The sequence below is a fragment of the Schistocerca nitens genome, chromosome 4, assembly GCF_023898315.1.
Source record: "Schistocerca nitens isolate TAMUIC-IGC-003100 chromosome 4, iqSchNite1.1, whole genome shotgun sequence".
NCBI lineage: Eukaryota > Metazoa > Arthropoda > Insecta > Orthoptera > Acrididae > Schistocerca > Schistocerca nitens.
In genome coordinates, this window is record NC_064617.1 from 985,615,181 (window position 1) to 985,903,538 (window position 288,358).

The 288,358-nt window shown below is 43.9% G+C and overlaps 1 protein-coding gene and 1 non-coding gene across 2 annotated transcripts; one reads left to right on the top strand and one right to left on the bottom strand.

Moving 5' to 3' along the window:
• Positions 1–13,137: 13,137 nt before the first annotated feature.
• Positions 13,138–225,917, bottom strand: LOC126253696 (uncharacterized). Its single transcript, XM_049955223.1, has 2 exons — positions 225,832–225,917; positions 13,138–15,050 (listed from the first exon to the last, which is right to left on the bottom strand). The coding sequence occupies exons 1-2, from the start codon at positions 225,858–225,860 to the stop codon at positions 13,469–13,471; spliced, it is 1,611 nt and encodes a 536-aa protein (XP_049811180.1). The 5' UTR covers positions 225,861–225,917; the 3' UTR covers positions 13,138–13,468.
• Positions 163,194–163,268, top strand: Trnas-cga (transfer RNA serine (anticodon CGA)). The gene has a single exon. It is a non-coding gene; the product is annotated as a tRNA-Ser (tRNA).
• Positions 225,918–288,358: the final 62,441 nt, after the last annotated feature.

The window sequence follows — 288,358 nt, forward strand, 5'->3', positions numbered from 1 at the left end:
CGCCCCACGTGTTGAGCAATTCGGCGGTACGTCCACCCGGCCTCCCGCATGCCCACTATACGCACTCGCTCAAAGTCCGTCAACTGCACATACGGTTCACGTCCACGCTGTCGCGGCATGCTACCAGTGTTAAAGACTGCGATGGAGCTCCGTATGCCACGGCAAACTGGCTGACACTGACGGCGGCGGTGCACAAATGCTGCGCAGCTAGCACCATTCGACGGCCAACACCGCGGTTCCTGGTGTGTCCGCTGTGCCGTGCATGTGATCATTGCTTGTACAGCCCTCTCGCAGTGTCCGGAGCAAGTATGGTGGGTCTGACACACCGGTGTCAATGTGTTCTTTTTTCCATTTCCAGGAGTGTATGTCGTACCTCACCTGGTATAGTCTTATGATGGTACCGTATACTTGCCTTTTCAACATTCCATAATTAACTTTAACGCGTATAGTGGTTCATAGAAACTATAATGATGTTACTTGATACAACTCAGTAATTACTTCACTTTATTATTATTCCACCCCCCATTCCACATGTGTCAGTGGTAACAATTTCATCTGATCTTTAGCCAAAGAATTTTAAAACATATAAAAGTGTTTTTAAATAATATGAAAGTGTCAATTTATGTAATTCATTTTATAATTTGAAATAGTGGTGATTTGCTTTGAGTTTCTTAAAATGTAAGTATCCATTTTTGCTAATACTGTAGTTTATGAAGTATACGTAGTAAAAGCTGATGTAATGCCCTGATTATTTCCGTTGTTGGTGCGCAGTTTAAGATTATCAGAGTTTAGGGATGAATGAAAAGCAACATTTGTTGATTCTGAGTATGAACTGTGCTGTAGGTGGAATTTTGTGGAAGGCGATTTGAGTTTTGTGTGGAAGACTGAGAAAGGGAGCGGGTGAAGTGATTGGAAAGAGGACCCACCATGCCAATGGAATAGGAAGGAGAAAAGTGGCAATACTTGCAGCCCTGAGTTGGAATGGAAAAAGAGAATTTTGTTACAACTGGAAGGGTAAATAGGTTTCTAGATTGATTTTATGATAAAGTATAGGGAGGTTGACTGCATATAGGTGTAAGATTGCTGGTATAGACTCTGTAGACTATGAGAATTGTAGTGAATGAAACAATCACAAGGTTGCTGTTACGTTTGCTGGAAGTGTAGATGTGGGAGATCTGAAGGTTCGAGTCCCGGTCGGGACACTCATTTTCATCTGTCCCTATCGAGGTATATCAACAGCACCTGTCGGGACCTGAGGATTTCAATTAATTATCATTTAGATCTGAAGGTATTCAATGTGTAGTAGTGATTTTACAAGGTGATACAGCATTCCCATGAGGGAAGGTAAATGGAGGCGGATAGTGAGGCGCAAACAGTTTGAAGACTTAACGAATGTCACAGAAATTTTTGGAGCAGAAATTCTGTCAGTTTTGTCATGGAGGAGGATAGCTCAGATCAAGGATTTGTTGGTGTAGAGGACGATGAAGAGATGGTTGGACGCTTAAGAGATGGTTGGACGCTTAATAGTCGTAGTCCATTGTAACTCTCTGTTGTATTGTTAGTAGATGGGATTTTTCGTGGTATTTTAGTGTTTCAGTTAATCGGTTAGGATGGTTATAAATGGCGAGATAGAAGTCATAGGGCGGGAGCTGCAGGTGTTCGTCCTACAATTATTGACTGTGTCCTTGAAGAGTTGAACTTCAGAGACGTTTCCTTATTAATTTAGTTGTTGATTGTAGGTTCGTCTGGACCGCAAATATATTTGTAATGTACTGACACTTTTAGATCACAGATCTTCTTCAAAAGTCGTGAAGTAGGTTGAGACAAAGTTTTTAGCAAACTTTTTCGGTACAACTCACCATCATGCTGATGTAAATTGGTTAAGATAGAACTGCAGGGACCACTGGAATTTCTAGAGAGAGGGGTGTAGGCCTAAGAGGCGGTGGCGTCGAGATACTGGAGTAGATGGACAAGAGGAAGGAGTTTAGACATAGGGTATCAGAAGTTTGGCTTCATTGGGCAATTCATACTCCGTGCTGTATCTTGGGCGAATATTAATACACACGTTACGACAAAAAAGACACACCACGAAGGAATTATTCCAATGGGCCGGAAATCGGTAAATGTGACGAATAGACAAATAAATGATTGTAATTTCACAAAAAATGGATTGTTTATTCAAGGGAAAGAGCTTCACTAATTGAACAAGTCAATAACGTGATGGTCTACCTGTGGTCCTTGTGAAAGCGGTTACTCGGTTTGGTACTGATTAACAGAGTTGTTTGATATCCTGGTGCATATTGTGCCAAATTCTGTCCCAACTCATGCGTTAGCTCGTCAAAATCCCGAGATGGTTGGAGGGCCCTACATACACTACTGGCCATTAAAATTGCTACACCAAGAAGAAATGCAGAAGATAAACTGGTATTCTTTGGACAAATACATTATACTAGAACTGACATGTGATTACATTTTCACGCAATTTGGGTGCATAAATCCTGAGAAATCAGTACCCAGAACAACCACCTCTGGCCGTAATAACGGCCTTGATACGCCTGTGCATTGAGTCAAACAGAGCTTGGATAGCGTGTACAGGTACAGCTGCCCATGCAGCTTCAACACGATACAAAAGTTCATCAAGAGTAGTGACTGGCGTATTGTGGCGAGCCAGTTGCTCCGTCACCATTCACCAGACGTTTTCAATTGGTGAGAGATCTGGAAATGTGGTGGCCAGGGCAGCAGTCGAACATTTTCTGTATCCAGAAAGGCTCGTACAGGACCTGCAACATGCGGTCGTGCATTATCCTGCTGAAATGTAGGGTTTCGCAGGGATCGAATGAAGGGTAGAGCCACAGGTCGTGTCACATCTGAAATGTAACGTCCAATGTTCAAAGTGCCGTCAATGCGAACAAGAGGTGACCGAGACGTGTAACCAATGGTACCCCATACCATCACGCCGGGAAAAACGCCAGTATGGCGATGACGAATACACGCTTCCAATGTGCGTTCACCGCGATGTCGCCAAACACGGGTGCGACCATCATGAACAGAACCTGGATTCATCCGAAAAAATGACGTTTTGCCATTCGTGCACCCAGGTTCGTCGTTAAGTATACCATCGCAGGCGCTCCTGTCTGTGATGCAGCGTCAAGGGTAGCCGCAGCCGTGGTCTCCGAACTGATAGTCCATGCTGCTGCAAACGTCGTCGAACTGTTCGTGCACATGGTTGTTGTCTTGCAAACGTCCCCATCTGTTGACTCAGGGATCGAGACGTGGCTGCACGATCCGTTACAGCCATGCGGATAAGATGCCTGTCATCTCGGCTGCTAGTGATCTGAGGCCGTTGGGATCCAGCACGGCGTTCCGTGTTACCCTCCTGAACCCACCGATTCCATATTCTGCCAGTCATTGGATCTCGACCAACGCGAGTATCAATGTCGCGATACGATAAAGCGGAAACGCTATAGGCTACAATCCCACCATTATCAAAGTCGTAAACGTGATGGTACGCATTTCTCCTCCTTACACGAGGCATCACTGTGGTGTCACCCCCAGACACCACACTTGCTAGGTGGTAGCCTTTAAATCGGCCGCGGTCCGTTAGTATACGTCGGACCAGCGTGTCGCCACTGTCAGTGATTGCAGACCGAGCGCCGCCACACGGCAGGTCTAGAGAGACTTCCTAGCACTCGCCCCAGTTGTACAGCCGACTTTGCTAGCAATGGTTCACTGACAAATTACGCTCTCATTTGCCGAGACGATAGTTAGCATAGCCTTCAGCTACGTCAATTGCTACGACCTAGCAAGGCGCCATTATCATTTGCTATTTATCTTGTGATGCATGTAACGTCAGACCGATGTTCACCAATTATGGATTAAAGTTAAGTATTCCAGCAGCTACGTACTTTTCTTGATAGTATAATTACTTTACCTGTTCCAGACCTCACGCCAGCCTGCGTGAGCTTAAACGCGTGCCTTTCGGCTTCCTCCAAACCCCGTGAATTGGCTCCTACCAATTCACAACGATCACAACGACGTTTCACCAGGCAACGTTGGTCAACTGCTGTTTGTGTATGAGAAATCGGTTGGAAACTTTCCTCATGTCAGCACGTTGTAGGTGTCCCCACCGGCGCCAACCTTGTGTGAATGATCTGAAAAGCTAACCGTTTGCATATCACAGCATCTTCTTCCTGTCGGTTAAATTTCGCGTCTGTAGCACGTCATCTTCGTGGTGTAGCAGTTTTAATGGCCAGTAGTGTATTTGAGGTATCTTAGCCAAGAACTAAGATTACCGCAGCTGGATTTCACAGTCATGTAAAATTTTCTTAATGACGTCGTGGTCACAGTTTGACTGTAAAATTATTTATTTGTAAAACCTATGTTACAGTTTCGACAGTGTCTCCATCTTCAAGTGGAAATAATTTTGTACTTCAGCACATGGCAAAGCCTAAAAATCATCTGACATGATATGACACACAAGCCTGTTTCACCACATTACTTTTTACTACTTCTTGTGTGTGTTTCACTCTCTGCATTGCACTGTAAATATGTTGCTCATTTTCTGCTTTATTTTTGCTCGCAACTCTAACACTGGATGGAGTAAATGATTCTATATTCGTCTTTGTTTCATGTAAAACAGGATCTGGTTTCGTCATATGGTGTTCTGTAGACTCACGTATACTTATTTCTGCTTACAATTCTGTGTATGAAATGCCTGATTGAATTGCCTTGAAAGCATACTGACTATATTATACTTTATTTTTGTTCGCATCCATTTTTCGCACTGTCTCGCGTTTTATGCAGACCTTTGTGTTGGCAGCTTTTGAGAGGTTTGCTATTCAGCTTCATTGCATCTTGCCACGGAGTACGCAATTCTGCTTTGAATAGTGTTGCTTCCTGCAGTGACTATGCTTTGTTAGTCTTAGTTACAGAGTGTGTAGCAACTGTGTCAGGTACCGTTACGCAGCAAAAATATGCTATTTCGAAGTGCATATTTGTACATGACATTGTATGGAATAGTGTGAAAATAGAGGGTGGTTGTAACTAAACTTTCACCTCTTGGAGGGGCCTCCGTGACAAACAAGCCGGCCGCTGTGGTCGAGCGGTTCTAGGCGCTTCAGTCCGGAACCGCGCTGCTGCTACTGTCGCAGGTTCGAATCCTGCCTCGGGCATGGATGTGTGTCATGTCCTTAGGTTAGTTAGGTTTAAGTAGTTCTAAGTCTAGGGGACTGATGACCTCAGATTTTAAGTCCCATAGTGCTTAGAGCCATTTGAACCATGAAAAACATGTCACCCTAGATAGGAAACGTCCTGGAAGCATTTGTCAGGGCGTGCGGAAGAGAAATGACGAATAAACCTTTGAAAGAAACACATTTTAGTTTCCACATGAAAGGGCAATATTTGTTATCTGTGTACGATGTTTACTTTCCAGGTCACAAACGTTTTTCGGTGTGACGACCATCTGTACCGACGACAGTCTGGAACCGCACTAGAGATTGTTATAGAGATGCCCAAATCAACAGTGGACAATGGAATGTTGAGCTGTTGCGTCACAGCTCATGCACTGCTTGAAGATCGCACATTGTTCCAAGCATTCTCAGCCATGAGAACGGTAACTTCTTCAACAATATGTGCTGCAATTAGCAGTCGGCCTCTCCGAGGAGCAATACCCACACAAATCTCCAGTTAATTCAAACTTCCGAATCATGTTCTTCAACAACGGTGCAGGGAGAGGACCTCTCCGTATTCTTTTAACGCGTCGCTACTTGCGTAGAGCAGAAGCCCTGTTGCTATCATTTTGATGAAACAGTTTTACGAGTAAAGCCCTGTTCACCTTCTCCAGACCCCAAGTTGACTGTCTGCGAATGTAGTAAAAACTGATGCTTGGGTTTCAGCCCCACGTCCCGTACCAGTGCTGCCGCCTAACGGCAAGTCATGACACTAACACTGCTAACAACGCATATCATGCAGCGCATGGTCTGAACATTATTCCTATAAAGGTAGGGTACCCACACGGTAAATAATTTTACGTCTACACTGACTCAAGTAGCGAAAGTTTAGTTATAACCATCCCGTGCTTCCAACGTACTAAATTCTACTGCATTTAGTAAACTCTAGTTATACAAGCACATACAATGATGAAAGTATGTGTTGTTTGCTTTGTAATTTTCATTGGAGTGAGAGGATGATTCTAGCACATTGATTTATGCAAAACGTATTGTTTGTGCTACCTATCAATAACATGTCAACGCATGTCCGTAACTACTGTTACATTTTTAGCATTTGCAAGGAAGAATGTTCTCGTCACTAAGACTACAAATCACACTCGGTGACAAGAAGGAACTTCGTTCACAGCAGAATTACATACCAATTCTGTGACCAGATGTAATAAAGATGAGTACCAATTCTGTCAAAAGCTGCAAACATGAAGTTCTCCGTTAAATGAGAGAAAGTATGAAAAATGGACGGAAACAAAAACAAGAATACAAGCAACATCCTTCAATTTATTTATATCGAGCAGTTTACACACGGATTAGTAAGGAGCAACAAATACACATGAGTCCACTGAACATCACGCAACGAAATCAGAATATGTTTTATATTTAAAAAAAGCAAATATGGAATCATTTGCTCTATGCGATGTAACGGATGTAAGCAAATACCAAGCAGTGTATGAGCAACAAATTTACAGTACAATTCAAAGAGTGCAATATGGACGAGGTCGTAATTAGCAACACAATGCAATGAAACCAGCTTCCGTTTACTTGAAATGAAAACAAGTATGTAAGACTTTAAATTAACCAATAAGAAAACGAAATGATCAAGGACTGATAAACATGCAAGTCCTGGCAGTGAATCAAGGGCGTATTATCGGAATCCCTATACGACTTTCATTTCTATGAGTGGGATTGAAATTCAGTGTGAAAGGGTGTCAATGAGTAGATTTGCGCGCCGGCCGGAGTAGCCGTGCGGTTCTAGGCGCTGCAGTCTGGAACCGAGCGACCGCTACGGTCGCAGGTTCGAATCCTGCTTCGGACATGGATGTGTGTGATGTCCATAGGTTAGTTAGGTTTAATTAGTTCTAAGTTCTGGGCGACTGATGACCTCAGAAGTTAAGTCGCATAGTGCTCAGAACCATTTTTTGAATAGATTTGCAGGTGACGTTGCAATCTTCAGTGAAAGTGAAGAAGAATTATAGGATGGCTTGAATGGAATGAACAGTCTAATGTACACAATATGAATTGAGACTTAACCAGAAAAAGACGAAAACAATGAGAAGTGGCAGGAACCATATTAGAGAGAAACTTAACACTAAAATTGGGGGACCACGAAATAGACTGAGTTAAGAAATTGTGCTTCCTTGGAAGCAAAAAACACATGACAAATTAAGCAAGGAGCACATAAAATGCAGATTAGCACAGGCAAAGAGCTTATTCCCGGTGAAGAGAAATCTGCTAGTACTAAAAATAAGCCTTCTGAGAATGTACGTATGGAACAGCATTGTATGCTAGTGAAGCATGTACTGTAGGAAAACGAGAATAGAAGAGAATCGAAGTGCCCGAGACAGGGTGCTGTAGAAAGATGTTGAAAAGCAAGTAGACTGAAAAGATAAGCAAGCAGGTTCTCCGCAGGATTGGCGACGCAAAGAGTATATGGAAAATACTGACAAAGGAAGGGGCAGGATGAGAGGACATGTGTTAGGATAACGGGGAATAACTTTCACGGTACTAGCAGGAACTATAGATGCTATAAACTACAGAAGAAGATAGGGACTGGAATACATCCAAATAATAATTGAGGAATCTTCCTGGCAGATTAAAACTGTGTGCCGGACCGAGACTCGAACTCGGGACCTTTGCCTTTCGCGGGCAAATGCTCTACCAACTGAGCTACCCAAGCACGAGTCACGCCCCGTCCTCACAGCTTTCATTCCGCCAGTACCTCGTCTCCTACCTTCCAAACTTCACAGAAGCTCTCCTGCGAACCGGTCCCGAGTTCGAGTCTCGGTCCGGCACACAGTTTTAATCTGCCAGGAAGTTTCATACCAGCGCACACTCCGCTGTAGAGTGAAAATTTCATTCTAATAATTGAGGACGTGGAGTGCAAGTGCTGCTCTGAGATGAAGAGGTTGACACAAGAGGGGCATTTGTAGTGGGCCACATCGAACCAACCAGAAGAACGATTACTTACATAAAAAGGTGCTGCTCCGCCTTCTACATCCTCGTTATGAGTATGCCACGGGTGCTCCCGCCTTCCAAGACGGCAACAGCCATGTTCACAGGACAGCCTGCACACGTTCCTGGTTTCACCAGCACTGAGGCTCTCTCTCTCTCTCCACGAATGACCAACTAAATAGTTCAGGCTTAATCTCACAAAATTTTTTGGGACTTTGTGGTACAATGGGTGGAATATAACAATCAATGTCGCCCCAATTTGATATCCCTATCGGATCTAATCATAAATAAGTGGCTTCAGCTGGATACGGCATAGCTGAAAAAAACTTGTGGGCTTTCTTCCTCGCGAAACTGTGGTCGTTATCAAGGCTAGAGGTGGCATAACACGGTATTAAAGTGATGTATTGTGAGTGCGATTAATTTCTTTTACCTGTTGTGCTCATTATTTGCATCGTCCTCTTCACTTTACCTGTACAGAGAAGTACCTTTGCAAATCTTTTTTTGTTCTTGAGGGTTGGAATCCCTCTTTTACTCATGGTGTCACTATCCTACACTATTTAAGGGTTATCTCCACGTTGAAATAGAATTTCCTCAAATGCTGTTCATCTTTCAAGTCGCCACTGAAACTGTGCATTCAGAATCGTCCTATTAGCCGCTTCTCCATGATTGCTCCTCGTCTGTGTCGTCACAGCAGCCATATCTGTTACTCGTGTACTCCATGTTGGCTGTTTGTTGCCACCATCGCCTATTGTACACTACCTCTAAGCATCAACATCGATGGATATATCTACTACCATAATTTCAACTATTATATATACCCACCTCAACTCCATCCCTACTATCATATATTCTACACCATGTTAATTATTCCTCTTAGATGTCCCACATTTGCCCAGTCATACCAACAGAAGGGCAATCCATACAATCTTTCACCTCACATCTTCACATTCATCAAAATTATCTGCTATATATTTGGCAGCATTTGACATTTCTGGACATTCAGGACTTTCGTTACTGACACCACCACCATATACAGCAGCCATGTCCACAGCAACATCACATGCTATACCCACAGCCATACGACACCATGTATAGCATTACAACAACACCATCATCATATGCATCCTTCATGGCTTTTCCACCATCGTCCATACCAGCTCCAAATCCATCAGCTTCCTCATATCGTCTGACAGACAATGGGCCATGCAAGACATCAAGCCTCAACAAATCCAAACCCGTTGACCCAACCAACAGCCTCACAAACCATATCCCAAAAGAATCCCCATAAAGGATTAAACACCTTGCCCATTCCAAGAACCAAAAAAAGACACCATATAGACAAGAGATCACCAAACCTATGGTTTCCATTCCCATAACCCCAAAAACTCTGCTGCACCTCGTCCCTTTGTTCTGTCTGGACCTGATCCAAATTGCTTAAATCAAGAATGCTTAGACTCTCTGACGTTAACTTTTGTCATAATGTGTCCTTGCTCTGAATCAGTCACCCTCGCCCCAAATAACCCCAAACTCCCCAGCACCCAACTACCATCACTGCTCTGATCAAGGGCATTGGTCCAGATATCACAGAATATGGGGCTAAACGAATTAAATACCAATCCTAACTTCTAAATAAAAAAAGCTCTACTCAATCGCAACAACTCCAGTCCAAGGTGAGGTTAAACAGGAATTAAATACCAATCATAACTTACAAACAGACAAAGCTCTACACATCCGCAGCAACTCCAGTGCGATATTCATAGTCTGCCTGTTCTCAATATCCCATTCAACTATCAATCACCTCATTACCAATCGCGCTTTTATGTGCCACCAAAGACACTGTGCTGAATTTCCCTGATTCAAGTGCAACCAGTGTCCCAAATGCCTCCCCTCACTCAAGACTGTAAAAACCTTCCCACTTGTTATCACTGCAAAGTTCTGAAAAAATGATCACATCTGAAACTTCCATCCTTGTGTAACACATCCAAGCCATCCTACACAACCTACCCTATAAATGCAAAAATAAGCCTCCTTCCACTAACCCTGAATTAACCATCCCTATCCGCTCTATCGATACACTATTCAGCACAAACAATTCCTTACAGTCTGTGCTCACCTCCAAAGATATAGTCCGTTTCGTAATCACAGTGCTCTAAAACATTAATCCCTTTCACAAATCCTTCAGGAAACTACACTAGCAGCCAGTTCCACACGTCAACTTAAGTCCACAGCCACGTATTTCCAGAGCCACTTAATATTCTCCCGTTTAGATACCCCCGTCTAATCCAAATCTCATCTCAACCCGCAGCAAACCCCCGTCCTCCTGCACTGATTATCCACCATAAGCGTAAGTAGATCCAAGTCCGTAATCCCAGACCTCGATGTACATACTTGAAACTCATTGCACTCTCACTCCAATTCGCCACCCATGTTTCACCTTCTCGGACCCATTCCAATCTGAATTTTTTACGTAGTGCAGGAAATCGAGCCATCTCTAGTCAAAGTACAGCGGCGCCAACGTCAACATCATCAGCTGCATTACAACGTCACCTCCATCATCATTGCAGACAGTCATCGAGACGTACAGATCATCGACTAAATTGATGAAATTCACAATTTTTTACAGTCAACTTTATTGTACTCAATATCTATCCAGCTGAAGAGCAGAAACTTTGCTGCTGCAAGTCTGCCGGGCTTTGGGGAAATGAGATAACCGAGAAGGGTAGAAGATCCTGTGCTGTCTTCCCGTTTTTGTTGGAGTTTCTGAGTGTGTTAATCCACCTGAAACCTAATGTTTCCCTTTTTGTAAGACAACGGAGAAGGGCAGATTACGTTCATTTTCTTCTGTTAGCCAGACAGAAAACAATAGTGGGCATAGTGATGACGCCACACGTCAGAGATGTTTTGTATGCTTTACCTGAAATGGTGGCCAAGAAAAGGAAACCACAACAGCTGAGGCACTGTGGTTCGATCCTGTAATGGTGCTTGAATTACGTAACCATTACGGCACCTCACCTCAACCTCTCGATACCAGCAATATTCTACTGTGTTTCTCTAAAATAGTTAACATATTTCTGTGACGACATTCAGATTTGATTTCATTAATGTAGAGGTACTTCGATACGTCGATATGTATACAGGGTGTTACAAAAAGGTACGGCTAAAATTTCAGGAAACATTCCTCACACACAAAGAAAGAAAATATGATATGTGGCATGTTAGAGTTCATTTTATTACTTCTCTTCAAATCACATTAATCATGGAATGGAAACACACAGCAACAGAACGTAGCAGCGTGACTTCAAACACTTTGTTACACGAAATGTTCAAAATGTCCTCCGTTAGCGAGGATACATGCATGGTGCATGGAATCCCTGACGCGCTGATGCAGCCCTGGAGAATGGCGTATTGTATCACAGCCGTCCACAATACGAGCACGAAGAGTCTCTACATTTGGTACCGGGGTTGCGTAGACAAAAGCTTTCAAATGCCCCCATAAATGAAAGTCAAGAGGGTTGAGGTCAGGAGAGCGTGGAGGCCATGAAATTGGTCCGCCTCTACCAATCCATCGGTCACCGAATTTGTTGTTGAGAAGCGTACGAACACTTCGACTGAAATGTGCAGGAGCTCCATCGTGCATGAACCACATGTTGTGTCGTACCTGTAAAGGCACATGTTCTAGCAGCACAGGTAGAGTATCCCGTATGAAATCATGATAACGTGCTCCATTCAGCGTAGGTGGAAGAACATGAGGCCCAATCAAGACATCACCAATGGCTGCCCAAAGGTTCACAGAAAATCTGTGTTGATGACGTGATTGCACAATTGCGTGCGGATTCTCGTCAGCCCACACATGTTGATTGTGAAAATTTACAATTTGATCACGTTGGAATGAAGCCTCATCCGTAAAGAGAACATTTGCACTGAAATGTGGATTGACACATTGTTGGATGAACCATTCGCAGAAGTGTACCCGTGGAGGCCAATCAGCTGCTGATAGTGCTGTACATGGTACGGAAACAGTACATACTGACGAAACTAAAATGAGCTCTATCATGGAAATTAAGCGTTTCCGGACACATGTCCACATAACACCTTTCCTTTATTTGTGTCTGAGGAATGTTTCCTGAAAGTTTGGCCGTACCTTTTTGTAACGCCCTGTATATTGCAATGATATTATTCTTATGTGTATTCTTTCTTTTGTCACGATGATCTTTGACATACTTGTAACTCTTTCTGGGCGCGTAAGCGGTTATTAGAGAGTCAAGCTTTGGTCGTCATGTTAAAAAGACGCAAATTGTAGTCAGTTTATGAAATGTGAACTTTAACAGTGAGGAAGATATTTTCAAGTATGTTTTATATTCTGAAGTGATGTTTTGGAACGAGTTACGTGATATTGCAACAAAAGTAATAAAAAAGAAGTGTAACTTAAATTCGGTGATTACTTTTTTACATCACCATTGTCCTAACTTGCTAAAGTTTAATCTTCAAGAATGGTTTATGAAACACGTCTATAAAACTTTTGAATATCGCAGAATAACACCTAGGCCTCTTTGCATCCGAGCTTGGAGTCATCACTACCTAGATTTTCGACGATTGAGCCACGAGTTCACAACGAGACCAGCGTGGGAAACACGAAAAGATGAGTGCCTAGTTTATCCCTTATTTCAAGAAATAACTTTACTTACTGTGCTCTAATGATACCTGCCACATAATGTAACTTTGTTGTTGCCCGAAAATGCAATATTTAGCAGCGTGAGCAACACTACAATCGTAATTAATTTTTGACCTTTGTTGTGGTAGGGTTGTTGGAACGCGTCATAATAAATTCTCGTTATTTGTTAGTTATGAACAGCCCAGGAGTGAGGCAGATAGAGGGCAGCAGCCTGCTGCCAATTTAATCTTTTCATTGTGTAGACAACTATGCTTATATTTGTCAAGTAACAATTTAAAAAAAATCACAAATACTTTTCCCAGTTTTGTAAAAAAATATAAGCTCGTTTACTTGAAGATCCATTAAACTCCATTAAACTATCATACATAATGTACTTTTACGTTGGACAGCACAAATAAGTTTCTCAGAATATTAAGTATCTTTGGTCTACAATCACTTGCGCTTTAACGTAGCGAAACTAGCACTTTCTTTATTTAGGAAGCGAAACTCAGTCTTTTCCTCTTTGGAATAAATATAGCACAGGCGCTTTCGTAGCCACAGTAAGTTCGCCGGACCACTCGTAGTTCTGTTGTCCACCTCCGAGCACTGGCTGTAGGAAAGGAGCGCAGTGCAGCCACTACAGCTACGCTCTGTAATCTATAGCGTCGAGAACAGCTGCAGTCCTCGCAATCAGCTCCTCTTTGTACTTCCACACGGTCGTGTCGGTTAGCACATTAGTCCGGTAGTCGTTGCACATGTTCTTCAGCTGGTTCACGCAGTCCTTCCTGTAGTGCTGCAGCTGCGCCGCCTCCGTCGGCACGGAGAACGAGTGGCAGGTGCCGAGGCAGTGGAACGGGAAGTGGTTGTGGAGCGCCAGGACCCGCTCCGTGTCGTGGAAGCACTTCACGAACTGGCCCGCCTTCGTGAAGTTCTTGGCGCGGTACACGTGCTGCAGCATGTGCATGTAGGGCGGGATGTCTTCGAACCAGCCGTGCGCGTGCTTCGCGTCGTCGAAGAAGTAGACGTTCCGCACGTTGTAAGAGTCCGGCTGCTTGGTCTTCGTGGCGTCGGACTTGATCGACCGCATCAGTTCGTGCCAATCGAGCGCCTTTACGGGCATGATGACCTCGTCCGTGTCCAGCAGGGCTATGTAGTCGTACTTGTATATGTTTCTGTACAGGCAGTCGTTGTACGGTATGACCTCATTCTGGCGCTTGTGGACGAGCTTTCTGGTGAGGTACATGTGCTGCAGCGGGTGTACGTTGGGCTGGAAAGCAGGCAGCGTGAGGGGCTTCACGTCCACTTGTCCCGTGCCTTCGTAGTACTTCAGCAGGCGGCTTATGTTGGGATGCGTCTGCAGCTCGTACAGATACACCTTGTCGGCTCCGAGGATGCCCAGCAACTCGATCCACTCGACCAAGCGGAGGGTCATGTCTGCGTGCTTGAAGTCCAGCCCCTTGACACACACAGCAAAGCCCTTCTTCTTCTCCGGCTTCTCGTGGATTATTCGCAGACTGGTCGTGGCCGTATCGCACTGATTTTCTACCACGGATACTACTGACGGCACTTTAGACTTGTGAGAATCCGGCACTTTGCAACTGATGAGGTACGGCTGGAGGATGCCTTGTTTGTAGTTGCCCCACTTTGCGTTCCAAATGTACTTGTACTCGTAGACTTGAGAGAAAACGGGAGCCTTCTCCCCTTCGAACCAGAGCTGACAGGTCAGTTTGGTTTTAGGTTCAATCCTGTCGATCATGCCGATAAGCCGAACGGTCGGCGCTTGCTTGTTTTGTTTACGAACATCGACGTAAGCACTGAAGAGATACACGGTACCGTTGCTAGTGACAGTCCTTTGCCAGTAAAGGTTGTTGAAGTTCAATTCGAGAACACTGGGAAACTTGGCGCACGTCTTGTTCAGCTGCAGCGACTTGCCAGAGTATTTGGCCCAGAAATCCAAAGGGACGTTGGAGACTTCCTTCATAGCGCTGTACAGAACACTCGGCGGCACTGTGTTCTTCGTTTCCTGCGCGGCTTTGACGGCGGCGACCGGCGTGGGAGAGTTGGCGAAGACGACGCGCGACGGGGTGGTGTTGGCGACGGCGCTCAGCGACAGGGGGCTGTGCGGGACTTCGATGCGCACCACGCCCGTTGCCACCACCAGCCACACCACCAGAGCCGCCGCCATCGCCTTGCCCACCCACGCCAAGTGCCATCTGTTCATCCTCCTGCAACAAAAACAAGCAGTGTTAAAGATTTCTTGTGAGGAAGAAGGGAGATTACAGGTCAGTGGCCTGTCGACTAGGAGACTGAACTATGTGACACACTGGTTGAGACATTGGAGTTGCATTTTCAAATCTCCATTTGAAAACCCAGACATGTCCTCTGGGATTTCCCTCAATCGTTTAGGCAAATACTGAGGTGATTTCTTCACCAATCCTATCATCAGCTGAACCGTATATGTAGGACAATTAAAGTTCACTTTGGACAAGAAGGAATGAAATCTCGTATCACCACGAGGCCTTCTCCCCCTTATCGCAGATGTCATCACACCTATCAGTGGGGACATCAGATACATCAATGGTGTCATCACCAGCACACGACAAGCTATGCCCCTCGACATCTTCCCCCTCCTCTCCCCTTCCCTCCTCTTTCCTTTAGTCACGTATCAGTACTTCACAGTCCCTTAAAATGAAACAACCAATCACAATGTAGTCCCCAGGGCAGCAAACTTAGCTGTGCTCTAAGTATCACCGAGCGAGGTGGCGCAGTGGTTAGACACTGGACTCGCATTCGGGAGGACGACGATTCAATCCCGTGTCCGGCCATCCTGATTTAGGTTTTCCGTGATTTCCCTAAATCGCTCCAGGCAAATGCCGGGATGGTTTCTTCGAAAGGACACGGCCGACTTCCTTCCCCATCCTTCCCTAATCCGATGAGACCGATGACCTCGCTGTCTGGTCTCCTTCGCCAAACAACCCAACCCAACCCTCTAAGTATCCAAACAATTTGAATTTTTCTGCCTTTTGTTGAAAAGTGTTTCTTCAAAAAATTACTCTCACATACACAGACAAACAAACAAAGAAACTTTAAAAAAGTCAACTGTATAAATGGCGTCATATTAAAAAATATTATCAACTGTGTCTTCATTCTTCACTAAAGAACTGTTTATGTCAAACACTGCACAGTCTTATCGGTAAATTCCCAACTTGCATCTGTAAATGTCATTGGAAACTATGTAGCATTCGCCGTTGAATATGAGAATGAGCACAAAACATAGTGTCAATAATAGTTAAAAACTAAAGTTTGGTTATTCAATGCAGTTAAAAAAATCAGAAATACATAGTTGCTAAAGATGACTTTTACTTCAACTACTATTCTGCAAAACTTGGAAATGAGGAATGAAATCAAGTATTGCGTTATGCCTCTGTTCTTAGTTTGCTTACTGTACAATTACATAGTGTGGGGCACAACAGATATTCAGATTAATTATATTCCACATCTAAATTGTACTATGACACTTTTCGAGTGTCACAATCTTCTTCCCATATCTGAAATGTCTGGAAAACAATGTCAACAACACGAAAAATGCAGTTTAATTCAAGTATCACAATGTTATTTTACACAAACACACTCACACATTCACACATCTGTCAAAATGGTCTCTAAAACATAAATTTGAATTCCAGAGTAACTGTCCCAAAGCTATCGCCCAAATAATATGCTAAACAACGTTTTACATTTCAAGTTAGGCCTAAGAGAGAAAGATGCTAAAACTAACATGACTGAGCTTATAACTACAGAAAATACATGTTAGCCAAAATATTATACTAAGCAGGCTAATACACAAACAAATAGGCAGAATGAGTTACTGCCAACTATTGGAAGAATCTAATTAATTCCATTATTTACGGCTACTCTTCGTGTACGGCACAACGTATCGCCATATTTAAATTGTTCTACGATGCTTGTCAAGTGCTACAGTGGTATCTCCACATGTAAAAGGTGTTGTCATTTCAGAGGAATTGTTATTGGTGATCCATAGAATGGACTGTCATCACCTTAGAAAGCACCAATTAACTAGGAAAGAAGAGACTGTATCATGCTCTACACTAAAAAAATACTGTATATAATCAGTAATTACCAATCGGAACTATGGCCCAAAGCCCTCTACAACGTTCACAAAATATATTTCATATAATCAACTACAAAATAACAGCAAATCTAATCAAAATATGCAAGTCAACAGCATACACACACACACACACACACACACACACACACACAAACACACACACACACACACACACACACTGCATAACATTTCATGTATGTAAATTCTGTAATGCCTCGTCGTTAAATGTCATGGATGTGTGTGCACTCATTGTTTGTGTGTAAATAGTGTGTAAGAACATTCGGTTCATTGTTGTTTGTGTCAAGGATGTTAACACAGACCATAGTTTATGTGGTTTTTATCATTTTACAACGTATGGAGCTTTGTGCTCATTTACTCTTGTTGTATTCTTATAGTGAGAAGGCTCAGTTGGATGATGACACGCATACGTCTCAGAAGATTTTAACGTTTGGCGTGTTATGGAGCAATATTACCACTTGATACTGGTCTTAAAGCCGAAATTGCAATTGCGAAATAGTTTCTACAGCCAATGGCTAGTGATTTCCTTTAAAAACTTGTACATGAAAAAGTTCTGTGGGACCAAACTGCTGAGGTCATCAGTCCCTAGGCTTACACACTACTTACACTAACTTAAACTAACTTACGCCAAGGACAACACACACACACACCCATGCCAGAGGGAGGACTCGAACCTCCGACGGGGGCAGCCGAGCGAACCGTGGCAAGGCGCCCAAGACCGCACGGCTGCCCCGCGCGGCCCTTCTACATGAATGTGAACCCCAGTCATGAGGAGTTAATCATTTACATTAATCTTACAATCTCGGCTTTAGCAAGAAATTAGATTTAATGAAAATAAATACCAGACTTTGTTATCTATTCTCGATTATGGTTGCCCTAACTGTTGAATTTCTTATCAGATTATATCCAACGTGTAGCTGATCATCTTGCTCAGTCCATACTCCGTGCACGTTACTCCTATTCTTTCAAACAACATCTGACTCTATTACTGTGATGGGTTTCATTTTATTACATTTTTAAGTATGATTATTGTTCATACATAGTACATGGTAAATATGTAGTGGTCACCAGCGCTGTCCAACATGTTTGTTGTTGATTGTTGTATGTCTCCCCTATGCTCGGATGAACTGTCACAAAAAACCCTGGCATTTATTCTAAAATACAATTTTGGTTATAAGTATTAATTTTTAATGAGACAATGTTAAGTACTGCCAAAACAATAGTCTAATCAATGCCTTTCACCAGTGGCTTCAGCCACATGTGTGTATGCCATACGTATAGTACACATACATGTGTCGCAATCTCTGCTGCTTTACACTGTATGACTCCAGAGAGGACGTTAAATTTATCTGTGGTATTCATCCATATGGTATCACATTTGGTTTAGAAACAAGCTGACAAAAATATTGCTTCTTTGCAAACTATTTCTGTTCACCCCGCCTGCCCATGCCCCCTCTCACTTCTCCTGCAGCCTCACACCTTCTCCCTCTTTCACTTCACACCCTCTCCTTCTTCCACCGGCCTCCTCACACTCTTTTGCTTCCGCAACTGCCAGCAACCTTTCTACACCCCTCACTCACCTCGTACGCCTCTCCATCATCCCCATTCTCAGTGTCCATCTCATCTGTCCCCTCACCCTGTGTATGCCCCCATGCCCTCCTTCTTTCCATCTCCCCCTTCCTCCTTCTCTGTCTATTACCTCTTCCCCCCTCTCTGTCTGTCCATCATCTCCCTTCCTTTTACTGTCTATCAGCTCCTCTGCCTTTCTCCCTTCGTTCTTCTCCTCCTCCCTCTCTCAGTCCATCATCTCCTCTGCCTGTCCCTCTGTCCATCTCCTCCTGCCAGACCTCTCTTTCCATTCCGTCCTGCCCCTCTCTGTATCCACTTCTTCTTTGCCAGCTGTCTCTGTGGAAGCCCTCCTGCCCCCCCCCCCCCCCTCACGGCCTGCCCATTTCAACCTTCTGCCAGCTGTGTTCATAAGTACATGTAGACCCTGCAAAACAGGTGATAAATCAGGCCGATATTACTTCCACAACATAACTTTTGTGCATGGCAGCCAACATGTGAGGCGTTTAGAAACCATTTTTTGCCCCTGACATACAAGATGCCATGCAAAGCAGGTGTCTGAAGCAAGCTAATACTACACCAATACCATTTCCTGTTGTGTAAGGCAGCTACACATCAGAAGCTGAAAAACCGTTTCTTGTCCCTGATGTATAGGGTGTCCTACAAAACAGTTCAATAAGGTGTGCAGATAAAACACCTACAAAACATGCCTGCCATGCACGGCAGTATTCACGACAGCGATGAAAACCTTTTTTGCTTATATCTCCGCTCCTATGGGAGTTAGGAAGTTCTAACACCCACAGTACTGATACTTGTGAAGTTTTCTGTTTGTGTGTCAAATTTTGTTGAAATCGATCCAGGGCTTTGGGAGGAGATTTTGGACATAGACACACACTTGCTGCTTTATATATTGGTAGACTAGCTTTTTAGCCACACCTCCACTGACATTTGTTACGTCACATATACTGCACACTTCTCCTCCTCTCTCTTTATCCACCTCATCCTCCGCCTTCTCTCTTCCCAGATCTCCCTCCTCCCTCTCCTTTTCCAGCTCCTCCTCCCTCCTCTCTCTCTCTCTCTGTCCACCTCTACCCCCTGTCTCTCCATTTACTCCTTCCTCCATCTGTCGATCTCCTCCTCTTCCTTTCTTTATCGACCTCCTCCTTCCACATCACTATCCTGCTCCTCCTCCACATCTCTCTATTCAGCCATACTGGTCTGTGCATGTACTACAGTCCGATACCTCCTGCACAACATGTGGGTACTGCAGGGCAACTGAAATGTCAAGCATTACCAACCCTTTACACCATCATCCCTATAGGTGCTAGGTGATTGTCTCCCCTGCAGCACTTCTTTCCATTACAACGAGTTTGATTGGAATAGATCCAGTGGTTTATGTGGAGATGTAAAAAAAGACACAAAAACATATATACCATTTTTCACTGGATGTAGCAAACACCGAAAACGCATGAGCGGGAAAATCTAATGATAAATATCAATTTTTATATATATGACAGATATTGTGTGATTTTTGTAACCACCCATTACGATAAGTGCAACGCCTGCTAGTTCAATGAAGGAAGAAATATGCAGGCTTTGATGTTAACGACATCGTATGTGTGTTTCTTCACTCTCTGAAACTGTACTGAGGCATCAGTACGTCATTGACTGTTATGCTGTAGTACTGACATATTTGAGGAGAAAGGAAACTGTCAAGCGGTGACCAATGCCAGCTTCTTGTTAATGTAGTGAACTCTTAAGAATAATCGGCAGTGCACTGAAGTTTCTAGAGCTGGAGCCAAGACAGGATAGAGAGTTCACAGGAAACCATCGTCTGACACCACCATAACAACAGAGAGATTAAACACCAAAAGATGGCGGAGCACCAGCGAGCGTTTGACTGGGAATCCAGTAGTAATACAGGCAGGCGGCTGCTGCGCCAAATGCGCGTCTCGAAAGCACAGCGCCAACGAAAGAAGTATGGCGCGAATTACAAAAATAAAAGCTTCATAGTAGAGTTGATACTGTAGATATTAGCTCTTAATATACACCAAGCGAACTGGATACAATGTTCGCTCAGACAGTGCCGTCCATTTTGAAAGGCAAATCATAGCACCGTTTAATTCGTCGCAACCGAAGTACTCCATCGCGACTGCCGTAATCAGAGCATCGATTAACCATTTTGAGGGTTACGAACAGAAGTGACATCCAACTGCACGAAACAAGAACTGAAATTATACGAGCTAATTTGTCTAAATTTATTGGAGAACCTTGTGTAAATTTCCTGATACAAGTATACAGGGTGAAAAGTATTTAAACCGACAAACTCTGGGAGGTTGTAGGGGACATCAAAACAAATGTTTTTCCTTAATGCCATTTTTTCCTATGAGGAGTATTTAAGCCGGTAGAGGAAGATTTCTCTGGCGGCAAATTAATTAAACCAACAAACACTTTTCTAATTTTTCAATGACCAAGAGACAACAAATTAACACAGCCCAATTTCACTTACAGTAGATTTTCAAAAATGCCTCCATTGACACGTAAACAAAGGTTACACCGTCGGATCATGTTCTGTCTGAGAAGGGCACGGCAGGAGTATCTCGAATTGTCCCTGCTGCTGCTGCTACTATCCGTGCAACCAGATCCTCTTCTGATGCAACAGGAGTTGCGTAAACAAGGTAGTGCATCTCTCCGCACACAAAAAAGTCCAGAGGTCACATATCTGGGGATCGATCAGGCCGTGATACAGGACCACCTCTGCCAATCCACGTTTCTGGGAACCGTCGGTCGAGGAATCGACGCACACGACGACTGAAATGTGCCGGCGTCCCGTCATGTTGGAACCACATGCGATGTCTTGTAGGGAGCCGGACGTCTTCCAGCAATTACGGTAATGCTCTGGCTAGAAAATTGTAATTGTTCCTGCTATTTAATGGCCTAGGTAGCAGATACGGCCCAGTTAAACAGTCCCCAACAACACCGACCCACACATTAACGAACAACCGCACTTTATGAGCGCTAGTAACTGTGGCGTGTGGGTTACCCTCACTCCAAACATGCGAATTGTGCATGTTGAAGACTCCATCAGGCCCGAACGTTGTTTCTTCGGTAAACAACACAGAGGATGGAAATTTAGGATGCATTTCACACTGTTCCAGGCACCACTGCGAAAACTGTGCTCTGGGTGGATAAGCAACTGGTTCCAGGTTGTGGACAGGCTGTGAGTGAAATGGACGTAACAACTGCTCTCGAAGGACTGTTCTTACATTCGTCCGATTCGTCCCCACGTTACGTGCAATTTCACAAGTGCTGAATAAAGGATCCCGCTCCACATGCTGCAAGACAGCTTCCTCAAATAGCAGCGTTCTTACCGTGCGACGGCATCCCTGTCCAAGTAATCTGCTAAATGGCCCGGTCTCACGCAGACGTTGGTACACAGCAGCAAAGGTCGTATGATGCGGAATACGGCGATTAGGATATTGCTGTTGATAAACCCGCTGTGCAGCTCGTCCGCTGTGGTGCGCTACGTAGTACCCACCAGCCATATCAGTGTACTCACTCCAGGTGTATCGCTCCATTAGTAAACAGAGACAATGCACTACTACATGGGTGGACAGCAGTTGCCTACTGAAGACAGTAATACGCCCTCTAACAACTGAAGATCGTAATACGACCTCTAACCACTGAAGAGCGTAATAAGGCCTCCCCCGGCTTAAATAATCCTCATAGGAAAAAAAGGCATTAGGGAAAAATATTTGTTTTGATGTCCCCTACAACCTCGCAGCGTTTGTCGGTTTAAATACTTTTCATCCTGTATGTGCTGCATCGCACGAACACGGAATTCTCGCTTTACATTAACCGACCTCAAAGTGCGAACATTTCACGTTAGGTTTGCCCGTCACTGTTATGAACATCCATTAGAAGCACAATTTACTCTAACCAGTAACTTTTTTTAACACAATGAGTTTCAGAGGATTATCCTCCATGGAGCATTTCTATGTGCGATTTTTGAATCGCCTATGGCACAGTCTTTCAGTGGTCATTCGCTGCTTCTCCAGTCCTATATATAGGGTGTTACAAAAAGGTACGGCCAAACTTTCAGGAAACACAAAGAAAGAAAATATGTTATGTGGACATGTGTCCGGAAACGCTTACTTGCCATGTTACAGCTCATTTTATTACTTCTCTTCAAATCACATGGAATGGAAACACACAGCAACAGAACGTACCAGCGTGACTTCAAACACTTTGTTTCAGGAAATGTTCCAAATGTCCTCCGTTAGCGAGGATACATCCATCCACCCTCCGTCGCGTGGAATCCCTGATGCGCTGATGCAGCCCTGGAGAATGGCGTATTGTATCACAGCCGTCCACAATACGAGCACGAAGAGTCTCTACATTTGGTACCGGGGTTGCGTAGACAAGAGCTTTCAAATGCCCCTATAAATGAAAGTCAAGAGGGTTGAGGTCAGGAGAGCGTGGAGGCCGTGGAATTGGTCCGCCTCTACCAATCCATCGGTCACCGAATCTGTTATTGAGAAGCGTACGAACACTTCGACTGAAATGTGCAGGAGCTCCATGGTGCATGAACCACATGTTGTGTCGTACTTGTAAAGGCACATGTTCTAGCACCACAGGTAGAGTATCCCGTATGAAATCATGATAACGTGCTCCATTGAGCGTAGGTGGAAGAACATAGGGCCCAATCAAGACATCACCAACAATGCCTGCCCAAACGTTCACAGAAAATCTGTGTTGATGACGTGATTGCAGAATTGCGTGCGGATTCTCGTCAACCCACACATGTTGATTGTGAAAATTTACAATTTGATCACGTTGGAATGAAGCCTCATCCGTAAAGAGGATTGACACATTGTTGGATGAACCATTCGCAGAAGTATACCAGTCAGCTGCTGATAGTGCCTGCACACGCTGTACATGGTACGGAAACAACTGGTTGTCCCGTAGCACTCTCCATACAGTGACGTTACCTTGTACAGCAGCAACTTCTCTGACGCTGACATTAGGGTTATCGTCAAGTGCACGAAGAATTGCCTCGTCCATTGCAGGTGTCCTTGTCGTTCTAGGTCTTCCCCAGTTGCGAGTCATAGGCTGGAATGTTCCGTGCTCCCTAAGACGCCGATCAATTGCTTCGAACGTCTTCCTGTCGGGACACCTTCGTTCTGGAAAACTGTCTCGATACAAACGTACCGCGCCACAGCCATTGCCCCGTGCTAATCCATACATCAAATGGGCATCTGCCAACTCCGCATTTGTAAACATTGCACTGACTGCAAAACCACGTTCGTGATGAACACTAACCTGTTGATGCTACGTACTGATGTGCTTGATGCTAGTACTGTAGAGCAATGAGTCGCATGTCAACACAAGCACCGAAGTCAACATTACCTTCCCTCAACTGGGCCAACTGGCGGTGAATCGAGGAAGTAGAGTACATACTGACGAAACTAAAATGAGCTCTAACATGGAAATTAAGCGTTTGCAGACACATGTCCACATAACATCTTTTCTTCATTTGTGTGTGAGGAATGTTTCCTGAAAGTTTGGCCGTACCTTTTTGTAACACCCTGTACATCAAATACACTTTCCGTTAAATGAACTAAGTCAGCTCATTTTATAAGAAGTGTTGCTGTTGCGGTCTTCAGGCTAAAGATTGCTTTGATGCAGCTCTGCATGGTGTTCTGCACTGTGTAAGTCTCTTGATCTATGTGTAACTACTGTAATCTACACCGTCTGGAACCTGCTTACTAGGGACGCGGTAGTGATACGCTATTTCACTGACCATGCTCATTTGCGAGTCACGAGTCCGTGAGTGGCAGCCACAATCGACCACTGTCGTGATGGTGGGTGCAGCAAGTCATCCAGACGGGGCGATGGCGTGGAAACACAGTGAGGCAAGGACGAAGCGTCTGGGCCGTTCTGGAAGCTCGGCACAGGAATACTTCCGTAAAAAACTCAACATGAGACGCAGTCTCTGTGGGGAGAAACTTCTTAGCAGCAGTCGAATGAAGTCGTCCCTGGCCCTGAAGGGTGTGAGAAGAAAAGTAGTCCTGTCAAAAAATATGCGAAATTTACTCCTGAAATCCAGGTTAACTGTGTTGGGTATAGATGTACTGCCTAAAGTGACGTATGGAAATTTGTGCCGGACCGAGATTGGAAGTTATTGTGAGCGGTCGCCTCACCACTTAGGCTGGTCAAAGTCGCTCGTCGGACTGGCATCACACGCCTATCTGTTTGTTCTCAGAGATCATTAATTCATTTAAAAATAAATATTAAAATATGTTTTGGAATAGATAGAGTGATCTCAAAATTATTATAAGAAGGATTATGACAGGGTTTATGCATGAGGAACAAGTGTGGAGCATTAAAATATCAAAATTGAGTATATTATGAAAAGTGACGCATCTGACATTACAGTCTGCTAAGAAGTTATAAACAGGGGTCACAGACCGTGATGGGTGTCAGCCGAGTATGGAGCTGTAGCTGATGGCAGCTCGGACCCAGTGATGCAAGAGGAGTTTTGGTAGTTCATCTGATGTTTGCAAAGCAAAAATATGGACAGTAGCGTAGGAAGTGGCTTTAATTGATGTCTACAAGCTTTACTTTTGACTGGACAGCACCTGTAGACTTTCCACTCAGTGTGGCATATGGCCCACCTCAATCAGAAAATAATGGGTACTACAATGAAATGCTACAGAAAATATCAATCAAATGTGAGCTATGAAAATCAACTGTTACACAACCTATTAACTGTATGCAATTTCAACATTTTGTTGCTGTAGCACCAGCAACCCTTTTACTTCATGAACAGTTTATTACAAATCTGTCACAGATGCAGTGAATGTATTTTATGGACTAGTTACAAACTGACTGATTCATTCTCAAGCCTGACACACTGAGACTGCACTGAAAGTACCTGACCGTAGCTGCTGTTTGATTGTGGCTTGTACAGTGGGCACACGTATACTGTGACAGACTCGCAGAGCAGCGAGCTCGACATTAACATCACGGTGTGACGCACGTGTTGGCAGTTTTAGGCGGGTGTCGTTAAAACCCCGGGCTCCTTCAGTGCAGCCTTAGTGGGTCCGGCTTGAGAATGAACCAGGCGGTTCGAAGGTTCGAAGCCAGTCACCAAAAAATGTGTACTGCAACTGTGACAGATTTGTAATAAACTCTTCACTACAAACTGTACTCATGATTTGGTCTCCCTCTACAATTTTTAGCCTCCCGCCCGGTTACCAAACCGGCGATTCCTTGATACCTCACACCACGTCTGTCAATTGATCCGTTCTAGCACTACTTTACAATCTCAAGAAAACACATTCTGAATTAATATTCTGTTTCGAATAATTTTACTGAAATATTTTTATTGTTGTTTTATGTATATACTATGTAGCCAGCGCCTTACTGTATGCTGGATATGTGTAAAATGATACCTATAACTCAACAGAGTTTCCGGAAATGACTCTGTTACATATGATTTTTTTGAGACTATAACAGATTTACAATCCATTATTCCGAGATAGCAAGTGTGGATATGCAGTTTAGAGACACTATTAAGGAAAGTGGTAAAGTTTTTTATGATCAATCAGCAAGGCGAACAATCGGTCGTAACACAGGTCAATGTTAAACTGCGGAAGTGTGCCAGAGGCAAGCGAGATTGTGGCTTGCGCTCAAATACACTTAAGATGAAGTACCAAAACGGGTGAAAAACAGACAATATTCGAATCGATATTATGCGCCAGGATGCTTTTCACTAGGAGAAATTGGGGAGGTGGGAAATCGCGTCACAGCTGTGTAGAAACCCTATCGACCTTGAGCTCATCTGCTGATGGTTCGAAGTCTGTACTTTATAAGGTCGCCAGCTGTCCCTCACAATTTTACCCCTGTTACCGAGAAACATTTGTTAATCGAGAACCCCGATAAGACCTTCCTTTTTTCCTTCGTTCCGTCACTACAAAGACCGTACGAGTTATGATTAATTGTGCCTTCAAGGGAGGAAGTGAGCAATTCTTCTACCCATGCTCCGTTCATTGCAGTTTACGAAAATTATGAGTGAAGGAAAAATGATCTTCACCGTCTGGGTTTGAAGACATTCGCGCTACCTGAGACACGCGACACGCGCCATTTTTAGCCGGAAGTGATGAAACGCCCGGCCTTGGCAAATTAGCGGCTGTCCTCCAAGGCGACGGCGTGCAACACGTCCCAAGCGACGGCACACCGCCCTACATTCCCTTTTTGCTTCCGTAGGATTACATTTTCCACGAATGCACTTTCCTACGCAGTAAGACGACCTACTCATTAGCCTACAGTAATCAGTATTTCCGTAGTCGTCGAGTGTTCACCATTTCTCCATCAACCAGGCCGAAGGAGGCTGTTGGCACCTGCGAATGTTATTGTTCCCATTTCTTCAGGAACAGGTACCAATCGAGGAATGTTGCGAAACACATCTACTACACTCTCGCTACAAGAGAGATTGCGTGCATTCTGACAGAGGAACGTTAATGGCAACTCGTGCACCTCTAACTAGGGCCATACATGGAGTCACCAATAATTTATGCAGTCAATTGCTGGCGAAGGATATATCCGAAGATCCTAGGAAGCTCCGGTAATACATGGAGTTAATGACCTGGTCAAAGCTTTCCATCCAGTCTCCCGTGGATCCGACAGGTGTCGAAACTCTAGGCAGCAGACAAAATCATAAATTTTAAATTAGGTATTTAAAAATATTGTATATTTACGTATGAGGATGCTGCTGTGGCAATATTTTACCGCCGCGCAGACTCACAGAGGAGTGAGCTCGACATTAACATCCCCAGTTCCCCAGCATTGACAAATGATCGAGGCTACTTAAAGCTACCAAATCCAGAAGATATCAGTTAATTTTTACGGAATGTTCCGTCTGTTAGATTTCACATTGAATATGCCACTGAATTAACTTCTTTCCTAGCAAATATATAAGGGGCATTCAAATGAAAACGAGACAGATGGCGAAAAGTAAATATATTGTTTATTATTTCAGAAGTAATTTGAATAACTGTTAATACATTTGTCCCACGGTCAATCTCATATGCAAATACAATGAAGAGCCAAAGAAACTGGTACACCTGCCTAATATCGTGCAGAAATGGCGCAGCACGACGTGGCTTGGACTCGACTAATGTCTGAAGTAGTGCTGGAGGGAATTGACGCCAGAATTCTGCATGGCTGTCCATACATCCGTAAGAGTGCGAGGACGCGGAGATCTCTTCTGAACAGCACGTTGCAAGGCATCCCAGATATGTTCAATAATTTTTATCAGCGAGCGGAAGTGTTTAAACTCAGAAGCGTGTTCCTGCAGCCACTCTGTAGCAGTTCTGGACGTGTGGGGTGTCACATTGTGCTGCTGGAATTGCCCAAGTCTACACAATGGACATGAATGGTTGCAGGTGATCAGACAGGATGCTTACGTACGTGCCACCTGTCAGAGTCGTATCTGGAGGTATCAGCGGTCCCATATCGCTCCAGCCGCACACGCCCCTCACTATTACAGAGCCTCGACCAGTTTGAACAGTCCCCTGCTGACATGCAGGATCCACGGATTCATTAAGTTGTCTCCACAGCCGTACACGTCCATTCGCTCGATAAATTTGAAACGAGACTCGTCCGATCAGGCAACATGTTTCCAGTCATCAACAGTCCAATGTCGGTGTTGACGGGCCCACGCGAGACGTAAAGGTTTGTGTCGTGCAGTCATCAAGGTTACACGAGTGGGCCTTCGGCTCCGAAAGCCCATACTGATGATGTTTCGTTGAATGGTTCGCACGCTGACACTTATTGATGGCCCAACATTGAAATCTGCTGCAATTTGCGGAAGGGTTGCACTTGTGTCACGTTTAACGATTCTCTTCGGTCATCGCTGGTGTCGTTCTTGCAGGATCTGTTTCCGGCCGCAGCGATGTCGGAGATTTGATGTTTTACTGCATTCCTGATATTCGCGGTACAGACTTGAAATGGTCGTACGCGAAAATCATCGTTACGTCGGAGATGCTGTGCCCCATTGTTTGTGCGTCGACTATATCAAAAAATGGCTCCAAGCGCTATGGGACTTAAACATCTGAGGTCATCAGTCCCCTAGACTTACAACTACTTAAACCTAACTAACCTAAGGACATCACAGACATCCATGCCCGAGGCAGGACTCAAACCTGCGACGGTAGCAGCCGCGTGGTTCCGGACTGAAGCGCCTAGAACCGCTCGGCCACAATGGCCGGCTCCGTACCTCAACTCGCCATGTTTGCAACTAGCGCTGACTATCGGCAAATTACCATACTACGCTGTAGCGGTATTCATGAAAAAAAAAAAAAAAAAGCGTTCAGGGTTTCTCTTCAAAATGATGTATGTATGATATCTGTACAATGTTTGGATCTTGTGCAATAAATAATTGAAAGTGTTCACGGACTTTATGTGGGTATAGTAGTTAAATAATTCTCTTGTGCTTCTCAGAACTGTATCGTCAAAGTCATATTCATTTGTCAGCTATGCTAGAGAACAGTAGGAAAGTAGGCCAAATTTACTTCTTCTGCTTTTTCGGAAACCTAACAATTTCTTTGCCTAGTTAGACGGTCGACCGTAAGTCCATTAGACAAACCACGTAATGAACTTGGTACAGAAAGGTCCTAGTCTATATTCAGTATTACTCCATTTTTACTGCGTTTCGTTCTAACAGCTAGAAAACTCTTAGGAAAAGGGACTAACAGTCTGATTTCCATATCCATTAGTCATACGTCAAGGTCAAATCCTGTGAAAGGGGTAACATTATACTAGATGCACAATTCCCCGCATAATAGTGTTACGCGTGGCTTTTCCATGAGTAGGACTATTTGCTCTGTTGGGTACGGTGCCTCCCCAAAACACTGTAAGAATGGGACCACTTCCCAGGTCGCCGATGTTCTCGTCGGTGATGGTCCCCTGAGGCAGTGCAAAACGTGATTCAGCGCTGACCGCGCTGCGACGCCTTCCTTTAGCAGTCCGCGCTTTCCGGTCACGTGATCACTCCAAACGCAGCTAAAGGTAAGCTACACGTGGGACAGCAATTCCCTGGTCCGGCTGCTACCCTTCGAGCAATGATGTGGGATTACCAGAGTGTTGCACGGAGTCCATTTCTCGTTCTCTGATGGCAGGCGCACGTGTGAAGGTGTTGGCGATGAGCTCAGTCCACAGTACGACTATCCTCTGTTGTGGTGGTCAGACCAGAAACTTGACGACCAGAATGGCCGACCTCAAGTCCCCATGCAGTCCAACATTGGACCACTGTCACATAGGAACGTCTCACAAATCTGGATATTGCACGATTCGACCAGCTCCGAATGGAGGCCCGTAAATTCCGTGAGGTGCTAATGAGGCAGCTCCAATGGAACAGGTAAAGCAGCATCTCCGCCTTCTCGCACTGACCGCTCAGCACCTGACGCTGTCACTTTACCAGACCTGGTAACAACACTAAACACGAGTAACACTAATGAACCCTGGTGGCCGTTCTGTCTGTCACACAGAACTGCAACTTTATTCAGTTACAGAGCCGCCGATCTTGATTACATATAGAACATATACTGACATGCGACTATGTCTTCTGGGCGTTCCACTTTTCTTGTCAGTCAGTGTATTTGGAGCGGCCTTTCCTCGCTCCGTAGCACTGTGTTGTGTACTAGAATCGTTTCGCCCCTTGTTATTCCATTCATCAATTGTATACGCCAGGAAGTGATATGGTCAAACCTCTGTATGCACACGACTTTCCCTGATTTTTAGTGTCACGTTCATTTCGCAAAATGCATGCTGGTTGATACGGAAGAGCCAACGGCCTTGCCGCAGCGGTAACACCGGTTCCCGTCAGTCCGCCAAAGTTAAGCGCTGTCGGGCTGGGCTGGCACTTGGATAGCTGACCATCCTGTTTGGCGAGCGCTGTTGGCAAGCGGGGTGTACTCAGCCCTTGTGAGGCAAACTGAGGAGCTACTCGACTGAGAAGTAGCGGCTCCGGTCTCGTAAACTGACATACGGCCGGGAGAGCGGTGTGCTGACCACGTGCCCCTCCATATCCGCATCCGATGACGCATGTGGGCTGAGGATGACAGGGCGGCCGGTCGGTACCGTTGCGCCTTCATGGCCTGTTGGGGCGGAGTTTAGTTTATTATTGATTTGGGGGTGGGGATCAAACAGCCAGGGCATAGGCCCCATGGGATAAGCGAAGGTGGAAGGCAGGAAGTCGGCCGTACCCTTCCAAACGAACCATCCCGGCATTTGCCTGAAGCGATTTAGGGAAACCACGGAAAACCTAAATCAGGATGGCACGACGCGGCTTTGAGCCGTCGTCCTCCCGAATGCGATTCCAGTGTGCTAACCGTTTCGCCACTTCGCTCGGTATGTTTGTTGGACGACGTGGTATGTGTCTTCACTCGTCCTGGGGGTTGGGGCGTGAGCAACGCTCTCTGTTATGCCGAACCTCTTCCCTGTAGCGGCTCCCGTTGCACATACCTTAGTATTTCTGCGACATTCTGACGCTGAATAAACAAACCCACGGCGAAGCTAGCGGCTCTACTTAAATTGTTATGCGTCTCCTCCAGTAAACTAACTTAGCAAACGTGCCAAACCGTCAAAATTTGTACAAAAATAGGTCTGACGACCGTTTTGTAAGCCAACTACTCTGTGCTGGTTCGTCTGACTGGTCGTCGACAGCGTATTCCAACGTTATCCGACCTGTTCACCTACTGACGCGTTTTACATTAAATTTACTTGCGTTGAGGATCAAACTGACAGTCAAAAGTTTTCGATCACCTATTACAACGATGGATATGTGGTTAAAACAGGCATTTCGTTTTGAATACCCTATTATTCCTCAGCATGATAATAAAACAAGTATAAAAAGGTACCAATTAAGTGCCTCTGTTGTGTGTTGGACTTGTTGTTCACCTAGAGGGCAGCTGATGAGTATCCGCAACAACAACGTGCCTTTACCTAAGGCTATTCCATTCCAACAGACCTCGTTTCTTCTGCTCTTTGTGTACCAATCAGTTGGCATTAGTTTACAGAACATCGTATGCGTCTAGCAGTGTCTTATTATACCTGGTAAGATTCATATCATGTTAGCTCCTAATGGGACGAAGCAGGAAACTGGAACTGAAAAACTTAATGTAGGTTGATTCTTACAAAGACGAAGATAGCAACCAGCCACTATTAATTATGCTATTTATTTAAGTAAATAGCGCCGTAACGCGTTTCGAACTGACAAGTTCATAATCAGACGGCTGTTCACTAGATGAACTTTAAATAATCATCAGGTTTCGATTTTTTCGCTACAGTGGGAGAATAAAAATCGAAAACTGACAATTATGTACAGGTCATCTTGTGAACAGCCGTCTGATGATGAACTTGTCAGTTCGAAACACGTTACGGCGCTATTTACTCAAATAAATAGCAGTATTGCTGTCTTCTCCTTTGTAAGAATCAACCCACAGCCACGGTCTCACCATGTCAGTTTTAGACGAAACAGCACTGAAAAACTTGCTGAGTGTCTGGAAGGCTACTGTAGTAAGACAATAGCAACAAAAACTGGCCTAGTCCTACCTCCAGTGTTGCACACGCTGCAGCGGTTCCAACAAACTGGTGGCAGGACAAGTGTTTCGTGATCGAGAAGAGTACGACTAACATCATAGAGGGAACATCAGTTCATGTGTGTACAGAGTAAACGTCACAGGACTGGTACTGCGCCTAAAACTCGCGGGAAGTAAATTGTGAGCGAGCAAGCAGGAGCAATCTCAACAGTGCAACGTCATCTCCGTCAACATGGTTTAAAGGGATGCATCGTGGCCAAAAAGTCTTTATTACGCGAACACTATAAGGTGAAACGATTGCAATGGGCTCAGCGACATAAAAAATGGGCCGTGCAGCAATGCTCTAAGGTGTTATTCACGCACGAATCTAAGTTTGAAGTATTTGGGAGCCATCGTCGAATGCTGGTCTGTCGACTTGGTGGAGAACGTATGAAGAGTCATTGTTATGCCAACGGTGAAGCATGGTGGAGGGTCGGTCACTGTATGGGCATGTTTTGCGAGTAATAAAGTCGGTGATCTAGAGAGAATTAATGGAACAGTAAAGAAGGAAGGATATCACGAAATACTTAACAATGCAGTTCTATCTGGCAATAGGTTTCGTAGTCGTGGGTATGTTCTGCAGCAGGACAGTGACCCCAAACATGCTTCTAAATGGTGCAGAGGGTATGGCAATAGAAAAGAGAAACGTAGGGAACTGAAGAATATGATTTGGGCAAGTCAGTTACCTCATTTAAATCCCACTGAACTCTTATGATATGAACTTGGCAGAGAAGTCAGAAAACTGAGGTCATCTACTACAATGCAGAATAATGTACAGGCGTGCTGTATTTCAGTGTCTGTAGAAACAATACAAATTCCTACCTCCAGAATTCCAAGAGTTTGTGCAGCTGTTCTGAGGGCAAACAGTGAGTACTTTGAAGAGGCTAAAATATAAATCATATCGTACTGAACCTACAAACAACTTTCTGGGGACGGCAACCACAGCTCAGAGTCATTGCCAATAACAATAAAAAACACTGAACTGTCAATAACCATTCAAATTATCATAAAATTAAAACAATTAGAAAAATCTAGAATGGCGAGCTGTTTATAAAAGGCGCATAGCTGTATGAAGGTCATTTATTCGCAACTATCGGTTTCACGTCCGTATAGACGCATCTGCAGGTTTATCTGCCCAGAATACAAATCATCGTATGAAATTTTATGAAATGTACTTAATGATAGACAGAGAAAATATTTACTTTGGTGATCTATTTAGTTTCTACGATGTGTTTGTTCTTTGAAATAAAGCATATAGTTTTTATCGTGGGCGATCGAAAACTTTTGACCGGTAGTGGAGGTATGGAGCTCGAAGACGCGACGGCTGCTTTACAATAGAGCGGCGGTGACTTGAGACCTCGTTGTGTTAGGACTCTGGGCTCGTACCCCGGGAGACCGGCAGGATTTAGAGCCTCCATGCTTAGAGGAAATGTCAAGATGGTCCGTTTGCGAAGGATGCGTTCGCTTTCTGCGCCATCCTTTACCAGTTGGAGTTTCTGCCCTGTACCTAATGACCTCGTCGCGGACGGGACGTGCGCCACTGACCTTGCTTCCTTGCTTCGACAAGACGGAGCCAGGCCACCAAGTCCGCGGCATCGTGCTTCGCTACATCAGCGAACAGATACATGTTATCTCCTCCACGTGGGACTATCAGCTCTGTGATTCAGGTTGCGTGGTCCACGCAGCGACACGTCGTATCGTCGCACAGGCGTAGATAAGCCGGACGATTTCGTTTCCAAGCGCAGTGCAGCGTCAAAGGGCCCATTCACATACTGTTCTCCTTGTGGGTTTACAGAGTTCTCAATAATTGACAAGGTTTGCGCACTTCCCCGACAAGTCTGCAGCAATATCCTCGCAAGAATCGTTTATTAGCGATTTTTAATTCCACAGTATCTGAACGGAAACTCTCTCAGGCAGCTACATTTAGTTTTACATATTACTTACGCAACATACACTCCTGGAAATGGAAAAAAGAACACATTGACACCGGTGTGTCAGACCCACCATACTTGCTCCGGACACTGCGAGAGGGCTGTACAAGCAATGATCACACGCACGGCACAGCGGACACACCAGGAACCGCGGTGTTGGCCGTCGAATGGCGCTAGCTGCGCAGCATTTGTGCACCGCCGCCGTCAGTGTCAGCCAGTTTGCCGTGGCATACGGAGCTCCATCGCAGTCTTTAACACTGGTAGCATGCCGCGACAGCGTGGACGTGAACCGTATGTGCAGTTGACGGACTTTGAGCGAGGGCGTATAGTGGGCATGCGGGAGGCCGGGTGGACGTACCGCCGAATTGCTCAACACGTGGGGCGTGAGGTCTCCACAGTACATCGATGTTGTCGCCAGTGGTCGGCGGAAGGTGCACGTGCCCGTCGACCTGGGACCGGACCGCAGCGACGCACGGATGCACGCCAAGACCGTAGGATCCTACGCAGTGCCGTAGGGGACCGCACCGCCACTTCCCAGCAAATTAGGGACACTGTTGCTCCTGGGGTATCGGCGAGGACCATTCGCAACCGTCTCCATGAAGCTGGGCTACGGTACCGCACACCGTTAGGCCATCTTCCGCTCACGCCCCAACATCGTGCAGCCCGCCTCCAGTGGTGTCGCGACAGGCGATGAGAGTCGCTTCTGCCTTGGTGCCAATGATGGTCGTATGCGTGTTTGGCGCCGTGCAGGTGAGCGCCACAATCAGGACTGCATACGACCGAGGCACACAGGGCAAACACCCGGCATCATGGTGTGGGGAGCGATCTCCTACACTGGCCGTACACCACTGGTGATCGTCGAGGGGACACTGATTAGTGCACGGTACATCCAAACCGTCATCGAACCCATCGTTCTACCATTCCTAGACCGGCACGGGAACTTGCTGTTCCAACAGGACAATGCACGTCCGCATGTATCCCGTGCCACCCAACGTGCTCTAGAAGGTGTAAGTCAACTACCCTGGCCAGCAAGATCTCCGGATCTGTCCCCCATTGAGCATGTTTGGGACTGGATGAAGCGTCGTCTCACGCGGTCTGCACGTCCAGCACGAACGCTGGTCCAACTGAGGCGCCAGGTGGAAATGGCATGGCAAGCCGTTCCACAGGACTACATCCAGCATCTCTACGATCGTCTCCATGGGAGAATAGCAGCCTGCATTGCTGCGAAAGGTGGATATACACTGTACTAGTGCCGACATTGTGCATGCTCTGTTGCCTGTGTCTATGTGCCTGTGGTTCTGTCAGTGTGATCATGTGATGTATCTGACCCCAGGAATGTGTCAATAGTTTCCCCTTCCTGGGACAATGAATTCACGGTGTTCTTATTTCAATTTCCAGGAGTGTATGAAGATGCACATGCTCAACAATGTTCGTGCCTGGGGCGTCTGATGGCCAGTGGAAGTGTTTAAACTCAGAAGAGTGTACCTGGAGACACTGTGTACTAATCCTGGACATGTGGGGCTGTCGCATTTCATTGCTGGATTTGCCCATGTCCGTCGGATGCGTAATGGACATGAGTGGATGCAGGTGATCAGACAGGATGCTTACGTACCTGTCATCTGCCATAGTCTTACCTAGATGTATCAGGGGTCCCATATCACTCCAACTGCACACGCCCCACACCATTACAGAGCCTCCACCAGATTGAACAGTCCCCTGCTGACATGCAGGATCCATGGTTCATGAGGTTGTCTCCATACCGGTACACATCCGTCCGCTCGATAAAATTTTGAACGAGACTCGTCCGACCAGGGAATATGTTTCCAGTCATCAACAATCCAATGTCGGTGTTGACGGACCCAGGCGAGGCGTAAAGCTTTGTGTCGTGCAGTCATCAAGGGTACACGATTGGCCCTTCGGCTCCGAAAGCCCATATCGATGATGTTTCGCTGAATGGTTAGCAAGCTGACACTTGTTGATGGCCCAGCATTGAAATCTGCAGCAACTTGCGGAAGGGTTACACTTGTGTCGCGTTGAACGATTGACTTCAGTCGTCGTTGGTCCCATTATCGCAGGACATTTTTCTAGCCGCAGCAGTGTGTGGTGATTTGATGTTTTACCGGATTCCTGATATTCACGGTACAATCGTGAAATGGTCGTACGGAAAATCGCCACTTCATCGGTACCTCGGAATTGCTGTGTCCCATCACTCGTGCGCCTACTATAACACCACGTTCAGACTCACTTAAATCTTGATAACCTGCAGCTGTAACCGATCTAACAACTGCGCCAGACACTTGTTGCGTCTTCTGCCTGTTTACATGTCTCTGTATTTGAATACGTATGGCTATACCAGTTTCTTTGGCGCTTCAGTGTAATTCGTTAATGACATCTGTAACTACTACCAAATGCAAATAGTATATCGCCGGTTATGTGTGTCAATGTTTCGTTCGTATCACAGCCTTCACCGGAACCGAAGGCTGTCTTAAGGGGCAGGACAGTAGACTCGTAGCACCACTGGACTCTGTCCATTATTTTCGTTCCAAGAGTTTCAATGCACAACTTAACCTTGTTATCACCCTATAACTAGCGGCATCATGCGGATGTTTCCGTTATTTCTTCATTGGAGCAGATAATTTCATCTGCTGCCACAGAGCAAATTTCGTCCTTGTTACAGAGCCCTCTTGGTTGTGCCGTTGTCCCCCGTCAGCGCATTTTAAGTTCAGCTACGAAGAACAGTTTTGTAAGACATTTCGAGTCTCTTGCGCTATTTCATACACTTTTTGCTTTCCGCGAAGGGACGACATGTTTGGCAAGCGACAGTTAGGATTCGTACTGTGCCATATTCTCGCGACACTTAACTAAGAAACCCCGTCCTAAAAATAATCAGAAAGAGGAAATACGCCCTGAAGAAAAAAAAAAAAAAAAACAAGAACGATGCATCACGAAGGAATTATCAGAATGGCAAGAAAACGGTAGATGTAACTTACACGTACAGACATTCGGCTTGGCACTGAGCGATAGAGTCCTTGGATTTCCTTCTGAAGTAAATCGTGCCAAGTTCTGTCCGACTGGCGCGCTAGATCGCCAAAATCCCCAACTGCTTCGAGGGCCCTGCCCGTAATACTCAATTGGAGAGAGATTTGACCACCTCACTGGCCACGGTAGGGTTTGGCAAGCACCAACACGAGCAGTAAAAACTCTCGCCGTGTGCGGCTGGGCATTCCCTTGTTGAACCGTCCACGTATCGCTCTGCTTTAAGGGTGTCGCATGTGACAACCGAAGGGCTCCTGCTCTCTCCTGGTTGTCGGGCCGTGTGGTGGCTGACTGTCTGGTCAGAATGCCGCCACTGCCCGTGGGGTCTCCACACGTGTCTTCGGTCTTTAATCTCATTGACTGGAGTAGAACTGTCTTTGGTGACGAGTCTCGCTTCGAAGTGAGCCCCGCTGTCCAGCGACGACGCGTGTGGAGACTCCCGAGGCAGCGCCGCATGCCGACTTCACTGTCGCCCAGCAACCAGGAAGATGGTCTACGGCGCCATTTCTTTTCATAACACGCCGTTCTTGGCAACCATACTGCACAGCGGTACACGTCTATATTCTATGCCCCGTTGTTTTCCCCCTGATGGGAAGCCATCCTGGGTTTACATTTCAGCAATGTAACGTCAGACCGCAAACGAGAAAAGTTTCTACTGGCTTGCCTTCGTGCTTTCCATACCCTACCTCGGCCAGCAAGAGCACCGTATATCTCCCCCCAATTACGTTTGCAGCATTACGGACAGCGCTCTCCAACAATTTCGGTATTAGGATTTGACGATCTAACGAGCCAGTTAGACAGAATTTGACACGACATCCCTCGGAAGGACACCCAACAACTCTATCAATCAATGTCAAGAGAAATAACTGCTTGCGTAGGGACCAGAGGTGGACCAACGCGTTACTGAATTGCTCAATTTGTGAAGCTCTTTCCTTGAATAAACCATCCACTTCTTTCTGAGATCGCAATAATTTGTTCGTCGCTACATATACATCACATCTACCGATTTCCGCCCCATCCGAATAATTCCTTCTTAATGGTCGTTTTTATTTTTATTTATTTATTTTTTGTCTTAGAGCGTATATCGAGGTGCGTTTTTCCTTAAGTAACAGTCGACAATGTGATCATTTTTTAATCAAATTATATTTTTTTCCTTTCGTTGGAGAGGGCCTTTAGGAGTACTTCAGGGACATTACATTTGTGGAACTTGATCAAATACTAACAAAATAATAGCGGCACTAAGTACCGTCTCGCCGTGAGCTGTAAAGACATCTGCTCTACTGCACCAAACGTAAGCAATCGCGTAATACGAGTACGGCGCGTGTGTTTGTTATTCTGACTGTCACACCAAAGCACTCAAACTGTTGACCCTTAGCATCGTTGCGTGCTTTAAGGCAGTTACAAAGAAAAAAATACTCTACGATGTATTTCATGTGTATTTACCGCAGCATACGGCCATGTTATATGGCATTTCCTGTCTTCGGGAGTCGTCGATGTTTCCTCGTAGCCCCCTCGTTTTAACTCTCCGCACAGATAAAAGTCCAGAGGCGCTACGATTGCCGAGCGTGCGCGCCATTTCGTGCCCCGAACTGCCGATCCAACGATGTCCGAGCGTTCTGTTGACGACGTCTGTAATTATCTGTGCGAAGTGGGCGGGACACAGAGAGTGCTTTATGTCCGGCGGCATTTCACCCAGTAACTGCTGTTGACAGAGCGGGGTGGCGCAGTGGTTAAGACGCGGGGCTCGGATTCGTGAGGACAACGGTTCAAATCCGCGCGCCCGCCACCCACATTTAGATTTTCCTAAATCGCTTAAGACAAGCACCAGGGTGTTTCCTCTCTTCATCTACACACGCACTCCACAAGCCACGACACGGTGATTAATTGAATCTGTTCCTTTTTTGTTGCACTCGCAAGTGGAGAGAGGAAAAACGACTATCTATATGCCTGTACGAGTCCTGTATTCTCTTATGTTGTCCTAGCGCTTCATACCCGAGATACACGTTGATGGCAGTAGAATTGTTCTGAGTCAGGTCCAAATGCCAGTTTTCTAAAGTCTCTCAATACAGTTTCGCGAAACGAACGTCGATTTCCCTGCACGGATTCCCACTTGACTTTACGAAGAGTTTCTGTAATATTGTCGTGTTAATCCAACCTTTCGGTAACAAATCTAGTAGCACGACTCTGAATAGCTTCAATGTCTTTCTATAATCCAAGAATTGGTCGCACAAGACACAAGACTCCTTTATAGAGGAGCTACACTTTCATAGAATTCCAGCAATAAATCGAATTTGGTCATTCGGCTTGCCTACAACCAATCTTACGTGTTCTTTCCGTTTCGTGTCGCTCTGCATCGAAGCGTCTTGATATTTACTCAAGGTGACTGTGTCAAGAAGAACACTACTTTCACTGTACTCGAAAATTGCACGATTGTTTTTCAAAATGGCTCTGAGCACTACGGGACTTAACATCTTAGGTCATCAGTCCCCTAGAACTTAGAACTACTTAAACCAAACTAAGCTAAGGACACACATCCATGCCCAAGGCAGGATTCGAACCTGCGACCGTAGCGGTCGCGCGGTTCTAGACCGAAGCGTCCAGAACCGCTCGGTCACACCGGCCGGCCATTGTTTTTCCTACTCATCTCGACTGCACCAAAATTTTATACATTTAGAGCTGCCATTCGTCACACCTACTAGAAATTCGGTCATCCTTTATCCTCCTGTGGTCAGTCAATGACGACAATTTCCTGTACATTATAGCGTCACCGGCAACTTATAGCAGACTGTTGCTCAACTTGTCAGATCGTGTATTTATATTGACAAAAAATAAATTAAACAAAAAATCACATACCAAGAACGAGTTATGCGACGTAAATGAAAGTTGGTAGGCGTGTTTCTACATTTGAAAGATGATGCCTACTCATATTTCGCACCAGCCGCATAAGAGGGCGCTGTTAGCGCCACTATCAAGACGCATATCAGGTTTGCTCTGAGAACAAGCGGCAAAGGCATTGAGCGTTACTTGCTTTGAGATGGGGCGTAGTGAGTTCATGTTCGTCAAGAATATCTTTAAGGCGACAAAGACGCAATTATCAATACCCCAATAAGTTTGAACGAGGTCGTGTAACAGGGCTACGAGAAGCTGGATGTTCCTTCTGCGATACTGCAGAAAGACTTTGGCAGGAACGTAGCCATTGTACCTGACTGCTGTCAGCGGTGGCCACGGGAAGGTTCGGCCGCAGGAAGACCGGACAAACGAGGGGCACATGGCATTACCGAGACGGAAGACCACCATGTTCGCGTATGGCTCTGGCGCATAGTCCTGCAACTGCAGCAGCAGTCTGAGCAGCTGTTGCTACCACAGTGACACACTTAATTGTTACAAATCGGTTACTTCAAGGACAGTTCTTAGCGAGGCGCCCTGTAACCCACTGACCCCAAACAACCACCATTTGCGACCTCAATGGTGTCAAGCGATAGCCCATTAGAAGGCAGGGTGGAGGTCTGTTGTGTTTTTCCATGAAGACTGGTTCTGCCTCGGTGCCAGCGATGGCCGTGTGTCGGTTACGAGCAGACCAGCTCAGGGCTTGCAACCGACGTACACTACTGGCCATTAAAATTGCTACACCACGAAGATGACGTGCAACAGACGCGAAATTTAAGCGACAGCAAGAAGATGCTGTGATATGCAAATCATTAGCTTTTCACAGCATTCACACGAGGCTGGCGCTGGTGGTGACACCTACAACGTGCTGGCATGAGGAAAGTTTCCAACCGATTTCTCATACACAAACAGCAGTTGACCGGCGTTGCCTGGTGAAACGTTGTTGTGATGCCTCGTGTAAGGAGGAGAAATGCGTACCATCACGTTTCCGACACGAATGGCAAACCGTCATTTTATCGGATGAATCTAGGTTCTGTTTACAGCATCATGATGGTCGCATCCGTGTTTGGCGTCATCGCTGTGAACACACATTGGAAGCCTGTATTCGTCATCGCCATACTGGCGTATCACCCGGCCTGATGGTATGGGGTGCCATTGGTTACACGTCTCGGTCACCTCTTGTACGCATTGACGGCACTTTGAACAGTGGACGTTACATTTCTACCCTTCATTCGATCCCTGCGAAGCCCTACATTTCAGCAGGATAATGCACGACCGCATGTTGCAGGTCCTCTACGGGCCTTTCTGGATACAGAAAATGTTCGACTGCTGCCCTGGCCAGCACGTTCTCCAGATCTCTCACCAATTGAAAACGTGTGGTCAATGGTGGCGGAGCAACTGGCTCGTCACAATACGCCAGTCACTACTCTTGATGAACTGTGGTATCGTGTTGAAGCTACATGGGTAGCTGTACCTGTACACGCCATCCAAGCTCTGTTTGACTCAATGTCCAGGCGTATCTAGGCCATCATTACGGCCAGAGGTGGTTGTTCTGGGTACTGATTCCTCAGGATCTATGCACCCAAATTGCGTGAAAATGTAAACACATGTGAGTCCTAGTATAATATATTTGTCCAATGAATACCCGTTGATCATCTGAATTTGTTCTCGGTGTAGCAGTTTTAACGGTCAGTAGTCTGTTTCCACTGGACCTATACGTCCAGCTATGGTCTGACAGCAGGCTCACTCTCGTGGTTATCCCACGCACCCTGAATGCAGATCTGTATGTCAAGCTGGTGGCTTCACCTGTTGTGCTGCTATTCATGAACACTATTCCAGGGGGTGTTTTCTAACAGAATAAGGCTGGCCCACATACCACTGTCGTAACCCAAAATGCCATGCGGCCTTGGCTGCGCGATCGCCAGACCAGTCTCCAATCGAACACATATGGGAAATCATCATGGAACAAGCATAGAACTCCATCCCACAAACTGACATCCGGCGCCAGTACAACACAATGCGTGCGTGTTTGGATGCTTGCATTCAACACCCTCGCTGTTACACCGATTATTAATGTTTCATCATTTCACTTTTGCAATGGCTTATCTCGCGCTTAAATTACCTGTCACCTTGGAATGTTAATCAGTTAAATATGGTACATAGCCAATGTATTTCCGAAATTTCATTACACCACACCAATCATTTTTTTGTGTTGCGATTTTTTTCCGTCAGTGTATACAGCGAATAAGAGCGGTTGTACCACACTTCACGGGAGCTCTCCTAAGGACATACTTCCCTCTGATGTACTCAATGTCCGGTACAACGGACTATATTCTGTGGCATATCTGAGACCCTACTTCGTATGCTCGGACACTCATTAACATTCTGCCATGAAATACTATGTCAGCCGGCCGGAGTGGCCGTGCGGTTCTAGGCGCTCCAGTCTGGAACCGCGCGACCGCTACGGTCGCAGGTTCGACCCTGCCTCGGGCGTGGATGTGTGTGATGTCCGTAGGTTAGTTAGTTTAAGTAGTTCTAAGTTCTAGGCGAATGATGACCTCAGAAGTCAAGTCCCGTAGTGCTCAGAGCCATTTGAACCAGCCAAATACTATGTCAAATGCTTTCCGGAAAACTTGCAATATGGAGTCCGCCTGTTGTCGTTATGTATGGCTAGAAGGATGTCGACTAAAACGGTATGGTCGACACACTTTTCTGTACTTCCCCAGTGCGTGTTCGTGACCCGTCACTAATCACCTTGTCGTCGACTGGGCGTTAAACTCTAATCTGCCTTACTTGCTTCGTTTCAGTAACTGCGTCACTATATCTGTTAGGAGCTTTACATATTTGTGCCGATTTAGAGTCCCATCAACGAAAGAAGAGATAATGGTGAAATTCTTACAAACCGTTGTAAACGGAGGTATTTCTTTATCTACTTCTCTCGCTCAGCAAGGACAAGTTGTGAAAATTGCGAAGATTGTTTGGCCACTGTCTCTGAACGATGCTACATCCGTAAATTCGAAATTTGTGGTAATTCCCATGGGGCGAAACTGCTGAGGTCATCGGTCCCTAGGCGTACACACTTCGTTGTTGTTGTTGTGGTCTTCAGTCCTGAGACTGGTTTGATGCAGCTCTCCATGCTACTCTATCCTGTGCAAGCCTCTTCATCTCCCAGTACTTACTGCAACCTACAAACTTCTGAATCTGCTTAGTGCATTCATCTCTTGGTCTCCCTCTACGATTTTTACCCTACACGCTGCCCTTCAATGCTAAATTTGTGATCCCTTGATGCCTCAGAACATGTCCTACCAACCGGTCCCTTCTTCTTGTCAAGCTGTGCCACAAACTTCTCTTCTCACCAATTCTATTCAATACTTCCTCATTAGTTATTTCATCTACCCATCTAATCTTCAGCATTCTTCTGTAGCACCACATTTCGAAAGCTTCTATTCTCTTCTTGTACAAACTAGTTATCGTCCATGTTTCACTTCCATACATGGCTACACTCCAGACAAATACTTTCAGAAATCACTTCCTGACACTTAAATCTATACTCGACGTTAACAAATTTCTCTTCTTCAGAAACGCTTTCCTTGCCATTGCCAGTCTACATATTATATTCTCTCTACTTCGACCATCATCAGTTATTTTGCTCCCCAAATAGCAAAACTCCTACTTTAAGTGACTCATTTCCTAATCTAATTCCCTCAGCATCACCCGACTTAATTCGACTACGTTCCATTATCCTCGTTTTGCTTTTGTTGATGTTCATCTTATATCCTCCTTTCAAGACGCTATCCATCCCATTCCACTGCTCTTCCAAGTCCTTTGCTGTCTCTGACAGAATTACAATGTCATCGGCGAACCTCAAAGTTTTTATTTCTTCTCCATGGATTTTAATACCTACTCCGAATTTTTCTTTTGTTTCCTTTACTGCTTGCTCAATATACAGATTGAATAACATCGGGGAGAGGCTACAACCCTGTCTCACTCCTTTCCCAACCACTGCTTCCCTTTCATGCCCCTCGACTCTTACAACTGTCATCTGGTTTCTGTACAAATTGTAAATAGCCTTTCGCTCCCTGTATTTTACCCCTGCCACCTTTAGAATTTGAAAGAGAGTATTCCAGTCAACATTGTCAAAAGCTTTCTCTAAGTCTACAAATGCTAGAAACGTAGGTTTGCCTTTCCTTAATCTTTCTTCTAAGATAAGTCGTAAGGTCAGTATTGCCTCACGTGTTCCAGTATTTCTACGGAATCCAAACTGATCTTCTCCGAGGTCGGCTTCCACCAGTTTTTCCGTTCGTCTGTAAAGAATTCGCGTTAGTATTTTGCAGCTGTGGCTTATTAAACTGATTGTTCGGTAATTTTCACATCTGTCAACACCTGCTTTCTTTAGGATTGGAATTATTATATTCTTCTTGAAGTCTGAGGGTATTTCGCCTGTTTCATACATCTTGCTCACCAGATGGTAGAGTTTTGTCGGGACTGGCTCTCCCAAGGCCGTCAGTAGTTCCAATGGAATGTTGTCTACTCCGGGGGCCTTGTTTCGACTCAGGTCTTTCAGTGCTCTGTCAAACTCTTCACGCAGTATCATATCTCCCATTTCATCTTCATCTACATCCTCTTGCATTTCCATAATATTGTCCTCAAGTACATCGCCCTTGTATAGACCCTCTATATACTCCTTCCATCTTTCTGCCTTCCCTTCTTTGCTTAGAACTGGGTTTCCATCTGAGCTCTTGATATTCATGCAAGTGGTTCTCTTTTCTCCAAAGGTCTCTTTAATTTTCCTGTAGGCAGTATCTATCTTACCCCTAGTGAGATAAGCCTCTACATCCTTACATTCGTCCTCTAGCCATCCCTGCTTAGCCATTTTGCACTTCCTGTCGATCTCATTTTTGAGACGTTTGTATTCCTTTTTGCCTGCTTCATTTACTGCATTTTTATATTTTCTCCTTTCATCAATTAAATTCAATATTTCTTCTGTTACCCAAGGATTTCTACTAGCCCTCGTCTTTTTACCTACTTGATCCTCTGCTGCCTTCACTACTTCATCCCTCAAAGCTACCCATTCTTCTTCTACTGTATTTCTTTCCCCCATTCCTGTCAATTGTTCCCTTATGCTCTCCCTGAAACTCTGTACAACCTCTGGTTTAGTCAGTTTATCCAGGTCCCATCTCCTTAAATTCACACCTTTTCGCAGTTTCTTCAGTTTTAATCTACAGTTCATAACCAACAGATTGTGGTCAGAGTCCACATCTGCCCCTGGAAATGTTTTACAATTTAAAACCTGGTTCCTAAATCTCTGTCTTACCATTATATAATCTATCTGAAACCTGTCAGTATCTCCAGGCCTCTTCCACGTATACAACCTTATGTTATGATTCTTGAACCAAGTGCTAACTATGATTAAGTTGTGCTGTGTGCAAAATTCTACCAGGTGGCTTCCTCTTTCATTTCTTACCCCCAATCCATATTCACCTACTACGTTTCCTTCTGTCCCTTTTCCTACTACCGAATTCCAGTCACCCATGACTATTAAATTTTCGTCACCCTTCACTATCTGAATAATTTCTTTTATTTCATCATACATTTCATCAATTTCTTCGTCATCTGCAGAGCTAGTTGGCATATAAACTTGTACTACTGTAGTAGGTGTGGGCTTTGTATCTATCTTGGCCACAATAATGCGTTCACTATGCTGTTTGTAGTCGCTTACACGCATTCCTATTTTCCTATTCATTATTAAACCTACACCTGCATTAACGCTAATTGATTTTGTGTTTATAATCCTGTAGTCACCTGACCAGAAGTCTTGTTCCTCCTGCCACCGAACCTCACTAATTCCCACTATATCTAACTTTAATCTATCCATTTCCCTTTTTAAATTTTCTAACCTACCTGCCCGATTAAGTGAGCTGACATTCCACGCTCCGATCCGTAGAACGCCAGTTTTCTTTCTCCTGATAACGACATCCTCTTGTGTAGTCCCCGCCCGGAGATCCGAATGGGGGACTATTTTACCTCCGGAATATTTTACCCAAGAGGACGCCATCATCATTTAATCATACAGTAAAGCTGCATGCCCTCGGGAAAAATTACGGCTGTAGTTTCCCCTTGCTTTCAGCCGTTCGCAGTACCAGCACAGCAAGGCCGTTTTGGTTAATGTTACAAGGCCAGATCAGTCAATCATCCAGACTGTTGCCCTTGCAACTACTGAAAAGGATGCTGCCCCTCTTCAGGAACCACACGTTTGTCTGGCCTCTCAACAGATACCCCTCCGTTGTGGTTGCACCTACGGTACGGCTATCTGTATCGCTGAGGCACGCAAGCCTCCCCACCAACGGCAAGGTCCATGGTTCATGGGGGGAGGGCGTACACACTACTTAATCTAATTTAAACTAACTCATGCTAAGGACAACACTCACACCCATGCCCGAGGGAGGACTCGAAACTTCGACGGCGGCAGCTGTGCGAACCATGACAACGTCCCCGACACCGCGCGGCTACGCCGCGCGCCGCTACATCCGTAAACAAACTTTTGCATATACGCGCCGGACTCGGCATTCGGAAAAATGTAACCGACTTTGAAAGTCATTGGCATGAAGCTGTGCTGGAGCGAATTGTGGGGACAATAGAATGTGTTGGAAAGTAGTATTCACAGAGCTCTCATTCAGTCTGTGACTGCTGATAGAATGTTAATTGGATTTCTCTCACTAGTTGTTATTCTTCTTCGTTGGTGTGTTTTATTATTCATATCTCCAGCTTCTCGAAAATTTTTAAGGAATTTCTGTAAAGATACACTATGTGATCAAAAGTATCCGGACACCCCCAAAAACATACGTTTAGATGCACTGTGCTGCCACCTACTGCCAGGTACTCAATATCAGCGACCTCAGTAGTCATTAGACATCATGAGAGAGCAGAATGGGGCGCTTCGCGGAACTCACGAACTTCGAACGTGGTCAGGTGATTGGGTGTAACTTGCGTCATACGTCTGTACGCGAGATTTGCACACTGCTAAACATCCCTAGGTCCACTGTTTCCGATGTGATACTGAAGTGGAGACGTGAAGGGACACGTACAGCACAAAAGCGTACATGCCGACCTCGTCTGTTGACTGATAATGTGTAATAGGCAGACATCTATCTACATCATCACACAGGAATTCCAAAGTGCACCAGGATCCACCGCAAGTACTAGGACAGTTAGGAGGGAGGTGAGAAAACTTGGATTTCATGGTGGAGCGGATCCTCATAAGCCAGACATCACGCCGGTAAATGCCAAACGACGTCTCGCTTGGTGTAAGGAGCGTAAACATTGGACGATTGAACAGTGGAAAAACGTTGTGTGGAGTGAAGAATCACGGTACACAACGTGACGATCCGATGGCAGGGTGTAGGTATTGCGAATACCCGGTGAACGTCATCTGCCAGTGTGTGTAGTGCCAACAGTAAAATTCGGAGACGGTGGTGTTGTGGTGCGGTTTTGTTTGTCATGCAGGGGGCTTGCACCCCTTGTTGTTTTTCGTGGCACTATCACAGCACAGGCCTACACTGATGTTTTAAGCACCTTCTTTTTCCCACTGTTGAAGAGCAATTCGAGGATGGTGACTGCATCTTTCAACACGATCGAGCACCTGTTCATAATGCACGGGCTGTGGCGGTGTGGTTACACGACAATAACATCCCTGTAATGGACTGGCCTGCACAGAGTATTGACCTGAATCCTACAGAACACCTTTGAGATGTTTTGGAAGACCGACATCGTGCCAGGCCTCACCGACCGACATCGATACCTCTCCTCAGTGCAGCACTGCGTGAAGAATGGGCTGCCATTCCCCAAGGAACCTTCCAGCACCTGACTGAACGTATGCCTGCGAGAGTGGAAGCTGTCATCAGGGCTATGGGTGGGCCAACACCATGTTGAATTCCAGCATTAGCTATGGAGAGCGCCACGTACTTGTAAGTCATTTTCAGCCAGGTGATACTTTTGGTCACATAGTGTATATCGAGAGGGCGATCACGATACGTTTCCCAATACGACCGCAGCGCTGCTCTGAAAGTTTAAACGAAAACCATATCTTCTTTTTCGACTGTCGTATACATTTTAAAAGATCGTAAACCTTCACGAGCGACTTGTCTGATCAACACGAGAGCAGATCACAGGCTGACGGACGCCAAACGCATGAACCATGCCTGAGTCAAGTGTTTGCTTACATTTGGCATAGTACTGTAGACTGTCGAACCTCTTCTCCCGACGCAGGTTAGTGGTTTTGCGGCGATGTTATTTTGTTACTGTTTGATCAAACTCCACCCTTCATATGACACTGAACTTCTCTTGAAGGCGATTTCCTATGCCATAAAAAGTATACAGTGTCATCAAAGAAGCAAATAAAATCGGCGTCACAGTTCGGCAACTATATACGTTAAAACTGCTTGTGAGCGTCAGAAAATTCGCCACATTGTTGACTACACCTGAATATATTCCCTCGCCTATACGTTGGGTGATTAGGCCTATATGTTGGGTGGTGTGTCTCAGTTGGCTCAATTTATATACGCAGCGACACATATTTGTGGAGTGTACGTTTACAACGTAGATGTACGTGTTGGTTTTACACCTGGCGTTACTGTGCTTTGTCCTTATGTATAGTACATAAGATGAAAAACGTCGTTATCAATGTAAAATGTATTTATTGAATATTCCATCGGTAGTTGGAGGAACACAGACATATTAAAAGCTTGAATAAACAGTATTGATGTTGAAAGGAGTATACTGGGGCACACTTGTATGTAGCACCAGAATGAGATAAGAATATTAATACATTAACATGAAACTAGGATACTATAAACGATGATGTCTCTGATAGGCTTTGTTGGAGTAAGAGAGCGCTGGGCGCACAGTCGTAGGTACAGTGTGTTTTAACTGTAAGACGGCAGAGTTGTGTGGGGGGTGCGGGGAGAGGAGGAATCAAGCATTGGCTGGCGAGGGGAGGGGAGAGGAGCCGTTGGAGGGGGGGACAAGGCACGCCTACCAGTTGCAGTGCTGGCACTACAAATTGCGCGTCTTGCTTACACGAAAGCTGACGAAAGGCTTGCAAGTAAAACTCGCTTTAAACGTTGTTCGTAAACGAAACTGAAATCGTCATGTACATTAAAATCTATTTATATGAAAATGAATTTATGTATTTTTGTCTACTATGCGCTCACAAACCATTCATCCGATTGCAATACGGAAAAATGCACTATAAGGTAATTCGCACGAAATATGGGGCTCCTTCAAAGTGATCGCGAACAAAATATCTGAAATGGAAACTCACCATTTCTTGCCAGGCGTTTGTGGTGATACGCCAGGATGATTCTTGGAAAACTGTTTGAATCTTCCGATGCTACGCATGCTTTGTCCTGTGTATGTAGCAGCTCTCACTGAAGATTTGTAAATGGGGTGAAGTAATTTTTTCTGCTCCCTTTCCCTTTCGCAGCATTAAATCACACGCAATATAATTTTGCGAGCATCGCTACGTAGTACTGGTTTCCTTCTAACCGTAGGCCTGCCGGTAGGGGTTGTTGGCGACTCCCGAGATGGGCCAGCAACTGCCTCTTCACTCATTTTGATAATGTTTAGCACAACTGGACAATAAAAACACGCAGAACAGTACAGCGCAAAACAATAACGAAGCAGACGACAATGGCTACCTTCTACAACATAGTCAGCTACGTAATGTTGGCAGCAGTCGAAACTGCGTGCCTACCGAAGCCTCCCGACGTTTACCGACTTCTGCCGATTCAGGACTAGGGAGAGGTCTGCTATCTAAAAAATGGAAATGTTGTGTGGCTAGGGCCTCCCGTCGGGTAGACTGTTCGCCTGGTGCAGGTCTTTCGAGCTGACCCACTTCGGCGACTTGCGCGTCGATGGGGATGAAATGATGATGATTAGGAGAACACAACACCCAGTCCCTGCGCGGAGAAAATCTCCGACCCAGCCGGGAATCGAACCCGGGGCCTTAGTATTGACAGTCTGTCACGCTGACCACTCAGCTACCGGGGGCGGACTGCCATCTAACAGTTTACACACTGTAGTTGTCTGTGAGGGAAAGATAAATGGAGCAGGCACTTTCTGTGGTGCGCTGTGTGAAGCCACCAAGAGTTAGATTAATGTAGATACGTCAATATTGTTGAACATGAAAGCAGAACTCTTCAGGCAAATAACGTAAAGGTTTAAATAATTATGGTTTTGGTTTTTGCCTGCGCGCTAGTATAGATGAGTTGGCTGATAATTTGTAATTGTTGGGTAACCACAAATGTACGTAAACTGTTTTGAGAAAAAGACTACTTAGATATTTCATTTTTGTAAGTCTTTTAAGATTTGTTTACAGAGCTAGGTGTAACTTGATGATCTGCATTAATATTGGATTAATTAAGTTAGATAATACTTGCTGTTTAAATCTCATTGTTTGTGAACCAATTGTGAGTAATGTAGCTTCAATTGTCAGATGTTTTTGAAAATACAAACTTAACTTGCAATATATGTAATTTTGCTAAGAGAAGTCAGCGTTAGTAATTCACCATAATCAGTACCGTCTCCCAGTCCAGGTCATGTATTTTTTTTAAAGAAGTTGAACTTTCTTAAATGTTCTCGTTTATCAGCGAAAAGAATTTCAGGTGCATTTCAAGTATAATGGCCAGCATTGCACACTGCTGAGCCTGTAGTTAGCATATTCATATTTTTTATGAGAGACGAGAATATATCGCGTTACTCCGTTGCTGCTCTAGAGGTAAGATAATATAATTTATTTGTTATATTCACAGGGACCAAAGTTATCATTTTTGAATAGCGCCAGATGAATCACTGAATAAGGGGCTGAATGTATTTTGCAGTGACTGTATTTCCTTATTGGTATTGGGAGTTGCATTGCCCGATCGATTCGTAAAGTTTTGTTAACAATAAGACAGAGCAAGCACACCACTTGCACTCACAACATGCAACGCGACGATTCGAGTTCTGTATCCATTCCACAGTTCAGAATTCATTCAACATAATCGTAAAGTTAATTATATATTTCTTTTCTTAAAAGAAAGTTACAACGTTTCACAATAATATTTATTTGATGGTTCGTTATGAACCGGCTTTCTGCTTTCTGCGCCATCGCAGGTAATGGCAAACATGTAGTCCACACAACAGCGAGACAATTAACTAAAGTCATTCAACATTTAAATTCAAACCACAGTCAAACTAATTTTAAAACGGAGTTAGGAGGGGGCATTATCAACCTTCTAGACCTTGCCACTGACATCACTAAGCAACAGTATTTATTTAAGATACACAGGAAAGTAATTTCTACAGACATATGTAGTAATACCCGCCGGTTCACAGCATCCCTTACAACACAAACAAGTAGCCTTCCAGTCCGTGGTGCACTGCCTACTATCTATAGCAGAAACCAAGTAGATTTTGAAATTAAAGAAGTAGCAAACAGCAATGGTAATAATTCTACCTTAATTAAAACAAATGGTACCCCATGCTACATGTAGGCATACTGCAGCTTTTTACAGTAGGAATACTGTTTCCCACATTCTGTTAGACAGAAAACACAGAACGGACTGGAATTTATACGGTTTCCTGTAATCTGTGTGGAATTACATGTAAGTCAATCACGCAGGGCTACAATTATCAGACTGACTGAGCATGATAGGAGCTGGAGACTGAAAACGAAAGACTGAAACCTTTGCTAAACATGCTCTGGATGAATGTCATTGTCATGATATTAAATGTGATCTTCTCCGTACAGGCACTAATGGCAGAAAACTGATGTTACTCGAAACTGTAGCTATTAAGAAACACCAATCAAAGAGTCCTGAACTGGTCCTTAGTGACCGAACACACATTACTAAAGTAGCAGCAGCCAGCTAATATTTGACTTATCATTAGATGATATGGCCATTGTAATTGTTCCACACCCACATTCCGTACACTTCTCCCCCCCCCCCCCCCCTCCGGAACCCCCGTTTTTTTTTCTTTTTTTTTTTCAACTTGTAAATCACATTCAGCAGTTTGTCAATATAACACAGCAGTGTGTGCCACTACTCACTCATACAAACTATTTGGCTTATGCATTCCTATACGTTTCATCTTTGAATACATAGTACAATAAGATTTATTTACTCACATCTTCTTTGTGAATTACGTTAGGCTTGTTTTTGCACTGCTATACAGGGTGTTGCAGGTATAAGTGCATATATTTTGGGTGGTGACTGAGGATACTATACTCAACAATACTGCGCCAATATTTACTTCATTCGCAGACTAATAATTACAGCTATTAGGAGGAATATTTTTTAGTTTGGTTAGTACAGGGTGGGGAAAATAAAAATGGCCCAGAGAACAAAGTTGGAGGGTACAAAGAAACACAGATGAGGAAAGGAAATACAGGACTAACTTGACTACAGCAGATGTTTAAAGTGACCACCATCCATCTGTTGGCACTTTTGGGCCCTGGTCAACAAGTTGCTAAAGGCAGATCGAAGTTGGACTGCTGGAATTGCTGCAATGTCGTAAGAAATGTTCTGCTGCAGTTCTTCAAGACTATGAGGGTTGTTGCAGTACACTTTAGACCTGAGGCTGCCCCACACAGAGTAATCGCAGACTGACAGATCAGGTGACCTGGATGGCCAGCTAGGGCCACGACATACATACATACATTAATCCTTGTTCCATAGATCGTGAATACGACATTTCGTAATGATATTGAACGCGTCGCTTTAAATAAGTTTTCTTTACACAAAATAATTAAAATTCTTTTACAGTTACTACTTCATATCCAAGAATTCATCAAGACCAGACTGCCCTCTGCCAACAACCCTGTCAGGCGTGAAGATTGCGTAAATGTGCTCCAAGTTTCGAGTTTCGGTCGGCTGTATGGGCAGTTGCTCCATCCTGTTGGAAATAACAGTGGGTTTTCTCCTCCTATTTCGTTGCTGCCACAAATGGTTCCAAAATGCTGGCAGTTTAACGAGCCTAAGTCCGGGCCACTTCTATTTGCCTAAACCTGTGCCTCCAAGTACATGTGTGACAAGAGCAGGCCATTAATGCTTATGTTCCACTGGGCAACAGGTGAGCTGCTGAAGTGCGGATGTGTGCACTCAAAACGGTTAGTCTACACTGACAGGCGTAGTCCACATAGTGGTGCAGTTGCGACCGTGCAGAAAGCATCAGGTAGTAAATTGTATGACACACTAACACAATGGAGTGGATGCATATTAAAGTACCGATGACCACAATATCTGCACTCATAGCCCTAACACCCTATGTAGTCGGGAAATGTCACATATTTTTGGAGATCAATTTTTGTACAGCTGTGAACTCTTGCTGATGTGTGGACTATCTGTTCAATACCAATTTATCTGACAATGGGCAAGAAAACGGAAAGCCGATTCATCGCGAAGTATTAAATAAATACTACTGCGGGCATTAATACGATATATTCAAGTGTTTTATGTTTCTTTAGTTTACTTTTCTACAGTTTTATGGGAACGTGCGCATAAAGCAACTCAATAAGTACACGATTCACACAATGATGTTGAAAAAAAAAAAATCACGACAACAAAAGATTTACCTTAGCTCGTGCAAATAACTAACACTTTACAGTGAAAGAGTCGAAAGTAAAAGAATAGCTCCTGCAGAGTGCATCAAAGAAGCCTTTCAACTGTGATATTTTGCTGTTTATCACTCAAATTATACATTTCTCGTGGAAGCTTTTAGCTTCAGGAGGATGGACGAAGACGCTACTAGAGCAAAATCGGCGAAGAGCTGCTACTGAAGCAACATGTGGCGGTGATAAGGCTGTTGATGTGGTGTCGATGGTTGCCTAGCAAGCTTTCCAGCCGTCAACGCTATTCAACATTCATTTACTTTAATACCGTCTCGTACGGAACAGAGAAAACTTAGAAGATTTGCTAAATATTCGTGACGTTACGTGAGACGTGGGAGGGCAGTTCTTGACAGACGTAAGCATCTGCCCACGAGCAAAGAACCCGCCATTTGGTGCCGGATGCGATAAGAGGCCTCTAAAAGCCCCCCATCTCGGCTCAGTAATGGAAACGATAAGCATCTGCCGACTACAGCGGGTACCCCAGCCGGCGCGGAACCAAAGCGGCCCGTGCAGAAGCTGACAAAAGAAGGGGCCGGTGAAATGCGATACTGCCCGGACGCCGGAGAATGGTGGGGTTCGTCTCCTGAAAGCTGCGCGCGCAGCAGGGGCCATCTGCAGCCGAGATGTCTCCCCCGCGCATGCGCACGAGAGCGGCGCTTAAATTGCGGCCGACAGTGTTTGCACTAGGACGAAAACATCTCCTCTCAGTATTGCGTGTTTCTCTGTTTCCTTTCTTCTTTCCAGTTGAAAATGTGAATTACGACATTCATTACATGTTAAACGGCACGGGTTTAAACATTCGGATATTCGACCTCTACGGTCGCAGGTTCGATTCCTGCCTCGGGCCTGGATGTATGTGATGTCCTTAGGTTAGTTAGGTTTAAGTAGTTCTAAGTTCAAGGGGACTCGCGACCTCAGATGTCAAGTCCCATAGTGCTCAGAGCCATTTGAACCATCTTGGATATTTCTGTAAGTAAAACTGTAAGTTTGATATCAAGAGGACGAGACACACTAAGCAGATCTCTCGAATAACACGACCACTTTTAGTGACAGACAAAAATGTGTCAGACCAAAGCTGCTGAAGGTGAAGGGCATATAACGGAAAGGAGCGGAGACGGCATCGAAGTTTCTGATGTTAAACGGAACGGTCGTTCGATGAATTTTTGAGCACTTCCGTTGATTTGGGGGCGTTTAAGCCGTCCACACACGGGACGAGGCAGCCAACGTTGGCGTGGGCGTGGACGGGACATCCGACCTCACCAGAGACACGGGACGAGCTGGCAACGTGATCTGCGCCCCCCAGCGGCCGTGCCCGGCTCTATTTGGCTCGAAAACCACAACACTTCCCTTGCAAAAATGACGCGAGTGAAATAGTTGCGTTAACACTGTTAGCGACTGTCGAAGAAGAGCGGAGAAAAATCGCGAAGAAGATTCTTGACCTGTCGATAGCTTCGAACAGCAAACTGCTGATAGAGGAACACTAACAACGCTGCACAGTGATTTGAGGTACAGAATAGTAAATGTTATTCGTTAACTTAATTGAATTTTCATCCTGTTTCGATTTCAAATTGTATATAGTTAAGGTATAGTATCTAATGTCAGTTTGCGCAAGCGTAATATCCATATTCCCGATGTCGCATTGACTACCAGCACTCTGAGATAACGTACTACTCACAGAGATTGCAACATCGAGATTCGTTTCATAATTTCATTCTAATGGAAGACGAGATATTTTTCGAAGCTGCTAGCCATAATTGAAAAAGATATTTACCGGCAAGATACAACCACGACTCAGTTCTTAAACCAAGGTATAGGTACATATACAGGGTGTTGCAAAAAGGTACGGTCAAACTTTCAGGAAACACTCCTCACACACAAATAAAGAAAAGATGTTATGTAGACATGTGTCCGGAAACGCTTAATTTCCATGTTAGAGCTCATTTTAGTTTCGTCAGTATGTACTGTACTTCCTCGATTCACCGCCAGTTGGCCCAATTGAAGGAAGGTAATGTTGACTTCGGTGCTTGTGTTGACATGCGACTCATTGCTCTACAGTACTAGCATCAAGCACATCAGTACGTAGCATCAACAGGTTAGCGTTCATCACAAACGTGGTTTTGCAGTCAGTGCAATGTTTACAAATGGGAGTTGGCAGATGCCCATTTGATGTATGGATTAGCACGGGGCAATAGCCGTGGCGCGGTACGTTTGTATCGAGACCGATTTCCAGAACGAAGGTGTCCCGACAGGAAGACGTTCGAAGCAATTGATCGGCGTCTTAGGGAGCACGGAACATTCCAGCCTATGACTCGCAACTGGGGAAGACCTAGAACGACAAAGACACCTGCAATGGACGAGGCAATTCTTCGTGCAGTTGACGATAACCCTAATGTCAGCGTCAGAGAAGTTGCTGCTGTACAAGGTAACGTTGACCACGTCACTGTATGGAGAGTGCTACGGGAGAACCAGTTGTTTCCGTACCATGTACAGCGTGTGCAGGCACTATCAGCAGCTGATTGGCCTCCACGGGTACACTTCTGCTACTACTGCTCATCCAACAATGTGTCAATCCTCATTTCAGTGCAAATGTTCTCTTTACGGATGAGGCTTCATTCCAACGTGATCAAATCGTAAATTTTCACAATCAACATGTGTGGGCTGACGAGAATCCGCACGGAATTGTGCAATCACGTCATCAACACAGATTTTCTGTGAACGTTTGGGCAGGCATTGTTGGTGATGACTTGATTGGGCCCCATGTTCTTCCACCTACGCTCAATGGAGCACGTTATCATGATTTCATACGGGATACTCTACCTGTGGTGCTAGAACATGTGCCTTTACAAGTACGACACAACAGGTGGTTCATGCACGATGGAGCTCCTGCACATTTCAGTCGAAGTGTTCGTACGCTTCTCAACAACAGATTCGGTGACCGATGGATTGGTAGAGGCAGACCAATTCCATGGCCTCCACGCTCTCATGACTTCAACCCTCTTGACTTTCATTTATGGGGGCATTTGAAAGCTCTCGTCTACGCAACCCCGGTACCAAATGTAGAGACTCTTCGTGCTCGTATTGTGGACGGCTGTGATACAATACGCCATTCTCCAGGGCTGCAACAGCGCAACAGGGATTCCATGCGACGGAGGGTGGATGCATGTATCCTCGCTAACGGAGGACATTTTGAACATTTCCTGTAGCAAAGTGAAGCCACGCTGGTACGTTCTGTTGCTGTGTGTTTCTATTCCATGATTAATGTGATTTGAAGAGAAGTAATAAAATGAGCTCTAACATGGAAAGTAAGCGTTTCCGGACACATGTCCACATAGCATATTTTCTTTCTTCGTTTGTGAGGAATGTTTCCTGAAAGTTTGGCCGTACCTTTTTGTAACACCCTGTATTTCAAAGAAAGTTTCATAATGGTAAACCCCTCCAGTGCACAAATTGTGTTCACTTTCAGACGTAGACTGGCAGTCACGTTAAGATTTCTGGCCACTGGGGAAACATTGGAGTCGTTGGCCTTTGCACCAAGAATTGCAGCAAATACATTATTTATAATAGATAACATCCACTTTCGAGGTAATACTTCACATTAAATGAGTAAGAAATGAGTAAGAAAGACCCAGAATCTTTCAGAAAACAGAAGGTGAAAAAATTTTTTGAAGGAAATGGACGCGAACCTGCTACTTCCCCCCCCCCTCCCCCACTTCGCCCTTTTCCCCTTCATTTCGTTCGTTTTTACTCGTGGCATTTTGTCAGGGCGGACGTCACATGCCACGTGACACCCATTCAAGGCCATCGTTGATTCTTTCTGTCAAGTGACAGACGGCGGGTGAAAAAGGGCGACTGTCAACAATCTGCCGCACACGCAGAGTGCTCTGACTCAAACTGAGCGTTGATGGGATTGATTACAGCAGTAGTCCCACCTGCCGGTGACTGCAACTTGTAAAGACATTATTCAACTTTTATACGTATTTTCCGGACAAACCTCGTATTTCGTATTTTTATGGCCGTAAACACGCCTCCACTACCAGCGTCCAACCTGTTTTTGCGATACACTATCGGCTTTAGAATTTCATTGTCGTTGACATCTGGCTTCAGCCAACTTTCTGACCCTAGTACTATGTGGGCATTGTTACCGCTTATAAGGGAGATTAAAATTCCGGGACCTCACTCCAGCAACATCGAGCTGCAAAGATAATGGTTCCAAAGCAATTCACAAAAATTCTTCTGGTTTGTATGTTCACTTGAGATGCCATTTATACGCCCTCCCACTGATAATGTAGAATCCTAAAGCCACAACTCCTGTGGATAGACCTGTCTTGCCTGACATGATAAACGTATCTTGATTGATTGCATTTTCTTTCAGGGTTACAGGTCCGGTAATTCATCTTATGTTTGAAATAATTGTAGAGGCTAGATGTCATAAACAAAAACTTCGCAGAATGTTTGTTTCTTTGGCTTCCAGGCATGAACAACAACACAAATCTGATGCACTGAAATATTTCCCTGCCTCAGTGCTGTCACCTTCACACTAGGCAAAAGGAATTCATTGCCATCTTGGAAATATGTGCACCTGTAGCTGACAAAATGTCAGCTTGCTATATCCGTCGATATCATGCCAAGACTCTTCCCCCAGCTTAGGGTTCTGCTTTTAAAACGGTAACTTGTAATTGTTATGAATTCAACGGAGCTATACGTCAAAATTATGAAGGGTCTTCTGACTGAAATTAAGTTTCACATAATTTTAACTTTGCTTGATGGCCAGTTACACGGATAATTCAGTGGATCTAAATGACATAAGGAATCCCTCACAATCTCTCGTTCTGATCGCATGGAAATCGGGTTTACTATTATGTTCACTGAATCGGGTTGATAGATGGTACAATGGCCAAAAACGTACAAAAAAAATCACAAGAAAAATGCCAAAATAATATTCAAATAGAATGTTGTTTTGATGCATATCAGACGTTTCCGTTTTATCAGAGGATTACAAAACTGAAACTTGACTTTGTCGAGGCAAAGAATTACGAGCGTTATCTGCACGTACTTTTATTGGTGTTTTAATTAATTAATAGTAATTGAAACGCCGTTTTTAAACAAAATTAGTATCAGAATATGAGGTATTTTGACATCATGCTTCGACTGAAATTCCAAAAGTACACCAAAAGGCTTGTTAGAAGTGTCAGAATTACCCTCGCATAGCAAGGGAGGGGGACGGGGTACTTTATGCCCACCTTTTGAAAGTGTCGTAATCTATTGACGTATTTTATATTTAAAAAAAACGGCTCTGAGCACTATGGGACTTAACATCTGTGGTCATCAGTCCCCTAGAACTTAGAACTACTTAAACCTAACTAACTTAAGGACATCACACACATCCATGCCCGAGGCAGGATTCGAACCTGCGACCGTGGCAGCCGCGCGGTTCCGGACTGCGCGCCTAGAACTATATTTTAAAATTTTGAAGCAAATGTTTATTGTTTTTAATCAAGTTTTCTACCAGTTTCTATAGACGTTTTAAATTTTCCAGTTAAACTTAACCCAAAGTTTTAGTCTTACTAGGAGCTCTGACATTTCCCAATGGATGTCATATTCAGCATTTTAAGTTTCTGGACTCCACTTGCACATCAATATCTCTTTGGAAAGCATGTTATGAGTAAAAGTCAACAAGTAACGAAATTTTAATTTTTTTTTAAATCTTCTGTGGTGGTCATGAAGTACTCACTCCTTCGCACTGCACGCTGCTGAAAGTGCGTCGGTACTGCTAAAAGATTTTTCATGTTCTGGACCCTACTTGCACATCTGTTCCTCTGTAAAAAGTATGTTATTAATAAAAGTAAACAACAATTAACGAATTTTGTTTGTTCCAGGGTTGGCATAAAGTTCCCCTCCCCCTCTCCTTCACCCCCCCCCCCCCCCCATCACCTTGGTAACACACCTTACTGAAAGTACTTTGCTACTACAAAGATTAAGATGAGCAATTCCCTTGTCTCAGGGGAGGGGGGGGGGGCTGGTTCTTAGAACTATGCCCACAAAATCTATTATGTTACTGTGAATAAGAGATGGTTCTGAATTCAAAATGTTCGTCATGTTTGGCATAATTTTTAAAAAGGATACCAAACGCGAGCATTTGAATCACACAATTAAGAGTTATACGGAAAATGTAGATAAAATGACCACTATGCACACAGATGTTAAATTTTACGGAGTCTTATGCTGTAATCAGAAGCGTCTGTTATGTTACATCAAAACCAACTTACATTGCGTAAAACTGTAGGTTACGCTTTATACAGCAGTTTCAATGTAACGCAATGGATTGTATTCGAGTCGATAATATGCAGTCGATCTGGGATTTATGAAAAGAGCGGCGACTTCGACGGAATTATATCACCCTGCGAACAACAATACATTAATGCAGCAATATTTCAAGTTCTGATTGGAATCTGTTCATCGCGAGAACAGTCCGGATGGCAATGATGGCGGTGTATTTGTAGGTGTAAACAGCGCGGTAAAATCTAGTGAGGTTGCTTCATATTTTGCGTGTGAAATTACCTGGGTGAAGGCGAGCGGCAGATGAAGGCCAGTCATAATAATAGGGCCTACCTCAGGAGCTGTGCATTTCAGGGAAAGCTGGAGAATAACGCGCACACATTTCATGATCGTGGTGTGTTAATAGGGAGGGATTTTAGCTTTCCAAGAGTCGACAGCGAGACTCGCGTAATTAAAACATGTACCTAGATTCACGCAGAGTCCTACTAAACATCTTTTCTGAATATAACTTTGAGCGTTTAGTTAAAAAAGTCGACTCAGGAAGAGTTAGCGTCTTATATACGCTGGTACCAAACAATGGGTAGGGAATCAGTCGATCTGCCACCTCTCGCCCCCTCCCCTCCCCCAAAATAGTAGAAAAAGACATAATATAAGCGTTTATATTTTTACATATATCAGTTTACAAATTTGACACATAACCTGCAGAGAATATGGTAACATGAAAAGTAAAGAATCTCGAAAATGGCAAGACATTCTGCAAATTACAAGCTATGTTTAACATTGGGTACTTTACAGTTGCTTGTGTGAGGGGATCCCGATGTGGATGGGCTTTCGCTCTGGCTGACAATATTCAAGCCAGGTAAAGGCGCGTATTCTCATGCTGACCGTATCATCTACCAACAAGTAGGACACGGTTAGTGTCTCCACAGGTAGAACCGGCAAACCACAGGAAGTTGGAGGAAGGAAGACAGATAGGGAAAGGCTCTCCACAAATAAAAAATAAAAAAGGTGCAACAAGAAGACTGACTTCCCGAACGTAGGTGGAAACGACTGAAAGAAACAGCATATTTCAATAGCCGTAATTTTGAGATCTGCATTCACAGTTGCAGAGCTAAGTGAATTTCTGATAGTGGTTAGTGGGCTCTTCGATTTTGTGTTGTGTAAGCTATGACTCTGTCAAAGATGTAAAAGTTTGTTATTATAGTACTTCTCGACAGTTCGTGCTGTTACGCACGACACAAGTTCTTCTCAAATATTCGGGCGAACGCGTTTCAAATGCTTCTTTGAACTGCGTTTTCCTGGATGTTATGCTCAAGCAATGTACTAACAAGGGAACCTCCCCATCGCACCCCCCTCACATTTAGTTATAAGTTGGCACAGTGGATAGGCCTTGAAAAACTGAATACAGATCAATTGAGAAAACAGGAAGAAGTTGTGTGGAACTGTTGAAAAAATAAGCAAAATATACAAACTGAGTAGTTCATGGGACGATAGGCAACATCAAGGACAGTCGGACCGTAGGAGCGCCGTGGTCTCGTGGTAACGTGAGCAGCTGCGGAACGAAAGGTCGTTGGTTCAAATCTTCCAACGAGTGAAAACTTTAATTTTTTATTTTCAGTTTATGTGACAAACTCTTATGTTTTCATCACTTTTTTGGGAGTGATTATCACATCCACAAGAAAACCTAAATCGGGCAAGGTAGAAGAATCTTTTTACCCATTCGCCAAGTGTACAAGTTAGGTGGGTCGACAATATATTCCTGTCATGTGACGCACATGCCGTCACCAGTGTCGTACAGAATATATCAGATGTGTTTTCCTGTGGAGGAATCGGTTGACCTATGACCTTGCGATCAAATGTTTTCGGTTCCGATTGGAGAGGCACGTCCTTTCGTCTACTAATCGCACGGTTTTGCGATGCGGTCGCAAAACACAGACACTAAACTTATTACAGTGAACAGAGACGTCAATGAATGAACGGACAGATAATAACTATGCAAAAATAAAGAAAGTAAAATTTTCACTCGTGGGAAGACTTGAACCAAGGACCTATCCTTCTGCAGCTGCTCACGGGACCACGGCGCTCCTGAGCTCACGTTTTCCTTGATGTTGCCTAAGTGGCCCATGGACTACTCAGTTTGTATATTTTGCTTATTTTTTCACAGTTCCACACAACTTCTTCCTGTTTTCTCAATCGATCTGTGTTCAGTTTATCAAGGCCTATCCACTGTGCCAAGTTATAACTAAATCTGGGGGGGGGGGGGGGGGGGGGTGCGATGGGGAGGTTCCCTTGTAAGTATTGCTGTAAGCCAATACCAATTATTATTATAACCGACACTCTGCAGGGAGATTCCTGACTGGTAATGGAGGAAAAAAGGTGCTATGAACATGTATCCAGGAATGGACAGTGTGCGTTCAACGACAACAAATCGTCCCGGGACACAGTACAGAGAGGCATCGCATCCGCGTCTCAACAGATGTTCTAAGTGGCCTCCGTGGGATCCAATGCACGCAGTTGTCATGCAGGATACACATAATCCTACTTTAGCTTACACCGTGTCAGCGGGCGACTCGCCTGGAGCTTGCTATAGGGTTCGTCTCAGTATCCTGCAGAACTCAGTCCTACAAATCTCGTGAACACACAGTCCGCCGCCTGCCTGAACCCGTGACCACACAAATGCCCATTACGGCCTTGAGATGCTGTGAGATGTGGTTGGTGTCTCAGAGGGTATTTGTTTTGGTATAGCCGTGCTACCTCTCGACCGTTTCCGTCTGCTTGGCCGTACACAAACACAATCCCGGCTTGTTCCCGACACGAATATCGGACCATTCTCCTGTTTACAGTACGCTGCGTCAATCATGCACCCTGTAACACCCAATAAACATACGGCGCGTGGCCAGAGAACTTCCATTCGGCAGCGCCATCTACCGTGGCAACGATGCATTTCCGGGCCCATGTTCACAGGTCTCCATTTCCGGTCAGGAATACGTCCTTGCAGTTTGTCGATGATATTAATCTTCACCATGGATACAGGATGAGTCACGTAAGGCGTAACCCCTTTCTTTTGTGAACGGTTCCGAGTACCGAAACGACGTCTTCGGCAGATGACAGCACAATAAGGGAGTGTATTTTGGTATGTGTCTCAACACTTGTATCGATCAAGATACTGAAGTAAGGTATCTGTGGCACTTTAAGGTGAGGGATGAAGATAGCAACAAACAGCGTTCCTCCCCCTCCTCTTCCCCCCCACCCACAATCCAACAACACAGAACTGAATACTGGATCCGCGCGTGCAATCAGAAATCATAAGTCTATCACAGTATCAATGATTGCAGATGTTAAAAGGAATGCTAAGCAAATACAAAAATATTTCTACTTAGCAAGTACGACAGAAAACACAGTTCAGCAGTCATCATCAAACATTCATCTCTGGTGACCACAAGTGTGGTGTCACCGCCAGACACCACACTTGCTAGGTGGTAGCCACTGTCAGTGATCGCAGACCGAGCGCCACCACACGACAGGTCTCGAGAGACTTACGAGCACTCGCCCAGTTGTACGACGACTTTGCTAGCGACTACACTGACGAAGCCTTTCTCTCATTTGCCGAGAGACAGTTAGAATAGCCTTCAGCTAAGTCCATGGCTACGACCTAGCAAGGCGCCATTAACCATTTCAAGAGAGAGTCTCACTTGTATCATCAAGAATGCTGTATACAAATGATGGAATAAAGTTAAGTATTCTAGCAGCTACGTACTTTTCTTTATAGCATTCATTACGAATCCTGTTTCAGACCTAAACAAGCCTGCGTGAGTTGACGCGTGCCCTTTCGGCTTCCTCGCCTTGTGTCTCGACTGTCTTGTCAAGACACAACAACAAGGCCGAGTGTCAATCGATGAAATGCATGAGTATTTGCAATACATGTATCTGCCAAATATGCCTCGAGCTAGACTTTGACTGACCGGAAAGACCCACCGTGCATCAACAGCCGTGTTCGGAAACTAGTACGATAGCAGAGTCCTTGAGATGTGTGGCCCGATCAGCAATATTCCCGCCGCCGGTATGGCTCATCTCTCGGGTGGTGTGTGCAGAGCTCGCGGTGGCGGCTCCTACCGGGCCGATCGGGGAGCGAGGGGTAAGCTCTAGCAAGTAGCGGAGTTTTTTTGCTTTGGGTTCAAATGGCTCTGAGCACTATGGGACTTAACTTCTGAGGTCATCAGTCGCCTAGAACTTAGAACTACTTAAACCTAACTAACCGAAGGACATCACACACATCCATGCCCGAGGCAGGATTCGAACCTGCGACAGTAGCGGTCGCGCGGTTCCAGACTGTAGCGGCTAGAACCGCTCGGCCACTTCGGCCGACTTCGGTTTGGGACGCCTAGCAGTAACGTCGTTTGGGAACTATGGCGGACAGTACAGGCGCCGTGCGAGGCGGCAGGAAGAGCACATCTAAAAGGGGCTGTTTACCCGGGTGGCGGCGCCGTAGCAAATATCGCCGGCGTGGAAGGAGACAGGTCACTGGGAAGCCGTCGGTGTATTTCGCTTCCTGCGTGTCTCCTGGCACCGGGGTCTGCGGCGGCTGGCTTCGTCGAACAAGCGAGAGGGTGAGGGCCTTGCTTGTGCAGTAAAGTGTGGCCGGAATCGACTACTGGGTCCTGTGCTGTTGACTTCATTTTGTTGGCCGGCCGTTGCTACTCCTACAGAGTCTGTCCTCGAACGTGTTAATTTCAGATTGCTTAGTACGCAAGATTCTAGTGAGAGCTGTATGTGATGTGATGATTAAGATTTACTAGGGCCTGGAGTGCTGATACATTCTGTTTGCAGACTGCTACCGCCATTGAAAACAGTTCGGCTGGTCCTTGTCTAAGTGCCGCCTGGTCATACCTATAGCAACACGACGGAGTTAAGCTGGCCAGTTGCTATAGGTATACATGGATAAAATTGTGCCTGGATATATTTTCTGCGAATTGCAATAACATTACCGTTACGTTTCTATATGAAGTGGTAGTGTGTCTGAGAGACACCTGTGTAGCTCTAAATGAGTAGTTTCATATATTCTTACATCTTACTGAGAGGCCAGTTATTGTGTAGGCGCTGCAGTCATGGACTGTGCGGCTGGTCCTGAGGTTAGAGTCCTCCCTCGGGCATAGGTGTGTGTGTTTGTCCTTAGGCTAATTTAGGTTAACTAGTGTGTAAGCTTAGGGACTGATGACCTTAGCAGTTGAGTCCGATAAGACTTCATACACATTCGAACATTTTTTGTTATTGTTTGTTCAAATAGTTTGAAACTGATTCCTTTAATCAAAGTACAAGAATTCCTTCAATGACAGTATGTGGATATGGTAATTCTGATTTCATCACACATTTGAGCGTGGCTATTTGCTGTAAGTCGCCTTGTGTATCGCGCCAGGAGGGTGGAGGGGGGGGGGGGGCAGTCTCGATGTACCGTTAGCCTGCACGCTAGTTACTTGCACTCGATTTCGTTTTATCGGGAGTTCTGCTGTTTGTCTTGGTAGTGGGTGCAGGGTCCTGGGTTGCGTCCTGCTTGTGCTATTGTGTATTTTCCGCCCCCTTTGCCCGCGAGTGCCGTGTGGTCGTGTATCTACTTCGCTCGCGGCTTTATGTATAATTGTCCTTACGCACAGAAGATACCAGATTTGTACTGCTTAGCTTATGTTCATTAACAGGTTGATTAATTGTACTGATGATGTGCTGTAATGAATTATTCTGTTTCTAGTAACTTAAGGCAGATGTGAGTCTGTTGCAGATACCCACTAGTTCTGGGATTTTTCGTGCCTATTCGTGACCGTTGCTGCTCCCGTTTGAGGGTCCATGCCGAGCCTGTATTGGAAACAGCTGTGTGGGCGTGCGTCCGCTTCTAGACGTAGTTTGTTGAATCCCACGAGGTTGCCTGGTCACATGAAATTTTACATTTTAGATCCTACATTGTAGGGTGCCTGCCATTTAGATAACGTCGTTGTGTGCCATGGTATCTGATTTGTTGTTGCCTGTACTCTGAATTACTTTGATAACACCAATCACTAAAGTAGCGAAAGACTACATTTCCTCGTTAAATCTTAGTAAATTGTTCTTCAGTTTGATGATGGTTTTTTAGTAAATAATTTTTAACTCATTTCACTAAATTTGTAATAAGCCATAAATGCCTTGGTTTATGAATGTTTAAATTTTGAAGTAACTTGCCCTCACCTAAATGGTTATTTTAAAAAAGTGTTGATGGTTTTGTTATTTGTCTTGTTTAAATGTGCCAATAAATGTTCAGTGTAACTGTCAATGGTGATTGCCTGATGTGCCACTTGGTCGAGTCCTACCAGCCAGCCGGCCGGGGTGGCCGAGCGGTTCTAGGAGCTACAGTCTGCAACCGCGCGACCACTACTGTCGCAGGTTCGAATTATGCCTAATGCATGGATGAGTGTGATGTCCTTAGGTTAGTTAGGTTTAAGCAGTTGTAAGCTCTAGGGGACTGATGACCTCAGAAATTAAGTCCCATAGTGCTCAGACCCATTTGAACCATTTGAAGCTACACCCGACAGCCTATTGTGCTGAGCTTGTGTCTTTGTGTAAAAGTTGAATTTCATGCTGTGCTGACACATCAGTCCTATTCATCACATATGTAAACAAAGTCAAAATCTTGTTCACGAATGAACGTAAAGTGAGGAACGAGATAAGCTTTGAGATGCATTCGGAAGTAAATTTCTGCCTAAGAGTATGGGGAAAATCCTCAAATTTCGAACATATGTAAAGCCAGTAAATGGGTCAAAGTCATCTGTCGAACGCTCACTAATCATACTGGCATATACGCACATCAGCCAGAAAATTATAACCACTGACCTATAGTCTGTCTGTAAACTCAAGAGCGAGCAGCGCTTTTGGTGGGGGAAGGGTCCTTTCCTGGAAGAACGCTCCCACCGGCCTACAGGGGCACCCAAAATCTGTTGCCCGTTACCTGTCTAGCGGTGTAGATCGGCGTGCAGTGATGTACAATGCGTCGTTTATGTTCGTGGGATCTTAGTTGCCAGTGTCAGTCAGTTAACTTTGTATAATTACTTATATACTTCCGATTTCCGGAAGTGATGGATAATCGTCTAGCATTGCAAGAAAATGTGCAGAATATGAGGAAGAGGAGGTATTTGCGGAGTAACGAGCGTCTCTAATGTTATTACATCGTGTATTACAGAGGCGACCCAAAAAGAACTGTTGGCAAATATTACCAGTCCCAGTCAAAGGGCTGCAATTTATGCAAACTGTAGCCACGTCCAGTAGGACGCATAAGGAAGGAACGCGAAAATAAGCGGCATGGTTTAGTGGATTCGCCACGATGGAAAACTAATTATCTTGGGAGGAAACCGGTCGTTATAGAGAGTTTCAAAACCTTTGATGCTTATGGAACATTAAATCTCTATCTCGGTCACTATTCACCTGATACTGAGACATATTGCTTGAAATTTGTGCGCAATAGCTTTTCTAAACACTGCTGAAATTTTGTTCGAAACATGTACATCGATTCTCGACTTCTAAGCAAAAAGCTTGACATACGAGATGCGTTCACGTATTAATTTTTATTTTTTGGTAAGAACTTTATTTGTTAGTCTACAGCAATTTATCCTCTTCAAAAGATTCCCCATTACATACTATATACTTGTGCCAGTGCTTTCTCCAATTACCGAAATTCTTTAGGAACTGTTTCTTCGGGTTAGTTAATAGGTCTCTTAACTGTGCATTTTCAATCTCATCCATGCTTGTAAAACCGCTGTTTTTTAAGGCCTGCTTTGAAATGTTTATACCACTTGCATGCCCTTGGTTCACTTATAACAGGCTCACCAAAAGCAATATTTAACATTTCTAAAAATTTCATACACTTCTTTCCATTCCTATAACAAAATTTAATACAGATTCTCTAATCTATTTTCATACAAAACAAATAATCGTTGATGCTACCAAAACACATAAAACCTTTTTGACAGCTGACAACAGAGTAAATACCCAATACGCATAACATTGTACACATACTTTAGAGACACGTTTACGAAGACAGTGACAAAAAAGTAGTGCATATCGGACTAACACAACACGCAAAATTATAAATTTCTGCTTACTTTTTAAACACTCCTCGTGTTGCAAAAATTGTTAAGTTTCTATGCAGTCCTTCAAAGAAAACTTCTACCTTTTAGTAGAAACACAAAGTAAGACCAAGCCTCAAATACTACAGATTGATTGCATTATATGGGGTTCGTTTTACGAATAGCAATAGAGGAACATGCAATACATTCACATGAACAGGCATTCGGTTCTATGTATGTAGTATAATCCTGACTTCCATTCTAATCTTGATATTACTTACTCTATAATGTCGTGTTTCGGAAGAAGGTAGCGTTTTTTGTATTCCTTATGGTCTTAATACATTTGTCTAAAACTGAACGCAGCCGAGACGTATCTGTACACGGCGTCGCCACAGATTTAAAGCGCGCGCCGCGGCAGGGGTTGTACTACGTTGCGAGACAGCCTGTGGAAGCGCCCTGTGACGTAGCTGGCTACTAGCGATGTAAACCCGTGCAGAGCGACAGCAGCGTCACCCGGCGAGGAATGGCTGCTAGTCACACACACGCACGGTGTATGGGGTATCAGTGAGCGGGTTGTCCGTCTGTAGAATAGGGAGCTCGACCGAGGGCAGGTTGGGACGGCCCGGAGGCTCGGCAGGAGCGTTTCGGGAACTGCACGACTTTTGGGCATGTGCCAATGCTAACACCACGACATCGGCGACCACGACTGGAATGGGCATGTTACCATCAGCAATGTGCGCTGGTGCAGTGGCAGAGCGTTGCACGGTCTGATGAACCTCGATACCTTCTTCACCATGCCGATGAGAGGGCGCGAATCTGTCGTCTTCCAGATTTCCTGACACCTGCACTGAGGAATGGAGACAAGCTGGCGGCTGCTCCATTATGCTCTGGGGAACATTCACGTGGGCGTCCATGGGTCCAGTGGAGTTGGTGCAAGGCACCGTGACGGCCGAGGAGTATCGTACGCTGGTTGCTGACCATGTACACCTCTTCATGACGACCATGTTGCCCGACGGCAGCGGCATTTTTCAGCAAGATAATGCGCCACGTCACAACGCCAGGAGTGTGATGGAGTCGTTCGAGGAACACACTGGCGAGTTCCAATATCCTTTCTTCCAGGAGTGCTAGTTCTGCAAGGGTCGCAGGAGGGCTTCTGTGAAGTTTCGAAGGTAGGAGGCGAAGTACTGGCAGAAGTAAAGCTTGGGTAGAACAGTCGGTAGAGCACTTGCCCGCGAAAGGCGAAGGTCCCGAGTTCGAGTCTCGATCCGGCACACAGTTTTAATCTGCCACGAAGTTTCATATCAGCGCACACTCCGCTGTAGAGTGAAAATTTCATTCTAGAAACATCCCCCAGGGTGTGGCTACGCCATGCCTCCGCAGTATCCTTTCTTCCAGGAGTGCTAGTTCTGCAAGGGTCGCAGGAGGGCTTCTGTGAAGTTTCGAAGCTAGGAGGCGAGGTACTGGCAGAAGTAGAGCTGTGAGGACGTGTCGTGAGTCGAGCTTCGGTAGCTCAGTCGGTAGAGCACTTGCACGCGAAAGGCGAAGGTCCCTAGTTCGAGTCTCGGTCCGGCACACAGTTTTAATCTGCCAGGAAGTTTAAATTCATTCATAGTTGACATGAAAAATACAGTAGCTAATCCGTTACATGCGTTTACATAAAATGCCTTTATCTGCGTGCAACGTCTGAAAACATATGAATTAACGTGGAAAATATAGTTCTTGCAACTGAGTTTTCACTCTTTAGAACTGACTATTAGTAATGCCGAAATACTGGTATGAGCCTCGATAATAACATAATTAGTGAGAAGAGTTTCAAAAATTTGGATTCTACAGGAGAATACTGGTACTTTTACTGAAAGATGGCATAGCCGTCGGGGATGACATCAAATATGAAGGGTTGCAAGTGGTTCGCAGCTGTCAGCGTGTCTGCGATTACTACAAGTCCCATGCAAGAGCAGGAGAATGTCTCCCATAGCATAATACTGGTCCCACGTGGTGCACTGCACGTTTCGAGCCTCCGTTCACCTCGATGACGGCGTTCGTGGAGACGACCGTCGACCTACGGTAGCAAATATGTGACTCACCCGAAGAGCCGACACCTTTCCATTGATCAACGTTAGAATCCCGATGGTCCCGTGCCCACTGCAATCGTAATTGACGATGTCGTTGGGTCAACAAGTGAACACGTAGGACGTAGGGATGGTCTGCTGCGGAGCTCCACGTTCAACAATGTACGATGAACGGTGAGCTCCGAAACACGTGTGCGTGCACCAGCGCTGTGCTCTTTCGGCAGAGATGCCACAGGCCACCATCTATCCTACTTTACGGAGTAAACAAGCCTCCGAACCCTCCGTGCTGTGAAGAGTCGTCGACGTCTAACCATTTAGCGCCTAATGTAATTTCACTGTCCTTCCACTTCTTTCCGCAGACGCTCACGAGAGTAGCACGTGAACATTCGACCAGCTTCGTCGTTTTCGAGATAATCGTTCACAGGCTCTGCGTAATAATAATCTGCCCTCTGTCGAAGTTATTTATCGCCGTGTCTGTTCCTCTTACGTATTTTTGATACCGCGTCAACGTCACCAGGCTGCATCCGAGGTCGCGCTGGGCATGGTCATGTTGTTGTTGTTGTGGTCATCAGTCCTGAGTCTGGTTTGATGCAGCTCTCCATGCTACTCTATCCTGTGCAAGCTTCTTCATCTCCCAGTACCTACTGCAACCTACATCCTTCTGAATCTGCTTAGTGTATTCAACTCTTGGTCTCCTCCTACGATTTTTACCCTCCACGCTGCCCTCTAATACCAAATTGGTGATCCCTTGATGCCTCAGAACATGTCCTACCAACCGATCCCTTCTTCTAGTCAAGTTGTGCCACAAACTTCTCTTCTCCCCAATCCTATTCAATACCTCCTCATTAGTTACGTGATCTACCCATCTAATCTTCAGCATTCTTCTGTAGCACCACACTTCGAAAGCTTCTATTCTCTTCTTGTCAAAACTGGTTATCGTCCATGTTGCACTTCCATACATGGCTACACTCCATACAAATACTTTCACAAACGACTTCCTGACACTTAAATCTATACTCGATGTTAACAAATTTCTCTTCTTCAGAAACGATTTCCTTGCCATTGCCAGTCTACATTTTATATCCTCTCTACTTCGACCATCATCAGTTATTTTACTCCATAAATAGCAAAACTCCTTTACTACTTTACGTGTCTTATTTCCTAATCTAATCCCCTCAGGTCGCCCGATTTAATTTGACTACATTCCATTATCCTCGTTTTGCTTTTGTTGATGTTCATCTTATATCCTCCTTTCAAGACACTGTCCATTCCGTTCAACTGCTCTTCCAAGTCCTTTGCTGCCTCTGACAGAATTACAATGTCATCGGCGAACCTCAAAGTTTTTACTTCTTCTCCATGGATTTTAATACCTACTCCGAATTTTTCTTTTGTTTCCTTTACTGCTTGCTCAATATACAGATTGAATAACATCGGGGAGAGGCTACAACCCTGTCTCACTCCTTTCCCAACCACTGCTTCCCTTTCATGCCCGTCGACTCTTATAACTGCCACATGGTCATATGGTTTCAAAAATGGCTCTGAGCACTATGGGACTTAACATCTATGGTCATCAGTCCCCTAGAACTTAGAACTACTTAAACCTAACTAACCTAAGGACATCACACAACACCCAGCCATCACGAGGCAGAGAAAATCCCTGACCCCGCCGGGAATCGAACCCGGGAACCCGGGCGTGGGAAGCGAGAACGCTACCGCACGACCACGAGATGCGGGCGGTCATATGGTTTGCCTCATCAGTGTATATGCGCCTTTATGGTAACGATAACTTCAAAGAAGCCAGCGAACAATGAGGATAATCGACGGTGGACGCTACATATGTACTGTTCGACAAGTTGAGAGTTTGGAATGGACGTGAAGCGTGTCCGGATAGCCGAAGCGATTAAGGCGACTGCTCGCGTGAAGTAGGAAATCCGAGTTTGAGTTCCGGTCGACACAAATTTTTGAATTTAATTCAATGCCCAACTGCAGCTGAGATCTGTATTTCTCTCAAATCATGTATGCGCTAAAACAGCTGTTGAAGACGCCAAAGTTTCTTAACAGCAAAAAAAATTGCAGTAGAATTACAAAAGAGGTTTGAGAAGTGTGGTATTTGGAGACTATGCTCTGACAGGATGATGTTTAAAAGAATACTTCTAAGAATAGGAGGGAAAGGAACTAGAGGGAATAGGAATGATACATATACAGTAGAGCAAAATAGCCTCTTTACACCTCACTAAATGTGTGTAATAGTGTAAGACGGCAACATATTTAAGATTCGAACCTCCCATACTAATCATTGATATGGCAACAGTGTTCTCACGTGAATTCCAACGTGATTGCCTAGCCATGAAACTGCTGCGTGACTGCCTGGAGAGGAGAATAAAGTCTGTGCGTTGGCCAGTTTATTGTTCGCCTAGTCTTTCGGAGGCGGAGGAGGACAGGTAGTATCGACTTCACTTTGGAGAAACGCTTACTGAGAAGTGTGTAAGTCCAAGAACGGAAGCACAACAACGAAAATGTGGGAATGCGTCACCAAGTCGTCAGACTTTTATCACGTGGGAGAAGAAAGCTTTTCGCCTGGGAAGTGTTTTGGATGTCTTCCGTTCTGGTTCATCCGTCACCCCAAAGGGAAAAATTGCTGAAGTTCGTGCGTTACTTCTCCTTACAAGCCGACCACAAAGGGTGATGCAAAAATTAAAAGGAGCACAACTCAACATGAAAACTGACGCTGCGGCTGCTAAAGCGGACGAGTAGGACAACCCATGTAGGCGTACCAAGCTGTGCAGAGATAATGGCGCAGCACATAAGACCGCTTTGGGCAAATAAGTGTTACTAAAGTTGTAATGAAATAATAGCCAGTGTATGGCTCAAATGGCTCTGAGCACTATAGGACTTAACATCTGAGGTCATCAGTCCCCTAGAACTTAGAACTACTTCAACCTAACTAACCTAAGGACATCACACACATCCGTGCCCGAGGCAGGATTCGAACCTGCGACCGTAGCGGTCGCGCGGTTCCAGACTGAAGCGCCTAGAACCGCTCGGCCACACCGGCCGGCTAGCCAGTGTAAAGGGGCTTTCTGGCCACCATCTATTGCTAAGAAATTGGCTTCGCTGAAGAATCTTTGCAGGGGAGAGAGAGGGAGAGAGAAAGGGGAAGAGGATTAGTAGGAATGCTGGATTATAAGGAAGGACAAATTAGCAGCAAGTTACAGAAGAGTCACAGGACAAAGGCGAGTGGGGGACGAATCGGCCATGGATATCCGATGATGCATAAATTCCGAAAAACGTCATATGAGCAATAAAGTCATTCCTTGCCTGAAGTTTGACTTTTACCATTCCAACCCAGTCAACCTGAATGCAGAACTATTGACTGTTTTAATTTCAAATATGACGGCCGATAACAAATGACAAAAGAAATATTTTTTTTCGTACTATATAATTACAAATTAACAATTTTCGGATTTTTTCCTTTACTTTTACTCTAAAACTTTGCTTCTTGCCAAATTTCGTGATTCTGTGTCAAGGGGAAGTACGCTACAGCTTTTGGTGAGAGAGTTTGCGAGTATCAAACTATGTGATCTAAATGGCCGTGCTTTCGGTTGCATTGACTTAGAAGCATACATTTATTACACCGCCAGGGTCCTACGTTCCCTAATATGTGGCATGTATTTCAAACTGATACGTCTACCCTTTCATGAGGAAAACGGGTCTTAACAGACGGAAGGCCAGAAAGACAGTCCGATACGAAATGACAAAAAAAATTTCTTGTGATATAATTACAAATTAACAGTTTTCGGATTTTTTCCTTTGGTTGCACTGATTCCCTTTTTTTCCAAATTACATGAGTCTTGGCCAACGGGAAGTACCCTATAGGCTTTGATGAGTGGGTTTGTGAGTGTTGAAATATATGACATTGACGTATCTTCCGACTGTCTTGACTTAGGAGCTTTACTTAGCTAAGAAGTTTTACACTGCCATGGGGCCATAAACCACAGCATGTGACATTAATTTAATCCTACTGAATCAAAATACTCGGACGGTCAGAAAGATCGACAACACTGCCATGGGGCCATAAAGCTGGTATTTTGTTATATAAGGTTAGAATTTAACCACATCGGAGGAATTATCGGAAAAATCGTAAATATGACGTGCAAGTCGGTTATTGCAATGATGAATGTATATGTCGGGCTACGCTACATATCAGCCTATTGAGATTGGTTGGGTATGTCAGCTGAGATGCACATTATTACCTCCCAGCCTAACCTAGACCTCGGGCTAAGATGCAGAACGGTCTCTCACCACAACTACCTTTTCCCGCTTCTACATTCGTTGGATCCGCCAACTCACAAACAAATTGTCACATTCCAACTAACCTAGACCTTAGGCTTTACTAAAGGTCCGTCCGTCAGCAAAGTTTGGTTTTTCAAGTCACGAAACAAATGCTAAAATTAATCAGCAACCACAGATGAGTAAAAGTTCTTACGCTCTTCATATCGAAAACAAATGTAGTCAGTTGCTATACTCTGCCGAACGGAAGCATTCGATTGAGCGACCCTCATTGGCTAGCGTATATTACCACCCGATTGGCTACTACCAACGCCAACGAATTGTCAACATCCGCATTCAACGTTAAGAGCCGCCGACACTTTAGCCAGGTTGTAAATTATGTTTCAACTCTGTTAGAATGGAATGGATAAATATAGTCCGGGTAATGTGCGCACAGTTTTAAGCAAATCCAATTTTTCTCGCATCTCGATGTTTATGACGTCATGTCGCCTGAATTATTTTTCGTACAATGATATAATTTTGTTGGTACAGTCAGTGGTATATGGGGATACTGTCTGCACGATGTGTTACGAAGAGAGTTAATGGTAAGGAAGTAGTTTATTAAAACGTCGTGCCGGAAGCTAAAGTTTTACTGGATCAACAGCGAAAATACTGGATGAATGAAGTCCAGGCATTAGTGCGTCGTCAGTTACGTTGCCTGGAGATAAACTACTGTAATAGTTTCCTTATTGCGTTAAGTTTTTAACATATGATTATATCTCTTAATGAGTAGATTATAACAATATTTTAATTTTTTTTGTATGAAGCGATCGTCGCGTAACGGTTATGTGACAGAAATTTCGTGGATTTTATGTCTCGCCCAGTGAAGCAGGTTCATATCATTCTTCGTAACCAGCCTGTAACTGAAAGTGTCAAGAAACTCCAAGCAACTGCAGACACATACTTCTTGGTATGTACCAGGCTATGTTACCTGAACCTCAACCGTTTTGACTAATGTAAGAATAAGTACTGTAGTATTTCGCACTTTTTAGTAGATTAGCCCGTAGACAATGGTACACGTGCCTCAATTACACAGGATTTTCAAATATAGTTTTGCGTTAACATATTCGAACAAACAAAAGGAACATATCTAGCGATACTATCTCTGGTCGTAATACTTTGCACGTTTAAGCCTTTTTGTTTAAATACTAATAAATGCTAGTTCAACTGCACAGACGTTTCATGAAGTCACGGCGTCCACAGAATTATATCGGAAGTATTGAAGAATACGATACAACGCTTCAGCTTTGACCAGTAAGGCTTTGAAAAGAAAACCGTACGATTGTACCAACATCCTGTGAAAATATTTCAACACTTCCAAAAAGAAACATCGTAAATTTTGCAGCCACGTTACGAAAGTGAACAATCATTGCAGACTTAACAAAAGAAATTTCAACCTTTCCCATTCACCGCAAATTAAGAACGTCTAGCTGCTTGAAACGAATGAGACGTTAAGCGGTAGGTATTACAGATGATACTGTACAGGACACAGCTAAAATCCAATTGTTAATCGATAATCATCAATTTATGTAAAAATGTGCATCATAGATCATAAACATGTAAGAAATAGGTCGGCAGCAAGATGAATAGATTATGAGAGAAGAAAAACAGCAACTAATTAAGTTCACTCCTGCTATTGTAATAGGTATATCATTACAAGAAAAAGCACTACACACAATTAGTGCTATACCATCCTGTAAGAGATTGTTTTTGGAAGCAGCTAATAAACTACTCTTTTTTAGTTCAATTCTGTCTTGCGTTCGTTGGAATAGAATGAAATAGCTTCTTTCCAAACATTAAACTTTTTAGGCTTCTAGCTAACTTTTAACTGTAAATTAGCTACAGAAATGATATAATTAATTTAGTATTCAATTTTGCTTTTATGTCCTGTGGTGAATGGTACATTATTTCGACAGTTAAGATTTCATTCTATTGACTTTTGCATAAGATTGTTTTTATGTCCCGTGGCAAATGATACATTATTCCGACAGGTAAGATCTTATTCTACTGACTTACGCGTAAGATTGTTACTCTTTAAAAATTAGTGAGTAGATATTGTATACACTATTTAACATAAGTGAATCATTTCATAGCTATTTGTAAAAGAATTCATAATTTGGCTAGCTTGGTACAATTGGAACTAGGCTACGCACGTTGCTTCCTCACAGCATAACTGTAGTGAACTTTAAACAGATATATCTACAATATGTAGCAGACAGAACCATAATCGCCTCTCTTTTAAGTTTTACTCGTAGGCCCTATGTTAAATGTCTACGAGGATGGAAAGTTCATTCTGAAGCGGACTAAACATAAAGTATATAATTGAGCACTAAGAGTCGTAGCTGTAGAGACTTACTTGGCTTTCATCCCGCTGCCCAGTGACAAATAACACCTGCAGCATGTGAAGGCGTACAGTTTCATCAGCCGCTGATCAATCCGCACATTTGTTCCGCACCAAGACGTTTCCAGAGTAACGGTCATTTATTAAGCCGTGCGTTGCTTTTACGGTTCAGATTTGTCATTTCACTCGCAAGAATGTTAACTGTTCATTGTTGCATTCTGTCGAAGCCAGTTTTGAATCTAATGGATTTGTCTTCTTACTTATGACGAATTTGTCAGTTGTAGACATTTTTTAGATTTTTAGGTATTTATGCACTCCAGTTTCATGTTGTGAGTTGTGTAAATGTGATCGAACCATGTTTTACAGTTTTTCTTGCGTATCGAAAGATGGAGAATCGTCGACAGACACTGCCATTAACTCTCTCGTTTATGCTTCATGGAAGCCTAATTGCACACCTACCTAAAGCATGTGGATTTCATTTGACAGATTCGCTATAATTGTATCCAAACAACCCACTGCCGTGTTTGTCAGCTGTTCACAATGTCAGCGATGTTACGAGATGTGATCGGTCTGCATGGAGGTAAGAGTGGAGGTGGCGCCACAGACTTATGCCGAAGCCGCTGCCGCCATATTAGAGGCCCCAAACTTTAACAGACTGTCGCTCATACCGAGATTTTTCACGTTTGCTTTTTGTCCGTAATTTCTGTTGTATGCGCGTGACACTTGTTTTAAATAGTAAATATGAGAGCGCATGCACGAATAATATAGTGTCACGAAGGCATTTTCAAACCTTTTTCTGGTCTAAAAGGCATACTTGATCCAGTAATACGACATATTTGCCCTCGTAAATGTAACTTTCTTTTACTTTACACATTTGAGATAAAGAAGAACGAAGTACGTGACGTGAAATGGATGTTTTCCTAGTACATTTAAAGCCTCTTTTATTATATTTACGTAAATACCTGATAAAGCTAGAACTCCACAGACAATGCTGTTTGCTTACTGGTAGCGATTCTTACTCGTTACTGCAAAGAACCGTATAGATCGGGCAACCACACCTAAATGACGTGCACATAATGTGAAGAACAATCAAACAATTTAAAATCAAAGATGGTGAAATAGTCTATATTAAAAGTGAATGAAAGTCCAAATCCGCAATACCTGTTTATTTAGTTTTCACTGTACGACGACCGATTTCATACGCTGCAAGGTATATCTTCAGGTCATATAAAACTAATATTTCATGTGCCGCGGATTCCAAGGTAGAAGTGCGCGTAAAAACATGTCACTTCTCTGTAAAACCTTGGCTGAAACGGCAAATGGGCATCCGCATCATGCATGGTTCTCATCGGATGCCCATCTGTCGTTTCATCCAAAGTTTTACCAAGGAGTGGCATGTTTTTACGCGCACTTGTACCTTGAAATTCGTGGCACATGAAGTATTAGTTTTATATGACCTGAAGATATACCACCACGGTATGAAACCGATCTTCATACAGTGAAAACACAATAAACAGCTATTGCAGATTTAGCCTTTCACTCAGTTTTAATATATAGTGTTTTATTATCTTTGATTTTAAATTGTTTGATTGTCCTTCACATTATATACTTACTCGTTACATTTTCAACTTAAACCACAGGCACTAAACGTCAAATTTTACCATTGAAAAAAATTTACCTACTATTTATTTGTTAGCCGGTAAATGTGTGCAGTGAGGAAAAAAAACAAGAAAAGCGTTCTATCATGACTTTTGGATGTCAACAAAGTGAAAGATTCTTGAAATGTTGAAGGAACAGAACTGAATGGAAGTATACCTCCATGCGGAACGGAGTTCCTGTTTTATCAGACTGTCAGTGCATCACTGTAATTGTAGTTTAGCCATCTTCTTGTTTTGAAATCTTCCGTATGAAGTGGCTAATAACAGCAAAATACGATAAATTAATTTTTGAAAGCATGTACCAACAATTTTCAATTCAATAAATATCACCAGTAGACAGTTCTAATGGTATTAACGAGCGTTTGAACTAAAACCTCCTATATTAGCTAGTGCAAAAAAGACGCGTTATGAATAAAAGAAGGTCTCAATAGCCCCGACCCTGTAAAACAGATGTTTTATTTCAACAAAAATGGAACTCATTTTCTTTAGTAATGCTAGCCTAACCTCTGTAACATGCATTCCTACACATTTCTTTAACAGGTATTCCACACATAAGATATAATGAATAGCATGTAGTGAGCCCTGGCGCCATTGATTTAGTCGACCTGTCTGGCGCCAATGGCTCAGGCCAAGTATCGACTATCCCTCTTGCAGCCCCATTGTCAATTTCTATGAGGAAGACTTGGTCTCTGTGGGTTGTGCACTTAGAGGCTCTTTGCTTGCCGATATACAGGGTGTTACAAAACGGTACGGTCAAACTTTCAGGAAACATTCCTCACACACAAAGAAAGAAAATATGTTATGTGGACATGTGTCCAGAAACGCTTAATCATGGAATGGAAACACACAGCAACAGAACGTACCAGCGTGACTTCAAACACTTTGTTACGGTAAATGTTCAAAATGTCCTCCGTTAGCGAGGATACATGCATCCACCCTCCGTCGTATGGAATCCCTGATGCGCTGATGCAGCCCTGGAGAATGGCGTATTGTATCACAGCCGTCCACAATACGAGCACGAAGAGTCTCTACATTTGGTACCGGGGTTGCGTAGACGAGAGCTTTCAAATGCCCCCATAAATGAAAGTCAAGAGGGTTGAGGTCAGGAGAGCGTGGAGGCCATGGAATTGGTCTGCCTCTACCAATCCATCGGTCACCGAATCTGTTGTTGAGAAGCGTACGAACACTTCGACTGAAATGTGCAGGAGCTCCATCGTGCATGAACCACATATCGTGTCGTACTTGTAAAGGCACATGTTCTAGCACCACAGGTAGAGTATCCCGTATGAAATCATGATAACGTGCTCCATTGAGCGTAGGTGGAAGAACATGGGGCCCAATCAAGACATCACCAACAATGCCTGCCCAAACGTTCACAGAAAATCTGTGTTGATGACGTGATTGCACAATTGCGTGCGGATTCTCGTCAGCCCACACATGTTGATTGTGAAAATTTACGATTTGATCACGTTGGAATGAAGCCTCATCCGTAAAGAGAACATTTGCACTGAAATGAGGATTGACACATTGTTGGATGAACCATTCGCAGAAGTGTACCCGTGGAGGCCAATCAGCTGCTGATAGTGCCTGCACACGCTGTACACGGTACGGAAACAACTGGTTCTCCCGTAGCACTCTCCATTCAGTGACGTGGTCAACGTTACCTTGTACAGCAGCAACTTCTCTGACGCTGACATTAGGGTTATCGTCAACTGCACGAACAATTGCCTCGTCCATTGCAGGTGTCCTCGTCGTTCTAGGTCTTCCTCAGTCGCGAGTCATAGGCTGGAATGTTCCGTGCTCCCTAAGACGCCGATCAATTGCTTCGAACGTCTTCCTGTCAGGACACCTTCGTTCTGGAAATCTGTCTCGATACAAACGTACCGCGCCACGGCTATTGCCCCGTGCTAATCCATACATCAAATGGGCATCTGCCAACTCCGCATTTGTAAACATTGCACTGACTGCTAAACCACGTTCGTGATGAACACTACGTACTGATGTGCTTGATGCTAGTACTGTAGAGCAATGAGTCGCATGTCGACACCAGCACCGAAGTCATCATTACCTTCCTTCAATTGGGCCAACTGGCGGTGAATCGAGGAAGTACAGTACATACTGACGAAACTAAAATGAGCTCTGACATGGAAATTAAGCGTTTCCGGACACATGTCCACATAACATCTTTTTTTTATTTGTGTGTGAGGAATGTTTCCTGAAAGTTTGGCCGTACCTTTTTGTAAGACCCTGTATATACGGGGTTCGCTGACCCGAGATGGCGGCACGAAGTTTGCGGATTGGCGGTAGCGTCGCGACAAGAGGTGGTCACGGAGTCCGAGCGGCCGAAGCCACGAGCTGCGCAAGGAGGGCCTGAGCACAGCGAAGATACCGGAGTACTTCACCGGGGTCAGCGTCGGCTACAAGCAGCAGGCCGGCATCCCGTCGGTTGGTTGCCAACATTCGTGTCGGACGACCGCTCGTGGCCTCGCTGCCCTCTTCCACCTGGCATTCATCGACATCTTTCAATAACTGCTGCGACGCACCGTGGATCCGTGGGAACTGCTTGCTGATGAAGTGGAGCAACATTCTGCAGTGCTCATGGTGATTTGTGTCATTGTCTGCCTGCCCTCCCTATTATTTTCTGGTTTGTACCCGACCCTGAGAGTTTTACTCGATCGGCTCTTTGGTCTTAAATATAGGCCGTAGTACTGTACAAAGACACTAGCTGTCATTTGAAAATTTTTCCCGCTATTATATTGCCTTTCCTTTCTGGTTTGTACCCGATCATTAATGTTCTAAGGAATCAGCTCTTGGTAGTAAATACAGCCGGAGCTATTGTACTAACAAGGGGAGGCCGCCAATTGTGAAATTCAGATTCGATTCATACTGCGCATAATAAAAGCTCATGGCCAGAGGTGTAATGTGACAAAGCACCAAGATGCACTTCTCAGCCGTTGTCGAGAAAATCGACAGTTAAAATAAACCGTTGCGGTGAAATACTCTCTACGATTAATAATTTTCTACAGCGTCGTGGCGCATCGGTTCGTAATCCAAAGGTCGTCGGATCGAATCTCGCGCCACGCAACGTTTTTTTTTTAGTATTTGTTTTTTGTAATTCAAATGTATGTAGTATGTACACACACACACACACACACACACACACACACATACACACACACACATGAAAAATTCCCGGTAATCAGTTGCAACAATTATGCATATAGTAAGTTGTTGAAAGTCGTTTGTCGTGGAAAAACTGGCGACTTCGAACATCATTATGTTTTCCGCAAACAAAGTTGTATTTCACAAATGTTATTAATTGTCTTCATAATGTTAACCAGGTATAGTTAACGGAACACGTAGAAACGATATTCCGAAACGAATACGTATAGCGTAAGTCAAACGTTCGAATTAGAATAGAAACCCCACGAACACAAATTTGCTGTGGCAGATATGAAATATAAACTCCGTTACTCGCTCGTTACACTTGAAGGACAGATGTTGAATGGGCCGAAACGAGCCGCCGCGTAACAAAATGGTTCAAATGGCTCTGAGCACTATGGGACTCAACTGCTGAGGTCATTAGTCCCCTAGAACTTAGAACTAGTTAAACCTAACTAACCTAAGGACATCACAAACATCCATGCCCGAGGCAGGATTCGAACCTGCGACCGTAGCGGTCTTGCGGTTCCAGACGGCAGCGCCTTTAACCGCACGGCCACTTCGGCCGGCGCCGCGTAACAGCGTAGTTGCGTGCTAACTTCGAAAGAAGGTAGATGCGGTCCCTAGCGCAACTTATAACATCGTCGAAAATCAGTGCGGACGTGAGAGCTTTGGTACACCCTGTTAAACAAACGGAAAAATGGGGGCGTTACATTAATAGTTTATATATTGAATTACAAAAAACTAATAATAAAAAAATGTTGCATGGCGCGAGATTCGATCCGGCGACATTCGGATTACGAACCCGAGCGCTTACTGATGCGCCACGACGCTGTAGAAAACTATTAATCGTAGAGAGTATTTCACCGCAAAGGTTTCTTTTAACTGTCGATTTTCTCGACAACGGCTGAGAAGTGCATCTTGGTGCTTTGCCACATTACACCTCTGGCCATGAGCTTTTATTATGCGCAGTATGAATCGAATCTGAATTTCACAATTGGCGGCCTCCCCTTGTAAGACACAGGTTGCCGTTAAACAAAAGAGGGACCTTGTGGTTAGATTTAGAGGTTAACCGGTTCAGTTCTTTGATTGTGATTGCATTTCTCAGTCACTAGTTATAATCTGAACAACCTGTTGTACTAATAATAATAAATGAAAAGCACGAGTTTGCTTTTGTTCCACAATATTACTTTTATTGTTAACAGGTTTTCGGCTTACAAGGCCATCTTCAGACATTTGCAACCCGAAAACTAGTTCTAGTGGAGATGGTTTGCCACTGCCTTGCTCCGACCGTAATGGGGATGAATGATGATGATGAAGACGACATAACAACACCCAGTGATCTCGAGGCAGGTGAAAATATCTGACTCCGCCGGTAATCGAACCCGGGACCCCGTGCTCGGGAAGCGAAAACGCTACCGCGAGACCAAGACCTGCGGACTGCGTACTCGCAGAGAGTGACAACTACGAGATGTTCAGGCATGTCATTGCATGACATTAGCAACAGACGTCTTGTCATTCTTAAAAAGACACTGGTTACTGCAGGGAAAGCACCTGAGGAGACCAGAGAAAAACATAACGCAAAAAGAAACAAACTTAAAGGGGAAACCCTATCCAAAGTGCATCAACATATACAGTCACTACCAGGCTGCAAATCACGTTAGAGCATTCATAACAAACGGATATATTTACCAGAAGAACTTAATATTCGAAAGATTCAGAGAAAAGTTCTCCAAATCCTGTGTCATACGAACTATATCGACTGATTATTGTGACTACCTACACGCTGGAAAGAAAATTAGTACACGCTTTTAGAGGTTTCCAGTCCACTCAAGATTTACAGTTTGGCTTCCATGGGCGGCAATGCAGGAGCTCTGACTCTGAAATCTAATCGGTCGTGCAGACGGCGAATACGGTCCTGGGATACGTTATTCCACTTCTGCCCGATCTGTTCTTGTAGTTCTGTAAGAGTTGTCGGTTGACGAGTCGCAGAAGCCATTTCTCGTCCCATCACACCCCACACGTGTTCGATTCGAGACAAGTCCCGAGATGGTGATGATCAGGGAAGTTGCTGCACGCCTCGCAGAGCAGGTTGAGTTTCACGGTGTGTAGCAAAGCATATCTTGTTAGGTCACAAGCCCTTGTATCTGTGCGATTTGCCACTGCTGCCCTCACAAAACGACGATCTTGTCTGGCGTCTGTGCTGTGTGGACGACCAGATTCTGGTCTACGCGTGTGAGAATGTTCACGTGACCACTCATACCAGCATCATTGCACAACTGACGCCGCATGTACGGCTTGTGTAGTAGTTCTCCGAAAGCACTATCCAAGCACTCTCAAGCCTACGATTTCAAACTCGCTCAGTTGTCTGTAGGAAGCACGAATGTGTCTCCTTCTTGCTTCGCACGTTTGCATCACAGTGAGCCTTCTAGCTGTAAGCATTCCCTATTAAAAGGTAGAGACAGATAGCTCGTAGCTGTGCCACTACGCTATCTGCTGGCGGACGACGGTAAAACCGTTATTAGTACATTTACTATCTCCCCCCCCCCCCCAGTCGAATATACCGCAGATCAAAATCGACGTCGTCTTTCCAGGTGTACTAATATTTTTTTAGGCAGTGTACGAGTTTTGGTTGCCCCAGAACTGACACAGTTAGAGAGAACTGTTCTAAACTTGATTTACAGATAGACAAGGAGAGAGATGCAGCTCAGATTATAATTCTGGATAAGCACAAACAACATCTAACGACTTAAATTCCACTACATAAAAGGAAAGCAGACAAGTTTTACGTCATTTAATGTCCCGAACGTTTGAAGTACCAAAACCATGTGATTAAGAAAGCAATCTGTATGGATTACCAGAAGATAATTTCGATTCCTAATATTTCAACTAATGAAGCATATTACAGGAGGCAGCTATAATTTCATTAATTCAATATTCATTTTCTTTCTTCTGGAAAATCTATATTTTACACATATGACGACTCAAAACAATCAAAACACTTGAGGGTAATGTTTTGGGGCAACTAAGGTGGCGAATGTTGGCTTCAAGTTTTTGGCGTCATTACAACCATAGACCTTGGCCTATAATGGCGACTCCACTTCTCTTTACCTCCGTGATATCAAAATAGCGACTTACATTCCTAAATGTTGGTCTACCTGAGTGCTCTGCTAGTCGCAGTGCAAGAGTAATAATATCTGAAGTAAAAGTGGAAGAATGTCTACCATTTCAACTCACATATGTATTACTAAAGGAGGCTAAACTGTGTTGCTTCACTCAGAAAATGGTGGAGATTGCCTTTAGTTTTTTTTGTTTCTTTTGTCTTTTATTCTCTTAATATGCACGGTATATAAGATCGTTAGCTTCAGAGATAAAAATATAGAAGTCTGACACTTTCATGTTATAAAATATTTTCCGTTTTCGCAGCATATCCGAATGAAAGGTATTTCATGGTCAATTCATAGACCGTGCGTCATCGGGAAACATTCATCTCACATGACTTTCTACAAACGTGATGTCATTTAGATGTCACACGCAATGTCGGCAATCGAAGCGGCAGGCACCATATTCATTTTGGCATATTTGAATGTTTCGTATTATTACTTGCAGGTTGCCGTTTCAAGGCACTGAAAATTTACCACAAACGCGTCACCATTGTCAAATGCCAGTTAACAAGGCTTCAAGGAATAAACCTTCAAGAGATACTATAATAACCGTAATAGCCTCCATGACAGGAGAGTCAGAACACAGATTGTCTAACGTCGACGTTTTTCATAAACTATATCTCTGATTAGCTCAGCAAAATTAAATAATATAAGAACGTGATGATGTAGAAATGGATAATAATAATAATAATAATAATAACCCCGTGGAGGCCCGGGAAAAGAATAGGCCTCCGGTATGTTCTGCCAGTCGTAAAAGGCGACGAAAAGAACAAACCACTAATAGGGCTAACCCCCCTTTTAGTGTGATTACTTGGTTCAGGACAGAACTAAAGAAGCCTCGGACAAGCGCCGTCATGGTCGGGGACGGCGCTTGAACCCTATGCCCGCCCACAATGGTAATGACACTGCTAGCCAACTGGAAAATGATTTAAATCCAAATAGAGGTGTTTTGCAGCATATGCTTCCTGCAACCACCCTAGAAGGAAAACAAAGACAGAGGATGAGATGGTCAGATGAAGTTAATCGACACCTCATGTTCTGTTATTACCAAGCAACAAACCTAGGAACCAACACAACTGGATACAGATCACAAGTATACACAACATTTATTACCAGATACCCAGAATTAAAATTTTTAACAGAACAACGTCTAGCTGATCAGATTCGTGTAATAATAAAAAATAACAGGATACCCCAGTCAGAATTAGAAAACATCAAACAACAAGTACAACAAATACTGGAACAAAATAATGTGCAATTAGAAGAAGAAGAAGAAAATACAGTAATGGACTCAAACATCCCAGAGCAAACAAACAAAGAACAACACGCATCAATTAAACAATCAGAGGAAAATGAAATTTTAAGACAGCCACCAGCACAAGCACAAATAGAACACGAAGTGACACACATGTTAGATATAGAAGAAAAATTTCAGTTGACATATATAGAATACAAAGACACAAATACAGACATTAGACCATTCTTGCATAGACCACCAAATAGCCCACAAGTCGAAACAACAATAAAAACTATCAACACAATCATACACAACAAAATAAATGAATACACAACTATGGAAGAGTTACAACTACTGGTTTATGTAGGAGCACTCACTACACTAAATATACACACTAGGCAGATATCAGAACCAACCAACACACAGAAGAAACCCACAAAACCAGCATGGCAACACAGGCTACAGATCAGAATAGAAAAACTGAGAAAAGACATCGGACAGTTAACACAATTTATAAGAAATGAAATATCAGACAAAAAACGAAAAAGGTTAGGTAAAATCTCACAACAAGAAGCAATAGAGCAATTAGATGAAAAGAAGCAAAAATTACAAGCTTTGGCGAAACGACTTAGAAGATACAAAAAAAGTGAAAATAGAAGGAAACAAAACCAAACATTCAACACAAACCAAAAGAAATTTTACCAAACAATAGATAACACACACATAAAAATAGACAATCCACCAAACATAAGAGACATGGAACACTTCTGGAGCAGCATATGGTCAAACCCGGTACAACATAATAGGCATGCACGGTGGATACAAGCAGAAACAGATACATACAAGATGATACCACAAATGCCTGAAGTGATAATTTTGCAACATGAAGTCACCCGAGCAATTAATTCTACGCACAATTGGAAAGCCCCTGGAAATGATAAAATAGCAAATTTCTGGCTAAAGAAGTTCACCTCAACACATTCACATCTAACTAAATTATTTAACAGTTACATTGCAGACCCATACATATTCCCTGATACACTTACACATGGAATAACTTATCTGAAACCTAAAGATCAAGCAGACACAGCAAACCCAGCTAAATATCGCCCCATAACATGCCTACCAACAATCTACAAAATATTAACTTCAGTCATTACACAGAAATTAATGACACATACAACACAGAACAAAATTATAAATGAAGAACAAAAAGGCTGCTGCAAAGGAGCACGAGGATGTAAAGAGCAACTGATAATAGATGCAGAGGTGACATATCAAGCTAAAACTAAACAAAGGTCTCTACACTACGCATACATTGATTACCAAAAAGCTTTTGATAGTGTACCCCACTCATGGTTACTACAAATATTGGAAATATACAAAGTAGATCCTAAATTGATACAGTTCCTAAACATAGTAATGAAAAACTGGAAAACCACACTTAATATCCAAACAAATTCAGATAATATCACATCACAGCCAATACAGATTAAGCGTGGAATATACCAAGGAGACTCATTAAGTCCTTTCTGGTTCTGCCTTGCTCTGAACCCACTATCCAACATGCTAAATAATACAAATTATGGATACAATATTACTGGAACATACCCACACAAAATCACACATTTGCTATACATGGATGATCTAAAACTACTGGCAGCAACAAATCAACAACTCAACCAATTACTAAAGATAACAGAAGTATTCAGCAATGATATAAGTATGGCTTTTGGAACAGACAAATGTAAGAAAAATAGCATAGTCAAGGGAAAACACACTAAACAAGAAGATTACATATTGGATAACCACAGCGACTGCATAGAAGCGATGGAAAAAACGGATGCCTATAAATATCTAGGATACAGACAAAAAATAGGAATAGATAATACAAATATTAAAGAAGAACTAAAAGAAAAATATAGACAAAGACTAACAAAAGTACTGAAAACAGAATTGACAGCAAGAAACAAGACAAAAGCTATAAATACTTATGCCATACCAATATTGACCTACTCATTTGGAGTAGTGAAATGGAGTAACACAGACCTAGAAGCACTCAATACACTTACACGCTCACAATGCCACAAATATAGAATACATCACATACATTCAGCAACAGAAAGATTCACATTAAGCAGAAAGGAAGGAGGAAGGGGATTTATCGATATAAAAAACCTACATTATGGACAGGTAGACAATTTAAGAAAATTCTTTATAGAACGAGCAGAAACTAGCAAAATACACAAAGCAATCACTCATATAAATACATCGGCTACACCACTACAATTTCATAACCACCTCTACAACCCTTTAGACCACATAACATCAACAGATACGAAGAAAGTAAATTGGAAAAAGAAAACACTTCATGGCAAGCACCCGTATCATCTAACACAGCCACACATCGATCAAGACGCATCCAACACATGGCTAAGAAAAGGCAATATATACAGTGAGACAGAAGGATTCATGATTGCAATACAGGATCAAACAATAAACACCAGGTATTACAGCAAGCATATTATTAAAGATCCCAATACCACAACAGATAAATGCAGACTTTGTAAACAACAAATAGAAACAGTAGATCACATCACAAGCGGATGTACAATACTAGCAAATACAGAATACCCCAGAAGACATGACAATGTCGCAAAAATAATACATCAACAGCTTGCCTTACAACATAAACTTTTAAAACAACAAGTTCCTACATACAAGTATGCACCACAATATGTACTGGAGAATGATGAATACAAATTATACTGGAACAGAACCATTATAACAGATAAAACAACGCCACATAACAAACCTGACATCATACTCACCAATAAAAAGAAGAAATTAACACAACTAATCGAAATATCCATACCCAATACAACAAATATACAAAAGAAAACAGGAGAAAAAATTGAAAAATACATCCAACTGGCTGAGGAAGTCAAAGACATGTGGCATCAGGATAAAGTTGACATCATACCAATTATACTATCAACTACAGGAGTCATACCACACAATATCCACCAGTACATCAATGCAATACAGCTACATCCAAACATATATATACAACTACAGAAATCCGTAATTATTGATACATGTTCAATTACCCGAAAGTTCCTAAATGCAATATAACATGTACCGTACAGCAAAAAGGAAGTGACGCTTGATAAAGGTCCGCGTCACTCCATTCTTAACCAGACTTCTAAAAAGTCTGAGAAAGTAAAGAAATAATAATAAACCAAGCGCTAGATGATGGATAATGAAATCAATCAAAGAATAATTAAAAAAAACCAATCTAGTGCAATGGATAATGTGGTTTGTGGAGTAGAAGGATGTAGGTTCGCATGCCACTGCATGCGACATTTTTCTTTGATATTAGCGTTGTTAATACATTCTGTGACTTTCTAATGAATATAATACAAGTATGTTCTGCGATATTCGATGTTGTTTATATTTCCGACTGATTAGAGAATGAAAGCTGAAGTAAATATCTGACGATTTCCAAGTGTGTGGTTAGGCAGGAACCTAAGATGATAGCTTAAATTGCTTCGACTGAACGAAGCAACAATAAAATCCATATTCTTCCGTCTCACAAATATTTGACTCCTTACTTTCGAGAATGTAGCGATTTCCAAGTGGGCGGTCAGGCAGAAACTTGAGGTGGCAGCTTAAATTGCTGCGAAAGAAACGAGGAGCAATAGTATTCATATTCCTCCTTGCCACAAAATCGACAGCAATTGGTCCGGGTGTCGATATAGCGTGTGACGTTAAAATTACACAGAAAGTCTTGTTAGCCGTGCGTCATGAAGCTTGAAACATCGTATATTTACGTAGACTACAACTTAATGGGTTTAATATCAGTTAAATGATACGTAGATGGGGAATGTCCTTGAAGCGAAGGGTCGGAGCTACAGAGAAGTTGAGACAAATGATTACGAGTTCGCTTGCTGCTAGTCAGTATCCTTTACACGTTCTGGTCTTCTTAAAACTGGTATTGAAGTCACACGCGCGTCTATTTGACGGGACAGAATACGACTTCTATTGGCTGACCCTTTTTTTTTTTTTGTTTACAGCTGTCCTCTCTTTCCCTACGCTGGTTACGCCGTTGAGCAACGATTTTCGAAGGTATTGTTGTTTGCTTTTACCCACAGTTAAACAACCAGTGAATTGAAACAATCAATGGATGACGTGGTATTCGTCCATCTTTGCTCTGGGCTACCATAATTTAAATATAAACCTCACTTTTCGAATTCGTCTCGTACTCCTTCAAGTGGTTTTTTAATCGCTTTTCTAATTTAGATGTTTTCTCGGTATAAGATTCACGGTTTAATATTGCAGCATTTTTAAAAATATTGTGTTTAATTTTCACTATCTGATGGTGATGCTTTTGATGGAGAAGTTCACTTCTTACCTGTTGTTCCGAAATATTGCTATGTTATCTCTGAAGCAGGTTCAGAAGGATGTAGGTTGCAGTAGGTACTGGGAGATGAAGAAGCTTGCACAGTATAGAGTAGCATGGAGAGCTGCATCAAACCAGTCTCTGGACTGAAGACGACAACAACATCTCTGAAGGCAAACAAACCAGGGAGAGGAAGAAACGGAAGTCCCACAAGTCGTCAGGCGTTTACAGCACCACCTGCGAAGATTACCAGTCTAAGTATACACGCCAAACTGGAAGGTCCTTTGAAGGAACATGTTTGTGGTTCGGGTTGCAGTCCTGCCTTGAGTTCACATTTATCCGGAGCTGGTCACTCACTTTATCGTAGTGCATCTGGTCTCAACATTTTGCGTGCGGAACGCAAGGGCTACGTTCTTAATATTTTGCAAGAGCTGCAGATCTTTCGTGTATTGAGAAAACCTCCAGACCAAACACTAAAGTCTCAAATTCAGTTAAGGCACGAAGCCATCTTGACCAACTTTGATTACTTAAATTAATAGCCTGGTTCATCTGCTTCTTTCTTGGTGCCTTCACTGGGACTAGTTCTCCCTCCCCTTTTTTAAATGTTTTTTAAATCCTTTTTCTATTTCTTAAAATTTTTTTAAAGGAATTGTAACAATATTAGAGATTTTTCATTCTAAACGTTATGTTTATAAATGGCCCACAACAGGTTCTAGGCTTTCGTCTTCATATCTGTCTATAAGTTTGGGTTAAAAGAAACAACAGTCTGTTTTCAAAAAGGCGAAACATATATCCTATAATTCAATTGCAAACACGGAAAGAAAGAGCAAGAGCTGCAGATTCAAAAAATAAATATTCGCTCGACAGTTGATATTTTTATTAGTACGTTTATTTTTGGACGCTTGCTTCCAAACCTTTCCCTCAACTTTATCAGAGGTTATTCAGGCTTCCGTGCATGCGCCGCTTCCCTCGGAGCCTACGTTTTGACAGCCAATCAGTCCGTGTATGCAGTCGCTGCGCTCTGTCCCTTTGCGGCTTTACCTGAGGTACTGTTTGTTTACTCTATACTTTGTCTCCCCCCTCCCCCCTCCAACCACTCCTGCTGGTGTGTTTTATAATCCTTTCTCTCGCCTCATTTGTTCATAGGTTCCAGTTTCAACGCGCGTATTTAAATCCATGACTATCGCTTTCTGCGACATTTCCCAAATATTAAGGAAAAGGTTGTCATTGGACTATAAAAGTGGTCTCATGAAATAATATAAGTATTGGTTCTCCGGAGGCTTTGGCACTGTCATTTGGTCTTTGCGTGCAATTGTTTACGGTCTCTTTCTTCTTTTTACTCAGATTTACACCTGATGACGTAGTTTCAAGTTACGAAACCGGTCGTGCCTTTAATAAAGGATTTATAACAGTTGCGGCGGATTTTTGTCAATAAGCAAATGAATTTTAGTTATATTTAGTATGTCAATGGTTAACCCTTTTCCTTGCTGCTGAGCTGTATATTATCACACAATTTTGCAATCGTGTAAAGCTTTGTTTATCGTAAGTATGTGGTAACCAATATTTAAGAAGACATAGTACCACTTGATGTCGAGACAGTATAGACTCTAGAGCGTGGGTAGTCAACCTTTTTTACCTACCGCCACTTTTGTATCCCTGTCAGTAGTAAAATTTCCTAACCGCCCACCGGTTCCATAGTAATGGTGATTTACAAAGTCGTGAATTTAATTTAATTAATATAATTTATGAAGCATAGTTACCGCAAAGTAAACCGTATAATAACAATTATTTACCAAATTGACTCTACCACTGCTCTGGTGTCTAGAGGCATGTCTTCAATCCATTAGCTGCACCAGCTGTTTACATTAGCGCTAATCTTTTAACATCTGTTATACGCAGGACACGAATACCAATGAACAAATTATCAAAGAAGTTGTGTTCCTGTTGCTGTTGTGGTCTTCAGTCCAAAGAGTGGTTTGATGCAGCTCTCCATGCTATTCTATCCTGTGCAAGCCTCTTCATCTCCGAGTAACTACTGCAACCTACATCCTTCTGAATCTGCTTAGTGTATTCATCTCTCGGTCTCCCTCTACGATTTTGCCCCCCCCCCCCTCCCACCACCACGTTTCCCTCCAGTACTAAAGTGGTGACCCCTCGATGCTTCAGAATGTGCCCTACCAACAACTCTCTTCTTTTAGTCGGGTTGTACCACAAATTTCTCTTCTCCACAGTTTTATTTCTCCACAGTTTTATTCAGTACCTCGTCATAAGTTACATGATCTACCCATCTAATCTTCAGCATTCTTCTGTTGCTCTACATTTCAAAAGCTTCTATTCTCTTCTTGTCTAATCTGTTAATCGTCCGTGTTTCACTTCCATACATGGCTACACTCCCTACAAATACTTTCAGAAAGAATTTCCTGGGGCTTAAATCTATACTCGATGTTAACAAATTTCTCTTCTTCAGAAACGCTTTTCTTGCCATTGCCAATCTACATTTTGTATCCTCCCTACTTCGGCCATCATGAGTTATTTGCTGTCCAAATAGCAAAGCTCATTTACTACTTAAAGTGATTTAATTGGACTATATTCCATTATCCTCGTTTTGCTTTAGTTGATGTTAATCTTATATCCTCCTTTCAAAATACTGCCCATTCCCTTCAACTGCTCTCCCAAATTCTTTGCTGTCTCTGACAGAATTACAATGTCATCGGGAAACCTCAGATTTTTATTTCTTCTCCCTGGACTTTAATTCCTACTCCAAATTTTTCTTTTGTTTCCTTTACTGCTTGCTCAATATACAGATTGAATAACATCGGAGATAGGCTACAACCCTGTTTTACTCCCTTCTCAACCATTGCTTCCCTTTCGTGCCCCTCCAATCTAACTGCCATCTGCTTTCTGTACAAATTGTAAATAGGCTTTTGATCCCTGTGTTTTATCCGTGCCACCTTTAGAATTTGAAAAAGAGTATTCCACTCAACATTGTCAAAAGATTTCTCTAAGTATACTAATGCTATAAACGTAGGTTTGCCCATCCTTAACCTATGTTCTATGAAAAGTCGTACGGTCAATATTGCCTGGCGCGTTCCTACGTTTCTCGGGAATCCAAACTGATCTCCCCTCAGGTCGGCTTCTACCAGTTTTTCCATTCATCTGTATAGAATTCGAAAGAATTAAAAAACAAGAAAGACGTTACGATGCTTGATTTGATTGCACGCAGGACAAACATAAACAAAATTACGAATTTTTCGAACTTCACGGGCAGTGTGGCGCAATGAATGAGAGTTTGAACCCGCATTCTGGAGGAGTAGGCTTCAATTACCGTCCAGAGTTAGTTTTTCCGTGGTTTCCCTAAATCGTTTCATTCGAAATTCAACATGGCCGACTCCCTGTTCCGCCACTGTGCTACTCGAGCCTCCTCTTCGTCTCTAATGACGTTGCAACCCGTCGGACGTTAAGTGCTAATGTTCCATCCTTCCTTCCTTTGGGAGAGGCTAGATTCAATTCCCATTCGATTATCCTGGTTTAAATCACCTTCACTTAACTCGTATACTGTCATGAGCAATTCAGAAAGATGAGGTCCAATTTGCTATCCCATACTAGTTTAACTGTTTCATCTGCAATGGGCCTGGCATTCAATTCTGGTACTCCTATGTCTATTGCAGTAAGGAAAATAACAAACAGATGGTAGAATAACAAAACGTTAGAGTTTCTCATACACTACTGGCCATAAAAATTGCATTGCCAAGAAGGAAAGCAAACAACATGTGGTGTCGTTCAAAGATCGCAGTGTCCACTACAGTCGGCATCGTGCGCCGATACCACAGACATCAGCGATGTCTGGCTTCAGTGCAGAACGAAGAAAGGGAGACGCTGAAGAAGACGCTCTCTCTCTCTCTCTTTCTCTCAGCACAGCAGCACCCTGGCACGGAGGTCAATATAGAGGCGAGCTCGGAAGCGCTTTGATCCAGTTCGCAGCCTTAGCTGAAGCAGTCGATATCATCGAGAAGGACTAAAGACTCGTTCAAGTTGTAACATATAGCTATAATCAGTGGTGGAAACATATTTGCGAACGCCGACCGTGTGCGGCTGTTTCTTGTTTGATCGTCTGATCAGTCGGAAGTTGCATTGCAGAGGAGAGTAAATGCCTATTCAAAATATAATTATTTTTGGATAGCTCAACATGAATTTCCTAAGGGACCGTAGTTTATCATGCATTTACCAGTAGAATATGGCGCGGAGAAAATATTTCGCCGCATACAATTTCCGTCCGATTTCGACGAAAGAATTCGTGACTGTGAACTCTCTATTTGGCAGAAACATAAAGAAAATTAAATAACTTCATGAAGGAGTGAGACATAGATTCTATATTAAATAAATAGTCCATACACCAGTTCCATTTAACTCTGAATTTATGGCAATTAATAGACGAACTTACACTGCAATGAAGGATTTAACGTGGATGCCGTTTTGATCGGCACTTCTCGTAATGAAAACAATTCCTATGACGTTTTCACATACACGTCGCACAATAAATCTACTGCTAGGCACTTTTAGTATTACACATTTTCTTTACACTAAAACAATATTATTTTTAACGATAATAATACGGCGGCAAGACATGCGCGTCCGACACAAGTTACAAGAGACAAGAGAAGAATGAGTAACTGTTCATCGAGAATATCTCGTACATCAAAAGAAATGTGTAAAAGTGTTCTTCTTCTGTCCGTTTTTCGCGCCGCGGTTTTCACAGTCAATAACTCACTGCATCTCTGACGGCGCTTCGACAATAAACAAGTTACGTCACAGGTCGTTCACCTTTTACATTCTCGCAACATTATTTGCTAACTGTAGCTGTTGCCGAGCGACTGCTCGATTAGTGAATGATTTAAAATGATAAGGCAATCACATAATGTTACAAAGTCTCAGATGAAAATATACTTTTGTTAAATGTTGAACACTGTACTTCAAGACAACAGTTTGTTAATTAGCCAATCGAATAATGCTTAAATAGTCAATGACAGTTGTAAATATCCTACGCACTCCTGTGGCAAAGGATTGTGCCAAGTTAAGTAAATATTTTACTCGTGCATGTAATAAAGTGGAACTAATATTTCGTATGTTCCAGTTCGATGAGCCCTCATCCGGAACAAACGAAGCACCCACAATTATGGCCGAACAACTGTAGTTTCGTCCGGTCATAACATAATGAAATTTTGCTTGTACGTATACGTGGCATTAAGAAGAATGCATGATAAAATTTGTGAGTGATTTGGGGGAATACAGACCTTCCAGTCCTGGCAACTGCTACAGCTCTGATCTGGCTGGACACTGACTCGAACTGAGCTTCGGTTCCCATCTCGCGTCATCCACGATGACGAGGGCGATAGGCGGGAGGGAACAGTTATCTGGCGATGGCTCAGATAAGAAACACGTGTCCAGTGACAGTATTCGTGCCCGTTAACGAACCTACAATATGTGCGCTCATCAAGCGTCAGCGTAACCAAAAGGCTCCTGGGCCCGACCGAATCCGTACCCCGCTCCTAAAACACATTCCCCTGCCGCCACATTCTATCTAGCAAGCGTTTATAAGGCCTGCCTCAAACTCAGCGTGGAAAACTGCGAAGGTCGTCGACACCCTACCCACACCGAACAAAAACCTGCTCCTTCCCGAAAGCTACAGGCCTATTTCCCTAATAACCAGCCTCAGTAAAATCCTAGAATTAATAAGCCTTTCACGCCTCCGTCAATTCGTGACTGAAAACAATACCCTTATGCCTGAACAGTTTGGGTTCCGCACTGAACATCCCACTATCCGACAATCCCTCCGCTCAGTGAAACACACCTGTCTGGCCAGAGCAAGGAGAGAAGCAACAGGAGTAGTGAAACTTCCTGGCAGATTAAAACTGTGTGCCCGACCGAGACTCGAACTCGGGACCTTTGCCTTTCGCGGGCAAGTGCTCTACCAACTGAGTTACCGAAGCACGACTCACGCCCGGTACTCACAGCTTTACTTCTGCCAGTATTTCGTCTCCTACCTTCCAAACTTTACAGAAGCTCTTCTGCGAACCTTGCAGAACTAGCACTCCTGAAAGAAAGGATATAGCGGAGACATGGCTTAGCCACAGCCTGGGGCTGGGTAGAGCACTTGCCCGCGAAAGGCAAAGGTCCCGAGTTCGAGTCTCGGTCGGGCACACAGTTTTAATCTGCCAGGAAGTTTCATATCAGGGCACACTCCGCTGCAGAGTGAAAATCTCATTCTGGAAACATCCCCCAGGCTGTGGCTAAGCCATGTCTCCGCTATATCCTTTCTTTCAGGAGTGCTAGTTCTGCAAGGTTGCCGGCCGGGGTGGCCGAGCGGTTCTAGGCGCTACAGTCTGGAACCGCACGACCGCTACGGTCGCAGGTTCGAATCCTGCCTCCGGTATGGATGTGTGTGATGTCCTTAGGTTAGTTAGGTTTAAGTAGTTCTAAGTTCTAGGGGACTGATGACCTCAGAAGTTAAGTCCCATAGCGCTCAGAGCCATTTGAACCATCTGCAAGGTTCGCAGAAGAGCTTCTGTAAAGTTTGGAAGGTAGGAGACGAGATACTGGCAGAAGTAAAGCTGTGAGTACCGGGCGTGAGTCGTGCTTCGGTAGCTCAGTTGGTAAAGCACTTGCCCGCGAAAGGCAAAGGTCCCGAGTTCGAGTCTCGGTCGGGCACACAGTTTTAATCTGCCAGGAAGTTTCATATCAGCGCACACTCCGCTGCAGAGTGAAAATCTCATTCTGGGAACAGGAGTAGTGTTCCTGGACAAAGAGAAAGCACTTGATCGCGTGCCGGCCGGTGTGGCCGAGCGGTTCTAGGCGCTTCAATCTGGAACCGCGACCGTTACGGTCGCAGGTTCGAATTCTGCCTCGGCCATGGATGTGTGAGATGTTCTTAGGTTAGTTAGGTTTAAGTAGTTCTAAGTTCTAGGGGACTGATGACCTCAGATGTTAAGTACCATAGTGCTCAGAGCCATTTGAACCATTTGATTTGATCGCGTCTGGCATGATGGCCTAATTTATAAGCTACGAGGGTTGAATGAAAAGCAGTGCCTCCATTTTCGTTAATTGGGTTTGGATCGGAATATTTTAATAAATCAACCGCACAAATAACCCTTAGAATGTGATCCCTAATTACCAATATTCACTTGTCACCATAATCACCAGCCAATTGGATACATTTCTGCCAAGAATGAACAAGTTTTCTGAAGCCGTCACGGAAGAAGTCGACACTCTGTCTCCGCAACCACAGTCTAACAGCTCTCTCAACGTCTTCATCAGAAGCATAAAGCTGTCCCCGCAGATTGTCTTTCATTATCGGGAACAGGTGGAAGTCAGACGGTCCTAAATCTGGACTGTATGGAGATGCCGTGCGGTGGTGAGATTCAGTCTCTGAAGTTATGCTGTGGTGGCACGTGAAGTGTGTGGTTCGCCATTTTCATGCTGCAGGAAAACATTTCCCTTTTCCTCTCGTGCCCTTGTTAGAGGGTGTCAGAGTTCGTAACGCTCTGAACTTATTGTTGTCCCACGATCAAGAAAATCTACCAGCATCTGCGTCCCAGAACACTGTGGCCATAATTTTTCCAGCTGAGGGCCGCGTCTTGAATTTCTTTTTGTTGGGCGAGTCTTAGTGTCGATATTCCATAGACCGACGTTTCGTCTCCTGTCACAGTTGAATGGAGAAAGGCGTCACCTTCATTCTCGTAACGCGAGAGGAGTTCCTAGCAAATTTCAAGCATGTGCGCTTGCATTTCAGGAGTCAGCATACGGGGTACCCATCGTGCACAGATCTTCCGGTAGCCAAGCAAAGCAATAATGTGACCCACACGTTCTTGTGAGACGCCGATTGTGCTTGCAATTTCTCTCTGAGTGATACGACGATCGTCCTGAATGAATCTGTCAACACTTTGCTTGTGAAATTCGCTGATTACTGTCACAAGACGTTCAACTCTTTGTTTGTCACGCACGTCAGATGTTCCCGCCTCAACATATTTAAACTTACTCGCCCAATGACGCACAGTACTCACATCAACACAATCACCATAAACTGCTTTCATTCTCTGATGAATCTCCTTTGGGGTGGCACCTTCTGCTGTCAAGAATTCAATGACTGCACGTTGCTTAAATCGCATTGGCTGACCGTCTGCGCAGGGTTCCATACTTTACACTGTAACGACACAACCGTTCAATGGTAAGGCTTCCCGCCACCTGGAGCTGTAGAGAAGAGGCTACGGAACAAGCCACTACCTGTCGCATACCAATGCTGCCAACTGTTGAAGAGTTACGAAGGTGGAGGCATTACTTTTCGATCAACCCTCGTAGATCAGACAGGGCGCCCAGTACACACAATCTGGATCATTCACTTCTTCCATACAGGACGACAGCTCTTCGTAAGGAACGGAGACAAGTCCAGCCAGACGCTGCAGAGTGCGGCAGGAGTCCTGCAAGGCTCGGTTGTAGGTCCTGTTCTTTATACCGTATACATGAATGGTATTCCTAGACAAATCGGCGGAGAGGCCATGTTCAGAAGACGTCGTGGCCTCCTCGAAATGCACCGCCACCTGCAACGACACCTCGACAAGATTACACAGTGAAGTAACCGATGGAAGATAAAGATCAACTCCACAAAGTGCCAGGAGATCTATTTCACTATTTCACCCCCCAGAATCAAGCTCCGTGCTCATCAACTCATCAGTAACGGCAGAGAATCGAGTTCGAGAATCTCAGTAATTTATCTGGGCCTTGCAGCGGTACTGGCACCTCACCACCGCACGAAACAAAGACTGCGCCTGCCTCTGTAGGCTGCATTCCCTCCTGAAAGGTGACGGATTAACCATTCAGTGCAAACTCCTCCTCTGTTGCCAGCTCATACTCCCGGTCATGTTGTACGACTCAGAAGTGTGGTCTATGGCGTCAGACACAGCACTAACCCGACTCGAACGTCTCCAAAAATAAGTTTTCGTTGGCACCTCAGGCGCTCGCAGATACGTCCCCAACATGCACATAAGAGACTTTTTAGGCCAACACACCATTTAAACACTTATTCAGAACAAATCCACAAAATTCTACGACATTTTTCGCCCAACATTCTCATTCAAAATTCGGGACACAAACCACCAGGAGCTTCTCACAAGCGCCCAAAATCAAGTCTTACGCGCCACGAATCTCCCTACCACATTTTGAAGTTGGACGGGCACTGCCTAGTGGTTCAAAAATGTGTGTGAAATCTTATGGGACTTAACTGCTAAGGTCATCAGTGCGTAAACTTACACACTACTTAACCTAAATTATCCTAAGGACAAACACACACACCCATGCCCGAGGGAGGACTCGAACCTCCGCCGGGACCAGCCGCACAGTCCATGACTGCAACGCCTGAGACCGCTCGGCTAATCCCGCGCGGTCCGTCTAGTGGTACTTCTGTAAGTAGGCTGTTTAGGTTTTTATGTTGGTAACGCTGTGTGCAGTCTGTGGCTGGTTGGACTCATTGTTGGAATATTCGCTTGTGTACTATTGGGCAGTTGGATGTGAACAGCGCGTAGTGTTGGGCCGTGGGAGGTGAGCCGCCAGCAGTGGTGGATGTGGGGACAGAGATGGCAGAGTTTTGAGAGGTTACTATAACCGGACGATCTGTCAGTTTAGTGATGAACAGAATAAGTGAAGAGAAAACTGAGTACGTTGAGTTTTACTCAGTTGTTTCTGTAGCCGGCCGCTGTGGCCGAGCGGTTCTAGGCGCTTCAGTCCGGAATGCGCGACTGCTACGGTCGCAGGCTCGAATCCTGCCTACGACATGGATGTGTGTGATGCCCTTAGGTTAGTTGGGTTTAAGTAGTTCTAGGGGACTGATGACCTCAGATGTTAAGTCCCATAGTGCTCAGAGCCATTTGAACCATTTTTTGTTTCTGTATCAAACAACATAAGAGTTTTTCCAGCACTGTCATTCTTAATTTTTCAAAGGGGACGTTTCATTTCATACACAACATAAACAGCCGTAGCCTTCAAGCTTCAATGAAAAATACGGGAACGTCATAAAATGCTTCCTGTCTATGATAGAATTAATAAATCGTAGTGGTTGGCGAGTGGCGGTGTCCCATACTCTCGGTAACGTGTAACTACGAAGTCTCCAGTCGGCGAGAGACCTAAAGAACGTGCTGGCCAGGGTATCAGTAGTAGAACACCCTGTGTATCGAGGTAGGTCGCGACAGCGCGGGCTACATGCGACTTGGTGGGTGATAAAGCCGAAGGAACAACCACAGGCATAACAGAGACCAGGCAGATGGCCTGTACTGACGACCCGGGACCGTCCAGCGTTGCGGGGGCAGGTTTTAAAAAAAAATCACATGAAACCAGCAGACGGAGTCACTCGTGACTTGCAAAGTGCTATCAGCAGTTCAGCTGGCGCAGTGACTGGGTGTAGGATGTTAAAAAGAATGGGATGCAGTCAGTGGACGAGCAGATCCTCATAAGCCAGACATTTCTGTAGACGATGCTGAACGATGCATGGCGTGGTGTAGAGGGAGAAGCCACCGGACATTGGATGACCGGGAACAAGTGATGTGGAGTGATGAATCACGCTACACCCTGTGAGAACCCAGTGCAAGTGTCTGGGTTTGGAGCATGGCCAGAGAACGTTACCTGCAATCGTGAGTAGGGAGAACAGTGAAGTTCCCAGGAGGTGGTGTTACGGGCGATGGAAGGTTGTTTCGTGGTTGGGGTACGGTTCCCTTATTGCGCTTAAGAAAACGCTAAGTGCGGAAGGATATGAACACATTTTGCGGCACTGTGTACACCATACTGTAGAGGAACAGTTCAGAGATCGATTGTATCGGCATTACAATGTACCCAGTCATAAAGAAGCGTCTGTGAAGCGCTGGTCAGTGGACGACAGCGTTCCTGGACTGGAACTGCCTGCCCAGGATCCCCACCTGAACCCAGAGGAACAACTTTAGGATGAGTTGGGCTGATGACTTCGCTCCAGACCCCAGCGCCCGATGTCATTACTTTCTCCGGTCTAGGCTCTTGAGGTAGAACGGGCTGGCATTCCTCCACGGACATTAAGGCATCTCACTCAAAGTGTCCCCAGCGTAGTTCAAGCCGTCACGAGGAAGAAGGGCGGCACGCCCCATATACACTGAAGAGCCAAAGAAACTGGTACACCCGTCTAATACCGTTAGGGCCCCACGAAGACGCAAAAGTGCCGCAACACGACGTGGCATGGACTCGACTAATGTCTGAAGAAGTGCTGGAGGGAACTGGCACTATTAGTCCTGCAGCGCTGTCCATAAATCCGTAAGAGTACGAGGGGGTGGAGATCTCTTGTGAACAGCACGCGTCAAGGCCTCCCAGTTATGCTCAATGAGGTTCATGTCTGCCGGAGTTTGGTGGCCAGCGGAAGTGTTTAAACTCAGAAGGGTGTTCCTGGAGCCACTCTGTAGCAATTCTGGACCTGTAGAGTGTCGCATGTCCTGCTGGAATTTCCCAAGTCCGTCGGAAAGCACAATAGATATGAATGGATGCAGATGATCAGACAGGATATTTACGTACGTGTCGTATCTAGTCAGATAAGGGGTCCCATAATACTCCAACTGCGCACGCCCCACACCATTACAGAGCCTCCACCAGCTTGAACAGTCCCCTGCTGACCTGCTGGGTCCATGGATTCATGAGGTTGTGAGGTTGTCTCCATACCCATACACGTCCATCCGCTCAATACAGTTTCAAACGAGACTCCTCCGACCAGGTAATTGTTGATGGCCCAGCATTGCAATCTGCAGAAGTTTGCGGGAGGGTTGCACTTCTGTCACGTTGAACGGTTCTCTTCAGTCGTTGTTGGTCCCGTTCTTGAAGCATCTTTTCCCGGCCGCAGTGATGTCGGAGATGTGAAGTTTTACCGGATTCCTGATATTTACAGTACACTCGTGAAATGGTCGTACAGGGAAATCCCCTCTTAATCGCTGCCTCGGAGATGCTTTGTCCGCCGGCCGGAGTGCCCGAGCGGTTCTAGGCACTACAGTTTGGAACCGCGCGACCGCTACGGTCGCAAAAATGGTTCAAATGGCTCTGAGCACTATGGGACTCAACTGCTGAGGTCATTAGTCCCCTAGAACTTAGAACTAGTTAAACCTAACTAACCTAAGGACATCACAAACACCCATGCCCGAGGCAGGATTCGAACCTGCGACCGTAGCGGCCTTGCGGTTCCAGACTGCAGCGCCTTTAACCGCACGGCCACTTCGGCCGGCGCTACGGTCGCAGGTTCGAATCCTGTCTCGGGCTTGGATGTGTGTGATGTCCTTAGGTTAGTTAGGTTGAAGTAGTTCTAACAAGGGAACCTCCCCATCGCACCCCCCTCAGTTTTAGTTATAAGTTGGCACAGTGGACAGGCCTTGAAAAACTGAACAGAGATCAATAGATAAAACAGGAAGAAGTTGTATGGAACTATGAAAAAATAAGCAAAATATACAAACTGAGTAGCCCAAGCGCAACATAGGCAAGATCAAGGACATCTCGAGCTCAGGAGCGCCGTGGTCCCGTGGTTAGCGTGAGCAGCTACGGAGCGAGAGGTCCTTGGTTTAAGTCTTCCCTCGAGTGAAAAGTTTAATATTTTATTTTCAGACAATTATCAAAATTCAGGCACTCACACATAATCAACTTCGCTCTCCAAAATTCCAGGACATTTTCAGATTTGCTTGGACATATGCAGGATTTGACGGTCTACACACGGAAAAATTTGAAAACGTTAAAAACATATGTTATGACAGAGCACATGGAAAACTGTGCGACTGTGGAACTGTTGCATTCATTTGTTGCAGTTTATGTGACAAACTCTTATGTTTTCATCACTTTTTTGGGAGTGATTATCACATCCACAAGAAAATCTAAATCGGGCAAGGTAGAAAAATCTTTTTAGCCATTCGCCAAGTGTACAAGTTAGGTGGGTCGACAACATATTCCTGTCATGTGACGCACATGCCGTCACCAGTGTCATATAGAATATATCAGGCGTGTTTTCCTGTGGAGGAATTGGTTGACCTATGACCTTTCGATCAAATGTTTTCGGTTCCCATTGGAGAGGCACGTCCTTTCATCTACTAACCGTACGGTTTTGCGGTGCGGTCGCAAAACACACACACTAAGCTTATTACAGTGAACAGAGACGTCAATGAACGAACGGGCAAATCATAACTTTGCGAAAATAGAGAAAGTAAAATTTTCACTCGAGAGAAGACTTGAACCACGGTGCTCCTGAGCTTATATTGTCCTTGGTGTTGCCTATCTTGCTTGTGGACTACTCAGTTTGTATATTTTGCTTATTTTTTCATAGTTCCACACAACTTCTTCCTATTTTCTCGATTGATCTGTGTTCAGTTTTTCAAGACCTATCCACTGTGCCAACTTATAACTAAATCTGAGGGGGGGTGGGGGGGGGGCGTGCGATGGGGAGGTTCCCTTTTAAGTTCTAGGGGACTGATGACCTCAGAAGTAAGTCCCATAGTGCTCAGAGCCAAGATGCTTTGTCCCACCATTCCTGCGCCGATTGTAACACCACGTTCAAACTCACTTAACTCTTGATAACCTGCCATCTCTGGTTTTGAATACGCATGCCTATACCACTTTCTTTGGCGCTTCAGAGTAAATGTCCACTAATATTTATCCGGATACCTTTAATTAGTGTAGGGTGGTTCACATATATTCCATTAAAACGTAATTCTTCTTCGTTTTCCCAGTTTAAGAAATTGAAAATTTGATCTAGGACTGCTGCGAATAGTTTTGGTCATACGGAGTCTCCTTGCGCGCCTCCACTCTGAAATCCGAGTTTTTCCCTACTGTGATGAACTCTAATGCAAGTTGCAGCATTGACGATTAAGTACATTCTTCGGAATATCAACATATGTAGATTGTATGCTATGTTTCTCAAAGGCTGGCAGTACAGATTTTGTTGAAACTGACTCAAGACAGTTCTCGGAACGTTTGAATTGTATTCCAAATGGTAGTTCGTAGTAATTGTTTCGTTCATGCCTTACAAATTATCGCTAGTGCTTCTGAGGCGGGCTTTTTAGTTTACTTGATTAAAATTTAAGCTTAATGATTTCCCTATGCAATTGGTAATAATATTTGTGAATACTTATGACAGAGTAATATGTCCAAAGATAATTTCTTCTCATTTGCCTCGTGATAGCAAATAAATTACAACGTTGTTATAATTGGGGGAATTTGTCTGCTTCCGCAAACTTTCTGTAAATAATTTTGCAAATTACTAGTGTTCTAGATTTTTCTCAAACTTTAATCATTTATACTAAAACACAGTTATCTCCAGGAGCCTTCTCTTTCGTCATACTTCGACTGGATTTATGTACCTCATTTGACCTTCCTTCAGAATCAATCCAGATGAAATTATCGTCACTTTGTGTATGGTCTCTTTGTTCACATGGGACCTTGTGGAAGATACATTACAGTTATCAGACCACTTCCCTCTCGAAACTATCAAACTGTTTCTCCATACTTTGACCACCACCTGCTTGTTGCGTAGTGATAAATTTAATGAAACGACAGATTGAATAACGATGCTTTCGTTGTGAAGCATTTCGAAAAACACGCCTTTAATTCATCTCCTCTTCTTCCATCTTACTCCTTTCGCTACGTTCAAGAAACATTCCTGATCTGCCCACGTGGAATCGAAGCCCATCATCTGCTCTTCGATCCTATGAATAACATGCACCCTAATATCAACTTCACCTCTTAACCGAAAGCGAGCACATATTGACGAAACGTACATCTCAGTGCAGAAAGCTTTCTCATCCAGCGCAAGAGAAGCTGTTTTAAACAAGCTGATAAACAGATCTGAACCTCTTACCGGAATCTAGCACGTACATCTCAGCGCTTTCTTATCCAGCGCAAGAGAAGCTGTTTTAAACAAGCTGATAAACAGAGCTGAACCTCTTACCGGAAGCGAGCACGTATTGACTGACGTACATCTCAGCGTAGAAAGCTTTCTTATCCAGCGCAAAAGAAGCTGTTTTAAACAAGCTGATAAAACAGAGCTGAAAATATTTATGACAAGGAACACCTAGAGCCCGAGATAGGTTCCTGAGAAACGCGTTCTGGAAGAACGGCTGTAGCGATCGGAAGGTTAACTTATCTATAAGAAACTAAAACAAAGAGATACTCAATGATCAGAATGTGATCAGCTCGTAACATTCCTTCCTTTCTTAGGGTCAAATGAAACAGGTGGACTCCTGGGCAGATATTGTATTCAGTCCATTTTCCAATCACCCAAGAAAACTAAAGAGATGCTGCCCCCAGAAGAATAAGCATTGGTCTTGGTGATCCCGAAATTTATGAAATAGGTTGTAAATATGGTATCAGTTACTTTGGTCAGTCAGTACGAACGACTGCAGAATATTGAAAACGACATTGAATATTGCGATTTCGACAAATCTGCTGCCCCCACACACAGCCTCACGAAAGAACGCACGATTATGTTTGATAAAACGGAAATATGAAACGCTAAGGTGAAAGACAACAGAGAAATGTGCGGAGTCATTCAAGGGCTATCGAAATCGGCATCGCTACCAATGTTCATCAGTCACAGACATTGACATATGGAAGTTCTGTGACTTCATGACGTCTCTACGATAGAATTCGGCAAGGGCTGACACTCATTTCACAAGACATTCTGCAAACGTGACGTCGTTCTGACGTCACGCGCAATATCGACGACCGCAGGAACTGCTGTCGACTTTCGTTAGCGTTCGATACAAAACGCTCACAAGCATTTATGCACGCGTATCGTAGATACATAAAAAACACGTAGTTCTTGGTACGATTTAGATTGATATTGTTATAATTAAATGTCACATATTGATTTACCGACGGTTAATGCTTTCGTGTAAGAGTACTCTCTCAGGAGCGAGTTGTTATCGTCCATAATTTACAAATTAACCATAAAACACACTTGTATTATAACTTGCAGCACGCCGTTTCAACAAACGGAGCATTGAAAATTTATCGCAAACATGTCACCATTATCATTAAATTTCAGTTAATAATGCATCAACCATATAAGCCTTCAAGACGTACATTGTTAACCAAGAAGGGAGACTGCTATCACATAATGAAGTTCTAGCGTAAATGATTATGGCGTGGTTATAGAGGCGAGGGATGTAGGTTCGCATCCCGCTTAATGCAGTTCTTTTTATCTTACAGTTGTTAACTCATTCCGGGACTCTTATGAATGCATGTATATTCTGCAGTATACGACGATACTTACATTTCTGTGTGACACAGAAGGTAGGATGAATAAATATTTGGCGTTTTCCTAGAATGAGGTTAGGTACTAGCCTAAGAGGACAGATTAAACTGTTGCGAGTGAAACGAGGAGCAATACCGTTCATTTTCTCCCTCGTCACATAGTCGACAGTAGTTCCTGCGGTTGTTGATATTGCGCGTGCCATTGATATGACATCACGTTTGTAGAAAGTCTTGTGAAACGAGTGTTGTCTTTCAACTAACGGCCGAATGAAATCTCGTGACCATGTCGACGGAGGAAGTCATCGTAAGATCGAGACTGAATACAATTTCGACGCGGGAAGAGCTTCGTGAAGCATTTATTCAGCAATGTTGACCCGAAAAACTACGTTACTTGTGTGTTTCGGATGAACCCTTGAACTATACAAAGATTTAAGGAAGTTAAGAATGTCTGTGCAGTTTTCTCCGCGTTTATTGTAACTATGCTTGTGCCATCTTAACTAATGAAACCTGGAGTCTATCCGACATACATTTTCTTTCCTGTCTACTTCGTGTTTTCATTTTTTCGATTGTTTCTCATATCATATTTTCGTGACATCTTCTCATATCCTCTCGAATATTTTTCCTCAATATTTACATATATTGCAGTAGTGTCGACGGAAGTTCTACTGCAGGCAGTAATTGCCTAGCAAGGAATCCCTTGAGAGCAAGGTCGCAAGTTCATTCTTTAGTAAGGCTCATTGGAAAATGTTGTGTTAACAGTTATGACAGGAAAAATATTAGCTGCTGTCGACTCACCGTTTGCATCAGGAGGACGACAGAAAATAATGTGCAGGAGGTGCAGACATGTATGTATTACACTTCACAAAATGGACATCGTCTACTTTCAAGAAATGTTCAAAACAAACCATTAACTTGAACACCGGATGATAAATGGCGAGCCACAGTGATCACAAAGCTCCGCACCATCAAGGTGGAAGGCGAACTCGTTGGGAGTTACAAACTGTATATAACATTCAGCTAGGTATCCACTCTTAAGGAATGCATATACAGGTTGAGTCACTAACTATTGCCACCTATAATAACTCCGAAAGTATGACAGTAGCTGAAAAGTTTGCGGGACAAATATTGCATGGGACAACGGGGTCGCCGGCCGGTGTAGCCGAGTGGTTCTAGGCGCTTCAGTCTGGAACCGGCGACCGGATCCTGGCTCGGGCATGGATGTGTGTGGTGTCCTTAGGTTAGCTAGGTTTAAGTAGTTCTAAGTTCTAGGAGACTGATGAGCACAGATGTTAAGACCCATAGTGCTCAGAGCCATTTGAACCATTTCTAGGGGACTAATGACCTCGTATGTTAAGTCCCATAGTGCTCAGAGCCATTTGAATTTTTGATAAATTGAGAACAACTGGATCTTTAACGCATCGGAAACATATCCGGCAAAGTTACTAATGACGAAACGGAAATCGGCACTCTTGCCACTGTGGTTCGAGATCCTTGAGTTAGTTCGCGTCAAATCGCAGGATAATCTGGCATGAGCCAGAATAGTATTGTTCGCGTTTTGCATCGCCATAAATACATGTTTACAATATCAGCTGGTACGGATTGATGCGTCGTATTGAATTCTGCGGATGGGCTCAACTTCAGATTCAGAGGGATGACACATTTATTAATTTGATTTTATTTACTGACGATACTACATTCACGAACCATGGAAATGTTAATTTGCATAACATGCAGTATTGGGCAACTGAAAATCCATCTTGGCTGCGGCAAGTTGCACACCAAAAACTGTGGTCGGTGAATGTGTGGTGTGGGATTCTGGAGGACAGAATTACAGGCCCCTATTTCATCGAAGGAAATTTTAATGGTAGGAACTACACCACATTCCTGCAAGAAATATTAGGTCTGTTATTGGAAGAAATACCTTTAGGAACAAGGAATAGAATGTATCAACACGATGGGTGTCCGGCACATTTTTCGACGCGGAGGAGATGTGGGCGGCTCGTCGCCAGACTTGATGCCTCTGGATTTTGTCTTGTGCGGATTCGTAAAAGACATTGTTTATAAAGACGTTCAAAGTACACCTGAAGATATGCGAGAGAGAATTGTCAGAGCATGTACTTCGATAAGTGCCGATGTGATAAGGAATACCATGACCTTCAAAGACCTTGCTGTTACATATCGCTGGATTCGTCTCGATAGCCGCTGTCAGAAAGTAAGTACCAAACTGTAGCATCCAATTAAAAAAAAAGTTGACCGTCATATCTGTGACGCGCCCCACCTAGCAACAAAAAACCAACGTCATATTGTGACCCCCGTTGTCCCATGCAACTTTTGTCCCACAAAGTTTTCAGCTCCTATCATACTTTCGGAGTTATTCTTGGTGGCAATAGTTAGTGACTCACCCTGTATAATCATATTGGTGTAACTGCGTAATAAGAAGTGATGGAATGTGATGGCACGCAATTGTACGCGAAACAGTCTGTCGTGGAGCTTATCGTCAAACTGGCTGTCCGTTAAAGCGTAGCTGCATATAGTGCAATAACATACACTCCTGGAAATGGAAAAAAGAACACATTGACACCGGTGTGTCAGACCCACCATACTTGCTCCGGACACTGCGAGAGGGCTGTACAAGCAATGATCACACGCACGGCACAGCGGACACACCAGGAACCGCGGTGTTGGCCGTCGAATGGCGCTAGCTGCGCAGCATTTGTGCACCGCCGCCGTCAGTGTCAGCCAGTTTGCCGTGGCATACGGAGCTCCATCGCAGTCTTTAACACTGGTAGCATGCCGCGACAGCGTGGACGTGAACCGTATGTGCAGTTGACGGACTTTGAGCGAGGGCGTATAGTGGGCATGCGGTAGGCCGGGTGGACGTACCGCCGAATTGCTCAACACGTGGGGCGTGAGGTCTCCACAGTACATCGATGTTGTCGCCACTGGTCGGCGGAAGGTGCACGTGCCCGTCGACCTGGGACCGGACCGCAGCGACGCACGGATGCACGCCAAGACCGTAGGACCCTACGCAGTGCCGTAGGGGACCGCACCGCCACTTCCCAGCAAATTAGGGACACTGTTGCTCCTGGGGTATCGGCGAGGACCATTCGCAACCGTCTCCATGAAGCTGGGCTACGGTCCCGCACACCGTTAGGCCGTCTTCCGCTCACGCCCCAACATCGTGCAGCCCGCCTCCAGTGGTGTCGCGACAGGCGTGAATGGAGGGACGAATGGAGACGTGTCGTCTTCAGCGATGAGAGTCGCTTCTGCCTTGGTGCCAATGATGGTCGTATGCGTGTTTGGCGCCGTGCAGGTGAGCGCCACAATCAGGACTGCATACGACCGAGGCACACAGGACCAACACCCGGCATCATGGTGTGGGGAGCGATCTCCTACACTGGCCGTACACCACTGGTGATCGTCGAGGGGACACTGAATAGTGCACGGTACATCCAAACCGTCATCGAACCCATCGTTCTACCATTCCTAGACCGGCAAGGGAACTTGCTGTTCCAACAGGACAATGCACGTCCACATGTATCCCGTGCCACCCAACGTGCTCTAGAAGGTGTAAGTCAACTACCCTGGCCAGCAAGATCTCCGGATCTGTCCCCCATTGAGCATGTTTGGGACTGGATGAAGCGTCGTTTCACGCGGTCTGCACGTCCAGCACGAACGCTGGTCCAACTGAGGCGCCAGGTGGAAATGGCATGGCAAGCCGTTCCACAGGACTACATCCAGCATCTCTACGATCGTCTCCATGGGAGAATAGCAGCCTGCATTGCTGCGAAAGGTGGATATACACTGTACTAGTGCCGACATTGTGCATGCTCTGTCGCCTGTGTCTATGTGCCTGTGGTTCTGTCAGTGTGATCATGTGATGTATCTGACCCCAGGAATGTGTCAATACAGTTTCCCCTTCCTGGGACAATGAATTCACGGTGTTCTTATTTCAATTTCCAGGAGTGTATTTTACAGGCACCGAAAAAACAGACATCCAGAGACTGAATTTGTCCAGTGATACCACGTGGTATGAACTGCAATGTCTCACACTTTTCAGGAGGAATAGTTTGCTCTAAAGGAGTATGAATTTTATATGCAGACTAGAAATCAATCAGAAGCAAGTCATTTCGACCAGCTGTTGGCCAGCAGCAGTCGTTATACCATAATTTTAGTTCTCTTACGCCCATTTCCCCACTCTCGCTTGCAGTGGTGTAAATATTCCCTACTGCCCTTGCAAGATCAAGCACGCAAGAAAGAGTCATAGGGGGCGAAGCATCTCCAGATTCTCACAGAACAATAGACAACTTTCCGAGCAGTTTACAATCGGCGTAATTGTATACGATAGCGTTAGGGCACCGATGTTAGTTGAACTTGATACAAGTCTCTTGGTACCTCTGATTTCCAGGGTTCGTTTCATTTGCACTTGCTCTTCAAATCCCCATTGGTCGGAATTGAAAACAAATTCCTTACTGAACGATGGGATAGATTCCGCAGTTTGCCGTGCACCGTCAAGTTGACGCTTTGTTTGAAATTTCGTCATCTTACGTCCTCCAGTTCTGTAACATTGTTTGAAGTTACGTGAACGTCCACTGCTTCCCTTGAAATCACTGTAATCTATGTCTCGTGCAAGTAGTTGGCCACTATTCTGCACATCCTATAAATTGCATCGAGCGTCCTTGAAACACGCAAACACCCCGTTGTTGTAACAAGTGCGCCTTGTCTTGCCTTTAATAGTGGTAGTTTTTCTTAAGCTCTGCTGCGGACTTATTTGAAACCTGCTCATAATCGTTTTCTTACTATGCTGTGGATGCTCTTCCATGTACGTTATTATGTTTAGTACCCGCTGCTTGGACAACGATTGTCCTTTACTATGTTTCACTGGAGACGGGATTTGTGGCTCCCTGTACGACAATGTGATGAACTACTTGGTTCTACACCTGTTTCAACACGTCTTTCACTTGTTACGCACGTGTCGTCATCATTATACTCCTCATGTACATCGTCCGCACAGTCGAGTGTATACGACACCGCACATTGTACTAACTCGTCTTGCAGAAAAGCTAGTATTTCATCTGATACTTCTTTCTCGCTCTGCGAAATTCTCTGGGTTCCTTTCTGACAAAATGTCAACTTAGGTAGTTGTTGCTGTAGACATAATGCAATGTCTGCTTTATTTATCGTTGCCGTTGCTGTGCTTTGTACGAGGCTTGGAACTTAAATAGTGGCAACTATTTATTGACAACCGATAGAAAAGAGTTACATGTTTGCCCGTGTTACTGTTCTTCAGATGGTTCAAATGGCTCTGAGCACTATGGGACTTAACATCTGAGGTCATCAGTCCCCTAGAACTTTGAACGACTTAAACCTAACGACAGCACACACATCCACGCCCGAGGCAGGATTCGAACCCGCGACCGTAGCGGTCACGCAGTTCCAGATTGAAGCGCCTAGAACCGCTCGGCCCCACCGGCCGGCTACTCTCGTTCAAAGTGGTCACCAGCGTTGTTTAGAACCCGTTGCCAGCGATGCGGAAGACGTAGTATACCGCTAGCAGAGCCTGTTCTGTTGATGGTGCGAATGGTGCGGTCTAATGCTCGAATCTCTGGAACAGTTCTGAAGTGAATGCCACGAAGTGGTTCCTTCATCTTCGGAATCAAATCAAAGTCACAAGGACTTATGTCGTATTACTGTTCATTTTTGGAGCATCAGCTGCGACCAGCTTTGCGAAAGAAGCGGCAATACTTTCTGCGCAACCCACCCACCATTTTGCATGACAATGCGCTAGCCGTGGCTGCTCTGTTCGGTCGATGGGACTGGGAAGTACTGTACCATGCACCATACTCCCCGCACTTAAGTCCTTGTGACCTTGATTTGATTCCGAAGATTAAGGAACCACATCGTGGCATTCGCTTCAGAACTGTTGCAGAGGTTCGACAGGCAGTAGACCGCTCCATTCGCACCATCAACAGAACAGGTTCTGTTAACGGTATACTACGCCTTCCACATCGCTGCCAACGGGCTCTACACAACACGGGTCACTACTTTGAAGGACAGTAACAGGTGCTAACATGTAACTCTTTTGTATCGGTTGTGAACAAATAGTTGCCACTGTTTAAGTTCCAACCCACGTATCAACAGCACTGGGACTGTAGGACTGTTGTGAGATACTCGTCTACTAAGCTGTTCAACTACGGTATGTAGCCTCATCCTGTGCTCACCATTGGACACCTCCAGTTCCGCCCCCTGTTGCCGTTAGCAGCCAAGACTGTGGTTGCACGGTAGACAACATGTAGGCCGTCGAATGTCGCACACATCATTGGCCTCTTGCGACCTCGCACCCAAAGGGTTACTTGTAAGACGTGCACCGCGCGCAAGGTGTACTCAGAAAGTTTATATCATACATCGAGAAACTAAACTTACGCAATTTATTTGCAGATCCGTGACTTGCAGTCCTGGTATATACTAACTTCCTTGCGCTACAGTACCGCAGGACGCCGTGAGAGTGGTCAAAACTAAATATTACAGCCAGTTGATAAAGTGGAGTGCGTTTTAATTAACACCTCGAAAAGTTACGTAATTAATTTCTTGTTTATTTCCAGGTAAGTGTCTGCTATCCTAATACAGGGTGAGATCCCCGTGGCTCTGTGACTTCGATGTGTTCCAGGACTACAGTCATCCACCGGCATATACAGAGTGGTCCATTGTTCGTGACCGGGCCAAACATCTCACGAAATAAGCGTCAGACGAAAAAACTACAAAGAACGAAACTTGTCTAGCTTGAAGGGGGAAACCAGGTGGCGCTATGGTTGGCCCGCCAGATGGCGCTGCCATTGGTCAAACGGATATCAACTGCGTTCTTTACATAGGAACCCCCATTTTTTAATTACGTATTCCTGTAGTTCATAAAGAAATATGAATGTTTTAGTTGGACCACTTTTTTCGCTTTGTGATAGATGACGCTGTAATAGTCACAAACATACAGCTCACAATTTTAGACGAACAGTTGGTAACAGGTAGGTTTTTTAAATTAAAATACAGAACGTAGGTACGTTTGAACATTTTATTTCGGTTGTTCCAATGTGATACATGTACCTTTGTGAACTTAATCATTTCTGAGAACGCATGCTGTTACAGCGTGATTACCTGTAAATACCACATTAATGCAATAAGTGCTCAAAATGATGTCCGTCAACATCAATGCATTTGGCAATACGTGTAACGACATTCCTCTCAACAACGAGTAGTTCGCCTTCCGTAATGTTCGCACATGCATTGACAGTGCGTTGACGCATGTTGTCAGGCGTTGTCGGTGCATCACGATAGCAAATATCCTTCAATTTTCCCCACAGAAAGAAATCCGGGGACGGCAGATCCGGTGAACGTGCGGGCCATGGTATGGTGCTTCGACGACGAATCCACCTGTCATGAAATATGCTATTGAATACCGCTTCAACCGCACCTGATCTATATGCCGGACATCCATCATGTTGGATGTACATCGCCATTTGTCATGCAGTGAAACATCTTGTAGTAACATCGGCAGAACATTACGTAGGAAATCAGCATACATTGCACCATTTAGATTGCCACCGATAAAATGGGGACCAATTATCCTTCCTCCCATAATGCCGCACCATACATTAACCCGCCGAGGTTGCTGATGTTCCACTTGTCGCAGCCATCGTGGATTTTCCGTTGCCCAATAGGGCATATTATGCCGGTTAAGGTTACAGCTGTTGGCGAATGACGTTTCGTCGCTAAATAGAACGCGTGCAAAAAATGTGTCATCGTCCCGTTATTTCTCTTGTGGCCAGTGGCAGAACTGTACACGACGTTCAAAGTCGTCGGCATGCAATTCCTGGTGCATAGAAATATGGTACGGGTGCAGTCGATGTTGATGTAGCATTGTCAACACAGACGTTTTTGAGATTCCCGATTCTCGCCCAGTTTCTGTGCTACTGATGTGCGGATTAGCCGCGACAGCAGCTAAGACACCTACTTGGGCATCATCATTTGTTGCAGGTCGTGGTTGACGTTTCACGTGTGGCTGAACACTTCCTGATTCCTTAAATAACGTAACTATCCGGCGAACGGTCCGGACACTTGGATGATGTCGTCCAGGATACCGAGCAGCATACATAGCACACGCCCGTTGGGCATTTTGATCACAACAGCCATACACGATATCGACCTTTTCCGCAACTGGTAAACGGTCCATTTTAACACGGGTAATGTATCACGAAGCAAATACCGTCCGCACTGGCGGAATGTTACGTGATACCACGTACTTACACGTTCGTGACTATTACAGCGCCATCTATCACAAAGCAAAAAAAGTGGTCCAACTAAAACATTCATATTTCCTCACGTACTACACGAATATGTAATAAAAAAAATGGAGTTCCTATTTTAAAAAAACGCAGTTGATATCCGTTTGACCTATGGCAGCGCCATGTAGCGGGCCAACCATAGCGCCATCTGGTTTCCCCCTTTAAACTAGACAAGTTTCGTTCTTTGCAGTTTTTTTGTTTGATGCTCATTTCGTGAGATATTTGGCCCGGTCACTACCAATGGAGCACCCTGTATACAAAAATTTAATTACGTAACTTATTTGTTCTATGCGACAATTGAAACCTTATGACTCGCCCTCGTAAATGCGGGTGTAGCACTGTCGCAGATCCTTCTGTGGCTACATAATGCTCAAGCTGAAAACGTTGGGAATGGCGCCAGACACGCATCCGTCGTTCAAGGTGCTGAGACACGGGTGATGCGCCAGGAGCCAGGAACAAAGATGCGGAGCAGATGTGTCGGCCCCACGCGACCCGATACGATAATAGCCGGCAGATGTGGCTCACAAGTCCAAGGTGTTAGCGCCGCGACGCTGCCTCCGCCGCTTTCGCAACGTGCGTACGTAAGGGAGGCGCACCGGCTGCCTCGACACGCGCTGGGTGGGTACTCACTCGCTTGGCTGCTGCTCTCGTTATCCAACTCATCTGCGTAATATGAGGCGTGCATCAGTCTCCACTTGCAATTAGTCGAGAGAAATACCAATTGAATTACGACCCTGCCGCGCCAGCTCCTCGATAAAAGCTGGTGTCGCAAGTTCCAGTTAAGGGAAAAATCCCAAACGGAGTCCACCGATCGACGGTTGACAAGCGAACTGTTTTTGTTACAGTGAACTAATGCTTTTGACGTCACGGGTAATTCTGTTCTATCAATTTGCGGGAATCCCGAGTGGGAATTGTATGCGACAGAGGACATAAGGCCGGTCTAGATGATGCTTTTCGATACTGTAGAAGCTCGTCGCGTTTCCTCCAGCTTAGATCAAAACTGAGAACATTCTCGAAACATCGCAGATATCTGGCATTCTGAAATGCAGTGCATCATTTGTACAGTAGGCCAATTGACATAAAAGTTTTCAGGGTTTGGTACCGCGGCATAATGTAAAAAACTACTGCTGCTATAGAAAAACCAGCAGAAAAACGTTGGTTTTTCTATAGCAGCAGTAGTTTTTTACATCATGGCGCGGTACCAAACCCTGAAAACTTTTATGTCGACTGACTCTGGCCGCAGATCTACGCAATTATAGAAGGCCACTTCTCTAAATAAAGGAAACACAATAAATTGGACAGAAGAGAAATCACTTTCGTAGCGGAAAAGTGTCAAAACTGCTAAAAGAATAGCAGGTGGGAAGAAAACTCGATGAAGCAATTGGAAATGATATTTAATGCGATTTTAATAGTAAATTTGTCACGATATTTACAATCTAACATTGTTTCGTTCAGTGTGTCCACTGGAATTTATATTCCAAAAGATCTCACAAAGTAATAAGCGACGCTAACGAAACTTTTGGGCTATTACCATAAATATGACCACCCACGTGACCCACTTACAGTTTTTTGATCTCGATGATAATTACGATCCTATAAAAATTTACGCATCATATAAAAACGAAAATAACAGTGCTTCTGAAATCAATTCATGCGGTAATCAGTTTCGCGACAAGCATTTAAGAGCTCTGTTCAAAAAATTCCGGAACATTCGTAATTTCGCGCCAATGGTTTGTTGGAGCGAAATGCGGTTGGCATCCCTGCACACGCCTGTGTTTAATGTTTAACTGCGGCAAGTTTCATTGTTATATGTCTATTGGTTATTGTTGAGTGGTGTTTGAGTAGAATGTTGTGTCGCACCGTTGGCGAATTTCGAGATGGTAGAGTTAGCGTCTGCATTAAATTTTGCGTCAAAATCAAGAAAATCTTTACAGAGACATCCAATTGATGCAAGAAGCTTACGGTGACGAGTGTTTAAGCCGTACTCGGTGTTACGAATGGTTCACACGGTCTAAAAATGGCCGGACGGAAGTTAAAGATGGCCCTCGCTCAGGACGCCCTTCGATGTCTACTGACAACGCTCATGTCAGGAAAGTCAATGAAACTGTGCGTGCCAGTCGAAGACTGCCTGTCCGAGAGATTGCAGAAGAACGTAACAACTCAGTTGGATCCTGTCATGGAATGCCGACACAGCACCTTGGAATGCCCCGTGTTGCCGCCCAGTTCGTTCCACAGCTCATGAGTCAGGAGCAGAAAGACCTTCACGTCGCAATCTGTGAAGAGCTTTTGGTTCGAGCAAATGAGAACTAGATGTTCTTTAAGAGAATCATAAATGGTGATGATGTTGATAGCAAGGTTCAATCTTCACAGTGGGTCGAGAAAAGTTCTCCAAGACGAAAAAAAAAAAAAAAGAAAAAAAAAAAACTCGTCAGATCAGGTCAAATGCCAAGACCATGCTGATAATTTGACTTTGAAGGATAGTACTTACAGGGACAAACTGTTAATCGATGGTACAACCGGGGTGTGTTGCGATGCCTGTGAGAAAATGTGAGAAGGAAACGGCGTGAAACGTGGCGAGACAATTTGTGGATCTTGTATCACAGTAACGCATCCGCACATTCATTTCTGTGCGCGACTATTGCACAAAAAACGAAATCATTGTCCTGTCTCAGCCTCCGTACTCTCCAGACCCGTCTCCTGGGGACATTTTTTGTTTCCAGAGTTGAAAAACCTGTTGAAAGGACGAGATAAAAGAAAATTCACAAACGGCTTTTCGAGCGATCCAGCAAGAGGCGTACCAAGACTGCTTCCGGAAGTGGAAAATGTCGCGTGAAGCGTTATATCAGTATTGTGGAGGAGAGTATTTCGGAGGAGACCGTGCACAATAACTAAAAGGTAAGAGCAGAAAAATTTTGCGGACAAAGTTCCGGAATTTTTTGAACAGATCTCGTAAGTGTGAAAGCTGTAGCCATGACACTCGTTGCAATATAAACGACGCCATTTAGTATTGTCTGGTACACTAGATTGATCAGTGGCGACCTGAAAACGGCGTAGTTATGTGCAACCACAATTTTCGTGTGGCCACTGAACAGTTTAGTGCCGTGGTTGTGATACAGCATCCCTTGGGCGGCATGCGGCCAGAATCAAGTATTATTGCCATCCGCGGTTCTCAGTCGTACTTTGTCACGACATGCATCTAGCAGCTAACAGCAGAATTCAGAGCGCTAAGTAACGTTAAGAGCTTCTGACGGGTGTATTTTTTCTTGCTCTGTAGTAAAATTACTTACATAGACAGTAACGATTTAAGATGTGCCTAATTTTAATTGATGTTCGGGAATTTGGCCGTTATGTAGGTCAAGTTTGCCGCTCACGTCAGGGGCGGAGTGGTAAGTAGAACGACCACTGCAGGATTAATAGAACTGAGAGGGGAAATGTTTGTGTTCCAGTGCTGACAACTCAAGTTTGTGTGCAACAATTAGAGATTAGCTGCAATAGTATAAATGTCAAACGGAAGAAAGACGGATTCGTGAACGTGCATTACAGTAGAGACGGTCATCTTCAAATGTGCCACGTGTTTCTAGCAATAAGTATAAAATCAAATTAAGACTGGTGTAATACAATGCAATGAATAAAAGAAAACTCATTCAATACATTTAGTCAACATCTCTGATAGTGTCTCATATCGCAATTACTCTTATTAATTAATATAACATTCTAATTTATATAGGTTACCAGTTAATTGTAAGATGGTAGAGGAACGAATGGTGAAAGGGGCGGGTGGGAAAAGTCGTCATTGCATATTCTTTGGCCTGAACAGCGCCGAGAAGTGGTCTGACTAATTTAACATATACCGCCTTTGTTGTCAGTGAGATTCACAGAGCAAGATCGTTCCGTTATTTTCTAGTAAAAAATTTTATGTTTTCGAATCGTTTGATGTAAGACGAATCATTTATGTCATTCTTGTTTCCTCATTTGTAAGGAGAGTAAATTTTTTAATTTCCAATGCCAGTTTTTAGACAACGTCTCATGGCCTACAAATGTACTTTCTTGTTACTTATTTCAGTTTGATAGTTTTCCTGTGAACCACTAATGCCGACAGCGCGTCCGATCGTGAAAAGTAGCCACAGTACTCTTCGGGCAAAATCGCAGAGTTGATCACCCCAAATCGAGTCAGTCACCTCCAAAAAACGATCTTAATACAATGGGGAGTGTTCATCGGAGGTGAGGGTATCATCTGGAGTGCCCCAGGGAAGTGTAGTAGGTCCGCTGTTGTTTTCTGTCTACATAAATGATCTTTTGGATAGGGTGGATAGCAATGTGCGGCTGTTTGCTGATGATGCTGTGGTGTACGGGAAGGTGTCGTCGTTGAGTGACTGTAGGAGGATACAAGATGAGTTGGACAGGATTTGTGATTGGTGTAAAGAATGGCAGCTAACTCTAAATATAGATAAATGTAAATTAATGCAGATGAATAGGAAAAAGAATCTCGTAATGTTTGAATACTCCATTAGTAGTGTAGCGCTTGACACAGTCACGTAGATTAAATATTTGGGCGTAACATTGCAGAGCGATATGAAGTGGGACAAGCATGTAATGGCAGTTTTTGGGAAGGCGGATAGTCGTCTTCGGTTCTTTGGTAGAATTTTGGGAAGATGTGGTTCATTTGTAAAGGAGACCGCTTATAAAACACTAATACGACCTATTCTTGAGTACTGCTCGAGCGTTTGGGATCCCTATCAGGTCGGATTGAGGGAGGACATAGAAGCAATTCAGAGGCGGGCTGCTAGATTTGTTACTGGTAGGTTTGATCATCACGCGAGTGTTACGGAAATGCTTCAGGAACTCGGGTGGGAGTCTCTAGAGGAAAGGAGGCGTTCTTTTCGTGAATCGCTATTGAGGAAATTTAGAGAACCAGCATTTGAGGCTGACTGCTGTACAATTTTACTGCCGCCAACTTATATTTCGCGGAAAGACCACAAAGATAAGATAAGAGAGATTAGGGCTCGTACAGAGGCATATAGGCAGTCATTTTTCCCACGTTCTGTTTGGGAGTGGAACAGGGAGAGAAGATGCCAGTTGTGGTACGAGGTACCCTCCGCCACGCACCGTATGGTGGATTGCGGAATATGTATGTAGATGTAGATAAAACTGATTTCTAAATCCGTTTACATACAAAGCTGTCATCCGCCATTCTATCCCTTTATGGCGATTTTGAATTATTAAATAAATATTATTTAAAACCGTCTCCGTTCTCATTGACCTAATACAGAAGTCCCCACTGAAAACGGACCGATGGAGACGGTTGGTATTCTTTCAGATAGCAGGACGTGAAGATGCCTAGAAAATGTGCCAGGAAATGAGAAAAACAAACATGGGATCCTGCTGGTACGCCACTAGCCACAATACTCGCTTAGGTACGGAAAATTGGTCGCCCTGGAAACCCTCAGAAAAAAAACATGCTGTTCAAATATATTACTTTCTTTGTACTTAAGGATATTTGGTGTGATACTTCACAATAGGCCGATTCAAAATGTGAAAATGGTAAGCTTGTATCAGTAACCGTGGTTTAGCGAAAACTGAATTTCTCCTTGAGTGGCCACTTTACCACGCCCCCCTCTCTAGCACGCTTTCTATGCGGCCCGACGTGTCGCCCTGTAATGTCAGTATTTGTTTTCAAGGCAAAAAGTCCGACCACCACTGCTCTAGTGCTACCTGACAGTAGTAAGTAATCTAGTTATGTAGTACTGTTGAGGGTTAAACTCGAATCCCGCCACGGACCAGAATAATTTCTTCACAGGTTTCTCGGCGCGACTGATTGTTTTCCACAATTCTGCGATTCAGTCGTCTTCTTCGGTGCTGCGAGTTTTGCTGTTACGTGTAGTCTCTGCCAGGACCCCCAACCACACTGTCGACTATTGTCGATCCCACACTCCTCTGTTTATGCCGAGTTCCATCACAGACGCCCACTACTCCCTTTGATGCGCTTTTGTTTCTCAGAGAGCGCGCTGATATTCCGTGGAACGCAAATTGCCTCAGCGTCTCCCAGCTCTGGTGGATGTGGGGGCCGGCGAGGTTTTAATAAATTGAATGCCGGACGTCATGCGTTATTCAAATTGAAATTGGCCATCCTTGTTTATTAGGTTTTCTGACGTCTTTCGTTCGATGGACTCCATAGTTATGTTGCCCCAGAAAATTGGCGTTTGCACCACGATACTGGTTTTATCGGATTTCATTTCATGGTTATAATCGAGGCGGTGCTCGGCGACAGCTGACACGCTTGGTTGTTTTACGAGGGTATGTTTCATTTCTCCTCGACTGCTCTGATAGTCTACCCCGATGTAAGACGTGCTATATCCGCGTGGAATGCGATATACACCCGGCTTTCAGACATCTAGATCGTTTTTAACATGACAAAGAACACTCTTTATCTTAGACGGCAGCGAATTCCCTGGATGCCATGTTCCTGTAGGAGTCCACCGATCTTTGCGGATATTGGGCCAGGATGACGTAGGTAGGCGATTTTTGGCTTCTCTTCTTCGGCCTGATCTTAGGAATACATCGTAAAAGTTACAGCCATTTGCTGTGCATGGGCGTCTCGGATTTCGTGGCTGGGTTTTGGTACCAAAAACACCACGTTGTTGGAGTGTTTCTCGATAACGGTTAAAATTTTTTGAATGCGGGTAGATGGCTGTTCTTAAATGCCTGGAGTATATACCGTTAAAATATGAGCAATCTGCTGCGGTTATCTATTATTTAGATTTCGCTTCATACCGGGTTCTACATGTGGAAGTAGGGTAACTTTGAAACCCTGTCTTGAAAACGGGTGACGATATCGAGGTTGGGATCTTGGGAATATATTGCAAAAATTTCAGCCGTTTGCTGTGCATAGCCATCTTGAACTCCCCGGCTGAGTTTTGGTTCGCTGGTGTTGGGTTTTTCGAGAAATCGCTCATGAACTATTGGTGCCTCCGTAAGTCCCATCAAGCCCACCGCAGATCACATCAAATGCAAGAATAATCAACCGATTTTCTCCATTGGTCTAAATGGGAGGAAGTGTGTAATATTTGTATTTTGGTCCTGTATTGTAGAATAGCGGCACTAAGACGTTCCTTCTATTGGATATAAAAATGATCCAAGGACTATTCAGAGCGCTTGACCCTACGTTTTTATCACCAACAGAATCCGACATATGAGCACCGGAAAATTTCCTTTTTATGCGGGGGATTTTGGAACATACCAGGTGCACATACTGTCGTAACAAATAAGCGCACGGGAAAAATATTGATCGCTTTGGAGCGCTGTTGATGCTGCAAAATGTTCAAATGTGTGTGAAATCTTATGGGACTTAACTGCTAAGGTCATCAGTCCCTAAGCTTACACACTACTGAACCTAAATTACCCTAAAGAGAAACACACACACCCATGCCCGCGGGAGGACTCGAACCTCCGCCGGGACCAACCGCACAGTCCATGACTGCAGAGTCTGAGACCGGTCGGATAATCCCGCGCGGTTGTTGATGCTGCAGATGTGGTAGCTGGCTGTCGTGCAAACCTCGATCGCTGACGTAAGTCATGGCAGAGAAATGGGGTTTTTATGCCAGGTGGTTGTATGGAATTGGCGCAGTAACCTGGATCGACGTGCAGATGCGACAGAGTGGCAAAAAGGAGCTGTCGTGTTTGGACGCGCTCATGGACGCGCTCATGAGGAAACGACCGACTTGTCGGTGTCTCAAAGCGTGCTATTCAGCGTGTCTACAGGGAGTGGTGAAGCACTCGCACCCATGTAACACGGGATAAGAACAGAGGTCGTAAAAAGTTCGTAAATGGTAGAGTCCAGGCACGAATGCCACGACTTGCCAACGACAATCGGTTTCAACCTTGACAGGAGTCGCTGCTGTCACCGAATGCGGGTCCATCTCAACCAGCTTGCGAGAGAAGACTCCGATGGGGACTGCATACAATGGACCTCTGGATTCAGGAACCTCTTTGAAGGCCACTGTCATAGTAGTACAAACTGAGGTGACAAAAGTCATGGGGTAACACACGCACATACACAGAAGGCGGTAGCATCACGTACACAAGGCATAAGAGGGCGGTGCATTGGGGCTGCTGTCATTTGTACTCAGGTCATTCATGCGAAAAGGTTTGCGACGTGATTACGACCGCAAGACGGCAACTAACCGGCTTTGAACGCGGAATAGTTGTTGGAGCAAGACACAGGGCACATTCCATTTCGGAACTCGTTAAGTAATTCAATAGTCCGTGATCCACAGTGTCAAGAGCGTGCTGACAATACCAAATTCCAGGCGTCACCTCTCACCACTGACAACGCAGTGGCCGACGGCCCTCTGTTAACGACCGAGACCAGCGTCGTCAGTGCTACCAGACAAGCAACACTACATTGAAATAACCCCAGAAATCAATGTAAGACGTACGACGCACGTATCCATTAGGAAAAATTTGGAAATTTGTGGTAGGGACTTATGGGACCAAACTGCTGAGGTCATCGGTCCCTAGGCTTACACACCACTCAATCTAACTTTAACTAAATATGAAGGTAGTAACTGCTTTCTAAAAAACAGATACTATTGATGACCGTGCAGCTTCTCTAGAATAAATGATAATTAATTGAAACCTTCAGCTGCCGACATGTGTTGTTGATATACCTCGATGGTGACAGCTGAAAATGTGTGCCCCGACCGGTACCCAAACCCGGGATCTTCTGCTTACATGGCAGATGCTCTATCCATCTGAGCCACCTAGGATACACCAAGCGAGGTGGCGCAGTGGTTAGACACTGGACTAGCATTCGGGAGGACGACGGTTCAATCCCGCGTCCGGCCATCCTGATTTAGGTTTTCCGTGATTTCCCTAAATCGCTCCAGGCAAATGCCGGGATGGTTCCTTTCAAAGGGCACGGCCGACTTCCTTCCCCGTCCTTCCCTAATCCGATGAGACCGATGACCTCGCTGTCTGGTCTCCTTCCCCAAGCCAACCAACCAACCAACCACCTAGGACACAGATGAATAGCGCGACTGCAGGGACTTATCCCTTGCACGCTTCCCGTGAGACCCACATTCGCAACTGTTCACAATCTACATACGTAATGTACCTAATAGATATTTGCACACACTCATTACTCGCGCACATTAAGGTGACGATTCCCATAAGAGTTCGGGCAACCTCTGCACATTCGCACAGACGAAGGTCAATGGCCTATATATGAAGATAGTAACTGCTCTCGAAAGACCTTCGTCTGTGCGAATGCGCAGAGGTTGCCCGAACTCTTATGGGAATCGTCACCTTAATGTGCGCGAGTAATGAGTGTGTGCAAATATCTATTAGGTACATTACGTATGTAGATTGTGGACAGTTGCGAATGTGGGTCTCACGGGAAGCGTGCAAGGGATAAGTCCCTGCAGTCGCGCTATTCATCTGTGTTCTCAGTGGCTCAGATGCATAGAGCATCTGCCATGTAAGCAGGAGATCCCGGGTTTGGGTACCGGTCGGGGCACACATTTTCAGCTGTCACCATCGAGGTATATCAACAACACCTGTCGGCAGCTGAGGGTTTCAGTTAATTACCATTTATAACTTAAACTAACTTACGCTAAGGGCCACACACACACACACACACACACACACACACACATGTGACCGAGGGAGGTCTCGAGCCTCCGACGGGGAGAGCGGCGCGGGACCGTGACAAGACGCCCAAGACCGCGCGGCTTCCCCGCGTGGCTATCCATTAGGACAGCGCTGCCAATATGGAATTAATGGCCTATGACAACAGACGACGGAAGCGAGTGCCTTTGGTAAGAGCACAGCATCCCCTGCGGCGCCTCTCCTGGGCTTCTGACCGTATCGGCTAGATCATAGACTAATGGCATACCATAGCCTGGTCATATGAGTTCCGATTTCAGTTGGTAAGAGATGATGGTAGAACTCGCGTGTGGCGCACACCCCGCGAAGCCATCGACCCATGTTGTCAACAAGGCACTATACGAACTGGTGGTGGCTTCATAATGGTGAGGTGTGTGTTTACATGGAATGGACAGGGTCCTCGTTTTCTTCGGCTACTTGGAGACTATTTGCAGCCATTCGTGGACTTCGTGTCCCCAAACAACGATGGAGGTTTTATGGATAACAGTGCGCCATGTCACCGGGCCACAACTGTTGGTGCCAGCCGGAGTGGCCGTGCGGTTCTAGGCGCTACAGTCTGGAACTGCGTGACCGCTACGGTCGCAGGTTCGAATCCTGCCTCGGGCATGGATGTGTGTGATGTCCTTAGGTTAGTTAGGTTTAAGCAGTTCTATGTTCTAGGGGACTGATGACCACAGCAGTTAAGTCCCATAGTGCTCACAGCCATTTGAACCATTTTTGAACAACTGTTGGTGAATGGTTTGAAGAACATTCTGGACAGTTCGAGCGAGTGCAGGGACAAGGGCAAATGAGGCTGTTGGTCCTCAGTGTTCTGAGGTTGCAGCTCGGGTTGAAAGTGTGTGGTAATGGCTTTGGAGTGTCCCACTCATTCAGATTATTCTCGGTATGAACTAGAATGTTTATTTCAACATCTCCGTGACCAAGTGTTACCATTTCTGCTACTTCTTCATGAAGAGTATACTATGGATACGATTGTATTAAAATAAAGACTTACGGCGTGAACAGCTGGAAAAATGGAAAGGGCAGTTTCAGCAGCCTAATAGGAAAGGGCGCATTACGTGCGTAGTTGTATCTATTAAATAAATGTCGTGTGGTACCACGGCCTGGTACAGGTATTTCAATTGGACACCACTTCAGCGATTTGCGTGTCCTTAAGACCAACGGCATTCGGTTTTCTCCGGATGGTCATCCGCCCAAGTACTAAGCAGGCCCAACGTTGCTCAACTTCGGTGGTCGGGCTGGAACCAGTGTTACCAACGTGACAAGGCCGTTGGCAGTGTAGTTTTCAAGCGGAAGTGACTGTAATGTGTGTGTGTGTGTGTGTGGAGTGTTGTGTTCACGTTGGAGATAAGCAGGCACTCAGCCTATTCGTCTCTAAGAACAACAGGGCAGTCGAGTTCAGCATCCCCATCCGACGGACGAATCACCATCAGCTGGGTCACATGCCCTCACTTAATGGACACTGCGGAGATACTTTCAACACAATACAGTACATTGGCGCAAACACTGGTGATCGGGGACTTTACGGCACCACCTCTGACCTAAAGGCAAAGGGAAAATTGTCAACAGCATGCGACGTACCAGGACGGTCCACCCATCGAAGTATTGGGCACGCGTATGGTGCTTAACTTCTATGATCTGACGGGAACCAGTGTATTCACCTCTACACGGCCGCTGACACTCCTGTACTTCAAGATGATGACAGCCGTGTTCACAGAACTCCAGGCTTACTTTCACGGTTTCAGGAACATTACCGGTCTTAATACCTCAGAAACTGTACGGAACAGGGAGTCCAACGTTACCAGTCAACATCCCTGCAATTTGTGGTTGCATGGCATCTAATAATGTTTGGCTTAAGCTGGATCAGGCGTACTCGAAGAACTGTCATACTGGTCGAGGTGCGCCGATTATGAAGACTTAGGCGATGTTACGTGGTATTAGCGTGATAATATCTTGACGGTAGATTATTTTATGTCCAGTGGGTTTAATATGAGCTCTCCCACTGTCAGTAGACAGCCACCATAGCGTGGCGCTGACAAGCCCAAAATGGTTTACCGCCCCGGTTTATTAACTGAAAAATTTACGGCAGAAGTTAGCAGAATGAAGACACTAGAGACAAAGGGAAATTTTCAACAGCTGCTCGCGGGAATTAGTAGGAGAACGGGCTTGTGCGTGAGGTGAAAGCACAGTGATTTCCCGCTGTGTGTCACGAAAAAGTAATTGCATTTAATCAGACTAAGGAAACGACGTGACTATTTGCTAGGCCGTACGGTCAATGCCGACCAGACTCCTGTTTATGGATGACGTGAAGGGCGTTAGAAAGTCTGTTATCAGAAGGTCTGGCAATGAAAACGCCAGAATAACAGCCATGCAGTTTGCTCTGCCACATGGTTGGAAGCTGTCCTTACAATCCGCGGGTGCCACGGCCGTCCTCTGATCCATACATTCGTCTACTCTCGACTCTTTCATTTCTCTACCTCTTTGTTACACGTACGTATTGTTATCAAAATGAACAGCTTTATGTTTTACCTAAATTACATAGTTTATTAGCTTAAGTAGTAATAGGATAGGCAGTACATAGGCTGAGATGTCGTTATTCAGATTATTATTAAATATATTCAAACTACGCCTTACATGCGAATTGTGATTGTCTGTCATGATTGCGTACTATATTAGGCCTGCTGAAACTAACCTCATGAATCTGTGTATTATTAACGCAAAGTACCGACTATAGAGATCCTTGCAGTAAATAAATAATAACTAAATTGATTAATCTTCCTGTAGGTAGTTCAAGTGCTAGGATGTATTTTATGCCAGTATTTGTTTGGAGTGTATTCATAGATGGGGCCGGCCGGAGTGGCCGAGCGGTTCTAGGCGCTACAGTGTGGAACCGCGCGACCGCTACGGTCGCAGGTTCGAATCCTGCCTCGGTCATGGATGTGTGTGATGTCCTTAGGTTAGTTAGGTTTAAGTAGTTCTAAGTTCTAGGCGACTGATGATCTCAGAAGTTAAGTCCCATAGTGCTCAGAACAATTTGAACCATTTTTGAATCATAGATGGACAAGATGAAAATAGGGGCGTTTTTAAATGTAGTGTTATGGAAGAATGCTGATGATTAAATGGATGCGTCGGATAACTAATGATGGGGCTCCGAACCGAATCGGGAGAAAGAGGTTTATGACACAACTTGTCTTAAAGAAGAAACAGGGTAATAAGATGTACGGAAGGCATCAAGGAATAATTAGTTTGAAGACAAAAGGGAACTGTGGAGGGGAGGAAAATTGTTGAGCGAGTCCAAGACTCGATTATGGTAATAAGGTTCAAATGGTTTTACTGTGTAGAGTATAGACAACCGTGAAGACTTCCATCAGTCTATGGAAACACATGCGATTATTCGAGGGAAAAAGATGCCAAAAGTGGAGCTGCAGCTTCAGATGCTAAAGAAAATCTTGTATGACGCATGACCTGCTACCTGATTGGTCGAATGTTGTTTGGAACAAAAGAACCTATAAAGTTATGCACCTGGTATCAAAGGGCAGAACAGACGTACGTACTACTAATTCAGAACTTTTAAGTCATGGATGATTTTGCGGTTAGACTTTTCAAAGATTATCTAAGACATCTGGAGAACCATCTCATCATGCCCCCACTCCAAGGGGTAGGTTACAGAATCCCGTAACTCCCATACTGGGAAAAAAGATCCTTATTCTTCATGGAAGAGAATCTCAAATAAATCCATAGCGCAAGGATTCAAATAATTCTTCATATCGAACTCCTTGTGAAAGTAAAATGCAGTTTTTACTTCTTTTCTCTCCAAAATTTAGGCAACCAATAATTGCATAACTTGATGATTGATATTGGTAACTTTTTTGTGGATCTTCAGATATTTTATATTAATAAGACACTTTATGATCTTGACTCATCAGGATTTGTTAAAAGTAATAAAACTGTTAAGAAACCTATTCAAAATAGAGGTAGGGGGATCATTTTGCATTCAGCGTCGCCTTATGGCCGTGTGAATATGATAATCAATGAGACGTGCACAATAGTAGCAACGGAAGTAGTTAAATTAAAATAAAAGACGGAAAACGCAGATACTGTAAAACTGACGAAGTAAATGTCCAATTCCTTGCACCAGTACTATGAAACTCATGTGGTAGAAAAACCCAAGGGACGTAACTGAACTCAGAATTGTGCGTTAACTGTTTCCTCATGAAATCACTTTGGTTTTGTAACAGACTGAACAGAGCAAAAACAATGATTAGGTGACAAACAAAAGTCATATATACAGTCATTTTGTGCATTACTCAGCGTTTCTGTAGCAGATAAGATCAAAATATATTATGTTTTCTAACTAAGTACTTGATTGTAATATCCATTGTATTTTGAATATCTAAAATAAGTTGTGAAGTGCAAGATGTGTCTAAATTCAGCACGGAAGCAGAGTCTCAGCTATAACACAGAGTCTCCGCTATAACACAGAATCTTCGTCGTGTTTCGCTACTATGGTCAATAGGTATCTGTGGCCTGAATATGGCACCACTGTAAGGTTGCGCTATCGATTGGGGTCTCTAAATTACGATTTGGGTAACATTTTATTTGGCCACGGCCTTGCCACAGTGGATATACCGGTTCCCTTGAGGTCACCGACGTTAAGCGCTGTCGGGCATGGTCGGCACTTGGATGGGTGACCGTCCAGGCTGCCATGCGCCGTTGCCATTTTTCGGGGTGCACTCAGCCTCGTGATGCCAACTGAGGAGCTACTCGACCGAATAGTAGCGGCTCCGGTCAAAGAAAACCATCATAACGACCAGGAGAGCGGTGTGCTGACCCCACGCCCTTCCTATCCGCATCCTCAACTGAGGATGACACGATGGTCGGATGGTCCCGATGGGCCACTTGTAGCCAGAAGACGGAGTGCTTACATTTTATTTATAGCAGCAGTTAAAATGACGTTCTCATTGGCCTGTACATAGCAAGAAATATCTCATGCATCTCTTCGATTTAAAAAAAAAAAAAAAAAAAAAAAAGAAAAAAAAAAAGGAAAAGTCGCCAGAGTCATAAGGGACAAGGCATGTGATGGCCTTTAGAAGGGAAATTTGTATTTGCGTATTCTTGTCAATATAGTGAAAAAACTCAAGTCTCAAAAAACAGCTTATTTTTGAAAAATTATTTGTTAATTCGTCTGTGTCTTGAAGAGAACTTGGTTGGTGAAGAATACAAGGCCTTTTTGACCTCCAATGAAGGAAGATGTTTGGGGATTTATTGATATCGATTTCTACCTTTCTGTTAGGTATAGACCTATTGACAGCAAGGACTTCCAATGTGACATTGTGATCACAAGTAAAGGATTCGTCATCCGCAAAAGTAAACTCGATCACTACATACATACATACATTAATCCTTGGTCCATAGATCATGAATACGACATTTCGTAATGATGTGGAACGTGTCACTTTAAGATAAGTTTTCTTTACACAAAATATATATATTTTTTTACAGTTACTACTTCATATCTAAAAATTCATCTATTGAGTAGAAGGAGCTGTCATTCAGAAATTCTTTTAATTTGCTTTTGAATGTTGGTTGGCTATCTGTCAGACCTTTAATACTATTTGGCAAATGACCAAAAATTTTTGTGGCAGCATAATTCACCCCTTTCTGTGCCAAAGTGAGATTTAATCCAGAATAGTGAATATCATCCTTTCTTCTAGTGTTGTAGCCATGCACTTCGCTGTTATTTTTGAATTGCGATGGGTTATTAATGACAAATTTCATAAGTGAATATATGTATTGCGAAGGTACTGTGAGTATCCCGAATTTCTTAAATGTCTGCAAGGTGATCTTGGGTGGCCTCCAGCTATTATTATGATTACATATTTTTGTGCAACGAATACTTTCTCTCTTAATGACGAATTGCTCCAAAATATGATGCCACATGAAATCAGTGAATGAAAATAGGCATAGTAGGCTAATTTACTGCTACGTTTATCACCGAAATTTGCAATAAACCTAATAGCATAAGTAGCTGTACCTAACAGTTTCAGCAGATGTGTTTCTTCCAATTCAATTTCTCATCAATGCACACACCCAGAAATTTTGAGTATTCTACATTAGCAACAGACTTCCGTTCATAGTCTATATTTATCAACGGTGTTATGCCATTTACTGAAGTGTTAAATTGTTAATGGAATGCACTATTTTTGGAGGACTGTTTTGCATTACTGTATGGACCTATATCATATACTGTAACTAGTTGTGCATCATGATCAGACAGACCATTCATAACAGGAAAAGTTTTTATTTGATTAAATTTATCTTGGTCTATGAAAACGTTATCTATCAGTGTGCTGCTTTCCTGTACCACCCAAGTAGGAAAACCAATAACTGATGTTAAATTGAAAGAACCAAGTAATATTTCAAGGTCAAGCTTTCTATCTGACTCTTTCAGAAAATCCACGTTGAAATCGCCACAAACAATAATTTACTTTCCTTTGTCTGTCAGGTAGCACAACAAAGAATCCAAGTTTTTCAAAATCAGTTGAAAATTTCCGAATGTGTACCTATACACAGCTACAATTATAAAAGTGCCTTTGTTTAGTTAAAACTCACATGCACATGCTTGTATGTGTTGCTCTACCCAAAATTTTTTAGTTTCCAAATTTTCCACACTATGACTGATTTTAACATATATGGCAACTCCTCCTCTCTCCATAGTGTCTCTACTTACATGTGCTGAAAGCTTATATCCACCTACATTTACCATTTCCATACCTGTGACTATATGATGTTGAGACAGCCATAGTACATCTATTCCACCCTCAGTTTAAATCTTCTATACAAACAAGAATCTCATCTACTTTGTTTTTTAATCCCCTGATATTCTAATGCAATATATTAACATTATTTTTTACTGTGCTTTTATGTGAATCTTGTGACATACTATTATGAGAATCTTGTGATATTTTCACATATCTAGCACCTGCCTGGCTGAATTATTAGGATGCCGAAAGGAGAAGCTTGTTGCCGCACATTAGCGTAAAGCTTTGCCACTAAATATTTCGCTTTGGTACTATGTGTGCACTGTCATGGAAGTACCCTGACACATTCAGGCTCTGTGCCAGCGCTCTATTCCGATCCCTTGCATTTAGCAGGTAACACTCTTGCCACTTAAACACTGAAGGCGTTCGTGGGTCGTGTCTGGATCTGTTAGTCCGTAAGGGCATTACCCGGGAAAGGCAAGGGTCCTAGTTCGATCGCTGTCCCAGTACAGAGTTTTCGTTTGTCAGGAAGTTTCGTAACCGTATAGCATACGTAAAACTGACTCAGCATATCAGAAAACTAGTTTAGTTACCGTAGTCTACCGTCACCACGTAGATGGTGGAAAAAACCATACAGGACTGACCTACGACAACCTTATTTCCAAAAATTTCATGTATGGTAGTCGCTCAAACTAGTCATTTCGTCGATGCTATTGAACCGTCGTAAGAATTTTTCTAATCTGATCCCGTTAGTTTAAATCTGTGTACGAAATGCAGCAGGGTAGACGGAGAACTGACGACCGGAGAAGACGCTGGAGCCTGCTCACCGACGACAAGGCGACCGGAAGAAGAGCGATTGGTATTCCAATCGCAAGGTAGCACATCTGCCTCAGAAATAAATATTTCATTGTGAGACCGCCTGCAGCGGCCAGGAAGAAGTGGCGTGATGTGGGTAAACGGGATGTGGAGGACTTTTTTCTTTCTAGCCGTACGTACAGGGCAATACATTACGGCTGCTCCACGCGCCTGTGTGCGTTGACACTGCTGAACAATCTCATTAGTGAGGGAACGGTAGTCTGGGTGTTTTAAAGGATGGAGAACAAAACTGAGCCGCGGTCATTTCAAAGGAATCGTCGAGGCATTCGCTTTAATTGTTTTAGGGATACTTCGGGAAAACTAAATCTGGCTATCAAAACGGATAACTCAACCCTGTTGCTTCTTAATGTGATTCCATTGTCTTAACCATTCACCACTTCTTTCTGTTAGACATTGTTCATCGAACCATCAATCATTTTAACGATGTCAGACAGCCGACAAAAACTAAAGTTCCTGAATTTTAGTTTTCTTATATTCTCCATCCTAAGTTCTCTGCGCAACGTTTACTAGTATAGGGCCTATACACGGTGAATCACCTAAAACTTGGCACCGCAAATATTGCAGAACTGGAAAGTGCAATTGATGTGCGGCTTTCAACGAATGGATTGGTAATAAGATGCTCGTACTGTTAGCGAATCAACAGATTGTAATAATACTTATTTTTGTGCAAACATATGCTAACGTCAACCTTCTCAGAAATTATTTATCAACCTCTTCAACCAGTTACGTGAAAGTGGAGCTGTTGATTCGCACGTTAGTTATTGCGCAAGCGCACGAGGAAGTGGCACGAGTCAGGAAAGTGCCTACGCGTTCTCCTTGGTATACACTACTTGATCAAAAGTATCCGGAGACCTGGCTGAAAATGACTTACAAGTTCGTGGCATTCTCCATCGGTGATGCTATAATTCAATATGGTGTTGGCCCACCCTTAGCCTCCTTGACAGCTTCCTCTCTCGCAGGCATACGTTCAATCAGGTGCTGGAACCTTTCTCGGGGAATGGCAGCCCATTCTTCACCGAGTGCTGCACTGAGGAGAGTTATCGATAACGGTCGGTGAGGCATGGCACGAAGTCGGCGTTCCAAAGCATCCCAAAGGTGTTCTTTAGGATTCAGGTCAGGACTCTGTGCAGGCCAGTACATTACAGGGATGTTATTGTCGTGTAACCACTCCTCCACAGGCCGTGCATTATGAGCAGGTGCTCGATCGTGTTGAAAGATGCAGTTGCCATCCCTGAATTGCTCTTCAACAGTGGGAAGCACGAAAGTGCTTAAAACATCAATGTAGACCTGTCCTGTGATAGTGCCCCTCAAAACAACAAGCCCCTCGATGAAATACATGACCACACCATAACACCACCGCCTCCGAATTTTACTGTTGGCACTATACACGCTGGCAGATGACGTTAACTGGGTATTTGCCATATCTACACCCTAACATCGGATCGCCACATTGTGTACCCTGATTCGTCACTCCACACAACGTTTTTACACTGTTCAATCGTCCATTGTTTACGCTTCTTACACCAAGCGAGTAGTCGTTTGGCATTTACTGGCGTGATGTGTGGCTTATGAGCAGCCGCTGGACCATGAAATCTAAGTTTTCTCACCTCCCGCCTAACTGTCATAGTACTTGCAGTGGATCCTGATGCAGTTCGGAATTCCTGTGTGATGGTTTGCATTATGACCCTCTTCAACTGTCGGCGGTCTCTGTCAGTCAACAGACGATGTCGGCCTGTACGCTTTTGTGCTGTACGTGTCCCTTCACTTTTGCACTTCACTACCACATCAGAAACAGTGGCTCTGGGCATGTTTAGGAGTGTGGAAATCTCGCGTACAGACGTTTGACGCAAATGACACCCAGTCACCTGACCACGCCCGAAGTTCGTGAATTCCGCAGAGCGCCCCATTCTGCTCTCTCACGACGTCTAAAGACTACAGAGATCACTGTGGTACCTGGCAGTAGGTGGCAGCACAATGCACCTAATATGAAAATCGCATGTTTTGGGTGTATCCGGATACTTTTGATCACATAGTGTAGGTTCCATTCTTATCACTCTTCTCACATTATGAGCTGCATGGAAACGATTATGAGAATCGCGATAACTTCTGTACGTGGGCATTAAGACAGGATGCTCCATGTTTACCGTGTATCTCGTTTAGTGATGAAGCCACACTTACTAATCGTGGCCAGGTAAACCGCCGAAACACGCACTCTAGGTCTGCTTACAGTCACCGTTGGCTCCGCCAGGTGGAACGTCAGCGCCCATGGAGTGTAAACGTGTGGTGTAGGATAGCGAACCATCAGCTCATAGGCCCACTGTTCATAGATGGAGCACTGAACTCGCACAAATATCGCAGCCTCCTAACAGACCATCTTCCACGGATGCTAGAAGACGTTCGTCCGCAGACCAATAGGAACTTGAACCTGTGGTACCAACATGATGGCTGTCCAGCCCATAGTGCATGAAGGACTGCAGCATGTCTTCACGGATTATTTCCAAATGTTGGATTGGATGCAGTGGACATGTACCTTAGCCAGCCTGTTCCCCAGGTTTGACACTGACAGACTTTTTTCTGTGGGGGATGCTGAAAGATGCTGTCTACAAGGTCATACCAACTACACCCGGTGATATGCAACGATGTATTGCTGCAACCTGCTCGGACATGTCCGCTGAAATGCTAGCATGTGTGCAGCAGTCGTTCAATACCAGACTGGAAGTGTGTGGTCATTTTGAACACAACCTGTGATGGCCAGTTGTCTCATTACTGGACAGAATCCACATAACTAGTGCATGTACTTGTTCTGTTCTTTAGTGTTTGCTACCACAGGTATTGTACGAGTGTCGGCGTGGGAACTTTTCAAAATACGGCATCTATCTTGTAAACGACTCACTAGAACCCTGCAACCATTGACATTCTAATTTAACTTGCTTTTATTTTGTTAAGGTCAATAGGCACTGTTCCACTTTAAAAAAGCGTATGTTTCTATAGAAATATACCTTCTAAGTATCACTACAATCTGTTGACTGGCTAACGATATGAGTCCCTAACTGCCAATCCTTTCTGTGAAAACTGTGCATCAAGTAGCACTGTCCATTTCCGCAATATTTGCGGTGCAAGTTTTAGGTGATTCATCCTGCACTTAGGACGAAAAGAAGTTCCAATATTTACAGAGGATGTAGGATGCATTAAAGGAAGGAAAAAAGTTGTTATAAATGTTGGTTATAAACCATGGGTCAGATGAGGAAACAGCAAACATACCAAAGAGGTTAAAATAAGGGGAGATGCCTTTATGCCACAAAAGTGAAATCACCGCCGCCATATTGGTGTGCCCATACCATTTGGTGTCTAGCGAGTATGCACACGCCATTGCAGTGATATTTTGTAGTGTATCAAAATACATACTCAGAAATGACTGCCTATTAGACGTATGAAAGCTAAGAGGGCAAGTGTAACACAGTATTTATCCGAGAAACTCACTTCCTGGGCTCAGCAAGATGGTGCCCCTGGCTTCAGCTGATGGCTGTGCTCAGCATACATAGTGGCATTTCCCCTTATTCTAACCTCCTTGGTTCATGCTAGACACTTATGAAGCACAATGTGTTTGCATTGGTATCAAGTGCACTTCCAACATAAGAATACTTACAGTATTACACAGTACTTAATGCTTTGGTCAGGTATGTTATTTTCATCTGGCGTACATGTAATGTTCATATGACGCTTTGTTTGTTGTGACACAGTAGTAAATTACTGTAATTTGTTTTAATGTCCAACACTGGATGTACAGTTCCTATGAAGATCTACTATTCGACACAGGAGATGGCAGATATGGTGTTCTGCTATGGGCAAGCAGATGGAATCAGGCTACCCACATATAACCCCTGTGGTGCCAAATATCCAGGACCCCATACACCATGTGTAAAGATGTTTATTACCGTATTCCACCGACTTTCAGAAGCAGAATTATTTGCAACACAAACACAGGATCGTGGCAAACATTGACTACCACATATGCATGATATGGAGCAACGAGTATTACAACGTGTGGAGGATAGCCCAAGGATGGGTGTTTGAAGAACAGCTGGGGCAGATGGTGTTTGCTAAGTCTGTTCTCTGGACAGTCCTTCATGGACAGTTGGTCTAACCCTACCATGCACAGCGAGTCCGAGCTCTGCTGCCATGTGATCAACCCACCAGATTGCATTTCTGCCAATGGTTCCTCAAACTTGTGCTTATGATCTGCAGTTCACAGCAAAGGTGTTGTTTACTGATGTGGGCTTCTTGAGAGACAGTGTACTAAATTACCATAATAGACACATATAGGCTGATGTAACGCAAAATGCACTTCAAAAGAGGTGATGCCTGCCCACATTTGGTATCAATGTTTGGGTAGGCATCCGCAGGGACAGACTGTTAGGTTCCTATGTTCTGTACAGCACACAGAATGGTGCTAGGTATCATCAGTTTTTTCGGCACCAATGACCTATGTTGCTGGAGAAAGTGCCAACACATGAATGGTTCCAAATGAGGTATATGCATGGTGTAGCACTGGCCCAATTTCAACTTCAGATAAGGTGACGCGTAGCACGAGTCTTTCAGGAGCAATTGATTGGTCGGGGAGGGCCAATACCTTGGCCTACCCATTCTCCTGACCTTAACCCTGTGTAGTTTTGGCTTTGGAGGCCTGTAAACATCTTGGTGTGTGCAGTCTCATCAAACACGTGCTGTGAAGAGTAGCGCGGGGACACAGTGATCGTTGACGGTAGTGATAGCAGAGTATAACTCTGAAGGTATGAGGCTGACGACCAGTACTTATAGAAGCTTTTTCACTTCCCCTCTTGTATACTACATCTTCTGTAAATATTGGGACCTTTTTTCCAAAACCCTGTGTATAGAGAAAAAATTTTTACACCCACCAGTCAAAACACATATCATATTACACACAATACAATTTCTGTCTGACAATACGAGAGGTTCTTGGAGTTCCTGAGCAAACTTAAGACTCAAGCACAAAAACCAAATAAGCTGGCGAATTGGTGAAAGAAGGGACTGGACTCACATATGGAAGAGAAGGATTTAGAACACTCTCTGGGCATCCATGTATAAGTTTTCCATGGTTTGTTCATTCCATTGAGGCGAATGCCAGAATTGTTAATTTGAAAATTATACAGCAATCTTCTTCTCATCCTCAGTCTCTCCATAATCGAGTTCATGTCTAATGAGCTCAATGTCAAAGGGGCGTTAATTCATAATTTTTCCTTTCCTTGCCCCTTTCCACTTCTATTTCCCTTCACTTCACCTGATCCCTTTCCTCTTCCTTTCTCTTTTCCATTTGTATTTATTTCTCTTTTCCCTGTCCTTTGCCTTCTCCTTCCCCTTTCCTCTCCCTGTTTCTTTTCCTTTTCTTTTCCCAGTTCTCTTTCCTTTTTCTATTTCCTTTTCTATTCCCTGACCATGTCCTTTTGCCTTTCGTTTTTGTTATCGCTGTTTTTCTCTATTTCTTTTTCCACTTTCTTTCCATCTCGGATTCCTGTTCTGTTTCCTTTCCTTCTCCTTATCCTTCTCTGTTTCCTTTTCATTCTCCTTTTTACTTCTCCCTTTCATTTTTCCTTTCCTATTTCTTCTCCATTTCCTTTGCCCAAATGTTTTGCTTCTGCTTCTTCTTTTCCTTTCCCTTTATTTCATGCTTTCCTTCTCCTTCACCCTTTTCTTTCCCTCTTTCTTTTTCTTTTCCTTTTCCATTTCTCTTCCCTTTTCCATTCCCTTTTCCTTCTCTCCTTCCAGACCATTTTCCTTTTCCCATGCCTTTCTTTCTTCACATTCTTCTACATTTCCTTCTGTTTCGTTTCCATTTTCTTTTTTCCTTTTCTCTTCTCCCTTTCTTTTCCCCTTTCCTATTTTTTCTCCATTTGGTTTCCATTCCTTTTCCTTCTCCATTTCCTTTCCCTTCTTCATTTGCTTTTCCTTCTACCTGTCTTTTGCATTTCCCTCTTCCTTTTCTTGAGAGTATTCACAGGGAATTGTTCTTCTAATTTCACATCAGAGTGAATTTCTGCAAAGTCAGGGAACTGAACAATTTGACCAAATGGACTACAAGTGAAAGATATGTTGATCTTTGTGCACCATGAACTGCAGATAAGCCAAGGCAGTGTTTTACCATGATATCTTTGTCGAACACACACTTCATGAACTGTATGTACTACATTCATCTTAGTATTCCATGACTCATTATTTGAGCACACACAGGTGGTATTTGCTGTAGTTACATAACTGGTAAAGGTCTCTGAATTATTACTCCAAAGGGAACTGAAATGATAGAAGTGTAATCAGTGTAAGAACTTCGTTGTGTCATGTAAAGAGTATAATTACTAGTAGGTAACTATGCTGCCAGCGTCCACATCATTGGAAAATTCTGTGCATGTTAAATACGAATCAGTCTGCAACACATAGCTATAAGAATCATTATTCCTTTTTGTTGAGGGTTGTACTGCGTTCTTTATGATGATATTTCGGATTCTGCAGTCAAAGTATTACCATTAATAGGTTGCATAAAGGAATGGTAGCTGCACAAAATTCAGTGCCAAGAGGACGGGCTGAGGCAGTGGTCCAGATACCTGCTGTGAGTCGCATTCAGAAAGAAGGGTGCACACAGAGAGAGGGTGGGCTACCTTTGCGTGGGGAGGGGGAAGGGGGCAGGGGGGCAGTGCGGGGCGGCGTGACCCAGCGTGGAAAACTTCCGCTTGTTGTCTAACGAAACAGCACACAATGGCAGCCGGTTGGCGTAGCCCTAAGCCTGCCAGCGAGCCCAAGTGACACAGACACACTGTGCTCATTTCCGGCGCGCCAGATGGCGACACGTTGTGCTGACAGAATCGAGGTGCACGCCCTGCAATCTTTCTCAAACGATTTTACAGAAAGTAATCAGTAAAAAATTGATTTTCACATTACATTTAGCTTTTATGTCAGCTTCATGGTTAAGTACCCAAAACATCGATAACGGTCAGACTTAATGTGATATTCGCAGTACAGCACAACACTGCACAAAATTTGAAAAGTTTGCAATGAAAAATAGAGGTCGCTCTGATTTTGCGTTTGGTGCATACCATACCATATGTTGCTGTGAATGAAAGTGAGCTAAGATATTGCATTTTTCTTTAGACTTGGCAGGAGGTCTCTATCTGACTCCAGTCTCGAGAAAATGAAATTTTTGTAGCATGTTCACTTCCGACGGCATGAGCACGAGAGTGAAATACTCACAGCATCCCTCATATCTTCTAAACCGTTCGAGGTGTCGATACGAGATCTTGGCAAGTGACGGCATGCAAAGAGTAGAGTAGTTCGCTAATGGTTAACGTACAGAACTTTCTTCTCCACAGCGATATAGCAGAAGCTATAATTTTTATTTTATTTGTCAATCCAGTACTATAATTTTTATAAGAGTCATCGATAGCTATTGAAAAGAAAATTAGCTATTATATTATTAAACATGAAATTTCTAATGTTACTACAAATGGAAATAAAGACGTCTTCCAAGTTATTGGCCTCTCTGGTGGCCAGTGGCTTGTTTAAGTATAAAGAACAGAAAGAAAGCTGGTAGTCTGCGTGCTGACCTCCACCGACTGCACACAGAGATTGATGGTTAGTCGCTAGTTGAGGCGCAGCACTGCCATTACGGGTAGAATGTCATGTGCATTCTGTTAGCTTTGCAGTCTTCCTCACGCGATTTTACTGCAATTATTCATCAAAAAAATTTGATTTTTACATTACGTGCAGCTGTATATGCCAGCTTCATGGTGAAGTGCCCACCATCTCGCTAATAGTCGTACCTACTGTGATATTTGCTTTTGAGTAAGATGCTGTGCGAAATTCAAAAAAGTTTGGAAACAAAAATATGGGACGCCATGATTTTGGTTTTGGTGCATATTACGCCATATGTTGCTGCTAATGATGTTTAGCTAAGATACTGAATTTTTTTTTAGACTTGGGAGGATGTCTCTACCTGTCTCCATTTTCGAGAAAATGGAATTTACGTAGCACGTTCACTTCCGACTGCAGAGCGCGCTAGAGTGAAATATTCAATATGTACCTCGTAATACCCACACCATTCGAGATATCGAAATGAGATTTTTGTGTGGTAGCACACAATGAGGACAGCATTTTGTCATATTGTCAATGTATAGAACTTTTCTTTTCTACATCGAAATAGCTGAAGATACAGTTTGTGTTCGGTTTTTTTCAATCGAGTACTACAATTTTTAATAAGTCATTCATAGCTAGTAGAAAAGAATTTTCTTGCACAGAAAAGAGTAGGCAGTGTCAATTGGAACCGAGGCTGCCCATTCATTCTTGAACATCTCAAGCGATTTCTGTACCATTAGCCAAAAGACGGAGTGGTGTCATTTCCAATTTTCTAGTAAAATAAACTTGAAATTTCTTCTGTTATGTTACAGAAAACAGAGGTTTTGATCTTTCCGGTCGAATATTGCTTATTTAATAAGATACTCTGTTTCAAGATTCTGTCACAATAGCTATTGCAAGGTGGGTTTATGGAATTTGTCTGTGTTTTTGGCAGAAGAAGCAAAATTAAACCTGTCAACAAGAGAAATTTAGCCATTACTCATAACTGATGATGCTTTCTCTAATGAGAAAAGGTTAACAAATGGTTCAAATGGCTCTGAGCACTATGGGACTTAACATCTATGGTCATCAGTCCCCTAGAACTTAGAACTACTTAAACCTAACTAACCTAAGGACATCACACAACATCCAGCCATAACGAGGCAGAGAAAATCCCTGACCCCGCCGGGAATCGAACCCGGGAACCCGGGCGTGAAAAGGTTAACAACTCAGACAAAAACAGCTCGGCAGTTCTGTTGCAGGTTTGGCAGAATCCAGTAACCCATCATCTTTTTAATAGTGAACCATTGGAATGGAAAATTATCAAAGGATTTTCTCCCTATTCTGCATAGAGAAATATGAAAATAATTCACAGCAAGTAGTAAACCAGCTTTTTGTTCCTGTCACCACTCAGAATGGAGTGTTGATCTTCTTCACCTCAATTGTCTTTCGATGTATTAAAGATGAATTATCTGTATTTGTAATCCATTTCGACTTTAATGAGTAGTCTCAAGTGGTTCATAAAGTAATGATTATCATGTTTTTGTAATCCTGTTATCCGCAGGTACAAAGGCACCAAATCTGTTATTACTAGTAAGAAAATGCTGCGTTTTTGCTGCAGTGTAAAAGTGACCAAGTGAAACTCTTTCGTAACTCTAAAGAACATCGACGACTTGCAGAACCTCGCCAACGATCTCTGAAAGTCAGATATTTGTAGTAAGCAGATAAACTCCCTCATTTTGTACATGGATTGGAACAGGCAGATGGTATACCATTTGATGTACCTTCTCACGTGTCAAATATAACAGAGGTGTACACTACTGGCCATTAAAACTGATACACCAACAAGAAATGCAGATGATAAACGGGTATTCATTGGACAAATATATTACACTAGAACTGACATGTGATTACATTTTCACGCAATTTGGGTGCATAGATCCTGAGAAATCAGTACCCAGAACAACCACCTCTGGCCGTAATAACGGCCTTGATACGCCTGGGCATTGAGTCAAACAGAGCTTGAATGGCGTGTACAGGTACAGCTGCCCATGCAGCTTCAGCACGATACCACAGTTCATCAAGAGTAGTGACTGGCGCATTGTGACGAGCCAGTTGCTCGGCCACCATTCAAGATGTTTTCAATTGGTGAGAGAGCTGGAGAATGTGCTGACCAGGGCAGCAGTCGAAAATTTTCTGTATCCAGAAAGGCCCGTACAGGACCTGCAACATGCGTTCGTGCATTATCCTGCTGAAATGTAGGGTTACGCAGGAATCGAATGAAGGGTAGAGCCACGGGTCGTAATACATATGAAATGTAGCGTCCACTGTTCAAAGTGCCGTCAATGCGAACAAGAGGTGACCGAGACGTGTAACCAATGGCACCCCATACTATCACACTGGGTGATACGCCAGTATGGCGATGACGAATACACGCTTCCAATGTGCGTTCACGGCGATGTCTCCAAACATGGATGTGACCATCGCGATGCTGTAAACAGAACCTGGATTCATCCGAAAAAATGACGTTTTGCCATTCGTGCACTCAGGTTCGTCGTTGAGTACACCATCGCAGGCTCTCCTGTCTGTGATGCAGCGTCAAGGGTAACCGCAGCCATGGCCTCCGAGCTGATAGTCCATGCTGCTGCAAACTTCGTCGAACTGTTCGTGCAGATGGTTGTTGTCTTGCAAACGTCCCCATCTGTTGACTCAGGGATCGAGACGTGGCTGCACGATCCGTTACAGCCATGCGGATAAGATGCCTGTCATCTCGACTGCTAGTGATACGAGGCCGTTGGGATCCAGCACGGCGTTCCGTATTACCCTCTTGAACCCACCGATTCCATATTCTGCTAACAGTCATTGGATCTCGACCAAAGCGAGCAGCAATGTCGCGATACGATAAACCACAATCGCGATAGGCTACATTCCGACCTTTATCAAAGTCGGAAACGTGATGGTATGCATTTCTCCTCCTTACACGAGGCATCACAACAACGTTTCACCACCCAACGCCAGTCAACTGCTGTTTGTATATGAGAAATCGGTTGGAAACTTACCTCATATCAGCACGTTGTAGGTGTCGCCACCGGCGTCAACCATGTGTGAATGCTCAGAAAGGCTAATCATTTGCATATCACAGCATTTTCTTCCTGTCGGTTAAATTTCGCGTCTGTAGCACGTCATCTTGTGGTGTAGCAATTTTTTTGGCCAGTAGTGTAGATAGAATATCCTTTGATAAGTAACTGATAAGTTAGCCATTATTAAAGATATACTGGGTTACAGGATTCCCCTGAAATGGCAAAAAAAATGTTCGATTTATTTTCATCTGAGTTGTTAAACTTTTTTACTTCAGAGGATTGTCATCAGAGACGAGTTTTAAGTAATGCATACATTTATCAAACTGCCATATTAAATTTACTTTTGTCAAGACACGGTATCGGTTTCATAAACTCACCTTGCACTAGCTACTGCGACAAAATCTTGAAACAGAGTATCTTATTAAATAAGCAATAGGCGACCAGAAAGAGCAGAAGCTTACAGAAAAAGTCATTGTGTCGGTTTGCTGTAACATAAGAGAAGAAATTTCGTGGTTATTTTCGTACTAGGAAATTCTCTTTTCACTAGCTGTCAATGACTTTTTAAAAATTACGTTAATCAATTGAAAAAAATCAAACAAAAGCTGTATCTTCAGCTATATTGACGTATATGAGGAAGAACATGGCAAAATACTCTCCTCTTTGTGTGTAATCATATGTAAAACTTTATTTCGATATCTCGAACGGTTTAGGATATGTGAGGGATGTTATAAAGATGTCATTATCAAACGCTTGCAGTCAGAAGTGAACATGCTGCATAAATTCCATTTTCTCGAGACTCTGAGACAGATGGAGACAACCTCCCAGCTTTAAGGAAAAATTCAATATCTTAGCTAAGTTTAATTCCCTGCAACTTTGGGTGTAATATGCACAAAACGTAAAACCATAGCGACCCATATTTTTCATTGCAAAATTTTTCGCAATTTGCACAGTGTCTTACTTAACTGCAAATATCACAATAAAATGAATATTAGCGAGACGATGGGCACTTCACAATGAAGCTGGCATATAAAGCCATATGTAACAAAAAAATCAATTTTTTTTTGACTAGTTGCTGCAGAGCTAACCGAACACACATGAGATTCTGCCCACAATGGCACACACCTGCACCACAGACAGCTATCACCCTGACCAGCATTCTCTGTGTGCAACTGTAGGTGTGAATAGCTGCACTGGACAGCTCAGTGAGTTGGCAAGCAGACTACCAGACTGTTTCTTTCTGTTCTTTACACTTAAACAAGCCACTGGCGACCAGAGAGATCAACGGCTTATGGAAAACCAAATTGTTTCAGTTTACAGTAACACAAGAGAAGGAATTTCATGTTTAATAACATACTAGGAAGTCCTCTTTTCAATAGCTGTCAAAGAGTCTTATAAGAATTACAGTCCTGGAGGGAAAAAAATAAAATAAGAGCAATAGTTTGTGCTATATCGCTATGGATAAGGAAGTTCTGTATGTTAACCGTATAGCAAAATACTCTTCTCTTTGAGTGTTATCACCTGTCAAAATGTCGTATCGATATCTCGGAAGGCTTAAGAGATATGAGCAAGACCACCTACAATACATCAGACCACAACACAGAAACCAAGATGGCGGACGTCTTAGGCCAAGTATTTCAGCGCTAACCTAATACGAATAATTTACAAACTTCATAAATGGAAAGTAGATTCTAAATTGCGTAAGAAATGTATTGTTATGTATTTTTCTATCTTCAAACTTAAATAAAAAGCTGTCACTAAAGCTACAAATTACGTAATAAGAACTATGACGAAGTAAAATTATGAGATGCAACTAAAAAAAAAATGGCTCTGAGCACTATGGGACTTAACAGCTATGGTCATCAGTCCCCTAGAACTTAGAACTACTTAAACCTAACTAACCTAAGGACATCACACAACACCCAGCCATCACGAGGCAGAGAAAATCCCTGACCCCGCCGGGAATCGAACCCGGGAACCCGGGCGTGGGAAGCGAGAACGCTACCGCACGACCACGAGATGCGGGCGATGCAACTCAAAATCAAATCCAAAAAAAAGTACTACAAAACACATTTAAATGGCATATTTTGGACACTAATAATAATTTGCACAATAGAAGCTACATAGCAATAATAAATGAAGTGTGTAACTAAAGCTCAAAATTGTATTAAACAATATGCAGTTAATTCTAGTCACTGTCATTACGTAATATGTTAGAAGTGTTTGATTTTGAGTACCTGTTGGATTTATTTGCTGCTCAGCTTGGCCACTTTGCGTTTTGTTATTTTTGCTGCAATGTCTTCATGAGTTCCTCTTTTTTGTTTGACTATTGTTCGAGCAATTTCCTTTGAAACACACTTTTCATTCAACAGTTTTGTGTAATTATTAATAAAAATATTTGAAAGCACTTTAATACTTTTCTTGATTATTGTCTTTAAAGGAAAGCCACATTTGCACACATTACTGAGGTTACTAACGGCATTTTCACACAATTCAATTCCTAAGGCAAGTACTGCATCTCTCTGATTTTCAAGTTTTAGAAATTCTGGTTAATATGTGCTGCTAATCAGAACTTGAAAAAGTTTACATATATTACAACACAAGGAAATCATTATAGAAGAAGGACACTTCAATCCCCCACGATTCAGTTGGTTGAAATAGGAAAGGAGTTCTTTGGTTTCACACTGCAACAAAATTTTATCCTGTGTCTGCAACATTTCTTCACAGCCTGAACATTTTCCACCTTTTTGCAGCTTCTCAAGCACTGTTTTGCTGGTGTAGCTAGCAATACAAACCAAGACTTTCAAGTCTTCATCCATCATGGGAATGTTTGCTAGTTCCTCTAGAGCAGGTTCTAATTTATCTAAATTTTCATATGTTTGGTGTTTTATGCTGTAATTTACTTTTGCTGCAAAATCAGTGATTGGGCTAGAATTATCATCTGATGTGTATTTGCCTTTCATGGGATGCTGTACATTAGAAACTGTCCACCATTTAATGATTAATTTCAAAAATTGAATAGTGCCATCAGAAGTCTCAATCCCCTGACTTTTCAAAATTTCTAGTGCTGCCACATTTTTAGAATAAAAAACACTGAGAGCAAGGGTAACATTCTGTCTCTCAATAGAAGTTGGATATACTGCCTTTCTCACTAGCTTTGGGGCAAGTTTCAACAGTTTATTTTTCTCAGAATGAAACAGGTTCCTCAAATCTGAAAACTTTGCTTCACTGACAGTATATTCACACGTAGCATTTCCTTCATCACTGTGTAGAAAGGTATTGATGAAAGCAAATGTATCCTCAATATTTGGCATTATGAAGGATTCATTTTTTCCATTCAACCAGTTATTTCTGATACACTTAAACAAGTGCACATTGTCAAACAGAAGAAAGAGAAATTTGTATGGAGCGACTGGATTTGTAATACACGGCTGTAAAGTGCCACCACACATAAGCTGATACATTTTTCGATTAGTGCTATGGTTATCTGTTACCAGGCATATAACATCATACTGAAGCTCATGCATTAACTTTAATACATCAATTGTCATTTTCAGTAGAGTATCAGAATTAACATTTTTTACTGGAAAGAGAGCTATCACTTCTTTATAATCAGAATGTAAAGATGATGCCATGAAAACCTGCATTGTACCTGCTGTTGTAGTATATGAAGTATTCTCAGCAACACCAAGTATCTTTCCCGCCTTATAAGAGAATTTTGAATTAACATAAACTTCATCTAGCATCACTGAAATTACCTTGTCACTTCCCTGAAGAAATTTATTTTTTTCCCTCAAAAAAGCTACCTGTGATGGACCAATACAAGGTTTATTTGGAACCATTTTGCATAGAAACTGCCTTAAATAGATAGGATGAGGTAATGTTAACACATTTGTTTTTCTCAAGTGATTGTAAGCACCAGGAAATGAAAAGCACATGGTTGCTGCCCATATCAAAAGCTCAGGAGAATATCTACTTTGCTCTGTTATTGCGAGTTGTAATTTCTCCAAAACAAATTCTATTTTTGGTGCTATTTCAGCGTCAAAATCACTACCAGCTTTTAGTGCTTGTTTGAGAACATTGACTAAAATTATAATCTTGTCAATGGTGCTAGTAGAGTTATCTGTGAAACCATTTAGGTTACTCACCAGATTATCAAATTTCGTCCACTTGTCACATTTCAAGTTCTCTTCCTCCCCAGACTGTAGTATCCATTTCAAGGTTTCCGTAAGCAAAAACACATTTTTGTGAAACACTTTTACTTCCAAGGAACTTGATATCTTGAAGCACACTGAAACTAATGGCACATCACTGATTGAATCATCCTATAATTTAATGAAAGATACGTAGTCATCCTTCACTAAAATTGTAAATGGACAAACATTCCTTTTCTGCACTTCGCTTTTAAAATGCTGAAGGTCAGGTATAATGTCATTTTCGCACCACTTACTGAAACTACATTCATCACGTTCCAGTAGCTGTTGAACAATATCTTCAGGATTCTTCCTTTGCTTAGGAACTGGTACTGTGTGATAAGAAGGTTGATTAGGAAAGATGGTTGGAATTGCATCATTTGTTAGTTTTGGTATTTTTCGTGGCACACGTATTGGTTCACTATTTTCCACAGGAAAAATGTCTTCCCTAACCACAAACTTAGGTTCAAAATGGTTAATGCATACCACAGCTTTATCGTTCACTTCAAAATTATCTCTATGAATTAGTTTAATCCATTTGTTCCTCAATGCTGTTTACTTGGGAAACTTAAATGTTGAGGTATCGTATGTTTTGCCGTAATTGGATTTACATCCTGGTACACAACAGCTACCACCCATCGCAAGAACAGTTTACACTTTAAATTGTGCCAAACTTAGTACAGAATATAGAAAATAAATACTATCGTAGCACTTTTGAAGACATTCACAGCATATAGCATAAATAGCAGCTAGTAATAAATGCTTTCGCTTCTCTTGAACGTCACGTATACAATGTTACACACACGCGTTATGGAAACACAAGCACGCTGGTTTGTTTCCCCCACGATTGCCGCCATATTGTCAACTATCGATATCTGCCTTAAGGTCTGATTTACTGTAGGTGGTCTTGATATGAGGGACGCTACGATTATTTGATTCTCGCGTGCAAAGTGAACGCGCTACATAAATTTCATTTTCTCCAGACTGGAGTCAGATAGAGGCCTCTTTGCAAGTCTAAGGAAAGATTCAATGTCTTAGCTAAGTTTCGTTTGCAGCAATACATAGTGTAATGTGCACCAAAAGCAAAATCACAGCGTTCCAAATTTTTCGTTGCAAACTTACTTAAAAACGAATTGCAGATGTAATATGACTGTTAGCGAGATGATGGGCACTTCACCACGAAATTGACATATAAAGCTTACGTAACGTAAAAATCAAATGTTTCTGATTAATAGTTTCTGTAATAAAAAAACATTTGATTTTTACGTTACGTAAACTTTACATAGATCCTGTAACGCCGCAGCTCGTGGTCTTGCGGTAGAGTTCTCGCTTCACGAGAACGGGGTCCCGGGTTCGATTCCCGGTGGGGTCAGGAAATGACTGGGTGTTGTTGTGTTATCTGCATCTTCATCATTCATACCCACTAACGGTCGGAGGAAGGCAATGGCAAAACACCTCCGCTAGGACCTTTCTTTCCTTTTGAGTGAAACCGATGTGTGGGAGCAACCGAACGAACATATTGTTGACGGTTAAATGTCTGTGTTTTTACAGCGTCTGTAACTGCGCAGTACTGTGTCCTTCACACAGCCGTATATGTCTGAAGGAGCAGACACTATTACAAACGACTACACAGTGGTAAACATTACGAAATACATTCGCATTCTCCGACTATGCATTGACGTCAGCTGTTCGCGACACATTAAAATTTATGTCGTAAAATACCAGGAAGGTTTCTTTGGAAAGATAAAGTCGTATCTCCACCTTAAAATCTAATCTCCCTCCTTTCGTAATGTAGTATTACAATTTTCGTAGAGTGGCGATGATATGGACTGGAGAAATTCATTATGAGTCAATGGTGAACTTTAGCCTGTACCTGTACACAACGTAGTTTGTGTAATCAGATGTGTTGTAACTATTTGCCGAGAGGTGAAATAAGGAAGAGGAGCGAAGTTGTGTGAGTTTGGCGTTTGGCTCTCATTTAAGTATATGGCAGGAATTGTGAAACGAACCCTGTCGTCCAGGACCGTGTGTCACAAAGGGCGCAGATTCACCACAAGAAGGGGAAACTCACAGGAGTCTGTTGTCTATTGAGACCCAAGTGCTGTAGTATGCGAGTGAGACAGACGAGAACATACGTCAGAGGGAAACCAAGTAGGAGCCGTTTGTAGCCAACGAGACGTAGCAGTGTTCAATATGGCGGATCTAACATCGGAAACTATTTATGGAAACTACGTCATTCTGTAGTAATGCAGGGAATGAAGTTACAGTAATTTTAATCCGCCATCCTCCATAAATTTTCATGGTGATCCCAATAAAACTTGAATATTGAATGTATCCATAACAGTTTAGGATTTCCTGTTTAAGTGAGATTAATAAGTTTTGTAACAAAGACCTGCATGCTAAAAACTAAACGCTTTGGTCGATCTTAACGATCGACATTTGATGTAGAAGTGCATCATTAAAATGACAAATGTTGTAAACAGCAACTGTCTAACTTTATTTGGTTAAAATATATAGTGAATTTAAATTATCAGTATTTTCAGTTAAGCATCAGATCATCATTTCCTCCACACAAAACACATTGAACGATGACAACATGACACCTCATTGAATCATTAGGTAATAGAATATTTGTTGTAAAGTTCAGTGCATAATAGTTACTTTTGTTCTTTATTTATCAGAAAGCACATTGGTGCAAGGCTACTGGCCGTGACATTCAAAGTTAAGAACGAAATTGTATTGGTTTTATGTAAAAGAATTTAACGCTTATTGTGTAATGGATATTATTGTTACTCTTTTTAGAACGTGAAAGTGGTCAAGCTTTGATTATTTAACTATGTTAAAATGCAAAGTAATGTATAATAAGCTGTAGTCAATCAGATGGACGGCTTCAGGGAAGGGAACTGCGCTAGTCAGTTGAGGGAAGATGTTCGGCGCGCGGGAAACGCGGTCAAAGACGGGCAGAGGGCAGTTCTGGTCTACACAGTTCGGCTGGAGACACCAAAGGGACAGTTCGGATTGAGATGCGAAAGCGGGCAGTCGGTCCTTAGGCACCTAGGAACTGAAAGGACTTACAAGATTTCGCGTTGTGTGGCATCGCGAGACTTAAGTCTCTGAGCGGTGAGCAGCCGCGCGCCTGATGTGAACTCTAACTTTTCGCCTACTTAACGAGGTGGAGTGTTAACTTTTAATTCATGATGAGATTGTGAATGGTCGAACTGTGTCAGACGGATATGCGCTCGATTGTAACAGTAACTCTAAATACGACCACTTTCGCTATTACTTTGCTTTCTGAATAAACATTATTCTAACCAAATCGCAACTGTGTGGCCTACATCATTTATGGGTCGTTAATTTAGTTCCCGATATTATATTTACTGTTATTGTAACTTACATTAACTTTGTATTTCGCAAACTTGCCATCAGCCAGACAATTTAACCAAAGGGTCACAAGTGTCTAATTTAGGGCGTGTAATAAAAGTTGAGGGGCATGAAAGGGAAGCAGTGGTTGGGAAGGGAGTGAGACAGGGTTGTAGCCTCTCCCCGATGTTATTCAATCCGTATATTGAGCAAGCAGTAAAGAAAACAAAAGAAAAATTTGGAGTAGGTATTAAAATCCATGGAGAAGAAATAAAAACTTTGAGGTTCGCCGAGGACATTGTAATTCTATCAGAGACAGCAAAGGACCTGGAAGAGCAGTTGAACGGAATGGGCATCGTCTTGAAAGGAGGATACAAGATGAACATCAACAAAAGCAAAACGAGGATAATGGAATGTAGTCGAATTAAGTCGAGTGATGCTGAGGGAATTAGATTAGAAAATGAGACACTTAAAGTACTAAAGGAGTTTTGCTATTTGGGGAGCAAAATAACTGCTGATGATCGAAGTTGAAAGGATATAAAATGTAGACTGTCAATGGCAAGGAAAGCGTTTCTCAAGAAGAGAAATTTGTTAACATCGAGTATAGATTTAAGTATCAGGAAGACGTTTCTGAAAGTATTTGTATGGAGTGTAGCCATGTATGGAAGTGAAACATGGACGATATATAGTTTGGACAAGAAGAGAATAGAAGCTTTCGAAATGTGGTGCTAGAGAAGAATGCTGAAGATTAGATAGGTAGATCACATAACTAATGAGGAGGTATTTAATAGAATTGGGGAGGAGTTTGTGGCACAAGTTGACAAGAAGAAGGGACCGGTTGGTAGGATATGTTCTGAGGCATCAAGGGATCACAAATTTAGCATTGGAGGGCAGCGTGGAGGGTAAAAATCGTAGAGGGAGACCAAGAGATGAATACACTAAGCAGATTCAGAACGATGTAGTTTGCAGTAAGCACTGGGAGATGAAGAAGCTTGCACAGGATAGAGTAGCATGGAGAGCTGCATCAAACCAGTCTCTGGACTGAAGACCACAACAACAACAATGCGACACGTGCGATTCAACCCCTAGACGAGTTCGAGCCAAGACATTTCGACGAAGACGAACCGCATGTGAGCCCGAACATCTTTGGGATGTTAGCTCGCAGTTTCAACTTCTTACCGACATGTTTACTAGTCGCTTACAGAGATGATGTAATTGTTTGTCGGAGAGATGAAATAAGGAAAGAGAGTGTCTTGTCGACATCTAAGACTCTTTACCGATCGCTCGCAGAGATTGAGGGGGTGAGTGGAGGAAGTGAGATCGGTGCAGCACGAAGACTGCTGTGGCGAGCACAGCGGCGGTGGGCAGCAACCCACAGAGAAAGTATCATACCAACTCTCTGTGGTTCACCTAGCCACAGTCGAGGACGGAGTCTGAGTAAATGGAGCGGCCGCGCGGTTTGAGGCGCCATGTCACGTATTGAGCGGCCCATCCCGCCGGAGGTTCGAGTCCTCCACTGGGCATGGGTGTGTCTATTGTTCTTAGCATAAGTTAGTTTACGTAGAATGTAAGTCTAGGGACCGATGACCTCAGCAGTTTGGTCCCTTACGAATTCACACATATTTGAATATTTTGACAATACTTAACGTGTCAATGACCTACATCACGGACGTAATGTTAAGATAGAAAGTAACGAATACTTGTTTCGTGGATGAGCCTTATTGACACGTTCATTTTCATTAATGGTATTTTGTGTAAATTCCGTATCAGTCCAGAGAAACATTCTCAGAAGTAGCATTCGGCCACATTGTTACTTACAGGGTGACAGTATTATTGAACTGTATTTAATAAAATCGTCATGGCTTCTGAACGGTTTGCGTTAGGACGTTCAAACTGCACGATAGGCCGCGGGGCATGATGGGAATTAGTATCTGTGTATGGTTTCGTTAAGCAACTGTAGGGAAGCAGCCTACTCACGCTGTAGTAAATTCACATCAGTCTTTCCATTGTGTGGCAGCCAGTCCGTTGTAACTAGCTCTGACGTCATAAATGTTGCGCAATACACTAAAAATCAAATAAATAACCTAAAATGTTTCTAGCATGTCAGGAGTAATACTAAATTAAGGTGTGTTGAATATCAGTTCGATAAGTTTAGCCATTTTCGAAATTTGGACGTTTTTCTGTAAAAATCAATGGCGCAACAGAAAAGAGCTAGAGAATTCAAAATTTATAATTAGATTCCTGTTTCATAATTATTAAATAAAAACAGTACTTTGGATTTCACAAATTAAAATTTTAGTGGAAATTCATGATTTTCTGGTTTTCGTCTCAAAACTTAAGGAAGCAAGATAGATTAAGTAGGCTAATAAATAAGGCTAGGATGTTTATATTTAAGTAGGTTGGAGATCCGCTATGACTATGAAGATGCGAGAAGTTCCATTTGAATACCTATAAAACTATAGCGATAGCGTATCTCCAAAGGGCCAGTTCAGAGCTCGTCTACTGCGTGCAGTGTAATTAAATTAATTCTCTCGCCCAAAATATTTAACTTAGCCACGTCAAAATTTTATTATCAATACTTACCTGCGTGCTGAATGCACATTTAAATTAAGAGCTTCATCGGCCATAAGCAAGAGAAGCTATGATTTATTAGGTAACTTAATGTGGTGCATTACTAGTCCAGCGGCTAGTCGGGAGAGCCGATTTGATCAGGCGTTCCCTTAGCCGTCCGCACCGCGGCTTTATACCCCTATAAGAACCCTGCGCGAGGAAGCAAGGCCCCAGTTCTCTCCAGACGCTGAATAACACGCCATCTGGGTCGGGAGTCGCGTCGCGTCGGTATCATTGCTACAAACAGCCTCGGATGCCGTATTAAGTTACTCGAGATACGCGTAACCATGAAATCATTTTCGAGTGAAGTGTTAATTCTGGGTTGACTTTAATTATCGTTCTTCAGTTTGCGTATTGTCGTATTTTCACGTACCGCCGCGGGACAGACATTCTACCAATTATTTAGCGTGGCGTTTGATGAAACTAATCATCAAATTATGGCGAGCATTCATTTAAATATTTAATTTGGACAGTTATAGTTGCATCAGCGCATTAGACTCTGAACTGATCTGTTAGTTAGATGGTGTGGATTCTTTTGTTTTCATCTGTGACTTTCAGAATACAGAACGTTTTTTCAGGACCGTTTTTGATTATAAATCCCGGACAATCTCCTAATTCCTCAGAGCTATAAGCTGTAACTATAAGTGTATTCTCAGATGAAGTGGGCACTAGGAATTCTAATTACAGGCTTCACGTTTTGCTAATCACTTTCTGGTTGCCAATATTGTAGTTAGAGAGCCAGTGTTGAGAACGGCGAAAGACAGCATAAATAACATTCTAAATAATAGGAACATTTTAAACAATTAATTCTATCCGCCGCCCCACACAACGAAGCCCACTTTCATTTGGATAGGTCCGTCAATAAGCAAAACTGACACATTTGGGGGCCTGAGAATGCGAATTTCGCGATCGAGAAGTCTCTTCACCCTCAACGGTTGACTGTGTGGTGTGCATATTTTGGGACGGTGACTACCGAATGGTACGTGAAGACTTTCGAAGTTGATGTCATCCCCATTATCCAAAGTGACCATGATTTCGACACGATGTGGTTCTTGCAAGACGGATCTCGACCCCATCGAATCAGGAGAGTGTTTGATGTCCTGAAGGTGCAGTTTGGGGACCGCATTCTGGCTCTGGGGTTCCAAAAGGCCACTGGCATGGGACTCGACTGACCGCCATATGCTCTCGATCTGAACATATACGACTCCTTTTTTGGGGGCTATATTAAAGACCAGCAATAACACCAAAACCATTGCTGAGCTGAAAACAGCCATTCAGGAGGTCATGGACAGCATCGATGCTCCCATACTTCATGGGGTCATACAAAATTTCGCTATTCGTCCGCACCACATCATCTCCAATGTTGGCAGGCAGGCATATCGAACATGTCGTAAACTAAATCTGAATATCTGCAGTGACTTTTAGGTGTTGAATAAAGTGTGTGCCCGCCGTAGTTTGTAACTAATTTACTATTTTCTTCGTGTTGTTGTTGTTGTGGTTTTCAGTCCTGAGACTGGTTTGATGCAGCTCTCCATGCTACTCTATCCTGTGCAAGCTTCTTCATCTCCCAGTACCTACTGCAACCTACATCCTTCTGAATCTGCTTAGTGTATTCATCTCTTGGTCTCCCTCTACGATTTTTACCCTCCACGCTGCCCTCCAATGCTAAATTTGTGATCCCTCGATGCCTCAGAACATGTCCTACCAACCGATCCCTTCTTGTAGTCAAGTTGTGCCACAAACTCCTCTCCTCCCCAATTCTATTCAATACCTCCTCATTAGTTATGTGATTTACCCATCTAATCTTCAGCATTCTTCTGTAGCACCACATTTCGAAATCTTCTATTCTCTTCTTGTCCAAACTATTTATCGTCCACGGTCCACTTCCATACATGGCTACACTCCATACAAATACTTTCAGAAACGTCTTCCTGACACTTAAATCTATACTCGATGTTAACAAATTTCTCTTCTTCAGAAACGCTTTCTCTGCCATTGCCAGTCTACATTTTATATCCTCTCTACTTCGACCATCATCAGTTATTTTGCTCCCCAAATAGCAAAACTTTTTTTAGTATAATTCAATAATTGTTACCCTGTTTTTTTCCTCGTTTCACTTGGCGATTCTTCGAACGAGTCGTAGGCATCTCTCGCGATGGGTCCGAAACGAAGAAGCCTCGTAGTGTGACACTACATTCACTACTTGTTGTACTGCCCGCTAAAGTGTTTCATATAGTGTTTTTATTGTCAGAACTATAACAGTGGTAGTGGCTGGACTTGAAACACTAGCGGTCTAATACGATTTAGCAATGCGGAACATTGCACCTTACTTCTGATCGACACAGGCACTGCAATATTGTATACACCGTATTAGATCGCTGGTGTTTAAAGTCCAGCCACTACTGTTCTGAAGAACACAAGCACTGCAAAATCGTTTTTATCCATCAACACCGGGCAAGCGACTTTCGATTAAAATGTCTCCCCTGTGCGGGATAATGGATGTTCGAGTCTCGACGGAGAAATAACACAGCCAAACGGTTCCAGATAATTGTTTGATGTACTGACTTATGTTTCGACACCTCCAAGGATGTCTTCATTAGAATGAAATTTAGTCGTAAAGTTACATTGCGAGAAGGGAATAGTCGAAGTTTCGAGCAGACAAGCTCAAGTCACAAATTACGATGGTAATCCCAAAAGTAAGATCTCGTATTTTTTATACGTACAGAACTCTGTTTGTGTGGCAGTTGGTCACACTGTTAGGAAGAGTGCTTCACGCGCTGTGTGTAAACATGCGAACGCCGCGCTGAGGCGCTCAGTCTTGGCTTGGCAGCCGTTGAGAATGGAGCTCCTGTTGGATGTTAACCGCTAAGTGCGAACTGCGCGCAGTTATTCGGTTTTTGAACGCAAAGGGCACTGCGCCGATTGAAATCCATCGCCAATTGACGGAAGTGTATGGTGAGTCGTGCATGGATGTCAAAAATGTTCATAAGTGGTGTAGACAGTTTGCAGCTGGTCGGGCCGAAATTCACGACGAACAAAGAAGCGGGAGATCGTCAATTTCTGAGGAGACAGAGTTGAAGGTTGAGCAAAGCGTGCGTGAAGATCGGCGGATCACCCTGGATGACCTCTGCACGTTGGTTCCTGAGGTTTCCCGAATAACCGCTCGCAGAATTTTAACGGAAGCACTGATCTACCGGTTTATAACTTTCTGAACAGCATGGCGGCGAGCTGGTATGACATGGACTTACAAAAACGGCCACAGCTTCTACAAGAATGCATCAACAGAAATGGTGATTATGTCGAAAAATAGCTAAATGTTCGAGCTGTAAACTGATGTAAACCATTGTAGAAATAAACAGGTCTATGTACTTATAAGAAAATAGGTATCCTTACTTTTGGGATTACCCTCGTAAAAACGTCCCAGCCTCTGATATATATATATACTGTACGTCGCAAGGAACAACCTCAGTAGGCCATACGCTACTGGAAGACCACGTCTGATCTCAAAACGCAGAGGTCGGAAGATCTCCCACGGTGTAATCCAGGATAGGCAGTGATCTGTGGTAGATCTGACGGCGGAGTACAATGAATGCTCGTGCAGGCTCACGTGTTTTGGAGCACTCCATTCAAAGTCCATTGTTGAATATGGACCTCCACATTACAGGACCCCACGTATTCCCGTGTTGACCCAATGACAAAATCAGTTATGATTGCAGCGGCCACAGCAGCACTGAGTTTTCACCGTGGATCGGTAGAAACCTGTCGCCAATCGAATGAATCACATTTCTTGTTACACCAGGTCGGTGGTTGGGTCGTTACACGCCGTCATCCAGGCGAATGGCTGCACGAAACATGCGCTGCGCCACAGATGTAACCCAGTGAAGGCAGAACTATGCTAGGGCGTACAGTGAGTTGGGCTGCCACGGAATCTGTGGTGGTAATCGAGGGCACCATCATACAGGGTGTTTCAAAAATGACCGGTATATTTGAAACGGCAATACAAACTAAACGAGCAGCGATAGAAATACACCGTTTGTTGCAATATGCTTGGGACAACAGTACATTTTCAGGCAGACAAACTTTCGAAATTACAGTAGTTACAATTGTCAACAACAGATGGCGCTGCGGTCTGGGAAACTCTATAGTACGATATTTTCCACATATCCACCATGCGTAGCAATAATATGGCGTAGTCTCTGAATTAAATTACCCGAAACCTTTGACAACGTGTCTGGCGGAATGGCTTCACATGCAGATGAGATGTACTGCTTCAGCTGTTCAATTGTTTCTGGATTCTGGCGGTACACCTGGTCTTTCACGTGTCCCCACAGAAAGAAGTCACAGGGGTTCATGTCTGGCGAATAGGGAGGCCAATCCACGCCGCCTCCTGTATGTTTCGGATAGCCCAAAGCAATCACACGATCATCGAAATATTCTTTCAGGAAATTAAAGACGTCGGCCGTGCGATGTGGCCGGGCACCATCTTGCATAAACCACGAGGTGTTCGCAGTGTCGTCTAAGGCAGTTTGTACCGCCACAAATTCACGAAGAATGTCCAGATAGCGAGATGCAGTAATCGTTTCGGATCTGCAAAATGGGCCAATGATTCCTTTGGAAGAAATGGCGGCCCAGACCAGTACTTTTTGAGGATGCAGGGACGATGGGACTGCAACATGTGGCTTTTCGGTTCCCCATATGCGCCAGTTCTGTTTATTGACGAAGCCGTCCAGGTAAAAATAAGCTTCGTCAGTAAACCAAATGCTGCCCACATGCATATCGCCGTCATCAATCCTGTGCACTATATCGTTAGCGAATGTCTCTCGTGCAGCAATGGTAGCGGCGCTGAGGGGTTGCCGCGTTTGAATTTTGTATGGATAGAGGTGTAAACTCTGGCGCATGAGACGATGCGTGGACGTTGGCGTCATTTGGACCGCAGCTGCCACACAGCGAACGGAAACCCTTAGGCCGCTGTTGGATCACCTGCTGCACTAGCTGCGCGTTGCCCTCTGTGGTTGCCGTATGCGGTCGCCCTACCTTTCCAGCACGTTCATCCGTCGCGTTCCCAGTCCGTTGAAATTTTTCAAACAGATCCTTTATTGTATCGCTTTTCGGTCCTTTGGTTACATTAAACCTCCGTTGAAAACTTCGTCTTGTTGCAACAACACTGTGTTCTAGGCGGTGGAATTCCAACACCAGAAAAATCCTCTGTTCTAAGGAATAAACCATGTTGTCCACAGCACACTTGCACGTTGTGAACAGCACACGCTAACAGCAGAAAGACGACGTACAGAATGGCGCACCCACAGACTGCGTTGTCTCCTATATCTTTCACATCACTTGCAGCGCCATCTGTTGTTGAAAATTGTAACTACTGTAATTTCGATAGTTTGTCCGCCTGAAAATGTACTGTTGTCCCAAGCATATTGGAACAAACGGTGTATTTCTATCGCTGCTCGTTTAGTTTTTATTGCCGCTTCAAATATACCGGTCATTTTTGAAACACCCTGTACTAGTGAAATACGTGAACAATATTGCGTACCTCCTGCATCGCTTCATGCTTGAAGTCTTCTCCCATGGCGAAGACATCTTCCAGCAGGATAACAGGCAGCGTTGCAAGGTCAGAATCGTGCTACAGAGGTTCATAGAAAACTCACATTGACGTCCCGGCCAGAAAATGCGCTTGATCTGTAACTACTGGAAAACATATTGGACGCCAGCTGTGTTCCCGCAAACCACCATATTCGTAGACATCTGGTGTCGCATGCTTCCGGAAGCCTGTCAAGGACTCGTAGAATCCATGCCAAGCAGAATCTCTGTTGTACTTATTCGAAAAGTGGAACTATTGAATATGTGGTCATAATGTTCTGGCTCATCGCTGTATCTACTACGTTCAACTGTTTTCTCAAAACGCAGATAAAGTGCTGTTAAAAACCTTAGACGGCGTCCTTATCTTACTGTATTCCGTCATGTCCAAATTTAGTGTGAGCCTGACAATAATTCAGGGAAGCTATTTGCTTCATCCCTGTTTAAGAACTGGGAAATCTGCTATACTTCAGGCGAAATCTGAAGATGACGTGTAGGAAACTCGTCGAAACGTTGCAACAGAGCAACGTCACGACTCGGCTGTTGATGACGTCGGTGTGATGGCTCCGTCCGCCGTGGTCGTCACAACTATACATTTGCTCGATTTACTCTTGATTGATCAGCGTTGACCCTACAAAGAAGGTGGACAACAAGACGAGGTCGCTTCTCAAGGACGCAGATTTACCGGAGGGTGACGCTAAGAAATTGTTACCCCAAGGTCCGGTACCGCCTAGACTATATGGACTCCCGAAGGTTCACAAAGAGGGGGTACCATTACGCCCCATTGTCAGCAACATCAGGGCACCTACATATTTGTTGGCCAAATACCTGACGGGAATATTAAGTCCTTACGTGGGTAAATGCCCTCATCACATCCGTAATTCCGTGGATTTTGTTAAACGCCTTGATAGCTTCACGTTGGGTGAGTCAGATATCATGGTGAGTTTTGACGTCGTTTCCTTGTTCACGAGGGTACCCCTGCGAGAGTCACTAGAATTGATTAGTCAGAAGTTTGACGAGAACACCACTGAAGTTTTTAGGCATGTCTTGACTTCCACGTATTTTCTTTTTAATGGAGAATACTACGAACAGACGGAGGGAGTCGCCATGGGTAGCCCACTCTCACCGGTGGTAGCGAATTTGTACATGGAGAACTTCGAGGAGGAAGCCCTGTCGTCATCCGAATGGAAACCTACTTGCTTTTTCCGTTACGTGGACGACACTTTCGTCATCTGGCCACATGGTATGGATAAACTCCTTGACTTCCTTACACATCTAAACTCCATACACCCCAACATCAAATTCACTATGGAGACTGAAACGGAGGGTAAACTACCTTTCCTTGACGTCTTGGTCAAGAGAAGGCCTGACGGCACCCTAGGTCATGGGGTGTTTCGGAAGACAACGCACACTGATCTGTATTTGCACGCAGACAGCTGCCACCACCCTTCACAGAGGAATGGGGTACTTAAAACTCTAGTACATAGGGCGCGCACTATCTCTGACGCAGAGAGTCTACCCCAGGAATTGGAACATCTGAGAACTGTATTTCGAAAAAATGGGTACTCAGAGTGGCAGATTCAACGTGCTCTCCGCCCAACCATTACAGCACAACCTGTGGATATGGATGAAATCACGAGGGAGGAGGTAGGCACTGCGTTTATCCCATATACAGGCGCACTCTCGGGAAAGATCGCCCGCATTTTGAAGAAACACCGGGTCGGAACGGTGTTTTGTCCTCCGAATAAAACTCGTGCACTGGTGTGGAGCGCCAAAGATGACCTCGGTTTGAGGAAGGCCGGCGTGTACCAGATTCCGTGTCAATGTGGCAAGTCGTATATTGGTCAGACGATGCGTACCGTCGAGGATCGATGCCGTGAACACCAGAGGCACACTCGACTGATGTATCCGAGCAAGTCGGCGGTCGCTGAACATTGTTTGTCGGAAAATCACGCTATGGAGTATGAACGCACGAGGATTCTGGTACAGACGTCGAGATACTGGGACAGCGTTGTTAGAGAGGCCATCGAAATTCGCACCAATGACGACCTCATAAATCGTGACTGTGGCTATAATCTTAGCAAGGCTTGGGAACCAGCGATTGGGTTAATCGAGAGTAAATCGAGCAAACGTATAGTTGTGACGGCCACGGCGGACAGAGCCATCACACCGACGTCATCTCAGACGCCGTCGCAATCTGTTCCACCGCGCGACCGTGGCGCGGGGCGCGGACGGCGGAGTGAGCGCGCCGCGGGCGGAGGGTATTTAAATCCGCCGCCGCCGCGACCGAACCCAGTTCCACCTGAGCAGCCATAGTGTACGGATCTCCGTGCCGGCACGTTCACAGGAGCTCAGTCCGTCAGTTCACCTGATGATGGCGACATGTATGATCGCCGAAATATTGTGCCCGTTGGACACTGTAGACCGGCAGTACACCCGTGGATATTTTGACGGGGAAGGAAGTCGGCCGTGCCCTTTCAAAGGAACCATCCCCGCATCTGCCTGGAGCGATTTAGGGAAATCACGGAAAACCTAAATCAGGATGGCCGGACTCGGGATTGAACCGTCGTCCTCCCGAATGCGAGTCCAGTGTGCTAGCCACTGCGCCACCGCGCTCGGTGACTGTTAGGTTTTCAAAAGAATCGTCGCCGGTAGTGTTGACGGAAAAAAGGAATTAGATATATTGTGCCACTATTGGGTGTGGTACAAATTCGTAGTTATGTTGGAGGATAACAGGGAACAATTTGAGCAATTACGATCTAGAACTGGCTTGAAGCGGGGCACAGTACGCCAATTTTTCGATTACGAAGGGAGTCTCATAAACTGTGCTTCCGCAACTGTAGAAAGCCGCTGGCTTCTAGAGCAACAATTATATTCTTACATTATTGTGAAAGCCCGCATCTCGTGGTCGCGCGGTAGCGTTCTCGCTCCCACGCCCGGGTTCCCGGGTTCGATTCCCGGCGGGGTCAGGGATTTTCTCTGCCTCGTGATGGCTGGGTGTTGTGTGATGTCCTTAGGTTAGTTAGGTTTAAGTAGTTCTAAGTTCTAGGGGACTGATGACCATAGATGTTAAGTCCCATAGTGCTCAGAGCCATTTGAACCATTATTGTGAAATTTTTAAATTCTGTGGTTATCAACATATTTTGTGGGAGACGCAGTTATTGCACCAAAGCTGCAGACGTATTCTCTTCATTTTCAAGATTCAAAAAAATGGCTCTGAGCACTATGGGACTCAACTTCTGAGGTCATTAGTCCCCTAGGACTTAGAACTAGTTAAACCTAACTAACCTAAGGACATCACAAACATCCATGCCCGAGGCAGGATTCGAACCTGCGACCGTAGCGGTCTTGCGGTTCCAGACTGCAGCGCCTTTAACCGCACGGCCACTTCGGCCGGCTTTTCAAGATTAGATTCTTTCCTTGTTCACTGTCATCCGATACCAGTAAAAAACCGAGCAATAGGACCGAATCATTGACGTAAAGATTACATTGTTTGACTTGCCGGACTGGTCTTCTCACATCAGCGTTACAGAATTAACGTGCGTAAACTGTTCCTGTTATGTTAAGTAAGGAAGCTGTTACTCACTACATACGTAATTGAAGAAGCTACCAAACACATCTCTGCTGAATAATACTTCCCTAACTTGACAATAATAAGGAAACAATCTGTACGCAAATCCCATGAAGCCGATACAAGTAAGATAATCCAACAGAGTAATCTTTGAACCAGTAATATACCTCTGGCAATTTGATCTCTTACAGACAGTGCTTGACATGGGTTCGAAACTAGTAGCGGGAATGAAAGCCTAACAACTTTAGCTTTAGTAAAATCCTCGTTCGATAACACGTGAATATTGCTTGTCAGTCTGAGATCCTTGCCAGATAGAACAGATAGAGGAAACAGAAAAGATCCAAATATCAGCGTGATTTATTATAGATTCATTTAGCAAACTCAAAAGCGTCAGTAGCAGATGTTGCAAGACAGGCCTTCCGCATCGCGATATTGTCAACTGTGGAAGTTCCAAGAGCTTACGTTCCTAGAAGAACCAACCAATACGTTGCTTCTTCCCACGTATATCTCGCGAAAAGATCACGAATGTAAAATTAGAAAGATTCACGAGGCCTACCAGCAATCGTTCTTCAAGGGAACTCATAGCGACTGGAACAGGAAAAGAGGGGTAAATGACAGGTGTACACAAATTACCTTCTGCCACACACCATACGGTGGCTTTTGGAGTATAGATGAAGATGTGTTACCCAATCTGCGAAGGTGGGGAGGGCTATAATAGGAAAAGATCGGTATGTAGCCGAATTAACAAAATAGGTCATGAAACTTTCTGCCAGATTAAAACTGTGTGCCGGACCGAGACTCGAACTCGGGACCTTTGCCTTTCGCGGGCAAGTGCTCTAAGCTGTGAGGACGAGGCGTGAGTCGTGCTTGGGTAGCTCAGTTGGTAGAGCACTTGCCCGCGAAAGGCAAAGGTCCCGAGTTCGAGTCTCGGCCCGGCACACAGTTTAAATCTGCCAGGAAGTTTCATATCAGCGCACACTCCGCTGCAGATTGAAAATCTCAATCTGAAAAATAGATCATGTCTGCTTCTAACAGTTTTGAGCTGATTCTCTTTTTTTCGAATTGAATCGATCGATTCAAGTCTCTATTTATGAATCGTCCGATACCACTTTTGGTCGTTCCTGAGCGATCCGCGGATCTACAGGGAAGCTTGGTTTTTTTATCACTGCATTTCGCTTTGACTATTTATTTAACCATTTTGATAATTATGAGAACATTGAGTATGCTTTCACGCAAGAATATGTACGCTTCAGAAAGCTAGTCATCCTCCTATTCATTACGATGTACAAACGGATAAAGTGATATAACTTGTAAAGCAAAAATAATGTAATGAAACAAATTATTGCGGGAACACAAAATTTTGTCGACAACGAAAAACGAACAGAACTTTTGTGTCGATGTAAAGATCTAAATATTTATCTTAGGTGCAAGATTGCCTTTGGACCTGTGCTTGCGCCCTTACAGCGTGTGTGTAACTAAAATTTGGTTATCGGCTGTAGTAGAAGTCAGAGGTGTTTTACTCAGATAGCCGGTTTTGAAACATGCTTGCATTGTCAGTTAATATGAACTTATTGTGCAGACACTTAACTGTGAATCACGTAGATGTAGATGTAGAAGGAGAAGCAGAAATATGAGGCTGAGGATGAAGCTGTTTGCCTGTAATATTTAAATGAAGAGAAATAACGATTATGTTGACTGGATCAGAAACTGGATCAGCTATTTTTCACACGCCATATTTAACTGGGATAGCAACCCGTAAACTGCTCGCATCTTGTGCGCTGAATGAGGCCGAGAAAGCAAGATTCATGCATAATGCCTCGGACGTATAAGAGTACTGCTATTTATTCATGGCATTTATTGGCTGGCTATGAATCACAAAAATCCGCCGCTAAGATGACAATTTTCGGAGCCTTTTGTCCGTCAAGAGCCAGGAGTACGTTCTGCCGCCTATATTTTGGTCAGAGGAGATCCCCAGCACCACCAGCTGCATATCAAGTAATAGTTTAGGGCTATATTGACCAATTATTTGCTTTATTTGCAAATAATAATTGTTTTTAGTTCCACTTGGTACTGAGAACCTTGTTTCCTAGTGATTCAATACATCCGAGTGTCCTATTTAGTTGAACTGCAAAGTATTTATTGCTTCAATAGTGCTAATTTACTTTTGTGCCTCAGCGATACAGATGGCCGTACCGTAGGTGCAACCACAACGGAGGGGTATCTGTTGAGAAGCCAGATAGACGTGTGGTTCCTGAAGAGGGGCAGCAGCCTTTTCAGTAGTTGCAGGGGCAACAGTCTGGATGATTGACTGATCTGGCCTTGCAACACTAACCAAAACGGCCTTGCTGTGCTGGTACTGCGAACGGCTGAAAGCAAGGGGAAACTACAGCCGTAATTCTTCCCGACGGCATGCAGCTTTACTATATGGTTAAATGATGATGACGTCCTCTTGGGTAAAATATTCCGGAGGTAAAATAGTCCCCCATTCGGATCTCCGGGCGGGGACTACTCAGGAGGATGTCGTTATCAGGAGAACGAAAACTGGCATTCTACGGATCGGAGCGTGGAATGTCAGATCCCTTAATCGGGCAGGTAGATTAGGAAATTTAAAAAGGGAAATGGATAGGTTAAGGTTAGATATAGTGGGAATTAGTGAAGTTCGGTGGCAGGAGGAACAAGACTTTTGGTCAGGTGAATACAGGATTATAAATACAAAATCAAATAGAGATAATTCAGGAGTAGGTTTAATAATGAATAAAAAAATAGGAGTGCGGGAAAGCTACTACAAACAGCATAGTGAACGTATTATTGTGGCCAAGATAGACACTATGGGACTTAACTTCTGAGGTCATCAGTCCCCTAGAACTTAGAACTACGTAAACCTAACTAAGGACATCACACACATCCATGCCCGAGGCAGGATTCGTACCTGCGACCGTAGCGGTCACGCGGTTCCAAACTGAAGCGCCTAGAACCGCACGGTCACACCGGCCGGCCGGCCAAGATAGACACGAAGCCCATGCCTACTACAGTAGTACAAGTTTATATGCCAACTAGCTCTGCAGGTGATGAGGAAATTGATGAAATGTATGATGAGATAAAAGAAATTATTCAGGTAGTGAAGGGAGACGAAAATTTAATAGTCATGGGTGACTGGAATTCGAGAGTAGGAAAAGGAAGAGAAGGAAACATAGTGGGTGAATATGGGTTGGGGGAGAGAAATGAAAGAGGAACCCGTCTGGTAGAAATTTGCACAGAGCATAACTTAATCATAGCTAACTAACACCTGGTTCAAGAATCATGAAAGAAGGTTGTATACATGGAAGAACCCCGGAGATACTAAAAGGTATCAGATAGATTATATAATGGTAAGACAGAGATTTAGGAATCAGGTTTTAAATTGTAAGACATTTCCAGAGGCAGATGTGGACTATGACCACAATCTATTGGTTATGAACTGTAGATTAAAACTGAAGAAACTGCAAAAAGGTGAGAATTTAAGGAGATGGGACCTGGATAAACTGACTAAACAAGAGGTACGGAGTTTCAGGGAGGGCGTAAGGGAACAATTGACACGAATGGGGGAATGAAATACAGTAGAAGAAGAATGGGTAGCTCTGAGTGAAGGCAGCAGAGGATCAAGTAGGTAAAAAGACGAGGGCTAATAGAAATCCTTGGGTAACAGAATAAATATTGAATTTAACTGATGAAAGGAGAAAATATAAACACGCAGTAAATGAAGCAGGCAAAAAGGAATACAAACGTCTCAAAAATGAGATCGACAGGAAGTGCAAAAGGGCTAAGCAGTGATGGCTAGAAGACAAATGTAAGGATGTAGAGGCTTGTTTCACTAGGGGTAAGATAGATACTGCCTACAGGAAAATTAAAGAGACCTTTGGAGAAAAGAGAGCCACTTGTATGAATATCAATAGCTCAGATGGAAACCCAGTTCTAAGCAAAGAGGGGAAGACAGAAAGGTGGAAGGAGTATATAGAGGGTCTATACAAGGGCGATGTACTTGAGGACAATATTATGGAAATGGAAGAGGATGTAGATGAAGATGAAATGGGAGATAAGATACTGCGTGAAGAGTTTGACAGAGCACTGAAAGACCTGAGTCGAAACAAGGCCTCCGGAGTAGACAACATTCCATTGGAACTACTGACGGCCTTGGGAGAGCCAGTCCTGACAAAACTGTACCATCTGGTGAGCAAGATGTATGAGACAGGCGAAATACCCTCAGACGTCAAGAAGAATATAATTATTCCAATCCCAAAGAAAGCAGGTGTTGACAGATGTGAAAATTACCGAACTATGTGTTTAATAAGTCACAGCTGCAAAATACTAACACGAATTCTATACAGACGAATGGAAAAACTGGTAGAAGCCGACCTCCGGGAAGATCAGTTTGGATTCCGCAGAAATGTTGGAACACGTGAGGCAATACTGACCCTACGACTTATCGTAGAAGAAAGATTAAGGAAAGGCAAACCTACGGTTCTAGTATTTGTAGACTTAGAGAAAGCTTTTGACAATGTTGACTGGAATACTCTCTTTCAAATTCTGAAGGTGGCAGGGGTAAAATACAGAGAGCGAAAGGCTATTTACAATTTGTACAGAAAGCAGATGGCAGTTATAAGAGTCGAGGGGTATGAAAAGGAAGCAATGGTTGGGAAGGGAGTGGCTCTGAGCACTATGGGACTTAACTACTGTGGTCATCAGTCCCCTAGAACTTAGAACTACTTAAACCTAACTAACCTAAGGACATCACACACATCCATGCCCGATGCAGGATTCGAACCTGCGACCGTAGCATGGGAAGGGAGTGAGACAGGGTTGTAGCGTATCCCCAATGTTATTCAATGTGTATATTGAGCAAGCAATAAAGGAAACAAAAGAAAAGTTCGGAGTAGGAATTAAAATCCATGGAGGAGAAATAAAAACTTTGAGCTTCGCCGAAGACATTGTAATTCTGTCAGAGACAGCAAAGGACTTGGAAGAGCAGTTGAACGGAATGGAAAGTATTTTGAAAGGAGGGTATAAGATGAACATCAACAAAAGCAAAACGAGGATAATGGAATGTAGTCGAATTAAGTCGGGTGATGCTGAGGGAATTAGATTAGAAAATGAGACACTTAAAGTAGTAAAGGAGTTTTGCTATTTGGGGAGCAAAATAACTGATGATGGTCGAAGTAGAGAGGATATAAAATGTAGACTGGCAATGGCAAGGAAAGCGTTTCTGAAGAAGAAAAATTTGTTAACATCGAGTATAGATTTAAATGTCAGGAAGTCATTTCTGAAAGTATTTGGACGATAAATAGCTTAGACAAGAAGAGAACAGAAACTTTCGAAATGTGGTGCTACAGAAGAATGCTGAAGATTAGATGGTTAGATCACATAACTAATGAGGAGGTATTGAATAGAATTGGGGAGAGAGGAGCTTGTGGCACAACTTGACTAGATGAAGGGATCGGTTGGTAGGACATGTTCTGAGGCATCGAGGGATCACCAATTTAGTACTGGAGGGCAGCGTGGAGGGAGACCAAGAGATGAATACACTAAGCAGATTCAGACGGATGTAGGCTGGAGTAGGTACTGGGAGATGAAGAAGCTTGCAAAGGATAGAGTTGCATGGAGAGCTGCATCAAACGAGTCTCAGAACTGAAGACCACAACAACAACAACGGGGTAGTAAATACCTGAGGTTGTCAATTAGTTTCGTTTCTAAAATACGCCACGTAAGTTTTTTCGTAAGTGAAGAGGTAAGGTTTTGCATAAGTGCAGATGCAAAGAATAGAACTAATCACTTTAATTAAAAGCTTCCTAAAATCTTTATTCAGTATAAAATAACTGAATAAAACTATGGTCATAATAAGTGGTTATTGGCCATTGCAGTTTAAGGACCAAATCAGTAAATACCTGCTCCACACGGTATTAAAGTGTTTGTGGTTCAAATGGCTCTGAGCACTATGGGACTCAACATCTTAGGTCATAAGTCCCCTAGAACTTAGAACTACTTAAACCTAACTAACCTAAGGACATCACACACACCCATGCCCGAGGCAGGATTCGAACCTGCGACCGTAGCTGTCCCGCGGTTCCGGACTGCAGCGCCAGAACCGCTAGACCACCGCGGCCGGCTAAAGTGTTTGTGTTTAGAACTGTTTTCGTATTGTGCCTTTCCAGAAATGTTCAGTTCTGATTGCAGTTAACTGATAGGATATTTACTGGGTCCCCATGCTAAATGTTGAGTCAGTATTACAGCCATTATTGCAGTGAAAGTAGTTATGAAGTACAGCAATCATTGAAATAGCTTTTGTGTTATCGAAAAATTAACTGGCTGCAACCGTTCAGACCATAACAGTTAAGGGCCTCCATACTAAACTTTAATGCAAAGAAGTAAGTGCTCCCTAAGAAAACATATAGTAATCAGATCAGTTCATATAATCATTTAAAGATCAACCCTAGGTCAATATTTTACCATAATTAATGTGTAAAAGTCTCTCGTGTAGAAATTAGTTGTGCTCTTCCCTTGTGTAATTAGATTATGAAATGAGTATTAGCTTTCTATTATTGAATACAGAAAGTATATGTTAGTGAGAGACAGTTTGTTGTCAGAACATTACAAGTTTACATTTATTAGCTTTATAGTGTTGAAGACAGAAAGCATCTGTTAGTGAGAGACAATTTATGTCAGAGTATTACAAGTTTACATCTGTGTTGCTCATGAGAAACTGCTGTTCCAAACCTTACGATATATGCTACAGTTTCGGGTCCTGTTTGAAGAACAAATTTAGTACCAAGTAAAGCTATACACAGTACTTAATTTTCTTGATGAACAGTGTAATTTCTTGGTACTAGTTTGCCTAATTAAGCTAGCGGCCATTTTCGTTTACGTAATTCCAGTTTACTTTACAACTACCAGAACCTTGGTTCGATTCCCGCTAGTTCAACTACTGCTCCCTATCAAAGATAATCTTTTGGATAACGAAACTTAATGCGATACCTTTTTCATTAGCAGACGTTAGCGGTCAAATTAAATTCCCCCCATAGCAGTAAGATTATCGGCCAACTGCTATAGTAGTATTAGCCAGTATTGGTATAGCCCGGGCCTGAGTAACAGAATTCCTACCATCAAATACTCTATATAATTGAAAAAACAAAAGTTTAAACGCGAAGTGCAATGCTGACTTCATTTTCAAGCTTGTGGTAGTTGGTGGCTTTAGACGCTGCTCCTGCTTTAGTTGCCTCGGATTTTGCTTGTTCTTCGCCCACCAACGTTTCACTCTGGCCCACCCAAACTATTGTAGCTGACATTTGACAGCTAGCGGGCTAAACTTCTTCCGCCGACCAATTGGAGCTATTCAGGCACTGTCGGCTTCCGTCTCTTCCGCTGCGCAAAACATTGCGTGTGTCTGCTCTCAGCCAGCTAACATTTTCGGACGCGGAAGTGTCACCTATTACAACAAAAAACGTAACTTGGGCCTTAATTAATACGAAGTATAGGCTTTCAATGCGCTTAAAGATGCATAGAGGTCCATTTCAGATAAGAATTTTAGAATATTTACGATTTTTGCACGTTGCAGGGACCGTAAACTTCATCTACATCTACATGGATACTCCGCAAATCGCATGTAAGTGCCTGGCAAAGGGTTCAACGAACCACCTTCACAATTCTCTATTTTTCCAGTCTCGTATAGCGTGCGGAAAGAACGAACACGTATCTTTCCGTATGAGCTCTGATTTCCCTTATTTTGTCGTGGCGATCGTTTCTCAATATGTAGGTGGGTGCCAACAAAATATTTTTGCATTCGGAGGAGAAAATTGGTGATTGGAATTTTGTGAGATTCCGTCGCAACGAAAAACCTCTTTCTTTTAATGATGTCCAGCCCAAATCCTGTATCATTTCTGTGACACTCTCGCCCATATTTCGCGATAATACAAAACGTGCTGCCCTTCTTCGAACTTTTTCGATGTACTCCGTCAGTCCTATCTGGTAAGGACTCCACACCGCGCAGCAGTATTCTAAAAGAGGACGGACAAGCGTAGTGTAGGCAGTCTCCTTAGTAGTAGGTCTGTTACATTTTCTAAGTGTCCTGCCAATAAAACGCAGTCTTTGGTTAGCCTTCCCCACAACATTTTCTATGTGTTCCTTCCAATTTAAGTTGTTCGTAATTAAAATACATAGGTATTTAGTTGAATTTACGGCTTTTAGATTAGACTGATTTATCGTGTAACCGAAGTTTAGCAAATTCCTTTTAGCAGTCATGTGGATGACCTCACACTTTTCGTTATTTAGGGCCAACTGCCAATTTTCGCGCCATTCAGATATATTTTCTAAATCGTTTTGCAATTTGTTTTGATCTGGTGACTTTATTAGTCGATAAACGACAACGTTATCTGCAAACAACCTAAGACGGCTGCTCAGATTGTCTCCAAAATCGTTTATATAGATAACGAACAGCAGAGGGCCTATAACACTACCTTGGGGAACGCCAGAAATCTCTTCTTTTTTACTCGATCACTTTCCGTCAGTTACTACGAACTGTGACCTCTCTGACAGGAAATCACTAATCCAGTCACATAACTGAGACGATATTACATAATCACTCAATTTTACTACGAGCCGCTTGTGTGGTACAGTGTCAAAAGCGTTCCGGAAATCCAGAAATACGGAATCGATCTGAAACCCCTTGTCAATCGCACTCAACACTTCGTGTGAATAAAGAGCTAGTTGTGCTTCACAGGAACGATGTTTTCTAAACATCTGTTAACTGTGTGTCAATAGACAGTTTTCTTTGAGGTAATTCATAATGTTTGAAAACAATATATGTTCCAAAATCCTGCTGCATATCGGCGTTAACGATATGGGCCTGTAATTTAGTGGATTACTCCTACCACCTTTTTGAATACTGGTGTGACCTGTGCAACTTTCCAGTCTTTGGGTACGGATCTTTGGTCGAGTAAACGGTTGCTACTTGAAAAAAAAAAAAAAAAGCACTCTTTGTGGAAGCTTATACGAAGAAAACGCAATGCGATACGCGACTTTGGAAAGATCCGTTGCTGAGCCAGGTATTTTGTTATCAACGAAGGAAATAAGTATTTCAAGGAATTCAGTACATTTGAAGATATGAGGTGCTGACGTGTGAAGCTGTTTCCCGGATGGGATAATGTCGCCAAAGAAATTAATGTAACAATGTCCCTAGATAAAATTAAGAACAGATTTTTGACACGTTTAGAGACGCTAGGGAGGTCTAATACCTAAGTGAATTTCATATTTTTTCACGTGATTTTTGTGGGAGATGGAGACTTTAAAGCAATTTTCTAACGCCGAGGAGGGCGTCTACCTGCAAACTGTACATGTCCTACCAATGTCACAACGTTGTAAATTAATCGCCAGATGGCAGCTGCTTTAAATCAGACTATATCGGTGCGCAGTGTCGCAGATTACGCCCGCAAGGTCGTATGATGCTCTCCGCTGACTCGCGCGCAACTTCGACCTGCAGAGCAGCGGTTTATCGAACTTCTTGACTGCAACAGGGGGTAATGGGCCACGGCGGAGTTTTGAGGGAAACTGCGTTTCTTTACCTCCGTCGCATCGTCAGTACCCGTGGCAGCCGCCGCTGAGGACTACGGTGACGAGTGGGAGAAGACGTGTTCGCGGCAAGGTCGGTCGCCGGCGGACGGCCTCGAGCCCAGAGGAAGGGAGGATGTGTTCGACTTTTCCGCGCTGACTTCATTTTCATGGGCGACGGCGGCTGTTCTCACGCAGCCGCCAGCATTGATGAGCCAGCGGCGCGGCTGGAATGCCCCACATATTCGCCGGACGTGGATGCCATGGAGAAGCGGCTAAGGCGCCGCCATCTGCAGGGTATCGGGATCAGAAGGTCTCTTCTGTGGGCGACCGAGATTACGTAAGCACTGAACTCCCAGAGTGCGTTTTAATGTACCTTTACATGGTTCAAAGAAATTGCGTATTGCCACCAATATATCTCGACAATTTGTCCGACAACAATGCAGCAACTTCAACACCGATACGCCTGCAACCATAAAGGCAAGACATTTTCGTATTAACTGTATTTAGCAGTCAATCAGGATGTTACAGTCAACCCCATAGTTTGCCGAACATTTAATACAATTTTGTTAGAATCATTATCCCAAAGTCATATACCAATCCAAAGTTCCCTGTCCAATATGTTAAACGTACATTTGTGTCATTCTGTACAGTCAGCAGATAATTAATTAATTTTGATGTTGTGAGCATCTTTCAGTGTGGTATAAAAGTAATTTCCAAGAGTAATTGTTTACTGTCATTTTGAAGAGGTTATAAGTGTGGTCACTTTGATGTGTCATAGTAAAGATGAATTTCATGAGATTTCTTACCTTTAAATTTCCTTTAGTACAATATTAGCTTTAATAAATTATTCATAGTAAAGATGGCAGCCATTAAGGCGTGTAAGAATATACAGGGTTGTCCACTGATAGTGACCGGGCCAAATATCTCACGAAATAAGCGCCAGACGAAAAAACTACAAAGAACGAAACTCGTCTAGCTTGAAGGGGAAAACCTGATGGCGCTATGGTTGGCCCACTAGATGGCGCTGCCATAGGTCAAGCGGATATCAACTACGTTTTTTTTAAATAGGAACCCCCATTTTTTATTACATATTCGTGTAGTACGTAAAGAAATATGAATGTTTCAGTTGGACCACTTTTTTCGCTTTGTGATAGATGGCGCTGTAACAGTCACAAACGTACAAGTACGTGGTATCACGTAACATTCCGACAGTGCGGAAGGCGAACTACTCGCTGTTGAGAGGAATGTCGTTACACGTATTGCCAAATGCATTGAGGTTGTCGGACATCATTTTGAGCATTTATTGCATTAATGTGGTATTTACAGGTAATCACGCTGTAACAGCATGCGTTCTCAGAAATGATAAGTTCACAAAGGTACATGTATCACAATGGAACAACCGAAATAAAATGTTCAAACGTACCTTCGTCCTGTATTTTAATTTAAAAAACCTACTTGTTACCAACTGTTCGTCTAAAATTGTGAGTCATATGTTTGTGACTATTACAGCGCCATCTATCACAAAGCGAAAAAAGTGGTCCAACTAAAACATTCATATTTCTTTACGTACTACACGAATATGTAATAAAAAAATGGGGGTTCCTATTAAAAAAAACGCTGTTTGATATCCGTTTGACCTATGGCAGCGCCATCTAGTGGGCAACCCATAGCGCCAACTGGTTTCCCCCATCAAGCTAGACAAGTTCCGTTCTTTGTAGTTTTTTCGTCTGACGCTTATTTCGTGAGATATTTGGCCCGGTCACGATCGATGGACCACCCTGTATGTCTCATTCTGTCTCCATCCTGTTTCCAAGTAAAACCGTTGCCGCAAATGTCATTGACGTACATTTACTTCTAGTACATTCAAAAACATAATCTGACAGAAAATATTTCTAAGAGCTGGGAACCAAAACTTCAAATCCCTCCAAATCCTTGAACGCCATGCTCTCCGCCTCGCCTATCACATCCGTCTCCCCTCCCCCACGCGGATCCTGTACGATCTCATCCCCTTCCCCCACCTCCTCCTTTTCCTTGAAAGGATACGGATCCTGTACACCTCCCGCAAACTCGATCCTCCTCATCCACTCGTCTCACCCATCCTCTCCCACCCCCGCCCGCTTCCTGCACCTGTATTCCCACGTCCCACCCGGTCTCCATCTCTCCACCCTCCTTACCCTCTCCCAAGGTGGCTTCCGCCAGCTCCCCCTCCCTGATGATGTCCTCCTCTCCTCCATCTACCCCTCCTATCAACTTTGATCCTCCCACCCTCTTCCTGTGTCCTTTCCTTTCGGCACCCTCCTTCCCTTCTCTTTCCTTTTCCCCTGTCCCCTCCCTCCTCCCCTCGTCCCATCCCCCTTCCTCCCTTCCCCCTATCACCCCTGCCCATGGCATCTGCTCTCCCTTCTCCCTCTCCCACCCCCCCCCCCCTCCTCCTCTCTTGGCAGGTCCCCGGACTCGTACACGGTTAGTGAACATTCGCGCGCCGGAGATCAACGCCTCGTGTTCTGTGTGTGTCGTCGTTTTGTGCTTAAGTGGTTCAGTGTTATTCGTTTTTGTGCACCTACGTTCACGTGTGACACTGTTCGTCTCTGTCCAAGTGTCTGAACAAATTTTATCTTGGACACTACGCCCGTGAACGGCTCCATGTATTTTAAAAAGTGTTTGTCTCCGTTTCTATGTCCACCATGTTTTTTTTTTCTCTCGATGTCTTCATTTGTACACTCCTGGAAATGGAAAAAAGAACACATTGACACCGGTGTGTCAGACCCACCATACTTGCTCCGGACACTGCGAGAGGGCTGTACAAGCAATGATCACACGCACGGCACAGCGGACACACCAGGAACCGCGGTGTTGGCCGTCGAATGGCGCTACCTGCGCAGCATTTGTGCACCGCCGCCGTCAGTGTCAGCCAGTTTGCCGTGGCATACGGAGCTCCATCGCAGTCTAACACTGGTAGCATGCCGCGACAGCGTGGACGTGAACCATATGAGCAGTTGACGGACTTTGAGCGAGGGCGTATAGTGGGCATGCGGGAGGCCAGGTGGACGTACCGCCGAATTGCTTAACACGTGGGGCGTGAGGTCTCCACAGTACATCGATGTTGTCGCCAGTGGTCGGCGGAAGGTGCACGTGCCCGTCGACCTGGGACCGGACCGCAGCGACGCACGGATGCACGCCAAGACCGTAGGATCCTACGCAGTGCTGTAGGGGACCGCACCGCCACTTCCCAGCAAATTAGGGACACTGTTGCTCCTGGGGTATCGGCGAGGACCATTCGCAACCGTCTCCATGAAGCTGGGCTACGGTCCCGCACACCGTTAGGCCGTCTTCCGCTCACGCCCCAACATCGTGCAGCCCGCCTCCAGTGGTGTCGCGACAGGCGTGAATGGAGGGACGAATGGAGACGTGTCGTCTTCAGCGATGAGAGTCGCTTCTGCCTTGGTGCCAATGATGGTCGTATGCGTGTTTGGCGCCGTGCAGGTGAGCGCCACAATCAGGACTGCATACGACCGAGGCACACAGGGCCAACACCCGGCATCATGGTGTGGGGAGCGATCTCCTACACTGGCCGTACACCACTGGTGATCGTCGAGGGGACACTGAATAGTGCACGGTACATCCAAACCGTCATCGAACCCATCGTTCTACCATTCCTAGACCGGCAAGGGAACTTGCTGTTCCAACAGGACAATGCACGTCCGCATGTATCCCGTGCCACCCAACGTGCTCTAGAAGGTGTAAGTCAACTACCCTGGCCAGCAAGATCTGCGTATCTGTCCCCCATTGAGCATGTTTGGGACTGGATGAAGCGTCGTCTCACGCGGTCTGCACGTCCAGCACGAACGCTGGTCCAACTGAGGCGCCAGGTGGAAATGGCATGGCAAGCCGTTCCACAGGACTACATCCAGCATCTCTACGATCGTCTCCATGGGAGAATAGCAGCCTGCATTGCTGCGAAAGGTGGATATACACTGTACTAGTGCCGACATTGTGCATGCTCTGTTGCCTGTGTCTATGTGCCTGTGGTTCTGTCAGTGTGATCATGTGATGTATCTGACCCCAGGAATGTGTCAATAAATTTTCCCCTTCCTGGGACAATGAATTCACGGTGTTCTTATTTCAATTTCCAGGAGTGTATCTTTTGTGTTTCTCTGAGGCCAAAGAGCGGCGTAGCATGCTGCTGCTGGCCTGCCTGTTAACAGGTTTGAAAATAACAATAAAGAAAAAAAAAAGCAAAAACAATCTTCATAGATACAGTTTTTCTTTCAGTGGCCCTGTCGTAAGGTAAGGGTGCATAGCTGCAAGCTGTTTGCTATGGGGGTGTGTATAAGACCAAATGCAGGTAGCCCATGTAGAGTGTTGTGTGTGCAATAACTTGTGTGGTCTACCACACCTGAAAATCGAGCCCCACTATCCACACCTCGCTTTCCAGCGCAGTTTAAGTCATAAGCAGGTGCCTTGCTAATGACAGCATTCTACTGAGCAACACGTGTCGAAATTTTTGTTAGAGATTGTTGTTAATGTTGGTAAAAACAGTGCAGTGTTGTGCAGTTTTAATGAAAGTTCTCTGCTGAGTGAACGAAAAGCTGTATTTTTCTGAGAAGCGGCACGCAGGGACGAAAGTTCCTTTTTGTGAGGCAGTACCAGTGGCTGAGAGTACACACGCCTGCTGTCGTGAATTTGACCACCGGCCGCGTTCACTTTACATAGGATGGCCGACGCCGTATTTTCACTTCTGGAAAAAAATTAGTCTTTGCATTATTAATTCCACATTAAGCAATATTGATGGGTAGTATGGTTAAATATTGTCACGTTCGTGGTTAAAAAGCATTCATTTCCCTGCTACGTAATGTTAAAAAACGGTTCGATTACAGGCGATTCGGATGTTTAAACTACAACAGCGATTCCGCCACACTTGGAATCGGCGGGCTTGGTTGCTATGCCAGTGTCATAAGTCAGTATAGCCCACATGAAAGTGTGATAGAAATGCTCGCGCAACTTAAACGGCAATCGTAGAATGACGATGTAGTTCTCGTGAAAGCATGTGTCGTGAAGTTAGAGAATCTATACTCGAAGATGACTGTGCGACCAATGAGCTGCGTCAGAATATACACTGATGGCCACCGTAAATGCAACACCCTGAAGGAAGCATCCGAATCAAGTGAAATTTACACCATGGGTTTGCAGTGATGAGATATGCAACTGATTAGAATTTCAGCGCAGACGCACATCACGCGCGCCTGTGGCGCCACCTCATAGCGCCATTTAAGGCTTGGCAATTTCGACGAGTGTACGTTCGGCACGTGTGTTTACCTTGTGGTTGTTTCACAAGACGATCAAAATGGTTCAAATGGCTCTGAGCACTATGGGACTCAACTGCTGAGGTTATTAGTCCCCTAGAACTTAGAACTAGTTAAACCTAACTAACCTAAGGACATCACAAACATCCATGCCCGAGGCAGGATTCGAACCTGCGACCGTAGCGGTCTTGCGGTTCCAGACTGCAGCGCCTTTAACCGCACGGCCACTTCGGCCGGCCAAGACGATCAGTTATGCCTCGTAGACAACAGTGAACATCTTTTGATCAAGTATCCGAGTTCGACAGAGGAAGGATAGTGGCTTACCGAGATTGTGGATTATCATACAGAGAAATTGCTAGTCGTGTTGGACGAAACCAAACAACTGTAATGCGGATATGTGACCGTTGGATGCAGGAGGGTACGACGGACCGACGTGGTCGATCGCATTCACCTCGGTGCACCACTGCACGTGCTGATAGGCAAATTGTGCGCATGGCAGTGACGGATCGCTCAGTGACATCCCGAACCGTAGCACATCACATTGCGTCTGTAACGCAACATCCAGTGTCTGCGCGTACCATTCGACGCCGTTTACAGCAGAGTGGTCTGTCCGCAAGACGTCCATTGCTTCGTCTACCATTGACGCAGAACCACAGACGTCTCCGTCGCCAATGGTGTGATGACAGACGGATGTGGACGGCAGAATGGAATGACGTTGTCTTTACTGACGAGGCACGCTTCTGTCTGCAGCACCACGATGGTCGGATTCGAGTGTGGAGACAAAGTGGAGAGAGGATGCTGGACAGCTGCATTATGCACCGCCACACTGGTCTTGCACCGGATATTATGGTATGGGGCGGTATTGGATATTACTCTCGCACGCCTCTAGTACGCATTGCCGGTACTTTAAATAGCCGGCGCTACATATCCGAGGTGCTGGAGCCAGTTGTTCTTCCTTACCTACAGGGCTCGGCCACAGCCATATTTCAACAGGATAATGCGCGACCACACGTGGCACGCATTGTCCAAAGGTTCTTCGTCAATAACCAGATTGAATTGCTTCCCTGACCGGCTCGCTCTCCGGATCTTTCGCCGATAGAAAACATGTGGTCCATGGTTGCTCAACGAGTGACCCAGATTACATCCCCAGCTGCCACACCAGATGATCTTTGGCAACGTGTGGAAGCTGCTTGGGCTGCTGAACCCCAGGAACACATCCAACGTCTCTTTGACTCAATGCCGAGACGTGTGGCAGCGGTGATCTCGAACAATGGCGGCTACTCTGGCTACTGATTCTGGCAGGAACCACATGTCACAGACGTCTGTAAACGTAATCATCTGATACTTGGTCAACATGTTATCTACAAAATAAATTTTGTTGTGCTACCTCTTGTCTTTCTTGGTGTTGCATTTACGGTGGCCATCAGTGTATATCGAACAGGGATTGTGAGAAAAAGATAAGAAACATTAGCTCACTTACTGAGGAGTACGCAAATGGAATAGGATACAAGTTTGAAAGGCAAATGCCTCGCCGCTGTGGATACACCGGTTCCCGTCAGATCACCGAAGTTAAGCACTGTCGGGCGTGGCTGGCACTTGCATGGGTGACCATCCGGTTCGCCATGCACTGTTGCCATTTTTCGGTTTCACTCAGCCTCGTGATGCCAATTGAGCAGCTACTCGACCGAATAGTAGCGGCTCAAGTCAAAGAAAACCGTAGAGCGGTGTGCTGACCACATACCCCTCGTATCTGCATCCTCAACTGAGGGTGACACGGCGGTCGGATGCTCCCGATGGGCCACTGGTGGCCTGAAGACGGAGTGCTTTTTAGAAGATTAATAATACTAATACAACCTATTCTTGAGTACTGCTCGAGCGTTTGGATCCCTATCAGGTCGGACTGAGGGAGGACATAGAAGCAATTCAGAGGTGGGCTGCTACATTTGTTACTGGTAGGTTTGATACTCACGCGAGTGTTACGGAAATGCTTCAGGAACTCGGGTGGGAGTCTCTGGAGGAAAGGACGCGCTCTTTTCGTGAATCGCTACTGAGGAAATTTAGAGAACCAGCATTTGAGGCTGACTGCAGTACAATTTTACTGCCGCCAACTTACATTTCGCGGAAAGACCACTAAGATAAGAGAGATTAGGGCTCTTACATATAGGCAGTCATTTTTCCCTCGTTCTGTTTGGGAGTGTAATAGGGAGAGAAGATGCTAGTTGTGGTTCGAGGTACCCTCCGCCACACACCATATGGTGGATTGCGGAGTATGTATGTAGATGCAGATGGAGATGTACTGGTACGGCACGCCCTCCACCAGGCACTGGTTCAGTGGCTTGCGGAGTATTTATGTAGATGTAGATACTTACTGCAGTACAGTGCTTACAAATGGCAAGATGCAACCCACTGCGCTGATCTCTTCATCTCAGAGTAACGATTGCATCCCACATCCTCAATTATTTGTTCCATATGTTCCAACTTCTGTCTTCCCCTACAGCATTTATCCTCTATGGTTCTCTGTACCACCATGAAGTTATTCCCTGTTGCTTTAATATGTGTCCCATCACCCTCTCCCTTATTCATGTCAATGTTTTTCATATGTTCCTTCCTTATTCTACTACAAAAAATTGTTATCTTCTGCACGCGAAATTTACGTGCTGTATCACTCACTCACATAGATGTTATACAAATAATTGTATATTTAATATATAACTCTAAAATTAGTGCATTTATCACTGGTCTTCTACAAGAGATTGTCATTTTGCTTTAATGTAAAATTGTTACTGAACACTGGCAAGAAGCCGAGCTTATGCTGATGTATATAGCGTCCACTGCATTCCAATTTTTCAAAATGGTCCAAAAACACGGTTCAAATGGCTCTGAGCACTATGGGACTTAACTTCTAAGGTCAGTCCCCTAGAACTTAGAACTACTAAAACCTAACTAACCTAAGGACATCACATACATCCACGCCCGAGGCAGGATTCGAACCTGCGACCGTAGCAGTCGCGCAGTTCCGGACTGAAGCGCCTAGAACCGCTTGACCACCGCGGCCGGCCAATTTTTCCTTATAGCTTAAGCTTCCGTAGTGTTAAGCGGAAGTTTCTCCTTCTTTTTAGTGACGTTGTTTTAGCCCATATTTGCTCTTCTTTCCGCATGTATTTGTAACAGTGGCCCTTTGTAAATAGAACTGCAGCTTCTTCCCGTTGAACTGTACATACAGTATCACGCTGTCAGCAAATACCGGGTGATCAAAAAGTCAGTATAAATTTGAAAACTTAATAAACCACGGAATAATGTAGATAGAGAGGTAAAAACTGACACACATGCTTGGAATGACATGGGGTTTTATTAGAACAAAAAAAAGTTCACAAAATGTCCGATAGATCGCGCTGGACAGCAAAACCTCAGTGACTGCGCATGACAATCGCGTATAAAAGGAGCTGTAATGAGAGAGAGAATCAGATACGCCAGCAGTCGCAGCATGTTGACGTTACCTGAAAAGGCGCTTTTAGTGAAGCTGTATTATCAGAATGGGGAATGTGCTAGTTCAGCGTTACGATCCTACCGCCATAGGAAGGGGATTCGAACGGGTAAAGGTCCGTTGACAAATGCAGCTGTGGCGGGAATGATTTCGAAGTTTGAAGCCACGGGTTGTTTAGACGATAGACCCCGTAGTGGCCGACCGAGCACGAGGCGTAATGCTGTTGAGACAGTTCAGGAAGAAATGGAGGCTGTAGCGGGTTCGTCTAAGCACGGGGAAGTTAGCGCTCGTGCAGTCGCACGTCGCACCGGCATTCCATACACTACCGTTTGGTTGGCACTGAGAATCCATCGGCATCATGAACTGTTACCTGGCGATTTAGTGAAGCGGAGGGCATTTGTGGTGTGGGCGTTTCAAAAGATGGCGGAAGATGACGATTGGTTGAGTAACGTGTTGTGGACCGACGAAGCTCATTTCACGCTCCGAGGGTCTGTCAACTCCCACAACTGCAGAAATTTGGCTACCGAAAATCCTAGAACTGTCGTGGAAACTCCATTGCACGACGAGAAAGTCACGGTATGGGTTGGATTTACCACGTCTACCGTTATCGGGCCTTTTTTCTTCGCGGAAATGCGTGATTCTGGTTTTGTAAATGCTACCGTGACGGGTGAGAGGTACGCCGATATGTTACAGAATCGCATCATGCCCAGCCTGGCTGATAAACACCTGCTGGAACGTACGATGTTTATGCAGGATGGCGCTCCACCCCATATTGCTAGACGCGTGAAAGATCTCTTGCGCGCGTCGTTTGGTGATGATCGTGTGCTCAGCCGCCACTTTCGTCATGCTTGGCCTCCCAGGTCCCCAGACCTCAGTCCGTGCGATTATTGGCTTTGGGGTTAACTGAAGTCGCAAATGTATCGTGATCGACCGACATCTCTAGGGATGCTGAAAGACAACATCCGACGCCTGTGCCTCACCTTAACTCCTGACATGCTTTACAGTGCTGTTCACAACATTATTCCTCGACTACAGTTATTGTTGAGGAATGATGGTGGACATATTGAGAATTTCCTGTGAAGAACATCATCTTTGCTTTGTCTTACTTTGTTATGCTAATTATTGCTATTCTGATCAGATGAAGCGCCATCCGTCGGACATTTTTTGAACTTTTGTATTGTTTTGGTTCTAATAAAACACCATGCCATTCCAAGCATGTGTGTCAATTTGTACCTCTCTATCTATATTATTCCGTGATTTATTCAGTTTTCAAATTTATGCTTTTTGATCATCCGGTATATTAGAGATCTTATTCGTAATTTATACCTGTAAATTTATTGCATTATTTTTAGCGTTATTGAAGAAATTTTCACTCTTACTTTGATGTAAAATGCTTTTACTTAACAAAAGTAAGGCCTAGTCGTACGTCATGTATTTTTCGTCCTCTGCATCCCAATTTTTCCTTATCGCTTGAGTCTGTACCTTTCAACAGTTGGCCTTTGTGTCTGGCACTGTGAATATGTTATGCAAATATTTTGTTCTTTGGATTCCTGTTATAATTTTATGTAGAAAAGAGCCTTTACCAAAGGGTGAATACATTTATGCATTTATTCTGAAGTACGCTGAGTGTAATCTGGCTGCTGTCTTAAACCATGGCATGTGATGTTTCTGGTTTCATATCAGTTTTATTTATGACCAGCCGCTCGGCTTCAGCTAATGTAATTTACTACAATATGAATTAACAAGTGAGTATGCTTACCTAACAATTAATTTTCAATTATTATTATTTTGTTATATATGTATAAATAGTTTGTAACTGTTTACATAAATTTTTGGGACACTCTCCTTCTGAGGAAGACATTTTTATGAATACGGAAACCTAGGCGAAGGGCTAAATAAACCTTTGGTCTGCAACTGGTTGGCTGATTTTTTCAACCTTCAGGTTTCTTCAGTTACTGAATCGCAGCCAAGTTTAAGACTTTATCAGTCGTTCTGTTTTGCAACCATCACGGATAGGTCTCTTTCGATAAATGACTATCCCTTGCCAGAAGTATTTTTTTCGTGAGAAAAACTTGTCATCAGTCGTTAATTTTCTTCGAATTTCTTATCAGTATAGATACAGAATACAAATCATCCTTGCGGACGCTGTAAATTACATTGAATTTATCTGGAAGATATCTTTTTATCTAGTCATATAATTTGTTTCATTCCCACGCCACTGACCGTTTCGGCAGTTTTATTCATACGTTAAATTAAGTAGATGCCTGTTCATAAATATGGACGAAAAACCGAAGTAAAAGCTACTTCAAATAATTTATCTGCAACAGTGTCCACACCGATGATAAACTCCTTGAAAGAAATGTTTCTTGTATCGGTTGTTATTTCTTTCCATTTCGTTTTTATTTTGCGTACTACGTCATTTCGGCTGCGTAGCCAATTTCTAGTAAAATGTTTAACCCAACTACACATCTTTGGGTTACAGCCATCCATGGGCAGTCCGTGACCGGCAGGGATTGGAAGTTATAGCCATTATATTTAACAGCGTATAAATAGTAGTACATTACTGTGTTGTTTACTATAGCCACGTAGCAATAAATAGTTTCCTCTCAGAACTCATGCACTGAGGGTCAGATGACTCCCAATTGTAGCTCGCAGCTGTCCGTTGTTTACCAGACTTACGTTGAAAACATTACACCTGACATTGCAGGGGCGACAAGATAAGAAAAGTTATAGATGGTTACAGCAACAGGCTTTGCTGTGAAATTGAAGTACTAGTGTGTGGATGTAAGTAATTCATACCGGCGAAATACAGTACATGTAAAATGTGAACAAGTTTGTGTGCATCGGTATGAGTTTTACGGATGTAGCCGGTAACGCAATTTTCTGCACAATATGTTTGCCTCCCACACAAAAAAATGGTTGAGTAACTATTTAGGGGCTAGCCTGAAATGACGTTTAATTAATGGACACCATCAGATCTATTCGGTAAAACTGAATGCGAACAGTCGTTACAATATGGCAACTTTCCCTTTCTTTCGTACAGTTTCATGGTAAATACACTGCTGTACTTGCAACACGCATTAACATACATTCTCTGGAGAACAGGGACGAATTTAAAACTACTGCAGCTGTACTGCAACTTAGTCTTGTGAAGTTGGCACCCGACGTTCGAGAGATATTCATTTTCTTTTTAAGTTTTTGATAGATATGATGTGGTTCCAGAGTTCACTGTACAAAATTTGAAGTTCTGCAGAATTTCGTGAAGAAAACAATAGTACTCGGGAAAATTTTAATCTTACACAAAAAGAATTCAGAATTTGCGAAAAAAAATATGATAACAATTCTGAATAGCGTGCCAAGACCTCTGCAACAAATTCTAATGACTTTTTTGTGCAGACATTAGTTTATGAGATATTCGCAATAACGAGGGCCAACTTTCAGTGCTTAAAAATATACAAAATCGTACTAGAGTTTTTGATGACATTTCATTGTACCCTAAGAGCTCTATCGAATACACTAATGAAATTTTTTGTTGCAGTTAAGTTTATGAAAACTGCAATGATGAGGGACCTAATTTCGCTACATGAAAGAATGCGTAGCCTGCGACAGGTCTGATTACAGCACTGGACAGCTGTCCAAGAGTTCTACTCGACATCGGAATATTGTCCTCTGGAAGCAGAATGACCCGTTCCCCAACAATTAGCCATCTGTGCAGTATTACACAGTCTAATTTAAGTCAGCCATTCAACGTAAAATTGTGGCAGAAGGAGATTTTGCAGCGTTTTTTATTATGGTGATAATGTACGTTTAATTTTCATTGCGCAGCGTCTCAGATTCTGAAGTACTATGGAGATGCTGCGGCAGGAATTCGCGGCGCTCATTTAATTCTCTACTGGAGGCAGTGAAACCGTATTTTCACGTTTGGAAGACGATCATAACCACACACTAGCTACAGAATATTTATTAAACAGAAAAGGTATCACTGAATTCTCTCAAAAGAAAACGCGAAGATATGGATGACGTTTCTTTCAAGTTTATTCCTCAGGAGTATGTAAGACAACGAGGAATACTTTAATTATGAAGGACGTAAGGAGTATACGAAACAATACTACGCACGATCGTTTGAACAATATTGTTACACTAACTCTGTTTGTGCTCTTGTGCAGTCGTCAATCTAGTGTAACGGGTATTTATGAATCATAACATTGAAAAAATGTACATCTTTCAGAATGAAAACGCTTTCTCGGCTTGGCAGAATTTAAAGTGATCGGCGATAGTAGCATTCTCTTTACTTCGTCTCATCCTTTCTTTCAAAAACTGTCGGATACCGTAAACAATATCGAATAGAATACGTCATCGAAACAACTATTCAACTTCGAATTTATTGGCGGCTGTCGATTGTTAGTCCGGCTAATGAACCTCAGTTTACAGGACTATTGTTTAAAAGCTCGGATATCACAAACTGTGTGCGCGGTAGGTGCCAAAAATGGTCACTGATCAGTACAAAGACCAACGAGTGCTAATTTTTGAAGCGCTACAGACAAGATGGAGATTATTTGTTTTCCCACATTGTTACGGCCGACGAGACGTGAATATCGCACACCAACGCAGAATCCAAACAACAGTCAATGCAGCCGCGCCACTGAAATTCACACAGACCAAAAACTTTAAGCAACCTCCGTCCTCAAATCGAAAAATGATGGCTACCGTTTTCTGGGAAGAAAAAGCGATCCTTTCGATTGATTTAATGGTCAGTGGGCCAACAATTACAGTTGACGTGTACTGTTGGAACTCTAACCGAACTGAGACACGCGATTCAAAATCGACGCGGCAGGGGAACTGTCGTCTGGCATAATCCTCCTTCACAACATCTACGTCTACATATATAGTCCGCTAGCCTCAAGCGGTGTGTAGCGCACGGTACTATTCGCTCCAAAGTCATATCTTTGAATGGTGATCGTTGCGCAGTTTGAAAGTTGGTGGTAATAATATATGCTCTATATTAAATGGTTGAAATGGCTCAGAGCACTATGGGACTTAACTTCTAAGGTCATCAGTCCCCTAGAACTTAGAACTACTTAAACCTAACTAACCTAAGGACATCACACACATCCATGCCCGAGGCAGGATTCGAACCTGCGACCGTAGCGGTCGCGCGGTTCCAGACTGTAGCGCCTTTAACCGCTTGGCCACCCCGGCCGGCTGCTCTATATCCTCGGCAAAGATCGGATTTTGGAATTTAGTGAGCAGCCCCTTCCGTTTAGAGCGTCGTCTATCTGCAAGTGTGTTCCACTTCAAGCTTTCTATGAGATTTGGAACGCTCTCGCGATGGCTAAATGTACCAGTCACGAATCTTGCCGCTCTTCTTTGGACATTCTCAATCTCTTGAATCAGACCCATCTGGTAAGGGTCCCGTATAGACGAACAATACTCTAAGACTGGACGAACTAAAGTATTGTAAGAATTTTCCTTTGTTGAAGGACTGCATCGTTTTCAGGACTCGACCAATAAATCGCAATCTAGAGTTCGCCTTACCCGTTACTTGTGTAATCTGATCGTTACATTTGAGATAATTTCGAATAGTCACACCCAGATACTTGACGGATGTTACAGCTTCCAAAGACTGGGAATTTATTTTGTAGGCTGTACAATACGCGCTATCACACCGCTGCCAGAACCAAGGAGGAGATCCAGGATTTTCGTTGGGAACTTTTTGAGCACGCTCCGTACAGACCCGACCTTGCACCAAGCGACCATTTCCTCTTCTTGCATTTGAAAAAGTGGTTAGGTTGACAACGATTTCAAAACGACGATCAGTTCAAGACTGGCTTTACCAGCTGGTTCGATTCCCAGGCGACAGACTTCTACGCAGATCTGGCGCAGCCTTACCGAAAGTGTACAGATGTGAACGGCGAATGTGTGGAAAAGAACGGCGGATATGTAGTTAAATATTACTGTCAATAAAACCTATTCTGATGAGGTTATTTTTTTGTGAGCAAACTGACTTTAGTTTTAGAATACGTCTCGCATATTTCTCGAAAGTCGGGAGCCTGCTTCACCAGAAGATACAATGAGCTCCTCATTATTGTAATTATCGCATAAACTATTATCTTCTTAATAAAAAATGTCATTAGGTTTCACTCGGAGCGCTATTCAGAATTGTGATGATACTTCTTTTCGCAAACTGGCAAAAAAATTTTTATTAGAGATTAAAATCACCCAGAGTACTATTGTTTTCTTCATGAAATTCTGCAGAACAATTCAAATTTCGTACAGAGAACTCTAGAAATATAAGCGTATCTATCAAGAAATCTGAAAAAAAATTAAATTTCTCAAAAATCATGTATGAAATCCACATGACCTCGTAAACCGCCGTTCCGTGCCGTACTGGTGTGTTTACCTGTGTGTGAGGTGCCGGTTGCCAAGCGCGATTCATCGATTGCCCACGCACAGCTTTGTTATGTCTGTCATTGGTTACCGCCAGCGCGGCTTGTTGATTTAATTTCGCGACAGAATAATGCGCTCGAGGCTGAATATCACTGTAAAAGCGATAATCTTGAGGGTGAATTCATCGCAGTAAAAACACAGTACGAATAACAGTAGGGTCAGTGTCAAACCTCTGTAGCTTAAACTAATGGTTTGGTCAAACAGCAGAATCAAGAAATTGCTACTGTGCAGCAAAAGTGCACTGACAGCCTAAATGCTGTGACGAAACAAAATTTAATGATATAATTAGAGTTGTACGCACTTGTGTCGACAATGCAGTAAAATTTGATTGATAAATTTTCAAGAATGAGATTAATACAGTATTAAATAAACGGAATAACGAATCTGTTATTACCACACCCAGACTCGTCACGTATCACAGTCAATATTGGAAAAACTTTAGAAACTGAAACCCGTCCATGACATACATCCAGTGATTTTCATCACACCATTTCAGAAAGCTATCCGTTAAACGTGTCCAGAAAGATAAAAAATAGACACATTTATTATCAGCTTAAAAGATGGGACAGTGAAACTTCGGAAAAATATGAAAATTTTAAAAGAATTTCAAATAGCTTTTTGAACAAATGTTAGTCACAAAACTGTCAGTTGGCTATTAAAGCATCATTATTACCACCACTAACTTACGTATGGAATGAGAGAGTCATCCGAGAATGTTTACCAAAGCAATGGAATAATAAATGAATATTTAGATGATCCATTAGAAGATCACGGGTTAATTGAAATTTTAATTCAAATGTTATCTTTGGTGGTGCGAGAAAAAGTGGCCTTGCCTTTGCATCACGAAACTGGAGAAGTCTGTGTCATATAGCTCGCGTGAAGAATACTGATCAAGAAATGAGACGTGACAGAGGGAACTTAGGCAGAAGAAATCGCGAGGCACGTTTTTCATCGTGTGGAGATGGGCACAGAAATGCAAGCCATCAGATCATTTTGATAGAAGGTAAGATCGACCACGCAGAAACATAGAATAGACAGCGTATGGAATATTGTAATTGTTGGAAGAGAATTATCAGCCGCAGAATAACAGACGAACTGAAGACAGGTCGTTAGATCGAGAAAGGAATGACGAACGCTTGCCAGCCCGACTTTCTCTTCAAGACTACATAAAATTTCGAATCAGGCTAGGTCCGAAATCGAACGAGTCAGCACTTCCCATTAATAGTACTCGGTATGATACGGATTATGGTGCGAGACCGGGAAGTGAATGCTGAAGATGCGCTGTACTCATTATCGACGAGTGTTTTCGGAATTAAGACTGATTGTCTACTGGACAGCAGCAATCAGGTCCACGTACCATCGAACAGATTGTATCTACAGTTACGTCTTATCACGTGACTAGCGTACGTATTAATATTGTTGTGGGAAACAGATCCAGGCCGATTAAGAAACAGATATTGAAGTCTTACATCGATGGCAAAGAATACGAGCAACTTTCGTGGTAGTCCATTCATTATCTGTTGGGGTGTATTTCAGAGACAGACTGTATGATGCCGAATGAATGTGAAGTAGGTTATAGTGCGGGAAATTACAGGGTGTTTCAAAAATGACCGGTATATTTGATACGGCAATAAAAACGAAACGAGCAGCGATAGAAATACACCGTTTGTTGCAATATGCTTGGGACAACAGTACATTTTCAGGCAGACAAACTTCCGAAATTACAGTAGTTACAATTTTCAACAACAGATGGCGCTGCAAGTGATGTGAAATACACTCCTGGAAATGGAAAAAAGAACACATTGACACCGGTGTGTCAGACCCACCATACTTGCTCCGGACACTGCGAGAGGGCTGTACAAGCAATGATCACACGCACAGCACAGCGGACACACCAGGAACCGCGGTGTTGGCCGTCGAATGGCGCTAGCTGCGCAGCATTTGTGCACCGCCGCCGTCAGTGTCAGCCAGTTTGCCGTGCATACGGAGCTCCATCGCAGTCTTTAACACTGGTAGCATGCCGCGACAGCGTGGACGTGAACCGTAAGTGCAGTTGACGGACTTTGAGCGAGGGCGTATAGTGGGCATGCGGGAGGCCGGGTGGACGTACCGCCGAATTGCTCAACACGTGGGGCGTGAGGTCTCCACAGTACATCGATGTTGTCGCCAGTGGTCGGCGGAAGGTGCACGTGCCCGTCGACCTGGGACCGGACCGCAGCGACGCACGGATGCACGCCAAGACCGTAGGATCCTACGCAGTGCCGTAGGGGACCGCACCGCCACTTCCCAGCAAATTAGGGACACTGTTGCTCCTGGGGTATCGGCGAGGACCATCCGCAACCGTCTCCATGAAGCTGGGCTACGGTCCCGCACACCGTTAGGCCGTCTTCCGCTCACGCCCCAACATCGTGCAGCCCGCCTCCAGTGGTGTCGCGACAGGCGTGAATGGAGGGACGAATGGAGACGTGTCGTCTTCAGCGATGAGAGTCGCTTCTGCCTCGGTGCCAATGATGGTCGTATGCGTGTTTGGCGCCGTGCAGGTGAGCGCCACAATCAGGACTGCATACGACCGAGGCACACAGGGCCAACACCTGGCATCATGGTGTGGGGAGCGATCTCCTACACTGGTCGTACAGCACTGGTGATCGTCGAGGGGACACTGAATAGTGCACGGTACATCCAAACCGTCATCGAACCCATCGTTCTACCATTCCTAGACCGGCAAGGGAACTTGCTGTTCCAACAGGACAATGCACGTCCGCATGTATCCCGTGCCACCCAACGTGCTCTAGAAGGTGTAAGTCAACTACCCTGGCCAGCAAGATCTCCGGATCTGTCCCCCATTGAGCATGTTTGGGACTGGATGAAGCGTCGTCTCACGCGGTCTGCACGTCCAGCACGAACGCTGGTCCAACTGAGGCGCCAGGTGGAAATGGCATGGCAAGCCGTTCCACAGGACTACATCCAGCATCTCTACGATCGTCTCCATGGGAGAATAGCAGCCTGCATTGCTGCGAAAGGTGGATATACACTGTACTAGTGCCGACATTGTGCATGCTCTGTTGCCTGTGTCTATGTGCCTGTGGTTCTGTCAGTGTGATCATGTGATGTATCTGACCCCAGGAATGTGTCAATAAAGTTTCCCCTTCCTGGGACAATGAATTCACGGTGTTCTTATTTCAATTTCCAGGAGTGTACTCTGATGGGTAATGAGGAAAGGGAAGTTTTGTTTAGAGCGTGCATCAATAAGGAAGAGGAGAACGCCATGTGCGTGAATTTACGATATATTGACGTGGATGAGGAGGAAGCTGCGGCTCAGATAAACGTTATTGATTATGTTAGAGAAGAAGAGAGCGCCCTGAAGAAAGACACTGTAGAAACTGTTCTTTCTCGAATTCGTAGCAAAATTCAAGAGATGTCTGATTTGTAGGGAGACAAGAAAGAAGAATTAAATGAAGTACTTCGTCAGGATGTATTGAAGGTTGTAAAAGTAAGCTGAAAGTGAAATAATAGCAGGTGTTCCAAAGAAAAAGTTATCCAGTACCATACGTAAAGCGTCAAATTGTAGATGTTGAAATTAAATGAATGCCGTGTCAGAATATTATTGAGAGGTCACTATTCTAATCCAATACAAGTGGTTAATAAACAGGACAAATGGTTGAAATGGCTCTGAGCACTATGCGACTTAACTTCTGAGGTCATCAGTCGCCTAGAACTTAGAACTAATTAAACCTAACTAACCTAAGGACATCACACACATCAATGCCCGAGGCAGGATTCGAACCTGCGACCGTAGCGGTCGGCTCCAGACTGTAGCGCCTAGAACCGCATGGCCAATATAAACAGGACAAATCTATCAGAATTATGTTAGATGCAAGGGCAATTAACAGAATTATTTTACCGCAAAGGGATCAAACACAAAGCTTAGAGCAATGATTTCAACGTTTTAAAAGTGCCAAATGTCCTACCAGCTTTGATCTTTTGAGCAACTTTTGTCAAGTCGAGTTAGATGAGGAAATCAGGAAATACATAGCTTTTTGTGTCAAGAAGTGTATGTTAACTAGACTATTCTTAAACAGCAGCTAACGAGTGTCACATTATTTTATTATACCTGTGCGTGGAAATGTTTGGGTGCCACTTTCAACTGACTGTAAGAAGACGCAGAGGATGAGATAGAAAGAAGATTTTTTAATGAGGCACAGCGGCGTGAGCGTGTTTCAACATACAGTTGTTTTCCAGAGTAACTAATATTTTTGCAGGTACATCCAGCGGTGTATGTGGGTACTGTCTGCAAAATTTATTGCGAATAGAGACAGCAGTAGAGAAGTAATAAGCTGAAAACGTCTAGCCCGATGCGGCAATTTTTTACGCATCTCAGTATTTACGACGTCATAACTCTTGAACTATGTGTTGTGCAGTGATTTAATTTGTAGGCACCTTTAGCAGACTTGTGGACACTTGACTGCAAACTGTCTTGTGAACGGAGTTCGTAGAAAGAAGTAATAAAATATTCAAGCCTGTTCTATTGTGATAGTGTAGGCTAATAAGCGACAAAGATTTTTGCGTTCACTATTTCTTGCGATGTGTCGGCGAGAAAAATTTCGTAAAGGTTTGAAACTGTGTGTAAAGTTTGTTGCAAGTCGCTAAGAGTGCTCTCATTGTCAAATATTGGATGAATATTTTATGGGCACAGGCGTGCGATGCATCAAGCTTCTTTTTCACCGCCACTCCTTAGAGTGGTAGGTAGTTCTTACTCCGGCAGTTCCATGTCACAACTGATGCGCGTACCAAGTTCGCCCGAAATCCGTCCACAAATTCAGGAGGAGAGGTTGAACGTGCATACATAAATGCGTACATGCGCACATACATACGAGGGTCATTCAATAATTAAAGAGACAAATTGGTCTGGAGAAAAAAGTGTTTATTTTTAAAAAACAATACTTTTTCTACTTTTCAACGGTCAACGGTGCCAGAAGAAAACGGTGTTTGTTGTGTTTTAAGGAACCATGAACTCACAGGTTTCAAGGGAGCCACTGAGAACCTAGTCTTAGTCCTCCGCAGTCCGAGTCGGTTGTCCTAGGTAGTGCGCCTTCTCTCTTGGTACAGAAACTCCAACTTGCGCTACGCAGTTCGTATCTGTAACTGTGCTACAGTGCAATGCGTTGTACATTTTCCCCCTTCGCGGTTTTTTAGGCTCTAGTTTTTTTACTTCGTGCGCAGTTAAGACAGAAATGTGGACTAATCGGCAAGTTGCTGATCACTTACATGGTGGAGAGTTAACAGTATCAGTAACTTTTTTTTTTTCCTTTCTCAGCTGCGTTCACGGACGGAGCAGCGAAAAAATACCTCGGAATGGACCCGCACGCGAGACGTGACCTTATCTCGCTTATCACGTTCTTTAGACTTCACGCGAAAGATATACTGCAGACAGCAGAATCACTTTAGGGCTCCCCTGAAACTATATACTTCACCAAGAAGAATGAACGGCTGTAAACAAACATTCGTGAGAAAGTCCCACTTCGGCTGCGACTTGCACGGAGTCGAACAACGGAATAGCGCTGGAAATACCAGGTAGCAAGGAGATTCTGTAAACTATTAATTTCCTTCACGGATTCACCTCGCCTCTCTGTAATTCACAGTTTTGTTCAGTTGGATGCCCCGCAAGCCACTGTTCACTGCGTGCCACTATGCCAGTATTAGTCACTAGCTGCACTACTCCATTCACCAATATGACGAGGGAAAAATCACTGCTTATATCCATTCATACGCACCATAATCACTTTTATTTTATTCTGATGCTGCCAACTCGAGATTTTCGACGGATACAGTAGAATTGTTTCCCAACCTGCTTCGAATACTGGTTCTCTAAATTTATCCAACAGGGTTTCAGAAGAACAATGCTTTCTTCCATCCCAACCTGCCCGTTTAAAGTCACTCAGCGCCTACTTCCATCCCAACCTGCCCGTTTAAATTCTCTGATATCCTCTGCTTCGCGTGTACGAGGTGTGGCTAGAAAAAAACCGGACTAGTACTGGTGAAACAATAAAACGAATGCAATAAGGCTGAAAGTCGCGTGGCCTGTCACGTGACTCTCGCTCCGCCTACTGCTCGAGTTTCATCTGCCTCCTGCACTCAGTCTGCCCGTGGCGTCTGTTTTAAGTAGTTGACGTTTTGTCTGTGCGTCGGAAAATGTTGAGTGTACAGAAAGAACAGCGTGTTAACATCAAATTTTGTTTCAAACTAGGAAAATCTGCAAGTGAAACGTTTTTAATGTTACAAGTGTACGGCGATGATTGTTTATCGCGAACACAAGTGTTTGAGTGGTTTAAACGATTTAAAGATGGCCGCGAAGACACCATTGATGACACTCGCACTGGCAGACCATTGTCAGCAAAAACTGATGCAAACATTGAAAAAATCGGTAAACTTGTTCGACGAGATCGCCGTTTAACAATGAGAGCAGTGTCTGAGTTAACAGGAGTTGACAAGGAAAGTGTTAGGCAGATTCTTCATGAAAGTTTCAACATGAACAAAGTGTGTTCAAAAATGGTTCCAAAGTGTCTCACAATTGAACAGAAGGAACGCCGAAGAATGATTTGTTCTGACATCCTGGAAAACATTGAAAGTGATCCCACCTTCTTACAAAATGTTATTACTTGCGATGAATCGTGGTTTTTTACTAACGATCCCGAAACTAAACGCCAATCGATGCATTGGAAAACTCCTGGTTCTCCACGACAAAAAAAAAGCACGAATGTCAAAATCGAAATTCAAGGCAATGATGATTGTTTTTTTTTTGACATTAAAGGGATTGTGCACATTGATTGGGTACCAGAGGGACAAACAGTGAATCAGCATTACTACATTAGCGTCCTGGCTACCCTACGTGAGCGAGTACGGAGAAAACGGAACGATTTGTGGAGAAAAAAAGTCATGGATCCTTCACCAAGACAATGCCCCAGCTCACAGTCCGTAGTCAGTGAAGACGTTTTTGGCAAAACACAACATTCCCATCTTAGATCATCCACCCTACTCACCTGATTTGGCCCCCTGCGACTTTTTTCTTTTTCCTAAAGTCAAGTCAGCTTTGAAAGGACCTAGATTTGAGACTGTTGAAGCAGTAAAAGAAAAAGCGACGGAAGTAATGTATGGACTTACCGAAAATGATCTGCAGCATTGCTATGAACAGTGGAAAATTCGTATGGAGCGGTGTAGAGACCGAGGAGGAGAGTACATTGAAGGAGATAACATGAAATTGTAAATAATTGTAAATAAATGTTTTTTCCAGCATCAGTCCGGTTTTTTTCTAGCCGCACCTCGTATGATTTACACTGGCTCGTCGTTGCGTTCACATCCTGGCGTAGCTGAGTTCCTTCGAGGTAAACTGTTAGGGTTCGTTTGTAAGGGTTCCTAACATTTATTTAGCGTATACGAGTAGGGACGTACACTTCGGTGGCAATTTGTTGATGGAGTTAAAAGTTCTTAGGTGTTGGTACCACGAAATTCTTGTGGAAACTTCCGACCTGTCCCTTCGGTATTCTTGCTGCGATCTTCTTCCGCATTGTGGAGCCAATTCCCGGAAGAAGGCCTCAACAACACGGAAACGTTGGTTCGGAAAATTCTACACGAGTATCGCGGTATCACTACCTAAGAACGTCTAACGTACTGAGGTAGTACGCTGAAATAGGTCGCATTGACGTCTCTTGTGTTGTTTCCTCGACTTACTTACCGCCTGTTCTTGGAATCCTCCCAATGAAACCAAGTCTTTGTTCCCCTACCCGACTACAGTAAGTCACGTGTGAGCCTCATTTCATAGCGCGTCGTAATATTTACGCTAGGAATCTAAACAATATGAAAGACTCCACAAGTTTAACGGTAGTCTTGTAAATAGTTACTGTTGTACTTCCTCTTATTTCAGGGCATCATATAGCTTTTATCCACATTTAAAAATAGCTGCCACTATATTCACCATGTGAGAGAATACATTGTTCTGAATTTCTTTACACTTATTTCTATGAAAATGGGTCGCTCATCTTCCATGTAATTTTTTGTATGCATCTGCTACCTGTCATTTCACAACTAACTACTACATGTTCTACTCCTTTTACTATCGATTTTGATGTTTCACATATACACACACAACACAGACAGCATTAACAAACGCGCCGGCCGGTGTGGCCGTGCGGTTAAAGGCGCTTCAGTCTGGAACCGCGTGACCGCTACGGTCGCAGGTTCGAATCCTGCCTCGGGCATGGATGTGTGTGATGTCCTTAGGTTAGTTAGGTTTAAGTAGTTCTAAGTTCTAGGGGACTGATGACCACAGATGTTAAGTCCCATAGTGTGACCACAGATGTTAAGTCCCATAGTGCTCAGAGCCATTTGAACCATTTTGAACAAACGCGAAAGCGCTACAGGTATAGCAAAAAATTCTAGGGCAGTGTCTAGAAGCAAATAACTGATGTTTAAATCTATCCGACTGTTAGCTGTCTAAGCATATCCTCTTGCATTTCTCTAACCCTGTGAAGTACAATTCATATCACCAAGAATGTCTTAGTTCACTCGAAGGTTTTGAAAAAAAAGTAACCACCCCTTCAATTCTTTAAAATTTCGAACTCTCGTGCATAAAACAGCTTCATACATTCGATGCCTTTACAACTGCGTTAATTTGGTAAATACTTGACTATCTTCTAATACATATTGTTTTAATTCTATAAACATTTATGCAACCGATACTGTGAACTACATTATGTGTCCTACAATGACACAATTTTGTAGGTATCTTCAGTGATATATATGGATACTCTCTACAAAATAGGTAGCGAATAGGGTTAGTAGTAAAGAAATACTAAATTAAAATGTCGTCCTTGATGCTGCAGTTTTACCGCAGGAGTAGCATACATTTAGTAGCCGATAAATTGTTTTCCTTTCAATATATTGTCGGGCTGCTAGCGAGAAGAGGTTTAGGAAAGGTTTGAAATTGTTTAAAGTTTGTGGCACGTCGCTAAGTGCTCTCATTACCGACCGTTGGATTAGCATACTCCTCGTAATTTGAGCTCCATTTTAAGAAAACTAGTTTCTACGCATCTTAATGTTTATTACGTCATCTCTCGTCGTACAATGATATAATTTTGCAGGTTTGTGGCAGGTCGCAGTACTCTCAATTATAAACTTTTTTTTATTTTCATTATTGTGTGTGTGTGTGTGTGTGTGTGTGTGTGTGTGTGTAAGTTTCGAAAAGGTTCGAAATTACGCGTAATGTTTGTCAGAGTAGTTTATGACCGTATCTAAAATTTTTAAAGTCCGACATATCTGTATGAAATATTGAAGACCAAATTTTTGTTGCATCTGGAAATTGTTAGATAGGCAACTTGGACTGTACCCCGGGTTAGCCATTTTGTAGTATAGACAAAATTCTAACAACTGCATCTTCAGACAACAACCGCCTAATTATCGAAGAATTTGTGAGTATATTCCGTCTGTCTGAGACATTGTTTACTGCTCATTGTTTGTCAATGCTGTTTGCCTTGTTTATAATGCTGTTAACATTGGCAAATATGAATTTGTTTTCCCAACACAATGTTTCAGCTGATAATACTGTTATAATTTTTCACAAGATATCAAATGACGACAGTTCATGTGTTCTCTATTACATACTAGTGAACTCGGCAATGCTTCGCAACTGCTAAATACGTATGGGAATTGCATATACATCCTAAATTTCTTGGCTTCTCTCTCTGCCCACCTTCTCACCCCTCCCTCTCTTTCTGTACGTCTCTCCTCCTCCCATCTCTCCATGCATAACGTCCTCCATCTCTCTCTGTCCCTCTCCTCTTCCTCCTTCTCCTTTATGTCCATTTCCGTCTGAATGTTAAGTAGAATATCGTGTAAAAATTAGAAGTAAATCCGTCAAGATATTTTCGAGACTTTCGCTGACAACCTTTCCAACGTTCCCAGTTTATGTATTCCATAAGTATTTATACGTTATATATAACTGTTCAACTGATTTTTTTGTTATGAAAACATGTGACAGCAGAACTGTCAAACTGAACGCAAAATTTCTTTTATTTTCTTCTTCATAGAATCCACAACTACGGAAAAAAAAATCAACCAAACTGGTCGAGGTTGTCTCAAGTAGTGATCTTTTATAATTGATTTTGATTTCCGGCTTTCCGGAGTATTTTCCAAATTTTGTTTGGTACATGTTTTGTCCTGACAATAACGAACAAAACAACAAAAAAATCAACCAAATCGGTCAAGCCATTCTCAGATGATCATCTTCCATGCATACGGCAATTGATTTATATTTACATAAACTACGGATGGACAGCAATGCGATACACGTGCTCAGCATGGCAATCAACACGTGTGATGTTGTCATTTTTTCGTTCCGTAGATATTATGGAGCAACTTTCTCTTATATAACTGGTCTTTCCACTATTTATCTTCATACTGACGTGTACGACGTGTTATATAACCTCGCCATTTATTTTTATTTAGTAGCTTTTGATCGAGTAGTTTGTTTCACAACGTAAATGAACATATTACGTTCCATGCGCCTGTCCTAAAAGTTAAAGAAAGACAAGTATCATGTAAATGCCTTACCTATAAACGTTAGCGTAGACAAGATTTCCCCACCTCCAGGGTGACTCACGAAAGATGTAACACCCATTTTATTTCGTGAACGGTTCCCCGTCGAATCGCCACAGCTTGCAACGGCACATCACCCAATGAACTTCCATCTGTTCATCTACCTCTCGAACGGTGATTGCAAATATGCCTTGCAGTCGATGGTGCTTAAGTAAAATGTAAAACTACGTCTTGTTGAGAAAAGTATTTCTTTTGTGGGTGACATGTCGTCTGTCAGTCTGAATAAACTGTTTATTTAAAATGTATGTCGTCTAATTACAATTTCGAATAGTATTTATAGACAGCAGGCAGTTTACTTTAAGAAGCATTCATGCGTCACCAGGCAAAGACAGGTCAGGTATTAATGTCATTATTTTCAAACCTAAAAAAGTTTATACAGTAGTTTGCTTTTTCCCTTGAAGAGGGCTCTTTGTCGGTATGAACTATAAATGACCAACGTTTCTGTTCGGCACTGACAAGTAAGCAGCAACGAGCAGGTTTTAAATGGAAAACTGCCTGACGAAACTGCAGTTGTTCCCACAAAAAATCTGGAAACACAGATACATTTGAAATAGTTTTCCTGAGACCCATCTGATACACCAGAAGCTAGCATATGCTCAAGGTCCATATTCAAGAATCATAGCTTATCCTGAATCTATGTCGTATAGGAAATGAGCTTTTGTCTCAGTAGCTTAGGCCTGTCTTACCGCATATAACCACAGAGCCTCGCGTAGGAGCTCTGCTTGGCGGTGTTTACATCGCAGTCGCTGCCTCTGGCCGCATAGATTTCCAATTTTGGTACATTTCTCGGATTCTTTTGCGAAGGGTTTCAGCCTCAACTTTGACGAGCGTTATATCACTATACTTGCCTTTTCAAGCGCTTTCGGATGCCGTTAAAGGAACTACATCATTCTATTTAAAAAATATATATACTTGCTTCATCATCTCGATCGATAGAAGAAAAAATGGTTCAAATGACTCTGAGCACTATGGGACTTAACATCTGAGGTCAGCAGTCCCCTAGAACTTAGAACTACTTAAACCTAACTAACCTAAGGACATCACACACATCCATGCCCGAGGCAGGATTCGAACCTGCGACCGTAGCGGGCGCTCGGCTCCAGACTGTAGCGCCTAGAACCGCACGGCCACTCCGGCCGGCGATCGTTAGAAGAGTTAAGACACATTATCGCATACCAAAGTACAGTTCCTTAGCGTACTCTCATTTGCCGAAGACCTCGTTGCGATACGTAGAACCGTCCACGAAATAAACGGGGTGTTACGTCTTACGTGAGTCACCCTGTGTACAAGGTAAACATTAAGGACGGATTCCTGACTCGAAATGGAGGAAGAAGGGTGCTACGAACATGTGTCCGGAAACGTATCGTTGCCGCTGTAGACGTCGCTGATGAATTACAGTTCCTATGATCAAGTGCCGCGTGTTCTTTGTGTGTCTGCAGGCTGCGTGGTTGACGGAGCGTACTGTATGCAGCAGAATGGTCGGGTATTCACGTCGGCAACAAGCCGAGGTGTTGTTTGTATACGGCCAAGTAGACGGGAACGGTCGAGAGGTAGCACGGGTGTACCAAAACAACTACCCTCACAGACACCAACCAAACCACACAACATTTCAAGCCCTTTATGGGCTTTTATGTGATCACGGGTCCTTACAATTGGTTGGTTGGTTGGTTTTTGGGGGAAGAGACCAAACAGCGAGGTCATCGGTCTCATCGGGTTAGGGAAGGAAGTCGCCGGCCGTGCCCTTTCAGAGGAACCATCCCGGCATTTGCCTGGAGCGATTTAGGGAAATCACGGAAAACCTAAATCAGGATGGCCGGACGCGGGATTGAACCGTCGTCCCCCCGAATGCGAGTCCAGTGTGCTAACCACTGCGCCACCTCGCTCGGTCGGGTCCTTACAGGCAGAAGAACGCGCAGGGAGGCGGCAGAGTGTGCGTACGCCAGATTTGAAGGACCGGGTCCTGCAGGATGTTGAGACGAACCCTAGTATTAGCCAAGTGGCGCGACGACATGGTGTAAGCCTAAGTACGATTACGTGTACCCTGCGTGACTACCGCTCCTATCGCTGTCACCTGCAACCCCATGGAGGCCACTCTCAACATCTGTTGTGACGTGGGTGCGATGCGGTTCTGTACTGTGTTCCGGATCGATTCATTGTCGTTGCACGCGCACCATCCATTTCCGGACACACGTTCGTAGGACCTTTTATCCTCCATTTCCAGTCACCCGTCCCTGCACTTTGTCAGTTTTATTACTGTCCGCCCTGTATATAGGCCGTCTTTTCACTCTTGGATGCTTACCAAATTACTCTGCATAAATGGTTCAAATGGCTCTGAGCACTATGGGACTCAACTGCTGTGGTCATAAGTCCCCTAGAACTTAGAACTACTTAAACCTAACTAACCTAAGGACAGCACACAACACTCAGCCATCACGAGGCAGAGAAAATCCCTGACCCCGCCGGGAATCGAACCCGGGAACCCGAGCGTGGGAAGCGAGAACGCTACCGCACGACCACGAGATGCGGGCTACTCTGCATAAATAAGCTATTAAACTTTGTAATACCCATTTGGAGGCAATGTGAAAGTAGATTTAAGAGAAAAATCACTCGTTATAAACAGCCATTGGGACATTTACAGTAATAAAGCAGTAAAATTAACATGAGAAAATGTACAATGTTTTAAACAGTCACGCGTATTTGTTTTTTTTTTTGTTGTTGTTGTTCCCCTGAGATTCCTGCAGTAATCTGTTATTTTCGATTGAATTCACTTGACTGCCCATCACGTGTCATGATGATTACTACCTGAACATACCGCGTACATAAGATCACCGTGCCGCACGGGATTAACCGAGCGGTCTGGGGCGCTGCAGTCATGGACTGCGCGGCTGGTTCCGGCGGAGGTTCGAGTCCTCCCTCGGGCATGGGTGTGTGTATTTGTCCTTAGGATAATTTAGGTTAAGTAGTGAGGATGTACGTCTGGAGTACAGCATTGTATGGTAGTGAAACATGGACTGTGGGAAAACCGGAACAGAAGACAATCGAAGCATTTGAGATGTGGTGCTATAGACGAATGTTGAAAATTAGGTGGACTGATAAGGTAAGGAATGAGGAGGTTCTACGCAGAATCGGAGAGGAAAGGAATATGCGGAAAACACTGATAAGGAGAAGGGACAGGATGATAGGACATCTGCTAAGACATGAGGGAATGACTTCCATGGTACTAGAGGGAGCTGTAGAGGGCAAAAACTGTAGAGGAAGACAGAGATTGGAATACGTCAAGCAAATAATTGAGGACGTAGGTTGCAAGTGCTACTCTGAGATGAAGAGGTTAGCACAGGAAAGGAATTCGTGGCGGGCCGCATCAAACCAGTCAGTAGACTGATGACCAAAGGAAAAAAAAGGTGTGTAAGCTTAGGGACTGATGACCTTAGTAGTTAAGTCCCATAAGATTTCACACACATTTTTTTAAGCTCACCGCACGAAATACTAGTCATCCACTTAAGCGACCACAGTGGTCAGTTTGGGACGCTGTACGAGGTGCAAATCTGGAGCAGGCAGGTCATACACGGAAACAAGTCACGGCCGTGAATTGGTGTGTACGTGCCAGTCGGTTATGTAGCTCCAGTGCAGTAAGAAACATCTGCATACGGCCGTGTCAGTAAGTGGCAGAAAAGAGCTGTCGGGTTTGTAACCACTCTATTTGTTGGGGTGTCAACACGGACTCTGCAGCGCGTATACAAGGAACGCAGCCATGTATCACGACGTGAATGGTTCAAATGGCTCTGAGCACTATGGGACTCAACTGCTGAGGTCATTAGTCCCCTAGAACTTAGAACCAGTTAAACCTAACTAACCTAAGGACATCACACACATCCATGCCCGAGGCAGGATCCGAACCTGCGACCGTAGCGGTCTCGCGGTTCCAGACTGCAGCGCCTAGAACCGCACGGACTCTGCAGCGCGTGTATCACGACGTGAGACCAGTGGCAGTGACTAGATCTTAACCGACAGGGATTTGAGGCGAGATGTAACGTTAGAAGCGACTGCCACAGTACGGACTGGAACTGACAGGTCGGCTGTGGGCCGGCGTGAATGTTTGTCGGAGCGGCCAGCTGTCATACGGAGTGGGGCAGGCGAGCTGAGAGTAAGTAGAGGCGGCCAATAAGCCACGGGGCCCCCGCGCGGTCTACCAGGCGGAAAGTGGGGTGTGCTCTGTAGCGGGACCAGCTAAAGGGGTCTGGACGCGTTCAGTATTTATTGGCAATACTAGTTTGTCAAACTTTCAGTATACTGAAGCGACCTGAACATATCAGTAACATTGACAAAATCTGTCACTTGACAACTCGATTGTACAAGGTTAAAATGTCGAACACCCAAGACGAAGCGTGTGCGGCAGTTATATTAACTACTAATGCCCTTTTGGTATGTTTATTATTTTATAAATGACACATAAGTACTGCCAGTCTTTAACGATGATTCCGTACTTACACCCTGTCATACGTTTTTAGTCATAATTCTGTGACCATGTTATAGACTATAGACCATTCTCTATTTTAAATTCTGAGGAACACTCTCCTAGCAGTGTTGAAACCAGCTTAATTTGTTAAAAATAGTGGTCGAGGGCTGTTTTTCTTTCAATTGTAACTATTCAAGGTCTCTGAACGTGCAGCCATGTACAAAATTATCGATATTAACTGCAGCTCAGAAAACAACGAAGAAGAGGAAGTGGGTCCCAGACTGAACACATGTTAATTGTCTCACTGAAATCAGAATAACGGACCCGAAAGATTTCATACATTATTTTCCGATCACTTCTGCATCGTCCGACAAGTTATTTTTATTGATAGGGGATAAAATAGAGAAAATGGTTCAAATGGCTCTGAGCACTATAGGACTTAACATCTGTGGTCATCAGTCCCCTAGAACTTACAACTACTTAAACCTAACTAACCTAGGGACAGCACACAACCCCCAGTCATCACGAGGCAGAGAAAATCCCTGACCCCGCCGGGAATCGAACCCGGGCATGGGAAGCGAGAAAGCTACCGCACGACCACGAGCTGCGGACTGTCGACATCTGAATGCAAAATATTGTCGAACCGTCAATATTTGACCTCACACGTTCAGTATGCATTGACAATAATGAGAATACTTTGAGGTCCATCAATACTGCTCATCAATATTCCTAGTATTGACAATGTGCCAATACGCGCCCTCAGGCAGTCAATGTATTGACTGTTTGACAATATTATTCAACGAGTGAGGTCGGCTTAACAAGGAGGGACCTGTGACTTGAAACGTCGTCAGTAACATAAAAGTAATGAAAGTACGTAAAATTAGATGCAAGTGTACTAGAGAAAAACTGATGACAGTTTTCGATCCGCAGCAATGGGACGAGCTCATTGAACTTAAATCCATGTTTGAATATTCAACAGTCAAAAAGTTATTAACATTGTTACCATTATTGTTTATAACAAACTGTAACTCTCGAATCCATCAAGAAAGCCACACATGCGATACATCAAATGAACGAGGATAATGCCTACAATACGATGAACAGATTATTATTCTGATTAAACAGATATAAAAAGAATGTTGTAAATAGTTTACTTTAATTACGTAAATTGTGCCACAACTATGAAATCATCTACAGAGACTCAAATGATGTTTTCAGCATGGGTTTCCTTCTTTAACATTCCAGTAACTTTCGATGTGCCTTTAACTGTAGTTGTGATTTATAAATACAGGTCAAGTTAATGTATTGACTAGAGTGAAGGATGTGGCGATTTGTGTATCTGAGATTCGTTTAAATTTTTTGAAATAATATATAAGTGAGCTTATTAACAGATTGCAAAATGACTGGAAAGATGTTTGTGGTTCTTATCATAAGTATTTATACGAAATTATTATGAAAATTACGAACGATGGTCAGGATGAAAGTATCTGCGCTGAATCGAGGAATGGTCGTGTGACCGAAGCTTTAGACAAGCGACACGGCAGAACTCGTGGTATTTCGACTGTCGTCTTGCATCTGGAGTGTAAGCGAGGTCTGGAGCCGGTACATATGCCGCGAATGATATTTTCGTGTACGGGGACTTGCACTTTATTATTTAGCGCATGCTGCTGGCTGTAAATGCTACGTCTGCACAAAGTAATACCGAAATTTGCTCAGGTGGTACTGAACAGTTATTGAATGAATTATTTGTATGTGGCCACCATTCGCGTACGTTGTGTTTCTCTAAAAGATGGAACGGATTTATATCAAAGTTAAAATTAATATGTTTTGAGCAATGTTACTATCCTTTGGGATTTCAACCAACAGGTGCAACCTCAGTAAATCTTGTATTAAATTATTCGCTAATGCCTCATTGCTAGTATAAGGCTTTGGTATTAACATTAATATGTCGTGTCGCTGGGCTAAAGAGGGACCGTGTACGGAGACCTCTTATTGATGTCAGTGAGCCACGCTCAAAGTTAATGGCCGTATATTGCCCCCACTCCGGCGGATGGGAGGAAATGTCGTAGAATGTCGTGCCTTTATATCAAAGTTAAAATTAATATGTTTTGAGCAATGTTACTATCCTTTGGGATTTCAACCAACAGGTGCAACCTCAGTAAATCTTGTATTAAATTATTCGCTAATGCCTCATTGCTAGTATAAGGCTTTGGTATTAACATTAATATGTCGTGTCGCTGGGCTAAAGAGGGACCGTGTACGGAGACCTCTTATTGATGTCAGTGAGCCACGCTCAAAGTTAATGGCCGTATATTGCCCCCACTCCGGCGGATGGGAGGAAATGTCGTAGAATGTCGTGCCTTGTCTAAGTCAGACGGTTGCAAACCCTTACGGAATTAAATAAATTGTTGAGTAAGTACAGCAACCAGCCACAAATTAGTTTTGGGTTACTTTATTCAAAAAGTACCGTTACCGGTTACAAATTTTTCGCAATTCATCGTCAGATGGCTTTCATGCTTTCATCGAAACAAATGATACGTTGATTTCCTGTGAGTTGCCCTACGACTAACGATAATTCACAGCTACGAACGTGTTAACAAAAATGGAAGAGCTACAGATTTGTGAGAGACTACACCTTACGTGAAACGTCCATGTGGCGCATTTGTTTATGCATTTTTCTCCCAACGAAATATATTCTCAAACATGTTCGTATTTTCACTATACGTTGCGTTGCTCTGCGTTTGTTTCACGTAACAGCCACGGTCTCCAAGCAATGGCGGATACAGAAAAACCTCAACGAGGGGGCGCTAAAGATATCTCGAGCTACCTTTCCTTTTACCATAGTCAATTCACATGTAAAGTGTAAGGAAGTTTTATTTAAACTGATTATACACATATGCAAGACAATGGCATCTTATGATATAAAGGAGCAACAATTGTCTTTCTATTCTTTAAATGATGAATTCTATGCGCCTGTTCTTCCTGACAAATTGGTTAATTACATCGTCAATAGAACAATCAATGTCAGAGTGAGTGTTCAACAGAGCTAAGCCATTAAGTTGATCCTACTTCATTGTCGACCTCAGCCATGCTTTTGTACGCCGCAATGTTGAAAAACTTTCTACTGTAGCAGTACATGAAAGCAGATAAACAAATATAAACAGGCAACACTTGCATAACAGAATAACGATCATTAAGGGCGTTTATACTCGTTTGATTGTATTCAAGAATCTCTCCCATTAGTTTAAAGTACGATGACGAGGGCGCGCGTGCTACATAGGAAAATAGAACTACTCGCCCCCCCCCCCCCCCATATGTATATCCGCCACTGTCCAACTGTGTCTTCATTTGACAAAACTGCCTAATGGAATTGCTGCTGTCAGGGAATGCCGTTATTGCATATTTGAAATAAGCCGTCTTACAGTAGGAACCCAGTGCCCTAGTTACGTTACTCTGTTTGCCGGGCAATTCATTATAGTGAACGAAAGAGTACTTTGTGGAAAATACAGTGATATGAATACTGCTGCAGCAGCTCCCCAATTTCAGTCATTAAAGCTCTACAGACACATACGCTCAAGAAACTTCGATTCCAACATTTTTACAATCAAGAATTCTCGACAATATCCAGGTCCGTAATGGTCTTACTGTTACGCCTCATGCGCTGTGAGAACCAAGTTCTGGCATCTCCCAATAGAGCTGAGCATCTCACATTAGCGAACTCTCCCGTAATACGCACCTTCCCTCTATATTCAAAATTCTTTTCAGTAATGATAGCATCTTTTAGGTAAATGAAAAGCTATGTCAAGTTAGAACATATAGTCATTTTTCTGAAATTCCGTGCTAATTACGGTAATGCAAATAGCATTGCATCCGTCATCTAGCATCTCTAGTTTCATACCTCCAGCCACCTACACTGTTGGGTTCTATTTCCTTGCAAATTACGGAGTAAAGTACCATACTTTACGTTGGATAACCACTCTCCACGCTTGTCCTTTCAATTCTTAACCTGCTCATCTCTTTAGGATCATTATACACGTCCAACCAGATCTTCATAAATATTTTCTGACGGAGTTTAAATGTCTTGTTCAGTCCCATTACGTTGAATGGCTGAACTTATTTTTTCCCAGGGTATTTGTAAATTTCCTTCGAGACCAGCATTTCTAAGTTCGTCGTCAAACATTGGTTCCCTCTTACTCAATTTCATTTTGATGCTTTTTTTCTTCTGCACATGCTTTCCCGTTTTGTCTGCTGCTTCTGTGAATAGTTTTACGCATACGATCAAAACTTTCTCTTTTTTAACTTAATTTCGTACCTGATTCCTTGCAAAACTGACTGTGATAGTGACTGTTAGTGTTCCCTAATAGAAGGGCAAAAGAGTTGCTGTTGAGCCTGGCGCTTACATTGGAGTGCATCATTCGAAAAAAGAAGTATATCATTACCAGTTTCATTCGTGCCAAGGAAATGCCGTGTGGCTAGGGCCTCCCGTCGGGTAGACCGTTCGCCTGGTGCAAGTCTTTCGATTTGACGCCACTTCGGCGACTTGCGTGTCGATGGGGATGAAATGACGATGAAAGACACACTACAACCAGTCATCACGAGGCAGAAAAAAATCCCTCGCCCCGCTGGGAATCGAACCCGGAACCCCGTACGCGGGAAGCGAGAACGCTACCGCAAGACCACGAGCTGCGGACCGTGCCAAGGAATCTAATGATTATTAGTAAATTAAGCTCTCCTACATTTGAAATACGAGTTTCGTAAAAAAAAATAATGTTTTGCTAGAAGTCTAATTGATCTAAAATCACTTACTCCTCAAAAATATTCTCTACAATGAATTTCTTTCAAATAACTTGGATGAACTTTAACATTTTGTGAGTTCTGTGAAACGGTTTATGCTAGCTCGAATACAATAACTCTCTTAAACACTGCAAATAATACGCACTGTTGTTCTACTCTCCTAGACAGGAGAAGTTGCCACAGAAAGGCCGTTGACACCTACCACGATGGGGGATAAAAAATATTGGTCAGATGGCGAAACAGAACTCTGATTCAGCGAGTGACGACCAGATACTTTGATTGTGAGCTACTCGCACGGCTACGCTAACATCTTCGGACTGTATCTAGCCCTGCCGGTCAAATCACTACATACACTGCCAGGAGACAAAAGTACCTCTGGAAAGACGACGTCGATTTTGATCTGCTAAAGGCAAATGCCACATGCGTGATAGTAGACGTACTGATAACAGTTTCGACGCCGTCACCAACGGATGACGTAGTTGCATAGATACCAGAGCGCCGTCTGTGTCTACTATTTAATAGAGAATGCTCACTATCCAGGAAGCACAGTGGGAGCAAACGTGTGAAGCAAGCCGGCAATCATGTCACGGAGACGCACTCCTGCTTCCTACAGACAACTCACAGAGTTTGAAAGGGTTCAAGCTGTGACCTTCCGAATGGCGGCGTGGTCCTCTTGGAGAATGGTCACCCAAGTTGGACGTGCCTTGTCATATGTGCAACGATGCTGGTCTCAGTGGTCACGCGAGCATTTTCACACCCATAGACGAGATTCTGGACGTCCATGCTGGCACAATGTGGAATAATAGCAAGGACTTATAGCAGTTTCTATCATTAATGTTGATAGGAAGAGAAGTTTTGTAGAGTTGTTGGTCATTAAGAAGGAGAGACGTAATATCTGTATTGCCGCACTAACCTGGTGTACGAGGGCAACGTCGCCGGCGCACGTTGGCTGTCTAACGGCATCCAGGGGCAACAAACTAGACTTGGCCACTGTTTCTATGTTTCGATACAGTGTATCGATACGTGGAACTGTTTCACTGTTTCGAAACTGCTATGTTTCACTGTTTCGAAACAGTGGTGTTTCATTCCGCCCCTGTCTCGGATAACGGCACCAGATTCGATCTCGAGCCAGCCACAGAAACTGTATCGTTGTTTCAAAATAAGGCTGTTTCAGTCCACTTGTGCTTAGAACGGACTAACTGTATCGAAACAGTGGTGCTTCATTTCACTTTGTCTCGGATGAGATTCGGGCACGGCACAGATACGGAAATACGTTTAACATACTACTTCATCAAACTCTTTCAAGAGTGTCGAAATCTTTTTGACACACAACAGCATGATGCTTAAGATTTCCGAAAATAAAGTTTCGTTTCTAATTGACTGCTCTATTCCGAAATGGCGTAATATATGCTTTATAAACACTAACAAACAATAAAATAAAGCACACTATTCGCATTCAAAATAATAAAAGTGTGAAAAACATTCAGTTAAATTACACATCTCCTATAAAATATGCTTCTCTGTTCACGTACAGTAATCACATTAAAAAAAACTCAAGTAAACTTACAACATTTTGAATTAGAAAAGGCGTAGTGTGGCAGTTTTTAGACATATACGTAAATTGGATGTACTTTCAAGCAATGTGATTGACGGATCATTGATGATGTAATGGTGAACGGGAAGGGCTGGGAAGCATGGTGGATTTATAGTAATAATTTGAAACACCTTAAGGGACAAAAATTTTTTTCTCTTATATTTCGTTATTTTTTCGAATTATGTGGCTTTATTCATGAGTCTATAGTCAATGTGCCTATTCTCCACAATGTGTGCATGAATATTAGCAGGCCGGGTATATACACTCCAGGAAATTGAAATAAGAACACCGTGAATTCATTGTCCCAGGAAGGGGAAACTTTATTGACACATTCCTGGGGTCAGATACATCGCATGATCACACTGACAGAACCACAGGCACATAGACACAGGCAACAGAGCATGCACAATGTCGGCACTAGTACAGTGTATATCCACCTTTCGCAGCAATGCAGGCTGCTATTCTCCCATGGAGACGATCGTAGAGATGCTGGATGTAGTCCTGTGGAGCGGCTTGCCATGCCATTTCCACCTGGCGCCTCAGTTGGACCAGCGTTCGTGCTGGACGTGCAGACCGCGTGAGACGACGCTTCATCCAGTCCCAAACATGCTCAATGGGGGACAGATCCGGAGATCTTGCTGGCCAGGGTAGTTGACTTACACCTTCTAGAGCACGTTGGGTGGCACGGGATACATGCGGACGTGCATTGTCCTGATGGAACAGCAAGTTCCCTTGCCGGTCTAGGAATGGTAGAACGATGGGTTCGATGACGGTTTGGATGTACCGTGCACTATTCAGTGTCCCCTCGACGATCACCAGTGGTGTACGGCCAGTGTAGGAGATCGCTCCCCACACCATGATGCCGGGTGTTGGCCGTGTGTGCCTCGGTCGTATGCAGTCCTGATTGTGGCGCTCACCTGCACGGCGCCAAACACGCATACGACCATCATTGGCACCAAGGCAGAAGCGACTCTCATCGCTGAAGACGACACGTCTCCATTCGTCCCTCCATTCACGCCTGTCGCGACACCACTGGAGGCGGGCTGCACGATGTTGGGGCGTGAGCGGAAGACGGCCTAACGGTGTGCGGGACCGTAGCCCAGCTTCATGGAGACGGTTGCGAATGGTCCTCGCCGATACCCCAGGAGCAACAGTGTCCCTTATTTGCTGGGAAGTGGCGGTGCGGTCCCCTACGGCACTGCGTAGGATCCTACGGTCTTGGCGTGCATCCGTGCGTCGCTGCGGTCCGGTCCCAGGTCGACGGGCACGTGCACCTTCCGCCGACCACTGGCGACAACATCGATGTACTGTGGAGACCTCACGCCCCACGTGTTGAGCAATTCGGCGGTACGTCCACCCGGCCTCCCGCATGCCCACTATATGCCCTCGCTCAAAGTCCGTCAACTGCACATACGGTTCACGTCCACGCTGTCGCGGCATGCTACCAGTGTTAAAGACTGCGATGGAGCTCCGTATGCCACGGCAAACTGGCTGACACTGACGGCGGCGGTGCACAAATGCTGCGCAGCTAGCGCCATTCGACGGCCAACACCGCGGTTCCTGGTGTGTCCGCTGTGTCGTGCGTGTGATCATTGCTTGTACAGCCCTCTCGCAGTGTCCGGAGCAAGTATGGTGGGTCTGACACACCGGTGTCAATGTGTTCTTTTTTCCATTTCCAGGAGTGTATTATCTATACTAACGAAATTTGGGAATCCCAGTAGCGTATCCGTTGTTTCTGCAGTTTGTTCCCGCCTCCAGTACTATTACAAAACACAAACTGTTTCACTGTTTCGAAACAGCGTTTCGAAACATTACATTGTATTGTTTCATTTGTTTCGAAACAGTTATGTGTTTCAGTTTGCCCATCTCTACAACAAACATTTGACTTCCTGTATTTAAACAATGGAAACTCCAGGTTGGAATACCAACCATACTGCAAGAACAGCAAAAGAACGAATCTAACGACATTCTGCACGTGCCGAGAGCTGGTTAGCGTCCCCTCCAGAATCATCAAAACATGAACGAAAGACGTAGTTCATAGCACCCAAGACCCTATGGACTGTGATGGCGCCAATGTATCCTCGACGAGTGCACTCTACGAGCCAGCATTCTCCAGATGTACGTCGTACGCGAAAACGAACATCACTTTCGGGCAGACAGCTGCATAGAGGTCTGCATGGGCACGGACATCAGCAGTAATAGTCGCTTTGTGGGTGAAAGTTAAAGGATAATGTTAGACCTACGATCCTCGTGTACTTGCATTACATGCAGTAGATAATAATTAAACATTCGGAACAGCCTTCCCCCATATTGCCTTGAGTCAGCAGTGAGACAGGAGAGGAGAATTCCGTCTCTGACATTTGCAAAGGCAAAAGATGCTGGCGAGTCGTTCTTCCTCATTTACCACAGTTGGAAATTTGTGGTAAGGTCTTATGGGACCAAACTGCCGAGGTCATCGGTCATTAAGCTTACACACTACTTAATCTAGCTGAAACTAACTTACGCCAAGGATAACACACACACACACACACACACACACACACACACACACACACACACACCCATGCCCGAGGGAGGACTCAAACGTTCGACGAAGGGGGCCGCGCGAACTGTGATAAGGCGCCCTAGACCGCGCGGCTACCCCGCGCGGCTTACCGCAATTGCACACGTTTATCCTCTTTCCATAAGACCAGCAAGCGGCCTTAGGTCTGTGCCATTTCTGTTTCGTTTACAGAGGCTATTTACTCTATTAGCGAAGCTGCTACCAAGCGACATGAAAGTTGTTCTAGGAAACACTATCCACTCGAAACCTTGATTCGCAATCTGACTTTACGTCTTATGACACAACTAATATTTGGTATAAAGACAGTGAATCTGTCAACGTTTCTCTTAAATATACGTCCAAGTACACAATACAACAATTAACACACAGATGAATGTAGCCAGTTAACATGGTTGAACATTACGGTGAATTACCACATATATTGTTAAACTTCTGATATCATCTGACAATTTGTAAGATTTCTCATCAACTTGTTACTCGACTTCATTTGACTCCTCAATGGAGCTGAAATGTTCTGCAAAAGATGTCACAAAATACTTTCAGTTTCCTAAGAAAGCGGTAACGTAGCGAATGTATAAGCATACGACTGGTTTTTGTTTTAAGACGTGGCCCTCATAGAATGACGAAGTGCGGCTTCAGCAAACAAAGATTCAGGTCTGGCATAAGCCTGCATCACATCGGAAAGACTACAGTAGGGACTACGTAGTAATTAGCATGTCTGGTGTAGAGAAACAACTGAAAGATTTCAGAGCAAATAAATCACCAGGTCCGGATGGAATCCCAGTTCGATTTTACGAAGAATATTCGTCGCCACTGGCTGTTTACGTAGCTTGCATTTATCGTGAATCTCTCGTTGACAAAGTCCGAAGCGAGTGGAAAAAAAAAAAAAAACCGCAGGCGACTCCAGTATGCGAGAAGGGTAATAGAATGGACCAGCAAAATTACAGATCAATATCGCTTAACTTCTGTTTGCTGCGGAATCCTTTGTAATAAACTTTCTTGAGACTGAAAAGCTTATGTCCACGAATCGGCACGGTTTCAGAAAGCACCGCTCGTGCGAAATTCAGCTTGCCCTTCTCTTACATGATATACGAGAACTATGAGGGGCAACAGCGATTCCGTATTTCTAGAGTTCCAGAAAGCAGGCTGTTAACAAAGATACGAGCACATGGAATACGTTCACAGACATGTGAGTGGCTCGAACACTTCTTCAGCAGTAGAACCCAGTACGTTGTCCTCGACGGCGTGTCTTCATCAGAGGCGAGGGTATCGTCAGAAGAGCTCCACGGATGTGTGTTCTCTATATACATAAATGATTTGGCGAACAGGGCGGGCAGCAATCTGTGGTTTTTAGCTGATGATGGAGTAGTGTGCGGTAAGGTGTCGAAGTTGAATGACTGTAGGATGGTACAAGACGACTTAGTAAAAATTTCCAGTTGGTGCGATGAATGGCAGCTAGTCCTACATGTGCAAGAATGTAACTTAATGTGGATGAGTAAGAAGATGAAACCTTTAATGGTATGATACAGTATTACTAGTGTTCTGCTTCACACTGTCAAATATTGGCAAAGCGATGTGTAACGAGCACGTCAGAAATGTGGTAGGTCGACTTTGGTTTATTGGGACGATTTTGGGAAAGAGTACGACGCTGTTTCGACCTATTCTTGAGTACTGGTCGTGTGTGTTGGATCCGTACCACGTCGGATTGATGGAAGACTTCGAAGCAATCCGGAGGCGGGTTGCTAGATTTGTTACCAGTAGGTTCGAACAACACGTAAGTGTTACGAAGATGGCCTGCCGGAGTGGCCGAGCGGTTCTAGGCGCTACAGTCTGGAACCGCGCGACCGCTACGGTCTCAGGTTCGAATCCTGCCTCGGGCATGGATATGTGTGATGTCCTTAGGTTAGTTAGGTTTAAGTAGTTCTAAGTTCTAGGGGACTGATGACCGCAGAAGTTAAGTCCCATAGTGCTCAGAGGCATTTGAACCATTTGTTACGAAGAAGCTTCGGGAACTGAAAGGGGAATTTCTGGGGGGAAGACGACGTTCTTTTCGAGACACGCTGTTGAGAAAATTTAAAGAACCGGCATTTGAAGCTGACAGCGAAACGATTCTACTGTCGCCAACATACACCCTGCGAAAGGACCACGAAGATAAGATACGAGAAGTTAGGGCTGATATGGAGGCATATACATAGTCGTTTTTCCCTCGGTGTATTTGCGAGTGGAACAGGAAAGAAATGATACATAGTGGTACAGGGTACCCTCCGCCACGCACTCTACAGTGGCTTGTGACGTATCTTGAGACGTAGATGTACAAGTACGACGTTAAAGTGTTTAGAAAATTTTGATATACGCGCGGTGTGTATAAAAAAACTTGCGGATTACATGCGGACAACAGATCTCTATAATCGACTGTATACAATATCGTAGAATGAGTCTGTCGCCTTCGGCATCGCGTTCTACCTTCAGGAAATATCTGAAGCTGAATCGTGGATTCAGCCGGCGATCGATGAGGTGCTGCTGTAAGTCGCCAGCTCTAGCCATCTGTCACAGCTGGCTAGCCCAGTTGCGAACAGAAAATCGATTGCATACTACGATCTAGGTGGATAATACACTCCTGGAAATTGAAATAAGAACACCGTGAATTCATTGTCCCAGGAAGGGGAAACTTTATTGACACATTCCTGGGGTCAGATACATCACATGATCACACTGACAGAACCACAGGCACATAGACACAGGCAACAGAGCATGCACAATGTCGGCACTAGTACAGTGTATATCCACCTTTCGCAGCAATGCAGGCTGCTATTCTCCCATGGAGACGATCGTAGAGATGCTGGATGTAGTCCTGTGGAACGGCTTGCCATGCCATTTCCACCTGGCGCCTCAGTTGGACCAGCGTTCGTGCTGGACGTGCAGACCGCGTGAGACGACGCTTCATCCAGTCCCAAACATGCTCAATGGGGGACAGATCCGGAGATCTTGCTGGCCAGGGTAGTTGACTTACACCTTCTAGAGCACGTTGGGTGGCACGGCATACATGCGGACGTGCATTGTCCTGTTGGAACAGCAAGTTCCCTTGCCGGTCTAGGAATGGTAGAACGATGGGTTCGATGACGGTTTGGATGTACCGTGCACTATTCAGCGTCCCCTCGACGATCACCAGTGGTGTACGGCCAGTGTAGGAGATCGCTCCCCACACCATGATGCCGGGTGTTGGCCCTGTGTGCCTCGGTCGTATGCAGTCCTGATTGTGGCGCTCACCTGCACGGCGCCAAACACGCATACGACCATCATTGGCACCAAGGCAGAAGCGACTCTCATCGCTGAAGACGACACGTCTCCATTCGTCCCTCCATTCACGCCTGTCGCGACACCACTGGAGGCGGGCTGCACGATGTTGGGGCGTGAGCGGAAGACGGCCTAACGGTGTGCGGGACCGTAGCCCAGCTTCATGGAGACGGTTGCGAATGGTCCTCGCCGATACCCCAGGAGCAACAGTGTCCCTAATTTGCTGGGAAGTGGCGGTGCGGTCCCCTACGGCACTGCGTAAGATCCTACGGTCTTGGCGTGCATCCGTGCGTCGCTGCGGTCCGGTCCCAGGTCGACGGGCACGTGCACCTTCCGCCGACCACTGGCGACAACATCGATGTACTGTGGAGACCTCACGCCCCACGTGTTGAGCAATTCGGCGGTACGTCCACCCGGCCTCCCGCATGCCCACTATATGCCCTCGCTCAAAGTCCGTCAACTGCACATACGGTTCACGTCCTCGCTGTCGCGGCATGCTACCAGTGTTAAAGACTGCGATGGAGCTCCGTATGCCACGGCAAACTGGCTGACACTGACGGCGGCGGTGCACAAATGCTGCGCAGCTAGCGCCATTCGACGGCCAACACCGCGGTTCCTGGTGTGTCCGCTGTGCCGTGCGTGTGATCATTGCTTGTACAGCCCTCTCGCAGTGTCCGGAGCAAGTATGGTGGGTCTGACACACCGGTGTCAATGTGTTCTTTTTTCCATTTCCAGGAGTGTAGAATCACTGAGACGTAAAACGAGAAATGTTGATCTGATTTGTGACCAGCCGTCTGCAAAGTGGTACACGTGCAAATTTGAGACAAACAGCACCAACTGAAATTCTTTTGACAGACGTACATTAACTCTCGCTTTCGAATAAGGAAACTGGGCTGGTAATCGAATGATGGAAAATGAAAGCGCCACCTTACCGAATAGATCATCGTGTTTTATACATTCATTTCGGATGTCACCTGATTTCGTGCACGTGCAAAAGTTTTATCCAGTGGAACACGCCAGCAGTAAGGCTTCGCACTTGAAATGATAAGAACGGCGTCTTTTTGGGCTACGCAGATACGCACCTCGGCCAGCAGCCAGCACACCCCGAGGGGAAGCCTTTATCGGGATAGAAATTCGTGAAGATAAGATAGCGCTCCCGATAAGACGGTCTTGTCCCTGCCACACTACGCGAAACAGTAAGGGGCTGTGTTCCTAAGCTCTTTGCTCACTCGATAACGCGTCCAGACAGGGATGTCCCGCTCGCAGTATCTGCGCAAGGCCTCGCTTTGTGACCGTGCTGTATGCCCAGAATTCAGTGATAAATTCTGTAATTTTGATCAAATAAAAAAATGGCTGTGAGCACTGTGGGACTTAACTTCTGAGGTCATCAGTCCCCTAGAACTTAGAACTACTTAAACCGCGCGGACTGTAGCGTCTAGAACCGCTCGGCCACCCCGGCCGGCTGATCAAATAAGAAATCGCTTGTAGTTACTACATTTGCAGGATAATTTGCATGTTTAAGGGTTAATATTTATTTACGAATGGCAGAATTGTTAGCGTGGCTTCGGTGCCGAAGGAACCGGATTCGATTCAAGGCGCCTTCTCGAACTATTTTGAGGTAAGGTAGTCTGGGACAGGGTTTTCTACACGAGGAGCTGCTGCAATATAGAAGAAGTGACGTCACCGGGATTCATCTACTGGTAATAACTGGTGAAGCAGCCGTCTCAGGTAGTTTGCAAATGACGCTGTCGTTTATCGTCTAGTAACGTCATCAGAAGATCAAAACAAACTGCTAAAAGATTTAGGAAAGACACTCGTAAAAAAAAAAAAATGCAAAAGTTCAAAAAATGCCCGACAGATGGCGCTTCATCTGATCAGAATAGCAATAATTATCATAACAAAGTAAGACAAAGCAAAGATGATGTTCTTTACAGGAAATGTTCAATATGTCCACCATCATTCCTCAACAATAGCTGTAGTCGAGGAATAATGTTGTGAACAGCAATGTAAAGCATGTCCGGAGTTATGGTGAGACACTGGCGTCGGATGTTGTCTTTCAGCATCCCTAGAGATGTCGGTCGATCACGATACACTTGCGACTTCAGGTAATCCCAAAGCCAATAATCGCACGGACTGAGGTCTGGGGACCTGGTAGGCCAAGCATGACGAAAGTGGCGGCTGAGCACATGATCATCACCAAACGACGCGCGCAAGAGATCTTTCACGCGTCATTTTGCGAACTTTGTTTTTTTTTCCTAATAAAACCCCATGTCATTCCAAGCATGTGTGTCAATTTTTACCTCTCTTTCTACATTATTCCGTGGTTTATTAAGTTTTCAAATTTATACTGACTTTTTGATCACCCGGTACTTCGGTTACACGAGAAATCAATCGACGCCGTACATTCAATTAAATACCTAAGAATTACAATTACGAACAACTATGGAATGAGCACATCGAAAATGTTGTGGGGAAGGCGAACCGAAGACCGTGTTTTGTTGGCAGGACACTTAGAAGATACAACAGATCTACTAGACTGCCTGCAGTACGCTTGTCCGTCCTCTTCTGGAGTGGTGCTGCGTGGTGTCGGATCCTCACAAGATAGAATTAACGGAGTACATCGAGAAAGTTCAAAAAAAGAGCAGCATGTTTTGGATTAGCGAGAAATGGGGGAGAGAGTGTCACGGACATGATACAGGGCTTTGGGTGGACATCATGAAAACAAAGGCGTTTCTCGTTGCTGCGGAATCTTTTCACGAAACTTCGATCACCAACTTTCTCCTCCGAATGCGAAAATATCTTGTTGATGCCGTCCTACTCAGGGAGAAACGATCATCATAATAAAATAAGGGAAATCAGAGCTCCCACGGAAAGATATAGGTGTTTTTTTTCCCGGCCTCTTCGAAAGTGGAATAATAGAGATTATTGTGAAGGTAGTTCGATGAACACACTGCTAGGCAACTAAGTGTGTTTTGCAGAGCACCCATCTGGATGTGGATGCACCATTGCCGACATGCTGATCACGTTTCCCACGACAATAGATCGCTCCTCGTACTGCCTCGTATGCGACAGTCGGAACAGACCTATGGCCTAATCCGTGAGGGATGTGTGCACTACGATTACTAATTATATTATTTCTGATATGAAACTTGGGGATTCTAAACAAATTAATCATCGAAAATTCAAATATGCGTTGACGGAAAAAAATCGTAACACCGAAATAATAATTAAGGTAGCGTAATGAAATTTCAGTCGGGTGATGTTGAGGGTATTAGATTAGGAAATGAGACACTTAAAGTAGTAAAGGAGTTTTGCTATTTGGGGAGCAAAATAACTGATGATGGTCGAAGTAGAGAGGCTATAAAATGTAGACTGGCAATGGCAAGGAAAGCGTTTGTGAAGAAGAGAAATTTGTTAACATCGAGTATAGATTTAAGTGTCAGGAAGTCATTTCTGAAAGTATTTGTATGGAGTGTGGCCATGTATGGAAGTGAAACATGGACGGTAAATAGTTTGGACAAGAAGAGAATAGAAGCTTTCGAAATGTGGTGCTACAGAAGAATGCTGAAGATTAGATGGGTAGATCACATAACTAATGAGGAGGTACTGAATAGGATTGGGGAGAAGAGGAGTTTGTGGCACAACTTGACCAGAAGAAGGGATCGGTTGGTAGGACATGTTCTGAGGCATCAAGGGATCACCAATTTAGTATTGGAGGGCAGCGTGGAGGGTAAAAATCGTAGTGGGAGACCAAGAGATCAATACACTAAGCAGATTCAGAAGGATGTAGGTTGCAGTAGGTACTGGGAGATGAAGAAGCTTGCACAGGATAGAGTAGCATGGAGAGCTGCATCAAACCAGTCTCAGGACTGAAGACCACAACAACAACAACAACAATGAAATTTCGGGAATACATTTGTCTAGGCACCATACTTTAGCACTTAACACTGGAACCGATAGCTGAGTGGTCACCGTGACGGATTGCCGTCCTACGGGCCCGGGTCCGATTCCCGGCTGGGTCGGAGATTTTCTCCGCTCAGGGACTGGGTGTTGTGTTGTCTTCATCATTCATTTCATCCCCATCCGGCGCGCAGGTCGCCGAAAGGGGAGTCGAACGCAATAAGGCGACAGGGCCTGCCCCGTAAGGGGACTCCCGGCCAATGACGCCAAACGCTCATTTCCATTTTACTGGAAGATGACACGTTAATGTAAGCGCGAGATAAGCCATTGCTATTGTGAAATTATGGTACGTTAATAACCGGCGTAACCGCCAGAATGTTGAATTTAAGCATGCAGACGTGCATGCGTTGTGTTGTACAGTTGCCGGTTGTCACTTTGTGGGGTGGAGTTCCATGCTTGCTGCACTTGGTCGGCCATTACAGGGACGGCTAAGGCTGTTTGTGGATTTGTCCTGCGATGATGTCCCATACGTGCTGGATTGGAGACAGGTCTGGTGGTTGAGCAGTCCGAGACAACATGTCGATTGTGGGATAACCACGAGAGTGATCCTGCCGTCATACAAAATCGCACCCAGACTGTAGCTCCAAGGTGCGTCTGTCCATCACACAGACATGTTGGATGCAAACCCTCAACTGGCCCCCTTCCAACCAACACACGACAATGACTGGCACCAGCTTTCATCTGAGACCACCGGCCTTCCAATGGGCTCTCTCTTGTCACCACTGAAGTCACGAATGGTGGTGGTTTGGAATCAGTGGAATACTCTCTACAGGGTGTGTACGTCGGAGCTGTCCTTGAAGTAACCTATTGGTAACAGTTCGTTGTGTCACTGTGCTGCCAACTGCTGCTCAGATTCTTATTTGAGATGCAGTACGATGCGCCAGTCATACGCCGAACACGATGGTCTTCCATCTCGGCATTACCACGTGGCCGCCTGTAGCCGGGTCTTCTTGCGACCGTACATTCTCGTGGGCACACGTGTCCAGTGGCTTCACTCCTGCCAAGTCTTTCTGTAGTTTCACAGAAGGAACATCCAGCTTGTTGCAGCCCTGTTACACGACCTCGTTCAAACTCAGTGAGGTCCTGATAATGGCATCTTTGTCGCCTTTAAGGCACTCTTGACTAGTATAAACTCACCACGTCAAATCTCAAGGGTAACTAATGCTCACGAAGGTTACAGCGTATATTTAAAGCAGATCTGATCGGCATCCTCATAATGGCGCTTCTAGCGCCACTCTTATGCGTCTGGCGCCAAATTTGAATAGACACCATCTTCTAGATGGAATTATGTCGTGACATTATCTAAGTGGCCCAACTCCTTCTTAGTGTTGCGGCTTTTTTCTATCGTTTCGTCGTCAGCACTACGGTTCCTATAGGCGTTGAGACCTTTTATTCTTGCTTCGAAAGAAGCCAGGGAAAAAGACAGTTACTGTGCTCCAAATGCAGTCTGCAAAAATGTTATATTGTGGAAGACATAAATGAAGATGGGCGAAGACCCGAAACGCATAAATAAAGCGACAGAAAATGTGGCTGACTGCTGTATTTATTCGCGTAATTTTTGCAAATGAGGAACAAAGAATGTGAATGTCCTGCAGTATCAGTTTATTTAGGTAACCAATTTTTGGCTTGCAAGATATTATCACTGGGTTGTTTTGGAAATCAGCCTTATGCAAACACAATTAGCTTATTTTTATATTTTCCCAGACATGTTTTCACACCAATGTGTCATCTTCTGTAGGTTAAATCTTGGTTTCTGTAAAGTACAAGGTCACATTTGTAATAATTTAACTATTGTAGGCCTAAGAAATACAGTATTTGCAATTTGCTTCGTTTTGTTTGGACACTCACCTCAAAATTACATCGCTAATTGAACTGTATTATTGTACACCGATTTTAGTGCTCGTTTTCGTCGTTCTTTTGACAGCATGTCATCTGAATACTAGCCTTGAAGAAAATTATTGCATATTTGTAGAGAGTTGATTCGAGGGTAGAGGTTATGTAAGTTTCTGTACTTACATTTTCCGTCCTGTTTCGTGTCCCTGGCTGGTGTCTTAATCAGCTACTACGAAAAGAGGAGCTTCAAACCTTAGTAAAATGAGATATTATCACAGTTTAGTGCCTTTTATTTAATGATATAAAGTTGTTCTACCAAGCAGAGTTGGAAAAATCAAGTAATAGAAAAGTAATTGCTATATTATTGGAAATGCAATAAGACTGCATGAGCTACACATGTTTCTTTTGTAACTTCTGTATTCGTGACCTGAAAATCTCGCTATGTCAGAAATAAAAGTTTGACTAAATGGTAGCTCGTGAAAACATATCATTGCCACCACTACACATTCAGTTGGAGCTGCCGGTGGCAGTGGTTATGTATGCCTGTGAGAATGTGTATAGGTTTTCTTTGCTACAGAAGGTTTTCGCTCAAGGCCCAGAATGTGCAACAGTGTTTTCGTTGTGTCTGTCTGCAACACGACGGGTTATCTTTACGGTGAGTAGAAATCCATGCTTTTCCTAATGTCTTCAGTGTTTCGTTTACGTAATTACTGGCTGAATTTAAGGTACTATCATCATCCACTCATTATGGAGTACAGTGTTATGTTAAAGGTTTAATAAAGTAACATACGTAATGCACTAAAAAGGCTCTCGACGCGCGAATTAAGAGATTATATTCGTCCGATATTTAAGAATGAAAGGCCTTATCGACTCCCAACAAACTCTACACGCAATTTCAAACCTTTATCAAACTTTTCCTCATTGGCTGTCCGAGCAGTAAATCTTCAGCATCAGGAACGACGTTTCAATTTATTACTTCTTTACTACTAACTCTATTAGTAACATATTGTACACACAGTACGCACACATACCACTGAATGTATCTGCAAAATTATATCATTGTACGATACATAGCTCAGGAGATAGGACGTCATAAACAATAACATGCATGAAAAACTAGTGTTTGCTTGAAACGGAGAGCTTACAGGTATTACGTCATCCAGTATTTGATAATGAGAGCTCTTGGCGGCTTTCAAAAATCTTTAAATATAATTTCAAACCTTTTTTTTTAAACTTTTCTGCCTCACATGCTTGACATAAAATATTTAACATATTAACTGTTGTATACATGAGGGTTCGATTCCTTAAGGAATGGTAATATCTACATGCCTGTGTCGAAACAGTGCTTGTTTTCACAACTACTATTTAGTAAAATCCTTACGCCATCTGCAGTAAACGCAAGGAGATGATGTTACCTAAAATTTGTTGTCGAAATAAGCACTGACTCAAAATATTGACTTAGATGATTCTATATTATTGGGTAGAGGTGGAATTATGTCGTCACATTATCTAAGTGACCCATCAAGCAAAAAGATCACTTTTGAAAGCAAGGTGTGTGCTTTGGATATATGGAGTTTAACGTAAAAGACTTGTTTAGGCACTTGGAGATTGCAGCATTCTACTAAAGCGTCGTGACTACCTTAACTGGTAATGAATGCTGTATTCACCTGGTGAAAAGTGGTCTTTCTCGACAAGAAAAATGTGATGGAGAGCGCGTCAACATGTAGACGAACAGCAAAAAAATTTATTTATACGGAAATTCAGTCAAAGACTATGCCGAAAGAAAGAAAGGAAAACTCCAGTTAGGTGATGAAAACATCCGCTCCTAGAGTTCTGCGTATAGTGGAGCTCTTTAGGTAAGTTAGTGCACGGAAACTATATACGCGCCCGCGGCGTTAAAATTTTCTTCTATGAGCAGTGTAGATTTAAGCGAAAAGAAATTTCCCTACAAAAGTTACATCGGCTGTTTTCGACAATCTTCACGAAACTATGTAAAAACTATGTAAATCATCGACAGTTCTGCATTACAATTCACTTGCGTTGGATACCTAAGTTTCCAGCCTGCTGTTGGTTACAAAACCCACGAATTCCCGCCGCGTTCTCTGTAGAATCGGAGGCACTGATGTAAACGAAAGCGACCTACGTAGGTATTGAATACCTTAGGCAAGGTCTGCAAAGCGGGAGCCACCTGTTGCTGTAATCTTTAAGTCCGTCTGCTAGGAAGAATGTTTGAAGGATATCTGCTTTTCTCTGACTGATAACCCCTAGTGTGTTATATTTAGCACATCATGTTAATCAAATATTTCGCCCGGCGTGAGAAAAAATAAGAAAAACATAGAACTGTTGGATCTGGTAATTGTTTTTGAGGAAGGTACAACGATTGTTACTGGTCGTGTTCGGTAGTTGTTGGTAGGAACCATCAGTATTATTGCCAGAAGACTTAACAATAGCAGTTTATTCGTGCCAGTAATATTTCACATTAAAGCAAATAGTATTGTTAGTATGTAATAACTGAAGTATAAGCGATTGACTCGTTCGAAATTTGTAATTGCAGCCAGTTTTTAATCACGGCAGACAATCTGCCATAGCCAGGTCGTTGCACGTTGCAGGGGACGCCAGCATTAACAAATTTCGTCCCGTCGCATTATCGAAAGCAAAAGTTTCGAAATAGTCATCGCACCGGATACTTCTGACCGTGCTGTGTTTCATTTCATCCCCAAATTTCTGGAAACGGCTTCTAGATGACGGCAAATTCTGCACCTCCCTGAGGATAGCTTCTTCACAGTTTTTTTTTTAATTAATTTCTCATGAAATTTCGTCCGAGCGCTGTCGATTAGGATGTCTGAGATTCCCTCACGTCACCTGAAAAATTTCGAAGCTGACTGTCTTTCATCACTGGCATCACACTTTCCCTGGCTCCTTGCTGGAGCCGGTTACGCGGGTGGGTTAGAAGTTGGTTCTGAATGAAGCAGCGGCAGGCTCCCGTTCACCGTCACCTCTTCCTGAGAAAAGACTCCTCATAAACTCGGTTTGCGACGTACCGCCGTAGTGACGTACGTCTCTGGGCGGGCTAACAAGGGATAAGAAACGTGTAAAGGCAAGAGCAACATTGGCGCTCTCTATTCTACTTGACTCACTGCAATGTGCCAAAAAGATGTCGGAGGTCGTGACCGGACGATGCCCGAGGAGAGGAACCTATTAGTTTCAGAAAGTTTATACACGTTATCTTTATTCAGTGGGTCGAACTCGGTACACAGTTTGCCACAGCCAGGTCATTACACATTGGGGTGGGGGTGGGGGGGTAGTATTAACAAATATTTGCCCCGTTGCAGTGTAAAGCTTGGAAATAGTCATCGCACAGATGCTTCCGACCGTGTTTTGTTTCATTCCATCGCATAACACTTACATGTGGCCAAAAAATTGTTGTCTGGCAGATTGTCTTTGACTAAGCCATTATGAGCATTTTTTGGCGATTGTTAGACGGTTGTTCTCGCATTCATTGCTAACCGCAAGGAAGCCGACAGTTTTTAATTACGCATTGACTAGGCCTATTCATTCACCCACGGACGTCTGTCAGTAACAAATCATTATATAGCGCTATTTTAAAATGATGTGATCCACTTACAAGAAAACAAACATTTTTCTTTCGCCATTATTGGTAACAATCGATTTAGCGCGCCCTTCGATAGCTGCATTTGGTTTTAATTTGAAACGGGCTTCAGGACTAGTAATGACTTAAACGAACGTTAACTGCAATGAACACGCTCTGTTGGCATATTGACATATCGTTTGAAAATTATTACATACTATTTTAAAACGTAACTCACGCAACGACATACAAACAGTTAGGCTCAGACTAGACGGACAGACAAAGAGCCATTATACTCATTTTTGTTCACTACTACAAATAATAATAAAAGAAACCAAACCGGGCGTCAAGCAAATGTTATTCTTTTCAAGAAGAACATTATTCCAACAGTCTGCGTTCCACATTATTTTATCTGCACCACTAGTTTCGAGAACTGACCATTCTCAAAAAGCATCTACAGCAACAGACGAGGAGACATCGTCTTCGTTTCGTCAAAAAATCAGGTGCCATGCATATTAGTGCACAAGTGTGTGTAGAGTGATTTGTAGTAAACATTACAACATGAGGGCCTTCGGAGACCCTGCTGTGCACAAATACGCACTGGATGTGATTTTTTGATGAACCGAGGACGATGTATCCACATCTGCTGCTTGAGAGTGGGCAGTACCCGAAACTAGTAATGCAAATAAAATAATTTTAAACACAGCTTGGTGGAATAACGTCCTTTTTCAAATTTATTGAGGCTATGGAGTCCAGCACAGTATTTTACTAGCATTAGTCTTACTGCGGATTTTACTTACTCTGTCAAATAACTTTAGCGTGTACTTGTAATATGGAATCCGTAATGCGACTTGGTATTGCTCACATGCACAAAGCGCTACTAGAGATGGACATGGTGGTAAACGGTAGAAAAAGATGCTTTTTTATTCCAGTCTCTGATCACAATATCAGTTCTTTAGACGATGACCGGTTTCGGTCCGTAATGACCATCCTCAGGTCTTTTTTATAACATGTCCTAAAGTGATACAGCGATAATGGCATCGTCAAAACATACAAATATAATCAGCACAGCATCGTCACATAAATCTAAAATAAGGTGTAGACTAGGCCACATCGTCCACATAATGATTATTGCAATGGCTAGTTGCAACTGGCTAGTTGCAATAATCACTATGTGGACGATGTGGCCTAGTCTACACCTTATTTTAGATTTATGTGACGATGCTGTGCTGATTATATTTGTATGTTTTGCCGATGCCATTGTGGCTGTATCACTTTAGGACATGGTATAAAAAAGACCTGAGGATGGTCATTACGGACCGGAATCAGTCATCGTCTATAAAGAACTGATATTGTGATCAGAGACTGGAATAAAAAAGCATTTTACAGTATTGGATCACTGTTTGTATTCGCGATTATGTCGCAATTGGTGAAAGGTAGAAAAAGGTGTTGGCATCGAACTCGAGTGGAACCACGAATTCTGAATACGTAGTCTCGACACTTGAGACGCTACTTGTGACTTGTAAACTGACGAGTGAGTACGCACACGCATCTGCACACGCGCGCTAATTGGCCAATATATGCACCACTGTTAGAACGTCGTGTTTTGCACCCCACACTCCATAAAATATAAATAGCTAGAATGGAAAGAGCAGTTGTCACGCGGTACAATGTATACGCCGACACGCGCATTTGCAGACGGTTCGGGAAGGGAGCCTCCTCTTTCAGGAGCGGCCTCTAAACTGGGAGCAAATTGGATCGTTTGGCACGTTTAGCACTCAATTACAGCAGTCGCGAGGCCGGTTGCCCGCGCGACTACCGGCGAATCGCGGCGCCGTCCTCGAACGGAAGCGGCGGAGCCGGGGTCGGCTCGCCTGTTGCTCTCGCCGCTACGCCAGGGGGCGCCGGGCACGTGGGCGCTGATCAATAGCAGGGCGGGGTGCAGGGCTTCCGGCCTCTCACCTGGGAACCCGCGCCGCGAACAGCGCCATGCTGCAGCCGCTGTCTGCTGCCTCTGCTGTCTTCTGTCTGCTGCTGCTGCCGCGGGGCCGGCGCGCGCCAGACTGGCCGGGCGGCGGCGCGCCGCGCTGCACCAGCCGTGACGTCACGCGGCCCGCCCTGCGCCACAGCTTGGCTCTGCCGCTGCTGCTGCCGCTGCTGCTGCTATTTCGGTCGGAGCGCCTGCTCTCTGCCGCCGCTGCGCCCCCACTGCGCTTCCTGTCGCCGGGAGCGCAGCCGCCGCCAGCAGGGGAAAGCGTTTGATCGATCATCGACAGGCGCGGATCGGATGCGACGGGGATGTCATAGAGGTCACGAACACCCTCCCCTCCCCCTATCCCCCTACCCCTACCTCCACCACCACACAAAAGTAGAGGAGACATTGAAAAACAATTAAAATTGCAAAACTGCAACCAGTCACTTTTCTGAATAATTATGTTTTATTCCATGAACCGCTTTTCGAACCTTTTCAGATTCATCTTCAGATGGTTTCAGGAAGTTACATCATTATTGCTAGCATAATGCTCTATGATGGAACACACTTAAATGTATCGCCATGACTATAGCTTATCTGTCGATGTCGTTGTTGTGGTCTTCAGTCCTGAGACTGGTTTGATGCAGCTCTCCATGCTACTCTATCCTGTGCAAGCTTCTTCATCTCCCAGTACCTACTGCAACCAACATCCTTCTGAATCTTCTTGTTCTATTTATTTATTGGTGTCCCTCTACGATTTTTACCCTCCACGATGCCCTCCAATACTAAGATGGTGATCCCTTCAGGCCTCGGAATATGTCCTACCAAGCGATCCCTTCTTCTAGTCAAGTTGTGCCACAAACTTCTCTTCTCCCCAATTCTATTCAATACCTCCTCATTAGTTATGTGATCTACCCATTTAATCTTCAGCATTCTTCTGTAGCACCACATTTCGAAAGCTTCTATTTCACTTCCATACATGGCTACACTCCACACAAATACTTTCAGAAACGACTTCCTGACACTTGAATCTATACTTGATGTTAACAAATTTCTCTTCTTCAGAAACGCTTTCCTTCCCATTGCCAGTCTACATTTTATATCCTCTCTACTTCGACCATCATCAGTTATTTTGCTCCCCAGATAGCAAAACTCCTTTACTACTTTAAGTGTCTCATTTCCTAATCTAATTCCGTCAGCATCATCCGACTTAACTAGACCACATTCCATTATCCTCGTTTTGCTTTTGTTGATGTTCATCATATATCCTCCTTTCAAGACACTGTCCATTCCGTTCAACTGGTCTTGCAAGTCCTTTGCTGTCTCTGACAGAATTACAATGTCATCGGCGAACCTCAAAGTTTTTATTTCATCTCCATGGATTTTAATACCTACTCCGAATTTTTCTTTTGTTTCCTTCACTGCTTGCTCAATATACAGATTGAATAACATCGGGGAGAGGCTACAACCCTGTCTTACTCTCTTCCCAACCACTGCTTCCCTTTCATGCTGCTCGACTCTTATAACTGCCATCTGGTTTCTGTACAAACTGTAAATAGCCTTTCGCTCCCTGTCTTTTATCCCTGCCACCTTCAGAATTTGAAAGAGAGTATTCCAGTTAACATTGTCAAAAGCTTTCTCTAAGTCTACAAATGCTAGAAACGTAGGTTTGCCTTTTCTTAATCTAGCTTCTAAAATAAGTCGTAGAGTCAGTATTGCCTCACGAGTTCCCATATTTCTACGGAATCCAGACTGATCTTCCCCGAGGTCAACTTCTACCTGTTTTTCCATTCGTCTGTAAAGAATTCGCGTTAGTATTTTGCAGCCGTGACTTATTAAACTGATAGTTCGGTAATTTTCACATCTGTCAACGCTTGCTTTCTTTGGGATTGGAATTATCTGTCGATATGGATTAAATTTATTTTTTACTTACTGAGACAGCATAGCCGGCTTTTTTCGGTTAGTGTCTGAGAAACAAGGCAAGAAAAGAAATAGTCTACCTCTGTAACGAGATATATGACAAAGGGGAATGGCCTGAGGAGTTCGCTGCCACAGTTATGATACCAGTAGAGGAAAAGAGAAATACTAAAATATGTGAAGAGCACCGCACCATCGCATGCAGCTAAAGTCTTGCTCAGAGTGTTGAATAGAACGTTATATGGCAAGCTGGATAGAGGGATTGCGGAGGAACATTTCGGATTTACAAGAGGAAAAGGAACAAGAGATGCTATTGGCCTGATAAGAACTATAGGGGAAAGATATATGGAAAAGGGTAGAGAAATCTTTGCTGTTTTTATAGATTTATAAAAGGCTTTTGACAGAGTTCAGTGGAACAAGCTGATGGATATCTTGAAGAGGAAAGGAGTAGATTGGAAAGAGAGACGACTGATACAGAATCTATATTTACACTAGAAAGTAAGGATAAAGGTTGGAAATGAAATGTCAGAAGGAAGCAGCATTGGACGAGGTGTTAGGACAAGGTTGTTGCCTTTCCCCACTGTTGTTTAACGTATACCTTGAAGAGATTATTGCGAAACGTTTAGATGGGAAAAGAGGAATATGTGTTGGTGGAAATAGAATAGAACGTATAAGATTTGCTGATGACATGGTATTAGTGGCAGAAAGTGAGCGGGCAGTGAATAACATGCTCAAAGATCTGAATGAAGCTTGTGTGGAATATGGGATGCAAATAAACACAGCAAAGGCAAAGAGTAATGTCATCAGTACAAGACGCAGACTGTCCAATATTAAAATAGGACAATCTACCATTAGACAAGTAAGTGAATTTAAATATCTCGGAAGCACAATAACTGAAGAATTGAGATGTCACCAGGAGGTGAAAACTCGAATTGCCATAGCGAAGGAGGCATTCAACAGAAAGAGGAGACTCTCATGTGGCAAATTAGATAAAGGACTAAGGAAAAGGCTTGGCAAATGTTTTGTCTGGAGTGTGGCACCATATGGGGCAGAAACATGGACACTGAGACGAGAGGATGAAAAAAGGTTAGAAGTATTTGAGATGGGGATGTGGAGGAGAATGGAGAGAATAAGCTGGATGGGAAGAGTGAGTAATGAAAGAGTATTGGAAAGGGTTGGAGAGAGAAGATGTCTGCTGAAGGTTGTAAGAGAAAGGAAAAAGAACTGGTAGGGACATTCACTGAGAAGGGAGTGCTTGGTAGTAGATGCTTTGGAAGGATTGCTTTGTGGGAGAAGACTGAGAGGAAGAAGGTGATACGAGGTGATAGACGACATAAAGGGAAAAGGAAATTATGCAGACCTGAAGAGGATGGCAGAAGACCGGACAACCTGGAGAACTACCATGTGGAAACCTGGCTTTAGGCAGAACACTCATCACGGTGATGAGCGTCCATCAGTCTGCCTCCATTTTGATGTCCAGTTGTTGTATCAGTACACACACTTCCACTACACACACTTTCACACAAACTATATTAATAAGTCTCTAGTGATACAACAAGTGGACATCAAAATGGAGGTAGACAGGTGGACACTAACTGAAAAAAGCCACCTATACTGTCGCAGTAAGTAAAAAACTAAATTTACATCCATATCGACAGATAAGCTATAGTCGTGGCGATACATTTTAGTGTGTTCCATCTTTTTGTCATAGAGCCAGCACCCAGCATTATGCTAGGAATAATGATGTAACTTCCTGAAACCATCTGAAGATGAACCTGAAAAGGTTCGCAAACCGGTCCATCGAATAAGACATAATTATTCAAAAAAGGGGCTGGTTGCAATTTTGTATAACTTATTTACATTCAATATACAGTCACGGTTCTAAAATATGCGTAATGGATAAGCATAATTAAAATTACTTAAAGGTATCAAGGTGAAAGGTGCTGACGAATTTCAGTTCCAATTTGCTTTGAACACGTCACCGGATTAGCTCCTTTCCTAGCTCATAATTATCGAGACTCGCTAGCGCAGAGAGTAGTCCCGTGCGGCTCTATAAGACCACAGGTCAGCCCCTTTTAAAAAATTGGGAGTAGGACTCAGCCACTGTCGGTTTCGAACAAACTTAATTATGTCGTTGTTGTGGTCTTCAGTGCAGAGACTGGTTTGTTGCAGCTCTCCATGCTGCTCGATCCTGTGCAAGCATCTTTATCTTCCACTATCTAGTGCAACCTACATCCTTCTGAACCTGCTTAGTGTATTCATATCCTGGTCTCCTTCTACGATTTTTACCCTCCACGCTTCCCTCCAGCACTAAACCGGTGATCCCTTTAAGCCTCGGGATGTGTCCTACCAACCAATCCCTTCTTCTAGTCAGATTGTACCACAAATTCCTCTTCTCCCCAATTCTATGCAGTACCTCCTCATTAGTTTTGTGATCTGCCCATCTAATCTTCAGCATTCCTCTGTAGCACCACATTCCAAAAGCTCCTATTCTCTTCTTGTCTAAAGTGTTTATCATCCATGTTTCACACCCATACATGGCTACACTCTATACAAACACTTTCAGAAAAGACTTACTGACACTTAAATTTATACTTAGTGTTCACAAATATAATAATTATAATAATAAACTTAATTATATATATAGACAATTCATCCATACAGGGAAACGAGAATCTCCACAAGTTTTGCGTGTTATCGACATTAACACTGGCAATATATCGGTCCCACGCATTCCAAGACTTGCGTGTATGGCTTAATTTCGAGTTCGATGGTGGACAACAAATCATAAGAATTATTTTTTCGTGAGATAAAATTACAAATTAACAGTTTTTCAATTTTTTCCTGTACTTGTACAGTGAAACCTTGTTTCTTGCCCATTTTCATGATTCTAGGCCAACAGGAAGTGCCTTCTAGATTTTGATGAGTTTGCGAGTATCAAAATACGTCGCATGAAACACCGTATCTTTTGATTGTATTGATTTAGTTGCTAATGTTTATTATAGTGTCAAGAGACCATAGAAAGACCTTACTATGTGTCATAAATTTCGCCTTATACTTTTAGCCGTTGCTGAGAAAAAAAGGGTCTTAAAAGGCGAATGGGCAGACAGACAATATGATAAAAAAGGACAAAAAAATTTTCTTGTGATATAATTATTAATTGACAGTTCCCTGATTTTTTTCTGTTTAAGTGTACTGTGAAACTTTGCTTCTTGCCAAATATCATGATTGTACATCAATGGAGAAGCAGCCTACAGGTTTTGTTGAATTAGTTTCCGAATATCAGAATAAATGACATTAATGGCTATATCTTTCGACTGATGTGACTTACAAGCTTCAAATTGTTACACTGTCAAGGCACTATAGCGGTCACTATGTGACGTAAATTTCAACTTGATACGTCAACCCTTTCCTGAGAAAAAGGATTCTTAACAGTCGGAGAGAGCGATAGACAAGCACACAGACAACAGAGCCACCCTATAAGGGTTCCATTCTTACAGACTGAGGAACGGAACCCAAAAAGAACAGTAGGTGTGACATACAGAATTACACTGAAGCGACAAAGTAACTGATATTCAAATACAGAGATATGTAAACAGGCAGAAGACGGCGCTGCTGTCGGCATGAGACAACAAATGTCTGGCGCAGTTGTTACATCGGTTACTGCAGCTACAATGGCAGGTTATCAACATGTAAGTGAGTTTGAACGTGGTGTTACAGTCGGCGCACGAGCGATGGGATACAGCATATCAGAGGTAGCGATGAAGTTGCGGTTTTCCCGTTCGACCGTTTCACGAGTGTGCCGTGAATATCAGGAATCCAGTAAAACATCAAATCTCCGACATCGCTGCGGCTGGAAAAAGATCCTGCAAGAACTGGACCAACGACGACTGAAGGGAATCGTTCAACGTGACAGAAGTGCAACCCTTCCGCAAATTTCTGCAGATTTCAATGCTGGGCCATCAACAAGTGTCAGCGCGCAAACCATTCAACGAAACATCATCGATATGATATGGGCTTTCGGAGCCAAAGGCCCGCTCGTGTACCCTTGATGACTGCACGACACAAAGCTTTACGCCTTGCCTGAGCCCGCCAATACCTACATTGGGCTGTTGATGACAGGAAACGTCTTCCCTTGTCGAACAATCTCTTTTCAAATTGTATCGAGTGGATGGACCTGTACGGGTATGGAGACAATCTCATGAATCCACAGACCCTGCATGTCAGCAGGAGACTATTGAAGCTGGTGGAGGCTCTGTAATGGTGAAGGCCGTGTGCAGTTGGAGTGATGTGGAACCCCTGATACGTCTAGATACGACTCTGACAGGTGACACGTAGGTAAGCATACTGCCTGATCAGCTGCAGCCATTCATGTCCATTGTCCATTCCGACGGACTTGGGCAATTCCAGCAGGACAATGCGACACCCCGCACGTCCCGAATTGCTACAGAGTGGCTCCAGGAACACTCTTCTGAGTTTAAACACTTCCGCTGGGCACCAAGCTCCCCAGACGTGAACATTATTGTTCGTATCTGGGATGCCTTGCAACATGCTGTTCAGAAGAGATCTCCACCCCCTCGTACTCTTACGGATTTACGACTCAGCGTTGCAGTATTCATGGTGTCAACTCCGTCCAGCACTACTTCAGACATTAGTCGACTCCATGCCACGTTGTACTGCAGCACTTTTGCGTGCTCGCGGGGGCCCTACGCTATACTAGGCAGGTGTACCAGTTTCTTTGAATCTTCAGGTTTGGTGCGCTCCCTCCCGTTTTTAATCTTTTAAAACAAACGCTTCATTGCTACCGTCTGCAGCTCGTGGTCTTGAGGTAGCGTTCTCGCTTCCCGCGCACGGGGTCCCGGGTACGATTCCCGGCGGGGTCATGGATTTTCCCTGCCTCGAGATGACTGGGTGTTGTTGTTGATATGGTGCGCGCCGCTATCCTGTGATCTCGTTCAGAGCGCGCACTCTAATCGATTATAGTTGGCTGTCCTGGTGCGGGTGGCGCTCCGGTGGCGATTTGCAATGACGTCGCTGGCGTGTGTTTGCGGTGGCCGGCGGAAAGCGAGAGGGTAGTCGGTTTTCCGGGTACTGCACGGAACGTGAAGTTCGCTCTGCCTGACCTGCTGGTGACTAGCGCTAAGGTTGTTGTGCCTCGCAATATGAGCAGAGTGGTCTGGGGCGGAGGCGACTCGCCGCTGCGCTGGCCATGCGGTGGTCATTAATTGGAGTCGGCGTACTTGTTCTGCCTGCCTGTCTGATGTGGAGGTCCGGTGGGGTCCCGTGATACTCTGGCCCGGAGACAACTAGTTGCTGAATTTTGGAGTCGTCTGCCAGGTTAGGGTGTGGGCTCGTTTGGCTCGCCATGTTTTCCCCTGGAAGCTCCAGCAGCGGTTTCTGAACTTCATTCTGATGTGGGACGGCGTTGTTGGAACTTTTTGCTGTGTGTGTGTGTGTGTGTGACTCGTTACGATATTTGTTGGTACTAGTTTATTTGCTCAACTGGAGTCATGCCCGGAGTTGCGTTCGTGTGTGTGTGTGAAATCTTATGGGACTTAGCTGCTAAGGTCATCAGTCCCTAAGCTTACACACTACTTAACCTAAATTATCCTAAGGACAAACACACACACACCCCCATCCTCGAGGGAGGACTCGAACCTCCGCCGGGAGCAGCCGCACAGTCCATGGCTGCAGCGCCCAAGACCGCTCAGCTAATCCCGCGCGGCGGCGTTCATGTATGGTATATTTGGCGTTTGATGTGTTAGGTAAAGTCTGCCTAAGAAGGGCGGTTTTGTACAGTATATACATAGTAAATTACTGCTGCTTGGTATATGTGGTCTTCTGTGACCTGAACAACACAGTCTGGTCAATTTGGTTGTGTAACAGCATTTGGTAGTATGTTCTGTATTTTTCTCACTGTGTTATTATTAACTTGGTGGAATAGTCACGTTTGGTGTCGTTAAGGCACTTCTAAGACTGTGGTTTGACTATTCATGTGCGCTTGGCTTTTATTGTTTTGTTTTAAGAAGCGAGAATTGTTTATTAAGATTTTTGTGTGTTGGCTTCCGGCACATATTGAGAGCGCCCGAGTTAACGGAGCCGTGGTTATCATGTGCTGTCGGGATGTTATATTGTTATTTAATTTTTGAATTCTATCTTGTGTTGATATTATCTGCCGTGTGTTACGGAACATAACCAAGGAGCGTAAGTGATGGGCAGTTGTGGGAGGCATGTCGGGGAGCTCTCAGCGGTTTATTTCGAGAACCGTTTCTAGTGGAAAGGCTCCGAAGTGTTCAGAGCTCGCCCGTCTGTGATTGCGTTGGGAGTTGCCCTTGCCCTTTGGTTGTATCAAATTATTATTTTGTTATTATATTTATTGGTTGTGTTTTGCGCTTCTTTCATTTTATGGTGCCAAGCGGCATTATCTTTCTCAAAGTTTTTCTTTTATATAAATCATTTTAAATTGTAATGACAAGTTAACTTATTATTTGATTTTGTCTTTTGGGTAAACTCTAAAAGTACTATTGTAAAAGGTTCTTTGATTTTATGGTGCCAAGCCGCCGTTATTGTTTTTAAAGCTCACTCTTTTAACAGTTTGTTAAGTTCTGTGAGTTATATGTATTTGTTGTTATTTAAAAGAGTTTACTATTGGCATTTTAATAAATTGTGTACAGAGTCTGCTGTTTGGATATTATTGGGTGGAACTCCTTGGATAGTTGTCCTAGAAGAATACACATTTCAGTTGTGTCATGTTCATCATCATCCATCCCTATTACGGTCGGAGGGATGCAATGGCGAACCACCTCCGCTAGGAGCTTGCCTAGTACGGCGCTGTGGGTCTCCCGCATCGTCCCCTACGCTCCTCGGAGTATGGGACCTCATCACCATCATCATTGCTACCGCACTTCGTAAAATACTTCCAAACTAGGGAAATGTCGTTCTGAAATACAACCGATGTCCGAGGATGACAGCGACAAACTGTCGCCTAGACCAGGTGGGCACATGTCTTGTACATTCCACGTACACCCGGACCATCGACAGAAAAAAATGGTTCAAATGGCTCTGAGCACTATGGAACTCAACATCTTAGGTCATAAGTCCCCTAGAACTTAGAACTACTTAAACCTAACTAACCTAAGGACATCACACACACCCATGCCCGAGGCAGGATTCGAACCTGCGACCGTAGCAGTCCCGTGGTTCCGGACTGCAGCGCCACAACCGCACGGCCACCGCGGCCGGCTACCATCAACACATGCAGCGTTTACTCAGCACTCCTATACCGATTCGTATGTTGCTCCTTTTTGTCAGACCTGATATTATAACAACACCGTTCGCTTTTCCCAGTTTCTTTAAAAACCCAGTCTTTCAAAGCAATAAAAATTTTGCGAATAAACACTACTCGCTTTTTTTTAAAAAAAATAAAGCAGCAGCTCTGTTGCTATGGCCAATTGATATGCCGAGTTTTTTTACCCAGTTATTAGTAAAAAATGGAAAGAGAAGCCTGTTACAACCTAGACCGAACAAATATTGAAAAGCACCGGTTATTCACAACTACTATACAGGTATCGGTTTTAACCGGTCGCTTTTTCTCATCACTAGAATTATAGGTCAAAATCGCCAATGTCCGTCTGTTACAGGATACTAGAACATATTTTAAGCTGAAAACCAATGAAGTTCTTCCACGATAACATGCTTTACTCACAGAATCAGCAGACATTCCGTTACGATCTCGGATGGGGATTTCTCGACCCCCGCTTCTCGGTGGAGAAATGTAGGATCTCCCTTAATAGGTCAGGAGTGCACTTAACGCAGACCGAGCGAGGTGGCGCAGTGGTTAGACACTGGACTCGCATTCGGGAGGACGACGGTTCAATCCCGCGTCCGGCCATCCTGATTTAGGTTTTCCGTGATTTCCCTAAATCACTCCAGGCAAATGCCGGGATGGTTCCTCTGAAAGGGCACGGCCGACTTCCTTCCCCATCCTTCCCTAATCCGATGAGACCGATGACCACGCTGTCTGGTCTCCTTCCCCAAAAAAACCAAACCAACTTAACGCAGCAAACAAATACTAGCGTAGGGGAGTAGGTTAGGTGTGCACATACAGGGTTTTCAAGATAGAGAAATCCCTCCACAGGCTCGATATGATGCGTTATGGCCCAGACAGGCTAGCATTCGTCATAGCAGATCGGAGAAAGAAAACGTTAACATCGTATTAGTTAACAGCAGGAGCGTCTACGAAGAGGTTCCTGAACTAGTCTCGCTTACGAACGGTAACAACGCCTGCACTGTATTAGGGACAGTTCGCAAAAGCCGGCCGGTGTGGCCGTGCGGTTCTAGGCGCTTCAGTTTGGAACCGCGTGACCGCTACGGTCGCAGGTTCGACTCCTGCCTCGCGCATGGATGCGTATGATGTCCTTAGGTTAGTTAGGTTTAAGTTGTTCTAAGTTCTAGGGGACTGATGACCACAGATGTTAAGTCCCATAGTGCTCAGAACCATTTGAACCATTTTTAGTTCGCAAAAACTAGAGGTTTACAGCAGTGAAATTCTAATCTCCGACTGGAATGTTTATCGGAAAGATGGGGTAAACAGTGGTGGTGGAGGAGAGCTTATAGCAATAAAAAATACGAGAGAGATTTGTACAGATTCAGAATGCGAAATAATTTGGGTGGAGGTAAGTGGTAAATGTGGATCAAACATGGTCTTCGGGTGTTTTTGTATACCCCTTGCGTGAGCAGCAGTAGTGGCGGAACAGTTGAGGAGAAACTTGAATATTTCACGTAAATTTCCTGGTCGTGTTATAGTTTTACTTGTATATTTTAACTTACCAGTTATAGACTGGGAAACTCAAGTAATTAGGACATTTGGCAGGAAATGAGACCCTTGTGACATTGCTTTAAGTGCCTTATCCAAAAATTATCTTGAGCAGTAATCGAAGAACCGACTCATGAAGATAAGATCTTAAAGCTGCTCCTGACAAACAGACCCGATCTTTTCGAATCGGTGTAGAACAGGGAATCAGTGATGATAAGGCCAGTACGGCTTTGCTGAATGCGGGCTCTAAATTACAATACAAAGAAAGGCAGGATGATTTTGCTGATTGGCTACAGCGACAAACAAGGCAGATTTCAGACTGCCTGACAGGTCATCACGAAAATTTCATTTCCAGCACAGACAATGTTGAGCACCAACGAACAAAGTTCAAGAGCATCGTACAATACGCTTTAGACGAGTATATTCCCAGCAAAATTGTGAGGGACGGAAAAGACCTTCCGTTGTTCAACGACCGTGTTAGGAAACTGCTACGGAAGCAAAGAGAGCTTCACTGCATATTTAAACGTAGCCAAAGCCTCACAAACAAAACTTAAACGACGCCATCATCAGCGTAAGGAGCGCTACGCATGAAGCGTTCTACGAATACGAAAATAACACTGTATCTGCCAGCTTGACAGAAAATCCTAAGATGTTCTGCTCTTACGTTAAATCACTAATCGGATCGAAACTATCTGTTCACACACTGTGACCATAATGGCACTGAAACATAGGACGACACAGAAATGGCCGAATACTAAACGTCTTTTTGCAAAATTATTTCGCAGAGTAAGGTGACACTGCATTTCCTCCTTTAAAACGTCAAATGGCTGATATCGAAATAGCTGACCTCGCGATAGCAAACCAACGGAAATCACTCAACAGAGGAGAGGCCACAGTACCTGGCGGGATACCAGTTCGACTCTACATGCGGTACGCTTCTCTTCCAGCAGCTGTGTGCCGTAGTTCTCTGGAGGAGCGAAGCGTTTCTGATCATTGAAAACAAGCTCGGATTATTCACGTTTCCAAGAAGGGTCGTGGAAGAGATGCACAAAACTATGGGCTTTTATCTCTGAGGTCGGTTTGTTGGAGGATTTTTGATCGTGATTTATGCTCGCTTATTGTGACGTTTCTGGAGACCGCAGATCTCCTCATGGGTTCCGAAAGCAACGATCGTGTGAAAACTAGCTCGCTGTGTTTGTCTGTGAGACCCAGAAAGCATTAGATGCCGTGTTCCTTGGCTTCCGTAAGGCATTCCATATAGTTTCGCATTTTTTACGAGCTTCCAGCGTGCTAGAATAGCCGTGGGTCGGCAACTTCTGTTAAACAGTACAACGAAAAACCAGTCCTAAGTTGCGAATTTTACTATTTTATTCACTCAATGACTAGTTTCGGGACGAGACCCATTTTCAAATCACGGTAACATATTCAAACATGGTATTTCCGAAGATGTGAAAACCATGTCAAAAATGTGATACAAACGGTTACAGCGCATACAGCCATTTTGAAGTCCGTGCGAAGATTTAAAGGAGAAAATGCAGTGCGATCTTCACTGTAAAACAAGTTTGGAAAAAGACGTTTAGTATTTTGGCCGTTGTCTGTATGCGCTCTAACTGTTCGTTGCACATCTTTGACATGTTTTTTTCATCTTCAGAAATACCATTTCTGGCTATTTTACGATGATGCGAAACTGGGTCTCCGCCCGAAACTAGTCAGGAGCGAACAAAGAAGTAAAATTTGCAACTTTGGACCGGTTTTTCGTTGTACTGACAGTTTCGCACTGCCGCGTAATGAACAAAATACGAGCGTACGGAATATCAGATCAGCTGGTGACTGGACTGAAGCGTTATTAGGGAACAGTGTAACCTCCCCGCAAAAATGAAAAAGCAAATATTTTAAATGTGAATGGACATCGTGCTAAGTGTAACCTCCCCGGAATTATTTTTAAATAATACGAATTGAATGAAAATGCAAATAGGAGCCAAATGTCATCTTCCCACAGTAACAAAACTCAATGATAACAAAAATGTGCAAAAATGCTAAGTCCCCACAAAATTAACGTTATGATCAACCTGATAAATTTTATAAGGTCATCTGCGCTGACCTTAGGCCCTGTGCAAATCTGATAAATTGATTCTGGCAGGAAAAGCATAGGAAGTATTGTTTCAATTGTAATGATTATTTTCTTAAAAAATTGCTTTCAGAACAAAATTATTATTGGGGCGATTCTTGAACAAATTAATTACTGTTAAGATACATTGCATTATCAGATGAGCGCAATGCTGCTTCATTACCTTATTTAAAAATACACCTCGTCCTGAACCTTGGCCAGAGCCCCATGTCGACGCCCGCCGACTCCTCACACACAACTGCGACTGTCTCTCGCGCGCTGCTACATGCTCTCCCGACTCGCTACGTACAACAACAGAACTGTCGCGCGGTCAAGCGCAGACTAGCAACGATAAATAACTCTCTGGTCAGAGATTCTGTCATGCCTCGCCATCGCTGCTACCGAGTACATACGCGTTTCATAACCCTCCACTGGGGGGGGGCAAAAATTTGGCAGCGATGGTGAGTCATTTGGACTTGCCATGAGCAACAAATTTTTTGTAACTAATTAACTTTTACAATTCACAGAATATTCAGATGTAGAACATGAATTAAATGTGGTGCACATGCACCAAGTACAAAACATTTCAGACAATGACAATGAGTACAGAACATATGACATAAGTGCACACACTGAAAAACTCTTTAGCATCTTCACAACAAAAAAATCATGTTGACAAGTGACATAAGTGCACATGCACTGCAGTTCAGAACATATCAGCAAATCAAAATGTATACGTAATGAGTACAAATGACATAAAGTGCACATGCACTGTAAAACTCTCTAATATTTTTACGACAAATAAACCTAATGAGTACAAATCATATTGACAAAAGACGAAAGTGCACACGCACTGAAGTAGTGAACATATCAGGAAATCACAAATGTATATGTAATGAGTACAAATGGCATGAAGTGTACACTCACTGAAGTTAATTACAAAACATATTAACAAATGGCAAAAGTGCACACACTGTAATACTCTCTAGTATTTTTCTACAACAAACAAACAAATCAAGGAGTGTAATAAAGTCCACATGCATTATAGAAGTCTTTAGTAATTTCAGGACGACTGATTAACAAATGAAAGGAAATGCACACGCACTGTATATGACTTTTTCATTTTACAAGAATTAGGAAAGGAATAGGAAGGATTGCGTCATGGTTGTAGCACTTAGGTTGCACGCAGCTGCACTGAAAGTCCATATCTTTCCACAGAAGTACAACATCAAGTGAGACAATCTGAAGTTCTTTTCCCAGAAGTGTTTATCAGCGTAGCCAAGACACTGAAATGTCGTAGTAATATTCCATGTTATCATTTTGACAGTACATCAGGTACACCAAACAGTGGGACCATAATAACGTTTCCATCGCTCATGGTGGTGGACAGCATGTCGTGTCAACACCACGCTCTTACAAGGCACACCAACGTGGAATTAGTGCAAAAACCAAATATAGTGCTCCATGATCATGAGGATATACAGGACAAATGGATATTGCAGTAATTCAGGGTAGTTAGGCCAGAAGGTGAAGGACATTAAGTCACATACTAGTCTTCACTGAAAATTACGTTAGTAGTTTGCGGCATTCATTGCCCGGTTATTGAACATTTCTGTACCATGTATTTAGTATTACAGAATAATGTTCATTGCTTGGCGTTTTACTGACAACATTGGCACTCATTGCCTAATTATAAATCATAGAAATCATTCGTTTTACAGATAACATTGAAATTCGTTGCTTAATTATAAATCATCAGAAGTCATTCGTTTTACATTGAAATTCGTTGCCTAATTACAAATCATCAGAAGTCATTCGTTTTACAGATAACATTGAAATTCGTTGCTTAATTACAAATCATCAGAAGTCATTCGTTTTACAGATAACATTGAAATTGATTGCTTAATTACAAATCATCAGAAGTCATTCGTTTTACATTGAATTTCGTTGCCTAATTACAAATCATCAGAAGTCATTCGTTTTACAGATAACATTGAAATTCGTTGCTTAATTACAAATCATCAGAAGTCATTCGTTTTACAGATAACATTGAAATTGATTGCTTAATTACAAATCATCAGAAGTCATTCGTTTTACAGACAACATTTAAATTGATTGCCTATTTGCAAATCATCAGAAGTCATTCGCTTTACAGAGAACATTTTACAGAGAACAGTAGAATAAAAGTATTATTCACTGAAATTATGCGCATAGTATCTATGTATTCAATTGACATACTATTCAGAGCTGATCAGTATTATTAAGAACTCTCTTAAACGGGTAGCATCATTTGGGACTGGTAATACATTTTTTTTGTTAGCATTACATTGCTTTGGGTAATTATAGGGGAAAGCAAGAAAAAGAAAAAAAAAGAAATTGCTTCTGGGTTGTTCCTGTAAATGAAAATGTGTAACGTCATTTGTCATGAGTCAGCTGTAGCAACGTTATGAAACAAGTAGAGTATATGTAATCACATTCATAAATGACATAGATTTAATGAACAACTGCTTATAGCACATTAATTTCATAAATAATTTCTCCTGCAAAAATACACTCCTGGAAATGGAAAAAAGAACACATTGACACCGGTGTGTCAGAACCACCATACTTGCTCCGGACACTGCGAGAGGGCTGTACAAGCAATGATCACACGCACGGCACAGCGGACACACCAGGAACCGCGGTGTTGGCCGTCGAATGGCGCTAGCTGCGCAGCATTTGTGCACCGCCGCCGTCAGTGTCAGCCAGTTTGCCGTGGCATACGGAGCTCCATCGCAGTCCTTAACACTGGTAGCATGCCGCGACAGCGTGGACGTGAACCGTATGTGCAGTTGACGGACTTTGAGCGAGGGCGTATAGTGGGCATGCGGGAAGCCAGGTGGACGTACCGCCGAATTGCTCAACACGTGCGGCGTGAGGTCTCCACAGTACATCGATGTTGTCGCCAGTGGTCGGCGGAAGGTGAACGTGCCCGTCGACCTGGGACCGGACCGCAGCGACGCACGGATGCACGCCAAGACCGTAGGATCCTACGCGGTGCCGTAGGGGACCGCACCGCCGCTTCCCAGCAAATTAGGGACACTGTTGCTCCTGGGGTATCGGCGAGGACCATTCGCAACCGTCTCCATGAAGCTGGGCTACGGTCCCGCACACCGTTAGGCCGTCTTCCGCTCATGCCCCAACATCGTGCAGCCCGCCTCCAGTGGTGTCGCGACAGGCGTGAATGGAGGGACGAATGGAGACGTGTCGTCTTCAGCGATGAGAGTCGCTTCTGCCTTGGTGCCAATGATGGTCGTATGCGTGTTTGGCGCCGTGCAGGTGAGCGCCAAAATCAGGACTGCATACGACCGAGGCACACAGGGCCAACACCCGGCATCATGGTGTGGGGAGCGATCTCCTACACTGGCCGTACACCACTGGTGATCGTCGAGGGGACACTGAATAGTGCACGGTACATCCAAACCGTCATCGAACCCATCGTTCTACCATCCCTAGACCGGCAAGGGAACTTGCTGTTCCAACAGGACAATGCACGTCCGCATGTATCCCGTGCCACCCAACGTGCTCTAGAAGGGGTAAGTCAACTACCCTGGCCAGCAAGATCTCCGGATCTGTCCCCCATTGAGCATGTTTGGGACTGGATGAAGCGTCGTCTCACGCGGTCTGCACGTCCAGCACGAACGCTGGTCCAACTGAGGCGCCAGGTGGAAATGGCATGGCAAGCCGTTCCACAGGACTACATCCAGCATCTCTACGATCGTCTCCATGGGAGAATAGCAGCCTGCATTGCTGCGAAAGGTGGATATACACTGTACTAGTGCCGACATTGTGCATGCTCTGTTGCCTGTGTCTATGTGCCTGTAGTTCTGTCAGTGTGATCATGTGATGTATCTGACCCCAGGAATGTGTCAATAAAGTTTCCCCTTCCTGGGACAATGAATTCACGGTGTTCTTATTTCAATTTCCAGGAGTGTATATAAGAAAAATGGATTATTAAGCTGAAAGAAGAAACGCATTTTATGCTGAAAGGTAGTGAACTTCGAATTAACAGGTAGTGAAATGTATATAAAAATATTTGTTCTCTAGCTGTCCTTTCCAAAACCTTCAGTCATCATACCATACGATATAAAACATACTGTCAAAACAAACTACAACACATACTTAAATAACTACATAGCATAAATACATAAACTTCAACATCATCCTCATCTGTAAAGAAAAAAACTTCATTATCCATCACTTCATTATCCATATTATCATAACTCCATTATTATCATCACCTGTAAAGAAAAACTTCATTATTCATAGTAGCATATTCTTCATCATTATTCATCAGCATTCATTATCATCTGCAAAAAAGTCACTTCATTACTCATTACACAACTATTCCTTATCTCTAGCATATTCCATCACTAAAACTAAGATGTGTAGTTCTTTCTGACAGCCTGCATCAATCGCTTCGTATTCTGAAAGAAAAAATTAGTTAAGACTGCTATTCTACGATGTGTATAGTATATTCTTGTTAATGCTTGTTAATTCTGATCCATTTACTCTTCCTCATAAGGTTTTTGTATCTTCTTTCGTCTATTCCGTAGGTGAAATTCCCATTTCTGTTTAATTTATTTCCTTTACACGTTATTTCTTTCTGAAAATGATGAACAAAGATTAATGTCTTGCATTTACATCATATACTCACTAAATAATGACTGGTTTATGGTAACATAATTAAGCATACAGCATAACATGACAGAAAACGTAATATGTCAAAAGCATAGACAGTGTTCAAAGGCATAAATGTACACAGAATATCACAATGCAGCAGCAAAAAAAAAAAAATGTAAAACAGTCACGATGTTGAGATATCATAGGGCAAAAAATGTCAAAGTCAACTGGTGTTTGCTATATCTTGACCATTTCATAGTGCATACCAACAAACATGAAACAATCGTACATACATAAAAAAATGATGACAACTTGCCAAGAAAAAATGCGATAATCATCAATAAGTAGTCATGTGAATATAATTGCATAAGTGGTCATAAAATGTGTAAGTTCATCTGGAAAAATGTGCACGGTCTGATGTGTAACGACAAGAAGAGCGACCTGCTAACCTTACCTTACCGGGCACTTGCCAAGAAAAAATACGATAATTATCAGTAAGTAGTCATATAAATATAATTGCATAAGTGGTCATAAAATGTGTAAGTTCATCTGGAAAAATATGCACGGTCTGATGTGTAACGACAAGAAGAGCGACCTGCTAACCTTACCTTGCCGGGCACTTGCCAAGAAAAAATACGATAATCATCAGTAGGTAGTCATGTGAATATAATTGCAGAAATAGTCATAAAATGTGTAAATGGCATCATAGCATGTTAAATCATAAAGTGTCTTCACTCAATAAAGGGTTTAATGTTAGAGACATGGTGGTTGCCTTTACTTTTTTTGCTTCTCAGAGTTTCGACGTGTACAACATTGGGGTGAGGAATGCTGCGAATCCGATATGGACCTGCGTATAGAAGTTCAAATTTACTGCACCTACCATTTATTCTGCTGGATAAATAGTGTGTACGTACTAATATCTTCTGTCCAATGTGAAAGTCTCGGCGTGTACAAACCTGTTTTTGCTGTCTTTTCCGGCGCTCTGCGGCACGTTTGATGTTGTTCAGTGCAATGTCAATTATTTCGTGGTGTCGTAATCGACGAGATGTAGGAAAATTTACTAATTCTGTAATTTTGTTAGGTGGTTCAACGTTTTTCAGTATAACAGACGGAGATAGCATAGTGGATTCATTTGGAATGGAATTAATTACATCTTGGAATGAGAATATGTGTGTGTCCCAATCAATATGTCTTTTGTGGCAGTATATTCTACACAGTTTACCAATTTCTTTCATTAATCGTTCACAGGGGTTCGAAGAAGCATGGTACTTGGATATATAGATCGGAGAAATGTTTCTAGCTCGTAACATGCGTGTCCATATAGCAGAACGAAATTGTGATCCACTATCGGAAATTACTCTCATCACATGCCCTACATGAAATAGAAAATGTTTTACAAATGCTTTCGAAACAGTTTTAGCAGTAGCTTTGCGTAACGGAGTGAAAGTAACAAATTTTGATGTGAGTTCAACAGCGACAAAGATGTAGCAGAAACCTCTATTAGTTCTCGGAATTGGATCAAAAATGTCTACTGCGGCCATGTGTCTTAATTTAACAGGTACAATGGGATATAATGGAGGAATATGTGAAGTTGTGTCTGACTTAGCTTTCTGGCAAATTTTACCTGACGCTAAAACTCGTATACGTTTCTCCATGTTGGTAAAATAACAGTTCTGTCTCAGTATAAGAAAACATTTTCTGGCTCCGTAATGTGCGTAACTTAAATGAGTATACCAGATTAATTTGTTAACCAGTTCGTCAGGAATGCATAATAACCAATTGCTGCTGTCAGGATGAGAGCGGCGAAACAGAATGTCATTGCGTACAGTGTAGTGGTTTCTAATCGTAACATTATTCTTATCTTGCCAAGGGTGTTTAATTTCTTTCCACACGTTGTCTTTATTTTGCTCTTTTGCTATGTCCTGTAATGACGATGAAATAAAATTTTCAAATTCAACTTGCTGAATGTACATGACGCTGAAATTTGCTTTGCAGAAGTTGGTTGCGACGTCTTGCTGATTGTTGCTGGGAGAACGAGATAGTGCGTCTGCTATAACATTTTGTGTACCGGGAATGTGAACAATTGTGAAATTAAATTCCTGTAAATAAAGCTTCCATCTGCTTAATCTGTCGTGAGTGAATTTAGCCGAAAGTAAGAATTGTATATCTTTATGGTCTGTGTAAACGGCCATAAAGAAAGTGCCGAAATCTCGTAAAAGCCCAAACAACACATAATGTTTCCAATTCCGTAACGGAATAATTTCGTCCTGCAGGTGACAGAATGCGACTTGCAAATGCGATGTTTTTAATTACTGTAGAGCCATCTTCTTCAATTTCCTGAAAAATGTGTACGCCTAAAGCGGTGTTAGAGCTGTCGGTGGCAATGGAAAAATTTCTGGTAAGATCTGGGTGTGATAAAAGTGGTGCATTCAACAAAGCATGTTTCAGATTCATGAATTCAGAATGTGCTTGCTTATCCCAAGACCAAATAGCGTTTTTACCTGTCAATTGACATAATCTACGTGTGTCTAAAGCAGAGTGATGAATAAATTTACGAAAAAAGTTAATTAAGCCCAAAAAATTGCGTAGTTGTTTTTTCGTTGTAAGAACAGTAATGTCACGTAGAGCTTGAAGTTTTTCCGAGTCAGGCGCAATGCCTTCTGCTGAAATTACGTGTCCAAGAAATTTTATAGAAGTTTTGCGAAAGTGAGATTTACTAAGATTAACTGTAAGTCCGTGAGCATGAAAAGTTTGCAACAGTTGTTCTAGAATCAGATTGTGTTCAGTCCAGTTAGCTTCTGCAATAAGAATGTCATCTACGTACGTCGTAATTCTGTCCTTAAGTTCTGTCGGAAGTATTGTGTTCAAACCGCGAATAAAGGCTGCAGAAGAAATAGTTATTCCGAATGGTAATTTGCAAAATTGATAACAGTCACCAAAACAGAGAAATGCTGTGTACTTTCTGCAATTCGGATGAAGCTGAATTTGCCAAAATCCCGATTTCAAATCTAATGTAGAATAAATAGCAGTACCGTGATATTTCTGTAGTAGCTCTTCTAGTGTCTGTGATCGATCTGTTTCATTAATAATGATGTCATTAATGTGACGCGAATCAAGTACGAGGCGAAGTGAGCCATCCTTTTTCTTAACAATATGTAGCGGGTTTATGTACGGACTAAGTGCCGGTTCAATAATTCCTTGGTCAAGCATATCCTGCAATTCTTTTTTAACTTGTTCTCTGTAGATATATGGAATGGGATAATGCTTTGCTTTAAATGTGTCGTGCTGTTTGACTTGAAATTCATACATAAAACCGGACATAGTACCAGGAATGTTGTCGAAAACTGGAGCTTGCTGTAAAAGAATTTTGTGTAGTTGCGTGCGTTCGTCATCTGTATTTCCACTGCTTTATTTAACTTTATCAGAAATCATCTGCATTACGTCGTAGTCAGCTTCGTCTGGAGTATTATAGTTGTGTACGTACGTATCTGTGAACAATGTGGAACTACAGTCTATGTTACGTGATACGGAAATGACCTCTGTGCGATTAATTGTTTGTTCTTCCGCAGATAGTGAGTGCTGAAATTCTAAAGCCAATTGTACATTTTCATCCTTTAGCATTAAATAGGAATTTTGAAAATCAATAACTGCGTCGTGTTGTACCAGAAAATTCGTACCTAAAATAACGTCTGTTGTCAATAAAGGAACAATCCAAAAATTTGAGTGAAAAGTATGACCTGGAATACAAAATGATAAATGCGTCTGTAATTTAACGTCTGCACCTTTGCTCGATACTGCTCCTTTTACTTTCGTTTTGCCTAAAGGTAATGTAGGATAGGTATTCTCTTTGTTACACTCGTTGAAAGTTTCTTCATTTATTACTGACATAGGTGATCCGGAATCGATTACTGCTGAAAATTTCGATGAACCTATTTTAATTTCGATGACAGGATGTGAAATAGTTTTCTGAACAACTGGTCTTTCCTGTAAAAGAGTGTCTCTGATATCGTCAAAAGTAATTACATTTTCGTGAACAACATTCTGCGTGTCTAAAGTAGTGCTTGTGTTATTGAAAGATGCGACCTGTACAGTATCTAGTCAGATTCTATCTGACGTGTTATTATTTTCAGGAGGATGTTGTGGCATTTCGACTATTTGAACTGTTCTATTACTTCTTCCAGACGTATTACGCTCTGGATGATACCTACTGTCGGGTTCATTCATGAGAATATATTCTTGCGGATGATTTTGCTGTTGGTAAGACCGACTGTTATTATACACTCCTGGAAATTGAAATAAGAACACCGTGAATTCATTGTCCCAGGAAGGGGAAACTTTATTGACACATTCCTGGGGTCAGATACATCACATGATCACACTGACAGAACCACAGGCACATAGACACAGGCAACAGAGCATGCACAATGTCGGCACTAGTACAGTGTATATCCACTTTTCGCAGCAATGCAGGCTGCTATTCTCCCATGGAGACGATCGTAGAGATGCTGGATGTAGTCCTGTGGAACGGCTTGCCATGCCATTTCCACCTGGCGCCTCAGTTGGACCAGCGTTCGTGCTGGACGTGCAGACCGCGTGAGACGACGCTTCATCCAGTCCCAAACATGCTCAATGGGGGACAGATCCGGAGATCTTGCTGGCGAGGGTAGTTGACTTACACCTTCTAGAGCACGTTGGGTGGCACGGGATACATGCGGACGTGCATTGTCCTGTTGGAACAGCAAGTTCCCTTGCCGGTCTAGGAATGGTAGAACGATGGGTTCGATGACGGTTTGGATGTACCGTGCACTATTCAGTGTCCCCTCGACGATCACCAGTGGTGTACGGCCAGTGTAGGAGATCGCTCCCCACACCATGATGCCGGGTGTTGGCCCTGTGTGCCTCGGTCGTATGCAGTCCTGATTGTGGCGCTCACCTGCACGGCGCCAAACACGCATACGACCATCATTGGCACCAAAGCAGAAGCGACTCTCATCGCTGAAGACGACACGTCTCCATTCGTCCCTCCATTCACGCCTGTCGCGACACCACTGGAGGCGGGCTGCACGATGTTGGGGCGTGAGCGGAAGACGGCCTAACGGTGTGCGGGACCGTAGCCCAGCTTCATGGAGACGGTTGCGAATGGTCCTCGCCGATACCCCAGGAGCAACAGTGTCCCTAATTTGCTGGGAAGTGGCGGTGCGGTCCCCTACGGCACTGCGTAGGATCCTACGGTCTTGGCGTGCATCCGTGCGTCGCTGCGGTCCGGTCCCAGGTCGACGGGCACGTGCACCTTCCGCCGACCACTGGCGACAACATCGATGTACTGTGGAGACCTCACGCCCCACGTGTTGAGCAATTCGGCGGTACGTCCACCCGGCCTCCCGCATGCCCACTATACGCCCTCGCTCAAAGTCCGTCAACTGCACATACGGTTCACGTCCACGCTGTCGCGGCATGCTACCAGTGTTAAAGACTGCGATGGAGCTCCGTATGCCACGGCAAACTGGCTGACACTGACGGCGGCGGTGCACAAATGCTGCGCAGCTAGCGCCATTCGACGGCCAACACCGCGGTTCCTGGTGTGTCCGCTGTGCCGTGCGTGTGATCATTGCTTGTACAGCCCTCTCGCAGTGTCCGGAGCAAGTATGGTGGGTCTGACACACCGGTGTCAATGTGTTCTTTTTTCCATTTCCAGGAGTGTATGTACGCTGAAAATTGTGCTCATTATTTTTACGTCTGTCGTGATAGTCATTCCTATACGGTGCATTGCGATAGGAATTGAAATACTGTGTTTTCTGTACGTAGTTGTTTCTTTGCTGCCGTGCGTTACTATTTGTTGTATCAGGGACTATACGTGCACGCGGCGAGACATTAAAGCTTGGCTGACCTTGTGCATTACATTGTTGGATAGGTATGCTAACCGACTGGTTTTCATGCTGTTGTGGTGGAAAACGTCTATTGTTACAAAAATGTGGTTCCTGTTGCTGAAAATTTTGACGATGTTGATAATTGGAATTTTGTCTGTTATTAAAGTTTTGGCGGTTGTCATTCCTAAAGTGTCTGTTACTTTTACTATTGAAATTACGTGGTTGATCGTAATTACTGTAAGTTTGTTGGCCTTGGTTGTTATATGAAAATTTTTGTTTACGAAGGAATAATCTGATTGCTGCACTTCTAAAAGCTGCAGCAGATCCCTGAATGCCGAAATATTTTCTTTCTGCTGACCCGTTAAAAGTGACACTCTTAATGACCGTGGTAATTTAGAAATACATAATTGAGTGAGTGCAGATTCACTGTATGGTTCACTTAAGTACTGGTTTTGTTGGACCATATGCTCAAAAAATTGCGTCACACTGGGAAAATTGGAGTTCTCATAATTTGGCAAACTAATTAGTTGATCTTTAATTCTGCGCTGTGTCGTCTTCGACCAGTACGCCGACAGAAAAGCATTCTGAAATTCTTCTACCGAGTAGCATTGTCTCGCGATCGGTCTCATACGAGTTGCCGGTTCGCCTTGCAAAAGACTGCAAATAAATTCAAGTTTGTGCGTTACGGGCCAAGTCGGTGGAAAAGCAAAGCTAAACTGTTGTATCCAATCCAGTGGGTGAATCTGTGTTCTGTCATTTTTAAACACTTTAAATTTTCTCACTGACAGAAAATGTTTGTAATCGAAATTATCGTCTCTGTATGACGGAACAGGTTCAGTATTGTAAGAGAATCTATTTGTCTGTGTCTGTTCGGAATCTAAGTCCCGTACTCTCTGTAGATTACCCAAATTATACGCGCTGCGTGAGTCTGACAAATGTTCACAAAGTGGCGTCTGCTGTGATGTATTATTAACTGAAATATTTTTCATCTGTGTTACTTCTTGCTGTAAACTTGACAATTTTCTACGCAATGTGTTATTAGATGAGTCTATCTCATTAATTGTGTGCTGTAAATTTTGGAATTCAGGTGTTTGGTTAAACGAAATCGGTGCAGTATCATCTGATTTATTGTCATTAGTACTTTCGATAACATCAATACGACTGGCCAATTCATCATATTTTTCAGTCAGTATTTTTACCTGATCATCGGTTTTAGTGTCAGAGGCATTAATCTGTTTTTGCAATTTACGTGTAGTTTCGTTCAGTTTTTTAACGTCAGCTTTGACGACATCGGAATCCTGTGTTAGTTCTAATTGTTCGAGTTTGTCGGTCACTGTTTGAATATCTGCTGTGTGTGTATCTGTTTTTGATTTAAGATTGGAAATTTCATCACGTAATTCTGTGTTCAACTGTTTGATGGTATTAATTTCGTTGGACACTGCAGCAATATTGTTGTCTACGTATGTTTTTGCTTTCGCGAACAATTTACATTTTTTTCACATTTTTGTTATCATTGAGTTTTATTACTGTTGGAAGCTACCATTTGGCTCTAATTGCATTTTTTATTCAATTCATATCATTTAAAAATAATCACGGGGAGGTTAGACTTAGCACGATGTCAATTCTCATTTAAAATATTTTCCTTTCATTTTTGCGTGGAAGTTACACTTGGTTCTATTCCCATTAACATTTAAATATTGTCTTTCAAAATTCACCGGGGAGGTTACACAGGATAGAGTAGCATGGAGAGCTGCATCAAACCAGTCTCAGGACTGAAGACCACAACAACAACAACAACAACCATCACTCCTGGTTGTCGAGCCGAATGGTGGTCAACAGTGAGGCTGGTATACCACAGCTATCCAGGGCGTTTCAAGCCTCGTTTACGACCTGTACTCGCGCTGACTGAAGTAAATTTCCCGCTTCGAGCTGAGCCCCGACGGCCAGCGACGATGTGTCTGGAGACGCCCTGGACAGCAGTGGGATACCAACCTGAGCGTCGCCAGCCATACGGCCCAATAACCAGGGGGGATGGTCTGGGGTGGCATTTCTTTCCATAGCAGCACCCCTTCAGTTGTCATCCGTGGCTCCCTTAGAGAATAGTGCAGCATCGACGATATTCTAGTCCCCTTTTCCTTACCCTTCATGGCAACTCATGCTCGGCTTACATTTCCGCAAGGTAACGCCCGCCCACACAAGGCGAAAGTTTCTACTGCTCGTCTTCGTGCTCTCCAATCCCTTCCTCGGCCAGCAAGGTCGCCGGATGTCTCCCCAATTGATAACGTTTGCAGCATTAGGTGTAGGGTCCTCCAACCGTCTCCGGATTTTGACGATCTGGACAGAATTTGGCACGATACTCCTCAGGAGGACATCCAACAACTCTGTTAATCAGTACCAAACAGAATAACCGCTTTCATAAGGACCACAGGTACACCATCAAGTTATTGAATTACTCAATTTGTGAAGCTCTTTCTCTTGAATAAATAATCCATTTTTTTCTGAAATTACAATCATTTGTTTGTCTGTACATCACATTTACCGATTTCTGCCTCATTGGAATAATTCCTCCGCGGTGCGTCTTTTTTTGTCGTAAAGTCTATATTAATATTTGCCCAAGATACAGCATGGAGTATGAATTGCCCAACGAATCCAAACTTCTGATACCCTATGTCTAAACTCCTTCCTCTTGTCCATCTACTCCAGTATGTCGACGCCACCGCCTCTTAGGCCTACACCCCACCCTCTACAAATTTTAGTGATGCATGCAGTTCTGTCTTAACCAATTTGCATCAACGTGATGGTGGGTTGTACCGACAAAGTTGGTGAAAAATTTTGTCTCAATCTATATAGCGACTCTTGAAGAAGACCTGTTGTCTAAAAGTGTCGGTACATTAAAAATATATTTGTGGTCTACACAAACCTATAATCAACAACTGAATTAATAAGGAAATGTCTCTCAAGTTCAACTCTTCAAGGACGCAGTCAATAATTGTAGAACGAACACCTGCATCTCCAGCCTCTGTGACTTTTATCTCGCCATTTATAACCATCCTATCCGATTAACTAAAACACTACAATACCACGGAAAATCCCATCTACAAACAATACAACAGAGAGTTCACAATGGACTACGACTATTAAGCGTCAAACATTGCATCTCTTCATCGTCCTCTACACCAACAAAACCTTGATCTGAGCTATCCTCCTCCATGAGAAGACTGACAGAATTTCTGCTCCAAACATTTCTGTAACATTCTTTAAGTATTTAAACCGTATGCACATCACTACCCGCCTCCATTTACCTTCCCTCATGCAAATGCTGTATCGCCTTGTAAAATCACCACTACACATTGAATACCTTCAGATCTAAATGATAATTTATTGAAATCTTCAGCTGCCGACAGGTGTTGTTGATATACATCGATGGCGACAGATGACAATGTGTGCCCCGGCCGGGACTCGAACCTTCAGATCTCCCACACCTACACTTCCAACAAACGTAACACCTACCATGTGATTATTTCATTCCCAGTTTACAATTCTCATACTCTACAGAGTCTATGCCAGCCATCTTACACCTATATGCAGTCCACCTCACTATACTTGATCAAATCAATCTAGAAACCTATTCACCCTGTAACAAAATTCTCTTTTTCCTTTCCAACTCAGGGCTGCAAATCTTGCCACTCTTCTCCTTCCCTTTCCGTTACCATGTTGGGTCCTCTTTCCAATCACTTCACCCGCTCCCTTTCCCAGTCGTCCATACAAAACTCATATCGCCTTCCACCAAACTCCAGCTACTGCACAGTTCATCCTCGTGCATTACGTCAGCTTTTATCTATGTATACTTCATAACTAATGTATTAGCAAAAGTGGATATTTACATTTTAAGAAACTCAAAGCAAGTCATCACTATTTCAAATTATAAAATTAATTACATAAATTGACACTTTCTTATTATTTTAAAAACCACATTTATATGTTTTAAAATTCTTTGGCTAAAGATCAGACGAAATTGTTACCACTGACACATGTGTAGCGAGGGGTAGAATAAAAATAAAGTGAAATAATTAGTGATCTGCATCAAGTAACACCATTATAGCTTCTATGAACCACGCGTTCATTTTAATTATGGAAAGTTGAAAACGCAAGTATACAGTACCATCATAAGATTATACCAGGTAACGTACCATATACATGTTGTTCATTAGATCCATACCGAAGAGATCCCAAGGATGTAATCAATATCATAAAGCAATACTCAAAACATGTTTGCAAAATGAAGATGAAGAAGATACGAAAAATGAGAAATCTATTACTGCAACATGAGTGAACGCAGCAAGAAAGTCATCGAGTAAAACAGAAGGAAAACCTGGCGTTCCCCAAGGAAGTGTTGTAGACCCTCTGTTGCTCCTGATCTGTTGTTGTTGTTGTGGTCTTCAGTCCTGAGACTGGTTTGATGCAGCTCTCCATGCTACCCTATCCTGTGCAAGTTTCTTCATCTCCCAGTACCTACTGCAACCTACATCCTTCTGAATCTGCTTAGTGTATTCATCTCTTGGTCTCCCTCTACGATTTTTACCCTCCACGCTGCCCTCCAATACTAAATTGGTAATCCCTTGATGCCTCAGAACATGTCCTACCAACCGATCCCTTCTTCTGGTCAAGTTGTCCCACAAACTTCTCTTCTCCCCAATCCTATTCAATACTTCCTCATTAGTTATGTGATCTACCCATCTAATCTTCAGCATCCTTCTGTAGCACCACATTTCGAAAGCTTCTATTCTCTTCTTGTCCAAACTATTTATCGTCCATGTTTCACTTCCATACATGGCTACACTCCATACAAATACTTTCAGAAATGACTCCCTGACACTTAAATCTATACTCGATGTTCACAAATTTCTCTTCTTCAGAAACGCTTTCCTTGCCATTGCCAGTCTACATTTTATATCCCCTCCACTTCGACCATCATCAGTTATTTTGCTCCCCAAATAGCAAAACTACTTTACTACTTTAAGTGTCTCATTTCCTAATCTAATTCCCTCAGCATCACCCGACTTAATTCGACTACATTCCATTATCCTCGTTTTGCTTTTGTTGATGTTCATCTTATATCCTCCTTTCAAGACACTGTCCATTCCATTCAACTGCTCTTCCAAGTCCTTTGCTGTCTCTGACAGAATTACAATGTCATCGGCGAACCTCAAAGTTTTTATTTCTTCTCCATGGATTTTAATACCTACTCCGAATTTTTCTTTTATTTCCTTTACTACTTGCTCATTATACAGATTGAACAACATCGGGGAGAGGCTACAACCCTGTCTTACTCCCTTCCCAACCACTGCTCCCCTTTCATGTCCCTCGACTCTTATAACTGCCATCTGGTTTCTGTACAAATTGTAAATAGCCTTTCGCTCCCTGTATTTTACCCCTGCCACCTTTAGAATTTGAAAGAGAGTATTCCAGTCAACATTGTCAAAAGCTTTCTCTAAGTCTACAAATGCTAGGAACGTAGGTTTGCCTTTCCTTAATCTTTCTTCTGAGATAAGTCGTAAGGTCACTATTGCCTCACGTGTTCCAGTGTTTCTCCGTAATCCAAACTGATCTTCCCCGAGGTTGGTTTCTATCAGTTTTTCCATTCGTCTGTAAAGAATTCGTGTTAGTATTTTGCAGCTGTGACTTATTAAACTGATAGTTCGGTAATTTTCATATCTGTCAACACCTGCTTTCTTTGGGATTGGAATTATTATATTCTTCTTGAAGTCTGAGGGTACTTCGCCTGTTTCATACATCTTGCTCACCAGATGGTAGAGTTACGCCAGGACTGGCTCTCCCAAGGCCGTCAGTAGTTCTAATGGAATGTTGTCTACTCCCGGGGCCTTGTTTCGGCTCAGGTCTTTCAGTGCTCTGTCAAACTCTTCACGCAGTATCGTATCTCCCATTTCATCTTCATCTACATTCTCCTGACCTACATAAACGATTTGGGAGACAATCTCAGCAGTCCTCTTTGATTGTTGGCAGATGATGCTGTTATTTACCGTCAAGTTAAGTCATCAGGTGATCAAAACGAACTGCAAGATGATTTAGACAAGATATCTGTATGGTGGAAAAAGTGGCAATTGACCCTAAATCATGAAAAGTCTGAAGTAAACGACGTGAGAACTAAAAAGAATGCGCTAAATTCCAGTTACACCATAAATCACACAAATCGAAGGGTGTAAACTTAAAACTAAGTACTTAGGGATTATAATTACGAATAACTTAAATTCAAACAATGACACAGAAAATGTTGTGGGGAAAGCGAACCAAAGACTGCGATTTGTTGGCGGAACACTCAGAAAATATGCAGGTGTGCCAAAGACACTGCTTATTCTACGCTTATCTGCCTCTTCTGGAGTACTGCTGTGCCGTGTGGGGTCCTTACCAGATAGAATTAACGGTTGACATCGAAAAAGTTCAAAGAAGGGCAGCTCGTTTTGTATTATCAGTAAATAAGGGAGAGAGTGCCACGAATGTAATATGTGAATTAGGGTGGTAATCATTAAAACAAAGGCGTTTTTCGATGCTGCAGGACCTTCTCATGAAATTTCAATCAGTAACTTTTTCATCTTCGAGGTGTGAAAGTATTTTGTTGGCGCCCACATAGATAAGGTGAAAAGATCATCATAATAAAATAAGGGAAGTCAGACCTCTCAAGAACAGATTTAAATATCCGTTTTTCCCACTCCCTTTTCGAGAGCGAAACGGTAGAGAAGTAGCTTACAGGTCGTTCGACGAGCCCTGTACCAGCCACTTAAAAGTGTGAATTGAAAGGCAATCACATAGATGTGGATGAAGATCACCAGCAAACAACCGCAGGTTGCTGCTCACCCTGTCCGCCAGATCATTTATGTATATTTATAATAATGCTTACATCTACATACAAACTACACAGACCACCGTATGGTGCGTGGCGGAGGGTACACTGTACCACAGCTAGTCATTTATTTTCCTGTTCCAGTAGCAGACAGAGCGAGGGAAAAACGTCTCCCTGTGAGCCCTAATTTCTCGCATCTTCGCGGTCCCTACGCGAAATGTATGTTGGCGGCAGTGGTATCGTTGTGCAGTCAGCTTCAAATGCCGGTTCTCCAAACTTCCCCAGTAGTGTTCTTCGAAATGAATGTCTTCCTTCCGAAGCATATCCGTAATATATGCACGCGTATCGAACCTACCGCTAACAAATCTAGCAGCTCGTCTCTGAGTTGCTTCGATGTCTTCTTTCAACCCGACCTGTTGCTGATCCCAAACACTCGAGCAGTACTCGAGAATAGGTCGCACCAGCGTCCTGTATGCGGTCTCCTTTCCGGATGAACCACAGTTTCATAAATTTCCCCCAACAAACAGAAGTGGACTGTTCACCTTCCCTACACAATCCTCACGTGCTAGCTCCAGTTCGTATCGCTTCTCGACATTACGCCCAATTATTTAAACGACGTGACTGTCTCAAGCAGAGCACTACTAAAGCTGTATCCGAACATTACGGGTTTGGTTTTCCGATTAATCCTCATTAATTTAAATACAGGTTGTCCCAAAAAGAATGACCCAATTTTAACTTGTAATAACATTGAGACAAATGTCACTAACAAGGGAACCTCCCCATCGCACCCCCCTCAGATTTAGTTATAAGTTGGCACAGGGATAGGCCATGAAAAACTGAACACAGATCAATCGAGAAAACAGGAAGAAGTTGTATGGAACTATGAAAAAAACAAGCAAAATATACAAACTGAGTAGTCCGTGTCCAAGATAAGGCACATCAAGGTACCTGTTCATTGAGAAGCACCGTGGTCATGTGGTTACTGTGACCAGCTACGGAGCGGAAAGTCACTGGTTCAATCCTCCCTCGAGTGAAAAGTTTTAATTTTTTATTTTCAGACAATTATGAAAGTTCATGCACTCAGACATGATCAACTTCGCTCTCCAAAATTCCAAGACATGTTCAGATTTGCTTGGACACATGCTGGATTTGACGGTCGACACACGGAAAAACTTGAAAACGTTAAAAGCGTATGTTTTGACAGAGCACAAGGAAAACTGTGCGACTGTGAAACTTGCATTCCTTTGTTGCCGTTTATGTGACAAACTCTTATGTTTTCATCACTTTTTTGGGAGTGATTATCACATCCACAAGAAAACCTAAATCGGGCGAGGTAGAAGAAACTTTTTACCCATTCGCCAAGTGTGCAAGTTAGGTGGGTCGACAACATATTCCTGTAATGTGAAGCACATGCCGTCACCAGTGTCGTATAGAATATTTCAGACGTGTTTTCCTGTGGAGGAATCGGTTGACCTATGAATTTGCGATCAAATGTTTTCGGTTCCTATTGGAGAGGCACGTCCTTTCGTCTACTAATCGCACGGTTTTGCGGTGCGGTCGCAAAACATAGACACTAAACTTATGACAGTGAACAGAGACGTCAATGAATGAACGGTCAGATCGTAACTTTGCGAGAATAAAGTAAGTAAAGTTTTTACCCGAGGGAGGACTCGCACCAAGGACCTCTCGTTCTGGGGCTGCTCACGCTAACCACCAGACCACGGCACCACTGAGCTCACATTCTCCTTGGTGCTGCATATCTTGCACATGGACTACTCAGTTTGTATATTTTGCTTATTTTTTCATAGTTCCACACAACTTCTTCCTGTTTTCTCGATTGATCTGTGTTCAGTTTTTCAAGGCCTACCCACTGTGTCAATTTATAACTAAATCTGAGGGGGGTGCGATGAGGAGGTTCCCTTGTAAGTAACTGAAACAGCACTAGATGTAATCGGCATGGTCTAGAGTTTCAGAACAAATCCGCTAGATGTCGCTACGAGCGCTGACCTGGCGTGTGCAATATGGCGTCCGCGCAGCAGAAGGCATACTGTGTTATTGAATTGAGTCGTACTCAATCAGTGATCGCAGTTCAGCGGACGTTTCATATTCGATTTCGTGCTAAACCACGATCACCAAAGAACGTTCGACGGTGGTATAAACAGTTCGAAGATACAGGGCGCCTCTGTAAAGGCAAAAGTCCCGGCCGGCCAGTTTGGAATGAATTCGGCTATTGACTAGATGTCGTCCGTGCAGCCAATGGAGGACATACTGAAAATTTATGATGGATTTTTATAAACTTCTGTCTTTTCTGAGTAATTTAGAATGCAATTTGTTGGTGTTAAGCCCTTCTTCCTAATAAATAATTCTATTTGAAATCGGGTCATTCTTTTTGGGACATCCTGCATTTCTGCATTAAGAGCCAGCTGCCATTCATCACACGAATGTGAAATTTTGTCTAGGTCATCTCGTGTCAACCTACAGTCATTTATCTTGGACACCTTCCTGTACCCCACAGCATCATCGGCGAACAACCACAGATCGCCGCGCACACTGCCTGCCAGATCACTAATGTATGTAGAAAATAGTGACGGTCCTGTCACACTTCCCTGTGCAACTAGTGATGTTACACCTGTCTCCGATGAACAGTAGCCGTCGAAAACAACAACCTGGGTTCTGTTATTTAAGAAGTCACCGGGCCACTAACGTATCTGTGAGCCTATTCCGTTTGCACAATCTTTCGTTATCGGCCTGCAGTGGTGTACCGTGTCGAATTCTTTTCGGAAATCTAGAAATATGGAATCAGCCTGTTGCCCTTCATAGTTCGCAGTAGATCATTTGAGAGAAGAGCATGCTGGGTTTAGCACGAGCGATGCTTTCTGAAGCCATGCTGATTCGTGAACATGAGATTTTCGGTCTCTAGGAAATTTATTATATTCGAACTCAGAATGTGCTGTGAAATTCTGCAGCAAACCGATGTTAAGGATATTGGTGAGCCGTGCTGCGGCTCGCGTTGCTGCTGTTTGTAGGTTTCCGCCCTCTGTTGGAGGCCAGACGGTATCGTTTAGTTGGCACGGTTGTGGTCGTTTGTCTTCTTCTCGTGTTGACTGGCACCACTCGCTTTTGCAAGCGTTCCCCATCCGCTAGTCGCAGCAGCGGTATCTACACTCCTGGAAATGGAAAAAAGAACACATTGACACCGGTGTGTCAGACCCACCATACTTGCTCCGGACACTGCGAGAGGGCTGTACAAGCAATGATCACACGCACGGCACAGCGGACACACCAGGAACCGCGGTGTTGGCCGTCGAATGGCGCTAGCTGCGCAGCATTTGTGCACCGCCGCCGTCAGTGTCAGCCAGTTTGCCGTGGCATACGGAGCTCCATCGCAGTCTTTAACACTGGTAGCATGCCGCGACGGCGTGGACGTGAACCGTATGTGCAGTTGACGGACTTTGAGCGAGGGCGTATAGTGGGCATGCGGGAGGCCGGGTGGACGTACCGCCGAATTGCTCAACACGTGGGGCGTGAGGTCTCCACAGTACATCGATGTTGTCGCCAGTGGTCGGCGGAAGGTGCACGTGCCCGTCGACCTGGGACCGGACCGCAGCGACGCACGGATGCACGCCAAGACCGTAGGATCCTACGCAGTGCCGTAGGGGACAGCACCGCCACTTCCCAGCAAATTAGGGACACTGTTGCTCCTGGGGTATCGGCGAGGACCATTCGTAACCGTCTCCATGAAGCTGGGCTACGGTCCCGCACACCGTTAGGCCGTCTTCCGCTCACGCCCCAACATCGTGCAGCCCGCCTCCAGTGGTGTCGCGACAGGCGTGAATGGAGGGACGAATGGAGACGTGTCGTCTTCAGCGATGAGAGTCGCTTCTGCCTTGGTGCCAATGATGGTCGTATGCGTGTTTGGCGCCGTGCAGGTGAGCGCCACAATCAGGACCGTATACGACCGAGGCACACAGGGCCAACACGCGGCATCATGGTGTGGGGAGCGATCTCCTACACTGGCCGTAGACCACTGGTGATCGTCGAGGGGACACTGAATAGTGCACGGTACATCCAAACCGTCATCGAACCCATCGTTCTACCATTCCTAGACCGGCAAGGGAACTTGCTGTTCCAACAGGACAATGCACGTCCGCATGTATCCCGTGCCACCCAACGTACTCTAGAAGGTGTAAGTCAACTACCCTGGCCAGCAAGATCTCCGGATCTGTCCCCCATTGAGCATGTTTGGGACTGGATGAAGCGTCGTCTCACGCGGTCTGCACGTCCAGCACGAACGCTGGTCGAACTGAGGCGCCAGGTGGAAATGGCATGGCAAGCCGTTCCACAGGACTACATCCAGCATCTCTACGATCGTCTCCATGGGAGAATAGCAGCCTGCATTGCTGCGAAAGGTGGATATACACTGTACTAGTGCCGACATTGTGCATGCTCTGTTGCCTGTGTCTATGTGCCTGTGGTTCTGTCAGTGTGATCATGTGATGTATCTGACCCCAGGAATGTGTCAATAAAGTTTCCCCTTCGTGGGACAATGAATTCACGGTGTTCTTATTTCAATTTCCACGAGTGTAGTAACTGTTGCCCTATCTTTGGGGCGACGTCGTTGTTTTCCCGGGTGGTGTGAGTGGGCCAGTTCGGTTGGGGACTCAGGAGGAGCCAGGTCCGCGCAGTGCCAGAACACGCCGGGACTGCTGGCGGCGCGCATGGACTGCCAGATGGAAGGGCTGTAGTCATGAGAGTACACGATCTAGTCGTAAACCGGATTCAGCAAGCCTTAAGATGAGTGCATTTCAGTCCAAGTAGAGAAACCTCCAACATTGTGAGATCCCGCGATTGTCCAGTGACTTTGGTTCGTGTTGCTGATCGTAGTGTCGCCAAGGCGAAGAGCAGCGAGTGGAGTGCTTTCTACCCTGGTGGTAGGGGTTCCTTTCTCGTTCTGGGCGCTATAAACACAGTATTCTGGGGACGTAGCGCAGACCGCCGGTTCCGGCGCTGCCCTGTTGTTCCATCGTTGCATTTGGTTTATCAAACGTCAGGTAGCTTCAGCAAGATCATCACTAGTCATTCGTTAGACTGAAACTAGTCTGAGTTTCCATTTTGCAAAGTGAATGCAACTCTTGGCTGCCTATCTCATTGCACGCGAAAGTGTTTGTTGCCGGACCTTCTCAGAGGTCGATTCCTGGAGCACCGTCTGTGGCCCCTTGTGTTACAAAGTTTACCATCATCTTATTTCACCCGTTTGGTGATCAGTTGCTTGTTTTTTTTTTAAATATCCTTTGCTATTGTATTTTCTGTTTTACAACAGGCTTCTAAATTTTTTATATTATTGCCGTTCCTACCGTGTAAGGCATTCAGCAGTGTTTGAGGTCATTTGCCTTAAAACTCTAATTTGGTATTTGTATTTAAGCAGTAAGCCTTAAAACCTTATTACTGCCATTCCTGGCGTCTGATGCCTTCTGCTGTGTTTGTGGTGACTTACCTTTAATATTTCAATACCTGTAAGTTGTAAATTGCAGCGATTTCTTAAACAATTCTCAATTTATTGCCATTCTTGGCGTGTAAAGCCTTCAGTCGTGATTGTGATCACTTGCCTTAAAACTCTAATTTGGCATTTGTATTTAAGCAGTAAGCCTTTAAATTCTTATTACTGCCATTCCTGTCGTCTGATGCCTTCTGGTGTGTTTGTGGTGACTTGCCTTTAATATTTCAATACCTGTAATTTGTAAGTTTCAGCGAGTTTTAAACTTTTAATTTATTGCCATTCCTTGCGTGTAAGGCCTTCTGCCCAGTTCACAGTTGCTTGTTTTTAAAACATTATCTGTTGTATCTGTATTTAATGGTGATTCGCTAAATTGTAGCTCACTGAAAATACTATTATTTACACAGTTGTTTATTCCTTCGTTAATAACGTGTGGTATTTTATTTATTGTTGAGTCTGGAATTACTAGTTTAAAATAAGTTGTGTGTACCTGTAAAAGGCAACCAACAGTAAGTGATTACGGCTTCGTCCACAATCGTAACCGAACCCTGCCTTCCCTCGACTATCAGGTCTCAGTTCGTCTGCAATTTTGCGTGTCCCTTCTTTTACCCTTCTTGTATACAGGAGTCACCTGCGTTTTTTTTCCAGTCGCTTGGCACTTTGCACTGCTTGAGAGATTCGCGATAAATGTGAACCAAGTAAGTAACCAATGAGGTAGACTACTCTTTGTAAAACTGGCATTCCATCGAGACCTAGCGACTTGTTTGTTTTGTTTGTTTTCAACTCTTTCAGCTGTTTCTCTACGCCAGGGATGCTTATGACTATGCCATACTTACGGGACTGTGAGCAACGGTCAAACGATAGTATGTTTGTCCGATTCTCCTTCGCGACCGATTTCTTAAACGTTGAATTTACAACTGCGGCCTTCCTTTTGCTATCTTCTACTACCAAACCAGACTGTCCAAGGAGTGACTGTATGGAAGCCTTAGACCCGCTTAGCGATTTTATGTAGGACCAGAATTTTTTCGGATTCTCCGCCAGATCTTTAGCCAAAGATCTTTCCACAGACGAACGAATCTCTACTAATGTTTGCCTGTTGTAATGTGTGCGTCCTCTTTTGAATCGAGAGTGCAACAGCCTTTGCTTGCTCAGCATTTTCCGAATTTCGTCATTGAGCCACGGTGGGTCTTTTCCGTACTTGTCGAGAGGACGATTTACAATCTGCCTGTTGACTGAGTTTCGTAACCACAGTAGCAATGATGACGTCATCATCACTAATCCCCGTCTCTGTACTGACGCCATCGGTAAGGTCCGGCCTGTTTGTAGCCACAAGGTCCGAGATACTCCTATTGCGTGTTGGCTGCCGAACTAGCTGCTCAAGACAGTTTTCGGAAAAGTCTTCAAAAGTACTTCACAACACTGTATGTCTGCACCCCTGCAATGAATCCATACACGTCGCAGCCTATACTCGGCAGGTTAAAGTTACCACCAACTACTGTAGCATGATCTGGGTATTTGTGCGCAGCTGATCTATCACGTATGCCTGGGACACTCCTCACGTTACCCTCGTCTGTGAGATAGAATGGGCAGTACTTGGTCTAGCGTTTCACGGAAACCTCTGAAACGTAACGATTGATTTGCAAATTATCAGCTAGGCGAACCAGAGGAAATCATACTGTGTACTGAGTGGGACCCCACGTCATGACGCCAGGTGGTGGGCCCGTATGATGATGACGATGATTCCAGTCTGGCAACATTCATTCTCCTCGGAATCTCCAGACACACATACCTGATGCTAAACAGCGAACTGGGAGTCTTTTCAAAAGACGACGTGGTTCCACTGATGTGGCCAAGTAATGTCGTGGGGCGGACCAATGTCGGCGTATCGAGGGAAACCACAACAGGTGCCCCTACTCTGACAGTCCGCAGAGTTGCGGCCGCCGCCGCACCGTGTTGTGAATACTTGTCTTGCTGCAAATAGGCTCATTCCACGTGTCGCGGTTGTGCGGTCCGACTCGGCCGAACGACAATATGTCTCTCCTCTCGAGCGCTATGCGCAGCGAACTGTCGAAGACACTGCATGGCGTTGAATACGAACACATCGATTCCGTATTCGCACGACAGTCGTGGCTACCGACCAATGGAAGCAGCAGTATCGCGTGACAGCAAACTGCAGTCTCGACACGACACTATCATGCCGATGTCGAATTCTTATAGTTTCTGGTAAAAGTTTCTCCTTTCTAAATAATATACAGGGTGATTAAAAAAGAATACCACAACTTTAAAAATGTGTATTTAATGAAAGAAACATAATATAACCTTCTGTTATACATCATTACAAAGAGTATTTAAAAAGGTTTTTTTTCACTCAAAAACAAGTTCAGAGATGTTCAATATGGCCCCCTCCAGACAAACGAGCAATATCAACCCGATACTCCAACTCGTTCCACACTCTCTGTAGCATATCAGGCGTAACAGTTTGGATAGCTGCTCTTATTTCTCGTTTCAAATCATCAATGGTGGCTGGGAGAGGTGGCCGAAACACCATATCCTTAACATACCCCCATAAGAAAAAATCGCAGGGGGTAAGATCAGGGCTTCTTGGAGGCCAGTGATGAAGTGCTCTGTCACGGGCTGCCTGGCGGCCGATCCATCGCCTCGGGTAGTTGAACCAATTTCAGACGATAAGGTTTCATAACTAACCTTTTTCGTAGGACTCTCCATACAGTTGATTGTGGAATCTGCAGCTCTCTGCTAGCTCTGCGAGTCGATTTTCCTGGGCTGCGAACAAATGCTTGCTGGATGTGTGCTACATTTTCATCACTCGTTCTCGGCCGTCCAGAACTTTTCCCTTTGCACAAACACCCATTCTCTGTAAACTGTTTATACCAACGTTTAATACACCACCTATCAGGAGGTTTAACACCATACTTCGTTCGAAATGCACGCTGAACAACTGTCGTCGATTCACTTCTGCCGTACTCAATAACACAAAAAGCTTTCTGTTGAGCAGTCGCCATCTTAGCATCAACTGACGCTGACGCCTAGTCAACAGCGCCTCAAGCGAACAAATGTACAACTAAATGAAACTTTATAGCTCCCTTAATTCACCGACAGATAGTGCTTAGCTCTGCCTTTTGTCGTTGCAGAGTTTTAAATTCCTAAAGTTGTGGTATTCTTTTTGAATCACCCTGTATAAGTGATGCTAAACACCGAACTGGGAGTGTTTTCAAAAGACGACGTGGTGCCACTGCTGTGGCCAAGTAATGTCGTGGGGCGGACCAATGTCGGCGTATCGAGGGAAACCACAACAGGTGCCCCTACTCTGACAGTCCGCAGAGTTCCGGCCGCCGCCGCACCGTATTTGTGAATACTTGTCTTGCTGCAAATAGGCTCATTCCACGTGTCGCGGTTGTGCGGTCCGACTCGGCCGAACGACAATATGTCTCGCCTCTCGAGCGCTATGCGCAGCGAACTGTCGAGACACTGCATGGCGTTGAATACGAACACATCGATTCCATATTCGCACGACAGTCGTGGCTACCCACCAATGGAAGCAGCAGTATCGCGTGACAGCAAACTGCACTCTCGACACGACACTATCGTGCCGATGTCGAATTCTTATAGGTTCTGGGAAAAGATTCCCCTTCCTAAATAAGATATAAAACGATCTTCTACAAGCGAACACTATTCAGACGCGATTTCTGAATAAGTACCACAGTGCGTAATCTTTCCTTACATACAGAATGTGGTGGGCGTTGCTTCTCTCTACTCTGCGTGGTTGCACAGAAATGCCAGTCATTTTGTACATACAGCGGAGACTCGATCAACAGCACTGATTGTTGTTGTAAGTCATTCGGATAGTCGCAAGGCCCGTATTATTGAGTGTATGGAGAAAAGTGATTTTTGTATAATTAACGCTAGGTAGATAACATATGGGGCCCACGTTTAGTTATCTTTTAGGTACATTGTGTTGTGTCTAGACCATACAGCCTAGACACAATGCTGTAGCCGATAGGGCACGCAAGGCTAACGCAGACGGGCGTGAAGTCTGGAACATGAGAACTTATAAATGAATAAGAAGAAAAGTACGTAGATGCTTGTTACTTAACTTTTAATTAGTCCTTGGAATACATCTCTCTTGAATATTAGTAAGCTATAGGCACTGATACAAATGGCGCCTTGCTAGGTGGTCGCCAGTTAACTTAGCAGAGGGCTATTCTACTGTCTATCTCTCGGCAAATGAGAGCAAGGCTTAGCACGTCCAATCACTAGCTATGTTGTCCGTACAACTGAGGACGAGGTCTCCTCAGTCTCTCGAGACCTGCCTTGTGGTGGCGCTAGGTTTGCAATCCCACAGTGGCGACACGCGGGTCCGACATGTACTACAGGACCGCGGCCGATTTAAGTTTACCACCTAGCAAGTGTGGTGTCTAGCGGTGACACCACATTCCTCCCCCGCAAATCGGCGAACGGTCGTGAGATAAGGCTTCCGCCCGCCGTGGGGAGGACCGCATGTCGACGTACGCGATGAGGTGGGGAGCCTAACAACAGGCGAGGCTGTGCCACCCGCACCCGGCCATTCGGTCCGAGGGGAGCTAGGAAACGCCTGAAAACCTAGTCCAGGGTGCACGTCAACATGCGGAGTATGCGCTCGTAATGAGACAGGAGGGGCCGAAGGGTCGACCTCCATTGCGTCGGGGAATCCGACGCGCGATGACGACATCTGGTCCGGAGCGGGCAAGAGGTCCATGGCGGAGGACGGCTGGTCACGGGAAGCGAGCGGCGGCGCGTGACCCTGAGAGGCGCCGGGCGGTTGCAGCGAAGCGTCCACTGCGGGCGGCGCCGGCGGCGGCTGCGGCGGCGGCGCGACGCCATGAGGCAAAAGGGAAGGCAGCGTCGGTAACACCTGGGGATGAGACGAGCCAGTAGATGGGTCCCCAAGGCGCTGACCGGACGGCTCCGTCGCTGAAAACAGACGGGGAGCGGCAGAACCCAGGCGACGACAGAGGCGCAGCTGATTGAGATGCCGACGCACCTCACCAGAGGCCCCCAAAACCAAATACATCGCGCGGCCGAGGCAGCGAAGAATGCGCCCTGCGAGCCAACGCCGTGAACCACGATAGGTGCGATAATAGACAACGTCGCCAGGAGCAAAAGCAGGAGTCTGCCGCTGCACAGGAACCTGATGTGGCGGATGCAGCAAAGACATCAAGGTGCGATGAGAACGACCATGGAGCAATTCAGCCGGCGAGCGACCATCGCGGGGCTGAGAGCGATACGAAGACAAAAAGAGCAACAAAGCGTCCTCCCGAGAATGCGACTCTTTCAATTTCAACATCTGTGACTTGAAAGTCCGGACCAATCGTTCAGCGGCACCGTTTGACTGAGGCGAAAACGGCGCGGATGTCAGATGTTGAATACCATTGGCCTCGCAGAAGGACTGAAATTCTGCGGACATGAATTGTGGGCCATTGTCGGAAACAATAGTCTGCGGAAGACCTTCAATGCAAAAGATAGCAGACAAGGCTTGGATTGTGGCAGAAGACGTCGTGGAAGACATCCGGATAACAAAAGGAAAATTACTGAAAGCATCGACCACAACCAACCATCGAGCATTCCAGAATGGACCAGCAAAATCGATGTGCAAGCGTTGCCAAGGGGAAGTGGCTTTCGGCCATGCAAAGAATTGCCGCGGCGGTGCGGATTGCTGTTCGGCACACGCCACGCAAGAGGAGCACATATTCGTAATCGCAGCATCGATTCCGAACCAAGTACAGTGCTGACGAGCAAGTTGTTTCGTACGCACTATACCCCAATGTCCTTGGTGAAGAAGCTTTAAGACAGAGGACTGTAACGAACGTGGGACCACGACTCTGGATTGATCATTATCGGAACGCAACAACAAAACACCACGTCGTACAAAAAGTCTCTCCTTGTGAGCAAAAAAACGGCGAACCAAAGGATCCTCGATCCGTGACTTTGACAAGGGCCATTGCGTAGCAACAAAACGCAAAACAGTAGCAAGGACAGGGTCAGCAGCTGTGGCTGTAGCTACACGACGAAAATCAATCGGAAACGATTCGACCACGTCATCGGTTTCCGAATCAATGAACATGCAAGCAAGTTGGGAAGAATCGAATGCTTTATCCTCAGCAACAGGCAAACGGGACAACGCATCAGCGTTTCCGTGCTTAGCAGTGGACCGATACAAGATATCGTAGCGGTACTGCGAGAGAAAAAGTGACCAGCGAATGAATTTCTGCGCTGTACGTGGAGGTACAGGCTTGGTCGGATGAAAAAGCGATGTCAAAGGTTTGTGGTCCGTGATGATGGTAAAGTGACGACCATACAAGAAATCATGAAACTTTGTAACACCAAACACGAGAGCTAAAGCTTCTTTCTCGATCTGTGAATAATTTCTTTGCGCAGATGAGAGCAATTGTGACGCAAAGGCAATAGGGCGATCATGCGAGCCATCTTTGTGCGCAAGCACAGCACCGATCCCGAAATCCGATGCATCTACCATCAACAAAAGGGGTTTTCGGGGATCGAATGGCGTAAGGCAAGTATTTGAAAGTAACGCCGATTTCAACTGGCGAAAGGCGCGGTCGCATTCCGTCGTCCAGACGAACGGAACACCTTTACGGCGTAAGCGATGAAGCGGAGCTGAAATGGAAGAAGCATTGCGCACAAACTTAGCATAATAATTAATTTTACCCAACACACTCTGTAGCTGTTTCAAGGTCTGCGGTGCCGGTAAATCCTGTATGGCACGGAGGTGCTCTGGACTCGGATGTATACCTTGGGCATTTATGACATGCCCCAGGTAGGGTAAGTCCCGAGCAAAAAACACACATTTGTCCTTCCTCAAGCGAAGACCATTCTGACGCAAGACCTGAAATAATGTTCGGAGATTTTGCAAATGTTCGGCCTCTGTCTTTCCTGAGATCACAATATCGTCCAGATAGTTCGCAGCAGTAGGGACCGACGCACAAACAGTTTGTAAATATTGCTGAAACAAAGCAGGGGCGGATGCACACCCGAACGGTAGTCTTTTGAAGCGATACAAGCCAAGATGCGTGTTAACCACTAAGACGCGCTGGGATTCTTCGTCCACAGGTATTTGCAAGTACGCATCTGCTAGGTCCAATTTTGAAAAATATTTTCCCGGGCACAGTTTGTCAAAAAGATCTTCCGGGCGGGGCAAAGGAAAAGTGGCAGTCACAAGTTGTGGAGTCACTGTTGCCTTGAAGTCCACACAAAGTCTCAGTGTACCGGAAGGTTTTGGCAAAATTACTAAGGGTGAGGCCCAGAGAGAAGCCTGCACACGTTCAATTACACCTTGAGATTCTAAATCGGCTAATGTTCTGGCGACCTCATCACGCAATGCGTGGGGAACATTGCGCGCTCTGAAAAATTTCGGTTGCGCGTTTTCTTGCAGTTCCAAATGCGCTTCATAGTTCTTAGCGCAACCAAGGCCCGGTGCAAAAATGTCTGCAAATTCTTCACAAAGACTAGAAACACTGGCGGAAGGCACAGTCTGATTCACTAATAGGACCTGATTTACTATAGACATATTAAACAATTGAAATAAATCTAAACCAAACAAGTTCACTGCAGAAGTAGAACGAAGAACGTAAAATGATACAAGTTTTGTCTGTCCCATGTATGTGGGAAGAAGGCTGCACTGTCCTAACACAGGTATATGCTGGCCAGAGTAACTATGTAACTTAACATTTGCGGCACGCAATGGCGGTTTGCCCAGTTGTTTGTACGTGTCGTGATTGAGCAATGAAACTGCAGCTCCGGTATCGAGCTGGAAGGGTATCACTTTGCCATCAAAGTCTAAGTCCACAAAAAGTTTATTGTCCTGCTGACGACAAGAGCGACTGTCACGTGCAATTTGAACTGATACAGGTACAGAAGCACTGGCGACTGTACGGGATTTCCGGCGACGTCGACGCACACGTTTGGTGGGACGAACATAGTCACTGTTAGCTAAAGTGTCACTGGACGGGTTGGAATGAACTACATGAATGTCCATGGGCGAAGGTCCACGAGCCTGATTGTCCTGGGTTCGATTCCGGCGCGAAGCAAAGGGCCTGGAATTATTATGATTGTCTGATCGAAGCCTTTTCTGGCAAACACTTTGAACATGTCCTTTCTTTTGACAGTAAAAGCAAATAGCTTGGCGTGACGGGCAATTTGCACGCGAATGTCTAGTGGCACACCGCGGGCATGATTTCACTACAGTTGCTTGCGTACGCGGCGCACGTGTTTGCAAGGTAGGCTGCCGCTGCGGTAACGGGCGCGAGGGCTGCTTAGCGTCCCGTGCAGCGGGCCCGGCGGGCCGGTTAATGTGACACACTGCTGGCGAAGTTTCAAATGAGTCCTGAGCAAAGTCAAGTGTGTCTTGCCTATCCAATATGTCTATCACTTGTTGAAGGGAGGGATTAACGAGTTTCAAAATCTGTTCCCGTATGCGAACATCAGAAACGTTCTGTGCTATTGCATCACGCACCATTGTATCTGAATAAGGAAGTCCACAGTCACATTCAAATGCACACTCCCTAGTAAGTCCTTGCAAAGTTGCAACCCACTCCCTATTAGTCTGACTGGCCGTACGTTTTGTACGAAAGAACGTATACCGTTTTGCAACGACATTCACTGTTTCTTTGAAATAGGCATCTAAAGCAGACAAAATTTCTTCGTAGGTCAGAGTTGCTACGTCGCGTCGGGGAAACAACTTCACTATCACACGGTAGGTAGACACACCGACACAAGAAAGCAAAAACGGCTGCCGCTCGTTACCTTGAATTCTGTAGGCTGTTAGATGAAACTGGAACTGGCGGGACCATTCGTGCCATGTTTCATCGGCCGCCACGAATGGTCTAAATTGCGGTGCAACAGCGTTTTGTGGCAGCGGTAGCGATGAAGCGGCGGCTGCCGCATCGGTTTGCAGCACACGTTGACCCTGGACGAGCTGTCCCAGGGCATCCAATAACGCCTGCGACTGCTGATTCTGCAAGCGAAAAAATTCGGACAGTACATCCGGAGATTGTGGCGAAGCCATGACACAAACGAATTAATACAAACTCGTTTTCTCGTCGCCAATAATGTTGTGTCTAGACCATACAGCCTAGACACAATGCTGTAGCCGATAGGGCACGCAAGGCTAACGCAGACGGGCGTGAAGTCTGGAACATGAGAACTTATAAATGAATAAGAAGAAAAGTACGTAGATGCTTGTTACTTAACTTTTAATTAGTCCTTGGAATACATCTCTCTTGAATATTAGTAAGCTATAGGCACTGATACAAATGGCGCCTTGCTAGGTGGTCGCCATTTAACTTAGCAGAGGGATATTCTACTGTCTATCTCTCGGCAAATGAGAGCAAGGCTTAGCACGTCCAATCGCTAGCTATGTTGTCCGTACAACTGGGGACGAGGTCTCCTCAGTCTCTCGAGACCTGCCTTGTGGTGGCGCTAGGTTTGCGATCACACAGTGGCGACACGCGGGTCCGACATGTACTACAGGACCGCGGCCGATTTAAGTTACCACCTAGCAAGTGTGGTGTCTAGCGGTGACACCACACATTGTCAAATGGTTATATTTCTAGGGTTAATACAAAATGTTAAGTGTTTATGCAAAATAAAAAAAAAACGGAATAAACTTTATATTAAAAAAATGGCCACGTGCGAGTACGACTTGCACACTGAGGGTTTCGTACAAACTTAATTATGTACAGGGTGTCCGAAAATAATGTATAACTGAAGCAGAATATCTCTTTAATTAAAGGAGATAGAAATACAATTTTATGGGTAATAATTTAGAGCCCCGCGGGATTAGCCGAGCGATCTGAGGCGCTACAGTCATGGACTGTGCGGCTGGCCCCATCGGAGGTTCGAGTCCTCCCTCGGGCATGGGTGTGTGTGTTTGTCCTTAGGATAATTTAGGTTAAGTAGTGTGTAAGCTTAGGGACTGATGACCTTAGCAGTTAAGTCACATAAGATTTCACACACATTTGAACAATAATTTAGAAGGCGGTGAAAAACGTAACAATGCTTTCTTCTGTTTCAGGATTTTCAGCAAACATGTCGTTATCGTTTGAGCAACGTAAAATTGGAGCTAAAGTGTTACTGGAAGACGGAGAATGTGAGTCCGGTACGCCGATGTTGGAGAGTTGAATTTGGAACACCACCACCGACACGAGTAACAATTACAAGAATCAGAGGTAAGTTTGAAGTCGAAGGAACGGTGCACGATATGAAGAAGGGACATAGAGGACGAAAGAGAAGTTCAGCAGACAATCACAGTGTTGATGCAGTAATCCGGGCATACACACAATCCCCGAAGAAATCTGTGAGGCAATGCTCTCGTGAGACTGGGATCTGCAGAAGCAGTGTTCATAGAATTTTTGCGGTCTCAGAACTTCAAGCATTACTTTCCAAGACTTCGCCATGGTCTTAACGAGGATGGTCCTGATAGGAGAAGCGAATTTTGTGAGTGGTTCATTAACAGATGTGAAGAAGAGCGACGTTTTCAAGATCGAATTCTTCGGTCAGATGAAGCGACGTTTGAACTTGATGGAACAATTAACCGCCATAATTCGGTGTACTGGGCCAGGGAGAATCCATACGTAACCAAGAAAAGGCATGTCAGTCTACCAGGAGTAACAATCTGGTGTGGTCTGTCTTATAGAGGGTTAATCGTGCCGTACTTCTTCGACAACGCTGTCACTGGCGACACTTACTTGGAAATGTTGGAAATGATAACCCCTGGTCTTAGCGTTGTGTTTGGAAATGAAGATTATTACTTTCAGCAGTATGGGGAGCCACGTCACTTTCACCTGGATGTGAGGGCATTTCTCAATCGTACATTCCCTGACAGATGGATAGGACGAAGAGGGAGTGTGGAGTATCCCGCTCGATCTCGAAATTTAACTGATCTAGACTTCTTTCTGTGGGGGTACTCTCAAGAATACAGTTAACACTGCGAGACCGCACACACTGTATGATCTCAGAGATCAAATTGAACAAGCCTGTGATGCTGTTTCGTTGGGAACAATAAAGTTGGCATGTCGCTCAGTTGAAAGTCGTTGTCGACTGTATATTGCGATGGACGGACACCAGTTTCAACATTTACCATCTTAAGTCGGACCATGAGGCACCCAACACCACTAAAATTGTACACTCCTGGAAATTGAAATAAGAACACCGTGAATTCATTGTCCCAGGAAGGGGAAACTTTATTGACACATTCCTGGGGTCAGATACATCACATGATCACACTGACAGAACCACAGGCACATAGACACAGGCAACAGAGCATGCACAATGTCGGCACTAGTACAGTGTATATCCACCTTTCGCAGCAATGCAGGCTGCTATTCTCCGATGGAGACGATCGTAGAGATGCTGGATGTAGTCCTGTGGAACGGCTTGCCATGCCATTTCCACCTGGCGCCTCAGTTGGACCAGCGTTCGTGCTGGACGTGCAGACCGCGTGAGACGACGCTTCATCCAGTCCCAAACATGCTCAATGGGGGACAGATCCGGAGATCTTGCTGGCCAGGGTAGTTGACTTACACCTTCTAGAGCACGTTGGGTGGCACGGGATACATGCGGACGTGCATTGTCCTGTTGGAACAGCAAGTTCCCTTGCCGGTCTAGGAATGGTAGAACGATGGGTTCGATGACGGTTTGGATGTACCGTGCACTATTCAGTGTCCCCTCGACGATCACCAGTGGTGTACGGCCAGTGTAGGAGATCGCTCCCCACACCGGGTGTTGGCCCTGTGTGCCTCGGTCGTATGCAGTCCTGATTGTGGCGCTCACCTGCTCGGCGCCAAACACGCATACGAGCATCATTGGCACCAAGGCAGAAGCGACTCTCATCGCTGAAGACGACACGTCTCCATTCGTCCCTCCATTCACGCCTGTCGCGACACCACTGGAGGCGGGCTGCACGATGTTGGGGCGTGAGCGGAAGACGGCCTAACGGTGTGCGGGACCGTAGCCCAGCTTCATGGAGACGGTTGCGAATGGTCCTCGCCGATACGCCAGGAGCAACAGTGTCCCTAATTTGCTGGGAAGTGGCGGTGCGGTCCCCTACGGCACTGCGTAGGATCCTACGGTCTTGGCGTGCATCCGTGCGTCGCTGCGGTCCGGTCCCAGGTCGACGGGCACGTGCACCTTCCGCCGACCACTGGCGACAACATCGATGTACTGTGGAGACCTCACGCCCCACGTGTTGAGCAATTCGGCGGTACGTTCACCCGGCCTCCCGCATGCCCACTATACGCCCTCGCTCAAAGTCCGTCAACTGCACATACGGTTCACGTCCACGCTGTCGCGGCATGCTAGCAGTGTTAAAGACTGCGATGGAGCTCCGTATGCCACGGCAAACTGGCTGACACTGACGGCGGCGGTGCACAAATGCTGCGCAGCTAGCGCCATTCGACGGCCAACACCGCGGTTCCTGGTGTGTCCGCTGTGCCGTGCGTGTGATCATTGCTTGTACAGCCCTCTCGCAGTGTCCGGAGCAAGTATGGTGGGTCTGACACACCGGTGTCAATGTGTTCTTTTTTCCATTTCCAGGAGTGTATTTATAACCCCTTTCATGAAAGAAATGTTCAGTTTCAAAGAGTGTATACATTATTTTGGGACACCCTGTTCATAGACAGCTCCTTCATCTCGGGAATCGAGACTATGGACGATTTTTACCTGTTATGAACACTGGCAAGATATCGGTCTCGGGAATTCCAAGACTTTCCAGAATGTTTGAATTTTAAATTTGTAATTATATCACACAAAAAAGTCTTTTGTTATTTGTTTTCCGACTTCAAACTGAGAATTTTGTCAGTTGGTATGTTTGGAGAACTGCTGCTAATCAGTCCTGGGCCTGTGAACTTGTAGAAGAAAGAAAGGAAATTCTCGCTGTCAACAGAACGTTGTTACCGTTTTTAGTGGGAGTTAGTGGTATATACTGAAATAATGATGAAGACACGTAGTCAGGTGAGCAGACCCAGTCCCGCTGCTACCTGGTCAAGCAGCTCCTCAACTGGCATCACGAGGCAGAGTGCACCCCGTTGCAGCCCTCTCATCAAGGAAAAAAGAAGTTCCTGGAGGTCCCGGGTATAGAACCCAGCTCCCCCTCGCATGGCAGTCAGTCGCTCTGACTAAACAACTATGGATGTGGACTTTTCAGAGGAATTATCCCGAATTTGAGTTATGCTACTTAGGGAAACATGGGGGAACCTAAACCTGTATCACCTTCCGGGGATTTGAGCCGTGTCCTCACGAATGCGAGTCCATTGTCTCACTACTAAGGCACTTCGCTCTGCCTCATGAGTGTAGACATGGCGAACAAAGTAACTTGCACACACCAATATTTCGTAAACGTTTCTATATCAGTATTTCAGTATATACCACTAACTTCCAGAGAAAAAGGTAACAACATTATATTTGCAACGACACCATTCTTTCTTTCTTCTTCAGTTGTAGGACTGACTTACAGCAGTTGCAGTGTTACGTGGCTTTATGCTTAATTACAGACTTACTATTTTATCAGTTGCTTTGTTTTCACCACGTAACGCCCGCTGTTTACGTCCTTCTTCGTTGCTGAGCGCTGTATCACTTTTGGTTCTGACGCCGCAACTCTTCCTTTCCTATATCTTTATTACTTTTATCTATATAAATGATGAACGATTGGTTTTGCCGTTTAACAACTTTTTAATAACTGTGGAAGTATTACAAGCCTATATGTTTTACATGAACCTTTCAAGACTCGATCGATCTGTGTACAAAGAGAAAGCAGAATCTCTCTTCCCCTGACGTTGTCCAACAACGACTTAGGAAGCTCGACGCCCTCGCGGCCCAGGCTCTTCCATGGCTCGCGGTACTTTGCAGCACTCGTTTTATTCCTTGCCCACTTGACGCTACGTCGAACTTTCGTGGTGGTCGTTGAGGAACGCCTTCCACGTTATCTGCAACACAAATAAACTTTCTTCCCACTGTATTTCTGAAAACCCAAAAACAAACTTAAAGAACATAATAATAATAACTGTTCTTACAATTATTCGTATAAGTCTTGGTCGATTTAATGACGGGTGGGACAGGTCTAAGCCTTGTGACACCACTCAGTTTTCCAAGCATACCGATAGTTGGCTATTCTTTTGAGGTCCACGAAGTCACCACTACTTGCCTTATCTTAGCGATTGGAGCGGCCCGACTGGTTAGTCTTTGGCCAGAAGAGCGGTAATTTCCTTCTTTTCTTATAAACACGACACAGCCCATCCGAACTTGTGCTCCGACTCTGATTCCTTGTTCTCTACGGAACCGCTAATGAAGATCAGCACGATACCAGGCCTAATACGATCTACGAAACCCGTTGGCATTCAAAACAGGTTCCAGTAGTCCCAGAATGGATACATACAGGTGCTGTACGGTTTTCATGGGAATCCTGTACCATTCTTCATGCAAAGTAGTGGCAAGTCCAGGCAGCGAAGATGGAAGTGGATAGCGATTACCCAACCTTCTCTCCAAGGTAGAGCACAAAGGCTCAATAACACTGATTTCTAGTGGCTGTGGGGTCCGGGGTAGATACAATAATTCATCCCCGTGCTGAAAAAACCAGTCCTGGACTATGAGAGCTGTGTGAACAGAGGCCATGTCGTCTTGGAACAGCATCACCGTGGAGCTTTTGACACTGCACCGCACAAGCGGTTTGCAGTCTGATTGCATGCTTATGGACTACCGTCTCAGTTATGTGACTGGATTCGTGATTCCCTGTCAGAGAGGTGTTATAGTTCGTAGAAACTGATGGAAAGACATCGAGTAAAACGGAAGTGATTTCTGGCGTTCCACAAGGTAGTGTTATAGGCCCTCTGCTGGTCCTTATCTATATAAACGATACAGGAGACACTCAAAGCAACCGTCTAAGGTTCTTTGCAGATGATGCTGTCGTTTATCATCTAGTAATGTCATCAGAAGATCAAAACAAATTGCAGTACCATTTAGAAAATATGTCTGAATGGTGCGGAAATTGGCAGTTGCCTCTAAATATTGAAAAATGTGAGGTAATCCACATGAGCGCTAAAAGGAATCCGTTATACTTCAATTACACGATAAATCAATCAAATCTAAAGGCCTTAAATTCAACTAAATACCTAGGAATTTCAATTACGAACAACTTACATTGGGAAGAACACATATAAAATGTTGTGGAGATCGCGTTTTGTTGGCGGAACACTTACAAGATGCAGCAGATCTACTAAAGAGACTGCTTGCACTACGCTTGTTCGTCCTCTTTTGGAGTACTGCTGCGCGGTGTGTGATCCTTACCAGACATGGTTAGCAGAGTAAATCGAGAAAGTTCATAGAAGAGTGGCACGTTTTGTATTGTCGAGAAATAGGGGAGAGGGTATCACGAACATTACACAGCATTTGGGGTGGACATCATTAAAACAAAGGCGTTTCTCGTTGTGGCGGAACCTCCTCACGAAATTTCAGTCACCAACTTTCCCCTCCGAATGCAAAATATTTTTTTAGCGTTGGCCTACATAAGCAGGAACGATCGTCATAATAAAATAAGGGATATCAGAGCTCGCACTGAAAGATATAGGTGTTTGTTTTTGCCACGCGCTGTTCGGGATTGAAATAATATAGAGAATTATTGTGAAGGTGGTTCGGTGAACGTCCTGCCAGGCACTTAAGTTTGATTTGCAGAGTATCTATGTAGATGTAGATGTACGAGGGCTGCTCAAAAAGTAATGTAAGTTTTCAAATTGCGAGGGCAACGTACACTCGATTATCGAACATTTTTTGTTATTTTGGTACACATGTCCCGAACATACGTTCACAGTTTCAAGTGTACAACATGTTTCGTTTGTTTTTAACAGATACAATGATTAGATGTGTTTTAGTGTGCTCGGCGATCTTAGAGTATTATAAAAAATGGAGCAAAGAATTTGCATCAAATTTTGTGTGAAAATGGAATCAACTGCTCTAAAACACATGAAATGTTCATAGTAAGTCTGCTCTAAGTAAAAAAGAAATGCTTACAAGTGGTACAAGCTCTTCCAAGATGGCCGAGAAAATGCCAATGACGAACCTCGTTCTGGACGCCCCAGCACATCAACAACAGATGATAACGTCGAAGCTGTGAAGAAAATTGTTTTCGAAAAAAATCGAATTACCGTAAGAGAAGTTGCTGAGGATGTTGGGATATCGGTCGGCTCGTGTCATGGAATATTTTCGGATGTTTTGGGCATGAGACATGTGTCAGCGAAGTGTGTTCCAAAACTCTTGAATGACGTCAGTCATGATCCTGATTTCCTCAAAAGGATCAAATGTCGAAGTTTTGCTCACGTTTTTTTTTAAATTAACATGGCACTGTGCATCATGAGTTTTTGCCTCAAGGTCGTATTGTCAGTAAGGTGTATTACCTTGAAGTTATGCGCCGTTTGCGAGAAGCAATACGCAAAAAAAGGCTGGAATTGTGGAAAAACAATTAATGCTTTTGCATCACGACAATGCACCTGCTCATTCATTGTTGTTAGCGAGAGATTTTTTTGGTCAAAATCAACACGGCACTCATGCCTTATCCACCATATTCACCGGATTTGGCCCCGTGCAACTTTTTTCTGTTCCCAGAACTGAAGAGACCTATGAAAGGACGAAGATTTTCAACGATTGAGGAAATAAAAACTGCATCGCTGAAAGCACTCAAGGCTATACCAAAACGTGGTTATGAGAAGTGCTTTAAGGATTGGAAGAAGCGTTCAGGGGCATTGCTTTGAAGGGGACAGCGTGAATATTGATGAATAAATAAATATTTTTTCAAAAGAATATAAAGTCATCTTACTTTATGAACACATTTCGTAGATGTAGATTGTGCCATGGGGTGGACCTGGTCAGCCAGAATGGTCACATGATCCTTGGCAGTAATACGACCTTTTGAGAGTAACCAAGATGTCCATGGAATAGCACATGTCTGCGCGGACAATCACCGAACCCCCACCAACTCTTGGAACATAAACTAATGCATCAGCTGGAAACGCTGTAAAACAAGACGGATCCGACCAAGTTACTCGATTCCATTGCTCCACAGTCCAGGGTATACGTTTTCCTGTATCGGGCATTTGCATCAGTGACGAGTGGTTTTCGAACTCCAGGTCGCCCTATAGTTTCCTGCTTATGGAGCTCCGTTCGTATTGTTTTGGTGCTGACTGTGTTCGCGAGTGCGACATTCAGTTCTAGAGTGATTGTTGCATCTATCGCCGTCTTATTTTTCGGAGAGAATCTCGTTCAATGAGAGTTCATCATGACCACTGAACCCACAAACTTTCGCTCCCGTTGTAACTTAGTGAACGATGTTTTTCCTCTCCTTCTATGTCTGATAAATCTTTGATATGGTGCGTCTTGCAACACCGAACACTTCAGTTCCTTTGGTTACCAAAGTACCCACCATACGAGCATCAGCAGTTGGAATTCACTTAGCTGCGACGTTCTGACCACGGCTGGCACAACGTATTGAGGATACTGCATAGGTGCTGTGCGTGGTCAAAAACAACAGGCTTAGCTAGAATCTGCGTTTATGTTCAAACCTGCGTTTCTCGCGGAGTTTCTGTATTTTTGTCCAACCGCTGTACGTGACAGAGCTAAGGAACAAGCTGATGGCTGCAAACCGTCATACACTACTGGCCTTTAAAATTGCTACACCAAGAAGAAATTGAAATGATAAACGGGTATTCATTGGACAAATATATTATACTAGAACTGACATGTGATTACATTTTCACGCAATTTGGGTGCATAGATCCTGAGAAATCAGTACCCAGAACAACCACCTCTGGCCGTAATAACGGCCTCGATACGCCTGGGCATTGACTCAAACAGAGCTTGGATGGCGTGTACAGGTACAGCTGCCCATGCAGCTTCAACATGACACCACAGTTCATCAAGAGTAGTGACTGGCGTATTGTAACGAGCCAGTTGCTCGGCCACCATTGACCAGACGTTTTCAATTGGTGAGAGATATGGAGAATGTGCTGGCCAGGGCAGCAGTCGAACATTTTCTGTATCCAGAAAGGCCCTACAGGACCTGCAAAATGCGGTCGTGCATTATCCTGCTGAAATGTAGGGTTTCGCAGGGATCGAATGAAGGGTAAAGCCACAGGTCGTAACAAATCTGAAATGTAACGTCCACTGTTCAAAGTGCCGTCAATGCGAACAATAAGTGATCGAGACGTGTAACCAATGGCAAATCAAATGGCTCTATGGGACTTAACATCTGAGGTCATCAGTCCCCTAGAACTTAGAACTACTTAAACCTAACTATCCTAAGGACATCACACACATCCATGCCCGAGGCGGGATTCGAACCTGCGACCGTAGCGGCAGCGCGGTTCCGGACTGAAGCGCCTAGACCGCACGGCCATACCGGCCGGCTGACCAATGGCACCCCATACCATCACGCCGGGTGATACGCCAGTATGGCGATGACGAATACACGCATCCAATGTGCGTTCACCGTGATGTCGCCAAACACGGATGCGACCATCACGATGCTGTAAACAGAACCTGGATTCATCCGAAAAAATGACGTTTTGCCATTCGTGCGCCCAGGTTAGTCGTTGAGTACACTATCACAGGCGCTCCTGTCCGTGATGCAGCGTCAAGGGTAACCGCAGCCACGGTCTCCGAGCTGATAGTCCATGCTGCTGCCAACTTCGTCGAACTGTTCGTGCAGATGGTTGTTGTCTTGCAAACGTCCCCATCTGTTGACTCAGGGATCGAGACGTGGCTGCACGATCCGTTACAGCCATGCGGATAAGATGCGTGTCATCTCGACTGCTAGTGATACGAGGCCGTTGGGATCCAGCACGGCGTTCAGTATTACCCTCGTGAAGCCACCGATTCCATATTCTGCTAACAGTCATTGGATGTCGACCAACGCGAGCACCAATGTCGCAATACCATAAACCGCAATCGCGATAGACTACAATCCGACCTTTATCAAAGTCGGAAACATGATGGTACGCATTTCTCCTCCTTACACGAGGCATCACAACAACGTTTCACCAGGCAAAGCCGGTCAACTGCTGTTTGTGTATGAGAAAGCGGTTGGAAACTAAGGCCCAAATGGCTCTGAGCACTATGGGACTCAACTGCTGTGGTCATTAGTCCCATAGAACTTGGAACTACTTAAACCTAACTAACCTAAGGACATCACAAACATCCATGCCCTAGGCAGGATTCGAACCTGCAACCGTAGCAGTCGCACGGTTCCGGACTGCGCGCCTAGAACGGCGAGACCACCGCGGCCGGCAGGTTGGAAACTTTTCTCATGTCAGCACGTTGTAGGTGTCGCCACCGGCGCCAACCATGTGTGAATGCTCTGAAAAGCTAATCATTTGCATATCAGAGCATCTTCTTCCTGTCGGTTAAATTTCGCGTCTGTAGCACGTCATCTTCGTGGTGTAGCAATTTGAATGGCCAGTAGTGTACTTTTGAGAAGTCTCTCTGTAGGTCCCTAGCTGTTCGCTGCAGGCACTGACTCGTCTCGGTGCTGCCAGCAACGTACATAACAGAGCGAAAATTAGCGGGCGTGGATGCGATGCACCGACAGACGCTAACCGTGGAAGCAAGAGGAGCAGCGAGCAGTCGCTAGCGCAGCCTGGAGAAACGCCGCATTACGCCACGGTCAGCGGATTCTGGAGCAGAGCCCGCACTCTGCAGCAGTCAGTGTAGTCGATACGTTTGCCGCATCGACTTCAAAAACATCTGCCGGGGATTATGGCTGCCGTCCTCCCGTCGGGGCGGTCCAAGGTCACTCCTGTTACGTCACGCCGCGTCACACAGGAGGCTGTGAAGTAGAGCTGCTACCGGGGCAGAGTGAATCTTTCACTCGGAAACACAATGTGCGGTGTTTTGAAATTTTCCTCACAGCTTCAATCGTGCCAGCATTCGTCTCCTATTTCAAAATTTTAGACGTGGCTGAAGCAGCAACTATTGAAAATCTTCACGGTAAATGATAACAGCCAAACAGTTGCAGGATAAAGATTTATTGAAATTCTTGATCACGGTTTCTGTATATCTTAATATACCTTCATCAGAAGCAAAAATACACCTGAACAGGAAGACATCTTGATTAGCAAAAAACTTAGCAACATAACTGACATAGAACAACAAAACAAACACTTATAGCTTTAAGTTGTTGTTGTTGTGGTCTTCAGTCCTGAGACTGGTTTGATGCAGCTCTCCATGCTACTCTATCCTGTGCGAGCTTCTTCATCTCCCAGTACCTACTGCAACCTACATCCTTCTGAATCTGCTTAGTGTATTCATCTCTTGGTCTCGCTCTACGATTTTTACCCTCCACGCTGCCCTCCAATGCTAAATTTGTGATCCCTCGATGCCTCAGAACATGTCCTACCAACCGGTCCCTTCTTCTTGTCAAGTTGTGCCACAAACTCCTCTTCTCCCTAATCCTATTCAATACCTCCTCATTAGTTACGTGATCTACCCATCTAATTTTCAGCATTCTTCTGTAGCACCACATTTCGAAAACTTCTATTCTCTTCTTGTCCAAACTATTTATCGTCCATGTTTCACTTCCATACATGGCTACACCCCATACAAATACTTTCAGAAACGGCTTCCTGACACTTAAATCAATACTCGATGTTAACAAATTTCTCTTCTTCAGAAACGATTTCCTTGCCATTGCCAGTCTACATTAGATATCCTCTCTACTTCGACCATCATCAGTTATTTTGCTACCCAAATAGCAAAATTCCTTTACTACTTTAAGTGTCTCATTTCCTAATCCAATTCCCTCAGCATCACCCGACTTAATTCGACTACATTCCATTATCCTCGTTTTGCTTTTGTTGATGTTCATCTTATATCCTCCTTTCAACACACTGTCCATTCCCTTAAACTGCTCTTCCAAGTCCTTTGCTGTCTCTGACAGAATTACAATGTCATCGGCAAACCTCAAAGTTTTTATTTCTTCTCCATGGATTTTAATACCTACTCCGAACTTTTCTTTTGTTTCCTTTACTGCTTGCTCAGTATACAGATTGAATAGCATCGGGGAGAGGCTACAACCCTGTCTCACTCCTTTCCCAACCACTGCTTCCCTTTCATGCCCCTCGACTCTTATAACTGCCATCTGGTTTCTGTACAAATTGTAAATAGCCTTTCGCTCCCTGTATTTTACCCCTCCCATCTTCAGAATTTGAAAGATAGTATTCCAGTCAACATTGTCAAAAGCTTTCTCTAGGTCTACAAATGCTAGAAACGTAGGTTTGCCTTTCCGTAATCTTTCTTCTAAGATAAGTCGTAAGGCCAGTATTGCTTGACGTGTTCCAACAGTTCTACGGAAACCAAACCGATCTTCCGTGAGGTCGGCTTCTACTAGTTTACCATTAGTCTGTAAAGAATTCGCGTTAGTATTTGGCAGCTGTGGCTTATTAAATTGATAGTTCGGTAATTTTCACATCTGTCAACACCTGCTTTCTTTAGGATTGGAATTATTATATTCTTCTTGAAGTCTGAGGGAATTTCGCCTGTCTCATACATCTTGCTCACCGGATGGTAGAGTTTTGTCAAGACTGGCTCTCCCAACGCTATCAGTAGTTGTAATGGAATGTTGTCTACTCTCGGGGCCTTGTTTCGACTTAGGTCTTTAAGTAACCATGAAAATTAACAAAGTATTACAAGCAAAAAAACTTTTAGTCACTTACTAAAATCACATCCTGCAGTGGAGATGCATAAAACAATCGTGCCAAAGTTAAATTAATTTTAAAATATCACCTCCATCTGTACAGCATAGTTATAAAGAGATGGTCGATGCGAACACGGCATATTGTTAGTACTTAGGCTGTGAACCAGCGTGAAGAGGGTGTGGAAGCACTAGGGCAGACAGTTTCACCGAGAGAGGGCACTTATGGTATGCGCGAGACACTCGCGCACATTAAAACGCAGGGATAAATATTCGTGCGCGTCAAAATTTTAAGGTTGTGCTAATTCAAACCCTCTGTGTTAATAAATAAAACATATCATAACCATTTAAAACACCTATATACAATAGAAAATATGGACACCAATTTGCCTGTGTCCTAGTGTCAAGCACGTTTTAATTTTAACTACTGTTTGGCTATCATCATTTACCGTGAAAATTCATGTCCTACTTTTCAGTCTTTACAGATCTCTTGCAAACCTCGCTGGACTAGACCGCTATAGGAAATGATTTGACCAACTCGCTGCTTAGGGGTCGTTTCCAGAAACAATCTTTCACATTGTAGTGAAATTCGCCCTGTCTTGAGACATACTGAGAGACTACCACTGTGAGCCGACGAAATTCAATGTTCTAGGTTCGTGTGCCGGTTCGGTACCGAGTTTGAATGTGTCAAGGTTGTTTTAAACCACGTACTTGCACTACAGCGTTGTTTCAAAGCCGGCTCTACCACATACGTGAACTAGGCCATACCCTGCTGTAGGCCGTGTCCGTGGTCTACAAATTAGCATTGCTGGCTTCTAATGAGATGTCCATGGTTCGATTTCCGGTGACTATGTTTTGTCAGTCGTAGTTGAGCCTTAGTGCAAACGAACGCACACTCAGCGATTGGTCGCAGTCCACGCTGCACATTCACGGGTGTTGTAATGCAACTACGAGTAGGTCCTGATTACACATTACGTATTTTGTTGCCGGTCTAGCGCAAATGACGCAGAGTGGCCCCTTTGGTCATTCGTATGTGTGAAGTTTCTTGGTACTCAGCAACGAAAGACAGGCACGATTTACCGGTGAGAAACATATTGCGCTAAATGTTTTCGAAAAGTTTCAACAAAAAGAGCCGTTGATACTCATACGGCACATTGTTAAAATTACGTACCAGTTTACCGGAAACTAAATGGCGTGATAAGAGATACAGGCGATTTTTATTTCTGAAATAAACACTATTCTCGTCAAATTGAAGAATTCGGGAATGAGAAATGTAGAATTTATTACTATAATTAGCCGGCCGGTGTGGCCGAGCGGTTCTAGGCGCTACAGTCTGGAACCGCGCGACCGCTACGGTCGCAGTTTCGAATCCTGCCTCTGGCATGGATGTGTCTGATGTTACGTTAGTTAGGTTTAAGTAGTTCTAAGTTCTATGGGACTGATGATCTCAGAAGTTAAGTCCCATAGTGCTCAGAGTCATTTGAACCATTACTATATTTAGACTTAAGTTAACACAGGACAAGGGATGCTAAACGTTTTGCCTAATAGTACAGTGACTGATAAGAGACAAGATTTTTCTTGCAGGTTAGTGACAGGATATAACAATCCACCGGAGAATATTGATACGATTACACAGAGTTTCTTCACAAAGACGCGATTGCCGTTACGGATATTTGATAAAAAGAAGCCAGTACATTAATCTGCACGGCGAATGTTCCACAGCAGCAAAAGTAACACGCGCTGTGTCTCTAGGAATCGTAATAGGACCGTTCATGTTCTCAGTACACATAAACAATTTGGCGGACAGGCTCCGAAACACTATGAAGTTTTTCATTGATGACCCTCTTGTTTGTAGGAAAGTATTGTCGTTGGACTATCCTAAGGAACTGCGGAAAGACTTAGAGATTATTTCCACTTGGTAGAATGTACGGCTGCTACACTCTAAATGTGGGTAAACGTAAGATAACACCTACAACAAAGAACAGAAATCCGGTGGTATCTGATTATAAGATTAGTGGTGGAGATCTTGAGCACGTCACATCGGACAAGTTGTTATTGTGGAGAATCTGACGGGTCAAAAATATTCAAATGTTCAAATGTGTGCAAATTCATAAGGGACCAAACTGCAGGGATCATCGGTCCCTAGACTTACACACTACTTAAACTAACTTAAACTGACTTATGCTAAGAACAGCAAACACACCCATGCTCGAGGGAGACGGGTGAAAGGTAAGTGTTTCAGTTTAGTTGTCGTCACGGTAGTTTTCTCGTCTTAACGTAGTGCTACAGTAGCCGCATTTACGATGATATGTGTTAAATATTCATCTTTTATTATTATATGTTGCTTTTATGTGTGTGTCTGAAAAAAAGTTGTAGAATACAAATGCAGATGAGATGGCCGGCATTAGGATTTTGAGCGGCAGAGAAATTTTCCACAATGGCGACGAACAGGTAGCAGCTCAAGCGGCAAAGATGAAAGAATAGCAGCCGGCCATGAGAAAAAGAATCGACGCCCACCTATGATAACGATTTAAGCGTTAAAAGTAATACTATCGCTTAACGTTTGTTTGTCCAAGATGGCTCGAATATGGTTCAACATGCGTTTTACTTTCATTCCACACTGCGTGGTTCGCGGGAAGAGTCATAGTCTATACTCGAGCTAGATTAGATTAGATTAATACTAGTTCCATGGATCATGAATACGATATTTCGTAATGATGTGGAACGAGTCAAATTTTCCAATACATGACATAATTAAGTTAATTTAACAACATAATTAAGTTAATATAACAACTTTTTTATTTTTTTAAATATCTTTTTTTTTAATTTATATCTAAAAATTGCTCTATGGAGTAGCAGGAGTTGTCATTCAGAAATTCTTTTAATTTCTTCTTAGATACTTGTTGGTTATCTGTCAGACTTTTGATACTATTTGGTAAGTGACCAAAGACTTTAGTGGCAGTATAATTTATCCCTTTCTGTGCCAAAGTTAGATTTAATCTTCAATAGTGAAGATCATCTTTCTCCTAATATTGTAGTTATGCACACTGCCATTACATTTGAATTGGGTTTGGTTGTTAATAACAAATTTCATAAGAGAGTATATATACTAAGAATGTCCCTAGATCTTTAAATAAATGTCTGCAGGATGATCTTGGGTGGACTCCAGCTATTATTCTGATTACACACTTTTGTGCAATAAATACTTTATTCCTCAGTGATGAATTACCCCAAAATATGATGCCATATGCAAGCAATGAGTGAAAATAGGCGTAGTAAGCTAATTTACTAAGATGTTTATCACCAAAATTTGCAATGGCCCTTATTGCATAAGTAGCTGAACTCAAACGTTTCAGCAGATCATCAATGTGTTTCTTCCAATTTAATCTCTCATCAATGGACACACCTAAAAATTTTGAATATTCTACCTTAGTTATATGCTTCTGATTAGGGTCTATATTTATTAATGGCGTCATACCATTTACTGTACGGAACTGTATGTACTGTGTCTTATCAAAATTCAGTGAGGGTCCATTTACAAGGAACCACTTAGTAATTTTCTGAAAGACATTATTATTTCATCAGTTACCTATTGTTTGTCAGGTGTGATTACTATACTTGTATCGTCAGCAAAGAGAACTAACTTTGCCTCTTCATGAATTTAGAATGGCAAATCATTAATATATATTAAGAACAACAAAGGACCCAAGACTGACCCTTGTGGAACCCCATTCTTGATTGTTCCCCAGTTTGAGGAATGTGCTGATCTTAGCATATTATGAGAACTGCTTATTTCAACTTTCTGCACGCTTCCAGTTAGGTACGAATTAAACCATTTGTGCACTGTCCCACTCATGCCACAATGCCTGAGCTTGTCTAGCAGAATTTCATGATTTACACGATCAAAAGCCTATGAGAGATCACAAAAAATCCCAATGGGTGGTGTTCGGTTATTCAGATCATTCAAAATTTGATTGGTGAAAGCATATATGGCATTTTCTGTTGAAAAACCTTTCTGGAAACCAAACTGACATTTTGTTAGTACTTCATTTTTACAGATATGTGAAGCTAGTCTTGAATTCATTACTTTATCAAAAATTTTGGATAAAGCAGTTAGAAGGGAGATTGGACGGTAATTGTTGACATCAGATCTATCCCCTTTTTTATGCAAAGGTATAACAATAGCATATTTCAGTCTATCAGGGAAAATGCCCTGTTCCAGAGAGCTATTACACAGGTGGCTGAGAATCTTACTTATCTATTGAGAACAAGCTTTTAGTATTTTGCTGGAAATGCCATCAATTCCATGTGAGTTTTTGCTATTAAGTAAGTTTATTATTTTCCTAATTTCAGAGGGAGAAGTGGGTGAGATTTCAATTGTATCAAATTGCATAGCTATGGCCTCCTCCATTAACAGCCTAGCATCTTCTAATGAACACCTGGATCCTACTATATCCACAAAATTTAGAAAATGATTATTAAAAATATTTTCAACTTCTGACTTTTTGTTTGTAAAGTTTTCATTCAATTTGATGGTAATGCTGTCTTCCTGTGCTCTTGGTTGACCTGTTTCTCTTTTAATAATATTCCAAATAGTTTTCATTTTATTATCGGAGTTGCTGATTTCAGACATGATACATACTTCTGGATTTTTTAATAACTTTTCTTAATATAGCACAGTAGTTTTTATAATGTTTGATAGTTTCTGGGTCACTACTCTTTCTTGCTGTCAGATACAGTTCCCTTTTCTGGTTACAAGATATTTTTGTAACCTTAGGAAGCCATGGTTTGTTACATAGTTTCTTACGAGTATATTTAACTATTTTCTTGAGGAAGCAGGTTTCAAATGCATTTACAAAAGTGTCATGAAATAAATTATATTTTAAATTGGCATCAGGTTCACGGTACACCTCATCCCAGTCTAACTGCTGTAGGCTTTCCCTGAAATTTGCAATTGTTAAATTGTTGACTGAACGTACTACTTTGGAGGACTGTTTAGTACTGCTGAATGGAGCTATGTCATATATTGTAACTAGCTGTGCACCATGATCAGAAAGACC

What these genes read in the sequence shown, in the direction of transcription:
- LOC126253696 (XM_049955223.1), bottom strand. Translation starts at nt 225,860, where the DNA reads ATGGCGCTGTTCGCGGCGCGGGTTCCCAG. An exon ending in TTCGCGGCGCGGGTTCCCAG is followed by an intron (nt 15,051 to 225,831) that starts GTGAGAGGCCGG and finishes TTTTTGTTGCAG; the next exon opens with GAGGATGAACAGATGGCACT.